The sequence below is a fragment of the Melopsittacus undulatus genome, chromosome 16 (genome assembly GCF_012275295.1).
Source record: "Melopsittacus undulatus isolate bMelUnd1 chromosome 16, bMelUnd1.mat.Z, whole genome shotgun sequence".
Classification (NCBI taxonomy): domain Eukaryota; kingdom Metazoa; phylum Chordata; class Aves; order Psittaciformes; family Psittaculidae; genus Melopsittacus; species Melopsittacus undulatus.
Window position 1 is genome coordinate 4,911,935 of NC_047542.1, and position 212,991 is coordinate 5,124,925.

Consider the following 212,991-nt stretch of genomic DNA (forward strand, 5'->3'; position numbering starts at 1 on the left):
CTGCGTGGGTCACCCGTCCAAGGCCACCGACTTACAGCCGGGGCCATCTCTTTGTGTCGTGACAAGAGAAGGAAACGGGGAGAAAACCCATTTCCTCTGCTCTCCAACGCGCCCCAGAGATCCACTGATGTGGGTTTCAGCCGTGAAGCCGAGGCGAGGGACTGAGGCAGATTAACGCCGGTTATTTTTAGCAGAAGACAAGGATGAATAAAAATACCCCCGATTTTTAGGTTTATTTCTGTTTCCATCAGGAACTGCCGCTCACTTCACACCAAGTGCATGGGGACGAACAGGCCCTGGGATCTGCTCCCCGTTTGGAATGGGGGGCAAAGCTTCCCCAGATCTGTCCCTTCGGGGCAGGACATGTGCAGGCAGCTGGGGGCACGGTCAGTGTCCCTGGCAGCCACTCCAGACCCAACCGGGATTATTTATGGAACAGTTTCTTCCAGGTTGTGTTACAGGGATGGGGGGACGGGGAAGACCCCAACACCGGGGTTCGAGCATCGCACCCCACAAGAGAGCAAAGCCAGCTGGTGCTGGCATCGGAGTCATTTGGCCGGTACCTGTTAAAACCCCACCGTGGTGCTTTCTTTGCGTGTATTTTGAGTTTATATTGTACACTTTTAACGCAAACAAAAATTGGGGTGCAACAATTGGGGTGCTGGACCCCTTCACTGCTGTTGTTGGATTTTTCGGGGCTTGGGTATTATCTGAGGGGCCTGCACGGAATTCCTGATGTTGGAAACACCCGATGTTTCTTTGGTAAATGCGAATTTAAAGCTCCCGGGTGGGAAATGTGTAAAACCCGATAACAACAGAATTCATCCCGGGTTATTTTAGAGCGGAAACAAATGAGATGTGGTGAGAACAGAGCTCTTTATGTCCTGAAGTGGGCTTTGATCTGACCCCTGTTCCCAGTGAGTGCCTAAATGATGTTTAATTGCAAGCCGCGCGCTCGTTCTAATCTCGGGGGGGGGGGGGGGGGGGGGGGGGGGGGTTATATTTTAAGGCAGCTCTTAACAAAACTCTTATCTCCTTCATAGCGAACGGAACATTCGTCGTGTTCCTGCACCAACCACGGGCAGGGCCGGAGGGGCCGGGATCTGCTTTCTGTGCCCCATAGCAAGGCCCGAGGGGGTTACACGGGGATGGGGCACCCCTCCGGTTGGTCCTCAGCGCTGACGGTCCCCTTGGGGGGGTGAACGAACCTCTCCCGTCGGGCTCAGCCCCGCTTAGGGCTGCAGGAACCCTGGAGCGCTGCATGGAGCGGACCCCCACCCCCGGAGCGCTGCATGGAGCGGACCCCCCCCCCCCCCCCGGAGCGCTGCATGGAACGGACCCCCCCCCCCGGAGCGCTGCATGGAACGGACCCCCCCCCCGGAGCGCTGCATGGAGCGGACCCCCCCCCTGGGGCACTGCACACACCGGGACCGGACCCCGGCTCCTGCCCTGCTCCGCCTCTGGCCCCGGCGAGCCACGCCAGGGGAGGGGAGCACCTTCTGATTTGCATACTGGCACCACGCGAGCCAATGGGAAGGCGCGACGGGAGCCGTCCACAAGATTGGCAGGAGGAGCAGCCAATGAGGAGCGGGTGGGTGGGCGGGGCGCGGCAGCCGGGGAGGCTCAGGCGGTACGGGCGGGCTGGGTCACTCGGAGCCGGGCGGCGGCGGCTGCAGGTGGGTGTCTGTGCCCGCCGGGCTGTGGGTCCCTGCGCCCCTCTGGGAGCGGTGCTGAGGGAGGTGTGGGGCCTGCCGAGGGGTGCGGTGCCTCGTGTGGGGCTGCGGGCTTCCTGTGGGGAGCGTGTGTGGGGCTGGGGTGTGTGTGGGGCTGGGGTGTGTGTGGGGCTGGGGTGTGTGTGGGGCTGGGGTGCGTGTGGGGCTGGGGTGCGTGTGGGGCTGGGGTGTGTGTGGGGCTGGCGTGTGTGTGTTGGGTGTGTGTGGGGCTGGGGTGCGGCTGCGGGACCTTTCCTGGGGCTGTGTGAGGCGCTGGGTCCTTCGTGGGGCTGCGGAGTCGTGTGGGAAGGGGATGGAGCTCCCAGCTGTTGCTGTGGGGTGAGGGTGGGCTGCGGTCCTCACGCCATAGACACCCCCAAACCACCCAGTGTAGGGGATGGGGAGGGAGTTAAACAGGAGGTGCCCGAGTAGTGCTGAGGGATACCGGAACGGTGCAGTGGGGTGATGAACTGGGGTGCTCTGGGGTGATGAACTGGGGTGATGCCCTGGAGTGCTCTGGGATGGGGATAGCAGTGGAAGGACGGGGTCACAGCCCGTAGGGGTCGGTGTCCCACCGTCTGCACCAGCAGGATGGTGCTTAAGGGAAGGGGTTTCCTTTTCCTCCCCTTTCCCCTCACCAAAGGAGGCTCTGATGCTCAGCTCCTACACTTCCTCCAATGCCACCTACCAAAAATACCCTACAGGGCATGTTGCACAAATACATAGTTCATTGGCAGCAGGAATAAGTGATTGCACAAGGTAAATGTGACTGTTTTTAAAGCATCTTCTATTTTTCCTTCTTTCTGGGCACAAAATCTCTTTGAAAGCTTCCGTTTTTAAAGTCCCCGTTGAAGTGAGCGTGCACTTAGGAGGAGAAAGTGTTTTATGTGGTGAGCAGTGAGAGCTCCTGGGGTGCATCCATCCTTGGGGTCTCCCCAGCCCTGATGCTGCGGCCGTGCCCTGTCCTGGCTGGGATCATGGCGAAAAGCTTGGGAAATGATTGGGGAAAAAACCGGCTGGGAGTTGATGCTGTGGGGGTTTAAATGGGGTCTGTCATTAAACTGTGGAGGTGGATTTGGGACATCACTGAGGCATCAAATCCAAGATGGGAATTGGGATTAAAAGTTAAGAGCAGTTGAAAGCAGATCGCTCTTCTCTTTAAAGCATGGGAAGGCTGCAGCCCTCCTGCCTCTGCCACCTCCCTCCTGCCCCAGAAGGGCTGGAGGGGAAGAACATCATTACATCCATTGGGCAGAGCCGGGATGTGGTTCTGTGGCTGTTCTCTTGGAGGTGGTGTGGGTTTGGGGCAGGCAGTGATGCTGCGCTTGGCTATGCTCAGGTTTTATATCCAACCCGGTGTTCCCGAGCAGGAATAACTTCCCAGGGGGTTGAGTTCTGCAGCCCAAAAGTGGGATGCGGGGGTCCCTCACTGGGAATGCTGGAGACCCTGTTAGGGTGTTGGTCCTTGGCCCTGCTGTGTGGTGGTGATAACAGCAACACATGCAGCGCAGGAGGATGAAGGTGAGGGTGTGATGGAGCTGGGTGCTCACAAGGATGGGGTGCTGGTGGGGAGAGAGGTGTTTGGGGCTTGTGCTGAGGAAATGTGTGATAGTGTGAGGAACAACAGCCCTGTAACAACAGGTTCCTGGTGCAGTTATCGCTGCTGCCGCAGCCTGCGGGGAGGTGATGGGATGTGTGCTCTCCTACGGTTTCGGGCTTGGAGGATGGAGTGGGACTGGTGCCCTTATTTTTCTTCTTTTTGAAATGATTAAATCCTCATAGCTTCCCAAGGTTGCATTTGCCCAGCATGGGCTTGCGTTATGTTGAGCTCCTTTCCCAGCACTGTTAGAACATCTTTGTGCTGGGATGAGACAGAAGAGAAGAGCAATTCCCCAGTGAAAAGCCAAGCTGTGTCCTGCAGGAGCATCACTGCTGTGTATTTGGATGTGTTTTAACTGCCAGCTTGCAGATCAGCTGTAAAGCTCGAGATTCTCAGCACTGACCCTGCTCTGTCCAGCCACAGTCCCTGGGCTGGCTCAGAGCAGGGGAATACTCTTGAAGTGTTTGCAGAACAATTTGTTCTCATTTGTTTCTTCTATACTGTTTAATGTTTTATATTCACTCTCACATCTGTATGTATATGAAGTTGTTCCAGCCCCATGAGGGATCTCTGGAGTCTCATGCATCCATATCACAAGGAAATAATGAGTTTCTCAGCAAAGTTCGGGGGTTTGATGTTTATTTAGTTCAGTGGGGTATGTTTGTGGGTGTAAGGAAATGGCCGTGAGCGTTCTAACGTACGGGTTGTTCTTGTAACTTGTTTGTCATGGCCTCGACAGGCTTGTTCTGTAATGGGTAACTGTGGTTGAAATCAGGGTTTCTGATTTTGCAAGTGAGTGTGTTGGAAAATGAGAAGAATCGGAGTAAAACTGTCCGAAGTGAAGCGGTGGGGTGAGGAGGAACTGAGGTTAACTCCTCCTCTGCCCCATCTGCAGAAATGGTAGTACCGCTTTTAGGAAATATCCTCTTTAAATCCAAGAGTACTTGAAATGGGAATGTTTCTATCATGGAATGGTCTGAGTTGGAAAGGAACTTAAACCTCCTCCAGCTCCAACCCCTGCCATGGGCAGGGACCCCTTCCACTGGAGCAGCTGCTCCAAGCCCCTGTGTCCAACCTGGCCTTGAGCACTGCCAGGGATGGGGCAGCCACAGCTTCTCTGGGCACCCTGTGCCAGCGCCTCAGCACCCTCACAGGGAACAGCTTCTGCCTTAGATCCAACCTGATTGAATCTCCTCTGTTGAAGTTTTAACCCATTCCCCCTTCTCTTACTGCTATTCATGTCCAATTTAATCAATTCAATACAAGGAGTTGTAGGAGGCACCACCTCACAAATATCCTCATCTCTGGCATGTGACCCCCATTGTGGCTCCCTCCCCATCCTTTACCAGTTCACGTGTGTGTGTGTGTGTGTGCACACTTGTGTTCACATGCCTGTTTCCACTGGGCTGATGGGAATGAGGGTGACCCTGGTGGGTGTGCAACGTTGTTCCCAAAGCTGCAGCATTCTCAGCATCATCCCGACCCCCCAGTACCTTGCAGGCCCCCAGTGATGGCATTTCTGGTCCCCCAGTGTCATTTTGGCCATTTGTGGCATTTCCTTCTCCTCTCCAAGAAATCCTCATTTGGTGTTTCACAACATGCAGGGAATTGCTGTTTGCCCGATGAAATTTGGCACTTAAAGAGAGCCCTGGTACACACATAGCTTCATAATAAAGTTCTCAGGTGCCAGGTTATTTCTGGCAATGCCAGGTGCCAAGTTGGGGATCCCTCCTTTGGGATCTCAGGATGTTGCCAAGTGCTTGTGCACAGGGATAAGTGATAAACTAAGGATAAAATACACATTCCAGCTGCTGTGGGTGACAGTGACTGGGTGGAAAGTTGTTTGGAATCTGTTGCAAGCAGTGAGATGAGTTTAGAAATTAAGAAAGATGAAATAAATCCAAGTTTAATTGTCAAATTTAGTCTGAAAAAGGCAAGATTAGGACAGAATTGGCAGACAAGGTGTCCTTGTTTATTCCTATTTGGTATTTATTTTAGTTCCCCCATGCTGGTTCTGAAACTGGGATTTGCTCACGATGGTGCAGCTGCTGCCAGGAGGATGCTGCATGGAGGGGTCAGTGTTACCAGGCTGTGCTGGCCAGGGAGTGGAACTTCATGTTTTACAGCCAGAGGTGGAATATTTCTTTCCAGTGTCCCAAAAAGCCTGGCTGGGTCTGTTCTCCCTGCTTGTTTTGACCGGGGGAGAAGGCATGGTGAAGGAGTCTGCTCATTTTCAATGGCAGAAACCCCAGCTTGAGGTTGCCAGGGAGTGGGTAGTGGGATGTCAAGCACTTTCTCACTCTTTAGGGGTGATTTATATAACCTGTTTGGCTATATTATTGTATTTTCTCCTCTCTCCAGTTACATAATCCTCATTTTGGAAAGCAGTAGGAAATTGAGTGCTGTTCTGTGTCTGTGGGTAATGGCCTCTGAGCTCGTTCGGATGCTGTGCTGGGCCCCTCTGCCAACCGTCTCCTGGGAAGCTGAGGCAGGGCTCAAACAGCCCATTCTACACTTACTATTACTGGTGATTAACTTATTATTTATGTCTTACCATCATCTGAGACCGTGTTAGCTCCTCCAGGAGTGGGATGGGTGCAGGCTGGTGCCTCTCCCTGCTGATGCAGAGGGAAGGCTTTGCTGCTGGCTCTGGCATTCCTGGGTTTTCCAGTATTTTTGGGATATGCTACCTGTGGCAAAGGCTTGTCTTGATTTTTATGCTGGGAGCAGCTGAAATCCTCAGGGGTAGGAGCAGAAGAGCATCAGTGTGTAAAACCCTTGAGCGCATCCTGTCCTGGTGCTTTCTCCTCTTGAAAGAGCAGCAACCCCTAAATGTTGATGGCTTTTGTTTTTCCCAGTGTATGTTTGTGGTTTGGAATAAAAGAGAGGGGAAAATACATTGCTTGGGAGTTTTTGTTCATTTTACATTAAAGTAGAGGGTGTTGTGTCTCTGGGCACTCGCGCTGAGGGGATGGACCATGAGCTGCTGATGGGATGCTTGCTAGAGAGCCAAAAAGAGCTTTATCCCTGCAGCATCTTATTTGAAGTAACCTGGAAAAAACTGGTGCTTTGCTAATAACCATATTATTTTTAATGGGTTTATATTGTAAACTGTGGTTGGGGGGCAGCACCTTGCTGAAAGCCTTTTGCATGTTGCCATGGCTCCTGGGGGATGCAGAAGGGCTGAACCCATCTGCCTGTTGGAATATTTCTCCTGGCAGGGAGCTGCAGCCATTCTGCTCACTTGTTCTTCCCACTGCAGCTGAAACTTGAGGGCAGCCTCTTCTTCAACGTATTTAAAAAGGAAAAACAAATCATTTATGACTTGGATCTTAACTAAAACTGCTTCAGAAACTTAAAAGTATTAACTGGGCGAAACGATTAGCTCGGCAAGTGTTATGGGAGCACATGCTGTTGTATTGAAGTTAGCCTCATGCACTAGTTCCTTCTGGTGTTCTCTTAGTTGCTTAAAACTCTTCCCTTGCTGCCTCTCTTCTGTTACAGCACCAGCATCTTCTGGTCCTTGGGAGGTGATGGGTGCCCACATCCCTCTCAAAGGTGTCCCACAGGGCAGGTGGCACTGGGATGCTCAAGGGATGCTTGGGGGATACTGGGGTCTCCATAGGCAGGAGGAGTTACCCCTGGAGCAGCAACCTTTGGTCCCTGGTCTGTCATGGTTTGCCCTGGCCAGGATGGAGGTTCAGCAGGGTGCTGGGCTATGAAAACAGCTCTGTTGGTGTTTTGGCTTTTTGTTTGAATCGAAGTTGCCGCAATGGGCTCAATGTGATGTTAGCTGCTTGCACAGTGTGCATGCTAGGATGTAAATCAATCCATGCGAGTCTTAGATAGAGATTGTTTAGATTTAATGGCTTCCCTATTTATGTTAAGAAGGGGTGGGAAGTCAGAAACATAATTAATTTCGAATTTCAGCTGTGATGTATGAGTGGGAGAAGTGGCACTCGATGTCTGGCTGCATCCTTCTGTGTCAGGATGGGGCTGGGGCTTGTGTGGTGCTGCTTTGGTCAGGCTTAAGAAGGTCATGTTTTCTTAGGAATCCCAATTTTAATTTATTCCCAACTCAAACACCATCTTCCTGGGTCTCTGCTCCTCAGGCTTGTGTTCCAGGAGCCTTAAAACACCCTTCTCCTGGGAAAAACATTGCTCTGGGCTTCCCTCTCCCGCAGTATGGGGGCTGTTCACTCAGGAAGTAGGGTCTCTGCTCCCAAGGAACAAGGGATGGGACAAGAGGAACCGGCCTCAAGCTGCACCAGGGCAGGTTTAGATGGAGCTGAGGAACAATTCCTGCCCCACAGGGTGCTCAGGCATTGGAACAGGCTGCCCAGGGCAGGGCTGCAGGCACCGGCCCTGCAAGTGCTCACACAGTGTGGAGATGAGGCCTCAGTGCCATGGGTTAGGGGTGGCCTTGGCAGGGCTGGGAATGGTTGGGCTTCCTCTTAACGATCTTTTCCAACCTGCTTGATCCTATGATTCTCTGATTTGAAAAACTAGGGTTTTTGTAATTAAGGGGAAGCAAAACCACAGTGGGACAGTGCAGAGAGCCTGGCTGCTGTGCTGGTTGAGCTGGTCTTTGTTATCTGTCAGTGACTGGGCTAGGATGGAGGTCCACAAGCTCCTGCTTAGCTTGAGGGCTGGGATTTGGGGCAGTGCTTGTGCCATTTGGGGTGATGGTCACCAGGATTTGGGGTCCCGTGTTTCCCCCCCACTGGTGCATTCAGATTTCCGGGTTTTAGCCTGACCTTTTGCATGTTAAAGAAACTCCCTCCTGTGTTGCAATAGAAAGCTTTTAAGGCTGTTGTGGTGCCAAGTGCTTTGTGCTAAGTAGGTCTAAAAAACCTAATCCTCTGCTCTTACTTTTTCATCATGCTAATTTTCATCCTGACTTTCAGCAGCTGTCAGTAAAAAAGATGGACAGAATACAGCCTTTTCTGGTCTTCCTTTCTTTGTTCCCCCTTTTTTTTAGCTGATGGTAAGATGCTGAATGCTGTTTTATGGAAGCAGCAAGTCAAAACATCGTCCCATGGCCGCAGGGAGCAGGAGAGCTGCCATGGGGTCTTTTGTCTGTGGTCTTATCACGCCTTTCTGACCATAGTAGAGCTGGATCTATGGCTTAAAACAGTCGTCTCTGCTCTGCCTTCATCTTAAACCCTGTTTAAGGATAATGTGTATGTGGGCTTTTTACGTTACTGTCTTATTTTTAACTCCTTCCTTTCATCTTCACCAGGTGTTGGTGTGAAATCCTCACCCTCTCTCTGCGTTGGCACTTCCAGACCCTTCCTGGACTTCCAAACATTCTCCAGGGATCGCATGGTGGGAAGGTGAGAGCCCTCAAAACCCTCCGCAGCCTTTCTGCTGCTTTCCCCTTGGGTGAGCCTCTGGCAGGGATCTGCGGCAGAAACTTTCCATTTGGAGCTGACAAATTCCCGGTATGCTGATTTCTAGGAAACGTGGCTCGGGATCGTGTGCTCGGTGAAACCCTAGCATGTGTGATACCTGTCTGTCCTCAGCCTGGGGCTGGACATCTGCATCCCATTCTCTGCTTGGAAAATAGGAATCTTCCCGTAGTTCTCCAGGCTGGAAGATAGCAACATTCATGTAGAGAGGGAGCTGTAAAACTGAATGGCTTGTGTTTATGGTGTGGATTTTTGTGCAGTGTGTGTTGCTGTTGTATGGTGTGTATCCTCCTGGCTCCATCATTGGAAAGGCACATGCAAAGAGGAAAGGGCTCTGAAGTATATGGAGCTGTTAGTGACATGGGTTAGTGATAGATTCGGCATTGCTGGGGAGAAGGTTGGACTTTATCTTGAAGGTCTTGTCCAACCTGGTTGATGCTATGGTTCTGTCAATGGTGCCCATTGCATTTCTTGCAAGTGCCCATGCAGTGCCCTGGTGTTGCTGCCAGCCTGAAAACCACACACCATTGGAGGATAATGAAGGTGGGGAAGGCACCAGCCATTGCCCAGCTTAAAAAGACACCAAGAAAAGCCCTTTGTTTCACCTGCTTTAAAAAAAACAGACAAAAAATGTTTATTTATCTCATGCAGCAGCTGAATTAATGTCTGTATGGCCGTGCTAAAATGAGGGACAAAGCCACAACAGTGCCCGTATCAGGACATGCAGGAGGATGCTTGGCCTGGGCAGCCTGGCCTATTGCAGGCAGCTTGATTGCACAAGGGCATCAACTGCTCATGAGCATCAGTTGTGGTGATGTTGTTCTTAATCTGGAAGAGGGAACAATAATATTTGCAGCTGCTGGTGCCAATGTGTAGGATAGTGTTTGGGAAACCAGCAGATTTGCAAGGATGGATGCAGCCTTGTTGCTTTTGAGTGCTTAAAGGGGTTGATGAGAAGATGCTGCGAGGGCTGGAGCAGCTCTGCTCTGGAGCCAGGCTGAGAGAGCTGGGCTGGGGCAGCCTGGACAAGAGAAGGCTCCTGAAGGGGAGACCTGAGAGCAGCTCCAGTGCCTAAAGGGGCTGCAGGAAAGCTGGAGAGGGGCTTGGGACAAGGGCCTGTATGGCCAGGCCAAGGGGAATGGCTTGAACCTGCCCAAGAGAGGGGAGACTGAGCTGAGCTCTTAGGCAGAAGCTGTTCCCTGTGAGGGTGCTGAGGCGCTGGCACAGGGTGCCCAGAGAAGCTGTGGCTGCCCCATCCCTGGCAGTGCTCAAGGCCAGGTTGGACACAGGGGCTTGGAGCAGCTGCTCCAGTGGAAGGGGTCCCTGTCTGTGGCAGGGGTTGGAACTGGATGAACTCTGAGGTCACTTCCAACCCAAACCAGTCTGGGATTCCATGAGTTTATATTCCTGTAGTAGGGCTGAGAACAGGCATGTGCTGGCACCATGGGTCAGGATGTGCTGGTTCAAGCAAAGCGCATGTCGTGCACTTGTAGGAGGCTTCTGAGCTTGCAGGCCTCCTTGTTCGCTAAGCTAGAAGCTCTTTAATGTATTTTATATTAATTAATGCAGAGATAGTTGCACTTGAAAGAGATCATGTCCAGATGTTGAAACCTCTGGATTTCAAAGCTTGTTTATTATAGCTTCTAAATTACAGATTATTACACTGACTTTTCAGGTCATCCAGTAGAGTGGTGACTGATTAAAAGCAAACAAATGAAACCTCCAAACCCTTTCCTTCAGCAGTGAGGAATAAATTCATCCTTTTGTGGGGCCTGGGGAGGGTGGAGTTGGTGGCTTTGGGTCCTGAGTGGTTACTGGAGGTACAGGCCAGACCCCAGCACCGGGCTTGGAGCTCAAGCAGGGATATTTGTGGGCTCCTTCAAGGGACTTTGCTTCAGAATGGAAGGAATCAAGTTGTGCAGAACTGCCCCAAAATGGCTTTCCTGGGCTGTGCTCTGGATTTTTGTACTCTCTTCTTTATTGCTTTTATTCTCTCTGCATGGAAATTCCTTTCCTCTTGGTGTCCTTTCAGTGATGTTCTGATGCATTGCAGAATTGTTGCACCTCTGGGTTGAAGAGGATGCCCCAGCCTGAGGGGTTTAACTCTTCACCACCCTCTCTTCCATATTTACACCCCAGGGCAATAAAGCGGTGTGGGTGATCAGAGCGTTCAACCTGGCTTCATTGGCAGACTGACAACATTAAGCTTGTGGCTAAGAGCAACGGGAGAGCAGGATCTGCTTCTCTGTCAGAAATACCCAGAGGCTTTTGCATGGGTAATGAGTTGTTTGTATCCCTGATTGTGGTCCTGCAGCGGGAAGATCCACACGGACAGCTCCAGCAAGCTTGTAGGGCTCTCACCAGCAGTCCCTGGCTTCCCGGGAGTTAAATGCAGGGAGTAGAAGATATCCCCCCCCCAGCTGTTTGCTTCACATTAATTGGGATTTTGGACCCCAGCCAGCCTCCTCCTGTTGCTCCAGACCCGAAACAAGCGGGAGCAGCGTGGGGTTGTCTCTAACCTAGGTGGAGCTGCTCTCGCTGGATGGAGAAGCTCTTTCATAATGTGGACCTCATCTTAATAGCCGGTCTTGTGGGCTCCATCCCTCCCACTGCTTCTGACGCAGAGTGTGTCCCCTCCTGCCTGCCTTGGCCAGCTTCCCTGGATGACTCCACTAATTGCTTACGTAGAAAAATAATGAGAAGGATGCGTATGGTGTATTTTTAGATGTCTCTTGGTGGGATTTAGCAACCAGCAAACCAGAGCCAGCACCTCCCCATCCATCTTCTGCATCCCGGCGGTGGCTGCTTGGTGGACCTTGGGAGGTTCTTTCCTAGGAGGTGGAATTTCTTACGCAAGCTGCTCCCTTTTGTGCTCCTCCTGGTCCTTAATACCACAATAAATGGGTCATGGATGTGATTTGTGTCCCTGGTGCTGCACAGGATCTGTGTTGGGAAGCCCTGAGCCACAGTGCCAGTGATGGGCACCACCACTCCTCACTCATCTCCAGAAGGATGGCCGTGGTGGCACTAGGTGGCTTGGAGACCATCCCAGCACCCAAATCATAGAATGGTTTGGTTTGGAAGGGGCCTTTAAAGCACATCTAACCCAGCACCACTGCAAATACCAGTGACACCTTCCACTGGAGCAGCTGCTCCAAGCCCCTGTGTCCAACCTGGACTTGAGCACTGCCAGGGATGGGGCAGCCACAGCTTCTCTGGGCACCCTGTGCCAGCGCCTCAGCACCCTCATAAAAGATTGCTTCCAAAGTAACCCATAGTTCATCCTCCAGTTTATCATCACCCGAAGGTAATAAACCTGCCACCAAAGTTGCTGGTTTTAGTTTCTTTTATTTAGGAAAGGGAGCAGACACAAAATCTTCATTCGTGTTACCCCAAAGCCTGTGGGAACTGAGCAGTTCCCTTATGCTTTTATTTGCCTCTTCCATTGCAGGACTCTTTGTGTCTCGGTGGCTTCCTGTGCTGGGGGGGTTGGTGGTGCCGGGTTCCAGCTCTTCCCTTTCCACTCGGGTGTGAGGAGCTCCGTTCTTCTTGCAGCACGACTTATGTGCCCTTGGAGCTGGAAACATCCTTTGCTCTTCCAAACCCCCTGGATGAGTGTTTTCTCCTGCTGGTTACCATCAGCTTCCACACCAAAGACTATGGGAAAGTTTCGCAATTAAAGTGACTTTAATAGTTCTGGTTTATGTCTTAAAAAAACGACCACTTTTCATTCTCCGTCACATGTTTCCTTGATTACGTGTCACACAGCAGTGCAGCTACCAAAATAGCCTTATGGTCTGAAGGAAATCATCAGGAAATATGGGTTTTAAGCCATAGGCAATTCTCTTTTCACCAGGCACTGTTGGAAAAAGAATGTGTTTGACGAAAAGGCTTTTCTGGCACCTTAGTGGTGATGTTGGGATTGTGGAGCTCCAGCAGAAAAAACCAAACCATTTCTTTGAGTCTCGCTGTGAATTTTCTCTTCATCCACCCAAATAGTTGGGATTCTTTTGGTGTTTGGGTTGAGTTTTTGGAGAAGATGCTTGCTGCTTGTTCAGGTCTTTCCGTGCAGGGGGGATGCTTTGCTTGCCTGAGACTTGGAACCTGCTCTGTCTCTTTGGAGTGTTTCTGGTGGGCAAAAGAAATCAAAGTTTGCCTGGGGTTGATGTGCTGCTTTCTGAATTATAGTGTCTCTGACAAAAAAAAGGTGATTCCTTGTGGGAAATGATCTTGAACTGTATAAAAGACCCTCAAAAGGCAAATACTAACCTGGTACATGTGTTTCTAGCACCTGTACCCAGGAGGCTCTCACCTCTATGTGAACAGAAAGGATGGGTGAAGCTTGGTGGGCAAGCTGACCTACCTGAAGATGCCCCTGCTCATCACAGGGGTTGGGCTGGATGCGCTCTGAAGGTCCCGTTGAACCCAAACTGTTCTATGATTCTGTGGTAGCCACCAGGCTGAAGGTGAAGGCTGGGGACCACTGTGAGCATCCGCACCGGTGTGGCCAGACGAAGCTGAGGGGCTGTCTCCGGGCACTGCACATCAGGGTTTCCTGTGCCCTATGGTTCAGCAGAGCCTGGGTGGCCCCTGGGAAGGGATTTTCCGCTCTGTACGCTTGAGATGTGCTCAAAGCTTCCTGCCCTGGCCCCACAGCACAGCGAGCCACTTACTTTCTTTAACCCTTTCCTCTTACACTACTTCCCATGGTCCTGACAGGCTGATGGGTGGGTGTTGTGTCTCCCCAGGTCCAGGGCTTATGCAAAGAGACCATGACCACTGATGAGACCACCAAGAGCGAAGGGGAGGTGCAGGCGGCAGCTCTCGCTGAGCATGGGGAGGACATCACACCGGCTCAAGACCGAGGGGTCCTGAAGGTGAGGGGTGCTGCCAGCAGGGTCCTGCCTTTCTTCCTGCATTCTGGGGAGCACAGGCACATTGGTGGGGTGCATCTCCAGCCTCTGGGGTCATGTAGTGCTTCGAGAGCTGCAGGATTGGTTTCTTCTCTTCGAAGGGCAAAGGAAATGAGCATCACTTGTAATAAAGAAGGATGGAGTGGTATTTGAGACTGATGGATTCAGGCTGCCCAATCAATTTCACTGCTATTGTGTTCCTAATCAGATTATTAGCTGTAAATCCACAAGGCATTTTTGTGTGTGACTCAACAGACATTAAAAAGAGCACATCCCTGAGGTCATGCAGTCTGCTCCACAACCCGTTTCTCATATTCAGGGCCGTTTTGGATAGTTCTGCTTCCCAGCGCTTGTTCTTCTGCAGTTGAATAGGACCTTTCCTCTAAGAATAGCATCCTCCCCTGCTCCATCCTCAGCTCGAGAACTGCATGTTCCAGGCTTGTAGTATTCAAAAGGAGTGTTGACAAGAAGCGAGTAGTGAAATGACACACCCCTGCGAGTAAGATGTGTATGGACAGAGAGCGAGCGCGGTCGCCTTCGCGTCGGGTTTCGAACCACTGTGTTTATCCAGGCAGAGAACGGGCAGCTCTCAGCTCCCTGTCCCGTGGGGTTTATTTTTAGGGGCTGATGGAAGGACACATTGAATGGCCCCCCCTCGAGCCTTCCTTTGGTTTAGAGCAGCACTGAGGTGTATATGCATGTGTGTATATAGATTTTTATGTATGTGCATGCATATGTGTGTATATATATTTATATATGTGCATGCATGTGGTTTATGTATAAAAATGCATGTATGTATATATGAAAATGCACGTGTGCCTATGTATCTTATGTCTAATATCTATGTATCTAAATAGGTGTTATATCTAATACCTATAACTATAGCTAAGATCTATAGCTATTATCTATAATGTAGATACCTATAGCTAATATTGATATCTGTATATATGTCTCTAATATCTATGAATCTAATATCTGTGTCCCTGTCATCTTTCCACATGCATCCTTAGCTGTCCCACAGCCTCCCTTTCTCATGGGTGGTTTCTCTCTCTCAGATCATTAAACGGCCTGGGGATGAAGATGAGTCCCCCATGATTGGGGACAAGGTTTATGTCCACTACAAAGGCAAACTGGCCAGTGGTAAAAAATTTGACTCCAGCCGCGATCGGAACGAGCCCTTTGTCTTCAGCCTCGGCAAGGGTGAGCTGGGCCAGGGGGATGCTTGAGGCTGGGATGATCCTGGGGGGTGGGGTGACCGTGGGGGTGGTGGGACCCTGTTGCTCCAGAGATGGTCAGTGTCAGCCCTGCATTAAGTGACTTCTGAGGGTGTTTTTTCTTGGGGTGCTGTTCTTGTAGCACCCAGACTGGGTATTGCCTGGGGTGGGGTTGTTCCCTCCTGCCTGACGTGTGCATCTCTCCTAGGTCAGGTAATCAAGGCATGGGACATCGGGGTGGCTACCATGAAGAAGGGAGAGATCTGCTACTTGCTGTGCAAACCCGAGTATGCATACGGCTCTGCTGGCAGCGCCCCCAAAATCCCCTCCAACGCCACCCTCTTGTTTGAGGCAAGTAACACTGCTGAGCTGGTGTGCGGATGAGTCCCTTGCTCCCTTCCTGCCTTGCCAGCCAGCTCAGAAAGGAAGAAAAACCCACCCAAAACCAACAAAAAACCCCAGCCTGGATTCCTGAAACGTGTCCCTGTGCTCCAGGAACTGCTGCCAGGGCTTTCTCAGAAATGTGTGTCTGAGCTGGAGCTGGGACTGAAGCCTCCGGCTGGGGAGAGCCCTGGTGCCAGGGGGAGAGCGGGCAGATTCCTGCCTTAAACATGTACATGGGAAGGGAAAAGTGGCTGGGAAATGCCTCCGGGTGCTAAAACCCCATTCATGCCGTGGGGCGGTTGGGGAGCCAAGGTTTTGGCACAGGGCTCGTGAAGACCAGGCAGTGGGAGGAATGGGTCTGTCCACTTTGAGGCGGAGTTTTCCCAAGTCAAGTGGGGACAAAGCTGTGGGTCGGAGCTGGTCCTGTCACAGGATGAAGGGGAAGCTCCTGCCCACGCTGGTCCTGAGCAGCTTTGCAGCATCTTGCAGTAGTGACTGTGCTGTACCCTTACAGGCTTAATAAACTTATTTGTACTGTTACTTTGTGTTGTGCTTCAGGTACTGGATGTGTCCCAGTTTCTAATAAATCGGGTGCATTATGCTGTGGCTTGGAGCTGGCTTTTATTATGGGCAACTTCTGCTCAGCAGCTGAATGGAGAATTGGTTGACTTGGCTCTCCAGCCAGGGGATGAACTGCTGCTCTGTGGCTTCCCTGTTGTATTTCCTCTCCTCCTTCCCCTCTCCCTGAGCTTTGCCCACCCTTTCTTTGTTGGTTTATTTTTTAGGTTGAGCTGCTTGACTTCAAAGGTGAGGACTTGTTTGAGGATGGAGGGATAATCCGGAGGATCAAGAGGAAGGGAGAAGGTTACTCCAACCCTAATGAAGGTGCTACAGTAGAAAGTGAGTGCTGGTTGCTCTGGAGGGAGGTGCTCTGGGGCAGGATCATGGCTCCAGCCCACTGGCAAGGAGCTGTTGGCACTATATAGGCTGCAGGTGTTTGTTCCTCACGGTGGGATGCTGTGACATCCATCTGGAGGCTGTATGAGATGGAGAGGTGCTGGAAGGAAGTGGTTCCCTGCCTTCTGGGGGATGCTCCTTGAGCTCTCCTTGGCTCTGCCGGAGCTGATGGCAGGGAGGGTGGATTGGCCATGGGAGCAGCCAGAGATGCTGGAGGGACTACTGCAGTGTAGCCTGTGCTCTGTTCCCTCAGTTGCATTGACAGACATTGCTGTGAGCCCTGGAGCTGCTCAGCCAGGGCGAGGATGAAGGAAGTAAACCCTCACATGGGGTTTCAGGCCTGTGGCTTCTCCACTGACCCTTTTGCATCCATTGCAGTGTCCCAGCTGCTCTGGGATGCCCTGGCTGCCAAAACCCTGGCTGTGCCCTGCCTGGAAAGCATCAGTTGCCAGGATGTCCTCCTTTAATAGCATCTCTTTTGGGCACTGATGCTGGTGCTCAGCAGCTTCTCTGGCATACTTGTTACAATCACAGACTGGTTTGGGTTGGAATGGACCTCAAAGCTCCTCCAGCTCCATCCCCTGCCACAGGCAGGGACCCCTTCCACTGGAGCAGCTGCTCCAAGCCCCTGTGTCCAACCTGGCCTTGAGCACTGCCAGGGATGGGGCAGCCACAGCTTCTCTGGGCACCCTGTGCCAGTGCCTCAGCACCCTCCCAGGGAAGAGGTTGTTTCAACCTTGATGGTAGTTTTGGTGGGTTTTATTGCACCTTTTGCAGAATGGAGCCTTTTCTTCCCCTGCGGCCAGAAGGCTGCTGAGGAGGTCAGGGAGAGACTCTTCATCAAGGACTGCAGTGATAGGACAAAGGGTGATGGATTCAAAGTGAAACAGGGGAAGTTCAGGTTCGATATAAGGAAGAAGTTCTTTACTGGGAGGGTGCTGAGGCACTGGCACAGAGTGCCCAGAGAAGTGGTGAATGCTCCATCTCTGGCAGTGTTCAGGGCCAGGTTGGACAGAGCCTTGGATGACATCGTCTAGAATGAGGTGTCCCTGCCTGTGGCAGGGGGGTTGGAACTGGATGATCCTAAGGTCCTTTCCAACCCGAACTGTTCCGTGGTTCTGTGAAATTAATACACAGGATTTGCTGGGCCAGGATGGTTTTGGGTGGTACAGGAGAATGAGGAGCTCGGTCTCATTGTGCTGTCCCTGTTCTGATCCTGTTTCTGGAGCAGACATTATTCGGGTATGGATGGGGGAAGCCAGGCTCATTTATCATGGATTCAGTGATCTTAAAGGTCTTTTCCTGCCCAGCTGATTCTATTTCGTTTCCTTCCCAAGAACTCCTCAGCCACAGACTCAGAACTCGCTCTGTACAGGAGCATTTCCTTTCTTTCAGAGCTCCCGTACACAAAGATTAACTCCCTTTAGCGAAGGAGAAATTGGATCTGAGCTGTGACAGCTCATAAAGCTCCCTGCCTTAGATGACTGGTTCTTCTAACGAGGCTTCCTCGTAAGGGAAAATGAGTTTGTGACTCAGATTCTGCTGTCTGCCTCTCCCGCAGTGAGCATTGGAGCTGGGGACCAGCTGTGAGCCGAGCCTCGAGCTGGCTCCGCATCCCCAAAGACTAAACTAGAAGACCAAATATAATGGCAGTCATCACAGATCCAGCATTCCTCTTTATTTTGATGATGTCTGAGCACTGCACAGGCAGCACCGTGCCCAGTGCGGAGGATGGGGAGAGCCCTGGTCCCTCTGCGGCTGTTCCCTTTGCATCTTGAGGTTTTATGGAACATGATGATGCTTTAATGGCTCAGGAAGGGACTGAAACAGGGAGAGAGGGCACCAGCCAGGAATCCTCTCTCTGAAAGGACATAAGGGGACATAAGGAGCCAAAAATGAATCTCCTCACACACGTGATAGGGCCCCACCTATTATCCCTGCTTTACCTATGCCAAATGAATGCATCCATCAGAGCAAACACTGCAAGCAGGAGCACGCTTGTGGTCATCATAATGATGGATGTCCTGCCTGTGGAGAGGGCAGAGGTAGGGAGTGCTGCGCTGATCCTGCTGGCATCATCCCACTGCCTCTGTTCACAGCTTGCATGGCCCTTAATTCATTAGCCCTAAATATCCCTCTTCAGCCAGGGGCTGGAGACCCTTAAATATGTCACTGTGAGACCCTTAAATACATCACAAGGGGGAACCGCACCAGCTGTGCTGCAGTGAGCAGTTTGGGTGGAAATGTACACTTTGAACCCTGTGCTCAGCTCTGAGCCCCTCACAACAAGAGAGACCTTGAGGGGCTGGAGCGGGGCCAGAGAAGGGAACGGAGCTGGTGCAGGGCCTGGAGCACAAGAGATGGGGAAGGGCTGAGGGAGCTGGGGGGTTCAGATGGAGAAGAGAAGGCTCAGGGGGCACCTGATGGCTCCATCCAAGTGCCTGCAGGAGGATGGAGTCAGGAGGGCCTGGGCTCTGCTCCCAAGGGATAGAACAAGGGATGGGACAAGAGGAACCGGCCTCAAGCTGCACCAGGGCAGGTTTAGATGGAGCTGAGGAACAATTCCTGCCCCACAGGGTGCTCAGGCATTGGAACAGGCTGCCCAGGGCAGGGCTGCAGGCACCGGCCCTGCAAGTGCTCACACAGCGGAGACGAGGCCTCAGTGCCATGGGTTAGGGGTGGCCTTGGCAGTGCTGGGAATGGTTGGACTGGATGGGATTAAAGGGCTTTTCCAACCTGATTCATTCTAGGATTGTGTAAAACACGCTTTTTTAAAGTTAAACCCAAACCCAACAAATGCAGCACTGTTCACGGTGAGCCCTGTGCTGGGATGGCACAGCAGCCATGGGGACAGCACACAGCCCACCTTTGGGCACGGCCATGACCCACGGGAGCAGCGATGGTTTCTCTGAGCCATGTATTTGGGAGGTGTTTCTTCCAGCCTAATTCCAGCTGGGATACCACATTTCCAGGAACAAGCATCTCCAGGCTGGAGTTTTGAAAGCTTTTATTCAGGTTTTAAGTTATACAGATCCTAAAATCATGGTTCTGCTCCTTAAAACCGGGGCTGCAGTTGAAATCTGGCATTCCAGCTTTTGTTACAACCTTTCCCCCCCCATCCCTCCTCCTTCTCCGTTTTTAATCTGAGCACAAATTGCTGTCAGCACATCAAGTCCGTGTGCCAGCCGCACTCGGTACACTCTGTTCTCAGCTCTTCAAAAACAAAATCGCTGCAGGCACCGAGAGAACAATAAGTCAGAGCTGCAACCGGAGTGATGTTCCTCCGGAGCCTTCCCCCCCTGTAATCCAAGAGCGACTGCAACCAGCTGACCTGCTCCTGGAAACCCAAGCGGAGATTTCCCAACCCCCTCTTCACCCAGTGTATTTTATGTGCAGTTAACATAGAGCAAAACTGGTCTTGAAGGGAAGGATCGCAGCATCCTCCTGTGCATCCTGTTGTAAAGAGGAACCTTGCTGTCACTGCCACATCCCACTGGGGACAGGGGAAAGGGGAGAGCTGTAGTGCTGCTGCTTTGGGGGTTGGGGGTTATGGATCCATCCTCTCTGAGAACGTGCATGGTGCTGTTGCTTACCTGTATGTTAGGCTCAACTTTCCACTTTCTTATGCCTAAGACAGTAGCCGCAGCTTGGGTTTGGGTAGTGCAAAAGCCAAGGTCAGCCCTGGAGGAGCTGAATTTGCCTTTTGTCCCCATCCTGATCTGGGTGAGCATACACATGGTCACTGCATGCTGGTGATGGGTGCAGGATGTGTCCCAGGATGCTGCTGAGCTCATGAACACCCTCTGCTCTGCTGCACTTGGGTCCCAGTGGCTCTGGTGGCAGGAGCAGGGTGGCGAGGCAGAGCTTGGTGTCCTGTCCCTGTTCTGGGGAGAGCATCCTTGGGTGGTGTTACAGCAACGTGGCTGGACCTGCCCTGGGGTTGGGGCTCTGCTGCAGACTCAGTCCATGAGTCTCATTCTGGTGACTTTACATTTACCTGCATGTGTTGTGCCTCGTACCGTGCAGGCAGAGTGCAGAGAACATAAAACTGTCCCCAGAGCTTGGAATGGCTTCAGGATGGAATAAAGAAAGGATAATCTCGCTGTGGAAAGGCAGCCAGCAGCACCAGGTGGTGAATGTGCCAGGTACCCGGTGTCCGCTCTGCCAGCACCTGGGGCTGTGACTGGTTGGAGATTAAAGGGGGAAAAAAAGAGGAGAAAAGTTTATCTTGTACTTGGAGTTCTCGGAGCAGGAGGACACAGCCTTGCTCTCGAGGTGCAGGGCAAGGCGTATAGCACTGTATAGGAGGTCTGTAATCGCTGTGATAAACTGTGGCTGCGTGCCAGGAGCAATATCCAGTTCCAGTAAGACTTGACTCGTGCAGTTGAATACGAGGGGAACATATTAGTCATGATGTTTATGTGTTGTCTGGTCCTTGGGTAGATGAGATAGGCCTGCCTTGTTTTTCAGCAATGTTTCCAAGCTCTCCCCATCCCTTTCTGCTCACCAGGGGCTCTTTGGCTACCTCCAGCCCTGTGTCTTCCCCACTTCCAGAGCTGGAGGTTTTGCCTGATTTCAGGAGATCTGCTTTGTGTTCTGCTTTACAAGATGTTCTCTGGAGCCCACCTTGTCTTGGTTGGGTGGCTCCAGGTGCAATCCTGCCCTGTCCCCTCTTCCCCTCGTAGTTCATCTGGAGGGATTCTGTGGTGGCACCAGGTTCGACTGCAAGGATGTGAAGTTCATTGTGGGTGAAGGGGAGGACCACGACATCCCCATCGGCATTGACAAAGCCCTGGAGAAGATGCAGAGGGGAGAGCACTGCATCCTCTACCTCGCGCCACGGTAAGGAGCACCTCTACAGGGACACCATCTAGTTCCAAGCTTCCAGCATCCAAAGATGGTTTAGTAGTCATAGAAAACAGCAATCTGAAAATAAGACCCTCCAGGAAAGCTTTGGGTTAGCAATGCTGGCAGGGATGGCAAGAGGGACCAGTGGCATGTAGGCAGGAATCTTGAGATTCCTCAGAAAATCAGGTAAATGAGTTTTATCCAAGTCCTGTGGCTGAAAGGAAAATGTCTCCCTGGAAATCACATGGGCTGTGTCTTCAATGGATGAAAACCTGTATAAAAAGATGGATTTGATGCAGTTGGAAATGGTGATTCCCACTATATAATGCATTGAGTCTTGTCAGGTATCTTTGCCTGTGGAGAGCAACATAGAATCGTAGAATCCCAGACTGGTTTGGGTTGGAAGGGACCTCAGAGCTCATCCAGTTCCAACCCCTGCCACGGGCAGGGACCCCTTCCACTGGAGCAGCTGCTCCAAGCCCCTGTGTCCAACCTGGCCTTGAGCACTGCCAGGGATGGGGCAGCCACAGCTTCTCTGGGCACCCTGTGCCAGCGCCTCAGCACCCTCACAGGGAACAGCTTCTGCCTCAGAGCTCAGCTCAGTCTCCCCTCTCTTGGGCAGGTTCAAGCCATTCCCCTTGGCCTGTCCCTACAGACCCTTGTCCCAAGCCCCTCTCCAGGTTCCCTGCAGCCTCTTTAGGCACTGGAGCTGCTCTCAGGTCTTCCTTCAGGAGCCTTCTCTTGTCCAGGCTGAACAAGCCCAGGGCTGAACATCACCTTGGCCACAAAACACTAGAAAGGCACAGACATGGAGTTGGGTGTGAGATGGGAATTGGCCACCTGGGTCTGAGTTTATGGCCACACACTGACAAAGAGAAGATTCCCCCTCCTCTGACAGCTCCTTCTGCTCGGTCAGGTACGGCTTTGGCGAGGCAGGGAAGCCGAAATACGGCATCCAGGGGAACATGGAGCTGGTCTACGAGGTCACACTGAAAAGCTTCGAGAAGGTGAGGGCAGGAACCAAGGTTCCCTTTGCCCCTGGCGTGGCTGCAGCCCAACCCCTGCTGCAGGGGGGACGTCACCAGGGATCTGTGCTCTTGATCTGTTCTCTGTTGGTTTGTTCTCTTTGCCTGGCTGGGCTCCAAGCCTGGGTCTCTCGTTTGTTCCTCGCCTTGTTCCTTTTGTACTTTCTTAAGTTTGGTTTTCTTCTTTTACTTACTTTTCTTTTTTTCATTATTTTTCCCTTTCTTCCCCTCTCTCCCCCCACCCTGGGCTGCACAGATACAAGTCACTGTGTCCAACCACTGTGCCCACTGGGGACGGGATGCAAGAGATGCCCTTGGGATGGGGCAAGTGCTGCTGTCCCGCATCCCTGGCTCATCCCCTCCTCACCCATCACTCTGGTCTGAGCAGGAGTGAGACCCCCCACATCTCTCTGCTGTAGGGTGTTTCTCTTCATCCTCCTTCTCCCTTTTTGGAGTGTCAGGGTTTTTCCTCCTGTAGGGTTCAGGTGGACAAACCACCTTGGCTCAGTGAGAAATCCCAAACCTGGTGGGGGTTCCACTGTTGTAAAAAGCTTTAAGTCTTCACCCATGCATGCTCTGGGTGTATCCTCATACCCAGAGCTGTTGGATCTACCCCTTGTAACACTACCCCGAGGAGTCCTGCTCATTCCAAGCAATCCTGGAATGCTGTGTGGTCCTGCTGGATGCGGTGGGCTGTCACTGGGATTGCTCCAAGTATATCTTTGCAGGCCAAAGAGTCGTGGGAGATGGACACAAAAGAGAAGCTGGAGCAGGCTGCTGTTGTCAAGGAGAAAGGCACGATGTACTTCAAGGTTTGTAAGCTTGAGGATTGTGGAGCAAGGGAGCTAGACATAAATTCGGGTTGACCATCAGATACATGGCTTAGTAGATACTGGATCAAGATTAAAATCATCCAGTTCCAACCCCTGCCATGGGCAGGGACCCCTTCCACTGGAGCAGCTGCTGCAAGCCCCTGTGTCCAACCTGGCCTTGAGCACTGCCAGGGATGGGGCAGCCACAGCTTCTCTGGGCACCCTGTGCCAGCGCCTCAGCACCCTCACAGGGAACAGCTTCTGCCTAAGAGCTCATCTCAATCTCCCTTTTAAGGTTGAACCTATTATTTCTTGTCCCATCACTCCAGTCCGTCATGCTGACTCCCTCTTCAGCATCTCTGTAGTCTCTTCTCCAAGGAACAAGGGATGGGACAAGAGGAAATGGCCTCAAGCTGCACCAGGGCAGGTTTAGATGGAGCTGAGGAACAATTCCTGCCCCACAGGGTGCTCAGGCATTGGAACAGGCTGCCCAGGGCAGGGCTGCAGGCACCGGCCCTGCAAGTGCTCACACAGCGTGGAGATGAGGCCTCAGTGCCATGGGTTAGGGGTGGCCTTGGCAGGGCTGGGAATGGTTGGACTGGATGAGCTGAAAGGGCTTTTCCAGCCTGGTTAATTCTATGATAGGGGCTGCACAGCAGCAGCTTGAGCCAAGCCCTGGTGGATTTGTAGGTACGTGGCACCATCCTTCCTTCATTTATTTAGTGGACACCCCACGTTAACTCGTAACCTGTTTGCAGGATGTTTCGGGAGCAGACTGAGTGTTGTCAGCGCAGGTTCCTCTAGCCTCTTCTTCTTTGCTCCATCCCAGGAAGGCAAATACCTGCAGGCAGTGATTCAGTATGGGAAGATCGTGTCCTGGCTGGAAATGGAGTATGGCCTCTCTGAAAAAGAGTCGAAAGCCTCCGACTCCTTCCTCCTGGCTGCCTTCCTCAACCTGGCCATGTGCTACCTGAAGCTGCGGGAGTACACCAAAGCTGTGGAGTGCTGTGATAAGGTAGAGGTGCACAAGACAGAGGGTTGGAGCATTCTCTCCTGCTGGATGTTTTCATTGGGAGTTTGGGGGGGTTGAGTTTCATTTTGTATGAGAAGCAATTTCCAAATGGCAGTGTGATGGTGCCACCGTCTCTTCTGCACCTCGAAGTCTCTGTGGATGCTGTGTGCTTCAAGCAAAAATGCTTTCTGGGGTTAAAATCCACCTGGCTACGGGCTTAGGACAATTCAGATCCACAGGAGTTGATGCTGCATGGGCTGGCAGCCTTCAGATGCTGTTTGGGTCTGCCTGGGCTGGATTTGGGCACTGGGTGCTGATTTGGGTCCAGCAGGGTCAGTCTGCTAGAGCTGCAGCTGATCTCCACTGGGGGCTTTGGCAGTCCCCTAAATTGCTGCAACCTTGTCTTTGTCAGGAAACTATTAATTCTTTCATAAAAGGCTTAGATTTGAGCATCTTGCCTATCGGATTAAGGCTAGTTGCCTTAATCTGAGAGATGCATGTGTGGCTTTTAGTAAAGGAAAATAATGTTCTTGCTAAAGCAGGGACACAAAAGCCCATTCAGTCCATCAATTCCCTCACCTCTAAGCTTCCTGTGCTCCTCTGGGTTCATGTTTAGCATTTACACCTGATCTCTTGCCTTGGGTTTGTCTCCCATCGACTCAGATACTCTCAGGGGGATTTTAAGCCAGGAGAAACAGGTAAACCATGTTATCAACCTGCCAGCTGCTGATGGAGATGAGTCAGTTCTTCTTGAGCAAGATGCATGTGCTCTGGAGACATGAAGCCACCTTGTCCTAATTTCTGCACATTCAATGAGGGTATGATGTGGGAGCTGCAGTTTGCTAATGGGGGCCTGTGTGTTTGCAGGCACTGGGACTGGACCAGGACAACGAGAAGGGTTTGTACCGAAGGGGCGAAGCCAGGTTATTGATGAACGAGTTTGAGCTTGCAAAATGTGACTTTCAGAAAGTGCTGGAAGTGAATCCACAGAACAAAGCAGCAAAATCCCAGATCTCCGTGTGCCAGAAGAAAACAAAGGAACACAATGAGCGGGACCGGAGGATCTACGCCAACATGTTCACGAAGTTTGCAGAGAGGGATGCCAAGGTGCGTGTTGCCTGTTCTTGGCCATCTAGCAGGATGCTCAGCTGGTTTGTCAGGCAAAGAGATGGGCTAAAACCAGTTGAATTATAGATCAGGTTGAGGATGGAGGAATAGAGCCTGCTGCAATGGGAAGAAGTTGTTTATTTCTGGGTCTCTCTTAGGCAAAGGCTGCCATCAGATGCTCAGTCATCAATGGAAGTATTTGTGGTGTGAGCTCCCGAGGGCTGATAACAGGGTGAGCATTTGGACTTGATTTTGCTGTTCCCAGCCAGTGAGTGTTGATGACCTCTTGGTCACCGGTAAAATGAAATGTCATTCTGTCTCTGGCACTGCCAGGGGTATTTTGAGACATGATAGGATGGATTTCCTGCAGCTGGTAAGGCAATAGCCTGTTCCAGTGCTCGTATGGAGAGATCACCATCTCGTAACAGGCTCTCATCCAACATTCCTCTGAACAAAACCTGGTGTACTGTAACAAGAGAGGACATGGCTTTGCAAGCCGTCTGTGTGGGTCATTTATGGTTTAATCTCTTCTGAACTCGTGCCTGGAGGTTGAGGCTGTGGAATAAGTGACCAGGAAGCAGCATGCTGGGATAACCAGCTCAGGTCCGGGAGCATGATGGCTGGAGCAGGCATGGGGCTGTGCCGTGCATTAGTGCTCTTCTCCTGCCCCCACAGACAGTGTATGGGCTGTTACCTACAGCTCAGTCCCATATATCCCCACTCTGATGCTGCTGCCTTATCTACATGTCCCTTTGCCATGTTCCTCTCTCCAGGCTTGCTCCATGTCAGTGCCTTGCTCCCATCACAGAACCAGAATGGTTTGGGTTGGATTGGACCTTAAAGCTCCTCCAGCTCCAACCCCTGCCACGGGCAGGGACCCCTTCCACTGGAGCAGCTGCTCCAAGCCCCTGTGTCCAACCTGGCCTTGAGCACTGCCAGGGATGGGGCAGCCACAGCTTCTCTGGGCACCCTGTGCCAGCGCCTCAGCACCCTCCCAGGGAACAGCTTCTGCCTCAGAGCTCAGCTCAGTCTCCCCTCTCTTGGGCAGGTTCAAGCCATTCCCCTTGGCCTGTCCCTACATCCCTTGTCCCAAGCCCCTCTCCAGCTTTCCTGCAGCCCCTTTAGGCACTGGAGCTGCTCTCAGGTCTCCCCTTCAGGAGTCTTCTCTTGTCCAGGCTGCCCCAGCCCAGCTCTCTCAGCCTGATCCAGGTGGGTTGCACCATTTCCAGGGGATCCCATCCCTTCCCCAAAGGCTTTGCTGAGCTGATGAGCTGTAACCGTGGCCAGCTGCTGAGCCAAGAAAAGAGGAGCCTCCAGTGTGAACTGCAGTAGTTTATAGGCAGGAGGGGTTCTCACATGGGAAGGAATTCCTAGGATGGGAATTTTGGTTTTTGTGGTGGCCTTGGCAGTGCTGTGTAAAGGCTGGACTTGATCTTAAAGGTCTTTTCCAGCCTGATTGGTTCTGTTGATTTGCCTGCTCTACCAGGCTTGCCTGCACCCATCCCCAGCATCACTGTAACTGCCTGTTCTTTCTCCTGTTCCCAACTATGTGCTGTGTTTGCTGTCCTGTAGGAAGCAGCTAGCAAAACCCGGGTCGAAAACGTAGCAGAGAGAGCAGCTTGTGAAATGGGATCAAAAACTGGTGCTGAAGGTGAAGATGCTGCAGGACATGTATGATGGAGGAGGAGGGGAAGGGAGAGCCTCCTGCCATAGAAGAAGGTTGCTGTCAGACCTCAGGACTCGCCAGTGTTTTCTTGTAAAGATTGTTACAGTTTGTGTGATCGTGGAAGCAAAAAGGCACCTTGCAAAGGAAAATCTGAACCCTGTCCCACCGCCCTGGGCCGAGCGGGACACTGTGGGACCACCACACATGGAACAAAGAGCGTGGAAATGGAGAGAAAGACAAAACCATCATCATCATAATAAAAATTGAAACTCTTGCCTCTTGGGAGGTTTCCATAGACAGCTCGTCCCGGCTCCTTTGGCTTCGTGTCGGCTGTCGGTGCAGCATCCTGGGTCTGCCTGGGACTGGGATGTGGGAGATGCTCTCTGTACACTGCAATGCTGCCTCTGGTTTCATCTGGCACAGGATAGTGCTGCTGGTGCCAGTGAGGGGAATGCTGCTGGCAGAGGCACGGGTGGCACCCAGCTCCCCACAGCACCTGGTGGTTTGACACCTGGGGGTACTCACTGGGGTGGGCACAGAATGGGTTTTCTCTCCTGGTGATTTCTTGTGTGTGGCCAAAAGTGTTGCAGTGTGAAGCCAGGGATGAGCCTGAGGACCTGCATCCCCTCCATTGCAGCCACTTGGTGATAGGATGTAGCTTGCCTTTAACAGGGGGTTTGGTGAACATTTTATCCTTTGAAGAAGCCAGTTTCTGTGTCCTTGGAGAGTAAAACCTGTCCAGCTGCACTGCTCGCAGGCAACCAATCCGTGGCTTGCAGCACCCATCTGTAAGTGATTTTATTGCTGATTTGGGCTCCATACAGGGGAAGAAAAGAGCAGGGGTTGACACGTTGTTGGATCCGGGCTGGGACCATGCGTTCACAGCTCGCTGCTGTGGTGAGGGAGGCCTGGGGCACATCGTGTCTTTGCACCAGTGCTGCTGCCACCTCGGCCATGGTCACCCTACATCCTAAAGGGATGCTTCAGAACAGCTTTAGTTTTCTGTCTGTTCTTTGTAAAGCCCCTTTTGGAGCTTAAAAATAAAACAATAAAAGAAAAGAACAAAGCAGTGTTTTCTCTGGATCCTGCTCAGCAAATGGGGTTGCTGGGGGAAGGACGTGGAGATGCCCCAGCTCCAGCAAGGGATTTAGTAAGGAATTTACTGGTGCCCCTTTTTACCAGCACCACCCTGGCAGGAGGGTGGGGGTGAGGATTGTCCTGGTGCTTTTATTTCTTTGCCAGTGTCTGCCTTTGGGAAGGGGCTCCTGGGTGGATGGAGGAGGTTTGTGTACCCTTGGTGAGAGCAGAGCCATGCAGGTCCCTCTGCACCCTCTGCCTGTCCTTGTTACACCCCCTCTGCCACAGCCTTGGGGTATAAACCAGACTGTGTTAAATTCCTCTTCTGTAGTGCCATCAGGTGATACCCAAGCACCACTTCTCAAGCCTGTCTGTTTTCCTACCTGCTGCTCATCCAGGTCTTTGGTTTTACAGCATCCCCAGGGTGTCTCAGAGCCAGCAAAGCATCTCCGGGCGTGCTGACCAGCGGCTCTGCAAAGAATTGGCTTCTTTTCATTGCAGGCAAAGCAAAGTCATTTGGGGGCAGCCCAAGCCACATTTTCCATAGGAAAGAGCACAAAAACCACAGCTTTCTTTGCAGTTTCTGGGCTCCCCTCCCTTCAACTCCTCTTCCTTCCCCCCCCCCCAAGCAAACTTATTGCTTATCCTGGCTCGGAGCTTTTGTCCCCTTGGAAAAGAAACCGAGCAGGGGCAGGTGACGGGGGCGGATTGGGGATGGGACGGGAACGGGAAGGATTCTGCATCGAAGCCGTCGTGGCTCCGGTGGGTCCCGGTGCGCGGTGTTCAAATGCCATCTAGCGGCACTGGGCACCGGGGGGAAATGGGGCGGCGGAGGGGGGGTCTGGGGTGCGCTGGGCAAGGCTGAGGGTTTGGGGGCACACTGAGGACGATTGGCTTGTCCGGCTTTGCATGGAGAGCATCCAGGTGGCCTTTGGACGGGAATACAGTGGTGGCAGCGGGGAGAGACGGGAGCAGTGACCTGAAGGGACCTGGGGATGGGGGATCCAAGTTGGAGCAGAGCTGTGGTCCACAGGGAAGCCCTTAGCATTGCCTGGAGTTCGGATGCTGCCTTCCCCATGCACAGCTCACAGAAAATAGCCCGAATCCTGCTTTTCTATCACAAAATAAAAGACATGCCCCATCCCTGGCAGTGCTCAAGGCCAGGTTGGACAGGGCTTGGAGCAGCTGCTCCAGTGGAAGGTGTCCATGCCTGTGATGTGTTTGAAGCTGGATGAGCTTTAAGGTCCTTTCCAACACAAAACATTCTGTGATTTCATGCTTTTTGGGTGGAAAAAAGCACAATCAGCGAGGTTAACTTCTGCATTCCTCTGCTCATACTGGGCTGGAGAGAGTGTCTCCACCATGCCAGGGAACCCACGCAGCGTGAGGGGGAGCCGAGCACCCCCAAAAGGCACCCAGGGTCCAACTGACCCCCTGTGCCCAATGTGCTCCCTCGGGGCTCCCTTTTCCTGGGATTACTGCCCTGCCAGCTGCTCTCCTGGCCCGCAGCCCCTGAAATCCTATTACTGAGTTTCAGGAGAAATAAAAAGTTAATCATCTCCTTTGCCTGCTCTTCCTCCTCCTCCAGCACGGGGTTCACAGAGGTGGATGAGCTGATGCGGTGAGGCTGCTTGGACCATTGTGGCTGAGCCCATGGACCCAGTACCAGGCTGGTAGGGACCACGGAGGTCAGCAGGCAGTGCTGGGACGAGGGAAGGCTGGGGCAGGAGAAGGGAGCATCCAGCTCGACACTGGACCAGAAACCATGCCACTGCAGACAGAGATCCTGCGCGAGGTCTGGGCTGCAGACAGGTGAGTGCCAGTGGGCAGGATGCAACCTGCAGGCTGGGCAATGTGCTGGGTTTCCTCATCAGTGCCTTTTTGTCCTATTTCCAGTTAAAATGCAATTTAATGAGCTGCTTTATCCGGATTTTTGGGTTTTTTTTTGCTCTGGGATTGATGTGATGATGCTTGTTGGCCTACAGAGAGAGACAGTGTGTGTTGGTGGTGTGTTTTATATTAACACCATTGCTGTCACCCTTGGCTAAGGTCTGTCCTGGGCTCTGGGAAGGATGCTGTTGGCTGAGCTTCACACAGTGGAGACAGGGCGAGTTGCTCCTGCAGCCAAATGAAGGCTCTCCCCAGAAATGGGGCGCTGCTTGGCCAGAGGGTCTTGGAGATCATGGGGCCTCTGAAAGCCCTGACCCCTTTTCTTTGTGCCCCACAGCCCCAGTGAAGAGCCGGGGAGCCCCCAGCACAAGCCCAAGCAGGTGAGAAAGCCCTTCCCCCTTGTCCTCAGTGCTGCCATCCTTGGCTGCAGGCTGTCCCCAAGGTCTGCAGACATTGGAGACCCCCAAACCCCATGGCCCCACAATGAGACTGACTCGGGGCTGGACAGGATGCTCCATTGGGATGCTGCACCCCAGGGGAGCTTTTGGGAACCCCCCCTCCAGAGCAAGTAAAGAAAATCCCCCCCCCGCTCCTTTGTGCATCCTTCCAAACCCCATCAGTTTGACACAGCCCACGAGGTGAGCACTCAGCGCTCATTAAGGCTTTCATTAAGCCCCTCAGTTAAGCCCTTGGCTGTGACTCACTTTCCCCTGGGCGTGACCCCAACAGCCAGACCCTCCTCAGGGGGCTTCACCCCAGCCCTCGGGTGCTGCCCGGCCTCTGAGGGGTCTCAGCAGTGAGTTCATTAACCACCTGCTTTAATTAGCAGCCCCTCCTCAAAGGGCTTTGTTAAGGCCTAAAGGGGTTGTTATCCTCCACCTCACCCAGCTGCTTAAGGGATTAAAGGATGTGAAGGAGTTTTTAGCTGTGAGCTGATGACATGGAAGAAACCAGCCAGTTCGCAATTCCATTACAGGACCCCCGGCTTTCCTCCCCCGAAATCCGCAGTGCTGGGATACATCCAAAGCCCCTTCTTGCTAAACACCGTCACCCATCATGCTGGAGCATCCGGGAGGGACGGATCCCTGCATCACTGCAAGGGGCAAAATGCATGGTTGGGTGGTGGGTGCACTGATACAACTGGCTTTGATTAAATCACTTTCTGAGGGTCTCAAACTGGCACCCATTCCCTAGATATCTCTCCTCTCGAGCCAAGTGCTGCCTCACATGCTCCGTGTTTGGTAAATGAAAGTTATTTATAGCCCTGCCTAGCGAGGATTAGGTGTGTTGTGCCTAATCCTCCTGCTTCCCCTCTCCTGTTGACCTCCATCTGTAACAGCCCCACTGCTCCTTGCCTTTGTTGGGAGCCTTTTATGGCAACAAGAGGAGATGGAGATGTGGAGTCAGGATGTTGCTGTCCCCATGTCCCCTGTCCCATATCAGGTCCCCAAGGATGCCCATAGGTGCTTGGGGTGGCTCCAGGCCGAGGTCCCTGCGGCACAGTGTGGCTTGTCCCTCTCTGTTGATGTGGTCCATGGTACTGGGGCAGTGCCAGCATCATGGCCCTTGTCCCTGGGGCTGGCATATGGCTGGCTGGCTGCTAACAGCCCTTTTTGTTTTCCTCCCTCTGCCTTCTCGGTGGGGCTGCCCCATGGTAAGTCTCCTGTTTTTAAGGTGCGAGTGTGTCCCTGGGGTCCCTGGCTGTATTTCAGCAAGGTGCTGTGTGAGCAGGGGTTTGCCTTGCAAAGGGAAAAGGGGTTTAAGGCAGGCACTGTCTCTGCAGCACCATTGGCAGGGTCTGAAGCTGAAGAAGAAGCGGCAGGACCCTGCTCCGGAGCCCGAGGCCAAGCCCCGCCGGCTTCGGGTGAAGAAACCAGGGGAGGGGGGGGCTACAGAGGAGCCCCGAGCCCTGGCACAGGGTAAACGCAGACTCCCCAGCTCCCATGGAAACGGGGTGAGACGCTGGTGTCCCCCATCCTGCACCCACAAACAGGGGCAGCTCCATCACAGGTGTCTCTTGAAACACACAGGGGTGAAGAAGCTGAGGAAGAAGAAGGAGAAGGCAGAGGAGGAGAGCAACAAGGACCCCAAATTCACCAAGGAGCCTCGGAGGAAAAAGGAGAGCCCAGCGCCCCGCTCCCGCGTGGTCAAAGGCCCTAAGAAGCAGCAAGGTGGGGGGTAGCACCCACCCCTCTGCAGGCACCCGCTCATGGCATCCTATATCTCCATCTACCATGTCCCACTGGTGCCATCGATGGTCCCAGTGCAGGGACTCCGCACGTGTCTGAGCGGCTCTTGCACCAAACCCCAGCTGTGGATGTAGGAAGAAAGGGGATGTGGCAGGGAGCTGTGTGCATAGTGCTGGCTGGGGAGCCGGGATGGGGTTGGGAATGTGGCTGACCGGTGCCACCAGCTCCCTGCACATCCTTCGGGGGCAAACTGGGGCTCGTTCCCCCCACTGTGCAGCCACGAGGTGGCACTGTGCCTCCGCGTACTGCGTCCAGCACCGGACACGGCCAATGTGCCCCTGGCCACCAGCCACGGCCCCGGCACCGTGGCTATGGTGGGATGGGTGCCGCAAGAGGTTTCCTGCTAGCAAGCCATGATGGCCCGATGCAGGAGGCCATCGCATTGCTGATGCCATGGTGTCACCTCTGGGCAGAGCCAGCTGAGGATGAGGAGGATGAGGAGGAAGAGGAGGTGGAGAGTAAAGACCCACCAAAAAAGCTCAAGAAGAAGGTACCTAAAGAGCCCCCCTCGGGTGAGAGCCGGGAGAAAAAGCTGAAGCCAAAGGGTGAGTACCCAGGGGACAGGGATGGCTTGAGCTCACCCTCATTGCCCCTTGAATCTGTCCTTAGTGGAATGAGAGGTCCACAGCATTCCATTGCCATTGCTCAGGTAGCTGTGGGGCAATTGCCCCCTCCCCAAATCTCCCCTGAGCTCAACCTTTCCTGCAACATCCCTGTGCTCATCGCTGCCTGTACTGTCCCACTGTCTGCCCACTCATCAGCTTCTCCATCCCACCAGGAGACAAGGGTGACTCTGACAGCAAAGCCAAGTCTGCTAAAAGCACCAAGAAGGAGCCGATGTCCATGTTCCAGGTGAATGGGGAGAAGAAGGAGAAGAAAAACAAGAAGAAAGGTACAGGGAGAGCAGGGAAAGGAGGTGGCAGCCACTCCTGCTGCCACATAGCATCACCCTGAGCTGACAGCACCCAATGCTGCATGACAGTGTCCTCCATATCCCCTCCAGCTGCCACCAGCAGTGATGAAGAGGATGATTCCGACTCCAGCACCAAACCCATCAGGTCAGAAAAGAAGAAGAACCCAGCATCCCTCTTCCAGACCGGCGGGGACCCCCCCAGGGAGAAGAAACCCAAAAAGAAAGGTGGGAGCCCAGCACTGGTGATGTGATGGAGGGTGGTGGGTGCTGCAGGAGTGTGGGTAAGCCTGGCCATGGACAGGGGGTTATGATCAATGGTTGTGGGTCTATGCCAAGTTCAGGTTTGGGGTTCAGCAGAATCAGGCTCTTCCCTCTATGCCCTGCCTGCAGCTCCTCCCAGAGCAGCTGAGAGTGAGGATGAGACCCCGGAGACCCCACAGAAAAACTCCAACAAGAAGGGGAAAGGGAAGAAATCAAAGAAGGTACAAAGCAAACCTTAGAACCATGGGAGGCAGAAGCTCTTCCCACCCCAGGGTGTGTTTCGGGGCTGGAGCATCATCGCTAAAGCTGCAGCACTACAACCCAGGGGAGATGGGAAGCAATAAGCTGGGAAAGGAGCAGGGCACAGGTTTGGCTGTGGGGTCACCATCCCCTCTTGTGTTGCAGCCCAAGGAGGAACGAGCCCCATCGCCTGTTATTGAGGTGGACAACCTGGAAGAGTTTGTGCTGCGGCCAGCGGCACAGGGGGTGACCGTCAAGTGCCGGGTGACACGGGACAAGAAGGGGATGGACAGGGGGCTTTACCCCACCTATTACCTTCACTTGGATAATGACAAGAAGGTGAGTTGGGGTTGGGATGTGGGTCTATCCCTGTGACTCTGCATCCACGCAGGAGCACCTTCAGGCTTTTGGGGAAATGCCCACCTGCATCCCAGAGGCACCTCTCCAGTCCAGAGGAGGCCATGAGGATGATCAGGGGCTGGAGCACCTCCTGTATGGAGCCAGGCTGAGAACACTGGAGCTGTTCAGCCTGGAGAAGAGAAGCTGATGGAGACCTCAGAGCAGCTTCCAGTGTCTGAAGGGGCTACAAGGATGCTGGAGAGGGACTCTGCATCAGGGACTGCAGTGACAGGACAAGGGGTGATGGGTTCAGACTGAAACAGGGCAAGTTGAGGTTGGATCTAAGGCAGAAGCTGTTCCCTGGGAGGGTGCTGAGGCGCTGGCACAGGGTGCCCAGAGAAGCTGTGGCTGCCCCATCCCTGGCAGTGCTCAAGGCCAGGTTGGACACAGGGGCTTGGAGCAGCTGCTCCAGTGGAAGGGGTCCCTGCCCATGGCAGGGGTTGGAGCTGGAGGAGCTTTAAGATCTTTTCCACACCCAAACCAGTCTGGGGTTCTATCCCAGTGTGGTGGTGGGTCCCGGATGGGGCTGTTCACTTCCCCTGCAATTCCTCCTGGGAAATGCCTATTTCAGGGTACCTGGGATGGTGAGCAGACATTGGCTAGAGAGCCACGCTAATGCCAGGCTGGGCTCAGACCCTTCTGCCCCCTGGCCCAGCCTGTATTTTGGGGATCATCTCCAGTCCATGCTTGTGACAGTGACCTGTTGGGCTAAGCCTTGTGCAAGCCGGGGACAGTGGTGGTGATGACTGTGATAATGCCCAGTTCCCACAAAGTTCCACTGTTCTGCCAGGTATTCCTCCTTGCTGGGAGGAAGCGGAAGAAGAGCAAAACCTCCAACTACCTCATCTCCATCGACCCCACCGACCTGTCACGGGGAGGAGAGAACTTCATTGGGAAGCTGAGGTAGGGTTGGGGATGGCACCCCATTGCTTCAGGGGTTGCTGGCTGTCCCAAGTGATGGCTGGGTCAAGCAGGAGGCTAAATTCAGTGTTCCATGTTGCTGGGTCCAACCTGAGGAGTGTCGGGGGGCCGGGAGGGGAAAACCAGCTTGTCTGGTTCCTCTGGGCAGACAGGTTATGACTGGAAACAGTGCCCAGCAAGTCTTAGCGTGCTGCACCGCTGGCAGCCATGGAGCAATTGCAGGGGAGCCCCCGAGGTGGCAGCACCCTCTAACAGCCCCGTTTAGGGTTGCCCTGAACCCGAGCAAACAGGGAAGAATGGCACTGGCCATGGGTGTTGCAGCTGGAGCAAAGCTGGGTTGGGGGCATAGAGGGGACTCGGTGGCTCCGGCTGTGGCCATCTCCTGTGCTTGCTGCAGATCCAACCTGATGGGTACAAAGTTCACAGTGTTCGACAACGGCGCGAACCCTGACAGGGCCAACGCAGACTGGTCCAATGTGCGGCAGGAGCTCTCGGCCGTGGTCTACGTAAGGAGCCCCTTGGACATCCTGGGCAGGGGCAAGGGGGTCCCTGACCTGCACCCCTGCACTAGGCTGCTGCCATGGGGTGGCGGGGGTGTGGGATGGGGCTGGAGCCATTCCTGAGCCCTGCTACAGCTGCCAGCAAGAGGCTGCAGCCAGCAGTGGTTGCTGGGTTTTAGGGATGGGGTTTCCTTTGCAGGAGACCAATGTTTTAGGGTTCAAAGGCCCCCGGAAGATGACGGTCATCATCCCTGGGATGAACTCTGACAACGAGAGGGTGCCCATCCGGCCCCGAAATGTAAGTTGGGGAGAAACTCCTTTGGGCCTGGATTTGCTGGGGATCATGTTGGATTTTATCCATTTTGGGGTATGGAAAAGATTTCAGGATTGACATTCAAAGCACCTCCCTGGGAGGTGGGAAATGTGGTGGCTGTATTGTTTTCTTCATGCAGGATCCCAGCTCCCAGCTGGATACTGCTGCAGAGCATCCTCTGGGCACCCCATGGAGGGTAGCAGGGTTCTGGGTACAGTCACCCCAACTCTGCTTCCCACTCTCACCCTCCCCAGGATAATGACGGTCTCCTGATGCGATGGCAGAACAAAAACATGGACAACGTGATCGAGCTGCACAACAAGGCGCCAGTGTGGAACGATGAGACCCAGTCCTATGTCCTCAACTTCCACGGCCGGGTCACTCACGCCTCCGTCAAGAACTTCCAGATCGTGCACAGCAGTGACCGTAAGCTGGGGATGGAATGGGGGGTGATGGGGGAGCACCCCCTCCAGCCGGCCCCAGCACCCCCTCTTTTTGCTGCACGCATGGCCGGGTGCTGGGGTGAAGCCGCGCAGGGTCTGAGGCGCTGTGTGTAGGCAGAGGGAGTGAGCGTCATCTGTTGCCAGGCAGATTAGGGCAAGCCCAACCCCGCGGGGTGCCGAGCAGCCCCCAGGCCGTTGACAGCCACCCCCTTACCCCAGCCTGCCCCACAGCATCCCCCCATAGGCACCCCACGGGGCCCGTGGGTCACGTCGGGGTGCGGCGCACATGGGGACAGGCCTCGGGGTGGCAGCGGCTCTGTGCGGCCGTTGTCACCTGTCCGGTGCAGTCAGAAGCCGGGCTCGGTGTTGGGTTACGGGACAGAAACAGCCCCTCGAGGGCCCCTGGTTATTTATACAGGTTTCCTGTCACCCGCCTCCGGTCGCAGCGGTCCCACGAGGGGGTCCCTGTCCCCTGCGGGGGGACTGAAGGGCACCGTGGTCACTGCAGTGGGGAACTTATGCTGTTGGTGGTATGCACTGTGGTACTGGGGGAGGCAGCAGGTTCGTTGGGATGTCACCATTGGAAAGAGAAAACGGCCTCAAGCTGCATCAGGGCAGGTTTAGGGGGAGCTGAGGAACAATTCCTGCCCCACAGGGTGCTCAGGCATTGGAACAGGCTGCCCAGGGCAGGGCTGCAGGCACCGGCCCTGCAAGTGCTCACACAGCGGAGACGAGGCCTCAGTGCCATGGGTTAGGGGTGGCCTTGGCAGCCAAGGGTTGGATCGGATGAGCTGAAAGGGCTTTTCCACCCCAGTTGATTCTATGGCTCTATGGAAGCCATGGGTGCCCATCCTCTCGCTCTCTCTCCCATAGCTGACTACATCGTGATGCAGTTCGGGCGTGTGGCGGATGATGCTTTCACCATGGATTACAATTACCCCCTCTGTGCCGTGCAGGCCTTTGCCATTGCTCTCTCCAGCTTCGATGGAAAGCTAGCCTGCGAGTAGCACCTGCACAGGGACCACGTGCTGGTGCCCAGTGGATGCTCCTGTGTCCTTTTCCTGCTCCTCTTCCTCCATTTCCACCTTCTGCATGGTGAATGCTCATGGTTACAGCCACTCCTGTGGTGGCTGGAGGTGCACGATGCCTGCAGAGCACAGTGGGACATTTATGCAGGCAAACTGGGGCCAGATGGCAGTGTCAAGCTCAGGGTATATTTAGCAGATGAGGCTGACTGCGATCCCGATCTCATCCCTTTGAGACATTTCTTGGACTTGGATCCTGGAAACTTATCCCCCTTTTCTATTTTCTATTTTTTTAGGTTCTGGTTTGTATTTTGTAGCTTGGCCTGTTTGGGAAGGGGGGGGGGTTGGTGGTCTCTGTGCTTCCTCATCTGCCTATGAGTGTGCACAGAGCCCCCCTGCCACTGAGCACCAAACCCCTTTGTTCATAGAATCATAGAATCAATTAGGTTGGAAAAGACCTTTATGATCAAGTCCAACCTTTTTTGCCCTATCTTTCCCTTGTGCAAGCAGCCATGCAGTGCCCATGATGTATTTGCACACCCAGGGCTCTCCATCCCACTGCCTGGAAGCCTTTGGGAATTTGGGTCCCTAAGGAGCATCTTGGCACCCAGAGCACTGGCACCGTGTGGGCATGTGCCAAGGGGAGGCACCAGCAGCCACGTGAGGCAGCGCTGGCATCACCAGCACAGGGCTGGGCCGGGGCGATGCTGCCAGGAGGGACCTGGAAGGGAAAACTCTGTGTGCACCAGGAAGTGCCGGTGGGTGACTCACCAGGTGTGGTGCGGTGCTGAGTCATGCTCAGAGTCCGGCCAGCCCCCCCGTGTCCCCCCATCCCTCCAGACCCCATGGGGCTGGTGGTGCTCTGGAGCCCTGTACACGCCATTGGTGCTCCCTGCTCATGGGGAGGTGACAGAGGGGAGATGCCACCTCAGGACATAGACCCATGGATGTCACAGGGGTCTGGGGGGAGTCATTGGGAAGGGGAGGTGATGGAGAGGGCAGATTGGGGGGAGCAAGGCAGCCTGTGCCCCATTTCCAGCATTAATGCGCCTTTGTGGGGTGAGGATTTGGCTGCATGGACAGTCCCAAATTTGATTAATTAAATGCTGAGAAACAGTGGGACATGCCAAGGTGCCCCATGCTGTCCTTGACCCCCTAATAGTACTTCTCTCACCACCTCAGCTCACGCAATGACCATAGGGTGGCCTGATACAGTTTGGGGTCCCCTTCCCAGGACACACACAGTTTGTTCCCCATTGTGTGGGTGATCTAAGTCTCCCAGGTTAACACTGCAAGAGGTATCTGGGACAGGAAGGCAGAGGAGCAGGAGATGGATGAGGCAGATGTGGTTGTGCAAGAGGGATGCTCATCCTTGCAGGGCAGTGTCACAATGATGCTGTGGCCCGAAACTGTCCCTCGCAGTGATTGAGGGACCGTGAGCTGCAATGGGACCTCTGGAGAGCATCTGCCTGAGTGGCTTCATGGGTGGAGCCAAGGTTTTCCCACCAGCTGCACGAATGTGGGCTCCGTGATTCATCTGCATACATCTGTGGTGGGGCAGATGAAGGCAGACGGCTCAGGGACAAAGAGACTGCGTGGGACATAGCTCCTTATCCTTGTGGTGAGATCAGAGACCTTGATGTAAGCTAAAGAGAGAATCGGCAGTTTGGGACCAGCATCCCCTGGCTAGGTATGAACAGCAAATGCGGGAAAAGCAAGAGCTTTCTGTCCAGATCCAGCTGTGATCCCAACATCTGTTTGGAACTGGGAGCAGCTTGGCTAACAGTTGAGCTAACACTTGTCCTCGTCCCCTCTGATGGAAGCAGAGAAGCCAAAGTGAGGTGAGAAGAAGGACTTAGGGCTCCCCAAGCTCTCACTGGAGCATGAGCTGCCGATATCCCAGCTGCTCCCTGGGCAGTTTCTCCCTCCCTTCGCCCAAAAAGCTTTTGTGTTGCCCATTGTTGCTTGCAGACCCCTTGGCATTCCCAGCCTGCAGCCCAAGCAGAGTGAAACCCTCTGCCATGGGTGACCAATGCCACACCATCCCATCCCAGAACCCCAAATCACTTACACAAACCCTCTAACCCAAACCAACTGCAGCGCAAAGGAACAAATGCAAACAATTTAGTAAGGCGATGGATGCTCGGGCTCTTTGTTTGCGCTGGCTGTTAACACCAGAGGAGACAGGAATGGAAGCAGTTGAAATGTGTATCTACTTTGGCCGACGGAAAGTGTGACGGATGCGCCGGCAGACCAATGGTTGGGAATGCCGGGGGGTGCGTGGGTGTGAAAGGAATGCTTGCTGCAAGGGAAAAAAGGAAAAGAGAAAGAGCCTTATCAAGAGGGTTTGAGCCCAATGTGCGCATCTTCCCTGGAGAAAGGGTTTCCTCTTGCCTCAGGGATGATACGTTCCCGTTCCCTGCACCAGGAAGGCTTGCTGGCTTCTGAAGCTTCATTTCAGGGGGTCGGTAGTGCAAGGATAGATTTAACCCCATGAAGCGCTCGCAGGCATGAGCACGGCCAATGGCGGCAGCTCCTCAAAGGGATCTCCTGGGAAATGTGCTTTAGTTTTTGCAAAGATGGCTATAAGGCAAAGGGGAGGAAGAAATAAAGGAGGTTCCAGCCTGATGCTGAGCCAGGACCAACGTCACTGTGGTGCCCGTGGCTTTTGCAGGCTCTGGGTGCTGCATCCCCATCCTGCTCCAGTGGGTGGAAGCATGCTGGTCCAGAGCTGAGCAGGAGGATGGAAGTGGAGGGCTCTCCTCTGCTTCTCCTCTGCCCCAGCCCCAAGCACTGACTCACTCTTAGAGGTGATGTGGGGTTTTTCTGTGGGGCTTCAAGAGGCCAAATGCCCCATGGCTGGGCCACCTGTGGAGGGAAGGGGCTGGATCCATCCCAGCAGGTCCAGGAGCAAAGGCCATGTGGGATAACTCCTCACCAAGCAATGGAAGGGCTGGAGCTGTGGGGTGGGTTCCCAGTGAGTGCCGTGCCCAGCGGAGAGCACTGCCTCAGCTTCGGGGGCTCTTGCTCTGTGCTTTGAAGTAGTGGATGCATGAATGAATTAAAGGAGTGATGGGGATGAGGTGTTTGCCTCTCCCCTTCCCCTCCCTGTGTATTTATTTTGGGGACATTTTTGAGAGGGGAAGGCAGACTCGTGGGCTGTGGGTTTGCAGATGGGCTCTCAGGCAGGACTGGGAAAGCCAATGTTTTCCAAGTGCTTTTAAAAGGAATCATTTTTTAATTAGTGAATCCATTCTGGAGAAGTGTTGGAGTTTTACAATGTTGTAGCTGTTCTTGGTGTCTTGCCTAGACTTGGAAGTTCTGGCCATAAGAAAATATTATTTATGGCGTTGCTGCTTGCAGCTCTTTTATATTATAATTTGGGAAAGGAAGTTGCTGTTCCCACCAGTGGACGAAGAAAAGCAGAAACAGGGATTATGGACTTCTGAAGGAGGAAGAGAAGTACAAATAAAGAGACAGGACTGAAAGAAACCACTGAAGCAGGTTCGGATCACCGCAATCCAGAACCAGCTCATCCCAGTGGTGCCAGCAGTTGGGTTGGATGCTGTAGCCAAGCTGAAGCCAGAGCTGAACCAGGCCTGGCACAGCAGTGACCCCCTTGGTACATCCCCTGCATGGAGTTCCATGTGTTCCTAAACGTTTGCAGATCAGGCTTTTATTCATGGGCTAATGCACGCTTGTTTGCTCATGCCTTACTCAGCCTAAACTCCTATTGAACTCAATTAAGGCTGTCATCTCCAGAAGCAGTCAATGTCATTTTTGCCCAAGTAAGGGATGAGTAACGAGGGATCTGAGCAGCCCTTGGAGAATAGCAACCATTTTGTTGCAGTTTTGGGCCAGATTTCTTACAACTTAGCACCAGGCCAAGGGTGGAAGAATGTGATATGGCTTTATTAATCACACACGATTGCTGAATGCGCTGGATGCTTTGGAGACCGCCGCTTTACGGGCTGAAGCGTTGGCTTGTCTTGTCCCAAAATGCTTCAATGCAACCGAGCTCATCACGAAGATTAGAAAAACATGTTTCAAGAAGGGATGGGATGCAAAGAGCATCCCCTCTCCAAGCAGGGCATAGGGAGGATCGCTCTCCCTGACTTACCTCAGAGGGGTTTGGGTACCATGGAGTGTGCTGGACCCCATGGACAGTGAGGCCAGGGTTTTGTCACGTGTTGCCCATACCCGGGGCCACAGTTCCCGACAGTCGGGCTGGGTCATGGCCAGGGATTTGCATGCGATCAGCGGCTGTGGCTTAGCACGTTACCACCCATCGGCTGGCTCCTGGCCGGGTTCCCCTGGGAAATCGTGGTGGCGGGGGCTGAGATCCCCATCCTGGGTATCTCAGGGTGGGGTGGGTGTCTGGGAGAGATGGGTATGGGGGGCTGAGGGTGTGTATGGGGGGATAAGAAGGGCATGAAGGTGTTTGGAGAGGGGTGAGGAAGTGGGATGAAGGTGTTCGGTGGGGGGTGAGTGCGAGGATGGGGATGAGGAGGGGGATGAAGGTGTTCGGTGGGGGGTGAGTGTGAGGATGGGGATGAGGAGGGGGATGAAGGTGTGCGGCACGGCGCAAGGGCATGCAGAGGACAAGGATGATGTGTGGAAGGGGAGAAGGTGAGCGTAGGGAGGTGAGGATGAGTGGAGCGGGGGACCGTGGCAAGCTGGTGCCGAGGCAGGACAGCAGCGCCGGCCCTGGGACTGCGGGCTGGAGGAGGGAGGAAGAGGAGGAGGGTGAGGAAGGCTCCTAGAGGGCGCTCCCAGGGCTGCCCTTTCCCTAGGACCGTCCCGGCGGAGGGGAAGCCGCGGCGCTCGCTGCCGCTGCCCCGGGGGTGCGAGCGGGAGGGGGGCGGGAGGCTCGGTGGGAGGAGGAGGAGGAGGAAGGCCCGGCCCCGCCGCCTCCTGATTGACTCCCAACTTTCTGCTCCTCCCTTGCATAAACTTTCCCGTCCCTGCGCCTGGCTCCGTGCGCGGACCCGGGAGTCCGCCGTGCTCCCCGCATTCCTCCGCCCTCCCTGGCCCGGCCCCGGCCCGGCCCCGGTCCGGCCCCGGTCCCGGTCCCGGCACCCACGGCCGGCCCAGCCCCTCCGGAGCACGGAGCAGGTAAGTGCTCGCCGGGAACAGACTCCCAACCCCCCTTCCTCCCTCTCCTCCTCCTCCGGCGCCTCCTTCCTCCCGGCCCTGCGGCTGCACAGAGCCCCGGCGGATGGTGGGGAGGCGGCGGGGTCGCAGCAGCCCTCGCCCCCCCAGCACCCGGCAGCCCCGTACGGGTCCCCCCCCGACGGGTGTGTGTGTGAGGGGCGCAGCCGCGGTGTCCCCAAGGTGTCCCCAACCCCCCCCACCCCCCGTTGGGTCCCCAGGGTCCCGCCCCGTCGGGGCTGTTGTGCGCTGCTTCCCCGCTCCGGCTGCTCCCCTATAGGGACCTACGGGGTTACAAAGAGGCCTTGTGTACAGTATAGCCCGTACGTCGGGAGCAGGCGCCAGGCGTTATAGGAAGAGATAAACGCTCCGGCTACACCCCCCTCCCCCCCGGGGAAACAGCACGGGACTGGGGGGCTGTCCCGGGCAGGGGGTGGGGGCTACAGGCATGTCACGTTACATGTGTGTCACAGGCATGTAGGGGATGACCATACACTGACTGTATGCTAAACACTTGGTGCCTCGTCATAGGGGCGCATTGCTAACGAGGCAGCAATTAGGTGTATAATTTTCAGCAGTGTGTCATCTTTATTATTATTATTATTATTTTATTTTTACACCCTCCTTGGGGTTGGGGTTGGAGTGTGTTTTTTCTTCCTTAACCCCTTTGGAAGGAAAATAAGGCCAAGCCCTTGCAGTGCCACCCGTCTCCACCCCCCGAAACTGCTCAGGTCTGTACTTGGGTGAGAAAAATACCTCTATTTTGGGGAGAAACTATCTGGAAATGGTAGTGGAGGCCCTGCCAGGGCGGTGGGCACCATGCAGCCTGCCACTGCCGTTGGGTGGTTGGCACGGGGAGAGGTGAGGGCAGGGATTTGGGGGGTTTTGGTGCTTTGTAGGGAGCCAGGGCAGGCGACCGTCCCACGGCAAAGCGATAATCTCCGGTGTCAGGCACACTGGGGTATTTTGGGCTCCGGCGTCCTCTGTCCCCTCCTATCGCTTTACCCGGCGCGGGTACGTGCGTGCTGTGAGTCAGGGCTTTGGCACTGCCCCCGGGGGCCCTGCCAGTGGAGCTGCCACCCCCCTACCCGGTTTGGGGCTGCTTGTGATGATGAGTAGAGAGCTGGGGGGCTGCCAGGCTGGTGACTTCCCCCCCGCCCTGCACCCACCTCTCTGGGGGCCTCCATGGCACCCAAGCTCTTCCCTGCACCCACTTTTGGTGTGGGTTGTTTCACTTTGGGATGAGAGGAGAGGGTCCCCAAAGTGGATGTGGGGCGAGGGCTCGCCAAGGTCATCCAACAGCAAAGCTGGGTGAGAAATGGGTGTGGGGTGGTGGGGCTGGGACCCTGCTTGTGGGAAAAGCGACTGTGACCATGGCGTTGTCTGAGTGACATTCCCGGCACTTCCCCACTGGAGAGGCTGGGCACAAGTGCCCCACTGAGAGGAGGCCTGGGATTTAGTCCTGTTTGGGTTTGTGGAGCCGGCGTTCCCATGGGAAGGGGTTGCGGATGAGTGTGGGGGGAGCAGCCACCCCCTCCCAGGCAAGTGACACGGGGGGGATGTTCCTGTCCCCAGGGAATGTTGGGCACCCGGATCCCTGCAGGGCTGGCACCGCACTGGCTTTTCTAACAGGAATAACACTTTGAAAGCAGCGAGCTCCACAACAGGCTCCGGCTGCCTTCTGTGAGCGGCACTGGGTATTGCAAGGCCCCTCTTCCCCACCGGGGTGACTGCAGTGTCAGGGCTCAGCTCGTAGCAGGGGGATGCTTCAACCAGGGCATTCTGGGGAGCAAAGGGGTGCAGCGATGAACCCACCAGCAGCTGTCCCACCTCTAACATCACCTTCCTGCAAAGCAAAACCCCCTTCAGACCCACCGTTCATCAGTAAAGGGACTTGCATCCGTTACCCATGGCATACAGTCGCTATCTACCATGAGACCAGAAACAGCATCTCCTTTTAATCACCATTTAATCCCCATCTTGCCACCACCAGAGGTGGTTGGGAGGTGAATCCCAGTGGCCCTGGCACCGTGCTGAGGAAAGGAGCCTTTCCTGATGGTGTGGAGCAGGGTGGCTCTGGGAGGAGGGGGTGGCACTGCCAATCAGCTGTAATTAATGTATTAAATAGCGAGTAACTGTGTGGCTCCTGTCAAAAGCAGCGAGCACGAGGCCAGTGGCAGGTGAGCTCCGTTGGAAACTGGGACCATGGGCAATTCTGGGCTGTTTACAGGAAAGCAGTGTGTTTTCCTGCTTTGGTACCTCTTCTATCCATGGAAGCAGAGAATAGAATGGGCTGCAAAGCCCTAATGAAGGGTGCTGCCAGGATTCGTGTGGCAAAAGCCACCCCAAGGCTCTTTGTGGGGTTGGGGTCCCATCAATGAATGGGATGGATGCTGTCCAAAAACTGTCCCATCTCTAGGAGCTTATCACTAAATTCTAGATGGCAATTGCAAGGGGCTGTCGGGGCTGCCGAGGTGTCACATCCACTGCTGGTGGATGCCATGTAACCACATAGGTTTTATTTCAGGAGCTCCCATCTCTAGGGGGTTTGCCGGGTGGCCAGGCCATGCTCTGAGCTCCTCATCCGTGTGTCCGAGGTGTGAGCTGGGGTTGGTGCCCAGGCACCTGCGTGCTGTGGTTGGGGCAGGCTCCGGAGCGCATGGGCGTTCGCTATTGCCACCGTCACGTGGAGGCTTATGAAATGTTTTGTTGGAGGGAGGTAATGATGGGGTGAGTGTGGGGCCGTCCCCATGCCAGCCTGCAGCAGGCACGTGGCAGGGGCAGCCACCCCCCCGATAACGCACGGCCGCATCCTGCTGCAGGTCTGGACACGCTGCTGCAGCTCCCGGTGCTCCGGTTTTCCCCGCTTGGTGCTATGGGAGTGAGGGGCCCAGCGGAACCTCCTCGTGGGGCTGGGTGGCCGCTCGCCTACCCATGGTGGTGGGAGTGGGTGGATCGTGGCACTGGGCGCTGTTTTGGGGTCCCCATGCGGGTTGTTGAAGGGTTTGTGGTGAGCACAAGTGGCTGAGAACATTGGAGGTGACAAGCTGTGAACCCCATGATCTCATCCTTGGGGTGGCAGTTGGGGATGATGTTCGTATAGGCACAGCTGATGGGGTCCATAGAAATGTGAGTGTCCAGTTGTTGAAGAACATCTATCCTGGTGATGCAAATCCCATTGGAGTATGTCCCCCCATCTGGTCCCGAATGGATGTAATGCTCTGATGTCCTCAGCATCCCCCGTTTGGTGTTGCGAGACAGCAGCAGCACCAGAACCCAGCATGGCCCAGGGCTGTGTCATGAGATGTGCCAGGTCTCCACTGGCTAAAGCCAGCCCAGATCTCATCCTCGTCCACCCTTTTACAAACCAGGGCTGCAAGAAACAACACCAGGAATCTCTCACAGGTGGCTTGCGAGGTGGGAGCAATGGAGGAGGTTGGTTTATCCCCTTCCCCCTCGCTGCCGGGGGGGATCAGCGACCCAGAGCGTGTGCTGGCAGAGCTCCTTCTGTGGGGGGTGGCCGGGGATGGGCCGGCAGAGCCGGAGCTAATTTTAGGTGGTGGGCAGAGCCTTGCGGGAAGCAGCAGCTGGAGGGAGGGATGTGTGCGGTGGAGCGAGCACTGGGGTCTGGAGATGTGACCCCATGTCAGGGGTGACCCCGCATTGGCTGGGAAGAGCCGTGGGGCGATGGGACACACACAGGGGCAATGCCCTGCATGCCTCAGCGCCAGGTTGGCATTACCCAGGGAGATGCTGAGCCCCGTGCCGCTCCGTGCCTCAGTTTCCCTTTGGTGGGTTGGATGCAGGCAGGCTGGCCGGGCTCGGGGATCCTCGCTGCGAGCGCCAAGCCCCATTATTCCCCCCCCACGACTGTCTCCTCCTCGCTGCTCGCACAATTGGATCCAGCTGCTCACAATAGCCACTAACTTCTCTCCGGAAGATGTTCAAAGTTTACAGACGCGGCGTGCGTGGAGGATGGGCTGCGATCCCCATGCCAGCTCCTCACCGCCCTTCCCCCAGAGCCAGCCGGCTCCTGCCTCTCCCCCCCCCTTCCAAGCTTAGGCAATTCGGGTTTAGGACAAAGCACACCCGCACGCGAGCCCCCGACCCAGGCAAGCGTCGGGTTTTTATTAGCAGGAAGATCCGGGTGCTCTGTAGACCGGGAGCAAAGGTCTGGGGTAGGATCTGTAGGATCCGCTTCTTCCCTGCCTGGCTTCTTACCCGCACTCTTGATGGGTGAATTGGCCACGGTGCTGGCTCGCTGAGCCCGCACTCACTGGTGGCATGAGTTTGGATTCTGGCTCTCCCATGGACCTCATTTGCAGCCTTGTCCAGGTGGCATCACAGAGCAGAGAGTCCGGGTCTGGCTCCAATGTGTGGGTGCTCCCCGGCACTCTGGGCCATGCCTCCTGCCAGGGAGCCTTCCTTTACCAAGAATCCTGCCCTCGTGTATTTTTAGCAACTTTCCTCCCCAAGGATTCCAGAGCAGTTTTTCAATCTGCGGGAGCAGGAGTCGCTGTGCCTGATTCCAGCTCCTCAGCTTGGGAAGTGGGGAGAGGTGCTGGGAGAAGGCGATGCTCTGCACGGGTACCTGGTGTGCAAGAGAGAGTGCTGCTACCCCAAAATATCCCTTTTGGGAATAGATCACTGATGCAGTTTGGGCATCTGTAATCACAGAATCAACTGGGTTGGAAAAGCCCTTTCAGCTCATCCAGTCCAACCATTCCCAGCACTGCCAAGGCCACCCCTAACCCATGGCCACTTGCAGGGCCAGTGCCTGCAGCCCTGCCCTGGGCAGCCTGTTCCAATGCCTGAGCACCCTGTGGGGCAGGAATTGTTCCTCAGCTCCATCTAAACCTGCCCTGGTGCAGCTCGAGGCCGTTTCCTCTTGTCCCATCCCTTGTTCCTTGGAGAAGAGACTGGCCCCCTCCCGTACTACAGCCTCCTTCCAAGTAGTTGTAACACATCTCCTGTGTTAAATGCAGGCTCCCTGAGCTTCATGCTCATCATGGTGGGGCAGGGAAGCATGTCCCCCTCACAGGGGTGGCACTGCCATGTCACATTGGGTCCCAGACTGGAGCATCTCTGTGCCTGAGCCCCCAAAACCTTGCATCTCCGGTGCTGGGGGGGACCAGCGTTTGCACCCCAGCCCCTCTGTGTTCCAATCCCGGTGCTCAGGCTGTGGTGCCGCAGCTCAGGCAGCTGCTCCCCGGGCAGGGTTGGGTTTCGCAGGGGTGGAGGCAGCCGGGGGTGGGTGTGAAATGCATTGCAGCCTTCCTCATCCTCCTCCTCATCCTCGCCTGGCAGCCGGCATCCCCGGGAAGGCGCTTTCCCTGTCCTTGCTGCAATGGCATTAAATAGGGTCAGCAGCACCTGAAACTCCTCCGTGGAGGCATTTCTCCACCCAGGAGTAGGTCTGAGGGCTGGAAGGTTATCCGGGACGACTGGCCCACCCGGATGAGTGGACACCAAACCACTGCAGGCCCTTAGGGCTTCCCTGCTCCCAGAAACCCTCTGGACAAGCAGTGCCAGGAGCCCCTTGGGATAGGGGACGGGGTAGCCACCCTGAGCTCATCTACAGGGGATGTTCAGTACAAGACATCCCAGGTTGGGTGTATTTTGATGGAGGAGCAAAGCGACTTCAGCAGTCCCCAGTGGGTGCCAATGCCTGGCACTGGCTTTGCTACTGGCCAGCAGTGCTGGGGGTATCATGGGATGGCCACAGTGGTGGTGGCCTGTCCCCGGCAGGCAACTCCAAGCCTGTTGTTTCCATCCAGAATGTTTCATAACACAGAGAGCAATTAATGCTGCAAAAGCTTTCTATTTATGCTGGGTGAAACGCCCCGGCCTGGCTGGGCAGGGCGGCCGTAATTGGGCCAGGGAGGGTTACGGTGTCCATCTGTCCTCTGCCCTCTGGTCTTGAACCTGGAGGCTTGAGCAAAACTGGCTCAGGTCCTCCAGCAGCCGAAACCCGGCTCTGCTGCCCTACCCGGGCTGGAGGAAGGGGAGTCGGAGGGGTTGGTTTGACACCCATGGTTCTGCCGTTAGGAGGAAGCATCTTGGGCTGTGCCCCAGGGTTTGCCTGGTCCCCTCCCTCCTTCCTGCCAAAATGTTTTGGGCCAAATCACTTGAGTTTCCTCTTTCTTCACCCTATGGATGAAGGGTCTGAGCATCCCTCAGCCTTGGGCTGCTGGGTGAGGACCATCCGCATCCCTGTGAGCAGGGCCCTCGGGATTTGCTGGGAGCTTGGGGGACCCTTTGGCTCTGGGGATGCAGTCGGAGCTGAGGGGCACATTGCTGGGGCAGCCCCAGCAGCACCATGGACCCTGGTGGGATGCTGCCACGTGGCCTCCTGCGGTTTCCTCGCTCCGATTGCTTCCTGAGCCGCCCGCCAAGCCGGAAGGGACAGGAAGCGATAGAGGGGAGGAAATTAGTCGAGCTGTCTCAGGGGGAGCTGGGCTGTATGGGGGGCTCTGCCATTGCCCTGGTCCCCAGCACACCCTGGGGTCCCTTTGGGGTGAAGGTGGCCAATAGTCCCTGGCAGGGAGGTACAGACCTGGATGGGATGGAGCAGAGCGGCTGCTCTTCCCTTCCATTCCCAAGCTAGGGAATCCCACACTGCAGCCCAAGAGCTGTTTGGAAGAGGAGCACGATGTAAACAAACTTCCTTCCATTGCCCTCCCTGCCTTGCAGGGTCTCGCTTGGCTGCTGTCACCTGTCTCAATGGGTGTTGGTTGTCCTTGGGATGGCTGAATGCAGCTTGGATTGTGTTCCCTGCGGGACTGTGGCAGGGTCTGGGGCAAAGTGTTCCCAAAGGGTCCATGGTGGAGCTGCCAAGGGGTACAGGATTCCTGTGAGAAGGACTTGGTTACTGCAAGCAAAGCACTGTTGGGTCGTGCCCAGCTGAGCTCCGCGCCTGGCTCTGGGGTCGGCAGGGGACAGGGCAGCATCCTCCCTGATGTGTCGTGGTCTTGTTGGGGTCCCCTGGAGCCCTGAGGTTTCTGGGTTTGCTCTGAAAGGCTCTCCAGGCAGTGTCTGTGCAGGCAGCGTTTATCCAGGGCCTGTTCCCAGTGTCCCAGTGTGGGCAGAGGCAGCAGCAGGGACACTGTGGTCCCCTGCCTGACACAAGGAGCACATTAACAAAGGCCTCTGCCTGCCTGCAGCCTGCTGTCAGCCCCCCAGCAACGCTCGTGCTGAGCCCCATGTGCTGGGGAGGAGCTGGGGTGTGCAGGAGCCTCAGCTTTAGGGTTTGCTCCTTTGGGGTCTCACAGAGCGGGCTATGGGATCTGCACACTCAGCACGAGGGGCAATGGGGGCTCCTTCTTTCCCCTCACCCCTGGGTGCTGGTGCCACTGGTCATGGTGATGGGGAGGGCTGCCGGTGGCCTCGCAGTGCTGCGGCTGTGCCGGTGCGAAGTGAGCACTGCTCCGTGCCAAGCCTGCCCGGGCTTGTCCATGAACTTTTATCCTTTTGCCATGGGGTCTGTGTGCAGGAGAGAGGGAGAAGAGCTGGATCCCTCCAGGCCTCCTGCATGGGGAGGTAGGATGGAGCCGGGATGCAGCCAGACACCCCCACCTGGGGTCTGTTGTTCCACCAGTGTCCCCAGCACCGTAGGGGATCATCCTGTTGGGTGCTGGTAGTGCCCTGCCATGGGCTGGGGGAGCCCCAGGTAAGGAGGGACCCTTGGTACTGCTCTTGTCCCCTCAAAAATGGTCTCCACAGGGAGCGCTCTGTGCTGCTTACCCCCTCGTGAGCAGATGCTGGTGCCCATGCCCTGCATCCCTGGTGGCTCAGTGGGATGCTGTGGCAATAGCATTGCAAAGGGCGATGCTGGACCCAGAGATTGGTGATACTGCCACTGCCATGGAGGTCAGGGGTGGCTGGGACGATACTTTTGGGGGTGAGCACACTGGGGGAGAGGAATACCCCATTGTCCCCATCTTGGTGGCATGGGACAAGGATGGGGACAGGGAGCTCCGGGCACCTCTTCCTGCGCCGTGGTCCTGCAGCTCTCAGCAGTGATGTCCTCGTACTCCCATTGCTCTCCCCTGCCCTGATCCCTATCGTGGCTGGTTGTGCTGGTCCTGGCAGCACCCTGCTCCTGACCTCTGCACCCGCACCCAGCCCCAGTGGGTGCCCACCGACCTCTCTGACCACAGACCCTTCCTCCACAGCATTTCCTTCCCACCACCCAGCAGAGAACACCCTCTCCGAAGCAGCCTCCCCCTCTGCAACCTCCCCTTTGCTTTTGCAGGGGTTAAAGAGGCTTCTTGTGTCATTTCCAGGCTCCGCAGCCCTCAGCAGCTCTCCTTGATCTGCACAAGGGTCTCCCTTGCATCCCCCACACATGGCACCAGGGCCAAGCACTGTGATCCTGTGGGAACACCATCCCCTGGCACAGCCTTGGCCTTGCAGGGAGATAAGGGCTTCCCTGGCACCATCCTCCCCTGCCTGTTGCTGGTACCCATCCTGCAACAACTGTGGGACCTTGCAAAGGTGCAGCCCCCTTCCAGCCCCCACTAAAAGCCTTGGGCTGGAGCGTGGTACCAACGGGGGAACAAGCATCCCCATGGGAGGTGAGCATCCCCATGGGGGTGAGCATCCCCACCACAGGTCAGCGGTCCTGGGGTCCCCAAGCCCCACAGAGGTGCCTGCGCCACGGGAAGGGGTTTGTCCCCCAGTGCCTGGGGAGCAGCCGAAGGCAGGAGCTGGTGGCATGCTTCCCAGCAGGTCCGGTCACCCCCCTGCCCGGAGCAGGTCTGGCCGCTGGTCCCTCCGCAGCCCGTCCAGCCACACCAGTTCCTAATTGCTGCTGTTGTTGGTGTTTTGTAAGGGCAGGGTGGAGCGCGGCGCTGGCCGTGCCTTGCGTCAGCGCAGCGCTCGCACACTCCCTCCAGGAAATCCAGTCCCTCAGCCCAGCCAAAAGCAGGTTCGGTGGAAGAGGAGAGGAGGAGGAGGAGCTGCTGCTTCCTCGCACCTTGGCAGGAGCCCCGGCATCACGCTCCCTCCTCTCCTGGCTTAGGCTGGGCTGGGCTTTGCCTGCTGGGGGGAGCAGTGGAGTGGGGAGCTCTGGTCTGGGGGATGTGAGCTGGAACCCTGACTGTGCCTGCAGCGTCTGGCACGGGGATGGTGACCCAGGGCAGTGGTCACGCTGTCTGATCCAGGATCCTGCCTACATTGGTGCCACCAGCCCTATAGATCTGCTGGAAGACCTATAGCTTTGTCCATGGCCCAATAGCTTTGCCTTTGTCCCTACAGCTTTGCTATAAGAGCACCCTTCAGCTGAGGAGGGCAGGGGGTCTGGTGGGTCCCCCTGGCAAAGCAAAGTCACCCCCACATCAGCTTTTGGGGTTTTCCCCTCATGGTGCCGTGGGGTACTGGAATGCTGGGGGGTCCTGGCCTGGTGCAGGGCTGTGGGGCCGAGGCCCCCCTGGGTTCTGAGGGCTTCAGGGTCTTGGGCTGCTGTGGTGCAGCTGCGGAATCTCCCCTTCCCCTGTCTGGGGGTTCTGGTCTTCTGGGGGTTCGTGGGCTGCCACAGTGGAGCCAGGGCTCAGCACCCAGCAAGACAGTTATCGGTGCCACACTGGAACAGAGCCCTGCTGCAGGGGGGGACCCGCTGGGGCCATCTCCATGTGCTACCTGCATCATCCCTGCCTGGCACCTGGTGTCCCCTTATCCCCTTGTATCCTGGACAGTCCACTTGGTTTGGGCAACACATCCGTCTGAGGGATGGAGCAGCGTGGCAGCAGGCGCAGGATGCTGTGTGATTTGAGGTGCTGTTGGTGTGCTATGGGACTTGGGATAATGCTCAACATTTTGTGGGACTTGGGATGTTGTGAGACTTGAGGTGCTATAGGACTCGGTGTGCCATGGAATTTGGGGTCTCGTGAGACTTGAGATGCTACTCGACTCGGCGTGCCATGGGATTTGGGGTGCCGTGAGACTTGGAGTGCCATGGGACTCATGGTGCCACAGAACTCGGTGTGCCATGGGACTTGGCATGCTGTGGGACTTGGGATAATGATTGGGATGCTGTGGGACTTGGGGTAACGACTGGGATGCTGTGGGACTTGGGGTGCTGTGGCACTTGGGATAACCCGGGACTCATGGTGCCGCAGGACCGGGGTGCTGCGGGGCTCGGGTGCCGCGGGCCCATCCGGCACCGCCGCCGCCATCGCCGCCTTGGCCGCCTGGATCCTACAATCCAGTTCTCCTTATTTGGCCACAGTGCTCGGCAAGAGGGGGAGCAGCGGGCGGGGGACGGCGGCAGGGGCGGGCGGCGGGGACCAGGCGGGGCTGACATCACATCGGGACGGGGGAAAGAGAGATGGGGACGGGATGGGAACGGGAATGGGGGGGGGGACACGACGGTTCTTGTTTTATAAAAGAAAAAAGAAAAATAAAAAAGGGAAAAAGAAGAGAAAATAAGAGAAAATAGAAGAGAAGAGAAAGAAGAGAAGGGAAAGAAGAGAAAGAAGAGAAGGGCTCCCGGCTCCCGGCGCTGGAGCCAGCGGCTGCTCAGTTCCTTTAAAAGGAGATGTCTGTGCCGGAGACCTTTGTACACTCCCAGCCCGTCCGGGAAGCGCAGCGCAGGAGACACCTCCGCTCCCACCGCCGGCAGCTGCCGACAAACGTGTTCTTGCACAACACTGCGTGGGGAGCCGGGCACAGGGAGGAGGAGGAGGAGGAGGAGAGGGCTGAAGGCTCCCCAGCATCAGAGCACCCAGGCCGAGCATCCTCAGGGCCGGGGGCCTCTCCCGGTGCCAGGGATAGGGCTCTGGCACATGGTTCCCGTTAGCAGGGTCTGGCCTGCAGCAGCCCAATGTCTGTCCCTTCACATCCCAGCACTGCCTTTGCTAACAGAGTTTGGGGTTTGGGGCTGAGGGCAGTTTTGGAGTGTGTGCGGGTGCTGGTGTGGGGCTGGGGCGCACAGGCTGTAGGGCTGCTGCTGCCCTGTCCTGAGGTGTCACCCATGGGCACTGTGTGCCAAGCTCCTCATGGATAATGCAGCATCTGGGCTGTTTCCTTCCCAAACTTTTCAGTTTGACCCTGGTTGGTCACTGGTGGTTTGGGTTTGGGAGTACTCCTGGAAATCATGGCTCTGTCCCCAAGGAAAGCCTGTTTGTGGATGTGATGCCCTGCACCAGGATGCTGCTCCCAGCTGAGGGTACAACAAGAGACAGGGCCAGTGCTAGGAAATGACCTTCATCCATGCTGTCACTGCAGCTCTAGTGAGGGTCTCTGTGTCTAACCGGTGTCCGTGTGTCCTGCAGGTTGTCGTGTGTCCGTGGGGGCTCGGGATTGGAGCCCAGAGCAGCCAGCACCATAGCGTCCAACAGCTGGAACGCCAGTGGCAGCCCCGGGGAGGGGCGGGAAGATGGCCAGGACGGCATGGACAAGAGTCTGGACAATGATGCCGAGGGCGTGTGGAGTCCGGACATCGAGCAGAGCTTCCAGGAGGCGCTGGCTATCTACCCCCCCTGCGGCAGGCGGAAAATCATCCTCTCGGATGAGGGCAAGATGTACGGTGAGTGATGGGGGTGAAGCCAAACCTCAAACCCACACTGGGGCATCACCTTCAAGCACCCCCCAACAGCAGAAGCAGCTTCTCCGGGTGCATCCCAGAGCTGGACCAGGGAGGTGGCAGTGACCTGCATCCCCTCCCTCTGCCTGGCTCTCCCTCCTGCTCCCTCCCTCTCTCGGCCCTGCCGGAAGGACTGGTTTGGTGAAGCCGTGGGGCAGGGAGCGGGTGCGGGACTGCGGGGCCAGCACCAGCCCTCCTGCTCCCCTGCGCCTCCGCATCGCTCCCAACCCTTCCCAACCGGACCTGGGGGTGGGCAGCACCCTGTGGTGAGAGCCACCAACCCACCCCGAGCCACCTGCACCTGGCTCTGTTGGCAGCAGCAGGGCTGGTTGGCCCCACTGGTGCAATGAGTTTGGGAGTGCTCTCAGCCTAGTTTCTGATGTCTCCATCTTGGCAGCTCTGTGCAATGGGGAGGAAGAGGATGAGGATGGGTGATGCGGACAGGAGGTGATGCTGGCACAGGCACAGCGTGTATGGTGACACCAAAGAGCAGGGGAAGGTGTCATGGTGTCCCCGTCCCTCCTCCCCTCCACCTCCCATGTTGTCACCCCCAGGGCTGGTGACCTCGGGGATGGCTCACGATGTCACCATCACCCTGCAGTGCCAAAGGCCGGCACCTCCATTCCAACCTCCCTGTGCCACCCACCCAGGATGTCCCTGGCCATGGCTCACAGAGAGGGGCAAAGGGGATGCGTGGTTGTGGTGATCACCACGCCACTGTCCCTGCCCCAGCCCAGCTCCCTGTGCCACCCTGCTTGCTGGGGCCCCCAGGTCAGAGTGTGGGGGGAGCACAGGGCTTCCCAAGCGGGTGCATTTTTGGGATTTCTCCGGGAATAGCTGAAGTGCCGCCGGGAGCCTGGCCCTAACGCTGAGCCCCAACCGGTTTTTCCAGCCTTTGGGAGACATCTGGCAGCTGCTTAAAGAGGCAGCGGCCTCCCCCAGCAGATCCCTTTCATCTCCCTCCCCAGCACCTCCCCACCAGGACCCCCAGCCAGTGGTGCTGAGCTTACTGGGGACCCCAAGAGCTCCTGATGGCACTGGCAATGCCAGCATCCAACATAGAGGTGCTTTGGTGCCGCTGCTTTCCGCCACCCGCCTCTTCTGGGGTGTCCCATGGGATGCCCATGGCCACAGCAGCCTGTGCCCCACTGATGCCAGCAAGCAGGTGGGAGCTGGGGGGCTGGGACTGGCCCCCGCTCCACAGTCGCTGCCCGCTGGGTTATTTTTAACCCAGCCTGTCCAACTGGTTCACGTGGTGGTGTCAGGGGAGAGGAATTTGGGGAATGTGGTAATTTGGAGCAGGACGTGCCCTCTCGGAGGGAATGGCACGAGCGGGTGAATCATGGGGGACAGGGACCTGCCTGGGTGAATCACGGGGGACAGGGACGGTGCAGCCCAGGGTGGTGGCTGGGGTGAGGTGCGAGGCAGGATGGGTGCAGGAGGTGCTGGCTGCTGCCCGCAGGAAGGCACCCACGTTTATATCCCTTCTTTATTTATTTCCCATATTTATTTCCCTATTTCCCTTGGTCTGGGTAAGGAGAGGAGGAGACTCAGGAGCTGATGTGACCTGGGAGCTGCTGCAGTGCTGGGTACCCCCAGGCTGGGGCTCAGCACCTGATCCTCTGCACCCGCACCCCGCAGTGGGAATCATCTCCCCTGGCTTTGGGGGACACCCATGGGGCCTTTGCCCTTTGTTAGGCACTAACGAGGCCAGGGCGCAGGCTGGGAATGGCAGGGGCGATAGGAGCTGTGCTCAGTGCTTTGGGGTGCCACTGGGATGCGCCCCATTGCCAGCACCCATCTCAAGCACAGTGCAGCCATCCCTATGGCACCTGGCCCTGTCTGTCCCTGTGTGTGTCCCTCCTCCTCCAGGAAGTCCCAGTTGCTCCAGGGCCGGTTGTGCCGAGAGGACAGGACTGGGGGGGTGGGGGGTGTGATTATGGATCTGCTTTTTAAGGGATGTATTTTCTAAGCTGAATCCTGCTCCAAGGGCATTTCCACAAGTTCCAACCGCGACCATCTGGTCCATGGAACTCCATGTGGCGTTCCCGGCCGCCCCCGAGCGCGGGGGGCACGGCGGGGGGGCCGCGGCCGGCACAAGAAAGCTGCCGGCTGCTCTGACGTTGGAGCAGAGATTGGCCACAGCTGGCCCCCAAAATGTGGTGCAAAAGCAACTTCTGCTTCGAATTAGACCCGGGACGTTAGGAAATAGTGGTGGAAAGGCCAGCGCCAGCCTGCGAACGGGAAGTGGGGTGCGGGGGGGGCGCCCCAGGGTCCTGGTGGGAAGGGATGCAGGGAGTGGGTTCATGGGGTCCTCCCTGGGCTTTGAGGGGTCCGTGGTGACCCGTGTTTGGGGACTGGGCTGTGGTGGGGTCCTTGGGGCTGCTATCACACCCCTTGAACCCACTTATGCTTTGGGCTGCCAGACCCAGTGGGTGCCGCTGGTCTGGAGGGGTCTGGGCACCCGTACGTCTCCTAGGGTCACCCCAATATCCCATCGAGCCACTGTAATGCCCCATCGGGCCAGAGAGCCGTCGTGGCAGCGCCATCTCCTGGCAGTGCCTCCGTTAAGGACTTGCCTCGGTTCAGGAGCAGCCTCATTGAGGACCAGCATCTTCAGCCTGGGTTGGGGGGTGCTGGTGCCCCTGTCCCCCGGTTCCCCGGCTGACCCTTGGCTCTGCTGGCAGGTCGGAACGAACTGATAGCCCGGTACATCAAGCTGCGGACAGGGAAGACGCGGACGAGGAAGCAGGTGAGGGCATCACTGTGCTTCTACTCCTGGGGGCACTCTGGGGGCTTGGGGGGGTCAGGTAAGCCTGGGGGTGAGCGGGTGCCCGGCTGCATCCCCTGTCCTCTGCATCCCCTCCTGGAGCCAACGCTGCTGCCAGCAGGACCCTCATCCTCTGCAAGGAGCTTTGTTCTCAAGCACACACCCCCTCGGGATGGTCAGTGCCAGCCTGATCTGCGGATGCCCTGAAGCTTGGGGTATGGGGCAGGCAGCACCCAACCTCCCCGGCTGTGCTGGGGTCACCCATGGGGGCAGGAGCCTTGGAATCTCCATCCGAACAGTGTGTGCATCCACGTGCATCCCTTTGCTGCTCCACCTGGATCTGGAGACCGTTCCCACCTCTGGCCCTTAGAATCATGGAATCAGCCAGGCTGGAAAAGCCCTTTAATCCCATCTGGTCCAACCATTCCCAGCCCTGCCAAGGCCACCCCTAACCCATGGCACTGAGGCCTCGTCTCCGCTGTGTGAGCACTTGCAGGGCCGGTGCCTGCAGCCTTTGGGGCAGGAATTGTTCCTCAGCACCATGTAAACCTGCCCTGGTGCAGCTTGAGGCTTTATGCTGATGGTGCCAGACACCACAGTGAAGGCACCCCCAAGACCCCCAGGCTGATCCCAAGGTGTCCCCATCTGGCCAGGGGAGAGGCTGTGCAGGTCCTGGGGACCTGGGAGTCCCACAGAGCCCTTGCCCCAGCCTTGCTTCTTTGCAAGGATTGGTGCTGAGGCAAACAGATGGATGCCAGCAGGGCAGGGAGCGTGCAGTAGTCCTCCATTGCCTGCATGAGCAGGGTCACATCCATCCCAGCAGCTTCACCCTCCTGCCACAGATCAAACCTGTGTGAGGACACACTGCCCTTAATGGGATGTGTCTGTTTGTCACATGGCTGGTGGCTTTTACCTCCCCTCTGTGGTGGTCCCCAGCCAGGAGCTGGTGACCCGTGGTGCTCTGAGTGGGTTCATCTCCCATCGCAGGGCACTGATGGGTTTGGAGTGCTGGGACTGTCCCATGTCACAAGGCCCTGCAAGGGAGGGACACGGGTCCCCAGGCACTGTCTGGGGGACATCCCTCCAGAACTGATGCTGGCGGGAGAGGGATCAGGGTTCAGCCACTGTCCCTGTGTTCAGACCAGCACCGACAAGTGCTTTATTTCTGGCTTAAAGCCTCAGCTGGCCCACTGGACCCCTTCATGTGGGGAAGGATGCAGTGCTGGGTGACAGCAATGCCCAAGGGGGAGTGCATGTGGCACTGTCCCCTCTGTGCAGTCATGTCCTGCACAGCCTGTTGTCCAGCTTGGCGCTGGTGGGAGAAGTATCTTGCCTGTCCCCTTCCTCCCTGTACATCAGCCTCCTTGCTTTGGATCCTGCCCTTAGAAGGGTCCAGACACCAAAACCTCACAACACTTCCCACCTTTCCCACCTGCAAAACCGGCAGGAGCCTCAGGGGAATGAGCTGGTCCCTCCTGGAGCTCCCTTGAGGCTTGCAGACCTGCTGCAGGCTAATCCAGGTGCCCCCAGACCAGCCGGTTTGTACCCTCAACACTGCAAGCAGCAGCTCATTGCACTCACAGGGGCTGCGGGCTCTGGGAAGCCCCAAGACATGGTAAACATGGACCCCCCCAATTGCATCAGCTTCACGCCGAGGAGCTTCACCCCAAACGGGGCATAAACCATCATCAATCACTGCAGCAGCACCAGAGCCCCTCCAGTTTCACTCTCCAGCTCGTGGCAGGCACAGGACCCTCTGCATCTCCAGGAGCATCACCCCCTGCGCTCCCCCCTTGTCCATGCTCCCTTCCCCAGGAGCACCATCCCACCCCGCAGGGATGAACACATCTTCACGCTCTCTGTGTTTTCCTTTCCGAACGCGTGGCGGGCGCTAGGTGTCCAGCCACATACAGGTTCTAGCTCGGAAGAAGGTGCGGGAGTACCAGGTTGGCATCAAGGTAGGTTGGTGCCCTTGCCCAGGTGTCCGCGGCGGTGTCTCTGTGAGCATGGGCAGCCCCTTTCTCCTCTTCCTCCTTTCCTCTGGTTGACGGCTCTGCTGTTCCCTCTCCTGCTCTCTCTCTGCAGGTCTCTAGCCACTTGCAGGTTCTTGCCCGGCGGAAATCTCGTGAGATTCAGTCCAAGCTGAAGGTAGGCGCCCACCGCCTGCTGACCACTAACACCCGGCTCTGGTGTGCCGCTTGCTTTCCTTCACTACCGCTCTGGTTTGGTGGTTTTGGTTTTCCTTCCCCCTCCCTCGGCTTCTGGGACCAGATGGGTGTTTAGAGGCATCACTGCAGGATGCACAGAGAAGCGCAGGGATGGGAGGGGAGGCAGAGCCCTTCCTGCTCCGCCAGAAGGGTGAATCTGGGTGCCAAATCCCCTCCTTTTGCCCAAGCAAGGACTCCACTTCGGGGAAATGGGGGGTTCAACCTCCTCTGGTGATCCATGGGGGTTGCTCCCCTCTTTTGGGCTATCAGGGGTTCTCCCAGGAAGGGCAGCACCTCCCCAAGAGCAGCCAGCAAGACAGTGAGGGTCAAACAAGGGGTGCAAAGGGCTGCCCCCTGCAAGCTGAGATCTGGCCCCGCTGGGGATGGGTGCTGGTGGGATATGGACAGAAGCAGGGAGGGTCTTTGGGTCCCTGCAGGCTGCCAGCTCAGAGACTTCTGATGCACGAGGTCTGAATATGGCCAAGGTGGCACCTCGGGGATGAGGATGGCAGCGGGTCCAGATGGGGCCATGCTACTGTGGAGGAGACACAGGGGTCGCAGGGAGGAGAAATGGGGGTGCCAGGGCAGCCTGTGATTCCAGGAGCCAAGGGAGCCGAATGAGGAAAAACTGGATCATCCTCTCTTCTCTGATTGGCTTTTCTTTCCTTCCTTCCTCCTAACTGGAGCCCAACTAACCCTTCTGTAACTGGTCCCACCATGCTTTGTGGCGGTGGTGGGGAGGATGATGATGGGGATGGGGGCAGGACTGGGGGCATTGACAAAGGATTGAGCCCTGCTCAGGTTGGACCCACATGGTGCAAGGTGGGGAACAGAGAGGTCCCCACTGCACCACCACCCATTGAGGACAGCAGCTCCAGGCTGGGCTGTGCACACTCCCAGGTTAATCCCAGCACTGTCACACCAGGAAGCATGTCCATGGGCAGGATCCAGGGGGGACACCCTCTGCCTTGCAGAGGAGGCCAGAAAAGCTTTCAGTTCCCTGCCATGACCTCCAGGTCCAAAATGCATCATCTGCTCCCTGTATCCCTGTCCTGGATGCTGTGTCCAAGTGTCCTGCACTGAGGCTGGCAGTGGGGCCACTGTCAACTGGCACTCGCATTTTGGCACCCAAAGGTTTACCAAGCTCTGGCTCACACTGCCCAGGAACCCACCAAGCCATAACCTCCGCATCCCTTCAGCAGGGATGCTGGTGCCCCATGAGTGGGGTGCCAGGAGCACTCCCACTCCTTATGGGTTTGGCCTGTGGGAGAAGCTAGGAGAGGGCTCCCAAAACTATTGGGAGGTTCCCCTGAGCTCGTGCACCTTAAACGTAGCTCCCAGCCCCAAATCAAATAGATAAGAATCCTTGTTGCAGGGCCCAGGGCAAGGGGGAGTCAGAGGCAGGAGTACCCCAGGAGTCTGGGGATGGAGACCGGTGTCCATGGCTGCGCTCTCCATCCCTGGCCATGCTGCCTGCAGGAATCCAGCAGCAGCAACCAAGGCAGAGATCCCTTTAAACAACACACTGTGGGTGCAAAACGTCTTTTCCCAGCCATACTGGGAGGCAAAGCCAGGTGTGGGCACCCCTCTGCCCTCACCCAGTGCCTGTCCCACTGAATGGAAACTCCCTCCCGTGAGCAATGGAAGTGTTTTAAGCCGCAGTCATGCACGTGGTAGTGCTGCGTGTGGCTGCATGCCCATGCTCATGCACTGCCCCAGGTGGAAATAGATGAAGTGATTGATCCCTGAGGAAGGCTCAGAGGAAAACAGGCTGTGCAATGGGACAAGCACCATGTGTCCTGATGGTATGGCTGGAGGAGCAGCCCTGCCATGAGGCAAGACCTAGGGGCACTCCACTCCTGCCCAGCAAAAGGCAAAGGGAAAAAGAATTGGTCTCCCATAGGAATGCACACAGGGCACAGATGGGTTGTGCCCAGGATCTTCCTTGTGGTGCCTGTAGGGAATTCGATGCTGACATCCCTGGGCAGGACAGGAGCTGGTGGCTCTTCCTCTCTGTGCCCTGGCTGCAGGTGTTGGGGTTTGCTGAGGTAAAGGATGTTAAAGGTTGCAGAGGATACGACAAAGCCAACAGAGACACTGGCTGACAATCTCCTAAAACAGAGGGAGGGCTTTGGTGTCCCATTCCTGGTGAGATTAAGCCCAGGCATCGATGCCTACAGTGTGCATCCCCTGGGCGAGGGGTTCAATCCCCAGACCAGGCTGTGCTGATGAGCTGGGGGGGGGGGATACCCACTGGGGGTGCACACACTGCCCACAGGCTCCCACGAGGCTCTAACCTTTGTTTTTTCCTTTCTTTTGTGGACAGGCCATGAACTTGGTAAGTTGAGCTTCAGTTTCTGATGCCTTTTGTTCCCCATTGCTTTTACCTGCTCCTGTGGAGGGGCTCAACCCTCTGCATCCCCGGGGGGGGGCAATACCTTCCAGCCCCAGCAGCTCTTGCCCAGGGGACATTTGCAAGCTTCAATCAGTTATTAACACAAGAGTGGTTTTGGGGTGGGGGGGGGGCATCCACTTGCCCTGGTCCTTTGGCCAGTCTGCATGACCAGCTCCAAGCTTTGGTACACTCAGATGGGGGGTCTCAGTTTGCCCCTATAACTGCCATCTCCCTCCTGTCCCCCCCAGGACCAGGTCTCGAAGGATAAGGCTCTGCAGAGCATGGCTTCCATGTCCTCCGCGCAGATCGTGTCAGCCAGCGTCCTGCAGAACAAGCTCAGCCCCCCTCCTCCTCTTCCTCAGGCTGTCTTCTCCGCTGCCCCCAGGGTGAGGACAGCCCCACACCCCCATACAGGGACACCCTGGGGTGGGGGGGACAGGGGGATAGTGTTTGATGGCCACCCTCAGACCTGGTGGCAATGCAAGGGGGGATATGGGGACTCGAGGCAGTTTGAAGCAGGGGAGGAGGGGAATTTGGGGTGTCACAAACTGCTGACTCTTTCCTGTCCTGTTCTCCCAGTTTTGGAGTGGGCCTATCCCAGGACAGCCTGGACCCTCTCAGGAGTAAGTATGAGATCCCTCCAGTGCCCAATGCTGGGCAAGACCCCCCCTTGGTGAGAGGCTGGGGTAACCCAGGCTTCTTTAATCTAATGATGCTCTTTGCTTTCCAGCATTAAACCATTTGCACAACCAGCTTACCCCATCCAGCCACCCATGCCTCCATCACTAGCCAGTAAGTGCTGCCCTTGCCCTCCTTACAGGGACTGCAACCTGCTTGGTCCTATTTGTCCCCTGCCCTGTGCCACCCTCCCACCACCTCCTGCAGGTTCTAGGGGAAAACCTGGGTTTCAACCCTACAAAAAGCTCCATGATGAGCAGGACCCTGCTGCTCCCGGCTCTGTCCCATCCCATCCCCCCCCCCCCCAAAGTCCCTTTCCCTTTTCATCCCATGTTTTGGCCATCCCATGGGAAGCCTCCTGTGCTGGGAGGTCTGGGTGGGTGTGGGATACAACAGGACAGCAGTGCAGGGGGAGTTCACCCCGGGGTGTCCATGTTCCCCTGCAGGTTATGAGCCCTTGGCTCCGCTCCCACCAGCCGCCTCGGCCGTGCCGGTCTGGCAGGACCGTACCATCGCCTCCGCCAAGCTCCGGCTCCTGGAGTACTCTGCCTTCATGGAGGTGCCACGGGATGCCGAAACGGTAACGGTCACCTGTGTGTCCCCAGCACCTGTCCCCACACCTGGTTTGTGTTGCAAGGGACCTTAAAGCTCCTCCAGCTCCAACCCCTGCCACGGGCAGGGACCCCTTCCACTGGAGCAGCTGCTCCAAGCCCCTGTGTCCAACCTGGCCTTGAGCACTGCCAGGGATGGGGCAGCCACAGCTGCTCTGGGCACCCTGTGCCAGCGCCTCAGCACCCTCCCAGGGAACAGCTTCTGCCTTAGATCCAACCTGAACTTGCCCTGTTTCAGTCTGAACCCATCACCCCTTGTCCTGTCACTGCAGTCCCTGATGCAGAGCCCCTCTCCAGCATCCTTGTAGCCCCCTTCAGACACTGGAAGCTGCTCTGAGGTCTCCATCAGCTTCTCTTCTCCAGGCTGAACAGCCCCAATGTTCTCAGCCTGGCCAGCACATGGGTGGTTTCTGTGCTGTGAGCTCACCTCCTGCTTCACCTCCCCTCTCGTTTTCATCTCCCCACCCCTGTCCTTACAGTACAGCAAACACCTCTTCGTTCACATCGGACAGACGAACCCCTCGTACAGTGACCCACTGCTGGAGGCTGTGGACATCCGCCAGATCTATGACAAGTTCCCCGAGAAGAAAGGTGGCCTCAAGGAGCTCTATGAGCGTGGGCCCCAGAACTCCTTCTTCCTCGTCAAATTCTGGGTATGATGCTGAGAGGATAAAGATGGGGAGGGTTGTGCTTGAGCCATGGGCTTGGTGCAGGTTGTCAGGGGAGTGGGAGCGTCTTGGGCAACTCGTAAGCTGGTGTCCCCTGTTCCCATGGAGAGCTGGGTGGGATGGCACCTAAGAGGACCATGTCACGGCTCACTGTAGAATCATGGAATGCTTTGGGTTGGAAGGGACCTTAAAGCTCCTCCAATTCCAAGCGCCTGTGTCCAACCTGGCCTTGAGCACTGCCAGGGATGGGGCAGCCACAGCTTCTCTGGGCACCCTGTGCCAGCGCCTCAGCACCCTCACACTAAGAGCTTCCCTATATCTTGTATCATATCCAGGCGGATTTGAACAGCACAATCCAGGATGGGCCGGGGACTTTCTATGGTGTCAGCAGCCAGTACAGCAGTGCAGAGAACATGACCATCACGGTCTCCACCAAGGTGTGCTCCTTTGGGAAGCAGGTCGTCGAGAAGGTGGAGGTGAGTCCCGCGCCCCACTGCATCAGGAAGGGGTGGGAATCTGGTCCACAGCGGGTTCCAGGATGGAGAAAGCCCCAGAGCTGAGTTTAGGACTCATGGGAGTGGAGAGGCCATCTTCATCCTATCCCAGTTGGCCACCCTGTGGTTTTCCATGTGCCATTGGGTTCCCAGTGCTCACCCTGGCTGTGCCCCACAGACGGAATATGCGCGGCTGGAGAACGGCCGGTTCGTCTACCGCATCCACCGGTCTCCCATGTGCGAGTACATGATCAACTTCATCCACAAACTCAAGCACCTCCCTGAGAAGTACATGATGAACAGCGTCCTGGAGAATTTCACCATCCTGCAGGTAATTCCCTTCCTTCTCCAGGAGCATTTCCCACCCTGACACATCCTGCTGTGTGCAACCAGGGCACTCGGCCTTGGCAGTGCAAGCACTTGAGCCCCCAAAAACTGGGTAGCAAGTTCTTGGTAGTGCAATTAAATTGGCTGTGCCTGTTCAACACCCCAAATGTCTCTACGAGTGCCGGAGAGGAGGATGGAGCCAGGAGGGGCTGGGCTCTGCTCCCAAGGGATAGAACAAGGGATGGGACAAGAGGAACCGGCCTCAAGCTGCACCAGGGCAGGTTTAGATGGAGCTGAGGAACAATTCCTGCCCCACAGGGTGCTCAGGCATTGGAACAGGCTGCCCAGGGCAGGGCTGCAGGCACCGGCCCTGCAAGTGCTCACACAGCGGAGACGAGGCCTCAGTGCCATGGGTTAGGGGTGGCCTTGGCAGTGCTGGGAATGGTTGGACTGGATGGGATTAAAGGGCTTTTCCAACCTGGTTCATTCTAGGATTCTAAATAATCACATTTTTCATGGTGCAATTAAAGTATCTGAGCCCATCAACCCCACAAGTAACAGCATCTCCCATGGGCACATCCCCATCCTGATGCACTCTGTGCTCTGCCGCAGGTTGTTACCAACAGGGATACCCAGGAAACTCTGCTCTGCATTGCCTTTGTCTTCGAGGTCTCCACCAGCGAGCACGGCGCCCAGCACCACGTCTACAAGTTGGTCAAGGACTAGGGGCCCTCGGGGACGGGTGGGGGTATGAAGGGTGCGGGGTGGGGGGGCTGTGCCGAGCAGCCACCCGTGCCCACTGCCTCGTGAAGAGAGAAGGAGGAGGAAGAGAAACAATAGCCAAAAGAGACTGACTTGTGACGCAGATGGTTTCAACTTAGGAACAGTTTCTTTTCTTTTTTTTTAATAAATTAAAAAAGAAAAAAAAGGAAGAATGGGAAAGGAAGTGTAGGGAGAAAGGAAAACTGCATCCAGAGCTGGATGGGGAGAGGCCGAGGAAGGCCGGGAGCCCACTGTGCCCCACCGCCTGCAGTGGGATGTCGGAGCAGAGGACAACCCCTCCTCTCACCCCGCACTTGAGGGTCCTGGTCCCAGGCCTGAGTGGAGAGGAGCGAGTACGGATGGGCTGGAGGATACGGCAGCAGCATCACTGCAGGGCTGATCTGAATCCCACTGGCATCAGTGCTGGTGGGGACACAGGGATGGAATGTTGAGGTTGGAGCAGGGTAGGACAGGGTGGAGGGGACCCAGGATGCTCTTTCTCCATGGCCAGGTGAGGCACTGGGAGCCGGTGGCACAGAAGTGGGAGGCCATTGACGATGCAATCTTGGTTTTTTATGGCTCTTTTTTTCCCCTTTTTTAAACTAAAGTGCTTTTTAATGCTTTTAAAGAAGACACCATGCTTGTAACCAGGACTGTGACCCTCTGTGGTGTCCAGGACCTCCTTTTGCCCCCTGTGCTGGTGATGGAAGAGGTGCCACAATGAGTTTGATGGGTGAGAGCCATGCTGGGCTTGGGGAACAGCTCCTGTAGGGGGGACTTGGGGGTGTCCCCATTCCAGGAGTGGCTGCAGACGTGGCAGTGGGATCCCCCGAGCTCTGCACTTGGGGTGACCCAGGCTAAACGTACCCACTGTGGCTGCTTGCTGAGGAGTATCAAGGAGAGAGCACTGTGGGTGGATTTGCCTGATTTACTTTTCATTTTCCATCCTTTTGTTGGGAGTTTATTTCACCTTTTTGGACTTTTTTGGTGTTGACTGTTGTGGTTTCAGCTGCTCCCCCCAGCCGCTCTGGCTGGCTTGCCTGTATCCCATGGGAAGCAGCTGGGGAGGCAGCTGGAACAGGGAGAAGAAGCGCATTGTGCAATGCAAGACCAGGCTGCGAGTGGGCAGAATTTGGGACAGAGGGACAGAGAGGGGACACAGAGGACAGGAGGGACACCAGAACAAGGGACTGGCTCTGCTTGGAGGTGCTTTTGTGGCTGCATCCCAAAATCGGCCCAGGCAGCATGTCCAGTCCCTAGGCTCTGCATGGGCTGAGCATCCCCAGGGCACAGGAGGGATGTGGAGGGGCAGAGGTTGGGGTTTGAGGTGGTGGCATGGTGCAGGGTGGCAGGAGGCTGGCAGGGGGATGAGGAGCCTGCGATGGGCAGGTCTGGCCAGGTTTCTTGTGGGGTGAAGGCAGCGGGAGGTGCAGGACTGGGTTGAGGGGTGCTGGAGCCAGGGGTGATGGGACTGGGGGGGGGGGGTTAGGCTTGATGCTGCCAGGTGTAGAGAGCAGGGACAGCCCCAGAGCTTTGGAAAGGGCCTTGGCTGCCATCGTGGTGCCACGTTCCATGAGATGTGGGGACTTCAACCTCTCGCTGCTTTAAGAAGCCACTCAGTGGTGGGCCTGGATGGAGCAGGGACAGCAGAGCATGGGGGAAGGAGAGAGGGAAGAATCCAGGGAAAGGCATGGGCACCCATCCCAGGGCTGTGCCGGGGCTGCCCGGCCGAGTTCTTGTATGTAGCATGCTTCTTGTTTCGTGCTTCCTTTTCTTTCTTCCATTTCACTCACTGACCTAAAAACTCTGGGAATGAGAACTCAGCGCTTCCCCCCATAGAACACAGGTGTGCCCTGCTCCGGCCCTGCTGGGGGTCAAAGCTCTTCATGAACTGGACTGGTCGGTGCCTCCATCCCTGCATCCATCCCTGCACCCTCCATCCCGGGGTGCCCACCTGCCCCCCCCGCACACGCTGCCTGGTACCCAGAGACACTTTCTCATCCCCCCATCCCCTCTGTTCTCCTCCAGTGTATTTATGAATTTCACATGAAGTACTGTTTTATTTTTTTAACGACTTTGTAAAGCTTTCCAGGGTTACAATCACCATTTTTAGAGCTGTGTCAGTCCACAATGTTAAAAAAAATCCTTTTTTTTAATGTATTATATTTTTTGTGTATTTTTTTTAATCCAGCTGTGATGGGTTGTATCATATATTTGTTGTGTTTACTGTATCTGTCCAACTTCAAAGAGAGGAGACTGTGGAGCTCCGAGAAAACTACAGTCTGCTGAAAACCATTAAAATTATTTGTTCATGGGTTGGCTCAAGTGGTTCTGGAGTTCATATTGGTTTATTTCTTGTGGTTTTCTTCCAACAGACAGGACTATGAGGGTTGCTACAGCCCATGAAACCCCTTGGCTGGGTCATGCTTCCCCCTGGACCACAGTTCTGGGCATTGCAACACCACATTCAACAGCATTTTGTTGTGTTTGCATCACCAGGGCTGGTTCTGTAGGGAAGGTGACTGCTGGATTAGCCCGCCCTGGGGCAAACGCTTCTCCACAGCATCACTGGGTTCAGGGACACATATTTAGGGGGTCACAACCTTGCCCACCCTGGCATCAGGTGATGGAGGACTGAGTCTGACCAACCACTGAGAAATGCAGCCCAAAATGCCAACCATATCCTGGGCTTCCTCCCTGACAGTGCTCAAGGCCAGGTTGGACACAGGGGCTTGGAGCAGCTGCTCCAGTGGAAGGGGTCCCTGCCCGTGACAGGGGTTGGAGCTGGAGGAGCTTTAAGGTCCCTTCCAACACAAACCAGTCTGGGATTCTGGGATTTCCTCAAGCCTCCGGAGAGCTCTGGAAGTCATCCCATCAAAGAGCAATAAGGGGAAACTTTGGCTTGGGCAGTGCTGCTGCTACATCAGATAACGACTGGTCCTTGGCTTGGGTGAGAAATGACCTGGGGAAACCACCCATCCCAGAGCACAGGCGGCTCTTTGCTGTCTCCTGAAGCACCACAGGGCCTGTGCAGTGTGTGGTCTTTGCCAGGTCATCTGTCCCTGGGGGAAATTCACCTCCTTCCGTGATTCTGTGGTTAAGGCATCCAAGAGACTTCTAACCAGGCTTCCTGTGGAGCTAATCCACTCTGAGCCGTAAGCTGGGAATGGCAACAAAACACATGCAGGATCACAAGAGACCCGGACTGCAGAATCAGGCTCAGCAGCACCCCGTGCGTACCAGCCCTTGCTGAGAGCATCAGTGCCCCGGCATCAGGCTATAGGACGTGCATGCAGTGCCATCATAAGGGCTGTGAAGGAGGAGGCAGTGGAGGAGGAAACCTGCTCAAATATTGGGCACTGCCGCCTTTCCAATGAGCCCACGGACAGGACCTGCTCCGTTCAGGACAAGAGGAGCAGCAGGAGCTGGGGCTGGGAGGGGAAGGGAGAGATGCCCGAAGGGCTGCGGGATGCTCCCGAGGGGACCCGGGTGCTAACGAGAGAGGATGTCAGCGACATCACGGAGGATCCCACAGGGCTCCCAGAAGATGCTGGGATGGGATCCCGAACAGTCGGGAGCTGCGAGGGCTGCTTTGGGGAGGAGCGCAGAGCGCAGCCGCCCTTACCGCTGTTATGCCCCAGTGCGCCTGCCAACGCACCCCATCAGCATCCATCACCTCCCATCACACCCACTCCGTCCCCATTCACACCTGCCCGGCCTGACCCGCCTCCCGGGGCGGTCCCTTCTCTTCCCCTTCCCTTCCCGTTCCGTTCCGTTCCGTTCCCGTTCCGCGCTGCCTGCCGGGACGCGTAGTCCCGCGGCCCCGCACCGCTGCCCCTCGCATCAGGTCTGCTCCCAGTCCGCTCCGCGCTCCCTCCGCTCCGCTCTTCCCCCGCTCCGCTCCGCCTGTTGCTCTGCTCCCGGCCCCGCTCCCGCTGCGGCTCCGCCTGTTGTTTTTCTCGGCCCCGCTCCGCCTGTTGTTGCTCTCGGCTCCGCTCCGCCTGTTGTTGCTCTCGGCCCCGCTCCGCCTGTTGTTGCTCTCGGCCCCGCTCCGCCTGTTGTTGCTTTCGGCCCCGCTCCGCCTGTTGCTCCGCAATCCCATCACCGTTCCGAGCGCTTCCGTCGGGAGCTGGGTGGGGGAAGCGTCTCCGGGGGTATTACCGGTAATAGCGGCTGGTACCGGTGTGGGGACGAGATGAGCCCCCCGGGGCCCGCCGGGGCAGGCAGAGCCCGGCTGCCCGCACCCGTCCCCCTGCAGCCCAGGGTTATTTTCCTGGGACTTCCAAGGGAGAAGCCCTGGGGCTGCTCCGGGAGCTGCAGGGTCCTCCAGGAGCTTGGGGTGTCCGAAAGTGTCCGTGGGCTCCCCGGGCGCGGGGGTGAGGGTTTGGGTGTCCTATTCCCGTGGCAAGCAGGTCCGCTTTGAAACTGGAGTTAAAGTTCCAGGGCTTGAGCCCTGAACCCCGTGCCTGACCCACCAGTGTCCTCGTCCGTGGGATGCAGGACTCATCTGTCTTGTCCAGGTGCACGGGTCCCTGTTTAAGGGCAGGTTGGGGTTTGGGATGGCCCTTGATTGTGGGAGAGGAGAGGATGGCCTGGGCCAGGCTGGAGCACCCTGGGTACTCCTTTGTCCCAGCCTGGCTCCCCAGATCTGACCTGTTCCCTGTGCCAGCTCCCCGGGGCTGTCACCCCAACCCCATCCCTACAGGACCCCCCTCTGCCCTGGAGAGCAATGGAGGGAGATTCCACCCTGCAGCTCCGTGTCTTCGACCTCAACTGCTGGTGAGTCCAGGGGCTCGCTGGGGTGGGGATGGGGACACCTGCTCTGCCAGAGGGGTCCCACCCCCTGTGTCCCCTTTGTTTCGGCCTCATGCTGCTCTCCCAGCCCTGTGCTTGTCAGGGTTGTGCTCCCATCCCCTCTGTGCATGATCCTCCCAAAATAATGCCCCCCATTCACCCCCAACCAGGGATGAGCTGCCTTGATTCTGCAGGCAAGAAAAGCTGTCCCCAGTCAGCCTCCTTGTATCCCTCTTGTCCCCATGGCCCCCAATGGCCCTTGCCCCCTCCCATCTCAGTCTGCCTCCTGCCCATTCCACTACTGGAGCCCTCGCTCCACCATTTCAGGCTCTGTCACCCACATCACCCCTGTGCCCCCCCCAAGCTGTGACCACCCCTTCTCTCCATCAGGGCCATCCGCTACCTGAGCAAACGGCGGCAGGAGCGTGTGCGGCTCATTGGGGATGTGCTGCGCCAGGAGCGCTTCGACCTGGTCCTGCTCCAGGAGGTGAGGGCAGCGTGAGCTGCATGTGCCTGTTGGCAGCCCCGAGCTGTGACGCGAGTTACACCCATTCTCAGCCTGAAATGAGTGTGCCCATTCTCAGCCCATCCTGCTGTTCTCCAGGTGTGGAGTGAGCAGGATTACAGTGACCTGAAGGTGAAGCTGGGAGGCTGCTACCCCTTCTCCCATTACTTCCGCAGGTGAGAGGGGCCAGGCTCAGGGCTGCCCATGGGGCTGTGGCACATCCTTGGTGTTTGCCACATGGAAACACCAGTGCAGGTGCTGTAGGTCACCTCTGTTGCCATGTGGAGAGTGGGGTGCTCACGGGAGCTCAGAGGGACCCTGGCATCTGATGAGCCCCTTGGCTTGGGGCTGGCAGGAGGGGGAGGGGGAGGCACCATATACTTGTGGTTAAGCCAACCATATACTGGGCTGCACCAAAACAAGTTTAACCATCAAGGCAAGGGATGTGATCCTGCCCCTCTGCTCTGCTCTCCTGCGACCCCACTTGAAGCACTGTGCGGTGCCAGTGTCCCCAGGACATGGAGCTGTTGGAGCAAGGACAGAGGAGGCCATGAGGATGCTCAGGGGCTGGAGCAGCTCCTGTATGGAGCCAGGCTGAGAACATTGGGGCTGTTCAGCCTGGAGAAGAGAAGCTGATGGAGACCTCAGAGCAGCTTCCAGTGTCTGAAGGGGGCTACAAGGATGCTGGAGAGGGGCTCTTCATCAGGGACTGCAGTGACAGGACAAGGGGTGACGGGTTCAGACTGAAAGAGGGGAAGTTCAGGTTGGATCTAAGGCAGAAGCTGTTCCCTGTGAGGGTGCTGAGGCGCTGGCACAGGGTGCCCAGAGAAGCTGTGGCTGCCCCATCCCTGGCAGTGCTCAAGGCCAGGTTGGACACAGGGGCTTGGAGCAGCTGCTCCAGTGGAAGGGGTCCCTGCCCGTGGCAGGGGTTGGAGCTGGAGGAGCTTTGAGGTCCCTTCAACCCAAACCACTCTGGGATTCTATATCTACATTTCTCACTGTGCATTTCCCCTCCTGCAGTGGGGTGATCGGCAGCGGCCTCTGCGTCTTCTCCAGGTTCACCATCCTGGACACCCTCCTCTACCAGTACTCACTGAATGGGTACCCCTACATGGTGAGTGGGGTGGGGGACATGTGGCATCACGGTTCCTGGCCCCATGGGGCCTCACCAGCCGCCAACATGTGCCCCTTCCCCTCTGGCAGCTCCAGCACGGGGACTGGTTCTGTGGCAAGTCCGTCGGCCTCGTCGTCATTAAGGTCTCTGGGATCACCCTCAATGTCTATGTCACCCATGTGAGTGCTCTGGGGAAGGACCTGGCACTGGGGGGACAATGGGGAAGAAGGGAATGAGTGGCTGCACCCCTCCTTTGCTGTCCCATTGCTTTAACCACTGCTTTGCACCATATCTCATGGGACTATGTACTGATGTAATGAAATACTGCTTTGGAGGGGGGGCAGAGACCCTGAGCATCTCAGGCTGTCCCCAGGGGGGTGAGATGAAGACAGAGGGGTTATCCAGACCCCAAAGGGACCATCTAGAGGGGCTGGGGGGGGTGTGCAGGGAGCCAAGGAACAGGGAAGTTGCCAGCATGGGGGTCACGGCCACTTTGCCCCCCACCCTCACCAGCTACATGCGGAATACTGCCGGGAGAAGGACGCCTACCTGCCCCACCGCCTGGTGCAGGCCTGGGAGCTGGCCCAGTTCATCCGGTGAGCAGCCGTGGGGTGTCCCAGTCCCACCGGGTTCCCCACTGCAGGTCCCCGGGGTGCGTGTGGTCACCCCTGCCCCTGGGGCTTGCACTGCAGAGAGCTTCCATTTGCACCAAGTCCCAGTCAGGAGTAAGGCTGGGGAGCGCTGGGGAGGGCCCCAGTCACCCCAGTCCGGTGTGGGGCAGGGGTTTAGCTGTCCCCATCCCCACAGACACACCTCAAAGGCAGCTGATGTGGTGCTGCTCGGGGGGGACCTGAACATGCACCCTGAGGACGTGGGCATCCGGCTGCTGCGGGGCTGGACGGGGCTGCAGGACGCCTTTGCTGAGGCCAAGCACTTTGAGGTGAGCAGCAGGGGGGAGCAGGGTCCTGGGGTGCACTGAGAACCCCCCACCCACCCAAGTGCTTCATCTCAGGGCTGTAAGGATGGCTGCACCCTCATCCCCAACAACTGCTTCACTGTCAAGACAGAGCTACTGCCCTTCCCGCTCGGCATTCGCATTGACTACATCCTCTACAAGGTAACGGGTCCCTTGGCCATGGGTTGGGAGTAGCAGGGTTGAAAGCATCATGACCCCCCTGTCACCGCACGCAGGCCACCTCCAGCTTCATGGTGAAGTGTGAAGAGCTGAAGACCACCACGGGGTCAGCTCCAGGCAGGGACATCCCCTTCTCAGACCATGAAGCTGTGATGGCAACGCTGCACATCAGGAGGCAGCGAGAGGCTGCGAGTGCCACCCTCAGCACAGCTGGTAAGGTGGGGGGTGCTGCCAGGGTCACCCATGTGCCTGGAACAGGGGCTGGTGGATGGGTTGATGGAGCTGGATGAAGTGGCCAGAGGAGGCCATGAGGATGCTCAGGGGCTGGAGCACCTCCTGTATGGAGCCAGGCTGAGAACATTGGGGCTGTTCAGCCTGGAGAAGAGAAGCTGATGGAGACCTCAGAGCAGCTTCCAGTGTCTGAAGGGGCTACAAGGATGCTGGAGAGGGGCTCTGCATCAGGGACTGCAGTGACAGGACAAGGGGTGATGGGTTCAGACTGAAACAGGGCAAGTTCAGGTTGGATCTAAGGCAGAAGCTGTTCCCTGGGAGGGTGCTGAGGCGCTGGCACAGGGTGCCCAGAGAAGCTGTGGCTGCCCCATCCCTGGCAGTGCTCAAGGCCAGGTTGGACACAGGGGCTTGGAGCAGCTGCTCCAGTGGAAGGGGTCCCTGCCCGTGGGAGGGTCCTTTCCAACCCAAATCAGTCTGGAATTCTATAATTTGAATGGAGTTTTGGAGGATTCTTACCCTTGCTTAGGGCATCCCTTGGGGTGCCTGCATGGGCAGGCACAGCAGAGCAGCAGGAGAAAAAGGGCTATTGGGGGAGGTAAAGGGCAATGGGGATATCGGGGGGTCTGACCTTGCTGAGCCACCGCTGTGCCCCGCAGTGCCGGCGCTGGTGGATGTGGTGACGGAGGCACGGACAGAGGTTGGCGTGGGGCTGCAGGCAGCGCAGCGGCAGCGCTACTCCACAGGCAGGCTGGCAGTGCTGGCACTGCTGCTGCTGCTGCTGCAGGCAGCGGCCGTGCTGGGCACACTGGCAGGGCTGGGTGGGCAGCCCTTCCCCAAGCTCTCCTTCTCCCTGCTGGCCTTCCTCGCCGTCGGCATCCTCCTCCTCGCCACCGGCCTCCACCTCTTCCACACCATCGAGGTGAAGATGCTGCAGGGCACCGAGGAGCAGATGCGGATGGCGCTGCGGGTGCTGCAGGAGCGGCCCAGTGATGGCTGAGTTGATGCCGTGGATGTCCCACCATGTCCCCACAGCCCCATCCTGGCCTCTTTCGGTCTCCTTTTCTAGCTAACATCTGATTTTAGGTGAGCAGCACCGTGGCCGGATCAGTGCACAGGTTCACAGCCGCCTCTCTGGGTGAAGTTAAGACTTTTGGGGCAGATCCATCACGTTGGCCCCATTGGAACCCGGGGGAGGCAGATTTTAACTGTTTTTTTAACACACCCTTTTTACCTGGAGGGACCTACCAGTGTGGCCAAGAGGCTCCAGAGCCTCAGCCTGGGCTGGCCTCAGGGCTCCTGGTGGAAGCTGGTGCTGCTCCAGCAACCAGATTGAACTCGGGTAGAAATAAAGGTGATGTTTTAGCCCTTGGTGCTGGGCTGGGGAGGCTTTATTCAAAGGAAGGGAGAGGTTGCAGCAGGGTTGAAGGGCTGGTGCAGACACAAGGTGGGCAGGAGGGTTTGGGGAGGCAGGATGAGGAATGGAGAGGGGGGTGTATGCTAACAGAGGAGCCCATGCCCAGGACCTCCATGCTCTGCCTCGCTGGTGCTTAAGCACTGTCTGGCTGTGGAGGCCACCCCACAACAACCGTGGCATTGCCAAGCAGGAGAAACCCCGAAGGGACAAGGACACAGGCCTCAGCCTCGTGCCACACAGCACTGGCCCTGGGCACAACCCCTCTGGGAGCTGCTGGACAAACAGCCCCTTCCCCAGCCCTGGGGCATCACGGCAGGGGGGTCTGACTGGTTTCCAGCAGTTGCTGGGGAGAGCATGGATGTAGCACTCAAAAGCAGCGATGCAGAGTGGTGGGGGCAGCCCAGTCTGTCCCTGGCTCCACTTGCAGAGCCACATGTCCCAGGAAGAGCTGGATATGCAGTGTGGGATGGATATCCTGCATTAGGATGCATGTCCTCAGTGTGGATGGATGCCCCAGGGTGTCTTCCAAGGGCTACTTCTGACACTGCCTCTCCACATTTGGCATCTGCACTGTGACCTCCCTGTTGTGGCCATGGTCACATCTTCGGTGCCCAGAGCTGGATGGGTTGTGGTGAGCCACCTTTGTCCCACCAAGAACGTGTCCTGAGGCAGGCTCAGCTCGAGCACGAGGGGCAATGCTGACAGAACGCTTCCCATGCCCCAGCCAAACCTCTGGGCAGCATCCTCTGGAAGAGGTGATGGCTGCAGGACCTCCTGCACTGACTGAGACCCTTCCAAGCGTGGAGTCTTCCTCCTGTAGCAAACCCCAGGCAGAGCTGCCACAGTCCCTGTGTCCTGTAGCCTCCTGCAGGTCTTGTTCTCAAGCAAGCTCAAGGCAAAGGCAATCCAGCCAAGCGTGGGGAAACCCTCTCTGCACCCCAAAGCCAGGGTGCTCCCTGGTGTCTCCCTGCACAGGTATCCACCAATGGGTCCAGCCTCTCCATGGCAGCTTTGGCAAGCAGGGAGCTGGATTCACCACAGCACCTCAGGCATGAGGTGATGCTCAGCCAGGCTGGGGGGACCCCTCTTGTCCCCCCCAGAGGAACCGGTGTGCCTTGAGGCCACCTGAATCAGGGCTGCAGCTCACTGAGCCGCTTCTCCTCCTGGATCTGGATGAGGACATTGCGCTTGTTCACCACCTCCAGCAGCTGCACCAGGATCTCCTGCTCGGCTGCACGATCCTCAGGTGTCTTCAGGGATTCTATAGGAGCAGGAGGCTGGAGCAGGGCCAGGGGGGCACAGCCCCATCCTGCTCCTGCCACCAGGCACAGGAACCCCAGAACTCACCCTCCTTGTTCATGTAGCCCCGGAGCTTCTGGTCCAGCTGGCACTGCTGCTCCTCCAGCTTCAGCTCCTGCACCCTGCGGGGAGGGAAGGGGGATGCTGGGCTCAGGGGCTGGGGAAGCTGAGCCCCAAAAGCCAACCCGGGAGCATCCCCCCTGAGCCTTACGCAATCATGAGGTCTGACTCCTCAGACATCAGGCTGTTCTTCTTCTGGACCAGGTACAGCAGCTGGTTCATCCATTGTGTCTTCTGGTCGGCCGGGGTGCCTGTGGGGCAGGGGGGTTGTGAGTGGGGTGCAGAGCCCCTCGTTATGGTGATCATGGTGCCCCATCCACCCGGGCTTTACCACCCTCATCCCGGAGTAGCTTCTCGAGCTTGATGCCCTTCTGCTCCAGCTCCCGGAATGTCACCTCGATCTCCTCCAGCCGCCTCTGGATGGCCTGCAAAGGGAGGGCAGTGATCACCCATGGGCTGGCACCTCCTGCAGTGGGATGGAGGGGATGGGGACACAGCTCTGCCCCATAGATCCCCATGGGGCTACCTGGGCTTTGCAGAACCGCTTCATCTGGGCTTCCCTGCCCCGGCGGGTCAGGGTGCGCTTCCAGGTGGGGTATTTCTCCTCTTCCCCCAGGTCCAGGCCCTGTGAGGGACGGTGGCATGGGCAGGGGCTCAGTCGTTGCCCCAGCAGCCGTGTCAGAGCCTGACCCAATGGCTCTGTGAGAGGAGATGCCAGCAGAGCCCCAGCGCTGCCCGGGCTGGTGCAGCCACTGCTATTAAGAAAAAGCACTCACCAACTCTGCCCTGATGCCAAGGTTTGTGCCTTCCTCCTCCTCCTCCTCCTCTTCCTCCTCACTGTCACTCTCCTCCAAAGCTACCCCAAGAAAAGAACCGTTTTGGACCATTTTGGAGTAGTGGAGGGACCCAGAGCCCTAATCAGACAGAGGCTCCAGCTTGTAGCCACCTACCTTCCTCCATGGCCATTTCCTCCTCCTCCTCCTCCTCTTCCTCCCAGGCCTGTCCTGGCCACTGGGCAGGGAGGGCCTCAGGTGCTGCTTGGAGCCGCAGACGAGCTGGCTTTGGTGGTGGCTCAGGCTCTGCTTCACTGGTGAGGTTCAGTGTGGACAGCTTGAGCTTCTCCAGTGGGGTGAGGACGATCTTCCTCCTGCTGCCACCCTCCTCACCCTCCTCTGCCACACGTCTGGGCTCTGCACTGGGACCCTCATCCTCTTTCGTATCCTGCTTGGGCTGTGCCAGCAGCTCCTCCTGCTCCTCCATGTCACCATCACCCGCAGCATCCTCCACCGCCCCTAGCTGTGGTTCTGCTGGTGGGGGCTGCAGGGGACCTGGTGGTACACCATCCTTGGGGGACACACATGGGCTCGCAGCATCTGAGGGCACGCAAGCAGCATCCTATGGCAGAGGGGTTATGCAGCACAAGAGCATCCCCCTCCACCTTCCCCCTTTTCCATGGGGATTTACAGCACCTTACCCCATCGGGCAGCACGGGGGGCTCATCCTGGGCCGGATCCATTCCGGTTGGATTGGGGTAGTGAAGTGAGCAGTAAAAGTGACCTGGAGGGGGGAACCCCAAACCCACACCATGACCTGTCTGGTGCAGAAGCCTCCCCCTGCGCACCCCCTCTCCGCCGCCCCTCACCGTGCCGCTCATCGCAGGCGTAGTCTCCCAGCCGCAGGGTGGCCCCGCACTGGCGGCACTGGAAGCAGCCGCGGTGGAAGAAGCGTCCCTCGGCACTGGCTCTCTCCACGATGTAGACGCGGCGGCCGCAGAAGTAGCACTCGTCGCTGCTGTCCCCACGGGCAGCCGGCTGCGGGCACACAGCGCAGGCTCGGGGGGTGCCGGCAGCCGGGGGGGGTCTGGGGGGGGTGCTCAGGTTTGCTGGCACCAGCAAGGGAGTGGCACAGTCCTGGCTCTGGAAAACCAGTTGGGTCAGGAAGCAGGCAGGGAGGAGCCGGGAGCATGTGGGAGTTGCTTGCACAGCTCCGGTCCCAACCCTTGGCTCAGCCCCATCGGTGCCCCCCCGGAGCACACACTCAACCTAAAGCTGGATCCCCCTACCCACAAGGACCAACCTGCCCTGGGTCCATGGTGGCAGTTTGTGGTGGCTCATGGGCATCATCCAGCATGTCTCCATCCAGCCTTGTGTCCACCTAGGAGCAACCCAAGGGGGGGTCAGCCTCACACTGCTCCCCATGACCACTGCACCCCGGCACAGCATCCCTCTGCTGACCCACCTCCGCATCCCTGCGGCTCCTCTTGGCCTCGGCATCTTTCTGGGCACTGTCCTGCAAAGGGGATAGGTAGGATGGGGAAGGGGGCATGGATTTGGGGTGTCACGAGGGTGCGGATGGGGATCCCTCACCTGGGCACGCTTGTGTGTCAGGCTCCGGCTCTTCTGCTGCTTGCTGAGGAAGAGGATGGCTCCTCGCGTACCAAGTGGAAACAGCGACTTCTTGGTGACCTCCTCTGCCTCTGCAGAGGGGACACAGCCATGGGAGCCACCTTACAAAGCAGGGGCACCAAGGCTGCCCCGTGGGGCATCAGGACAGGATAAATCACCCCAAAATTCACACCTGATGAGGTCTTGAAAGCTTCATAGAACTGGCTGAGGTAGGTGATGAGCCCCAGGCGGTCGGGCTCTGCCATGGTGGCCATCTCAATGCTGGAGAGGACAGGCTGGATGCCCAGCTCCTGTTCTGCCACATCCAGCATCATCTGGTGTGTCTGGATGGGATCCTGGGGGTCCACAGACTCAAAGTGCCTGCAGGGAGACACGGGTGGCATCAGGGTGTGCTCTGCAGGTTGGGGGGTACCCGGAGGGGGTCCCAGGCACTCACACCAGGTCGGGGCGGAAGCGGTGGATGAGGGCACAGAGGGCCAAGCCGCTGGTCCAGGACGTGGTGAAGTCGTTCACCTCCACACCACGGTACCCGGCTGTGCTGGCCTGGCACCAGCTCAGCAGGTCTTCATAGGCTCCTCTGGAGACCACTGGGGAGGCAGCACATGTATCCCCACCCCAAAGAGGCAGGGGACACCCCATCCCGCTCCGCAATCCAGCATCAGGGCTTTAGTGGGGAAGGGGTCCCATGGGAGTGACACAAGATGCCCCTCATGCAACACCACCACCGCCCCCCCCCAAAGTTCAATAAATGGTTGATAAAGCATCTGTCAGTATTTCCTAGCTCAACATCAGTGCAGGCCAGAAGGAGACAACAGCCTCCCCCTGAACAGCAGCTGTGGCTGTGTCCCCACAGGGGACACGAGCAGGGGGAATGGAAACCAGCAGTGCCGCTGGGATGGAAATGCAGCTGGTGCTGGGAGGAGCGTGGTAGGCAAAGGACACGAGCCAGGGAAAAGGATGGGGAGGAAAATCAGGACAGGAGCTGCTCTGGCTTGGGCTGCTGGGAGGAATGGGGGGTCCTGGCGCTGGGGGGGCCAGGGCAGGACCGGCTGCTCCTACCAGTGCTGAGTCTGTTGTCACTCTTCCTCTTGTGGTCCACCTCCACTGTGCCCACGAGGTAGAGGTCCTGGACCTGCAGAAGGGGACACGCCAGGGGTGGGTCAGTACCTGCACAGAGCCAGTGGCACCTTGCAGAGAGCTGAGCCCAGCAAGGGGACACCTGAACCCCCCAACCTCCCCAGAACCACCTGCATCCAGTGTGCAACGTGTTAAATACACTGGGAACCAACACCTTCAGCTTCATACCCTCCTGGGACAGACCATGCAAGTTGGTGTCACCCTGACCACTGGGGAGGATGGGCTGGTGGCTGCCCCATGGCAGGACCTGGGCTGGGTACCTGGTTGGCTTTGATGGCCTTCAGGTTGATGTTGGGGTAGCGCGTGGCTGGGTCGATGCTGTACTGGCTGATGTTCTTGTTGGTGTTGTCCGGGGAGGTCTGGGACAGGTGCTGGTAGATGCTCTCCCTGGGTGGAAGGGGCAGGGCTGGGGTCAATGCTCATCCCCACCCGCTCCGAGCCCAGCCCAACAGCACAGGGACATTCACCTCTCAGCCAGCACCTCCAGTGGGGGGGTCCCTGCCGCCCAGCGCCGCACCATCCACGCCGCATCGAAGGCAGCGAGGAAGCCCCGGGCCACACCGGTGCCCAGGGGCCAGAAAGGCTGTGAAGGGAAAGGCAGAGATGGAGCTGGAGCAGCACAGGGGGCTGGGATGGATGGGAAGAGGCTGGGAGCTGCTGGGCTTGGCCAGGGATGGAAGCAGGGAGAGGAGGCAGGACACACAGTGAGGATGGTGTCCGAGTCCTCCCCAGCCAGTACGGCTGCGTTTGAGAGGAGTTGGGCTGCTCCTCCACCCTGAACCCATCCCAGATCCCTGGTGGGGCCAGGGAAGGTGTAACCCCACCAGAGCATCCTGATACTGGGACATGGGGATGGGCAGATGGGGCAAGAAGTGTTTAGGAATGGGGAATGTATCACAACCAACACATCTTGAGGGACGCGGTGCTGCAAGGGGACCCTCACCTCCACCAAGCAGTCGCCCACCAGCCCAAGGAGCAGGCGGGCCCCGTTGTGCTCCCGCACCAGCGCCGCGTTCTCCGAGCGTGTCATGCAGGTGAAGTCAAACATGTCAACATCCGGCAGGCCCCGGTGGTTGAGGGCAAACTCCAGCTGGGGAAGGCGGTAGTTGGTGGAGAAGTTGGCAGCTTCTTTGGCGTAGCTGAGGAGGGCGTCCCGGTCCACGTTCTCCGGGGAGAGGAGGCTCTCGATGTCTGCTTTGTCCTGCGAGGATGGGGTGAAGCTGTCTGGGGCATGGGAGGTGGTGTCTGCCCCCCAGCCTGGGTGCAGCCTGCTCTAGGGTGAGGCTGTGCCACTGGGCTGGGGCTGTGAACCTTTCAGAAGGATCCTTCCCCTGGCACAGGCTGCCAAAGCCCTCAGCATCCCAGGGGTGCGTGGACAAAGCAGCACCCATGATCTGTATCCTAGCCTCCTATGGGATGCCAGGGCTGGATGCTGCCTTTCTCACCTGGAGGATGACCCCCTTCTTGAGCAGGCTCTGTTTCTTGGCCGTCATGACGAAATAGTGAGTGTCATCCTTGTAGTAGACAATATTTTCCAGATCAATGCCTGGGAATAGGGAAGGACCTTTGCTGAGCTATGGGACAGAGCCACAGGGAGCCCCCACACTGGGCTCAGCCACCAAATGCCCCCTGCTATGAAGTACCATGTGGGGACTTGCATGCAGGGGACATAGAAGCACAGAATGAACCTTTAAACATCCCGGGGCTGAGCCTCCAGTTGCACCAGGAGGGGACATGGACCCCGGCACCCCCATGCCAGGGCTGTGTCCACCGACCTGTTTTGTTGTAGAGGTTTTGGAAGAACTTCTGGTTGTAGATTCTGGCCACGCCGCTGATCTCGGCCACCTCCACCTCAGCCCGGCTGTGGCGGTTGATGAAGTTGGTGGTGATGCCGATGGCCAGCTTGCCCCTCATCTCCTTCCGCTTGAAGCCTGCGGGACAGGATGGGTGTGAGCCCCGACCTGAGCCCCCTGTACCAACCCCATGGGTGCAGGGACCCCCTCCTGTCACCTTCAGGGACAAATTTGCCTCCACCCGCTGAGATGAGGACGTCGAACTCGTAGTGGCTGAGGGGAGAGGAGCTGGGCTGCAGCAGAGCACACCAGCCTGTGGGGAGAGCGGGCGTCACAAGGGTGCTGGTCTCAACTGGGACATGCTCCAGTGCAGGGGGACACGGCTGCACCTCATCCCCCTGCAAAAAGGCACGTCCTGGACCAGCAGAGGGCTGGGGGGGCTCAGAGCAGCCACCCACATCCCTGTCCTTGTCCCCAGAGATGCCACAGTGATACCTTACCCTGTCCACCCGCTTTGCCCTCGGGGGGGATGAGCCCATTGAACTGCACGTTGATGTGCACCTCCACCCCCAGGAGCAGAGCCACCTTCAGCAGGATCAGCTGCAGCTGCCGGATACCTGGGATGGGAGCAGGGACACTCAGGGCTGCACCTGTGGTCCTTGTGGGGACAATGGGGAGCTCTGAGGGTGCAGAGCTTGGGCAAAGACTCACTGATGTGGTCCAGTGTGCCGGTGCAGAAGTGTCCATAGAACTTCTTGGCGCCCAGCGCCCTGAGGTCATGGATGGTGAAGGGCCAGAGGTGCAGGACGTTGTTGCGGGAGAAGGAATCCCTCTTCTCCAGCAGCACCACATGGGCACCCAGCAGCGCCAGCTCGATGGCCACCCGCAGCCCACAGGGGCCGGCCCCCACCACCAGGCACTGCCAAAGGGATGGGTGGTGTAAGGGGACGGGCACCCCACAGAGAGCAGGAGCATGGCAGCATCTCCCTCCTTCCCCAGGCCAGGATCTGGCTCTCTCAGCTAGTCCCCTTGTCCCCTGGGCTGCATGCACTGCTTCTCCCTTCAAAATGGGGGTCCTGTGGGGAGCCCCTCGCTTCTCTGGCTGCCTGAAGCTTGCTGTTACCCAGGGCAGCAATTCAAAGTGCTCAGGGAGATAAAGCACAGCCCAGAATAGGGAGGTCTCAAACCAGGACCCAGGATCGATCTCCTGCATAAGGCTGGGGGATGATGGGGCACCAGCACTGGGGACAAAAGCTATCAGCTGTTGGACACAAATAGGGTGCCCCAGCCCCAGGGAAGCTCCTGTCCTCCAAAAAGGGCTTGGTAGGTCCCTTTGCAGCCTCCCATGAGGTGTCCCCAGTGAGCAGGAAGGACGCTGTTGGCTGGGTGGCACTGAGGTGACATCACTCCGTGGAGAGAGGAGTGGTGCTAATTAACACCCTGTGCCATTAAACCCCATCAACCCCATCCTGCATCCTCCTGGGGTGGGGGCCAGGGTGTCCCAAGTGATGCTCTCACCCTGATGACAAGGACACAGAGAAGGAGGGACCCAAACCCCGCACCCCACATGCCAGGTACCTTGGTGCTGGCACAAGCTGTGCCCTGGTCATAGTCCTTGTGCCCAGCTTTCTTATCCAGCTTGCTCCACAGGGCCTTGGCACTCCAGTAGTTGAGGGCAGCCTTGAGGCCATGGTAGAGCTGCAGCCCTCTGCCCTGCAGCCCCAGCTCCCGGCACAGCTCCTCAAAGCAGCCCAGCACCTCCCGGCACTCCCCGGCACGCAGGAACCGCTCGAAGATGCCATGGGCCGGGTTGGCCGGAGCGTCCATCCTAGTGAGGCACAGCAGAGGTAAGCAGGGAGGGGACCCTCCCTGACCCCCCTCCAACCCATCCAAGCCCCATACCTGGTGCCCGGGTGTGAGGTGTCCTACCCGGGGGTGCTCTGGGGCGGCTCTTCCCGGCAGCGAGGGTTGAAGTCTCCCCTGGGTGCTGCACCCACGGTGCCAGCCTGGGCACTGACGTCAGGGCAGGGACGGCTGCGGTGGCAGCGAGCGGCTTCCTCCGTACAGCGGTGCCTGCAGCAGAGCGAGGTGCTATGGAACAAACCCACCGCTTCCTTCCTCTTCACCTTCAGCCTCACCAGAGAGCTGGGGCCTGGGTGCAGGGGCAAATCAAACACAGCCCTGGGGGGCAGGATTGGACCCATCCCACCAGCCTGGCTTTTGCAACCGGAGCGGGGTGACTTTTCCCCCTATCTCTGCCTCTGCCACCCCTGGAGCAGATGAGCACAGAGGAAGTACCAGTGGGGAAACCCCAGAACCCAAACAGCGTATGAACTGCTGCCAGGAAACCTGCACAAGGAGTGCGGTGCACTCCCCATAGGTACCCCAAACACCTGCACTTCTGGCATCTCTCCTGGGACCAGCACTCCTTGCATCCCTATCCCACTCCTGGTATTGTCACCCTCTATTGCCACCCTCTATTTGCCCCCCCAAGCACAAAGCACAAAGCTTTGCCAAACCCTTGTTGCCAAGCCCCAGGGCTGGGAAAGCCTCCCCCAGCCCCACAGATCTGCAGCACTGCCAAGGAGGAACTGGTGAAAGCCTTGGGAAGCCGGAACACTCCCACCTTTGAACCATCGCTCTTTGCCCTCTCCTGCTGGTGTTACTGGCAGGCATGGGGTGGCACCCTGAAGGATGCCAGAGGGGGAATGAGGCAGCATCTGAGCACAGCTGCCCTCGGTGGGGTGGGGGCATGGAGGGGTTTAAGCCTGGGCTTAAATTTAGGCTGGAAAGGCCACATTCTAGGCGGGTTTCAGGTTTGGTCTCACTCCAGCAGCTTCCCTGCGCCTGCAGGCACTTTGCAAAGCACTTGTGCAGGTCACCTTCCCTCACAGGCAGGAAATCCGGGCACTTTAACCTCTTCCTTCCTGGGCAGACACACGGACCAAGCATCCAGGCAGGACGGAGAGGGAGCACCCTCTGCTCGGCCCCAGACCAGCAGCATGGGCACTGAGGACACAGCAAGGCAGTGAGATCCGGACCCAGATCCCTCCTCTTTCCCCAGTGCTCCAGCCCTTCTGGCCACACCAGCGGCACAGACTGAGCCTGGGGAAACTGAGGCAGCGCTGCAAACCTCACCCACCCCACGGCCTCAGTTCCCACTGGGGATGCCGGGGGCAGCACACTTCCCAAGGGAAGCTTTCCAGCCCCGGCGCTGGGGAGGGAAGCTCGGAGGAGGCAGAACAACACTCCCTGTGTTACACCAAGGTTCCTACGGAAACAATGCTTGTGCTGGCACACATCCCCTTTAGTAGGCTCAACCCCCAGGGACTGTCAGCAAGGACAGAACCCCAGACCCCCCCAAACCCCGGATACTCAGTTCCTGCAGGATTGGTGCAAATAAGCAGCTTTCAACCCCCAAAGGCCAGGGATGGTGCTGAGCCAGGCTGCCTCCAGCACTGTTCTCCCTATGGATACCTTCAAGGCCAGGGATGGTGCTGAGCCAGGCTGCCTCCAGCACTGTTCTCCCTATGGATACCTTCAAGGCCAGGGATGGTGCTGAGCCAGGCTGCCTCCAGCACTGTTCTCCCTATGGATACCTTCAAGGCCAGGGATGGTGCTGAGCCAGGCTGCCTCCAGCACTGTTCTCCCCATGGATACCTTCTGCATTTCTTCCCTTAAAACTGCTCCTGGAAGCTGGAGGGAGGAGCTGGGGGGGGGGGGGGGGGGGGGGGGAATTGAGCCAGCCCTGACTCAGCTCATATTGGCTCTGGTGGGGACATCACCCAGGAATGACACATGTGGAGCATCCCTGGAGCAGGGACATCCCATCCTGCTTTGTAGGTCGGGGTCTCCCCTGTGTCCTTGCATGAAGAGAAGCAGTAGCCCCTCAGGAGATGGCCAGGACGGGATGCACTGGGGGTGCTGGGCTGCAGGCGAGCTCATGTGTCTTCCAGGCACATGGCAATGGGGTGGGGAAGGACACAGCTCCATACGGAGCTAATGAAAGCTGGGAGGATTTCCAACCCCAGCTGAGCCTCTGGGAGCTGGCTCCCAGCATGGACTGGGCTGCTCTGGGTTTGGGATCCAGCCCCTGGATGCCTGCTGAGCCGGGCCGGACCCTGGGAAGAACTTCCAGCAATCTCGGGGAGGGTCCTAAGGCCTCCAGGTCTTGAAGGGAAAATCCCTGTGAATCCTCCAGTTTGAACCAGGGATGTGGGTGCATGGGCAGAGCCCCCCAGCACGGAGCTCTGGGGAGAGGAGTGGAGGAGAGGGGACAAAGCAGGCACCAGCAGGGCAGAGCCTGGCAGCTGGGTCCCGGTGGTGCAGCCAGCAGCAGAAGTGAGCACTTCTTGGGGCATTTTGGTGTTCCCTTTGCAGGGGATTCACAAGCCACAGTTCAGCCACAGCCCAAGGAGAGACAGAGACAACACCTGGGGGATGCATAAACTTGCCCACCACCGGCCCCATGGAGGGAGCTGCCTCTTGGAGATGAATTTCAGCACAAGAAGTCTGCCCAGGGCCAGGCTTTGCATCCCACATCTTTGTCCTCCTCCTGCTTCTCCTTCATCCCCAGCCCCTGTTGTCCCTGTGGGGTCTCAGGGTAGGTACCATGGATTTGGCTACCCAAATGTACTGGAGTCTTCATCCACCCCAGGCACAGGACTGTGTCCCCCAGGCTCAGCCCTGGGATGGGACCAGTCCCAAACCCCCTCTTAGGACTCAATCCTGAGGCCCTTGGAGCATCCCTCCAAGGGGTGGGATGTGGGAGAAGTGCTCAGCAAAACTCTTCCCGCTCCATCCTACTCAGCACTGGGAGCAATGGCAGTACTGGGGATGGAGACAAGGAGGAAGAGTGGGGCTGCTCTCTTTTCCTTTTGTCCGGGGGTGAGAAGCAGCGAGAATGCAGCGGGGGGACCGCCGGAAGAGACTCTGGGGATGGGGCAGCGAAGACAAAGCACTTCCTCCCCCCCGCCAGAGAGCATCCCGGCTCCGCATCCCGAGCATCCCACAGGACACGGGCACTGAGGGGCTGAGCATTTCCCTCGTGTTCCCCCCCAACCAGCACGCCAAAATCACCCCTTGGTTTTGGCAACCCCCATCCTCAGCCGAGCCCCGCAGGCGGCAGGGACCGGCCGGTGGGATGCTGCCCGCATCCGAGCGGGGGGACACGGGGATGGGGAGACAGCAGAGCCCCGACACCCCCACGCAGGGATGCTCTGCCCATCGCAGCTCCTCACTCACCTCCAGAGCCTGCCGGAAAGGGAAACTGAGGCACAGCCCGGGGGAAGCGCTCGGGGCTGCTTGCAGCGGCAGAAGAAAGCAGGAAACGGGCTCCGGCTCCGCAAGCGGCTGCGGGCTGGGCTGGGCTGGGCTGGCCCGGCCCTCCCCTCCTCTTCCTCTTCTTCCCTCCCCTTTTCCCACCCTATCTCCCCCCGCCGGGGGGCCGTGGGGACCCGGCTGCTGCAGCGCGGTGCTGGGACCTGGGGTGCTCCGGCTTCGTGCTGCTGCAATTGGGGTACCACAGAGCCGGAGGCTGAGCCCACATCACCCCCCCACCCCCGCGAGTGGTCCCCAAGCTGCACTGGGAGGTTTGGAGCAGCTGGATGAGGAGATGCACAGCACAATCCCTGCCCTTTTGGTTGTTTGGGGGGGTCTTTTTGCGAGTTTTAGGGTGAGACACCAGAGTTTCATAAAGGAAATACAAAGATTCAGGCAAGCAAACCAAACCGCTTCACTTTCCGCCCGGGCTCTGTGCTCTACTTCCCCCCCCAGCCAAAAATAGAGACCAGGAGGGAGCTGTGGTACAGGGGGGAGCCACTCGGTGACAGCCCCGCACCCCAATCAGCGGCCAGAACCACCACAGCCCCCGGGGGAAACCTTTGGGGTGTTGGGAGGTGGGAATGGTCCCTGTAGGGTGAAGGTACCTTGGGCAGAGGATGGAGCCGCTGCAGTCACCGAAGGTCGCTCCTGGCCTGGTGCTTTGGGGTGGTTTTGGGTGCCGGTGTCCTCAGGGTGCTGCTGGACACTGGGCTCCGGTGACACACGGGGACAACCTGCACGAGGCTGGGATGGTGACTCAAGGGCACGGGGCGGGGGTTATGTCGCCGTGAGTCACCCATGGCCAGTGGGGACACCGAGCCCAGCACCTCCATCCCTCCTTCCCATGGCCCCTCGGGGGTCCTGGTGCAGAACCAGCCCCATACTCCTCCCCCAGCTCGGGAGGGCCGTTCCGAGCCCACCAGCTCCCTGCAGAGCTGCTGGATGCGGGCACCACGGAGCCCATCCGTGCTCCGGAGCAGAAAGAGGCCGGGGCGGACGCGGAAACGGGGCGGACGCGTCAAACCCGGCGGCTTTTCCAGAGGCTGGAGAGCTCAGGAACAGCTCCCTCTGTTTGTGAGCCCTTTGCGGTGCTAGGAGAGAGTCTGGACGCTGACCTGGCTCCTGCCAGCCCCACCTTTATGCAAGCGAGCATTAGATCTTAATGACAGCTCCCCAGGAGCAGGGACCGAGGACATGCCGCGGTGGAAGGTGTCCAGCCAGCGTAGTGGGGGGGAAACATGACTCTAATGCAAACCCACTGGCCATGGGCAGTCTGGTCTCTGTTGCACAGGGGGGTGGTGTGGTAGCACCCCTGCACCCCTTGGTGTGCTGAGAACAGGCAAACTCATAGCATCGATGAGAGTTTCTGCAGGTTTGTGAGCCCTTTGTGCCTGTAAGGAGATGCCAGCCAGAGGACGTTCCCTGCACTCCAGCGTTACAATCCCCCCATTTCCCCTACAGTTTTATTATTTAGGGATGTGGTGTTTTACAGTGTGAGGAAGGAGTAATGATGGAGACTGAAGGTCTCCCCCTCCCGCCTCAGGCTTAGGCCTTGGGCGATGCCACAGACTGCAGCCGCTGCAGCTCCAGGGCACGGATGAGGAGGAGGAAGGCGATGCTCAGCAGAAGCAGCCAGAAGAAAACCCAGTAGTGCTGCGGGAGGAAGAGCCACGGCCGCCACAGCACCTCTGGGGACCCCTTGGACCTGGAGAGAAGGTGACCAGGGACGCTCATCAGCCAGGAGAGGAGAGTGAATCCCTCCTCCGCCCCAGCTGGGGACAAGGAGGGGGTTCAGCTCAACCCCAGACCTCATTGGCCCTTCTGCAAACCCAAATGCAACAAGCCCGGGAGAGCACAGGCGACCCACAAGGCACAGGGGAAACTGAGGCAGAGGAGGGTCAAACTGGGGCAGACAAGCAACATCCCAGCTTTACATCACCAAATTCCCCAGCCCATTTCCCATGTGCAGTCCTAGGACCACACAGAGCCCAGCAGCCACAGGCACACAGAGGGTGCTGGGCACATGGAGGGTTCTGCTCACATCAGCCCAAGCTGCTCCATCTCCTTATTCCCTGCACTTGAGTCTTTGTCTTGTGCCTCAGGCGCTGGGTCCCCGGTCACAGCACTGCCCTGGCCCTGCGGCTCCAGCTCACTCCTGGGGAGAGAGGAGCCGGTGCTGTGCTGTGCCCATGGGGCAGAGGCAGCCGGGGCCATGCCCCCCGCTGCAGTTACCTCTGGGTGCTGCGCCAGCGCTGGGCCCCGTCCCTCTCCAGCTCACTGGTCAGTGCCACTCGGCTCTCAGGGCTGGCACCTGGCTGGGCACCAAAAGTGGGAGCATCAGTGGGGAGCCAGCAGCCCGGTAGCACCGAGCCTGGGGACACGTCTGACAGCGGGACACGGAGCTCTTGTCCATCCCTGCTCTGCTTGTCCTTACCAAGAGCTGCTTGGGGATGACGGCAATGCTGACTCTGCGGCGGGCAGACCCCTGCAATGGAGGGGCTGGGGGTGAGCACTGCCCATGCTCCCCAGCCCCTCCTTCCCCATCGCCTCCCTAGCACAGGGACACCAAGGAGAAGGGACACTGTGACACTGTGACAGCCTCCCACTGGCCCTGGAGCTAATGGGGGAAGGCTGAGAGCTGGTGGGATGAGGGAAGGTCAAAGCCAAGACGTTTGTGCCTGTCCCTACTGCTTCAAGCCGTGCCAGCGGGGCTGCCTAACCCCCTCCCCGAGCGCTCCCCTACCTCTTGAGCTGTAGGGGAACCAGTGCGGAATTCGAGCTGGTGCTAGAGAACAGCCAAGCCTGCGCCTCTCACGCTATGACCCTGCAATGCAGAGGGACCTGCCTGAGAGCTCTGGGACAAGCAGCACCCAACCTGGGCACCCTGTCTGCCTGCAGCCCCCCGAGGACACCCCTACATTTTGCTTCATCCCCAGCACTTCTAGCAGACCTTGCCCGCAGCAAGCAGCTGGCAGGGATGGCATCACCTGGGGACAGTGGGTGCATGGGGACCGCAGGCGAGGGAGAGCAGCAGGGCACAGGGAGGTGGTGGCTCCGGGACTGCTGAATGGGGACCAGTTACCTGCTGGAAAGTTCGCATCAGGGGATGAGGCCTCAGCCGTGGCTCCGCGTCATCTGGGAGCAAAGAGAAGCAGCCTTGCATCACCCCCAGAAATGAAGACAGCTGGTGACTGCAAACCTCCCTCCCATCGAAAGCTGTCCTGGCCACACACTCAGTGCTTGGTACAAGTCATAGAATCCTAAACTGGTTTGTGTTGGAAGGGACCTGAAAGCTCCTCCAGCTCCAACCCCTGCCACAGGCAGGGACCCCTTCCACTGGAGCAGCTGCTCCAAGCCCCTGTGTCCAACCTGGCCTTGAGCACTGCCAGGGATGGGGCAGCCACAGCTGCTCTGGGCACCCTGTGCCAGCACCTCAGCACCCTCCCAGGGAACAGCTTCTGCCTTAGATCCAACCTGAACTTGCCCTGTTTCAGTCTGAACCCTTCACCCCTTGTCCTATTGCTACAGTCCCTGATGAAGGGTCCTTCTTCAGCACCCCAGTCACTCATGTGCCATGTCTGAAGGGACCCTGCTTTCACACATGGCGATGGCGTACATGAGGCTTAGAATCCAGGGACAGAGCGTCCTTTGTGCGCCCTGTGCCCCCCTGCCCTGCATTCCCTGCAGCATGATGGCATTCCAGCCACCAGCACCTGCTCCCACGCCACGTCTGCTGTTACACCACCATTGGAACCCACATTTGTCACCGGGTCCCAGCTGTCACCCACCCCTGTCCCAGCCTGCTCAACCCGCTGGCTCTGGGTGCAGGGTCACGCTGACCCCCGGGGGGGTCTGTGACCAAATCCCATGGGATGGCTCCATGCACACCCCACAGAGCCCACCTCACCCTGGCTCTCTGCCAGCTGCCGGTTGCGGGAGTTCTGTTGGATCAGGCGCTTCATCTCCTCCAGCTCCGTGTGCTCCCGCAGGTGGTGCCGCTTCAGGTTCTCCACGTGCTGCACCATCACCTCTGCTGCGCGGCTCATCCGGGCCTCCTGCAGGCACCATGGCACATCAGGCTCCCCAGTCCCTGGCCCCTAAAGCCAGGTCCCAGGTCCCTGCCTGTCCTGCATTGTGCATCCACTCATGGGGTGCAAATGCTCCCAATGGCAGGCAGATCCCTTGCACCCGGTACATGCAAACATAGAATCATAGAATGGGTTGAGTTGGAAAGGACCTGAAGATCATTCAGTTCCAATGCCCTGCCATAGGCAGGAACACCTTCCACGAGAGCAGGCTGCCCAAGGCTCTGTCTAACCTGGCCTTGAACACTGCCAGGGATGGAGCATTTAGCACTTCTTTGGGCAACCCATGCCAGTGCCTCACCACCCTCACAGGGAAGAACTTCATGCCATGCCATGTTCAGGAAGTCAACGTCAGCACCAGGAGAGGGGACAAACCCCAGCAAGCCCAGGGTGGGTCCCCACATCCATCCACAGCACCCCTCATAGCTGCCAGCCTTGCAGGGTACAGACATCACAGACCTGATGTACAGCCCCCAGCTTCTCTGCAGCACTGGTTGCCCGCTCCACAGCAGCCGCCAGCACGGCCAGGCTGTGCTGAAGCTGCTCCAGCTGCTCCCTGCAGCCCATGTCAGTGCAGAACGGACCCAGCCTCTGTGGAGGGAAAGGACGAAGCTACTGGAGCCAGGACTTTGGGTTGTGCAAACCCCTCTGGGCTGGATGCTGGATGTCCCCAGCAGATGCCAGCCCCCTGGCCTGATGCCCACCTACCTCCAGAGCAGCCTGGCACTGCCCCAGCTCCTCCTGGATGTTTTCCTCTGCCGCATCCCGTGCCCGTTTCTCCACCTGCACCCGCTGCTGCAGGGTGAACACGTCACAGCGAAAAGCCAGGGCCAGGTGGGCAAAGGCTGCCTGTGGGGCAGGAGGGAGAGAGGTGGGACACAGGGTGACGGGGATGCCACCAGGGCCATATGCTGCTGTCCCCAGGGCACAGACAGACGCCCTTAGCAAGCCACCAAGCAGGGCAGTGTGAAGGACAGTCAGCGTTTGCCACAGAAGCCATTAGGCTGCTGTGTGGTGGGGATGGTCCCCATGAGATGCCATCCTGCCCAAGAGACGTGCCCCATGGGAAATGCATGTCAATCCCAAGCCCTCCTGGCAATAGCACAAGCCAGGCAGATGCCAGCCCTCACTGCAGGTCCCAGCTGACAGCAGAGCCTGACTCAGCCCAGGCACTCACAGCAAACTGGTTTTTATTAGCGCGGCTCCCACCACCTCCCTGGCTTAGGGGCGCTCTTGGCAAGCGGCAGAGCAGCCGGTGGGAATGCCGAGCATGGGCTCATCTCGCTGTGGAAATGCAGCTGCCTCCAAATGCCAACAGCATCGCCAGGAAAGGGATTTGTGGCTGCCAGGGGACTGCGGTGCCTGGAGGGTGGCCAGGAGCAGGGCACAGCCCTGGGACCATGAGCCAGCAAAGTCCCTGTGTTCCCGTTCCCCAGCCCTCACCTCCACATCCTGCTCTGTCAAAGGCACCCTGTGGAAAGAGAAGTGCTGTCAGGGATGGACTGCCCTTGGTCTGCTTGCAGGGGTGCAGCCACCTCCAGAAGCCCAAGTGCCCCTTATCTGGAGAATGGCTCTTGTACAGTGGGAAAGGAGCAAGTCCAATCTGTGGAGCACACAGTGCCCTGCTATGGGACCCCCCTGTCCCATAGACCCCAGAGATGCTCTCTGCTCTTACCCATGCAAGCCGAGTCTCTCCAGCACCGCGAGCTCACTGGGGAAACTCAGCAGCAGCTCCTCTGGGGTTTCTGCATCTGCAGGGAGGCAGCAATGCCATGGGAGAGACCACACGTGAAGGCTTTTCCTTGGCCTTTCCTCCTCCCTCTGCCCTCCTGTCCCAGCAGATAGCAAGTGCCCACAGTCTGGGACCATCCCAGTCCTTCCCCCAGCATCAGGGGGGTTCAGGCCCCTCCAGGCCAGTCTCCCTTCCCCATGTCCCCATCAATGAAGATGACCCTCATCAGGCCATGTTGTTCCCACACTCATCCCCAGCTTCTCCAAGCCTTCCCTTAAGGCAGGGATGTGGGAAGGGGACTCACCCACCTTCCTTGGCCCCAGCACTGTCCCTGGTGTGCACAGCCACCTCCTGCCTGTCCGTGCCCGGTACCTGGGGGGCACAAGGGCACTGTTGGAGCAAACCCCCCCTGGTGCTGGCCAGCATCCCAACAAAGCAGCACCGAGAAGCTGGGGGTCCACATGAGCCTGAGATGGGAAGAGCCCCCCAACCTGCTGCCCTCCTCTCCCCTCTCACCTCACCAACGTGCTCCACGCTCTGCTCACTCCCAGCCAAAACCCCTTCTGAGTGCTCCTGGGGACTGCTCATCCTCCCTGGGGACAAAACAGGGTGTTTGGAGCTGGGCAGCAGTGTCCCCTCCCCAGCCTGACACCACCTGAAGGGAGATGCCAAGATCCCTGCAGGCTCTCGGGGCAGGTACCCCCCCGAATACCCCATGGGATGAAGGGATCTGGGCCAAGGCAGTGGGAGGACAGTGAGGTCACTGCTGTTGAGGCAGATGCAGGGAATGGGGTTGGGGTCCCAGGGCTGGATGGGTGTGGGGTTGCAGGCAGGGGACACCCTCCTGCTGGACCCATATGATGCTGCTCCAGGAGGGAGAGTGCAAACCCCACCCCATTCCCCCCATCCCCATGCTGGGCTGTCCTTACCTTCATCTGGAGACACAGGGAGCCCAGCCAGCTCTGCCTGCTGCTCCCTATGGAGAGAAACCCGGTAACCCCCAGATAAACTCTGTCAGCAGAGGCAGTATCCCCCCCGCTCTGCCCTCCTCCAGCACCACAGCACCCCACGATGTGCTGCTACCCCATGGGCTGCTGCTGCAGACCTGGGTGCTCTCTGAGCATCCCCTGCAGCTCTGCCTCTGTCCCCGCTGTCCCTGGCACGGGTGCAGCAGCCGCAGCAGAGCCGGCACAGAGGAGCCGGCCGGAGCCGTTCCCAGCCAGCAGTGAGTCACCAGCCCACGGCCCTGCTTCTGCTCAGCACATTAGTGCTTTATTTCCCTTCGCCCTGGCTGCTGAGCACCCCTCGCTGCGCACCGGCCTCGGCCCAGGGACAACGGAGCCGGCTGCTGGCAGAGCCCAGGCACCATCTCACACCACTATCATAGGGACTGCACGTGATCTTGCCCCCCCAAAGTGCACCAGGATGATCTCGCTAGCCCAAAACTCTGTTCTGGGTGCAAGGAAGTCTGGCAGCTCTGCAGCATCCCTGCTCATTGGGATAATGGAGCACACTGGGGATGGCAGATCACAGGGGCTGCAGCCTTGTGTGGGAGCCCAGCAGCTAACCAGGAAAGGGTTTGAGCCCCAAAACTTTTCTCCTGGCTCCAGAAGGGGACACAGTTGAGCTTTTCCCTCTTCTCTTTGCAAACCTGGGGGTCATGTTCCAGGAAGGGTGGCTTCAGAAGAAGCAGCCACTGTGCCAAAATGATGCTTGGTGCCTCATGTTGGAGCCCAGCACCCAAAAGGGAAAGGATTTGAACCTGAAAACTTTGCTCCTGGCTCCAGAAAGGGCTACAGTCAGGCTCCTGCAAGTCTGGGGTCATTCCCTACAAGTGGTGGCTGCAGAAGGGGCCCCTGTGCTGAAATGATGCTCCAGCCAGGACACCCCCTTTCCGGGCACCGCCGTCCCCATCCCCTCCTTGCCAGCACCCCAAGAATCCACGGGGTGAGCTTGTGGGGCACATACCTCTGTGGTGAGGGGCTGGGCCCCTTTATCCTCCGCTGCTGCCGCCGTCGGCACCCCTGGACGTGCCCCTGTGCCTCCTCTTCCTCCTCTCCCAGCGAGGTCCCCGCGAGCGGCTTCATCTGGGAAGCGCGGAGGCTCCGGGACCAGCACCCCTATCACGAGAGACAGGGATGAACTGGGCGCAGATGGGAGAACGCCTCTTAAATGGTGTATTTTTAAAGCGTTTTCTCACCCAGCAGGAGCTCCAGGCTCCTCTGCCTTAGTGTGGAGGCATCTGTGGGAAAAGAGGTGGGGAGGCCGCTGCAGTTCGGGAGGATGCTGCTGGGATTCGGGCGGCACAGAGCGATGGAGTGAGGAATTTAACAACAGCCCCATTCCTGGGTACTGTTGAAGCTGAATTCCCCCCGTTCCCTTCCCATGGGACAACTGGGGCTCCAGATGTGGCTCATCTCCATGGGGGGGAGATAAGTTTGCACCTACCTACATGGCAGAATGGGAGAAACCTGCTGTACCCCGAGCATCCCCCTGCCAGGCTGGCTCCCAGACAGACAGAAGAGATTCCTGAGACCAAGGGAGCTTAGACATCTCGTTTAGGCTGTTTTGCAATGTTTAAAAGTCAGAGAAAGGCAGGAGAAAGTGCACAGAGTCCTGTTCCCAGTGCAGGGTGAAGGGATTCTCCTGCAGGATGTGTCTCCTCAGGAGCTGTGCCCACAGACACGCAGATATGTGATAGAAAGAGGGGCTTTTAGGGCTAGGACAAGAAATGCAGCAGAGTGTGAAGGGGACAGAGAGCAGGAGCTGCTTCAAGTCCCACCAGCCTGCACAGAGCCTTGGCCAAGCTCAGTACAGGTCACGCCATCACCAAGCAGGGCCATCACGCATCCCCCATCCTGAATGGGGCCATCACCCATCTTCCCGACCTCAACCCTGATGAAGGTACAAAGCAAGCAGCACTTGGCATGTGACAAAACAAGCCCATGTCATTCCTATACACTGGAAATCATCCCTGGTACCTCTGCCCAGGGGCTCAGGAGCCCTCTGGCCATCAGGGATCAGCCAAACCCATCACAATGGAGTTTTCCTCAGGGCTGGTCCCTGCTGCAAAGCACTCGCTCCATAACACCCACAGGAGACCCTGCTGCTGGCTACAGCTCAGACAGGCTCCCAGCCACTCTTTATGATGGAAATAGAGCAGCCGGCAGCACGGCACCAACAACCCCCCGGGAAGCGCTCGTTACCTGCCTGGACGTGTCTCATGCAGCTGAAGCAGACGCTGGGGCCCCAGCTCGGACCCAGCACTCAGGCAGCCGGGGGCTGGGGGGGCCGGGGCCCCGCGCGGTGCGAGCTCCCCGGAGGCCGGAGCGACCGCATCTGCGGCAGCAGGAGCTGCCAGGGACGAGCCGGGTGTGCGAAGGCCTTTAAAGGACATGCATGAGAGCGGCCGGGAGCTCCCGCACAGGCTGGGGGGGCTGAGGGCTCTGCAGGTGGCCACAGAACCTCTGCTTCGGGTGCGGGACGGAACCGACACCGGCTCTTTGGAAGCGGCAGAGCTGGGACAGAGCACGGCTGCTCCCTCCGTGCCTGGAGCCTGCACAGCAGAGCGGACCTGAGCCCCAGCACCTCCCTGGCAGGAGGCTCTGGAGCCCCCTCACGCCTTCATAGGGGACACAGCACCAGGTTAAACCAGGGTAAGAGATGAGGAGACCCTGTAGCATCATATGTACTGATGTAGGGAAGCCGCTATCACAGGACCCCAATCCCTCTTGTCCCTCTCAGCAGCCCTACTTCCCCCCAGCCATCACTCCCACTGCCCCTTCTCCCCAATCCTTTGCTCAAATCCTCTAAAGCCTCTTTCTTCCCCTAATGAGCTTATATGGAGTCAGAGTCGATGCTCAGCACTACAGGGGACCAGGCTGCAGGCAGGCAGCCGCTGTTTGCCCATGGGACCCTAATGCATCAAGAGGAACAAGGCAGATCCTTGGGGTCTGCAAATCTCTTAAGCCCTGGGAGGTCAGCCAGCAAACAGCATCTTCCAGTCCATGGGCAGGGCTGGCCCAGCATCACATCCATCAGCTGAGCACAGGATGAGGCCCCAGGGCCTGGGAGGGCTCAGAGAACCCATTTGCAGCTCCAAAGCAGGATCTGTGCCACAGTGGGATAAAGCTTCAGAAATGGCCATCAACAGTGATTCCCACCAGGTCAGGGCTTCCAGCATCCTTGAAGCTCCCAGGGATGGGTTTTCCCCTCTTGGGGCAAACACCTCCTGCTTTGACCTCACCCAAAAGCAGAGCTGTTGAGAAATCCCCACGAGTTGTCTTAGGGGAAGGATAGCCCCACATTCCCATGCTGTCTTCCCTGTAACACACATACCCAGCAACACAAGCTGTGGTATGCATGATTAGCACAAGTAATGACAATTAACACCTTGTGAGTTGACAGTGCCAGGACACAGGACATGCTGAAAGGCAAACTGCAACTTTACAGTCTTACACATCCCCTGCCTTGCCTTAAAATTACTTCCCCTATGATCTCCTCTCTTCTCCAGCCCGTTCAGTTTTCTGTCCATCTCCACAAGTTTCAGGTGCAAGGGCTGATCACTTAAGCTTCCTTTTAGAGGATTTGCAGACACATTCCCTGAAGCAATCCGGGTGCCTGGCCCAAGTGCAAGAGAATGCTTGGGGCTTGGGATGACAGAGCTGGATCCGTTCTGCAGGGGAGTACATCCATGCATGTCCATCCAGAGGCAGCCGAGTGTTTTCCCAGTGAGTTCCCAGCTGGCTGCTATCACTGCTGAAGTCTCAGGCATAAAGTCAGGTCTGCATCAGCACTGCCAGCCCTGGGCTGCCTCACCTCCAGGCACTGTTCATTTCAGAAAGGGGAGACCCAAGCAGATGAGAAGACCCTTCCTTTGGGCTGAGACTGAGCAGATGGAGCCCATCACCCTGATGCCATTCCCCTCCTCCAGGATCTGCTTTGGCACATGGATCTAAACTATTAATGCTGAGTGCTTTTTCTAGCCAAGCATGTGCTTCCTCCTCAAGAGAGACTGCAGCCAAGGCTCCCATAACAGGGCATGAAAGTCAAAGCACCTTCAAAGCGTGATGCTGAGCAGAGTGTACAAAACCAGGCGGACAGGGGACAGACACCTCTGCACACCAGTGCCTTGCACCAGCACAGCCTGGAGTAGGAATGAGGCCCTGAGATACGTGGTGAAGGGTTTAACATGGTGTTGTAGCTGACCAGAACTCAACTTCTCTCTCATTTACATATAATAAATACACCAAAGTGAGAAAGTGGCTGTTCCCCCCATCTATGACAGCAGCAACAGGTAATTTGACCGCAGCCTCACCTCCATTTCGCTCAGAAGTATAAATGTGGCATCTGAATAGGACCCCACTTTGCAGACAAGTTGATGTCCTTGCTCCTCTCTCCTCCCCTTAGTAAGATTTGCAGCTCCATCAGGTGATAGCCAGGCTGAACTAAGCTTAATGCATCACCAGTTGCTTTTTCCACATGAGCTCAACCAATCACTGGCTATCTGTGGATCTGAGAGCTAACACAGTAAGAGAATTTACCAAACCTGTATTTCTGTTGCTTCAATAAACTTCACTCTCCACGAATCCATAATTGTGAAAGTTCTGGTTTAACACAACCGGATGCATAGTGTTAAATAGGTGATAATAGAAATGAAGCTGCACTCAGCCCCTCTGATCTCTGAGGACTGGCTGGAATACAAAGGAGTTTATTTTCTGACAACTTTCTATACTCTTAATATAACAGCAGCTCCTGCTGGCCCTGTACCCACAGAGACCCTGCTTCCTCCCTGAAAGCAGCAACCAGGCACCAGGCAGGCAGCACATCAGACTCTGTAGCCTCTGCTCTGTGTCCTGGCATGCCCATGGCTGCACCAAGTTGCTCTGTGGGGGACACAGACCTTAAGACAGCATCACATTGGCTTCCCACAACAGAAAAGAGTTTCTGCTCCAAAACTTCTCTATTCCCTCCCCACACACATGTGATTCAGTAAGAGGCAACGCTCCTCTTTGCAAACAACCCCAGTCAAGAAGCTTTGAAAAACATTTAATAAAGCACCCAGGGATTTCTCTGCCCTTATTTTTAATGTATGAGCATCTAAATCATGACTACAACCCAGGTATTGTAGAGCAATAAGCAAAAGCAGCCCAGCTCCCCATGCACAGACCTGTTCTGCAGCGATGAACAAGACCCTGCTGGGAGATCTCCAGCCCCAGGAGATGAGCAGCAATGAGGCTGTGGGCTCTGGCTTAGCCCCTCGTGTCTCCTTGCAGCGAGGTCCCAGCAGCAATGCAGTAACCTATTGCAACGGCATCTTCCCAAGGCTCCTCCTGAGGCTGGGCTGAACCTGCAGCTCAGACCAGAGCCCGTGGGCATCTGGATTATTCCCTTGTCAGGGGAAAGCTGCTCGGGCTGACACTGGCTGCTACTGCTGATGCGGCAAACGTGATTTATGAGGTCTGAGCAGGAGGCCCGAGCATAAAGCAACACCCCAACCCTCCGGCTCATTCGTCTTTGTGTGACCCTGTGCCTCCCCAGCCGACAGAGAGCTGGCAGCCACCAGATACACCGGGGAGAACACGGTTCTCTTACTGTGATTAAAAGGTTGTTGGCAAAAGACAAGAAAGAGGATTTGATTCTTCAGATTCAGCTTTAAATTTCAGGTTGAATTAAAAAGCCTGCTAAGGCTTCCCCCGAGCGGTTCAGCCTCACATGTGGGTGTCACAGCCACCAGACCTCTGGCTCCTATGTGGCTCTGAGTAACATCTGTGAGTGCAGCATTCACAGGCCTCTGCCCACCCAAAGAAGGTTCTCCACTGTCCCACCATGACACCAAGATGCCACTTAGGGAGCAGAGACATCATCTTGTCATGAAACTGGTTCAAAACTCACCGAGGGAGAATGAGAAGGCAGCAGAGTAGAGAGAAAACCCATGCAATTGCATACAATTAATTTCCTTTAAAACAAACCAAAACTGTTAGGCCAACAAGGGAATTCACCTCCATACCATGAAGGAGGTAAATCTTTACAAATGGAGGAGGAAGCTGATAAGGAACCGCTGTCAAATACTGCGAGTAAACAGGCTGAAAATGATACACTGCCTTCTACATACAACTTGGGAAATGTATAAGACAAAGCTTCAGACCTTCCCCTTCGCCAGCACTGCTAATAAATCAGGACAAGGACAAACCCAGCCCTGGCTCTCCCTCTGCTCTTGGATAAGGTTCTGCTGAGCTATAAAACCTGACTGATGTCCTGTGCCGCATCCACCTCTTTGAACTGTTCAGGCTGGATTTTAAAGTTCCTAAGAGGGTCAAGAGGAGTCAAAAAGTGAAGTTTTCCATGCGGGTATTACCAACCACCACCTAAACAAGGAGTCTTCCACCAGCATTCCTAGCGTCTCCATGGCTTGCTTGCTTCCATGACTGTTATCTTGCACAGCACAGAGATACCCACAGTACACGATAAACTGCAGCCAGGAGCAAACACAGGGCTAAGGCGGCTCTTTCTTCAAGACAATGTGATGCTTCCCAGAACAGGACCCCCCCTTGCAGTTTGCAAAGCTGATCCCTCACCACTGCTCCATACAAAAACCACATAGGCTGGCCCAAAAGGCAGCTCCCAGCACATCCACATGAGTTTAGCTGCACGTAGCAGCTAAAAACAGCCTGGGAGAGTGAGCCTGCTGCCTAGAGAAACCAGTAAGCAGCTACAAAACCAAGCATCCATCAGGAGATGCACACTGCAGCCAGGAGCCTTCAAACCCCTTATTGCTGCCCAGTCCATAGAGGCACCAGGGCTTCCCCCCAGTGCTCTAGATATGCAGGGCCTGTCCTTCCAGCTCTGCAGCAAGGACACCAGGAAGCTGATGACCAGGTGAGTTTTGGAGATGAGTTTGTCCTCAGTCATCTTCATGTGAGCGACAGCCTGGGGGCAATGACACCGAGGTCACTGGGAGAAGCTTTGCAGGGAATCTATAAAGACCACAGGCTGCTGCCTAATAAAGCCAGAAGAACAGGCTTAGACCTTGGTGATCAGGGCACAACTTCTATTTATGTCATAGTTTGGGCAGCCCTACAATAGCTTCAATATACTCAGCTATTAACTCACTGGTATGCAAATACATCAACAATTTGGCTCCCTGGAGGTTTCCTCCCTCCAGCTAATGTAGACTTTGAAGCCTCATCAGTCCAGTGGCACCTAAAATAGCTTATGAGATTCTTACCATAGTCAGAAATCTGTGCTCTCAGCATTAAGAGCATCACTTTAAGCCTCAGAGTTTTGTTCCTCTGGCTGGATCAAAACATTAATGAACAAACTTGCAGCAGTCACACGTCTCACCTACATGTTTTAAACCCTCTTCTCCCTTTGGAGATGGAAATGTTTATCAATTTTAAACAGTTCCTTGTGAAGTATGCAGCGCTTCAAAACCTCCATTAAAACCCCAGCACTGCCTCCCTTGGAGTCCATCCCCTCTCTCCCATCGTTATCTTTCCAGTCCTGCAACCAAAACGTGCCCAGATGAGGTTTCCAGTGGGTGCTTTCAAGGACATAGGATAAAAACCTGGAAGCAGTCGCACTATAAAGCACTTTTTATTAGCACATCACCGCACACCTTGCAATGGGCAGTGTCATCATTGCCACATCGAACACCAGGAAAGTGACATACAGAGGTCCCTGTAAATGAGAAAAAAGCAGATTTAAAGCAGAAAATTCAAGTTTACCAGGTCTTCATCTTAATCCCACTCTCCTGCATCCTGAGATTTGTAAATCCCAGCAGATCTGATACAAAAAGCCTCGCAGATCACTGCTGCATCACCAGAAATCAGCTTGGCCAACGCGCACAAAACATACCCCTTGTGCCCTGGTGCCTTCGAGCCACGATAAAAGTCCCAATGGTAAATTAAACCTGGCCCACAATGACAATATTCAAAAGTCTCAGATCAGTTTCTGCCTTAATTCAGCCACGTGTTAAGGGCATTAAGAACACAGACCTGCAAACTCCATCATGCCATATTGCTTCCTAGGTGTTCTGAGCCACCACCGTGCTGGGAAAATCACTTCCCATAGAAAGTGTGTGGGCAAGATGACTTCACTTTGGCTACCGGGATGCCCCTGTGGGCAAGGAGAGGGGAGCTCGGCCAGCTTTAGAGACTCATAGAACCATTTGCTGGCCCAAAACCCGTCTGTTAGAGAGCACACAGCGAACACCGGGCAGCGGCTCCTCCGTGCGGGCATCACGGCAGCACCCCGGGGATGCCAACACTGCTCCAGCAGTAATGGATGTGTCCCCCCGTTAAAACCTCCACCTTCATGGCACAGACCATCTACAAGAGTCACCTTGACGCAATTTTCCCCCTCCAGCCGATGCTCACCCCGACCACCCCTCACACCCGTGGGTTCTCTGCCGACGAGGGGAACCCAGCAGTCCGAGCGGCCCTGAGGGTCCAACAGCCCAGCCCTGCACAGCTCCAGCTCTGCCGCCATCTTGGGAGAGGCGTGGAGGGAGCCGCCATCTTGAGTGTGGCAGGACAGGGAGGCGAGAGCGCCATCTTGGGTGTGAGGGGACGGGTCCACGGGGGCGCCATGTTGAGTGTGACATAGCATCCAGGGAACATCACTCAGACACAGAGCAAACAGAGACAACAGGAAAGACATTCATTGTTTAACCAAGAAACTTTCATCTTCCAGCCTAACGGCATGTGTGGGGCTGGGACGGTGCTTCCCAGTGACAGCCCCCCTCAGCCTAGGCTGGCCAAGCACAAGGCTCCACTGCGAAGCCCCAGGCAAAGGCAGTGGTGCTCTGGTCCCAACCCACACACGCTGGGTCTCCATCCCTCTGGTTGTGAGCCCAGGGAGGCACTGGGCTGCAGCCACCACCGCCTAACAGCAGGCTCTGCCCAAGGCAGCCATCGCTTCATGGTTCTCTTTGGTGCTCACCTGGGCAAAGGACGAGAGAATGTCACGGACAGGGAACCCCACCGGCACCATGCTCAGCACCACGCTCAGCATGGCTGAAGCAGGTCCTTGTCTGTTCCCCATCCCCAGAGCACAGCATCCTCCTCACCTGCCTGCCTCCAGCACCGCCTGCAGTGACCTCCGGAGAGCCGCATTGCTGTGGGCCAGCGCGGCAGCCAGGCTGCTCCGGTGGCACGGGCTGACCTGTGGGGACAGGAGCCAGGAGCTGCACTGCCACAGACCCCGGTGCCCACACCCGGCCCCACTCACCTGGTCGGGGTACATGGTGAGCACGGCCATCACCAGCCTGGTGTATGCCAGCGACGTGCCGAGGGCCGGGGCCTGCCGGCACAGCGCCAGCACCAGGACATCGAAGAGCTCTGGGGGCAGCTCCTCCTGCAAGAGCCCCGAGCACGGAGGTGACCAAGTCCTTGCTGCAGCCGGCAAGGAAACATGGGGGACAAGGGGCCCTCACCTGCCGGCCCAGCACGGCCTGAACTATCGGCAGCAGCTTCTCTGACAAAGGCACCTCCAAGACCTGGCTGCAGAGGACAGGGAAGAGCAGATGGATGCTCCCGTGGAGCTCCGGGTGGATGGAGCTGCTCCCTCAGCTGCCACCTCCCACCTCAGCACCAGGCGCACAGAGTCCGGCTCCAGGCACTCCTCCACCAGCTCACACACCAGCTTGGTCTGCTCAGCACCTGCAAGGGTAAAGCAGAAGGGGCAGAGCCTGAAGAGGCTGCCACATCCATGGGGATGTGCACAACCCTCCCTGGCAGCCCTTCACACAGGGGTGCACCCAGGAAGCATGTGCTGCTCAGGATAACCCTGTGCCCATCTGCAGCAGGGGGTTAGTTCGCACCAGTCCCTAGGAGAAGGGGATGCTGCTGTGGCAGCAATCCCTGCAGGACCTGCTCACACCAGCAGAGCCTGCCTGTGGTGGTTCTGGCCCCAGCATTAGGAGCTGGCAGGAACCCTCTAGTCCATGGAGGGGGATGGCAACTTCCCCTGGGGAGAGCTGATGCTGGGAGCAAGCCTGGCATCTGTAAACCCATCTCCCATCCTAACTCCCAAGTGTTCACCTGCCCAGATAAACCCAGCACTATTCCTCCATGGTTTCTAATGTATTTTGGGCAATAAATATCTCCCAGGAGGAGGGAAGCTGGGGCTCCCCTTCCTGATGGATGCACCCCATGACCCCTCTCCATTTGCTACCAGACAAAGCCTCCTGTGAGCCCATCACACCTTCCCCAGGCTCCTGCAGGACCGCAGCCACCAGGACACGACAGAAGGGCTGGGAATACTTGGAGCAAAACGAAGTGAGGGCAGCCATAAGGTGTCGGGAGGGCGGCTGGGTGAGGGACAGGACCTAGGGACAAGGGAAGGCTGATGGGGATGGTGGGGAGGGCAGCGGGGCCGGGAGGTCCCTGCTGCTCTCACACGTACTCGCCTGAGGAAGAGCTGCTGTGCCAGGGTGGCTGCGCTGCTGTAGCTGAGCTCAGGGCTGAGAGCCACCAACCAGCTGCAGAACCGCAGCAGGAGGTGCTCCGGGCACGTGGGGAGCTGCAGGAAGGAGCAGAGCCCCTCGAGCTGGGGGGGGCAGAGGTGCATTAGGGACACTGGGGACAGCAGCAGTGCAGTGGGAATGCTGAGCCTCACCTGGGCAGGAGAGCAGCTGTTCAGGATGTGCAGCTCAGGAGGGATGCTGAGATCCGGGTGCTGGAGGGAAACCTTGAGTAGCAATAAACCAAGCACAAAATACAGCTCCAGGGCTTTTGTCCTCACTGCCACCCCCTGCCCTGGCCCACAGGGTGCCCATAGACAGCAAACTCCTGTGGCAGCAGCCTCCAGCCATTGCTGTAAGCCCACCTCCTCTTCCATCCCTTCCAGAGCCCGTCTTGAGCCCATTGAGACCACCAGCTCCAGGAGACAACAGAAGCAACACTTACACTGGACTCCTTCTGCAGCAGCATCTTCAGTCTTGGTCCATGCAGCTGAAGAAAATGAGATGAAGGAGCAGGAACCAGAGTGTAACAGCTCAGGGGCTGGAAGGGGGAAGCCAACCCTGGCCGGTACCTGGAGAAAGGACTGGACCTCCACTGCCACCTCTGCCTGGGACATCTTCCTGGGAGCTTCCTGCTGGGAGCCTTTGGGAGCAGCCCCACATGGGCTTTGTGCAGATCCATCTCCTGAGGGCTCCCCTGGCATCTCCTCTTCCATCCCCACATCCCCAACCTCCTGCATCCCCAGGGGGTCAAACACCTCCTCCAGCAGCACCCTCTTCCCTTCTCTCTCCCCATCCAACCCCAGGCTCTCCTCTGACGCTTCCTTGTGCTTCCCACCCTGAAGCATGGAGTCAGCCCCATCCCCAGTGCCACTGGGCTGTTTGCTGAAGCACCAATTCAGTTTCCTTCGCCCCCCTGGATTGTTGTGGCCAATTCTCTGGCCCAGGCACCTGAGCTGCTGCTGGCACATGGAAGACAAGGGAGCAGGAGGTGGGCAGCACGCTGCTGCCCTGGTTTCCTGCCGGAGCAGCTTCCCCAGCGCCTGCACCCAGGGATCCGCATGGGAATCCTGCTCCAGAGCCTGCAGCAGCTGATCGAGGCAGGGCCCCGGCACCAGAGCCTGCACCACGAGCAGCAGGGAGAGGAGGTTTCTCTGGCACACAACAGGGAGCAGCAGCAGCCGCGGCTTCCTGGGTAAGGGAGAAAAGGGAAGGACGACACATGAGAGTAAATCCCTACATCCTTGTTTCCCGTGGAGCAGAGTCTAATGGGTCCAGAACACAAGAGGAGGCAGAGAACACAGAGTCCAACTCCCTGCTCCTCAGGATGGCTGAGAGCATCATCCAAATGTCCCTTGAACTCCGAACCCAGGTTCAACCATACCTTACACCTTCACCAGCTTTTGCAGACAAGGACCAGCAGGTCCCTGCCACAACCCTGAATCACTACAGACCATGGGGAAGAGGATGTGCAGTGCTGAACCGGGCACCTGACACCCCAAACCTCCTCCAACCCACCCAGGTTTGGGAACATCCAACTCACACAGCCAGGGCCCCCTCCGGCCCGTCCAGCACAGGCTCCTGGGCGCACAGGGCTGCAGTAAAGCTCTGCCAGGGGAACATGGGCCCCGGTTCCTGTCCGGGCTGGACCCGCTGCAGCATCCGGAGCGCAGCCAGGGTTCCATGGGAGCCGGAGGCCAGGGCATGGAGCAGGAGGCGGCTCCGCTTCTCCAGGCTCTGCAGCCAGCGCGGCCCGTGGGGCTCCATCCCCTGCAGGGGAAGGGGGAGAGGCCTCACATGGGCGGACGGGTCCATCCAGGACACGCTCCGGAGCAAACCTCCCCCCCCCAGCTCCGGTCTGGGGCTGCCCTTACCTGCAGGGGCCGTGGGTGCAGGAGCATCCCCGAGGAGCCCCCCCAGGCTCTCGCTCACCGGGACCCGCTGGGTGCTGCCCCCCCCCCCCCCCCCCGGGGGCCCTGGGTTATCCCAGCGCCCCCCCCGCAGGGAAGGGACAGGAGCGTGCCCGGTGCCGGTGTCCGGACCCCGCACCAGCCCCACTTCCGGGCCCACCCCTTTGGAAAAGCGCGCCACATATGCAAATCAACCGCCCATGAACGTTAGGTCATTATGCAAACGAGCCCTTAAAGGCGAACCCCGCATCCCCCAGAGCACAGCGCGGCGGTGGCCGTTCAGAGCCCACTTTATTTCATCACGTCCACGTTGGCTAAAAGCAGTTTAAAACAGGACCCTCAGCCCCCCCCCCCGTGTGCACCAAACCCAACCCCGGCCCGGCCCCCACCACCAAGGTGAGGGCAGGAGAGGAGCCTGTGCCCCACTGCACTGAGATCCCCCCAGCTCCATCACCCCCTGGCTCCCCGTGGGATGTGGGACGTGCTGGGGGTCCATGAACACGGAGGTGATTTCCCCATCCCACCCCATCCAGGGTGCAGCACCCCAAACCGATGTTAGAAGCAGCCCAACACATCACAAGCTGATGCTTCCCCCTCCCAGAGGACATTCCCTTGCCACCAAGAGTGGGGCACCCCCTGTGCAGCACCCCACAGCTTTAGTCAGAGTCGCTGAATTCCACAAGGAGCATCTCGTGGCTGCATCTGGAGTATGGGAAGTCTGCCTCCACCACGGCCATGCTGAGAGCCCACTGCAGCATGCAGAGCTCCTCATCCTCCTCGTCAGAGCTCTCCGAAGAAGGCTCCTGCAGCACAGCACACAGGATGAACCCCAGCCTGGAGCCGTGCCCCAGCCCCCCCCGATGGGCCACCCCACTTACCACGGGCACCCTTGGGTGCTGCTGCCTGCGTCGTGGTGGCTGGTGGGCAGGCAGCTCGTGCAGGTAGATGCAGTCGGACTTGAATGGGCAGCACCCGCGGTTCCGGGCAAAGAACTTGCACCTGATTTTCCTATGGGATCAAAGCACAGTTGCGGGTACAGGTCCTGGAGCAGCGCAGAGCCCATAGTGCCGCACACTTACCCTGTCCGTGCCCTGAAGGTCTTGATGAGCTTCTCCTTCTCAGCCCCCTCCGAGACCCAGTATTTGTGGGGGATGTAGTAACTGGAGGTGACGCGGCATTCTGGGCAGGCCCTGCCAAAGGAGATGGGTGCACGTCCCAGAAAGGGAGCAGGGAGCATGGGCCAGCACCCACACTGCCCGATCCCACCTCTACAGCCTCATCCAGCATCCCCAACCCCATCGCAACACCCAAATGCCCATTCCCAAAGGGAAGTTGCTCCCTCCCAAGACCCAGGAGGACCTCAGGGTGCAGGAAGGGTGACGGTGACCACCCCCCACATCCCCATCCCCGCTCACTTGATGATGGTGCTCTGGAAGTCGCGGCTGCGGCGCCACTTGCGGATGCAGCCCAGGCAATACGCGTGGCTGCAGTTGGGGAGGATCCCGAAGAGCCGCTCCTCTGGAGCCAGCTTCTCGTACACCCGGTCCATGCAGATGCCGCACACCACGGCCTCACTCCGGGCCCTCAGGGCCTCGCTGGACACCGGCGCTGCCGCAGCACCCGGCTCCTTGGGGACCTGCGAGTGGAGCCACACAGCATTGCCCATTGCCACTGCCCCGCAGGGACTGGCACGGGGCAACAGGGGCTCCCCAGAGCAGGAGACCCCAGCCCACCTCTGCGAGCTCAGTCCTTGGCACCGTCTCCTTCCCAGGGTCAGAGGAGTTGGGATCCAGTGCCAGCACTTGTGCCCGGGAGCCTGCAGGCAGGAGAGCCCTCAGAGCACAGCACATCCCACCCCACCATCCAGAGGCAGCATGGCTGCTCCAGAGCACAGCTGCGGTCCCAACCCCAACAACAGCTGCTGCCCACGTCTGGGCATTGCCCACAGATGGAGGGAGGTGGGGAAACAGGTGCCTAGAGTGCAGCACCATGGCCAACCACCGCAGTACCCTCAGCCCCAGGCACCTACCTGAGCCCCCCCGCGCTCGGGCAGGGACGGCCGCTCCACCGACAGCCCCCCGAGGAACATCTCCAGGCGCAGGGATCTTCTCCTTGGCTTTCTTTCCCCCCCGAACCTCCACACTTGGGAACTTGAAGGCCACGTGTGCCATGCTGGGGGCAGGGGGGGCCAAGCTGCGCTGGGCTCCCCCCCAGCCCTGGGCCATGGCCACGGGCACAGCCTCCGAGCCCCAGTAGCTGCGGGGGACAGGGGCTATGGGGCCATAGCGGATCCTCGCCGGCACCGGCTCCTCTCGGATGTGCTGGTAGCTGGACAGACAGAGGTCCGTGAGCCCAGCAGGGCCCCTCCGGTGGCCTCAGCCCCTCCTCGCTGCCCCTTTACCTGCAGCGCTCTCCGTAGCTGCAGAAGCCGCTCTGGAAGTACCTGCAGGTCGGGGCTGCCTTCCTGACGTGCGAGAAGCGGCAGTTGTGGCCCCAGCGACAGAACCCACGGGCGAAATCCCTGACGGGGGGAGCAGCGGCAGGGCCGGGGTCAGAGCTCGGGGTCCGCCCGGGGAGCCCCCGGCTGCGGTCTGCGCTCCGGAGCGCTTCCCAAGGGCAGATCCCTGCGGGAGCCGGGGCTCTCCCTGCCTCACCCAAAGCCCGGGGCTGGGGTGTCCGGGGGGGCCGGAGCATGGGGATGGGATCTCCCGAGGGCTGGGGGAGCAGGGAGCCCCACTGGAGTATGGGAGGCATGGAAAGGGGCAGGGATCCTCAGCCTGGGGCTGGCAGGGAGGGGGGAGCCCATCGGGGTGCTGCTGGGAACCCTCAGCTGCGGAGCAGGGGAGCCAGACAGGACAGACTCCATCCCCTCCATCCCCTCACCCTCCAGAGGACACAGGAAAGGGGGTTCAGGGGCAGCACAAACCATCCCTGTCCCCAGAGTGAGGGGCTCACAGCCCCATCTCCAGCCCTTCTCCCACAGAAGCTGCTCCCAGCCTCCCCTTTCCCCTCAAAGTCCTACCAGCACAGGGGTCTCCGGCAGCCCCCGCGGGCCACCAGGAAGCCCGGCTCCATCTCCTCCTGGCAGCACGAGGCTGGGCCACCTCCGGGGACTACTTGTGGCCTTGGCCCGTGCCCTGCTTTTGGCTGGGACAGAGTTACTTTTCCTCCCAGGAGCCTGCAGCGTGTTTTGGATTTGGGGTGAGAATAGGGCTGATAACACACGGATGGTGTACTTGTGGCTGAGCTCTGTTTACACTGAATCAAGGACTTCTCAGCTACCCAGGCTGCTGCAGCAGCACCGATGAGGGGGCACAAAGAGCTTGGAGGGGACACAGTGGGGACAGCAGCCACCACTTCCCAGAGGGATATTCCAAGACCATACAATGTGGTGCTCAGGATATAAACTGGGGGGGAAAGTGGGCTGGGGGCTGCTGCTGCTGCGGGATGGGCATCAGTCAATGAGCAATCACATGGAGCAATCAAGGGGAGACATTAGAGCAGCTCCAGAGCGTAAAAGGGGTACAAGGAACCTGGAGAGGGGCTTGGGACAAGGGCCTGTAGGGACAGGCCAAGGGGAATGGCTTGAACCTGCCCAAGAGAGGGGAGACTGAGCTGAGCTCTGAGGCAGAAGCTGTTCCCTGGGAGGGTGCTGAGGCGCTGGCACAGGGTGCCCAGAGAAGCTGTGGCTGCCCCATCCCTGGCAGTGCTCAAGGCCAGGTTGGACACAGGGGCTTGGAGCAGCTGCTCCAGTGGAAGGGGTCCCTGCCCGTGGCAGGGGTTGGAGCTGGAGGAGCTTTCAGGTCCCTTCCAACTACAGCTCTACCATTTTCATAAAGGAAGGGCTGGGGCAATGGTTTTCCTGGGGGCACTCGAGGGGGCAGAGGGAAGCTGGGGGGTGGCAGCTGCTCCCCACAAACTCTTGGCTATTGAGACCTGACAAATCCTTAAAATCATGGCAAATCCATGGAAATCACAGCAAGTCCCACGGGAGCTGCTGCAAACCCTCCCAAAGGGCAGGTCCCCAAGGGGCCTGAGGGAAATCCCACACGGAAAGGCTGGATGCTAAAAAGGTTCTTAAATATTCAGATTTATTTAAAGTCAAGTCAGTTTGTGGACACTATTTATATTATTAAAAACACTTGGAGGTTGGTACTTCTAGCAAAAATATACATTTCAGTTTGAGGGGTGTTAATGCTGGCAAGGAGGGAAGAGGAAAAGGTTCCCCAGGTGACAAGCATGGGAGTCCCACGTCAGCCACGCTGAGGAGGACAAATCCAATGGGATCCATCCAGTGCCTCCCCCCAGAGGGCTTCAAAGTGCTTTAGAAACGGTCATTCATAACCCCCCTGTGAGGTAGGGAGGGGAAAGGGAAACTGAGGCACGACAGGAGCTGGGGGGCAGCAGCAGGGGCAGCTTTGGGGCCAGCCAGCCCTGGGATACAGGAGGGGACACCCAGAGCAACTCTTGGGGTTTTAAAGGAATTATTGCACCAGGGAAATCTGCTACCCTGAAGAGGAGGAAAATGAAATAAAACCGACTGATTTGCTCCCACAACCCCTCCTTGGGAATATCAGGATCACAATAAGGCTGCTCAGGACATATGGGACCACAAGCTGCAGGTGGGCAGGTCCCGAGAGGGACTGAGCCCTTCCTGGGGGTCAGGAAGCTCCTGTTCATCATGGGCTACCCACCCTTGGTCTCCCTGTTTATAAATCCTTGGCATTTCTACTGGTTTAGAGCTCCAAAGCTCTTTGCAACCAACACCACCTCATCCTTGTGCTCCTGCTGCGGGCAGAGAAGGGACAATCCAGCGCCCTTTCAGAGAGGGGAAACTGAGGCAGGGCAGTTAACAGGTCAATGCCCTTTCAGCATCACAAGCACTTTGGGCTGGCTGTGGCTCTCCCCTTACTGGTGTTTCTGAAGGCTTTGCTTGCTCGGGTACTGACAGGGAGCTCTGCTGCACAGCCCCCAGGCTGGGGAAGGGGCTGCAGAAGCCAGAAGCCCTGCACCTCACCCTGAGCAGCCCCAGGCCTTGCACAGGCTATCCCTGCAGGACTCCATCCTCTGCTCTGAAGGTGGATTCTGATGAGCCAAACCCACCTCCTCATCCCTCCATCTCACACAGAGGGCTGAGGAGCAGGATCCCTTTGAAGGAGCAGCACCAGGAGCAAGGGAAGGCAGAGATCACACAATCATCTGGGAGACAGGAACACGCCACACTCAGGGAAGGGGCAGCAGCTGAAGGTCTCTGCTAGGACCACAGCACCCACCTTCAAACACTCTGGCTTTTCTTTGGGATAGGGAGAAACATCCTTTCATTACACTGTCCCTCATGGCTCAGGACCACACCTTTGGAGTGCAACACAAAGATCAAGCCACATTGTCAGCTGTGGCTGGCCCCAGCAGATACCTGTACCACACTCGGGTGTCCTGAAGACCACAACATCTCCCACCATCCCCAGACTGCTGGAACCCCCCCCATGTAAACCGTGTGGTTGCTCCAAGGAGCAGCTGAAGAGCTGGGCTGTAGTAACGGAAACTGTAGCTTATGATTTGCCTTTGTACATTTGTTAGTGTGTTAACGGGAGCCCCTGGCCTAGCAGGAGGTGGCTGATGGCATCTCACCCTATGTACCGTACGTCAGGGTCACGTAGAAAAGTGTCCAGTAGAAGAAATGGAAGACGTGGGGGAAAAGGTTTTCTTTGTTTCTGTACAAAGAGTTTTGATGGGAATCATGGCTTCATTTGCATAAATAACAGGTCCTTAGTACATGTCCTTGTAGATCTCCTGCAGAAGAGGGTGCAGAGACGTCTCAGTCTCTGTCTTCTTGATCTTCTGCACGAGCTGGGCGTGCTCTGTCACCAGCTGCCGCAGGTCTGCCATCTTCTGCAGCAGCTTGGGGAACAGGTACTGGGCATCCGGGTGGTTGGACTGCAGGTGGAACTCCAGCGCCCGCAGGATGTTATCCTGGATCTCCTCCACTTGCTTCACGTTCATCAGGCCAGGGCGGTCTGTGGAGAGGAAGCTGCAGGGTTATGGTGTAGCCCTCCAAAGCACACGCTCCTCCTGGGAAAAGGGAGACGGGGACTGTAACCCACCCACCATGACTCCAACCTCATCAGGGGAAGTGTGCCCTCAGCCAACACATCCCACAGCAGCATACAAGGAGGTGCCACTTCTCACTGCTGCTCAGCATGACCAGCAGGCCAAAGGAAGGGATCCTGCCCATCTACTCTGCCCTTGTGAGACCCCACCTGCAGCACTGTGTACAGTTCTGGTGTCCCCAACATAAGAAGGACATGGAGCTGTTGGAACAAGTCAGGTGGTGCTGGAGCAGCTCCTGTATGGAGCCAGGCTGAGAACATTGGGGCTGTTCAGCCTGCAGCAGAGAAGCTGCGTGGAGACCTCAGAGCAGCTTCCAGTGTCTGAAGGGGGCTACAAGGATGCTGGAGAGGGGCTCTTCATCAGGGACTGCAGTGACAGGACAAGGGGTGATGGGTTCAGACTGAAACAGGGCAAGTTCAGGTTGGATCTAAGGCAGAAGCTGTTCCCTGTGAGGGTGCTGAGGCGCTGGCACAGGGTGCCCAGAGCAGCTGTGGCTGCCCCATCCCTGGCAGTGCTCAAGGCCAGGTTGGATGGAGCCTTGGGTGACACGGTCTGGTGTGAAGTGTCACTGCCTGTATCAGGGGTTGGAGCTGGATGATCTTAAGGTCCCTTCCAACCCAAACCCTTCTATGATTCTACACACCCTGCTCTCAGTTCAAGCTTGCCAGGCATCAACTGCTACGAAGAAATGTTGGGTTTGGAACTGTTGTGTTCTTCTGCCATCCCCCTAAGACACCCCTGGCTGATCTCTGGCACCTCTCAGCTGCAGCTCAGGTCCCGCAGCACACCCCAAACCACCTCTAAGTACAGGAGGACTCTTCTTGACACTTCCATGGCCAAGAGCACCCGCTCACCTCCGCACAGGATGATGGCAGCCACAAACAGGGACAGGTCACTGTCATCCAGCTCCAGCGCATTGAACTTCACTGCAAACTCAAACTTGGGCTCCATGATCTCGTTGAAGGGCTTGCGCAGGCTACGCAGGAACTCCCGGGTCACAAAGCCATTCCCATTGGCCACCAAGAGCCCATCCTTGTTCATGATAGAGGCCAGCATGGCAAAGATGGCCTCATGCACCCCGTATTTCAGCAGAGTCACTTGGTCATTCAAGTAGAGGCCTATGAAGCTGGGGATGCTCTTGGCAAACTCGGTGAGCTCCCGCACAGTCTCCACTGTGGTGCACTGGCAGCGGTAGAAGACGTGCACCCCAATCTCCTTGTAGGGGGGGATGCCGTTCACCAGCTGCTTCCACACCAGCCCTTTTTCTGCCTGCCACAAGGTGTCCATGTCATGGATCACAAAAGGCTGCTTGAAAAAGAAGCAAGCAGTTAGGAACACATTTATGGCCCTGCTCATTGAAGGGGGGTTGGACTAGATGGCCTCTGAAGGTCCCTTCCAACCCAAACTGTTCTATGATTCTACGGATGTGCTGCAGGGACTAGAGACACCTGCATTTGTCTGCCTGTCCCTTTGCTGTTCTCTTCCTGCTGGGGTGATCTGTACCCCCAGAGCAGCACAAGTCTGCAGAGGAACAGGAACTTGCCCAGCCAGGGGCAGGCTCTGTAGAGCCCATCTGGCTGCAGCTGGGAGCTGCTGCATGGGAACAGCCACAGCAGGATCCCCCAGAGCACAGCCCCCCGTGTTGGTCATGGCCAACCCTGCCTGCCCTGGGGAGGGAACTTACTGGGGTGCTGCTGGCCTTCCCGGTCAAGATACCTCTCGCCTTCTTTTTGGTCATGTTGAAGTTCTTCAGGTAGGCATTGTAGATGTGCTTGGAGAACGCCTTGAGGTCGGCCACCTGCGGGTTCTGGCAGCTGATCTCACTGGCTGTCAGTCCTGCCACCAGCTTCCTCTTCTCTGCCTCGGGCATGCGGCCAAAGCGGATTGCTGGGGAGCAACAGCAGCCGGTCAGGACAGTGGGGATGATCCCGGGGATGCAGCCAGGGAAGCAGCATCTGTTCTGCCACCACAGAAGCCTGCTGGTGAACACCAGCACGATGCTGCTCTGGGGATGCAGCTCCTCCAGCACTGACACCTTCATGAACCAGCTGTTACTGCTCCTGGTTACTCTTGCCAACACAGCCTCACACCAGCTCCCATCCCCACTCCTCTGGGCTCTCACACAAACCCCTCTGCCCACATAAACACCTTTACTTGCCCAGGAACAAGATGGTTACACCTGAAGCTTGGAAATCCCAGCACAGAAGAGCAATCTGTGCGTCCAGTTCCCTCTGGGCCAACCCATAAGGGAAAGCCACGTGCCACCAGCCAGCCTGCATGGTGGGGACAGACCACCCCTTCTTGTGGAGAAGGGGATGAAGAGTCAAAGGCTCGAAGCACTGTGTTTGAAAGACGATTCCCTTAGCAAGATGACAGCAATGGGCTAAAGCGAAGCCACATACAAACCGCTCACAGAAGGGCAGGTGCCCCCTTGGCACCCAGCAGTGACACTCACCATTATGTGACATTCCCAGCGAGAGGCATTTCTGGAAGCGGCAGTACTGGCACTTGTTCCTGTTCTTCTTCTGAATCTTGCAGCTCCTCTTGCACTTCTCATACTCCAGCTTCATGCGGATCGTCCGGCGGAAGAAACCCTGCAGGTGGGGGGCACAGAGGGGCACACAGAGCAGGGGGACGAGGGGAACAGCAGTGTTAGCACCTCTGGCTTGGGACAAGGGGGGGTTCAGGCGGGTGGGGATGAGCAGCCCTGGCTCTCTGACACAGGCAGAGTCTCCACCTCAAGGAGAGGTTGTGTGGTGGGAGAAAGGGCTGCAGAGGAAGGGCTCTGGGCTGGTGCTGGGAGCTGTGGGTGTGACTGTGCAGGCAGACAGGGATGCAGGGACAAGCGAGCCCCAGGCTGCAGGAATGTCTGGCAGGACCTGGGCCCAACGCAGCCCCACTGGCATCTGCTGTGGGGGAAAGAATTTCAGAGGTGCATCCAAGCTGTGGCCAGTGATCCCAGGGGGACACAGGGGCTTGGAGCAGCTGCTCCAGTGGAAGGGGTCCCTGCCCGTGGCAGGGGTTGGAGCTGGAGGAGCTTCAAGGTCCTTTCCAACCCAAACCATTCCATGGTTCTGTTTGTACAATCACCCACTCCTGCATCCCCATTCTGCTGCAAATCTGCTCCCTGAAGATACCGTGTCCCAGGGCCAAGCCTCTGCCTGGCCCAGCCCTCACTCACCTTGCAGCCCTCGCAGGCATGGACACCATAGTGAAACCCCGAGGCTCTGTCTCCGCAGACCCTGCACTCCACGCTGAGCGCTCCCAAAGCTGCCTCCTCGCAGCCCATCTGCAGTTGGTCCGACAGGGAGGGAGAGGAGCTCTGCGAGAGGTCTGCAAGCACACAGCAGGGTACATCCCCTGGGGCTGCAGCCACAGACCCAACTGGGGCTGCCAGCACTGTCCCACCCTGATGCTGGCATCGCAAGTGGGCAGTTAACACCTGAGATCAGGCACTGGCTGCAGGCAGATGCCAAGCACAGCACCAAAAGTGACCCCAGTGTGAGAGACATAACATCAATGCTGACTTCTCCCCTCTGGCATCCATGTCTAGGCAATGAAATCCAACCAGCACTGTTATAATCCCCAGCTGGCAGGCGGCTGGCACAGGGCTGCCCAGCTGGGATGTCCAGGGCTCTGCAGAAGCATCTTCAGTAGCAACAGATCTTCCCACTCCAGCCCCTACAATCAGTTTGCACTGGGGACTTCAAGAAGTAGCCAGGGAAGCATTCTCAGGCACCCTGGGTGTCCCCTCACATTACCTCCCTATCCTTTTAACCTCCATCTCCCAACTCTCTGTCAATGGCTGTGCAGTGACTGCACGGACAGAACTAAGCCTCTCTCTAAGCTAGAGCTCAATGCATCTTTTCACAAAGGGGAGAGATTAAAAACAAGCCACCAAAGTCCATTCAGGGGCAGGTCCTCTGCCCTTGCAGCTGAGCATGTGGACAGGGCTCCACTCACCTGTGTAGCTGCTCGAAGGCAGCGAGCTGTCTGGTCCTCCACTTGTGTCTGAGGCTCCGCCTGCCACCATCACTGCCTCTTCCTCTTCCTCCTCCTCTTCCCTGACCTCAGGTACTTCCTCCTGTAGTTGTTCCATAATTGATCACCCCTCAGTGCCAAGACTGCAATCGCTGTCATAGCTCTGGCATCATCCGCGTCTGTTCGAGATAGACCCTACCAGGCTGTTCCTGTTAGCCTGTGGGACAGAGAAGCAAGCACCCACTGAGCACCCCAGCAGCAGAGGAGTGTGGCACCACACCAGTCCCCCTCTGCTTTCCCTCCTTAAGCCAGGGAGACAAGCAGGACCTTTAGAGGCCACTTTACACCCTGGTATAAACACTCTGCAAGGCTCAAGGAAGCAGAAGCTCACTGGAGCTGTATTTAAAGCCCAGCAGACAAAGCCCAGAGCACGAACCAGCCCAGGCATCATGCAGGGACTTGCAGGTCCCACAGCAGGAACACTGCCCCAGACAATGTGGCCCTGAGCAGCCAGCACCCTGGGTGGCACAGTGGGAGCTGAGGCCAGGTCTGACAGCACCAACACCACCACAAGGATTCAGGTAGGGCTGCCTCTACCCTCCACCCCAGAGCTTGGAGGGAGGGCAGCAGCCGACCAGGGCAGAGCAGCTCCATGCCCACGGGTGGGAGATGCTGGTAGAGCCAGGCTCAGTTAGGAGCAGACAGTGGCTGAGAGCCCCTGGCCTGTGTGAGCCATCTGCAAGCCTGATGCTTCCTGTCACGCTCCTTCCCATTCCAGCGCTGCCAGTTCCACCAGTTGTGTTTATTCCCACTTGTCGTGTTGTAACTGGCCTCAGCTCCTGTGCCAAGAGCTGGGTTCAACGTGTTGCTGCTGCTCCGAGCAGCTGCTGGGCTGTGCTCAAGCAGTGTGATCACAGCAGCCACACAATCCAGCCTGTGTCCCGATCCCAGGTTTCCTGTGGGAGGAGCAGCCCCGTCCCCCCTCCTGCACGCTTCCGCTCCTTGTTTGCCTTAGTCCATCCCAAACAGCCCACAGAAAACTTGAGCTGTGTGAATGGTGCAGCCCCAGTTCCCATCTCCCTCCTATGGCTCCATGCTGGGTCCTGCCTGAGCATCCACCTCATGCCTCAACATCCCAGTGCTCATTTACCTCCAGATCTTGGTTCCTAAACTGACTCTTGCTTGAATCTTAAGCCCAGTTTATGTACAGTTGCATCCAGTTCCTTAAAGGAGCCATTTTTAAGTGGAGAAATAGCCACTGAAATCCGTCTTCCACCAGGAAAGCCTCAATTTGCACGAGTTAAACCGATGCAGCATCGAGCCCACAGCAGAGGGGAATGAGTAACCTACTCACAAGGAACTTGCACAACATCAACCTCCAAGCACCAGGATGCTCTGTGGCCCCTGCCCAAGCCAACACCACAGCACTGGGCTTGATGGGGGATAGAAGTGACCCCAGACCAGCAGACCCTCACACTGGCACTTTGAGCCACAGCCAGCTCCTTGGGTTCACTGGGAAGCCATCAGCAAAACCTGCAAGCAGGAGGCTGAATGCAAAACTGTCACAAAGCCAGGACACAGCTCACCTCTGGAGCCTGGGTCTCCTGCAGGACAGGGAGCTTTGCTCTTCCCCTCCGCACTGGGAACTCCAGCTGCAGGGCAGATGGCTTTGTGTCCAGGAGGGGTCTGCCAGAGGCAGCCAGCAAGCCCCTCAGAGCAGGAGCAGGCAGAGGGTGCTCGGACAAGAGCAGAGCACTCCCTCCCCATGCCTGCACAAGAGCACTGAGGGACCATTGAAGGGCTGTGTTATCCTTGGCCTCCACTCACACATCCCACATGGTGGGACATGGCACACGGGCAGGAAAAGCTATTCATGGGAGACAGAGGGAAACGAGCTCCATGGGTTTGAAGGCTATATATAAATGAAGGTACAAACATCAGGAAAATGCTTGTGCCTGGAAGAGCAGTTAGTGAGGGAAGCTTGTGGCTGGAGAAACGAGGCTACAGTGGAAAATACAGCCTGCAGCAGCTCCACGAGCTCCTCAGCAGCTCTCTTTTGTCTCTGGCATCCAGCACAGGCCACTTGCTGTAAGCACAGTGCAGAGGCTTCACCCCAATTGCCACTGGAACAAGGTGGACACAGCACTTCAGCAGCATCCCTGGCACACTGTCCTGCATCCGCCTGACCTGCTCAGGGCTCTGTGCTCCCCAGGGTGGCAGCAGAGTCTGCAACCCACAGCTTACACTGCCAAACCCACCAACCTGGGCTGGGGTTGGTGTGGCTGGAGATGGGTGTGCAGCCAGAGAGGGGGAAGAGCGAGGGTGGGATGTTCACAGAGGGCAAGGCCAGGATCCTGCTGACTCCCCATGTAAATACAGCATTAGGGGAAAGATGAAGGTTTGGATCCCACCCTTTGAGAGCAGACAGAGCCAGAGAGAGAAAAGCTTCTCCCAGAAGGCTCTGAATGTATTGTTTTAGTATCTCCTTGCAGGCCAAGAGAGCAGGGGCCTGGCCAGAGGGAAGCTGTGAGCACTGTTTGCACACCTGCCTTTCCCTCAGCCATTCCCCTGTTTTCTAAACACACACAGAGGGAGGGGAGAGGGAAAACGGGATTGCTTCCACTCAGGAGGCTGCACCCCTGCCTTGGGGCCAAGGCAGTCACCGCCCGGGTGAGAGGCAGGGCACAGGCTGGGCCTGCACTCCAGCAGGGGCAGCACATTGAGGCTGTGGGGCTGTGCTGGGGTTTCACACATGCTCCTGTCACAGCCCTGCATCCTTGTGGGATGGTGCTGGGGAGAGCAGAGGATGGCCAAAGGCCCATCTCAGCCCCAGGACCTCTCCATCCACTCGGTGCCTTCGCATCCAGCTGCAGAGCAGTCTGTCTCCTCCCCTTGGCTGAAATGCACCAGCCAGAGCACAGCCACCTCCTTTTCCTGTTCAGCAGCTGTTACAGAGCAGTGATGGAAAGAGGATGGAAACACGGCCACAGAACGTGAATTCCTTCCTAAGCTTCTCTGGAGAACCCAGCAAAGCTGTTTCCTCTTCCACGGGATGGAAATGAGCAAGAGGGCAATCATCTTGTTACTTGCTCTGCCCTTGCCTCAATCCCCATTCCAAGGAGCTTTGGTAAGCCTGGCACCCTCCTGGGAGCCGGCAGCAGAGGGGTTGTTTGCTGGCTCTGGGCTTGGGCAGATGCCTGCTCCCACACTACAAACAGCACTACACCAGGTTTATCTTCACTAGAAGCAGGAGCTGGCACGTATGCCAAGCTAAATCATGCAGCAGGAATGGGGGAGAGACATGGCACAAGTGGAGCAGGAAAGAAACCAGGTTTCTCAGCAGTGTTCTGCTCCCAGTGCAGTGTCACAAGACAGGGATGTGTTTTAACACAGACACTCAGGTGCTGGCAGCCAGACAGCTGCAGAGCAAGAGCAAGGAAGTGCTTGTAATTAGGAAGATCTCATCTTTAACCCAAATGTAGTTTCACTGTTGGTGAGCTCAAACAATAGGTGATTTTGGTGTGCTCACTGGTCAGGACACATGCTCCCATTCCCCTCCAAGAGACATCCATTTGTTTCCTATATGTTTACCCAGCTGGGATTGCCCAAGTCCCCACTGCGATCTGGAGGATCATCCAGTATAAAATCCCACCCTGGAAGATGGGAGTTTCCAGGCAAAGTGCCAAAGAAAAAGTCCAAAGCTCCTTAGGGCCAAGTCACAGAGCTGACCTGCTCAAAGCAGTTGTTAAGTTACTGGAAAAGAGGTCACCAGGAACTGCAAAGGGAACCAGTTTACCGCAGGAGCACTTCCAGCCTGCGTTTGTCATCCTCTGCATTGGAGTTATAGCCAAATTCCCAGTCAACAGAATTGAATCCCTTTGGAAGGGGCAAGACGAGAACACAGCCCTCTGTACGCTTCCCGTGACGCACAGCGCATCACGAATCCAGGTGCTGATCCAGGCCAGGATGCTGGGGGCTGCCTGGGCACAAACTGCTCATGTTCAGCTCCATCACTCAGCACCCCACGTCTTTCTCCATAAGCAGCTTTCCAGGCACTCTTCCCAAAGCCCGGAGCACTGTTCGAGTTGTTGAAGTAACATGCAGAAGAAATAAACTCTTAGAGCCAGCAATGAAGAGCCCTTCCATGTGCTCCTGGTCAGTGTGGACAGTCAGGGCCAGACTCTCCCCATGAAGCATCAGCTCAGGCACTGTACCATGCCCCAGCCCAGTGCCATGATGTTCTCCACAGTGCTGAATGCATTTCACCAAGCACAAGCCCTGAAGACTGAGCAGCAGGGTGCTGCCAGAGCTGCTATTGCCCTCTTGCTGCTCAGGGAACTCAGGAACATGTGACAGAGGGTGCAGGAGGTTCCCTCACTTGCCCTGAGCAGCCAGAATGAATCACACATCTACCACATGTTTTAACTCACCCACTTCCTGGACACTGAATGGAAAACAAAGCTTACAAAGGTTACAAAACTTGCTGATCCTTCTCTTCTCGCACCACAATTGCTGCTGTCCACAAAACCAGATCACAGTAGTTTGCTCCAAAAGAACTCTCTGCTTTCTTGCCTGTGCTGAGTTTCTTCAGAAAGCAAGAGGTATGGTAAAACCAGAAGCAAATCAAGCTTTGGGCAAGGAATTCATGTGCAGAAGGGAGTCTGTCAGGCTGCTCTGCTCTTTAATTCATCCTCCAGAAGCTGCAGGTTCCAGCAGCTCCATAGATGTGCTCAGAATCTGGGAGAGGGTCAATGCTTTCACAGGAATCATCCTTACACCTTCCCATTGGAGGGAATCCCTGCTCTCTTCACTCTCTGAGCAGCTCTGTAGCTGCCTTTAGCAGAAGGGTAAGAGCATGGTGGGAGGTGACAGGCTGAGCAGCTGCCAGCTCTTCTCTGCAGTCCCTCTTCATGACCTCTAGCAAATTCCATCAATCCCAAAACCTCCATTTCCTTCCTCATCATTAAAATCCCCAACAACCCAAACCCCACCCCCAAAATAACCAAGCCCAGGACTTTGAGTGCTTCCTTCCTGACGCTGCATTAGCTCACAGTGATCATGTTTTGGATCCATCAGTGCCAAGTGTCATTGTTCCTGCTCTATGGGTTTTGACACCTGTCTGCAGTCACGCTCCCAAGCGTGGCCCAGCTCAGCTCAGCACCCTGCTCACGACCCCCTTCTCCTGCTGTACGTTCCTATACGGAGCGTTGCCAGGATTAAATAAACCAGCACATCTCCTCCTGGCTATTGCTGACCAGTATCTCTGGTTTGCTGTCAGCTCAGAACACCCAGAACATCCCTGGGCAGGAGGGGAGCATGGGTCTGACCTGCTGGAACAAGGGCCACAGCCAGGAGACAAGCAGGTACCAGAAAGGTGACACCACCAGGGCTGCTCAGAGCTGGAAACTCATTGAAGTGCTGCTATTTGAGAAGATTATCAAGTCTGGTAGGGAGAAAGGCTCATTCCACTGCATCCCAGCAGTGCACTGGCTTCACAGCAGAGGTGGCTGGGAAGCCCTGGCAATGCTTTGGGAACAGGCTTGCAAACAGCATACATGGAGCTGGCAGAGAAGCACAGAGCAGCTTGTATGGGACTGCAGTGATGATCAAGGGTCTAAAGGGACTCTTGGACCCACAGACCTTGCTCCCATCTGGTAGGGACCCATCAACCCTATGGCCCCTATTTATGTTCTTTCAGCAGACTCTGCTGCTGTCCCACAAGTGCCAGCTTTCACATTCCTGTCTCTGCAAGCGCCACAGAAGCTGTCTGGGATATATTCCCTTTACCATCCCAAAGGAGAGGGGGTTGGCAGCTCAGAGAACTCCCCACACCACTGTAAGCTGATACTTTCCACAACTTCTTGCAGTCTCCTCACACTTTACTCCGGGGCACTCTTTGCTTACAGACCCCTTGTCCTGAACCTGAGCAGGACACGGGGAAAGATCTGGTTTCAGGAACATCAGTAATTATAGAACAGGGCTGACGAGGGAGGAGCTCATGGGAACAGCAACACCACTTCCCAAGGCAAACAGTGGGCACAGGCTGTTACAGACTGAGCACCATTTCAATGGAAAAACCAGGAAAGCAGCGAGTGGAACAAGTGCGAACGGGAGCAGTGCTGGCAGTGAGCAAGGCCATCAGTTGGCAGTGCTGCAGGCACCAGGAAACATGCTGTTTTTCCCCAGAGAGTGTCACCAGGACACCAGCAAGTGTCACCCCAGTGTCTGGATGGGGCAATCAGCTCCCCAGAAAAGCAATGAAGGGTAGAAAAGTAGCAGCCGGCCAATACATCCCTCTGGATCATATACATGTGTGTGCAGGCTGCTGTCTGGGGCCAAATACCCAGTAAGGTTTACTGTTAGGCTTCCAGTGCTCCCAGATATAGGAAAACACCCACAAAATCAGTAGCAAGACAACTTCTCTGCCAACTGTGTGCCAACCCCAGAGAACATCATATTAACCTTGTTACCCAAACTAGTTCAACACCCTCTTAGGGAACTACAGGGGAATGATGTTTCCCGACTATTTTTGGCTACATTCACACAACCAGAGCTGACTGCAGGAGGTTTCCCTGTGTTTTCAGCAGCGATCCAAGCAGCAGTCATGTCAGCAGCATCCTGCCAAGACTCCTCTGCCAGTTACAGGATCACAGTGTGCTCTGATCATTTGGATTTCCACCTCTTCAGAGGATCACAGTGTGCCCAGCTGGATTTCCACCTCAGGCCCCAGACCCCAAACATGTGAGCAAAGCATCAGCATCTTTTACAATACCCTCATGTCTTTGGCATCATCTTGGGGGTACAGATAGAGCAGCTGAAGTACACAGCCAACAACAACCACTTCCTAACACAACCAGGTCAACCAGCTCCTGGGAGCTCATCGGGTTCCAACAGCTCTAGCTCATGCTCATCAATGACCCTTTTCCAGAGATTCCCATGTCCTTATGTCCCACAACACGCCAGAGTCATGAGAACCCACTGACCATCAGCCCTCATGGGTTTAACAGCTTTCAAGGTCCAACAGCTCCAGCAGAATCCATAGAAACAAGGTGAAAAGCAGGTTTAGGCATTTTCAGAAATATTCCAGACTGGCATTAAGGTGGAATTAAGAGTTGCTTTAAAAGAAAACAAATGTCTGTAAGAAATGGGGCAGGACAGGATTTTGAGGCTCCCATCACTGAGGTGGCTGCACAAAACACTGCTTAGTTTGAAGCCTCTTTGGCCTGACCAAGCCCTTCCTAATGAGACATTCATTAGTAAAATTTGTCTTAACAGACCATCAAATAAATGCTTCCCTATCAGCTTAGGTAAGAAAGCTTATCTGCTATTCTGAACCACCAGAACTGTTCCCTGTCTCCATTCCACATCTCTATTATGGGGTTGAATGTGCATGTTCTGGTTTTTGCTATTCCAAGTTCCAGTTCCCAGACTAGGGCAAACCAGAAAATGCAATATGAGAGCAACAGTTATGGTTAGCACAGACATTATCTGGCTGTTGCTCTCCACAAGCCTCAGACACGTGCTCTGGCTTGACCCAGCACCACAAGAAGTGTTTGTGCTTCTGTCTCCTCCTCCCCAGTCAGGATTCCCTGCAAACCACAGCCTGCACAAACCCCAAAACTTTGAGCAGAACCTGGCCAAGGGGATCCCTGGAAAGCACCTCAACACACACTCTGGAACCCTTTGTGAAGCCAGTTTGAAAGATCTGACTCAATGGATCTTAGATGTGCACAAGCTCTTGGAGGACACACATCTTCCAGATGCTATAATCCTAGCAAGGAATATTAGAGCATTTCGAGATTTCATCCTGAAAGTAAGATACATCCCATGTCAGTTCTGCTCTAAACCCTTCTTGCAACCAAGAAGGGCTCCAATGAATCCTGAGCTGGGCTCACTGGAGGGCTCCAATGAATGTCCAAAGTATTCATTCTGGAGAAGATGCCTTAACCAAGAGGCTTCATATTGGCATCAATTGTTCCACTCTAAACCCAGCTTTGTGAAAGTAATTTCTAAGGTATTCTGCCAATGCAAGCACATTTCAGAGTATAAAACTAAATAAAAGTTCTACAGAAAAAAAATCTTACTTGTACTGCTGTGGAAATCACTTCTGCTTGTCTGGACTTCCCCAGAGTCCCCAAGATTATTGCAGGGATAAGCAGTGTATCTCTCAATGGTGACACCTCTAGAAAAGCAGAGATTTCTCTGCAGCCCCTGATGAGGAAGCAGCTACACAGCCTGAGCAAACCTGTGGCTATGAGCATCGGCAGCTGTTCCTGCTATAAAGCAAAAGAGCCAATACAGATCACAGAATAAACCAACATCTCCCAGATCTCAGTCAGGACAAGCCAGGCTGGGTCCTGGCAGCAGCTTTCTACCTTTTGGACAGAACCACTGTAACAGCATCTCACCCAGCTAAAAATCATTAATGTGTCAGGTCCTGCTGCTCACAGGAGCCCAGGAGTCTCTTGTAGTTCTGATTCCTGTGGCTAAAAGAACATTTGCAGATTTCCAGTTCATAACTCAACAGCTACAGACAAAATATTACCAAAAGGCAACAAGATGTGCTGTACAAAGATATATACTTGTCAACAGGCAAAATGCTGGAGAGACAGAGACCATTAACATCAGTACGCAGCTCTGTACAACAGTGCTCTCCTGATCAGCAAAGCCTCATGTGGCTTATTACAAAATCCTCTCCACATGCTGCAAAGATCCTTGGAAGTCCATGTCTCGAATGCCAGAACAGAGACAGCACAACAGCTGCACCAACCTGACACGAAAAACCACATCTCTGTCCAGCCAAACACCTTACATGTGTGTTGCAGCAAAAGTAAATCCCCCCCTCCCTACACACAGACAGCCACAGCACCATTAGAGACTACATGCAGCATAGGGGTGCAAGGTGACGGCAGTGAAGACTTTTGGGCATCATTTCAGGGGTCTGTGGGCAGGACAATGTCCACCCGAGGCTGTGCTGACTGCCTCCTCAAACTCCCTGTCCCAGCTCTGCAGTAACCTGCTCAGCTTTGGCAGAGTAAGGTGATAGACAGTATCAGCACTGCTGCCAGATCACATGTCTGGATCGGGAGGTTACCCAAACGCAGTCCCTGATCTCATGTGTCCTCTCCCATCTACAACAGCCACCTTCAGTCATAAAAATCAGTGAAATAACCACATATTAGGTCACTGTACTTTGACAGTAACATTTGGCTTAGAAGAACAGGATTAGACTATGATACTCACAGCATACTCCTAAGTGTAATCCATTAAAACTGCATTCAAAACTGAGCAAAAATAAGGCATAAAGTTTAACTTTAAAAAACCAAGTTTAAGCTCATGGACAAGCTGAAAGCAAGCTGCACTTCCCAGACTCTTCCCTTTCCCAAGTTTTTAAAAACACAGATAGGATAAATGCTTTGGTAGATGGAAGGGAAAGGGTTACCTCTCCGGAGCCGCTGTCCCCTGTCTGTCTGTCGCTGAAAGCCACTCTTCAGTTACCATGTCAGCATAGAGAGCTGAAGACTGAAGCAATCTGCAAGAGAACACAAGGGGAATTTGCAGGGCTGTGCTGAAGGCCAGATATTTATGCTGCTGGAAGAACTGGGCTGGATCCAACAACAGCTCCACAATTTAAACACACGCTCCCTCTACCGCATGCTGAAACCATAGGCTGGGGTCAGCGTCTCCTGGAGCTCCAACAGCTTCTGTGAGCAGGGGAGAGAGCCAGCCCCAACCCTTCACCAGGCTTTGAACACCTTTGCCTTAGGTCAGAGGCCAGTGACCTGCAGTTTTTATGACGATGCATGAAGCAGATGCTAGAAAAAGGCGTGTGTGGTGGCTGGAAGGTGGTTTGTTTGCTCAGTTTGCTTAATCCACCCTTAAAAGGCTGCCAGAAAGTTACTGCTGCTTTAAACTTCCTTCTCAGCGGCTGACATTTGAGGATTTGACAGAGTTCATCCACTCTTCTTGGTTTTCCTGGTAACTTTGCAAATAGCCTGAGAATTTCAGGCTCAGGAGAGCATCAAGAGACCAAGGCTGGGGAGAAAAAACTGGCTTGTGATGCTCTGAACTAGAGGACTCGGAGAAAATGCGCTCTATTTTTAGACACAGTTATGCAGACTAACTGGACTAACATATTAAATAAAGATGTTGTGAACATGATGCTACTTGAACCCTTGTACCCTGCCTGACATTACCCAAGCTTAGTGGCTCCTCCCACCCAATGGAAAAGCCCCTTTCGGGACTGCTACCTCCAACACAGCATGATGCACAAAGCAGCGGAACACTGATCTGAACCCAGCAAGAGAGATGCCTCAGCAGGCAAGGGAGTCAAGTTCGGGGCAGAGAGTGAACACCACAACCTCTGCACACCCTCCTGGGTCTGACACAGCTCCCACACCTGCTCAGAAGAGGACGGAAAGAGGAAGTAAATTCCCTGCCCCAAAAGCTGAGGCTCCCAGCACACCAGCGTGAGCGTGGAGTGTTTCCTACACCACCGACAGCCCAGGTATGGCCAGGGGAGGGTGTGAGGGTGAGAACCACAAAAATAAGCCCAGTACTTTGCACTGGAGCATCATTTGCATGAGGATGGCTCTTTCTTGTGATCAGTGATAAAATCACAGCTCCCACCTTGAAGAGAGTGTTTGTCCTGGTAGGCAAACACTTCTCTACCTGGTAGGTAGAGCATGATTGCCCTGGGTTTGCAGTAAGAGAGTTGTAGCCCTGGGTTTATGGGCAGAGAAGAGCATGGTTGTGCCGGCTTTACAGGGCAGAGGGGCTGAGCCCTGAGCCACCAGAAGCCTGCCCAAAGGTCACCTGGGGAGGGAACACAGATCCAGCACCCAGCTCTCTGCTTTAATGAGGGCCATAAACCCACACACAGAAGCTTCACTTTCACAGCAGCATGCTAAAGCTACAGCAGGGTCCTTCCCAAAACAGAAGATGGTTTTTCTAAGCACCCGAAGTTTTTCTTTAACCTTCCTGGTGAGAGACAGTAATAAAGTCTTTACAACCCGTTGGCACACCAGGAGTGTGCTTTCTGCCTCTGCACCAGCAAGAAAGCCTGTCCCTGATTCAGGAACAAAGTGAACCGTTGACACTGTCAAGGAAGGCATGGATCACATGCTGGGAGTGCACAAATCACACCCTGAGCTCTCTCCCATCACAGAGCAGAGCATTGGAACTAAATTACTGGCTCACCTTGTCCTGCTCACAGCTCACTGCCAGGGCATGCCCCATCACCACCACACACAAGGCGATACTTGCACCAGCTCAGCAGGGTGCAGAGGGAACCTGCCAGCACATCCCTCCTGAACGCTTCCTCTTGTATCCATCCCTGGCTGACACATCACACAGTCACAGAGAAAACTCCCATCTCAGCACAGCCTGGGGCATGTTTGCACCAGGAGGAGAAAGGGATTTTCCACTGAAGGCAGCCATGGAGATTGCACAGAGAGAGATGGCAGGAGGAGTAGAAATGGGATGTGGGCTGCTCAAACCAGGTCACCGGTTCAAGAGATCAACACTGCTCCCAGCCTTCAGACTCCCACCACCACTGCATCCTCTTTCCATGCTCAGGTCCCTCTGTATCACCATGATGGACAATACCCAGACCCTATGTCACACCCAAACCCCACTCTGCTCACCCCCAGCTTTCCCAAGACAGGAGGGCTGAAGAGACCGATTCCTGCCCACAGACAGGACTGCCATTTGTGTGCAAGGGGCCTCCCAGCACAGCTGTCAAAGGAGAGGGTGGCCAAGGCTCAGTAAGTTACACCCAGACGCTGTTTACAGCCCTGCAGATACAATACAGCCGGTGACAGATACTTAGGGAAAAGCATAGATGGGATCACCACAGCAGGGGAGTACTCTCTCCTGCCTTGCTGACAAGCTGCACCTTCAGCTGTCTTTCCTCTCTGTGCCTTGAGTTTCCATCCAGGGACACTAAAACACACCCACCTTGTAAACAGGTTTTGAACTTTAATTCACTGGCTTCTCTAAGTAGGTTGGAGGCTTTCTGATCATATCATTCTATGATCATAGAATAAGGCTTTTAAACATCACCTGAGCAGCAGTCAGTGCACACAAAGGTCAAGTGTAGCAAGGTCAGGAGGCCTTTTGACCAGCTGGAGAAGGGGAAGTCAAAACTCATCTGGTGAGGAACAGTTCAATGTAACAACAGAACCATGGCAGGGGGTTGGAACTAGATGATCTTAGGGTCCTTTCCAAACCTAACTAGTCCATATTCCATGATCCTAGTTGGCTATAAACAGAGCTTGGAGCTAGCCAACAAGGAAGGGAAAACTGTAACAGGTTGGTAGGACAGAACAGGAGAGTACCATGAAAAAGAATAAGTCTCCTGCTCCAAATCCTACCACCTACTTCTGCATGCTCCTTCACCTAAGGTTTTTTACCAGTGCTTTTAAAGGTAATTAAGAGTTACACTCAACTCAGCCAGCATGCAGGTACCACCTTCCTGCACTCAGTGTTCACTATGCAGTGCTATGAGTGTCCACAGCATGGGACAAGCGACCTCATGCAGAAGTCTCAGGTGCTTCAGAGCCACAATTTAATAGTGCAGCATGAGCCTTACTTTATAGGTGGAAAAAATGATGGCAGAAGCAGTAAACATGTTTGATCTGGGGTCTCAGGGAAAGCAGCAGCACAGAGTGGAGATATGAGGCATAAGAAAAGGATTCTCAGATCCTTTCTCCCCAAGCCACCCCTTGCCTGATGCACCACTGATGTGTCATCCTGACCCTTGTGCTTCTCCTCCTTCCTGCCCCACACCCCAGCACTGCCCCTCACTGGCACCCTAAACCCCCTGGGTAATCCTGCCCCTGCCACCCCACCCCTGGGGCAGAAGAAAGGCAGACTGCCCCCTCCTGTCCCCCCACAGCCTCCCCTGCGAGCCCCGTCCCCCGCTTCTGCCCCGTCATCACCACCCCACAGCTCAGCTGCCCCTCTGCCCCACACCCGCCCTCCTCCCTGCGGCCAGTGCCCCACAACCCCCGGCCCTGTCCTCCCCTCACGCCCCTGGCCACACTGCCCCACACCCCCTGGACCGCACATACCCTACCCCAACTGCCCTACAGCCCACAGCCCCCACACACCTCCACCTCCACCCCCACACGTCCTGTCCCCACCGCCCCATAACTCCTTAACCTTGTCCCATACACCCCTGGACCCCACACATCTCTACCTCCACTGCCCCATAAGGCCCCCTCATGCCCCTGTCGCCCCTGTCCCCCCTGACCCACACCGGACCCACACCCCTGCCCCCCAGGCCCCGCTCACCTCCGCCGCCGGACCCGGCCGGGCCCGAACCCGCTCCCCTCACGGCCACCCCCCCCCCGCCCCTCAACCCCTGACGTCACCGCGCCCGCCCTGACGCCACCGCGCCCCCAGCGCCGCTCAGCCAATGGCGGCCGTCGGCGGGTCCTTACGGCATCACCACGGCAACGGCGCACGCCCGCCCCTCCCGGCGGCGCCCCCTGGCGGGCACGGACCGCACTCCCCCCCGCTCGGCCTCCAGGGAGGGGCGGGGGCGGCGCAAGATGGCGGCGGTGGCAGCGGGAGGGGCTCTGGGAGCATCCGGTGCCGGCGCTGCCCAGGGCACCCCTAACCCATGGCACTGAGGCCTCGTCTCCGCTGTGTGAGCACTTGCAGGGCCAGTGCCTGCAGCCCTGCCCTGGGCAGCCTGTTCCAATGCCTGAGCACCCTGTGAGCTGCTGAGGCAACGCTCTGCTGCCCCCCCTGCTGCCCCCCCTGCTGCCCCCCTGCTGCCTCCCTGCTGCCCTCCTGCTGCCCTCCTGCTGCTCTCCTGCTGCCCTCCTGCTGCCTCCCTGCTGCCCTCCTGCTGCCCCCCTGCTGCCCTCCTGCTGCCCTCCCTGCTGCCCTCCTGCTGCCCCCCTGCTGCCTCCCTGCTGCCCTCCTGCTGCCCTCCTGCTGCTCTCCTGCTGCCCTCCTGCTGCCTCCCTGCTGCCCTCCTGCTGCTCTCCTGCTGCCCTCCTGCTGCCTCCCTGCTGCCCTCCTGCTGCCTCCCTGCTGCCCTCCTGCTGCCCCCCTGCTGCCCTCCTGCTGCCCTCCCTGCTGCCCTCCTGCTGCCTCCCTGCTGCCCTCCCTGCTGCCCTCACTGCTGCCCTCCTGCTGCCCTCCTGCTGCCCCCCCTGCTGCCTCCCTGCTGCCCTCCTGCTGCCCCCCCTGCTGCCCTCCCTGCTGCCCTCCTGCTGCCCCCCCTGCTGCCTCCCTGCTGCCCTCCTGCTGCCCCCCCTGCTGCCCTCCTGCTGCCCCCCCTGCTGCCCTCCTGCTGCCCTCCTGCTGCCCTCCTGCTGCCCCCCTGCTGCCCTCCTGCTGCCCTCACTGCTGCCCTCACTGCTGCCCTCACTGCTGCCCTCCCTGCTGCCTCCCTGCTGTCCCCCTGCTGCCTCCCTGCTGCCCTCCCTGCTGCTCTCCTGCTGCCTCCCTGCTGTCCCCCTGCTGCCCTCCTGCTGCCCTCACTGCTGCCCTCACTGCTGCCCTCCCTGCTGCCCTCCTGCTGCCCCCCCTGCTGCCCCCCTGCTGCCCTCCCTGCTGCCCTCCCTGCTGCTCTCCTGCTGCCTCCCTGCTGCCTCCCTGCTGCCCTCCTGCTGCCCTCACTGCTGCTCTCCTGCTGCCTCCCTGCTGCCCTCCTGCTGCCCCCCTGCTGCCCTCACTGCTGCCCTCCCTGCTGCTCTCCTGCTGCCCTCACTGCTGCCCTCCTGCTGCCCCCCTGCTGCCCTCCCTGCTGCTCTCCTGCTGCCTCCCTGCTGCCCTCCTGCTGCCTCCCTGCTGTCCCCCTGCTGCCCTCACTGCTGCCCTCCCTGCTGCCCTCCCTGCTGCTCTCCTGCTGCCTCTCTGCTGCCCCCCCTGCTGCCTCCCTGCTGCCCCCCTGCTGTCCCCCTGCTGCCCTCCTGCTGTCCCCCTGCTGCCCTCCTGCTGCCCTCCTGCTGCCCTCCTGCTGCCCTCACTGCTGCCCTCCTGCTGCCCTCCTGCTGCCCTCCTGCTGCCCTCCCTGCTGCCCTCCTGCTGCCCCCCTGCTGTCCCCCTGCTGCCCTCACTGCTGCCCTCCTGCTGCCCTCACTGCTGCCCTCCTGCTGCCCTCCCTGCTGCCCTCCTGCTGCCCCCCTGCTGCCCCCCTGTTGCCCTCACTGCTGCCCTCCTGCTGCCCTCCTGCTGCCCTCCTGCTGCCCCCCTGCTGCCCTCCTGCTGTCCCTCTGCTGCCCTCCCTGTTGCCCTCCTGCTGCCCTCACTGCTGCCCTCCTGCTGCCCCCCTGCTGCCCCCCTGCTGCCCTCCTGCTGCCCTCCTGCTGCCCTCACTGCTGCCCTCACTGCTGCCCTCCCTGCTGCCCTCCTGCTGCCCTCCCTGCTGCCCTCCTGCTGCCCTCCTGCTGCCCTCACTGCTGCCCTCACTGCTGCCCCCCTGCTGCCCTCCTGCTGCTCTCCTGCTGCCCTCACTGCTGCCCTCACTGCTGCCCTCACTGCTGCCCTCCCTGCTGCCCTCACTGCTGCCCTCACTGCTGCCCTCACTGCTGCCCTCCTGCTGCCCTTGATGTAAGACCAAGCCCCAGCCTCCAGTGCAGCACGTTGGGAAGGTCTCATTCCACCAGGAAACCCAAGCAGGGTGGAGTGATCCCATATCCATGCAGGGTGGCCAGGGGGGCACAGGGGCAGGCAGGGCCCCCAGCTCTGCACAGAGACCATGCTCAGATCCATGCTGCTGTTTCCCAGTGCAGCGAGGAGGAGGAGAGGTGATGAATTTGACCTGCAGTGCCCACCACAAGCATCACTACAAGGGCTGCAGCCACTGGGCCCTCTCTGTGCGTCATCCAGGCTGCGTGGGACCGGAGCAGGGGCACACAGAGCAGCTTTGTCCTGTCTCACAGCCTCTCTCCCAGCCAGGCACAGTGACACATAGAAACATAGCTGCAAATGAGAAACGCTGTGAAGAGCTGGGAGGGGAAGAGCTGGGTGAGCTGAAAGCCACACGGGGAGGAAATAGATTGTAATCTGCCTAACGAACTGCAGTTCATCTGTGTGAGCAGCTGTGAACCAGGTTTGATGCTCATCAGTGCCTCTTTCCAGAGAGGGCCTCATGTGACCAGGGGGGTTGTGTGCCCTGTACAATAAAGACCCCAAAGCTGCAGGTGAATGGGACTGTATTTAAACACAGGAGCTTGGAAAAGCTAACCCCAGTGTTGGCATGGGTGGGTTTTTTCCATGCAGGGTTTGCCAGCAGACTTGGCTTTTATTCTAAGGTTTTTGAGGAGCAAATGAGCTGGAGGAGCCAGGCCAGGATGGCATTGCTGAAGAGAGCTGCCACATCCACCAGCTGCTGGTTCTGATGGGCCCTGGGAGTCTTTGCTATTGTCTTGGACCACATCCTGTACCAAGGCTCCTGAAACAGGGAGTCCTGCCATGCAAGGGCAAAGACCTAAACGTGGCCCAGAACACCATTACCTTCCTGTACAAACACTTAATCAATCATGTAGAGGTGTTTTCCCCCAAGCCATTACCCCTGTGCCAGTCCTACAGCCCAGTGTAGTTCACCATCTACAACCAGTTCACCAGAGCCTGTGTCCCTCCTGACCAAGCCCACATGTACTGGTGGAACCTCTTGCCATGGCTGCTGTCTCATTCCTTTTAGGGGGCTCTTTTCTACAGTGGGAACCAAAGTCCCACAGCTGCCAAGGAGGGAGGGCTGGTGCCTGCAGGGCCACAGGTGTGTGGGGAAGGAAGCCTGCAGGGCAGCAGCTCCAAAAGCTTTATTGCTTGTTGGTTTCTACTAATACCTGTGTGGCTCCAGTGACTAAGAACCACCTTCAGAGAATGCCTGTGTTAGTTAAAGACACCACAGCCCTTCTGTGTGGTGCTCAGAAGGTTCTTCTCAGCCTGCCAAGGCTTCCTGTTGCAGGGCCATGCACCCATGGGCACACCGGGCGATGCAGAAGGGTTGCTGGTGGAAACCAAGGGGGAACTGCAGCTCTGGGCCACATTGTCCAGACCCACTGGTGGAAAGCAGAGCCTGGGGACCCGAGTCCAAGTCCCACACCAGGGCAGCCCTGAGGAGATGGCTCTGCTGCTGTCTGGGACTGTCTGAGCCCCATGTTGATGGGGCTGAGCCTCCTGGCCTGTGGTGGCTGCAAACCTTCCTGAAGGAAAAGGGAGCATCTCTGCCTCCTGTGCAGTCATCTCCAGGCTCTGTGCTGGTCCCCACTTGTCTCCATCCAGAGATGGCTGTGTTGGCTGTGTCTGCTCAGAGAGATGTGCTGTGCCCTGCAGCTCCCCACTGGGCTCTGCCATCCTCCAGGCTAGTTGCTAGGCTCTGTGGCCATGGTGTCCGCATCCGGAGAGGGCAGCATGCTGCTGTTCCCACCATTGCTCACATTTTCCTTGCTGATGTCCCTTGTGGGGTCACTGCCTTTATCCTCCACTTTCTGCTTGAGTTTGAGGGAGGAATCTCTCTGGGACAGGAGGGGCTGGTAGCCAGCGAAGCCGCCTCCACTCACGTGTGTACGTTTGTCTGGACATGGAGAGAAAGAGGATTTGTTTTACCCAGGGTCCAAATTGACCTTTCAACTAAGGAAAAGGCTTGTGGGGTCTGTCCTTGCCAGAGCTGTTGGGGTATCTCTGAAAGATGGGGCTCCTTCCAGCCTCCAGACATCCCCAGGCTGGGGAAGATGGGTGGGAGATGGGGCTCCTGCCCCAGCATGGCTGTGCTGAGGAGGGCAGGGTGGGTGTGATGGTCCATGTCTCACCTCCTGGCCCAATGGGGTGCATCAGACGGTTCATCTGGACATTCCAGTGCTTGACGTTGGTGCTGGCCTGGCGCAGCTTCCTCTGGGCTGCCTGCAGGGGGATGGAGGAAGGGATGAGCCAGCCCTGACAGACCCTGACCCAGGACCATGCGCAGGAGCTTCCGTGCCTAAGCCGGGACTGAAGGCTCCCTCTGGGATAGAGACCCAGCTCACCCTCCTCTAGGTCTTCTGCTCCCCATTGAATCCTGCCCCACTCTACACACTCCCACTGCCAACATTCCTCTGGGCACCCACATTGTCTCCCTGGGGTGGGAAGCACTTTGTCCTATCTCAGCCACTGAATCACTCTGTGCCTGCACATGCCACAGCTCAGAAACCCCCAGGGCAATGCCAGCTTGGTCCCCAGAGCTGCTGAGTCCCCTTCAGGCTCACAGCATGTAAGGGCTGTGGCACCAATGTGATGCTCACCATGAAGTCTTGGTCCACCCGCTGCCTGTTCAGTCTCACTTCTTCCAGCTGCTTCTGTGCCTCTTCCAGACACTTGTTCTTGTTCTCCATCTCCTGCTTGAGGACTTGCTTCTCCCGCTGAGTTTTGATGATATATTCCTCTTGTTCCTCCTTCAGCTTCATCAACTGCTTCAGCTTCTCCTCCTCCTCAGCCAGCAGCCTGTCAACAAAGAGGTGAGGACATCCCTGTACCACTTCCACCAGCTTCCCCCCTTTTTGCATACTGGGAAGTCACCAACACACCCCAGTACCCCGGGGAGCATCACATCGCCCAGGGGAGCCTGTCCCCATGCTCAGCCCTTACAGTGGGGCTGGTTGAGGAGGAGCAGAGATGCCCTGGTCCTACCTGGCCTGCGCGTATCTCACAGACTCCTCATCCTGCCGTGCCTTCACCTCCTGCTGCAGGGCCTCCTGCAGACGCTCCTGCATGTCTTCCAGCTCCTGGATGCGCTTGCGCTGACGCTCGGCCTCTGCCTCCTTCAGCACCATCTCTGCCTGCATGGAGGCCCGAGCCTGTGGCAGGAACAGGAGCCATCAGCACCGCAGCTCCAGAGCCATCACCACCATCCCCAAGGCCCCTGGGTGGATGGGGACAGATATCCCCTGCACCAGAAAAGCCCATAGAGAGAGCTCGGAAGCAAAGCTGTCTCCCTACTGAGGACATACACTGCATCATGGCTGGACTTGATCTCCAAGGTCTTTTCCAACCTAGTTGATTTTATGAGTCTATGATTTGGAGCCAGTGCCAGCTGCAGGGTCAGAAATGGGCTCCTTGGCCACCCCAGCACTAGTGCTCACCTCTCACCTGCCTCCCAACTTCGTACATCCTGGGGCAGGTTGTCCTTATCTCCTGCTCCTCAGGTATCACTGACCCCTCTGTCCCTCATCCCAGGTCATGTCCCTGGGGGTCCTAGGGGTGATGGGTGTTACAAGACCTGGACATGCTCCCTGCTGCATGGGAAGGGAAGGGGATGGAAGCACCCATCCCATGAGCACCATAGCCCTGCGCAGGACACCCCATGGGGATGCACTCACCTGCTCAGCCTCCCGCAGCTGGATCTGCAGGGTCCTCTGCATCTCCTCATGCTGCTGCCTCCGCCGCTGCTCCTCCTCCTGCAGCAGCATCTCCGCCTGCCTCTGGGCCTCCTTGAGCAGCTCCAGCTCCTGCAGCTTCCTCTCCTTCTCCTCCTGGAGCTGCTTGAGCCTCTGCGTCTCCTCCTCCTTGGCTGCCTTGCGCTGCTCCCTCTGCTCCCGCTGCTCCCGGCGCTTCTGCTTCAGGTCTTTGTGCAGGGACCTCTTGCCCTCGGCCTGCAGCCGGATGGCTGTCTGGATGGCTGCGGAGGGAAGGGGATGGTCAGTGGGGACATGCGGGGGGCATGGGGAAGAGGACACAGGGGGGACATGGACCTAGTGTCCACTCCTGGCGCTGCCGGGTGTCGGAGGCGCTCATCTCATAGGTGCGGGACGGGGTCTTCACACAGAACATGCACCTCTTCCCATCCCGGTCAGGCAGCACCTGCAGGGACAGGACACAGGATGGTGTTACCCCCCCATACACCACCTTATCCCCACTTCCTTCAGGCACAGGACTGGCTCTCCCATGCTCATGGATGGGAGATTGTGTGTTCTGGGGTTCCCCTTCCTGTCCTGCTGTACCTCCACGCAGCAGTGCTTGTCCAGCGTGATGCTCCCCTTCTTCTCCTTCCGTTCCTCGCTCATGTAGTAGGACAGGACACTGGGCTTCAGAGTGAACCACCGCTCTGACCAGTTCCTCCTCAACTGGCCCTTCTTCCAGAGGTAGCCCTGCTCCCAAGAGACATGGGCATCAAAACCAGTGTGGGAGCAAGGCAGGGTTTGTACCCCAGGATGTGTGGGTTCCTTGCCTGTTTGAGCACATCCTCGATGACCTCCTGGTACACCTCCTCTATGGCCATGCTCACAGCCTCCTGCTCCATGCCGCGCAGGAACCGCCCCGAGTTCACCATGTCCAGGAACTGCCAGACCGTGAGCCCACCCTGCCCCTGTGGCTCCTGGCACAGGTAATCCTCCATCTCACAGGAGCTCAGCTCCACGTTCATGGCTGTGCAGATCTTCTTCAGCAGGTACTCCACCTGTGGGGATGAGGAACGCAGTGACAGGGACAAGTGAGAGCTGTCCTACCCCACGGATCACTCTGGAGAGCCCAGGACCACATCTGTCTCCTGCCTGGAGATGCAGGACCCTTATCCCAGAGCCATCGCCCCTTGTGATGGTTGATGGTCATGGCCAAGGCGTTCCAGACAGGTTGACCTTTCTCAAGGCCAGACTGGACAGAGCCTTGGGTGACATGGTCTGGTGTGAGGTGTCCCTGCCCATGGCAGGAGGTTGGAACTGCATGATCTGAAATGGTTTTAGCTTGTTTGATTGCAGAAGTCAAGTGCCTGAGGGAGAGGAGACCAACACTGCTGTCCCTGCAACCCAGCCTGCAAGGCTGGTGTCCTCGACCATGGTCCTGATCTCAGCACTGCTGTTTTCCAGCTGAGGTCATAAGAGCACTGAGGGAAGGGAAGCACTCTATGGGGGAGAAGAGCAATGCTTTGAAACTGTAAATACACTGCTTTAAAGAAGGGCTAAAGTGGCTGACACAATATTGGGAAGACTTAGTTCAGTTCGAGTTCAAGGATGCTGGAGAGGGGCTTGGGACAAGGGCCTGTAGGGACAGGCCAAGGGGAATGGCTTGAACCTGCCCAAGAGAGGGGAAACTGAGCTGAGCTCTGAGGCAGAAGCTGTTCCCTGTGAGGGTGCTGAGGCGCTGGCACAGGGTGCCCAGAGAAGCTGTGGCTGCCCCATCCCTGGCAGTGCTCAAGGCCAGGTTGGACACAGGGGCTTGGAGCAGCAGCTCCAGTGGAAGGGGTCCCTGCCTGTGGCAGGGGTTGGAGCTGGAGGAGCTTTCAGGTCCCTTCCAACACAAACCATTCTATGGTTCTGTGATATGTTTTGCTGCCAGCTCTTCTCTACCCAGGGCCCAAGGAGGGTGGTGGCTGCAGAGAGCCAAGCAGAATGCTGGAGCCCAGCAGAGTCCCATCACCTGCTGCATTTCTTCCATCCTCTAAGCAGAAGAAGGGCAAGGATCTAATATAGTTTCTGGTTTTCCTCTTTTTATTTCAAGCTCAGCCCCGTGAGCAGAAGGATGATGCAGTGTCATGGGCTGGGGCAGGAAGAGCCTCTCCCGGGGGCAGGAAGTGCGGTTGCCCTCCCTCAACTGCGCAGAGCTGCTGCTCTTGTCTCCTTTTTCCCCTTTCTCTGGCTTTTCTGCTGAGCTCAGTTGGTTCATGGGGTAGGAGCTGATGGCAGCTGCTTGCCCAGCTCAGCTCCTGCTGCTGAGGCTGCTGAGCTTGTCCCCCCTTCTCCTGGGGGTTTCAGCTGACCAAATCCTCCTCCAAATGCCAGGGATTTGGGTGGGATTTGGGGATGCCAAATGCTTTGCTGCTCCTGGGTACCTCACTCTTAACCCTCTGGATGCTGGACAGGGTTTGGGTGGCTGGGGGCAGGGAGAGGGACAACCAGGTCTGCTCTGCCCCTGCCTTCATGGTGGCACAGGCTGTAAACCCCATCCAGCCTGACAGCAGCATCGTGGAGCAAGCAGCATCTGAAGGTTTTCACATCATCTTCTCTTTCTCCTCATGACAATCAGGAGTCCTCCTCTAGCCCCATGCTCAGCTCAGCCCTGGGGGGGGATGTAAGGGCTTTAAACATGGGACCACCCCGAGGAGGAGCTGAGCTATGGCTGCACCTTGGGTCGGGGCTCTGAAACCTGGCACATTCACTTCACAGCAGCCAAAAGAGCTTCTTGTAGGCTTGGACGATAGAACAAGATGGACTAACTCATTGTCCAAGACATGTGTGTGAGAGGCTTCAGCATTTGAGGGGTCATCCCAGCTGCTCCCAGGGCAAATGGGGGTGTCCATGGGCACAGCTGGGGGTGCACAGGGCAGACCCCCCCTCCTCCCACCGCTGCCCTGCTCGCTGTCCCCAGGAGCCCCACATCTTGCAGGATGTGGTGGGACATGCCAGGAAGCGATAATGGGATGTGTCAAACCCCACTGGGCGCTGCCAGCACGCACAGCCCAGGGAGGCTGGGGATGAGGAGGGAGAAGAGGAAGATCCTACCTCGTCCGGCACCATGATGAGAGGGTATTTGTCTTCAGACAGAAAGTTGAAGAGACACCAGAGCTTGAAGGCATCTTGGTGGGACACGACACTGTTCCCATTGCGGTCAGGTTTGTAATTCTTCTTTGCTGTCAAGGTCCAGCAGAGCTCATCGAAGTTCTCTTTGACAAAAGCACCTTCCACCACCTGCAGCAGGAGTCAGGGGTGAGCTGGTGCTGCAGGGCTATGGAGGGGGGTCTGGGGAGGAAATGGAGGAGGGAAGAAACCCTCACACCTGAAACCTCCTCTAGACCCACAGCTACAGTGTAAGAGGGCACTGCCCCATGGTGCCGGACTACACATCCCAGCACAGGCCCCTGCACAGGTAAGCAATGTCTCCTGGCTGATAGAGAAGATGTTACAGGATGGCTGCTCCATCCCAGTGTGCTGCCAGCACAAGGGCAAACCACAGCCTGTAGCAGGGCGGCAGGAAGCTGGAAGCCCCTCTTACAAGGAAAACCCACTTCTCCTTCTCATGCTGCCTCGGGTTTTATAGCCATGGCAAAACCCAGAGAGGCTTTAAAGTTCATCTCCCAGAGAACTACATGGGAAACTGGGAGGATTCAACCACTTTGTGGCAGGGAGATGGGGCTGGGCTGACCTTGCAGCTGAGATCAGTGTCCCTGGACCAGGCTGGGCAGCTCCTGAGCAGCCCAGGGAGCAGGCTGGGAAGCAGCAGGCAGGGAAGGGTTACTGCAGCCAGCTCCAGCCCCCTCTGCTTGCTAGCAGCAGTGGAAGAAAGTTGTCAGTCATTTTTCTTCTCCACCCAGGCACAAAGTCTCCTTCACAAACAAAGGTGCCTTTGAGCCATGTGGGAAGAAGGGATAAAGCCCCTGCCCAACCCAACCACTGCTCCTGACCCAGCACCTCATCCTCCTCCTTCTCCGAATGAGGTCACACCTCAGATTTGAACAGGGGTGGAGAGGAAAAAGGGGTTGATTTCTCTCTCTGAGCCCTATAGGAAGTGTGGGCAGAGATGCAGCTCCATCCAGAGCCTTGATGCAAACAGCTGACTTCATCCTTGCCAAGGACACGTTGAGTATGAAACACTTCTCACTTGTTTGGCATTCACCTGAGTGCTCCCAACGTCCTGTATCCCTCTTCCAGACATGGGATCTCCAGGAGCAGAGGGGACAGGAGCCACGGGAGCAGACTCACCTTATCCAGGATGTACTTGTTGAGGTAGGGCATGTAACCCTGGCTGGACACTGGCCCATCGTCATCATCACGGAAATGCTCTTCCAGCGCCACGGGGTCATGGGGGATGCACAGCACCGTGTACAGGTTGTGAGACAGCACCTGCCCGAGCAGTGCGGATGGGGAGAAGGTGAACGACCCCAGCACATCCCCACGGTGCCACCAAACCACCCGGAGAGCGTGGTCTGGGTTTGGCAGGGAGACAGCTTTATGTTCCCACGTGTAAACCTTACAGAATGAGTTAAAACAGGCAAACATTGAGGGTTTTTCCATGTTCATTTCTTAGCACATGGGGAAGTTTGTGTTGTTTTGTGTTTTCTTTTCAGGCTGTTACAAACGTTACACAGCAAACAGGACATGTTTGGATCTAGAGAAGATGATAAGTCACCCGAAGCCAAGCTGTTTGGCTGATTTCTCAATGACATAAGTAATGACAGCAGCCGGCCTGGCCCAGCTGTCATGTGCCAGTGGGGCACAGAAAGACACAAAGATGAATCCCAGAATCCCAGACTGGTTTGGATTGAAGGGACCTTAAATCTCACTCAGCTCCAACCCCTGCCACGGGCAGGGACCCCTTCCACTGGAGCAGCTGCTCCAAGCCCCTGTGTCCAACCTGGCCTTGAGCACTGCCAGGGATGGGGCAGCCACAGCTGCTCTCCCAAGACAAAGGATGTTTCGAGTCTCCCAGATTTCCCATGTGCTGGAAAGCTCACGCTGGAGCCAAGCTGCCCATGAACACCACTAACACATCCAGCTTGTGATACCAGGCAGGCTGTTGTCTCCCTTTACCTCCCAGCAAGCAGGAGATGGTAAATGAGCCTCCCAATGAGGGATGGCTTGCAGGATCTGCAGGTGCAGCTTGCCAAGGGCTCAACACCAGTGCCACGGGTTAGTGGTGGCCTTGGCAGTGCTGGGGAACAGTTGGACTCGATGAGCTTAAAGCTCTTTTCTAACCCATTGATTCCATGGTTCTAAGAGGGGTTGGGAGCTGGTGTGCAGCATCCCTGCTCCTCCTGAGCTGGAGCTTCCTGGCTGCAGAAGAGGATGTGCCGGAGGCCACGGCTGCTGCAGATGGAAATGGGTCTTGCTCAACCAGATTTTCTTTCTCTTCTTCACCCCCTGGACTGATGCTATCAGCAGAGCTCCACCCTCATCTCCAACACTGAGCGGGCTGTAGCCCTGAGCGCTGCTGCTGCTCTGGCTGAGCCTTCTGGAGCTCAGTGCAGCCCAGGCTCCATGCAGGGGTAGATGCCCAATGCTCCAGGACAGTGAACAAATCCATCAGGATGGATTGAAAGCTTAGAAATCGCATCCTGCTCTGTGTTTGCAATGCTGGGGCCTCATCCCCATCACTCACACTTCCTCTCACAGAACCCCAGAAAGCCCTGGGAGCTGTCGCATGTACCCCTGGGTCACAGCCAGCACCCCAAGCCCTCCATCCATTCCAGCACGCTGCAAACCTCAGCCCCTCTGCTCCATCACCTACAGAATCCCTTTCTGATTCCTACAGAATCTGCCTCCCTGGGACAGCGATGATGGGGAGCCAGGCCTGCCCAAACCCCACATAGGGAGGAGAGGTGGGAAACCACCGCAGCTCCCCCACAAGGTTCTGAAATGGGGACTAGGAGGGGGAAATAACAGCAGAGAGAAGGAAGGAATGTCCTGAGAACAGTTTGCTGGCACAGCCTTTCCATGCAGGGGTGGGCAGAGGTCTGCCTGACAACCCTGAGCATCCCAGATGCCTCTGACCACAGCCCCAATCCTGTTCTCCACCCTTTCCTCTGCTCTCATACTCCCCATCACGTCCCGTTCCCATCCCTCTGCACAGATTTGACACAGATGGAGAACGGCAGTGCCATTCTTCACCCCATGGAAGGGGCTGGGGGTGATGCCAGGGCTGGGGGTGACACTTCAGGCTGGAACCTGGTTCCCTGTGCTACACACAACCCCCTGGCAGGCAGGAGCAGGGACGATCGGAGCTCCTGCCCCACACAGGGACTGTGGCTGCTGCCTCAGTTTCCCCAAGCACAAACAGACCAGCAGAGCAAACCAAAGCTTCCCCAGAGCTGGGGGTGCAGGGAGCCCTGTGCCAGGGGACCCCAACATGTCTCTGCCAGCAGTGAGGGTCCCTTGAGCTGCAGTGAGGACAGAAGTGGGGCTGCTGCCTCAGCATCCTATCAGCTCAAGCTCAGCCTGGGACCATCAGCTCCAGACCTTGGGAAAGGCTTTTCCCCTTGCCTGAATGGATGAGTGGCTCTCAGACCTCTTGCTGGCCAAACTGGGGCCTGTGCCAAGAGCCATTTGTGCTCCCCGACAGGCAGCTCTTCCTTTAAACCACTTGCCTGTCCCCCTGCCTCTTCCTCTCCTCTTCCAAGGGCTTTGACTCAGGAGACCAAGCTCCTGGATGGAGCAAACCCCTCCTAATCCTCCACAACAGGGACAGGAGCAGAACAGAGGTGCTGAGAAGCACCAGGACAGTGCTCAGGCTGCCTCGAAGGGCTCAGTGAGAGCAGTGTCCTGCATCCCACATCCCAGCTAGCATCCCTGCAGACCGGCTGTAGCTCCTCCAGCTTGGCCAGGGAGGATGTGAAGGCCCAGAGAGGATGAACTGCTGTTCAAGAGCAGGGCTGCTGCGTGCCCACACTGGGAACAGGGCTGCCTGACACTGCTTGCTGTGTAGTGCTCAACCACAACTGTCTGTGCTTCCTGTGCAGACACCTACACATCTGCACAAGCTTCCTCGCATGGGAGTGTCCATGCAAAGAACTCAACTGCTCAACCTATGGCTTTGAAATGCTCATAAACTGACTGGTGCTGGAGTTGTTCAGTGCCTGGCTCCATTTGCTGCTCCTCCACCACCAAATCCCAGCCCAGCTCCTGGGGCTGGGGCTGTGTCTGGAGGTGCAAATGCTGTGAACACCAGCACTGCTCCCAGCAACACACCTGGGTGAGGGAACAGAGCAGAGCCTGCGAGGAGCCTGGAGGGGACATGGCCACTGTGACAAACCTGTCAGACCATGGATTCCTGCTGCAGGGAATGAACAGAAACCCCAGTACAGGCTGGTGTAGGCTGCAGCAAACCCAAGCCACCATTTGGCAGTAACAGGGGCTGCAAAGGAACTGTCCCCAGACTCAAAAGGGAGTGCAAAGTTATCCAGAGTTGACCTTCATTATAGAATCATAGACTCAACCAGGCTGGAAAAGCCCTTTAATCCCATCCAGTCCAACCATTCCCAGCCCTGCCAAGGCCACCCCTAACCCATGGCACTGAGGCCTCGTCTCTGCTGTGTGAGCACTTGCAGGGCTGGTGCCTGCAGCCCTGCCCTGGGCAGCCTGTTCCAATGCCTGAGCACCCTGTGGGGCAGGAATTGTTCCTCAGCTCCCTCTAAACCTGCCCTGCCACCATCCTATGCCACTGCTGAAGGCGGATGGAAAACCAGCGAGGGGTGAATCTTCTTTCCCACATTGGGGTCTCTGTGGCCTCAGTGCTGGCACTGGTGATAAGGATCTCGCACACAAGTGCTGCACGTGTTCGGGGCCAGCCACGCGGCTGAGCTGGGCTTAGCACCCAAAGCCTGGGTGCAGGAGATGCTGTGAGGGGAGCACAACAGCCCCTCTCTGGGATTAGCAAGGGGAAATAGGCTCTGGTCTGCTTTGGGATTTTCCCTAATCCCTTCAGCTATTTCTCCAGCTGTAAGGAGGTGACTGTGGCTCACACATGGTGCTGGGGAGCAGCAAACAGAGACCCCTGCAAACAAAACTCCTCAGTTAACACGGCCTGCCCCCCAAGCCCAGCACCTTCCCTATGGTCTGTCCTGGGGGAAGCCCTATGGAGTACGTGGAACAGGGGAAAAGAGGTTTCTTTGAACATTTCATAACTCCTCTCAGCCAGGCAGCGGCTGCCAAGTCCTGACGCAACAGCTCCCCGTGTTTTGCATGTTCTAGCTCAGGTTTTTCCTCTGCATCGCAGCCCCAACCAGCATTTCCCACCCCAGCCCCAGCCTAAGAATCACACAGGGACATTCACTCAGGAGCAAAACCAAGAGGAGTCCCATCATTTGTGAAGGGAAAAAGAACCTAAACCTCAGTAAGCAGCATCGCAGCCAAGGTGCAGCCTGACAGAGTCACCCAGAGCCTGTCCTGGACAGAGGAAAAGGTTCTTAAAGCCCTGACAGGGCTGAATGCAGGAGCCCTCTGAGGGGTGGGGGACAGGGGAAAGCAGAGATTTCTTCAACACTCTGTGTTATTTCTGGCCAGAGGAGGCTCAGTTTAAAGTCAGGCTGCCCCTACCTCCCAACCCGCTGGCTGAACAGGAAGCAGAAACACGGGTGCTCCAGCAAGCAAGAAAGTATAAACCCAATCTGGGCTGGTAGTTGGCCATAAAAAGCATGAGAAACTGAAGACAGCTGAAAACAACTAAAAACAACCAAAAACAACTAAAAATCAGACTTCTCATTTTCACCTAGAAAATACATCTGAGCATTAACTCTCTTCCCTCACTCCCCCTTTTTGTCGTTGAGACAAGGCAGAGCCACCAAACCCAGCGTGGAGCTAACAGCAAGGTCTTAACAACCCTCCATGGAACCCCAGGGGGATGCGCAGCATCCCTGGACCTGCTCCGCTCCCCACAGCCCCGGAGCCGTCCGAGCCCCACCGGAGCTCACCTTGAGCTGGGATTTGGAGACCTTGCCGCTCTTCTCCACGTCCAGGGCGGTGAACGCGTACCAGATGGACTTGAGCAGCTCCGCTCGCAGGTCCATGGCTACGGGCGGCGCTGGCAGAGGCGGCTCTGCGAGGATCCGGTTCCAGGAAACCGCCTGCCCCGACAGCGCTGGGGCCGCACGCAGCAGCAGCGCCATCTGCTTGGGTGCACCCCAGAGGAACCCATGGGCCCCACCGCAGCCCTATGGCTGCCTCCCCTCCCATCGCAGCCCCACAGCCCCCTGGCCTGCAGGGCTCTGTACCCCCATGCACACAGAAGCACAATCCGGGGCTCGGGGAACATAAGCACCACAGGGATTGGGAACCCTTCTAGCTCAGCCTGGAGATCAAAAGCTTTCTTAGCATTTGTATTCTGCCCAGAGAAATTCCCTCCCTGGCTCAAAGAGCAGCTTCCTCTTCTGGGATTTAAATGAAGTTTCCCCTTGCACCAGGATGGAGCCTTTTGGAAACGTTCCGGCTCTGCTTGTTTTGGGATCAGCTGCACCAAGGAAGGGGAGCAGAGACTGAGCCCACAGCAGCCTGCCTGGGTTATGCCTGTTCCACACCTGCAGAACCTCACCCTCTGCAAAGACCTTGGGTACATCCAGAAGAATAAAGTGATTGTTGGGATGGGGCTTATGGCTGGGCTTGATCTTAAAGGTCTCTTTCAATCTAAATGATTTTCTGGCCCTTTGTCCACAGGCTGCCCCAGGCAGAGGTACCGACCCAGGGGAGAGGCTGAGGATCCTCCTGCTGGGATGAGGAACCAGCCCACATCTCCCCTGAGCTCTGAGGGCTGCAGGATTCCTTCACACTTTCCTGTATTGACACAACTCCCTCAATCTAGGTTTGCAGGAGTCCCGGGAAGCCAATGCCTGATCTGAGACAAGATTCAAGAGACAGCTCTCAGCCCCTCTAACACACACTCTGGGAGCTGAGAGCCTGCAATATATCATGCTAATTGCCCTCCTCAGTAGCTTTGGCAGGACACAGTTGGCCAATTCAAAACCAGATGATCTTGAAGGTCTCTCCCAAACAAAACCATTCTGATTCTATGAATTCTACAAATCTCCAGAACTTCCTTAATCCTGACCTGGTAACACTCATCCCACCCTCCTCCAGCCTCTGGCCCTGGGAACTGAAAGAGAAGGTGCTTCTTTTCAGAAAGAAAAGTTGTAGTTTGTTTTTATTTCAACTCAGTATTTACATCCAAGCCTGGCTCAGCTGCTTGGCTTTGGTGGAGGGAACGCTGGGCTCTGCTCCACAGCACTGAGTCTGCCAAGGAAGTTTGCTCAAGAGTTGTGACAGAGATGGGAGAATTCCTGTTGAAGCCAGCCTGGATGCTCATTCCGTACCAGATCACTGCTCCACACACAGAGCCCTGGACAGCCCAGGCTTGATTCCATGGGGCTTCAATGCTTCTGTACATATGCTGCCCACATGCCCCTTACCTGAGGGGTGGGCAGGAAAGAGAAGCTGTTCCTAGAGGGAGAGGGCAGGAAATGTGCCTCTCCGAAACTATTTTGCACACTGAGACTGCTGAGATCCCTGTGGCTTCACCTCTGCTGTAGAAGACTAGCAGGTCTTAGAGCTCTTAGCTGTGAACTAGAAGACACTATCTGCCATCTCCTCCAGACAGAGGCAGTCAGTGCTCAAGGCAAGGAGCAGCAAAGGTGCTCTCAGAGCCCAACAGTGGAACCTCCAAGAGAAGGCAGCAGCCTTTGACACCCATCCTTGGAGGTAAGAGCCCATTGAACAGGGTGACTCCTGTAGCCCAGCACATCAGCTCTCACCAGCTGCATGGTGCAGCCACTGGCTGCTGCTCTGACACCTTCCATTGCTCAGGTACTGCACCTCTTCTCCATGCTGGCCATCCTGGTTCCAGCAGCTCCCACCATCCCTGTGGAGAACAGGCTGGGGCTGCCTTCTCTGCCTGCCTGGGAGGTTCTGCAGGGGCTCAACACCCATTCTCAGACACAGCTGCATCAAGTGTCACAGGTTCATATTGCATTGCTGCTGCAGCCATGCTGATGGCTTCCTCCAGGCTCTGCTGCTCTTCTAGCTAGGAGGAAAGAGAAAGAGAACACTGTGTTCCAAAAAGGTGGTCTCAAGAGGTGGGGGCTGCCACCAGCAGAACAGAGGTGTGAGGGGTTGGCAGTGGGTGACACAGGTATGAAGCAGAGGGGCAAAGCAGAAACGGGTTACAAAGGAGCATATTCTGCAATCCAAGGAGTGTATCCCTATTCTCCTCTATACAAAGGGTACCTGGGAGTGAAGAAGCCCTAGGCAAGAGGTGATGCAGCAAGAGCACAAGGGAAGGTGCTGAAGCCAGTGGGGGGATGGGGGAATGAAGGGAAACATGCAGGAACTGTGTGGTACCTGCACTGCGATGTGGGTGCCATTGGCAGTAGCCAGCAAAGCCACCTGCTGATGACGGAGGGGTGTGATGGCTGATTCCTCAGACACGACTGCCCCAGAAGTGACTATGGTAACCTGGAAAAGTTAAGATTAAAACCGCATCATGTTTAAACAAACCAATGCAGTTGCCTTCCAGCAGGCTGTTTCTCTGCAGGATAAAAGGGACATTCCCAGCTTTGTCTGTACCGGCAGTGTCTCGATGCCATTGGTGTTGGCCACAGTCACGGTGTGTGTGTCCTCACCCACCAGCTCCTCCTCGGGCGCAGGGAGGGGACTGCTCCGTGTCACCATGCTTACAGCACTGCCCAGGGCCTGCAGGTCTTCCTGTGACAAACTGACCTGGGTGGAAGCACAGTAGATGCTCTCAGCTGGGATGGCTTCTCAGGAAGCCTTACACAACTGCCAAGTCTAGCACACAAAGGTCTCACTAAGGGTAAAACATTCTCTCCACGGCACAAAGAAATCCAAAGACTTTGTCCAGGGGAGTGGACAGGATCAATTCGGAAGACTTCAGGGCTCCAGCCCCTTCCCCTTATCCTGCACGTCCCCTTCCCACTGAGTGTCTTCTCTCCACGCTCTGAGGGCAGCTCCTGCACTGCTGCAGCAGGGAGCACCTCAGACTGAGCAGAAAGAAGTGTTACTCGTGGTGTCTGTTTCCTTTGCCCCATGCCACAGAAGGGAGTTTTCCCAGTTGGAACACAGGCAGCTGGTGGAGGGAAGTACAAGAAAAGCACTGCTGTACCCAATGAAAAACCAATCTCCAAATCCAGCCTGTGTCAGCAGGGACTGGAAGCTGCATCCTGACTGCTGGTGGGAAGGTGAGGGCTGCCAGGCACTCCAAGCCTGGGCAAACACCCGCAAGACCCCAAGTTAGGGAGCAGAGGACCTTTCTTTACCCTTCACACCCAGGCTGCAGCAGTGGAGTAAAGCTGTAAGGAGGGAGCCCTCAGGACAGACAGAGCCCATGAAGCCATGAAGGCTCTGTTTTATGCTGATAAAAAGCCATGAAGAGAACACCACGTCTGGGTAGAGGCAGATGTCACCCAGGTAACTGCTGTTACCCACATGCTGGAGGCTGTCAGTGTCCATACCTGCTGTGTCTCATTCTGAGAGATGATTGAGACCTGTGCAGCTATTTCATCTTCATCTTCCTCATCCTCTTCATTTTCTTCTATCTCTGACAGGAACGCAGTATGCTGGCTCTTTAGAGGGGAGCCCCTCTCAGCAGCAGCAGCAGCTGAGTCAGGAAAAGCAAAGAGAAAAAAAGGGGTGAGATGTACTCATCAGAGTGTGAAGGCACACACCTGACCCTGGGACCTATCTGGTGCCAGCACAGAGGATCATGACAACAGCCCAGTGTTGGCATAGGAAGGAGTCTTTACCTCTCCCTGTACTAAAGAATAGGCAGGAGCCCATTCCCAACCCGTGACATAGAATAAGTACCATGGGAAGCCCATTTCTCTTGTCTGTGACACAGATCTGGGTTTTATAAGGGAGGCAGGAGGCCACAGCACAGACCCACCTCTGAGAGGAGAGCAGCTGCAAGCTCTTGCTGTTACTACTCTCCCCTTTGCCACGTTCCTGATGCAGGAATGACCCAAAAGCCTGTCGTAGGTGACAGGACAGTGGTTGGTTGCTCACCCTCCAGCTGCTGCTGTTCGTAGAGGGCCTGTTCACTCTCCTCCGTGGCCTCCACTTCGTGGCTGCTGCGCTTGTGCATGGCCAGCGTGGAGGCCTGGCGGTAGGTCTTGCCACAGCAACTGCAGGTGTAGGGTTTGCAGTGGGTGTGCACCACATGGTGTTTGTAGAGGCTGGAGTACTCAGTGAAGCGCTTCCCACAGCCTGGCACAGTGCACATGTACGGCTTCTCTCCTAGGGTAGATGCCACAGAGCAGAGCTTGACCCACTCACCCTCCTCATACAATCAACCAGGTTGGAAAAGATCTTTAAGATCAAGTCCAACTGTTCCCCAGCATTGCAAAGGCCACAACTAACCCATGGCACTGAGGGCCTCTGCTACGCGCTGTGTGAACACTTGCAGGGATGGTGACTCCAGCACTGCCCTGGGCAGCCTGTTCCAATGCCTGAGCACCCTTTGGGGAAGGAATTGTTCCTAATGTCCAGTTTAAATCTCCCCTGGCGCAGCCTGAGGCAGTTTCCTCTTGTCCTCCTCATGCCCATGAAGAGCAAATAGCTGGAGACAGACCAGTGAAACAATAATCAGCCCAATAAAGTGATTCCTGTTTCCTGTAACTCTCTGGCTACCCCCAGATCTACCCCTGCAATGCCTGGAAATGCCATTTCAGTCCCACAGACTTCCCAGCTGCCACAGGCTGTCAGTACAGCTGGCTGACTGGGGAGGAGCTGCCTGTGCTTCCCCCTTTCCTCTTACCTGTGTGGATTCTCATGTGGTTCTTGTAATTGGTGGCACTGGTGAAACCTCTCCCGCAGTTGGGCTCAGGACACATGTACGGCCGCTCTCCTGTGTGCGTTCGGATGTGAACCTTCCGGATGTTGGATGTGGTGAAAGAGCGGCCACAGCCCACAAAGGGGCACTTGAAGGGCCGCTCACCTGCATGAAGAGTAATGTGGATGAGAGTCCTGCTACAGTTCAGCTACTTGGAATGCCCTGGACATCATGGAATGGCTTGGGTTGGAAGGTACCTTACATCTCATCCCTTTCCAACCCCTGCCATGGACAGGGACCCCTCCACTGGAGCAGCTGCTCCAAGCCCCTGTGTCCAACCTGGCCTTGAGCACTGCCAGGGATGGGGCAGCCACAGCTGCTCTGGGCACCCTGTGCCAGCGCCTCAGCACCCTCACAGGGAACAGCTTCTTCCTTAGATCCAACCTCATCTTCCCTCCTCCACAGTATTACAACAACAAGACCTCAATCAGATCCAAATGCTGGCATATTTCTCTAGCAGCACTGGCACCACTACCCCTTCTGCTGTGTTGTTTGTAACATAGTCAAGAATCTCCAGTACTATTTCTACAACCCATCTACTTCTGTTTGAGGACAGCTTCAGGTCTGCCTTCTTTCACCCAAGATTCATAAAGGCACATCCTGGACAAAGGCTGAAGCTGTACTTGGAGAATCGTGGAGGACCCTTTCAAGAAGCAGCTCAGCCCTCCTCCTGTACTGCTCACCTGTGTGTGTCCGGATGTGTTTCTGAAGATCCCCAGAGGTTTTGAAGGCTTTGCTACACACATCTTCTGGACACTTGTATGGTTTCTCACCAGTATGCGTTCTCATGTGGCTCTTCAGCCCGTATCCTGTCCAGGAAAGAAACCATGATTAAATTTTTACCAAGAAGGAAATAACATGGCAAGCTGTGTGTCACCTCTCAGCCCATGCATTTTTGGATGTCTGTCCTGTGCTTGCATAGCTGGTGAAGAAATATCCAAACAGCCTCACAACACAACTGACAACTCAGCTGCTTCTTGTAGCTCAAATCTGTCCATCATCAATCAAGTCTCAGACAGTCTCCTATGATACAATTCCTTCTCGAACGGCTTTAAAAGCTATGCTCATTATGCTTGGCTGGAAAAAGGGCCAGGGCTGATGCTCAAGAGTGGTTTGGACTGGACAGAAAACAAAATTTACTCAGAAGTGAAACTCCTACCTGTAGCAAATGCTTTCCCACAGCTTGGGAAGTCACACGTATACGGCTTGTCACCCGTGTGAACACGTTCATGGACCTGGAAAAAGAAAGAACAGGTCCCTAAAATGAAGTCCAAGACAAGGAGGAAAGGATAGAGTGTGGAGAAATCTAGCTGGTGGGGAGAATCTGAGATTCTCTGCTGGACTTCACCTTGGGTAGTTACACATCTGGATCTCTTGGTGAGCCAAGCATACAACTCAGGCTTTCCCATAGCAGCATTCCAACCTGGCACCGTAACACGGGGACTTGTCTTGTCTGCATGACTGGATATTATCTACTTTACCTTTAGATGATGGGCGGTGGTATAGAGGCGGCCACAGCCTTTGTACCCACAGCGGAAAGCTTTGCTGCCAGCCTGCTGCCTCTTCTCACTGCTCTGCACTTCCTCCTCCTGCAAATCCTGCCAAGAGATGTATGGGACTTAATTAAATTAGCCACTACAGCAGGTTTTGTGAATCCCATACAAATAATTCCCCTTTTTGCTATATATAAGCACTCCTTCAGTTATCCTCACAAAAAGACAGAATCATGGAATGGTTTGAGTTGGAAAGGACCTTAAGATCATCTAGTTCCAACCCTCTGCCATTGGCAGGGACCCCTTCCACTGGAGCAGCTGCTCCAAGCCCCTGTGTCCAACCTGGCCTTGAGCACTGCCAGGGATGGGGCAGCCACAGCTTCTCTGGGCACCCTGTGCCAGCACCTCAGCACCCTCACATGTCATTACAAACACAGCTTGTACACATATGATGCAACCCATGTGATGCAACACAGGTCTAGGAACCAGCATTTCCTATTTCCACCTCTGAGTTCACACTGGGTATTCTCCCAGACATAATTTACCTCTTTGTGCTTCCTTTAGCTCATTTGTAAAACCTGTAGCTAATATATTTGCTAACTTTGCAGAGAAGCCACAAAGCTTTGCTAACTACTACCTGGCAAAGTGCTCTGCATGAAGAGGAGTTTTTGGCCTAGTTTCAGGAATCACTAAGAAATTCAGACCTGGGAAGAGACATTGCTGGAGTCCTCACTCTTCCTGTGGCAGGGGTCTGTCACTCTCTCCTCTTCCTTGTCAGAAGCCTGCAAGTAAAGAAGCACAGCACCGTTCATGCCTCCTTGTACAGTGTGGAGCAGACAAGCACCCCGAGCAGGAAGCACTTATATCTACGGTGACACCATACTCTTCTCCAGAGTGAGGCCATACCACAGCAGAAAGGTCTCCATGGGCAAATCTTACTTCTGCCCAGCTGAGCACCATATCAACATGCTCCGGGTAGCCCCTTCTCATGCAACACCATGAAGATGGGAGAAAATGGCAGCACTCAAGACATTCAGATGGAGCACTGCAGTGACAACACATTAGATGTGAAGCTATTCTGGGTTTTAAGGCCTTTGTCAACCTGACGGACAGTGGTAATAACTTATGCACTCCTGACAGGTAAAATGATAGTCTTGATCTGCTGCCTGGGTAATCTGTGGAAGAGAACATCATACCCAGGGAAGCCAGGCAAACAGGAATAAAACACCTACAACGAGGGACATTTAAAGCAAGGAAGAAATCAATCCAAGCTGTACACAGCAGCTCTGCTCTTCCCAAATGTGTGCCTGCAGCAGGTTAAGGGTGGTAGGCTCAGCACTCTGCAGGAACTAGCTAGAGAATCCAGCAGAAAACTGTCCTGCTCTAGGTCCTCAAGTATCACCTATTGTGAGTGGTGCCCTCACTGGAGCCCTGTCCAGTTTCTCTTCTCAAAGGTGGCAGTGCTGAAAAACAAATACACAGAAGCACTAATGAAGGGAGGACACTTTAACCTCAGGCCACATGTGGACTACTACACCCACATCATGAAAGAAGTACTGTGTCCTCACCTTACTGGTGTACTGCTTTAATGCATTAATGGTCTCCACATCAAAGGCATCATCTTCCTCCTCTCCAGCCAACTCCTCCAGCCCAGTTTCTGCCTGCACTTCCAGGATGGTGCTGCCTGGTGGCACAATGACAGGACTGTGTATGTAGGCAGTGGAGCCATCTTCCAGCTGGACGGCCTCAAAGGTGTTGGGGTCATAACACTCTGTAAGAGGAAACCAACAAATCCAGCGTGAAAAGGCTGCTGAGTAAGAGGCACTCTTCATCTCCTGGGCTATCTACAGCCTTGGAATTCTGTAGCAGCTTCTACTCCTGCTGTCAAGGGAAGAACAGGGAACGCTCTTTACCTTTAGCTGTGTTGTGTATGTAGGCCATGCTGCCATCTTCCAACACCACTGGCTGACCATCTTCAAAAGCCACTGACTCTAAAAGAGAACAAAAAGATACACACACCTTACTGGAACACTCAGACAGAACAGAGGGGAAGCTCCTAAACCATTCATGCCCACATAGGAGGACACAGCAGGGCTGCCTGCTTACACTGAAAGTCAGCCACACCTATAGGTTTTAAGATGCCATTTGATCCCTTCCAACATTAATTATGATTTTTTAAGGCTTCATGCATAACTTTGCCACACTTCTTTAGCTCATTGGGCTAAATGCAGAGTATTACCCATTAAAAATGCCAGCTTATGTCCCACGCACAAATGATAGTAGCCTTCCAGTATCTGAAGGGGGCCTGTAAGGATGCTGGGGAGGGACTCTTCATTAGAAAGTGTAGGAACTGTAGTGACAGGACAAAGGGTAACGGGTTAAAACTTAAACAGGTGAAGTTTAGATTGGATATAAGGAAGAAGCTCTTTACTGTAAGGGTGCTGAGGCACTGGAATGGGTTGCCCAAGGAAGTTGTGAATGCTCCATCCCTGGCGTTGTTCAAGGCCAGGCTGGACAGAGTCTTGGGTGACCTGGTTTAGTGTGAGGTGTCCCTGCCCATGGCAGTGGGGTTGGAACTGGATGATCTTAAAGTCCTTTCCAATCCAAACTATTCTGTGATGGCTTTGGCACAGGCGTGTGTAAAGGAGAGCACAAAAATCCCATAGCAGGGGAAATAGATGAGAAGGAAAACCCCTCTGACTGTGTGTTTGGTGGCAGGGAAGAGGATGAAAGAGGAAAGGGGCACAGCCAAGAACACAGAGTGGGTTTCATGCAACCATTTACTAACAGAAAAGGGAGCTTTGGAGGACTTGTGATCTGTCAGACCGGCAATTGTGGGAGAGCCCACAGGTGAAACAACACTTAAACTGCTGCTTACACCACCAGCAAATTGGCCTTGTCAGATTGCAGGAAATCACAAGTTCTGTGTCCTTGCTCATTCAACCTCAAAACCAGGGGCAAGGGACAAAAAAACGTACACCTGTACAGACTTCTTAAAGCTCGAGCTAACAGTGGAGCCCCACTGATGGAATACAGACAATTGCAGTTACATTTACAACATCCTTCTAAAAAGCAGAAGGTGAATTTATGGTCCTCACCTTTCTCAACTGTCACCTGCTGGATATAAGCTGTGGTCCCATCTTCAAGTTCAATGACTTGTCCTTCAACCAGCTTTCCATCTGAAACAGTTAAAATGCCATTAGCACTGCCTGCAGAGCCCAGTCTTCCTGATCCCACCAACTGTCCCATTTGCTACATGTTCACAAGGAAACCAGTACCCAGAACAGTGAAACTGCTACTTATAGGCTGTTATTTATGAAGCTTTTCCCTGAATCCCACTGCAACATGAGGAGCCTAAGTTGCTTTCACCTGGTGCACAATGTCGGGGGGCATGTTATCACAAAACCTGGTGGTTTCAAGATAGTCCAACTCCACACGTAACAAACTTACCAAGTTTGCACAGAAAGCAAAGCAAGAGAGGAATCCCCAGGACATGAAGTCTGCAACTCAACCTTCCCATTCTACAGCCTGGGAAAAACCATATTCCTTTTCTTAGGAACAGTGGGTGGTAAAGGAAGCAGCACCTCACAACCACCAAAATCAGAGCAGGTACTGAATTTGGCACTGCTTCAGTTAGTCAACACCAAGCTCAGCCCCACTTTGAGAGAGAAAAGCGCTACTGGGAATCACATTCTCTGCATCTCAGTGAAATAAACCATCCTGCTTAGCTTCAGGGTTGGATAGAGTCCTGTAAGTCACAGTGTGAACTCCATTTTCCCAGTTATTCCAGGGCTCACTCTAGTCTGAGCAGAACCTTTATTTTCTACAGCAACACCTCTCCCATCTTCAAAGCTTTATTCCCAGCCAGAGGCATGTTTGATTTCTGCTGTATCACTGTGGAAATCTAACAGAGCTGTCAGTTTCCTGTCCAAAGGAATCATACATGGTTTGCACACCATGAGGGCACTTTTGATAAGTTCTGACTTGAATTTCAGACTCAATCAAGACACTCTGAGACTTAAACTAGATGATCTTAAGGTGCTTCCTAACCCTAACTATTCTATGATTCACAGCCCAAAGGAACCATTACCTTTGACAGCCTGCTGAATGTAGGCTGTCATCCCGTCACTAAGGGTCACTGTTTGCAGGGCCAAGCTCTCCATCCTGCCCCGATGGCTGGTCCTCAGACATGAATTTTACTTTACTCAGTGTGCTCGTAGAGAGCACCAGGACACAGAGCAAGAGGTTTGTGGGCCAGGGAGCTGTGTTCTTGTAAGCCTTGAATAAAAAAAACAATTAAATTTTGTTTTCACCCAACATATGTATAGCCACTTTTGCACATTAAGAAAGGTTTAAATGGCAAATGATTTTTCAGATTATAAAGGATTAAACTGGTCAAAAGATGTATACCAATGGCAAGCACGAGTAAATCTATTCCACAGGTAAGTATAAGATAAAGCTTATCAAGTGAGTGAATCGACACTCTTCTTAGAGACAGTGTAAACACCTCATTCAGGCCCTTCCCATCCTCCACATGATCTGCAGGAAAGGTTTACTGGACCTACAGGCTGAGGGTACATGGGAGCTTTCTCTCCTCCAGGTCTTGGGCTTCTGAGGAACAGAATTTCAGGCTATAAGCAGATGATTTAAAACACCCACACCCCGACAAGAGCATTTCGCTGGAGGCACTTTGCTGATAGATTATCTTTAAAAGCAGCTGCACTGGATTCTTCATGAGTAATCTCCGAGATAGTCTCATATTTTACCCTTTTGGTTTCCAGGAACAAGCCTGATCACTCTGCCTGACACTGCAGCACCTGTGGGCACAGCCAAGCTTTGTGCCACACTCAGTGCCCTTTAACCCAAGTGCTCCCTACACCCAGCAGACCCCTCACTCACCGCAGCAGGTTCTGATTAGCTTTGAGTGCTCCCGAGAACCATTACAGCTCATTCCCCAGCTAACACCCGGTCACAGCAGGGTCACAGAGGCCCCTGCGCTGCTGTGGCTGCCATGCAAACTGCTGAGGGGCCGCAACCCCCTGGAAGAGATGGGGCAGGCGCTGCCTGAGGCAAACCCAGCCCGGGGGTGACGGGGGCCGTGCCCTGTGCCACGGCGAGCCCTGAGGGGAGCGGCGGGACAGGCCCAAGGGCTCGGGGGCTGGCGGGGAGACCCGGCGGGGCTCCCCCCACGCTGTTACCCAGGGGCCCGGCGGCAGCAGCTCCCCAGGGCACCGCTGCCCCTCGGCCACCACCGCTGCCCCTCAGCCACCACCGCTGCCCCTCGGCCACTATCACCTCCGCAGCCTCCACCACCCACCTGAGGAAACGCGGCTGCACCGAGTCCGCCGCCTGACCATCATGCACCGCGGTACGGCCCCGCTCACCCCGCCCCGCAACGCGCATAACGGCACCAGCCCCGCCAAGTCCTCGGCCGCCTCTGGCTTGTCATACAGGTTCCGGGGCTCAGCAACCCCGACCCCCGGAACTGGGCCTGCGGGGCCAACTTAGTGCGCATGCGCAGTGCTGACATTGAAGCTGCAGGTTGCCCTCAGTAGCCGTGCCCTGCCGCAGCCCCTCCGCAGCCGGGCACGGCCGGGCACAGCCGGGGCGGCAGAGCCCGCGGGTGGCGGTGACAGCGGCGGTGAGGCCGGGCCGCCCTCCGGGACAACCGGGAGGCGGAGCCGGGGCTGCCGCTCTCAACATGGCGGCCTCGGAGAGCCGCGCTCACCGCCCCCAGCGTGGCGCGCCTCAAGTCTCGCGAGATTTCCGCCACTATTTATCTCTCGCCGGGAGGCACCGCCCCCTTTCGGTCCCGTCAGGCCATCGCCATCATGAGGTAAGTGAGGATCCGCTGGGCCATCCGACCCCATCCGCCGCCATCCGCGGCCATCCGACCCCATCCGTCGCCATCCGCGGCCATCCGACCCCATCCGCCGCCATCCGCGGCCATCCACCCCCATCCGCCGCCATCCGCTCTCGGCCCCCGCTCCCCGCAGCCGCCTGGCGGCTGCGGGGAGCGGGGGCCGAGAGCGGATGGCGGAGCAGCGGTGTCGTCCCCGCGGCCCGCAGGGGGTGCAGGCCGGGTCCGCCCTGAGCCCCCGGTGCTTCTCCCCCCCGCAGCAGCAAGGTCTCCCGGGACACCCTGTACGAGGCGGTGAAGGAGGTGCTGCAGGGCAGCAAGGTCAAGAAGCGCAAGTAAGAGCCCTGTGCTATGGCGGCCCCGGGGCACGGCAGGCCCCCGGCCGGCTGTGCCCTCAGCTGCCGTCCCGGTCCTCAGGTTTGTGGAGACGGTGGAGCTGCAGATCAGCCTCAAGAACTACGACCCGCAGAAGGACAAGCGCTTCTCCGGCACCGTCAGGTTCGGACTCATCCTGCTCCCACCCAGCCTTCAGGCCGCGGCCCTCCGGTGCTGCCGGGCCCTGCCATGGGGCAGGCCGGCAGCTGCGGTGTGAGGACGTGGTGCTGAACCGCTCGGGTAGTTCAGACCCCCCCAGTTAAACGGGTGCGGCTGGACGGACCCCAACCCTGGGTCTTAAAACATGAGGGGAGGTGGGTGCTGTCCCCACCGACCTGCTGGGGAAGGCAGGTTAGCAGCTGGGAAGGAAGAGGTCCAGGCACTGTGGTAAGGTACCTCTTGTGTTGGCTCCCGTGGAAGAGTGTGTGGTGCTGGAGGTTTGTAGTAATCCAGACCTTCTGTCTCCAGGCTAAAGTCAACTCCACGGCCCAAGTTCTCTGTCTGCCTGCTGGGGGACCAGCAGCACTGTGATGAGGCCAAAGCAGTTGACATCCCTCACATGGACATAGAAGCTTTGAAAAAGCTCAACAAAAACAAGAAGCTGGTGAAGAAGCTGGGTGAGTGGTGGTGTGGGTCGGGTTCAGAGTGCCCGGGCTGGCTAAGCAAGATGACATCCCATGTGCTCAGATTTTCATGTTGTGGGTAACTGCTGGGAATAGGAAGCTGACCAGAGTCAGCCTGGAGTACAGCAATTGGCCTAGAAACTGCCCTGAAAAGCCAACAGTTGCTCCTGGAAGGAGGAGGCTCTCTGGAAGGGAGGGATACAGGAAATGTTCCTGTCTTTGGTGTCACCCTTGGTATTCTTCACGTTCCTGGTTGGGAAGCTGGAGGCAGAAGTTGGATTTAGTCCTGCAGTGTTTACATGAAGTTAGTGAAATTTGCATATTTTCACTTACTGAGAGATAAAATCTTTCTCTCCCTGTAAAGGCAAAGTCAGAATGATACTTACCTTAGGCAGACAAGAAAGCCTTCCTGCTTACTCTATAATTATCCATGAAATTGTACATAATAAGGAAATGAGATGGGATACCATGGCTGCTAGCTCAGCCTCTCCAAGGTGTATGATACATCTGCCCATCCAGATGTGTCCAGCCTGTGATGGAAGGGTCTTGGAGTTCAGAGTTAAGCATTGGTCATCTCTGTCTCAACAAATGCCACTTTCTTCAGGGAAATGGGCTGTGCACAGTTCAGTGTGCTGTCAGGGTGTGAAGCTGGGTGCTGGTGGGTTTGGCTGTTGTGACAGGAGTAAGTTCTGATACAGTAACAGTAAAACCAGGTTGGGTTCAAGTAAGCGGGACTCAATGTCAAAAGGTGCATGCTGAGGGAGATGGAGCAGCACAGTCTCAAGTTCGGTGTCAGAGGTGAGAGCCCATCCTTACCCATGTTGGTTCTTTCCTCACAGCCAAGAAGTATGATGCCTTCCTGGCTTCTGAGTCCCTGATCAAGCAGATTCCTCGAATTCTGGGACCAGGGCTGAACAAAGCTGGCAAATTCCCTTCTCTTCTCACTCACAATGAGAACCTGGTGGCCAAGGTTGATGAGGTCAAATCTACCATCAAGTTTCAGATGAAGAAGGTAAAGCAAAGCCTTTCGTCTCCAGGGCAGCTTCCTGCCTGTGGCTGGGGTGGTCACTCAGACATGGCTGCGATATCTGGGCTCGGCTGTAGGTGTCCCTCTAGTGCCTTCCTAAGACAGTGCCTGATGACCATGAGACTCCCTCATCATCAGCTGCTGGCTAGAAAGGAGACATAATTCATCTGTGGCTGAAAGATCTGAGAGCAGATGATGATGAGATGATGTTTCAGTGCAGAGCACAGTCATAATTAATACTTCCTACAGCAAGTGGGTGACATTTGCAGGGTGCAGCCCCTGTGGGTCTGTGCACTCAGCAGTGCTTTACCAGAAGCAGGTTTGGAACTTGACTCCACAAGTGGCTCTGGAGCCACTCTGCAGATGTCTACTCTTGCTGTCAAGAGGTGTCAAAGCAAGTTGTCTCCCCAAAACCAAAATAACGCTGTTCAGGCGTCTTGTCTCAGTGGTTTAAGTGTGACTTGTGGGTGTTACTCAGAATTAACAGTTCTGCTCACTGAGATGCACCCTTGGACGCCTGCTGTTGTGTGCCTGGGGGCACAACAACTGGGAGGGCAGAGCAAATGTGATAGTTTCCAAATGCTGGAGCATTTTAAGTAACTGAGCTAATGATGTCGTGGCACTTTGCCTGTCAGCTCGTTCATAAGTCCCTTTGTCTTGTGCCTGTGGGGAGCTCCTCGTCCAGCCTGGCAGGGCAGAGGCTTCTCAGCCTCTTGTGCATGGAAAGAAAAGGCTGGTGCCTGGTGCCCAAGACAAAAAGTGAAGCTGGGGCCATGCTTCACAGTGAAGTCTGGAGCTGTCTGTGCTGTGTGGGGCTAGAGGTTTGCAGGGCACATTCCACACTGCTCAATGAGCAGGTGGTGGGAGCATGGTTAAAACAGAGGTCTGCTTCCACTCAAGGTACCTCTTTAGCACCTTGTGTTACGTGTCATTACCAGTTTTCCCATCTTCAGGAGGCACTGGTGCTCATTTCCTTTCCTAAGTCCCCTTTGCTCCCTGAGGAGGCTAGGTGCTGTTCAGAGGTGGCATCCAGATGCTACCAGACATGTTCATGGGAGCCATGTGCCAAACAATTTGCTCTGTGGAAGCACCCGTAGATGAGGTGGAGAAGTCTTGTCCAGTGGACAACACACAAGGGAATTTGATACCCCACCAATCACTTTGCTGTTTATTTTTCCCTACAAAACCTCTTACCTGCATCAGTGACCGTGGTGTCCTTGTCCCTCAGGTGCTCTGTCTCGCTGTGGCCGTTGGTCACGTGAAGATGACAGAGGATGAACTCGTCTACAACATCCACTTGGCCATCAACTTCCTGGTGTCCTTGCTGAAGAAGAACTGGCAGAACGTGCGTGCTCTGTACATCAAGAGCACCATGGGGAAGCCCCAGCGCCTTTACTAATGGGGTAGCAATAAACTTTTAGGATACCTTCAGCTGTTTGGTTGTGTTCCTCCAAAACTGATTGGGGAAGGGTTTGCCAAAGAGCTGTTTGCTTTCTTGTAGCATGAGAGTTCCCCGGTGCTGTTGAGCTGACAGGGGTGTGAATTGGTGCACAATATGAGGCTATCAGAGCTTGTGAGGGAAGTAACCTCACCATCATGTATTCAGAGCAGGGTGGGGAGGTGGAACAGTTCCACTTGTATCCTGAGCAAGCAAAACTGAGGTGGTTACCCACAGTTGAACGTGTGTGGTGCTCAAGAGTCACTGGAACCCTTTGAGCTCCCAGCTTGACAGTGGAGGAGATCTTTCCCTTGTGCTGGAGTTACTGAAGCTTTAAGAATCCTGTGCCTCAGAAGTGAATGGTCACCCCTAACCCATGGCACTGAGGCCTCAGTATGATCTGCTCCATGACCCCCACTGAAGCTGTAGTTTCCAGGGTTCCTTCCTACCCTTGTAGAGTTGCCCTTTTGGCCAACTTCCAATCCTCTGGGACCTGCCCACTGGACCAGGAGTGCTGGTAGATGCTGGAGAGTGGCTTAGTGACCTCCTCTGCCAGCTTCTGCACTCTTGGGTGAAGCCCATCCAGCCCAATAGACTTGTGTACATAGAAGTGAAGCAGGAGGTCTCTAGCCATTTCTTCCTGAACTATGGGGATTTCAGCCAGCTCCCATCCAGCTCAGGGAACTGAGGACCCTGAGGATGGCTGGTGTGATTCCTAAAGACTGGGGCAAAGGTGGCATTAACTACGTCAGCCTTCTCCTCATCCTCAGTCCCTAGATGTCCCCTGGGATCCAGCAGCGGATGGAGATGGAGGTTCTCCTTGGCCTTCCTGGTATTGCTAATACATTTGTAAGAGCATTTATTCTCTTTCATGGCAGTGGTCAGACTTAGCTCCATCTGTGCCTTCACCTTTCTAGCTTTCTCCCTATGTAACATAACAACATCCTTTGTACTCCTCATGGGGCAACAATCCCTTTTTCCATGAGTGATAAACTTTTATTCCTGAGTTCAAGCAATATCACAGAATCATGGAATGGTTTGGGTTGGAAAGTTCATCCAGCTCCAACCCCTGCCACGGGCAGGGACCCCTTCCACTGGAGCAGCTGCTCCAAGCCCCTGTGTCCAACCTGGCCTTGAGCACTGCCAGGGATGGGGCAGCCACAGCTTCTCTGGGCACCCTGTGCCAGCACCTCAGCACCCTCCCAGGGAACAGCTTCTGCCTTAGATCCAACCTGAACTTGCCCTGTTTCAGTCTGAACCCATCACCCCTTGTCCTGTCACTGCAGTCCCTGATGAAGAGTCCCTCTCCAGCATCCTTGTAGCCCCTTCAGACACTGGAAGCTGCTCTGAGGTCTCCATCAGCTTCTCTGCTCCAGCCTGTTCAACCATGCTGGTTTTCCTCACCTGTTTTCAGCACATGGGGACCACCTGCTCCGCACCTTGAAGAGCATCTGCTCTTCCTGGACCGCTTTGCTCTTCAGTTATGCTTCTCAAGGAGTTCTGCCAACCAGCATCCTAAACAAGCCAAAGTCAGCCCCGCAGAAGGTGAAGGCTTTGCTGACCTCCTGCCTTCTCCGAGGACTGAAGATTCAATCATTTCACGACCACTTTGCCCTCCAACCATCACATCACCCACCAGCCCTCTGTGACCATACCTCTAACCACGCATCTCCCCTGGCTGCTCACACACCAGCTGAGGCAGGAGGGTTCTCCCACACCCTCTGAGGACCTCCTGTGTTGTCCTTGCTGCAGGCCAGGGCTGGGCTGGGTTTGCATGTAGAGGTCCCTCCACCAGCAGTGACTGGGCCGTGGGATCTCCCCCAGCAGCAGCTCTTGAGGACTTGATAGGTGCTTTCAGCTGCCCTATGGCACTGGGAGGAGCAGACCCAGGTCAAGAGGGTCTTTCATCCCCTTTGCTTCCCTCTGAGCTGGTCCCACATTCTGGGCTAAAAATGAGCTGTTCTGCAGCTAGTTAATGTATATAAATAATTATATTGTGTAATGACTGTTGAGCTTATGGAAGTGTGCAGGATTTAAGCTTCTAGGGAAAAAAAACCCTTATGCCCTTGAAAAGAGCTCGTCTTAGCATCTGAGGGAGCAAAACAATGAAAACAGCTTTGGATCCTGCTGTTAGAAACCTTTAAAACAAGTGTTGGAGCCAGGTTTTTTTTGAAAGATCAACACCAAGAAATTCCATTTAATAATTAAAAAAAGACAATACAAAATGCAAACATTTCTTTTTACAAAGTTCAGATACATTTTCTTTTCTTTCAATCAAGTGCAAATAACTTCATGAACTACATCTGTCTCATCACTTTAATCCTGCCTGCTGGAGATGGTAAGTCATGGCCCGCTGCAAAAGGCAGATATAAATATTCCAACATGAAAACGAAGAAGCCAACAACCCTCCCGTGTGTTCACCACAGCGAGACATTCAACACAGCCCAGAGGTGGCTGCTGACGCAGTTCTCAGCCTTCCAAACCCTTTCTGAGCCCTGCTTATGGGTGAGGAGAAGGGCTGTGCTGCAGACGGGTGCTGCAGGTGGCCCCGTGCACTCCTCGGGGGGGTTATTTGGGGTATTTGGGTAAGGAGATGTCCCCAGGTGCCTTTGGCCGTCACAGATGCTCCCATCTCACCCTTCCAAAACCGAGTTAGAGGTGGGTGGTGCAGTGACACCCTGGGTACCCCGAGGCTCTGGGACGGTGACCCTGCTGATCAGCCACAATGAGTTCCTAAGCTCCAGTGTGTGGCTACATCACACTGGGGCCATCACAGCGGCTTCACCGTCCCCGAGTTGGTTTTAGTTTTGCTGTTCCACATAGGAAAGACCCTTCCAACAGTCACCGCTTCACTGCCCCTGCCCCACAGCAATAACCCCCCCCCCAAATCCCTACAACAGCCTTTGTGCATCAAAGCAGCTGCTTCCAGACACCAACCCAGTGACAAACAGCTCAGCCCACAGATGTCGAGCTTCCAAACGTGCTGGGAGCTGGGCAGCAGGAGGGGAGATCCGCAGCTGGGATTGATCAGGATAGACTATTCCAGCCGCAGCATCGTAGGGACAAACCTCAGCCCCCTTTGCCAGGCTGCAGCTCCTCATAGAGCCCAGGAGAAGCTCTTGGAACAGCAGAGATTGAGGAAGGGAAACACAGGAGAGCAGCTGGATTTTGGCAAGGACAGACCCGGTGGGATGTTGGGAGCAATAACTGGCGCATTAAGAGCAGGGCTCATCCCAGCTGTGGTCAAAGCGACAGTGAGACACAAGCAAGGACAAGGATGGGACCTGCCAACAGGAAAGCTGTAGGCAAGTCGACCACATTTAGCTCCAGGTCTTTGAGAGAATGAAGATGGGGATGAAGGTGATGGGAGGTGACAGCCAAGACTGGAAAGGGAGGAAGGTTTGGGGAGGAAGAGGATGGATGATCAGCGGTAGCGTTCACTGGTCCCTGGGTCCTGTGTGGCCGTGTGAAGATGCCAGCAGAACAAACCCAAAAGTGACATCCATCTGGCCGTGGTCCCCAGCCAAAGGGGAATTCAAGTGGCAATGGAAGCAGGGTGGCAGGATGGGGTTTCCTATGGGATCTGCACCACGTGCCCTGGCGAAGAGCTCCTGCAGCATCCCAGTGCGATAAGCATGTGTGGATGGATGGAGCGACATGCACCTGAAGGGGCTTGGAAGCACAAAGCTTTCCAGAGGCAGGCGGGATGGTTCTTGCTGCAGGGATCACCACACCTGGACAGAGGTTTTGGGGCTGAGCAGAGGGGCAGCTCCCCTCTTGTCCACTGTGACCCCAGCCCTGGACTCAGGACCTGCCCCTGCTCCCCCTGGCTCCAGGTTTTGGGGCCAAGTTTTGCATTCTCCTTACAACAGGGCTTGAAAACCCCACAAACCACAGAGGCTCAGCCCAAAAGCAACCTCACCTCTGCCATTGATGGATGCAGACACCTCAAACCCCTGCAAACCTCACCCCATCTCATGCTGAGCAGTGTGGCACCATCTTCCCCCTGACCTGGGGGTTTTATGGGGGACAAACACGGCAGAAAAGGATTCAAGGCCCAAAACCACCATCCCACCAGTGAGCAGCAGCCCAGGGCTGGGTTTGCTTTGGGCGGACGTTTGGTTTCTGTTACAAACGCACATTCTCATTCCTCAGGTATAAATATCGTCATTTCTAGTAGAAAAAAACACAACTTCCCTCTAAATAATATAAAGAAGACTCAAATGATTGCACTTAATACATATGAAGAAGGTAGAAAGGAGGAGATCCTAGTGCACAAACGTACTCCTGCTCTTCACAAAGCTTGCTTGTTCTGAGTTACTCTTTGGCAGAGCTCGGAAGGAAGTCTGGGTTTTTGGCACAAGTGTCTCGGGTGGGGGGGAACCAAAACCTAACCCGGCTGAGAGTCCTTCTCCTTCGCTCCCTGTTTTCTCCCGTGCAGCCAGACATTGTTCTCCGGGAACGTGGCTTGGCTGCGCTCCCCTCCCAGCGCCAGCGCGGCTCTCGGGCAGCACGGCCCCTGCAGCACCACGGCTGCCGTTGCTCAGCTCCCCTTACATCTGCTTTTGACTCAAGTCATGCAAATGCATCTCCCCCGATCTCTGCACAGTGATGCCGATGCCCCTGCCCCGGCTGCTGCCATAGACACACCGTTACCTTCTGGCACTCCTCCTAAAGGGCTTGTTGGAGCTGCAGCTGGTGCCAGCCCTGTGGGATGGAAGCACGATGACCCCTCTGACGTGGCACCAGAGAACAAGGACAGACCTGTCGCAAAGGAAACCAAAGGGAGGACAGAGGATGACGACAGGACTGGTGCTTCGGCTTCCTATAACGAAGCTGCTTCCACAGAGAGAAGTGGCTTCACCGGTGGCTGGATGAGACAGGAGCATCCTCCCCTGGCTGGGGACACAGCTCTGTGGGGAGCGGTGGAGAACACGTGGGGCGTCTGCAGGGTGAGAGGTGCTGGTCCTGCTGGAGCCGAGCGGAGGAAGGAGAAAACCAGAAAGGAGAAGGAGGGAGAAGAGTGTTTCCTTGGCTGCAGGGCAGCCCGGGGGCTGCAGGGCTGCAGGAGGCTATTTGTAAGGCCGGAGGAAGCTGGAGACTTTGGAGCGGAGGAGCTTGATGAAGGAGCGGGGCAGCATCTCCTTGTGTTTCTCCGTGTACTTGAAGTAGTTCTGGGGATGTGCCAGAACATCGAAGAAAGCTTTGATGAGCTTCTTGTCCTGTGGGGCAGCCAAGACAGAGGGAAGGTCACCCTGTGTGCCCACCCTGGGCTGCCCCTGGCAGCTCCAAACCAGGAGTGCAGAAGGATGATCCCGCATGGAGCATCCTCCAGAGCCCTGGGCTGAGAGGAGCTGGTGGGGACACACTCACCTTGAGGATCTCCTGGTGGTTTTCGGAGGCGTAGAGCCTACCATCCCGCACGATGTCCTCCACCAGCTGCTCGTAGTCCTCTGCAACACCACCCAAAACACACCATCAACAACACCTGTGGTCACCATCCCTGAGCCTGCTCCCCCCCAGATACAGGTGAACTGGGGGTGACCTGGGTACCAAACATGGCAGGGGACACCAGCTCACCGAGACAGTGTCCCCCCGCACCCTGTGCTCACCATCGTAGGTGACGTAGGGGATCTGGAAGCCTCGGGCGCTGTTGGCTTCACTGGTTTTGAAGTTGATCCAGAGTTTCCGAGAGCGGGCAGTGAAGGCAATGGGCCTCTCATAGGTCTGGCACGTCTCATAGGTGGTGATGGAGGATGGGGAGGCTGCAGGGAATGACACATGATGCTGGGCACCATCAGCAGAACTACCCCCAGCCTCACTGTGCTTAAATGCTCAAGGCAAAGGGGAGCAACAGATGTGGGGATTGTCCATATTCGGTGAGACTGAGCACCCTCGAACCCTCATGTTACGTACCAGGGATGTTGTTATTCCTTCCTTGCTCTGGAAAGCTCCAAATGGGTGTTTTTACCCCCAAAAAAAGAGTGCTGAGACCTGGGTGGGCAATCCAGCCCACACTTAGCCCATGCACATCTCCCTGATCCACAAAGACTGTCTTGGCAAAACGATCTAGTGTGAGGCATCCCTGCTTATGGTAGGAGGCTGGAAATGGATCTGGAACTGATTGGAATCTTAAGGCCCTTTCCAACCCAAATCATTCTATGATTCTATTCTGTGATCCTAAGACGGGGGGAAGTGTGGTGATGCCTGGAGCAGAGAAACTGCTGGAGACCTCAGAGCAGCTTCAGTGTCTGAAGGGGGCTACAAGGATGCTGGAGAGGGGCTCTGCATCAGGGACTGCAGTGACAGAACAAGGGGTGATGGGTTCAGACTGAAACAGGGCAAGTTCAGGTTGGATCTAAGGCAGAAGCTGTTCCCTGTGAGGGTGCTGAGGCGCTGGCACAGGGTGCCCAGAGAAGCTGTGGCTGCCCCATCCCTGGCAGTGTTCAAGGCCAGGTTGGACACAGGGGCTTGGAGCAGCTGCTCCAGTGGAAGGGGTCCCTGCCCGTGGCAGGGGTTGGAACTGGATGATCTTAAGGTCCCTTCCAACCCAACCCATTCCATGGTTCTATAATTCAATGCTGAGTCCTCTGCTCACCCAACTCCCAACCCCCTCCAGCTGCCCACGGCTGTGGCTTTCCCCTTTGCACGAGGCAGCTCTGCCAAACCCCATCCTCTTCCTCCCCGGCTGCTGCCATGAGCACGCGGCGCGCTCGGTTACCTACAGTTTTTCCGCATGACGAGGACGTCGCCACACTCATCCTCGGAGGGGAGGAAGATCTCGGGCACCACGATGAGGATCTTGCGCTTGGGGGGGGGGTTGATGTTCCAGGTGCACTCGATGTTGGCAGGGTAATTGCCCGGGTAGTTGGGGGACTCGATGTAGCCTGTGTATTCTCCCAGCTCCCCCCCACACTGCCGGTCTGCAAGGCATGGAGAGCTGCTTCAACTGGGAACCAGTGGCATGGACACTGCAATGGGGCTGGGTTTCTCAAGTGCTCTATCAGCAGTGCTCCATGCATCCCTCCCATGCCTGTCTGCACTCGTACAGCACAGACTGATCCCAAGCTCTATTTTAAGGGGTTTTTAGGTACTTTGGAGGAAAGGCCCAGGTCCCACCATGCCATGGCTCCCCAGCTTGCCTACTTTTGCACTGAGACACAGAGGTGGAGCCGTCAAAGTCAGTGGTGGTGTTGCCAGGACAGGAGATGCAGTAGTTCTGCCTGAAGTCGGGCTGGTAGGTGCCCACGGCACAGCGGATGCAGCGGTGGACACTGGTGTTGTAGTAGTGCCCAGGAGAGCACTGCACTGAAGGGGGCAGAGAGCAAAGGGACTCATCAGCCACTGGCACAGCCCCACCGGGTACCCCCATCCCTCACACCTACCCTTGGTGTCGCAGTCCTGGAAGGAGAGGGCTCCCTCGTGGCGCGTGGTCAGCCCCCCACCGCAGGGGAAGCAGAGCGCCCGCCCCACCTCGGGCTGGTAGGACCCCCGGGGACACGGCTGGCAGGGCTTGAAGCCGTCAGCCGAGTGCTGGCCAGGGGGACACTGACCTGTGGGCACAAGAACCCCTCAGTCCTGGCATCCCACATGCCCAGGGCTCCTCTCCCCACCCAGCCTGGACAGCATCACTATATCCACAGCAAGTGCTGCCCTTCCTGAGGTCTCCTCTCAAAGATGAATGCCCAGAACAACTCCCGGGGGTCCTGGGGATGCTCAGAGCTTTCCCTCCTTCTGGATGGGGCTGATGGTTGAGGTTGCAGCCCCCAGTGTGCCTCCCAGCCCCTCTCATGCCCCCTTACCTGTGCAGCCGGTGATGTTGGTGGCTCCCACTGGTCCAAAAGCATCCCCACGGGGACACAGGTCGCAGGAGAGCTGCCCTTCCTTCTCCTGGTAGGTGCCGGGGGGACAGGGGACACACTGCTCGGTCTGGCCATGGTAATAGGTTCCCTGCGAGCAGCTAACTGAGAGCGGGGGGGGGACATCAGTGATGTGGCAGGGAGGATGTCACCACCGGGGGGGGCACAGCTCATACACCCCCTGATGCTCCTTACCACACTTGCCAGCCAGGCGCTGCTGGCCGGGCCCGCAGCTCTCCTGCCGCTCTGGGGCCATGCTCAGCTTCCGCGCCACCTCGTACTCCATCCCTGCGAAGCGGAGCAGGAACCGCTCCTGGTTGATGGATTTCTTCAGGGCTTTGATGGCTGATTTCAGCTTTTTCTCCACCCTCTGCCGCAGGCAGTGCAGGTTGCAGCTGGCTGGGGGTGGAGGGGGAATGGGGGTGGAGGGGGGAACAAGGATGCAGCAGGAAGGGAGGGATGGAGAGAGAAAACCACCAGGATCAAAACCATCTCCTAAATACTCATCTGCAAGTGCTGCCCAGCACATCCCAACCTGGGTGAGGAATGATGCTCCTCTGTGTGGGGATGGCACTGTCCCCCCGGTCCCACCATCATCACCTTGGTGCCACCACCATCACATCCTGGTCCCACCACCATTGCCCTTGTCCCACCACCATCTCTCTGGTCCCACCACCATCCCTCTGGTCCCACCACCTCTGCCTGTACCCAAGACGTGCCAATCCAGCCCCATGCTCACCTGTGATCTCCTCTGGCTTGATCTCGGCCTCGAACTCCAACGTGATGCGCGTCACCTCCTTGTTGGAGGAGTTGCGAGCCCGGCGCCCCTTCCCCTTCTTGGACGAGTCACACTTGAGGTTGACAAAGGCAACCTGGCAGTCGGAGCAAGGTGCCGACCCAACTGCATGCGGGGGGACAGCTCAGCACCGTGTCCCTCCAGCATCCCCACCACCCCCTGCCACCACACCTCACCTTGTGCCCCGGCCTTCCCAACCTCGTCTTGCTTGCCCTTGGCCCGTGGGTGCAGGTGGCACTTGGCATCCTTGATCTTGAATGAAGCCTTCTGCTTGATTGGTGCAGCGAGTGTCTCTAAAAGAAAAGGTGGGTGCTCAACCACCCCAGTGTGGGGCAGCCCAGGGGGTGGGGGCCATGGGCACCCTGGGAGCCCCCTCACCGAGGCACTGGCTGCTGTTGGTGGGTCTCTGCTGTCCCCCCTGCCGCAGGACGGGGGTCCCACAGCTCACTGTGTAGCTGCTGTCGGACTCTGTGGGAAGGAGGAACAGGAGTCAGGGGATGCTGGAGGGCTGCATAGCTCCTGTGATGCTCTGCTGGGGTGATGCAGGGAACCAGGGCTGTGCCGTGTTGGGACAACCCCTCCACGGGGATCCTACACCAGGGACACATCCCGTACATAGCTCTATGCTTAGCAATGAGTCCCCCAAAGCAACCACCCCCTTCTCTTTCCTTGGCTACCGCTTGGGTCTTTGCACCTTGGCCATACAGACACTTGTCCCCCAAAGCTTAAGCCATGCAGAGAACTGGGAACCCCCCTGCCCATGGTGCCGGTACCTGGCAGGAAGCGTGCCTTGGAGGTGCAGGTGAGGGCACAACTGTCCTTCTTGCCTGTCTTGTTGCAGCTCAGAGTGGCTCGAGGTGGCACCGAACCTGGCAGGCATTTCACCAGCTCTGAGGGACACGCACCAGCTGGTGACAACAAGCAGGGACACCCGTGGCTGGCACAGCCCAGGGACGGGCAAGGGGCTCCTGCAGCCTCCCAAGCCATGGGGGGACTCACCAGGGAGGAGAGGATGCCAGAGTGCAGATGGGGACCCCAGAGAAGCATCCCAACCCCCCAAACCCTCCTTGGAAATGTGAGATGTGACTGTGGGTTCAATGGGTGGGGGACAGCCTGTCCCCAAGGATGAGGAAACAGCTCCTTGTGGAACACTGGCTGGTGTTGAAGCCGTCAGCTCATGGCAAGCCCCAGGCATGGTCATAAAAGCAATGAGATGACCAAGGACAGAGGGAGCAGGGCTGACACCTTCCCATCCAGACCCCTGTGAGACCCAGCCAAAAGCAGCCCACCCTGGAGCATCCCTCTGCCAGGACATCCCAAAACCCCGATGCCCCCCCCCAAAACCTAACCCCAGCAGCCCCATGTGGTGGTTGGACGTTCCCAGTCGCAGTGTGTCCTGCCCCGACATACCAATACAGTCCTTCTTGTTCCAGTGCAGCTTGCAGCCAGCAGGACAGGTACACTGGTAACTGCCGGGGGTGTTGATGCAGCCAAACTTGCAGCCCCCCCGGTTGATGCTGCATTCATCAACATCTGCAGGGAGGAAGGGACAAGTGATGGGCGTCACAAATTGCTCCTGTCGCTGTGTCTGAAGCTGCAGACACCAGTGTCTGGCTCCCAGTGCCCTCCCAGCCCGGCCTCAGCTCAGGGTATGTGGGGAACCCACCCTCTCCATGGGCTCTTGGGGTGAGTGGGTCCCCAGTGCCATGGGGCTGCCCCATCCCTGGGTGCCCCATGTGCCTCCTACTGGGTTTGGGTCCCTCTTTGCCAGCCCTACCTCCGCAGTGGGTGAGTCCATAGAGTGTGTAACCCTTGTTGCAGAGGCACTGGAAGCTGCCTGGGGTGTTGATGCAGAGGTGATCACAGGTCCGGTCGAAGGAGCACTCGTCAATGTCTGCAGGGGAGGCATGGAGGGAGGTGAGGGCTGGTGCAGAGAAGGGGCAGCCCCAGGGACAAGGGTTGTCCCCTTCCTGCTCCAATTGCTCCAGTAAGCTGGAGGCTGCACTGGGATGCTGTGGGATCCTGCACTGGGATGCGCCAGGGATCAAGCAATGGATTGCTCTGGGGATCCAACACCAGGATGCTCTGGGACACTGCTCCCACCCTGCAAGCATCCAAGCTTCTTACTGCCCCAAACTCCTGCAGCCCCTTTGCTCCTCAGACAGGACCAGTGCTGTGTCCTTGGCATGGGATGTCTTGGCTCTGCCCTGTGCCAAGCAGGAATGCTGTGTGGGATGGTCCTGCCCCAGGACAGTGCCAGGGATGTCTGCTCAGCCCCATGGGGCACTTGGCCATGGCAGGAAGGCCCTGGCTTGGGGTGAACCCAACCCAGTGGGTTTGAGCACCGTTTCATTGCCTTCATTAAGTTAATTGCTGTGCTCACATCAAAATCCCGAGTGCTGAGCCTGGACTGAGATGAAAGTGGCCACAGCCCCAGAACACCAGCCCCTTCCTTCCCTGGCCACATGCATCTGGCAGGCAACACTTGGGCTTAGGCACTCGCACTGGGCTCACCTCAGCCATGGGCTGGGGATGCAGGGATCCCTCGAGACAGCCTAGGGACCTGCCAGGTTGTTTAGAGCTGGGTTCAGGTGGGATGTGCAGGAAACAGAGAGAAAAAGGTGGAAGAAGCAGCACGGAGCAGCCAGAGTGAGCAGGATGCCTCTTCCTCCCAACTCCTGCCTTCCACAGATAGGGGAAGGGGCATTCCCTTTACAAAAGCCACTAAAACCCTTGCTCTGCCTTGACCCTTGTTGCAAAAACCAACACATCCCTGAGCAGGGAATGATCCAGCCCATGCTGTGGGGTGGCCAGACAAGTGGGAGAGGCAGGCAGAGCCACATCCCAGCCCATGGGGCTGCAGGGAATGTCATGACCATCATCCAGTGCAGACCAAAGGGCTAAGCCCCAGACCAGAACCCAAATCCAACACTGAAGGATGGACATGGTCCAGAGGAACGGGACCAGCGCTCCTCCAGCAGCAGCTATGGGAGGGCTGGGACACACTGGAGAGCAGGAGAGGTGATGCCCCCGGGCAGGACACGGTGCTGGGGGTGCTGCCATCCCTTACCTTGGCAGTTCCTCTCGTTGATGAGCAGTTTGTAGCCCTTCTTGCAGCTGCATTCGAAGCTGCCAACTGTGTTCCTGCAGATGTGGTCACAGCCACCGTTGTTGAGCCGGCACTCGTCGATGTCTGTGGGGACAGGGGCACACTCCAGCTGGGATGATCGGCAGGCAGGGAGGGATCATCTCCTCGGGCTCTGTCCCCACTGGGAGCCGGCAGATGGGAGAAAGCCTTGGGGCTCTGATGGGCACTGGGGGAACTGGTTTTATCTGGGTGCACTTGGGAGCAGATGCGGGACACTGGGGACAGTGGGGAAGGTCAGGACTGCTGGGCTCTGCTGGGCTCTGCTGAGCTTGGACATTGTACAGAACATTTAATCTCTGCAGGTCTCGGCATCCCTCAGAGCAGAGGCAGGAGCCAGGGACCCCGAGAGAGCCTGGCAATGGGGGAAAGCATCACACCAGTCTGCAGAGGCACAGGTTTGGGCTGGGGCTACTTCTGGGGACCAGGAACAGAAGAAACCAGACAAAATTCAGGCTTTTCAATGCTCACCTTTGCTTGTCTTCTTCCTGCCATAAACAAAGCTAAAAATGATTACACACAATAACTGCAAAGAGCCCCAGAACCTGGACGGGGGCTGGAACTTGGGGTTTCTGGTTGATTTTTTCCCCTTTTCCACTAATAACAAAATTTACTGCTAGGAAATGACCTGTAAAATGGAAGGAGCCCTGGAAGAAGCAGCATCCCACCACCCCCAGCGCCAGGGCAGCTCTGGGGCTTTCTCTTTACAACTGTGAGGGCGCAGGCTGTAAACCAGCTGCAATAAAACCCCCAGACACAGGGGACGTGGCTCTGGGTTATTGCATGTTCCTGGAGACTGCAGCAGTGGAGGGGAGGGGATGCTCTGATAAACCACCAGGGTCTGGAAGCAGTCAGCAGGTAGGCAGCATGGGATGGGCTCTGCTTTCAACCGGGGTCAAGTTCCCAGAGCTGCCAAAAGACACAAGGCAGGCGCCAGCCAGGCCGGGGTCATGGTGCCCCTTGCCCAAGGAGGGGGGCAGGGTTGGGTGTGGGGTCACCAGCATGGACTGCTCCCCCTTGCAGAGGCAGGTGGATGGGGATGGTGGTGGGAGCACACAGAGGGGAGCAGCATCCTGTGGTGTGCTCCCCAAATCCAGGATCTCAAAACATCCTCCAGTGTCTGAAGGGGCTACAAGGATGCTGGAGAGGGGCTCTGCATCAGGGACTGCAGTGACAGGACAAGGGGTGATGGGTTCAGACTGAAACAGGGCAAGTTCAGGTTGGATCTAAGGCAGAAGCTGTTCCCTGGGAGGGTGCTGAGGCGCTGGCACAGGGTGCCCAGAGCAGCTGTGGCTGCCCCATCCCTGGCAGTGCTCAAGGCCAGGTTGGACACAGGGGCTTGGAGCAGCTGCTCCAGTGGAAGGGGTCCCTGCCCATGGCAGGGGTTGGAGCTGGAGGAGCTTTAAGGTCCTTTCCAACTCAAACTATTCTATGGTTCCATGATTCTATGAAACAGGACACAGTGCTTGGACCTTCCTGGCCAGTGTACAAAGAGGGACTCGTGCATCCTCATATTCCCAGAAAAGATGTGGATTTCCTGCACACCCAACCCCTACCCATGGGGAAACTGAGGCAGCAGGTTGGAGCAAAGTGTGACAGGACCCTCCAGGCCCATGTGTGCCATGCCATTGCCTCTGGCTTGGCCCAGCCCTCCCTTTCCCCTTCTCCATAGGCTTCCCAGGAGAGTGGGGCCAACCAAATGAGTCCCCAAACTGATGATCCTCATCTGCACCCATGGTTACAACCACCACGAAGCAAATGCTTGAGCTGAGCTAAACCTGAGCCAAACCGGACACAAGTGGGGTCTGAGGCACCCAAAGGTGAGCAGTGAACACCCGGCCCCGCTCGCACACACCTACCTTTGCACGTCTTCCTGTCTGGCTGGAGCATGAAGCCCATGGGGCAGCTGCAGTGCACTCCGGTCGCTGCATCGTGGCACTTGCTGTCACAGCCCCCGTTGTTCACAGCACACGTCTCTGTGGGGACAGGGGACAGAGCAGCCGAGCTGAAGGGCTGGGGTTGCAAGGCTGGGCTGGGGGGTCCCAGCACCCGGATGTTCCCATGCCACCCAAATGGCTCCAAGGAAGCAGTGATGCAAACCTCAGTGCAGAGACACCAAAACTGCTCTTGGCTTTTCACAGCAGTAACAAGGTCATGGAGAACCCATTAATAAACCCCCTGGTACAGAGAGCAAGGGGAAGGGTCTGAGGCACTGGCAACCCTGCAGCACCTCTGCTTCCGCAGACAACCCAGACCTTGGTGCCTTCCCACTGCACAGCCCCAGTCCCAGTGGGATGCAGGAGGGAAAAGCGGGTTCCAGCCCCCTTGCTGCCACCACCGCACTGAGCCACAGAGCCATGGGTGAGCCTGGGCTGCAGCCGCCGCTCGGGCACGTCAGCCTGTCCAGTGTCCCAGGCTAATTTGGGAGACGCTTCATATAATTAGAACACACACACACAGAGGCAGCATCAGTGGAAAAAAATCCAATTTAGAAGGAAAAAAAGAGCCCTAATTATTCCAGTATTATCAAAGTCAGCTGTGGCTGGTAGGACTAGAAGGGACACTAATTTAAATGAAGCATTTTCAGCTTGACAGCTTCCCTGTGAGATCAGTCCTCAATTTTGGTCCTAACCACCAGAACAATGGTTTGAAGTGCATGAAGTTGTTCACAAAGGATAATAAAAGACTCCTTTCAGAAGGCTGGTTGCTTGGATAAATGAGGCTTCAAGGAACCCAAGATGAAAATGCCTTGAAGAAATTCCTTGGAAAGAGCAAATCCCAGGTTCTCCCACTTTTTGCAAGCGCCGCATGTGGTGGGAATGACTGAACCATCCAACCATTTGCCTCAGGGCAAGGGAGCTGGGATCACTCTGTGCTCCTCTTGCCGCTGCTATTTTTATGATGTCCCATAATAAGAGAACAAAAGGGACCATTTTATTAAGTTAATAACCAGCACAATTACAAAACCTAACGGCAAGGAAGGGATTCTGCAGATGCTCCTCCAGCCAGGTCCTGTCCCTGCGAGCAGCCGGCAGTGTCGGGAACGTTGGTTCCCCTGTGGCACCGGAGCAAAGAGCACAGTGAGGGCAACACCAAGCCAAAGGGAAGGGAAACGTTCTGGAAGGCTGATGACTTGTTCAGTACCAGCCTTTGTTCCAGCAGCTGATGCAGCCCAGGGAGGGCTGATTGAACAGGGTCACTGCTGAGGTGAGGGGATGAGCTCAGCGCTGGTGCTGCTTTGGTGGGATCAAGGAGCCAGAGAAGTGGCTGCACCAGGGAGGATGGAGCTTTCCATGGAGCACTTCACCTTGCTCACAGCCTCCTCCAGTGCTGCAGCTCCCATCTCCCCTCCCGGCCCCTTTGCACCTCTGGGAACTGCAGCTGAGCTGTAAAGCAAACTCAACATCCCATGCAGGATGCAGCTGATGCCCACGGGACGCATGGGGTAGGAGCTGAGCCAGCACAGCTGGAGCACCACTGCAAACCCCTCTGCAAAGGGGAGACCTTGTCCTGGGCTTACAAAGAGCTTGGAGGGGCTTCTGGGGTACCTGTGAATAGGGGAGGTCATGGGGAGATGGGGCCAGGCACTCGGGGCCCCGGCAGAGCCGCATTGTTCGGCAGTGCCGGCGGCTGCTCCAGCCTGGCATGACTCACCCAACCACACAGGGCTTTGGCGAGAGCCTCCACCACTCAGGGAGGCAGAAGACAAAGCAGCTCACACACAGACACACTCTGTCCCACCCTCCTCCAGCCCAGCTCCGCTCTCAGTTCCCAACCACCACACCATGGAATCCTCGCTCTGCTCAGCACCCTGTGCTGATGGAGCTGCACCATTGGCTCCAGCTCCCCTGCACCTGCCAGGAACAGCAGTCACAGTGGGACTGGGATCCCTGCAGTCTAAGGAGATCATTGTGCTGTAATCAGAGGGATTATAGCCAGGTTGGCTGGAGTCCGGTGATGGCGCAGAGCTGGGGTCTCCCTTCTCCCATCCCTGTGGGAAAGGCTCTGCAGAGCCCCCCAGGAAGCTACCACAGGTGAGCCACATGCCCACAGCTCCTCCTGGACATGCCAGGAATTTCCATGCACCCATCACATCCGTGAGCAAGGTTCCCCAGCACAGACAAGTCCCTTCACCATCAGACTGCCTCAGTTTCCCTGCTGGTGGAGCGCAGGCATCACCTTACCTTCATGAGGAGCTTAGGGACCCAAGAGGGGCTGCACAGAAGTATCTGGGGCAGCAGCTGAGGTGCCCAGCCTCATTTATGGGGTCATTGCAGCTCTGCTGGGCCAAAGCCTGCGGCACCCTGAGGGTGTCCATCTATGAGAGGGTGGGCTCCGGGAAGGGGTAACTTTGGGGACACACAGTGCAGAGATGGGGATACCATCACCCTCCCAACCCCACTGCCACCAGCAGCCCACCACTAGCTCCTCTGGGATCCTGGGAAGGGATAACCATTGCCACAGTTCCTGGAGAGTGGATTATCACCCCCTGCACCAGCCTGGATTGCCCAAAGCAACGCGAGAGCCCCCGCCTCATGCAAGTGCAGCCAGGGGAGGGTTTCCTTCTGTGACCCCAAAAGCCAAGTCCTCCTGCAGCCCGAGGGGCTTGCTCTGTGGGGTTACAAAGCAGCAGTGGGTTAGTGAGGCATGCGGTTAGCAGGACAGCTCAGCCCCCCGAGCCCGGTTATGATCTCCAGTTGGGAGACCATCTACTGTTAGACCCCTCCAGAGAGATAGAGAACAAACATATTTACCATTAGAAAACGTCTCAAGGATAACGTGTTGCTGGAAGTGTCTCTCCCCTGTTTATAAAAAAGTGATTTAGAAACAGTGTCCAGCAAGGAGCTCGGTTGGTGTCACACGTCAATGGTTCCACTCCACCGCATTTCCAGCCTGGTGCAAATCCTCCCTTTGGGTTTTGGTTCCCCCCCACCTCCCAAAAGAGCCCAAACCAGAGGTTTGGGTCTGGCACTATCGACTCCTCCATCACCCTGTCGGAAGCATCATCCCATGTCCCACAGCCTCTCCGAACCCATTTGGTTCTGTGCTCTCCATGCGGGAAGGAGGAAGCGCATTGCAAGGAGCGTTAGTGCAGCCCGTTAGTCTGGGGAGCCGGGTCCTCACCGCAGTACCACCACCACATGCTGGGGCTGAATGCAACCCTGGTTGGAGCTCTATGGACACTGCATGGCCTTGGGCTTTCTGAAGTGACTGTGTCCCACCAGTGCCACTTGCACCACTTGGATCTAGCAGCTAAGCCAGTGCTGAGCCCAGATTGTGGGTGTGCTTGGGCTGCTCAGTATCACCCATGCACCCAGGTGCAGGAGCTCCAAGGGGGCACGGCACAGTCCCAGGGTGCTGAGTACCCAAAGGGTCAATAGGGGAGCCTGGTGGGGAGTGAAAATGGCCAAGATGGGGCTGAGAGCAGCCTGGGCAAAGCCATAGACCCCCAAACTGGTGCTAAATTTTGGTGCTATAAACACCCAGAGATCACTTCTGAGGCTTGCCCCAAAACCTTAGCATGAGCTTTGCCCTGCAAAGGAAACTGGCATCACCCACCTCCCAGAGAGTCAAAACCTGACGTTTGGTGCTATCAACTCCTCCATCACCCTGTCTGAAGCATCCCACGTTCCACAGCCTGTCCAAACCCCCTTCGGCTCTGGGGGAGACTCCCATGGCTGGGAGATGTCCCTCCTTCATCCCAGACATTGCAGGGAGGGGACAGAACCCCACAGCACTGCTGTACTGAAGCCAGAGCCCCTGGCTGAGCATGGGGTGCTTGGGGCACCCAGAGCCCATCACCGAGTGGAGGTGAACACATCTCTGCTGCAGGAGAAACAACGCCGGGTCTGTGTGGGGAAAGGGAGAATGGGAAACGCAGCCCCCATGTGCCTGCACTGTGCAGGGGGCTCAGGATACGGGCAGGGATTCAGGGATTCAGCAGCCGGGACACAGGGACCGGATCTCCATGGGGAGTTTGATGTGTGCGGAGTGTGCATGGAATGCCCATGGCAAACCACGTCGTGTCCCTGAGCCCTGCTTTCTCCTTCCCACAGCCTTCCTATGCCTCAGCCCCTTCCCTCCATGTCCCAGGCATAGACCTGCACAGGGTTCAGCTGCACAAAGCCAGAGCATCGGCGGAGCTGCTGCAAACTGCCCAGGCACGGGTCAGGAAATCAACCATAAAACTTGAGCTGGGTTCAGTTTCCTTCTCCATCTCCTCATGTTTCCTCCCCATCCACCTCCTCCGGTGCTTGCCACAAGCAGGGGACAGCATCGGTCCCATTAAACCCCAAACATCCCTGGGGGGGAGCTACAGAAATGCCCCAGCTTGCAAATCCTCCCAGAAAGCCCAAACCTGCATCGACCACAGCAGCCTGGTTTGCATCCACCCGCGGGTGCTGCACCCTGGGCTGCTGAAGGGCAATTCTGCGTCCTGGCCTTTTATTGCCTTTGTGAAAAAGAGCTGCTTTTTTGAGCGTAAATATCAATATTTCAGGTCTTTGGCCTCGCCTCCCGTCTCCCCCTCCCCCCGAGACATGTTGGGAGCCATTAGGGCTGGCCCCGCTCTGCTCAGAGGCATGTTCTTCATTATCTGCCTTTTTAAAAGCAGCAATAAAAAGCGGAGAAATGAAAACCACCGTCCGTGGCCCCATGAAACTGTCACTGCGAGGGGCTGAGCGTGCTTCCTGCCGCGTGGTGTGATCTGAAGGGAACCTGGAGCCCCATCAAACGCACCGAGTCCCATTTCAAAGCCCAGGGCCCGGGGAGCGAGTTTGTGTTTCCCCTCACTGGAAACTCCATTCCCCTTGAAATGATGAAATATGGGAGAGGAAATGGGGAAGGGGCAGCGGGGGGGAGGGGCCATAAAACAAGAAAGGGTGGTTATAAATATCCGAGCAGGTACCTGGGCTGTAAATCTGCCCCTATGGGGCAGCCGTCGGCTCCCAGCGGCCAAAGCACAATCCCACAGTGTTCCCGTGCAGGGGCTGGGGGCTGGGGTTCCCCCGGGAATGTGGGAGCCAGGCAGGCTCCTTCCTGCTGCGGGGCCCAAAGGGATGGGAAAGGTCTGGGGGTGGGTTTGGGGCTGCTCCTAAAACCCTTCATTGTGGGGTTCTGAGTTCCCCAAGGAATATGGGTGAGGGGAGAGCTCATGGGGATTTACCGGCTCTGGTGGGAGATGCCTCTCCAGCAGATACAGTGCATGGTTTGGGAACAAAGAGGGAGATTTTGGTCAAGGCCATAAGGATGAATGATTCTGGAAACCCCCACATTCCACCATCCTGCCCATGGTACTTGGGATCCAAGTGCTGAGACTCTGGCAACAACCCCCTCTTGAGCATCTCCTGACCCATGAGCTGCTTTGGGGAGCTGCTCTCCCACCCACTGCATTCACCAGGTCAGGAGCACCCTTTTGGTGCCAAACCTCCCCGAGTCCTCACCCCAACACAGACACCACACACAGGGGGGGCACACCAGCTGATGCACCCCAAAGAGGAGCGCTCCCCACCCCGGGCACCACAATAACCCCCTGGTTATTGTGTCCTCAGCGCCTGGGATGGGATGTGGTGGCCATGGAAGTGAACACAAGGGTGGCGGAGACAAGGGTCTGATCCTGCCAGGAGGGCCTGGCATTAATCCTGGCAGCAGGCTGGGTGACAGCAGTGACATTAGGGTCACAGGCAGCTGAGCTGAGAGGCAGGAGGGCTTTGATGCATCCACTGAGCTGGTGGGGAGCAGCCAGGGGCTCAGGGGGCTGCTCCCCCTGAGGATGGAGCTGTCCTTGGGAAGCTGCTCAGGCACAGCAGGGCCACAGGAGCCAAAACCTCTCTCTCGCTTTCAATTCCTCTTTCATTTTTATTTTGGAATGAGAACTCAAATGTCTGGAGCAATTTGTGGACTTAATCACTCTCCAAATGCAACGTTCTTTTAAGTCGAATCAGCTGCTAGGCAGCACGAGCATCTGAAACCAGTAAAACTGATCTCGGTTTGATGGTCTACAGTCTGAAAACACACGGAGAAAAAGGACAGTTCTGGGGGTGGTTCACTTGTCAGGTTGTCAGGGGTTGGGGTTTTCTTTGGCTAGACAATTGTTCCTGAGCCCAGGCTCCACGGTGCCAACTAAGAACAGATCACAGGGACTAAATCCATCCCCTCTGTCCCTCCTCAACTGCTGCCAGTGACAGCTTCTAACATGGGGGATTTCTCAGCCTTCTCCCTCCAGCAGCCTGGAGACAGGCAGGGACCCTGCTCACACCCCAGCACAACAAACCAAACCCCAACCACCCTCTCAAGCATCCCCACAGCCACTTTTGCCCTTTGTGGCTGAGCAGCAGCACATTCCCACGGGTACCAACCCCATCCCTCACATCACCGAGGATCTCCAATCTCAGCAACAGGAAACGCCGCATCCCAAAGCCCCTTCATCAGGCCAAGAGCAAAGTGCCCAGGGAGAAAGAGGAGCCACCCCACATCCCACCCCACACCCCACCCCACATCCCAGGCCATGGCTCGCACCTACCTATGCACGTCACCCCGTCGGAGTGCAGCAGAAACTTGACGTGGCAGCCACACTTGGGCCCCTGGTCGGTGTCGTCGCACGTGTGCTGGCAGCCCCCATTCCCGTAGTTACAGGTCACTGCAGGAGGTACAGAATCAGCTGTCAGCAGGGTCCCCAGCCCCTTCCTTCCCCACACAGCATCCTCAAGGAGTAGCACAAAGCCAGCTTGGAGAAACCTCATCTATATCCTCCTGGATAATTTCTAGAGCCCTTTGATTTCCCTGCAGGATCTTGGTAGATGCAAACTGTGATGTGGTTTATAGAACCATAAAATGGTTGTGGTTGGAAAGGACGTGAAGATCATTCAGTTCCAACCCCTGCCACGGGCAGGGACCCCTTCCACTGGAGCAGCTGCTCCAAGCCCCTGTGTCCAACCTGGCCTTGAGCACTGCCAGGGATGGGGCAGCCACAGCTTCTCTGGGCACCCTGTGCCAGCGCCTCAGCACCCTCCCAGGGAACAGCTTCTGCCTTAGATCTAAGTTTCTCGTGTCTTTGCTTATTTTCTAGATGCCACTGGTGGAGCCTGAGCAAACGGGACCTGTGAGCTTGCTGCCCCTGCTCCTGGAATCTGAGGTTACAAGGGAAGGATGGGACTTTCCTGAGCTCTGGAATGACTCAGGTGCTCCTGGGAATCTCTCTCAGCCTTTCCCAAGAGACAAGGCATACTCTTCATTTACTATGGGGGGAAAACAGGCTCACAGGATTAAAACTCCCTCTCATTTTACACATTTGCTGCATACAACAAAGGGAGAAACAAAAATAACTACATAAACACATTAATCTCTATTTAATAACCCTGGCAATGCCAGTGAGATGCTGGCAGGAGATGAGACGGGTTCAGAACACCATGACCCCCAGGGGAAGAATTTCTGTGCTCATCCTGTGCCAGTCGCATTCTCCCTGTTCATCTCCTCTTTGGAAAGTGAGACACTGGGGCAGGGACAGAGGATGCTACACCTCTGGGACCCCTTTGAGGCCATTTGAGCCTGGCCAGAGTAAGAGCACAATGTCTCATGGCAGAGGAGGATGCCAAGAGCATCCTCTGTAAGAGCAACAGAGGCAGAGCTGGAGGAAAATGAAACCCAGAGAGCTTCAGACTCAATAATCCAATTGCTACCAGGGGGTCAGGGCTTTGCAGCAGGGCCAGGAGGTGTCTGCATCATGGAGACAAGGTCAGGGGTTCCCAGGACACTGTCCCCCCATCCCTGAGCGCTCCTTACGTTTGCAGTCACGCTGGTTCTTGGTGAGCTCGAAGCCGGGGCGGCACTCGCAGGCGATGCCCCCTTTGGGGGTCTCCCGGCAGATGTGGGCACAGCCGTGGTTCTTGTTCATGCAGTTCATTCCTTCTAAAAGAGAGAAGGAAGCACAGAAAAGCTCCAGAAGCTTCCTGGTAATGGTGTGTGGGGCAGAGGGATGGCTGGGCTGGGCTGGGGAGGGGGGGATGGAGGAGAACCTTGCAATAAGAACCTTAATGGGTTCTTGCCTTGAAGAAGGTGTCTCAAAGGGCAGCACCTCCTGGCATGGAGCTGCTTGGGAAGTGGACAAAGCCACCCTGGAGCTTTCAACCTTTGATTGCCTCCCACCACCTCAGGCAAGACCCTGTTCCCACATCTCCTGAAGGAGGATGCTGAGATGCACCAAGCATGCACTCAAATGGTTAGAAAACAGGCTGGAGCCTGTGGGTGTCCCAGGCTGCTCCCCATCACCTGCCCCACACATCCCACCTAGCTCCAGGACAGGACTCTCTAGAGAGGACAGATCATCTCTAAGTGCAGTGTCAGGGAGCCCTCTGTCATTAGAGCCTCCTGCCTCCAGCCACACCAGCCCTCCCTTCCCTGGCCTCCACGCTGGGGCTGGGAACCCCCACTCTGTGGGGAGCCCCACTCCATCCCCCTGGCATCCTCCAGGGTACTCTGGGGCTAGGATGCTGCTGGAATTCCCTTGTCTCCACCCAGCCTTGCCCCAGAGACCCATGCGATGCCCCAGGGATGCCAGAGCCAGCCAAGTGCTCTCAGCCTCTCTCCAAACAGCCTTTTTCTCTCATTCTTTCTTATTGTTGCTCTTCACTGTGTGGCAGCATCTCCCTCACACCCCTGTACTACAGCAGACATGGGGGGCTCTGAGGCTGACTTACTGGGAGAGACCAGCTGGTGCAAGGGAGAGAGTGGTGGTGCTGCAGAAGTGAGGTTCTGGGGTCTATCACCCAGGTCCCTCACCCAGCAGTGTTTCATCCCCTGTGCATCAGGGGGAGAGAGGAAAGCAAGAGCAGAAACAGAAAAGGAGAGAGAGCAGAGGGAAAGCAGAAAGCCTCCTGCCAGGGTAGAGAAGAGAGACAAGGAGCTGGCAAGGACCCCAGGAGGAAGGAAGCAGCCATAACACTGAGGTTTAGCTCTCTAATACTGAATGCTTCTGTCCTTGGCAGTGCCCAAAAGCCAAGAGTAAAGGCAGAACAGGCTTTAATATCAGATCCCAGATTATCCTCAGCTCTCTGCTTTTTCCAGGCTCACATCCCAGGGACCAGCTGCAACCCTCTCACCCCGCATCCTGCTGATGGAGACCACGTAGCAGCTACAAGACCAACCTCAGGGTGCAGAGGCAACACAGACCTCCCCAGGACAACACCACTCTGCAGCTCAAACACCAGCACCTGCATCCCAGTCCCCAGCAAGGGCCACCCACTGCGTCCTGGAGAGGAAGGAGCAGCCAGCTCATCCCTCCTGCACACACAGGGCATAGGGATGCAGGAGATGCCACCATGGTTGAGCTGTCCCAGGCTGGGCAGGATTCCCAGTGGAGCTGGAGTGACTGACACAGCTGGGAACGGGGAAGGAGGAAAGGAAAACTCAGCTGGTTCTGCCAAACAGCAGGGATAAAATCAGTGGAGATGCAAAAATCTCTTATTTCCTCCTGTTTGGGCTGTGAGATTGCTCCAGATGGCAGCAATTTAGAACTGATATCAAGACAAAGGTCTTGGTGCTGCACAAGACCTGGCAGGAGAAGTCTCACAGGGGGGTGTGAGGATCTCCAGGTACCTTCAACACTCTAGATACAGGATCAGCTTCCTCTGTCTGGTATTACCGAGCTTGACTAAGGGGCCTGAGAGGGTTTTCTTACAGAGATACTTATGAGCCCCACAGCAATGTGCTCGTAATGAATTTACTTTCAAATTCACAACACCAAGAAGGGGCATGAACCAGCACCCAAACCCAAACCCATACCCAGGCAGTGCAGGGGTGGCCAGAGGTGACAGATGTGTCCCTTAATGCAGGGGCTGCAGGGAAGGGCCATGCACTGACCTTCAGGGCGCTGGATGCACGTGTGCTGGTTGTCACTGAGGAAGAAGCCCTCCCGGCAGAAGCACTCGTAGCTGCCCATCATGTTGACACAGGTCTGCTGGCAGCCGCCGTTGCCCTCTGAGCACTCATCCAGGTCTGCAAAGGGGACATGGCAGGAGGTGAGCACAGATCCATGGCACGCGGAGGGGATGGGGAACTGGGTGGGACAGATGTGCACATTACATCCATGATCCCCCAGCTAGAAGAAAGGGAGATGCTTTAGGACTTCAGGGGATGAAGGCAAAGCACCCCATGGGATGGGCTGCAGAGCCTATGCAGTTTCCTCAGCTAACAGGCAAAAAAGGTCCAGCCTTGTCTGACAGAAGGGAACCCAAAACCACAGAGAAAGGGATTTTTCTTTTCCCATGACCCACAAAGCACCCAGCATGCTTGGATGGGATACTGATGGCAGCCACCCCCTGCTCCTATCCCTTCCAAGCCTGTTGCCGGCTGGGGATGCCTGCACTTCATTAGGGAGCACTGGGAAACCTTAGCCCAGAGCTGGGATAATTATTTGTAAGGAGACTCAAACCCAGCAGCTCTGCTGCCCTCAGGCCTGTTTCAGTTTAATGACCCAAGGCTGAAAGGGGCTTGACTTGTGCACCCGTGGCAGTGGCAATGCCCTTGCCCCAGGTTGCTCCTGCTCCATCCCTGCAAATCCCTTGTTTCATAGAATGGTTACTGTTGGAAAGGACTGTAACATCACCTACTTCCAACCCCACATGAAGAGCAATTGCCTTTACTATCTCCAAATGGTTTCTAGGGACACTGGTCCAAGCTGAACTCACCAGTGCCCCAGGATGCCAGAGCAACCAGGACTTGGCCAGAGAATCAGACCCCTGCCCCTTCCACCCACAGCCCCAGAGCTGGGTGATGGTGTCAGGATGGGGAGTGGGAGGTCCCGTGCCAAAGAAAACCTCCTGTGAGCTTTAATGTTGCAGAGCCAGGGAAAGCTGAGTCCTGCCAGGACTGGAGGCTGGAAACAGTGATGGACCATGCTGAGGGGTATCCCGCAGGGCCCCTGGCACTGCCCTGAGGGGCACAGCAGGCACTAAAACCCCCTGCTTTGGAGCAAAGAGATGGATGGATGGCTGGGTGGGTGGATGGTTGTCCAAGCATTGTGAGTGCCTTGCACTGTGCCCCCTGCCCCAGACAAGCCCAGGGAGATGCTACAACCCTGGGGGATGGTCAGAAATCCAAGCAGGGCTACAGCTGGAAACTGCCATGGGAGCAAAACTCAGGAGCACCCACAAAGCCACTGCCTTGGGAAGGAGGTGTTGAAAACATTATCTCACACGCGGGTGCCCGCAGGGCAGGCTAGGGCTGACAGCCAGGCTGCAGCCAGACACAGAAAGGATGTCCTCTGTGATGGCAGGAGGCCTGCAGCTTCCTCTGAGGCTCACTCCAGCCAAGCTATGTGCTGCAGATGCCAATAACTCTCCTCAAATCCTCCCACTTATAACAAGGGCTTAAGGTCTTGCGACTTCTCCCTCAAGCTCTGCACAAAAGTGAGGAGGCAGCCGCTCAAACCCAACAGCTGGAACAAGACTCCACCACTCTAATACCTGTTTTATTAAATGCAAGAGATGGGCAGAAGCCAGCAGGGCCTGTGTCAGGATGAGGGCTCCAGTTCCTGTTCTGGTTCAAAAGGTTGCCTGGGGTGGCTGATGGAGGAGCCTATGGGCATGCCCTGACCCTCTCTGACCCATCTCCAGCTCAGCCACTGCTCTCAGCACCAGCAAAGCCTGGGCATGACCCTCTGCTGTGCTCTGCTTCCCTTCTTTCTGGTTAAGTAGAGATGCTTCAGGAAGATGAAGAAACCCACTGGGGTTCATCCCTGATGCCCCCCAGGAATGGCTGCTGAGCATGGAGGGTGTCAACATCCTCACCTGTAAAATGGGATCCAGAGGATAAACCAGCCCCACCCCTATGGCAAAGCAACACAGAAATGCTGGGATAAACCTGCCCATCCTTACAGGGAAGCAACACATCTGAGATGCTGGGATGAGCTCAAAGGGGGGAACTAGGGCTGCCCTTCAGGTCCTCCCTTGCCCCAGCTGCTCCCCAGCCAACTCTAAACACATGACGTGTGGCTCACCCAGCCCGGCTTTCCTTTCTTCTCCTCGGGCTCATCCTCCCCGGGGGGAGGAAGGCAGAGCCGCCTCCTCCCAGCTGTGTAAATCTGCCCCCTCCCCAAGGAGGCTGCAAAGGTCCTGGTGATGGTGGTTAATGCAAAGCGTATGTGTCCATAATCCCTTCCCCTCCTCCTCCTCCCAGTGATGAGCTCATTAATGACCCCTCTGCAGACACTCATTAGGACCCAGCATGATCTCCAGGTAGAGGGTGGGTGGCTGGATCTGTGCTCCAGCACTTCCACCCGTGGGTGCTGGGGGAGGAAGCGGGTGCTGGGCTGTGGGAAGCCCTAGGGCTCTGCTGGGAGCTTCGGCTCTGCCGTGGCCGGATGGAGTTTGGGCAGTGGGAAGTGGTGGGGAGGATGCATGGCTGCTCCGTAGGCAGATGAAGGTTTGTCTTGGCCCAGGGATTATTTACCCAATCTCTTTGCTGGTTCCATCCCCACCGGCTTTGCTATTAACTCATCTATTTTGGCAGGTGCAGGGCTGACCTCAAGCACGAGTGGCAGGGCCTGGGTGAGCCCCACAGGCTGGTCCTGCCATGGGCAGCACAGCAGAACTGCCGGCACAGCCACTCACCACAGCAGGATGCAGCTGTGGGGGGGGCTGTGGCTCACACACAGCATCCCCAGACCCGGCCTTCCCTATGGATAAACCCATAGAGCAAGTTTTTCTCCCAGCATGGAGCATCATCCCTCAGCATCACCCCGTGCAATGGGGAGCAATCCTGTCCCCAGTGAGCCATCATGGCACAGGACATGTCTGCTCCTGGCACTCTGCAAGTGCCACTGTGGTCCCCTGGCTCTGAAATTGGTCTCGGGAGCTTAGAGCTGAGGTGCACAGCAAAGCAAGGCAGCTGCTGGTCCCAAGGTATGAGAGCTGCTGAGCGGTTGTGACATGCCAGCATCACACCAGCATGCTGGGGCCTCACCTAAGCAGTTGTGTCCATCATGAGCCAGGCGGAAGCCGTCGTAGCAGGTACAGCGGTAGTTCCCAGGGATGTTCACGCACTCGTGGACACAGCCGGCGTTATCCTCCCGCTCACACTCATCAACGTCTGGGGAGAGAGGGGGCACGAGAGCTGTAGGGCTGCCCAAGGGGATGACCAACCCTCTGCATGGGGGCTGAGCCCCATCTCCAACATGTTTGCACCCAGCTGATGCTGCATCCAGAGGTCTCTGCTCATTTGAGCTCCGTTATCACCTACAGCATCCCTCCACACCCTGCAGAACCATCCCTGTCTGCACCCTGGACTCCCAGCTAGCCTTAAAGCCTTGGCACAGCACAGAGCACTGGGAATCCCATGGGATTTCCCACACTGGTGGGCAGAGCAGCATGTCTCCATGGTGAAGCCATGCCTGGAGCCTGCTTTAATCCCTCTGCTGCTTGTACTCAGCCCATCCTGAGCCTGGATCCACTCTGAGCAGAGCTGGGAATTCTTCCCCTGTGCCATTCCTGCTTTCCTGCTGCTGCTCCAGAGCCCGTTTTCATTCTGTGTCCAACTTGGCTGCATACATCTACATCTCCATCCATATCTGTATCATCTATATCTCCATATATTATTTGATATTATTATTTATATATTATTATTATATTTATATTATTTTAGCTGCTAGGCCAGTTCTGCAGCCTCTGGGTTGGAAACCTTGCAGAATAAAGCTCACAGCTTTGTATAAAACAAGCCTCAGGTGATCTCCCAGGGACTGGGCAGCCCCAGTCCTGGAAATGCTGGGATAGCACAAAAGGTGCGTGGTGGATGCCACTGCCACCAGCACGGACAGTCACACTCCTCTCCATCCCCAGCACTGTGGTGTCAACAGGACAGGAGTTCAGAGCAGAAAAGGGGACTAAAACACCTGCAGTGTGCTGGGGTGAACCAGCTTTCTGCAAGGGCAGGGACACTGCTGAAGAGGCTGTCACTTGTTGGACAAGTGGCACTGTTGGTGGTGATGTGCCCCTACCTTTGCAGTGCTTCCCATCGCCGGTGTAGCCAGATTTGCAGATGCACTTGTAGGACTTGGGGGTGTTCTGGCAGATGGCATCGATGTGGCAGTTGTCAGTGCCCTCCACGCACTCATCGACATCTGCAAGGGGAGAGGCAGGGGAGTGATGGGGAGAGCTGGGGGAGCTCTACCCCATTGCCCCACTGCAGCCACAGCTTCAGCAGCGCTCCAGCTCCTCAACCAGCCCATGATCCACAAAGGCTTGAGAGAGCAGTGCAGTACACCCAGCCCTGACACAACAGGCTCACTGTGGGACATGGTGCATCACTAGGTCCACTCATGAGCCTATGTCCCCACTCTCATACAAACCACCCTGAAACTCCCTGACCCTCTCACATGTCTGATGGTAGGAAACACTGCTTAAGGGCCCAGAGTCCAGGCTGGAGCCAGCCCAGGGAGAGGTGAAAGTCTCTGTCTCCTATTAGCCATTTCCTGAGCTGACCAGTCATCCAAATAACCATCACCACTTTCTATTCTGAGGCGCAGAAGAATGTGCAGGAATTAGCAGGAACCACACGAAATAAACCTGGGAAGCAGGAGGGAGAACTGTGAAAACATCAAAGCTTCCTTGGGGACACAGCCAAAATCTGCATCTTCCCCATCCCCCTTTTGCCCTCAACCCACTTATCTGGGATGCAGCACCCTGGTACCCAGAGCATGACATGTGGAGCACTGTGCACCAGTGATGGCCTTAAGTGGTGATGCCCAAGGGTTTGCCATGGCGGGAGGCTGTGGGAGTGGAGGTTTTAATGGCATTTGGGAAACAGGAGCCTTGAGCACATGGAGCAGAGGTCTATGATCCAGAGCTGCTCACCTGGCTGCTCTCTGCCTTCCCTCACAGGCAGTAAGGGAGGTGCAGTGCTCTGGAGCACATCCCCTCTCTGGCTGCCAATGCCTGCCAGGGTGGAAGGCAGCTGAGTGCCCCTGGCAGGGGAGGAGTGCTGAGCATCACCCACAGCCCCGCAGGCACGGGCAGGGCTCCCTGAGCTCCATGCTCTGCCTCCACCAGCACATGGGAGTGTCAGTTCTGCTCCTGGGGATATTCACCTCCACCACCTCCCACGGGGATGGGAGGATCTCAGCAGGGAAGGGGGATCCGAGGGGCCCTCCAGCTTCCCTGCACCCCAGAAAGAGGAACCTGAGGCTGAGCAGCTTCCAGCTGCCTTAGAAAGCTGCTCCAAGAACAGAAGTGCTCCAGGAGCTCACCAGAGACATGAACCACCCCTACAAGCCATGGGTGGGCAGGCAGCCCTGCCAGGATGGGAGCCACAGCCACGGGAGCATCGTCCTGAGCCTTATCCCAGCCCTCCTGGAGGTCCTGGCCGGGAGCTGTGGGGCAGGCAGTGGGGCAGCAGAGCTCTGCCTCTGCACCAGGGAGGCAGCACGTGCCTGCCATTGGATAAATATTTACAGCCCACATTCATATTTGTTATTTGACATTAGCCATGGCCCGTGGCCACCATGGCCTCCCTGGGGCCATTCATCACTGCCTGGAGCCTGACCCACTGCGGTGGGAGCAAGGGAGGGCTTGCACAGGGGACCAGCACCCACCAGCATCCCTGGGGAGAGGCTCACAGGGGTCCTGTGGGTCTTGGGAGGGGCTGTTCTCCCCCTGGGGTGCTGAGCATGGTGCAGGTTTGGTTCCTCCCCAGCCAAACTTCACATCTGTCTGCAAACCCCATGGCACAGCTTTGCCACTGCACTCCTGACCTGCCTGCAAAGGCCCCATCCTCCAGAACAAAAAGCATGTGCAAATAATCACTGGTGGCTAAAACCCTGCAACAGCCACAGGGAGCAGAGCTTGCTCCTTCCTAACCGTGTTTTCAGGCTCAAAAGGGCCTTTTGCCACAAGAAGAAGCACTTCCACCATCCACCAGTGCTGTTTGGCATCACTGCCTCCAGTGACTTCACCTCCGGCTCCCGCATCCCTCACCAGGGCTCCCAGGTGGGTGGTGGGAGGATGCGGCACTGGAGCCGGGGGATGCAAGTAGGATGTGGAGTGTTCACTGCTCCACACACAGCAATGAGCACAAGGACTCCACAGCAACATGGGCAACGCTGAGCCAAAGATGTACTGCGTCTGCAGATCCTGGTCCTGACCATAAGGATTCAGAGCACTCCCTCAGCTCTTCCCCTACCAGGTTATAAATCACACCCTTATGCTTCCAACTGATGGTCCCAAGGGGACAGTTGCTGGGTCCCAGCACCCCAAGCACTCACCCTGACTTCCAGGTGGGATCCAGCATCCAAACAGTACAGACCAACTACCAACCCCATCTCCTTCTGCTAAAAACACCCAAACCCACAAAGCATTCATCAACCATCACATCACTGATGCTTCCCACTCACTTTGGGGGTGTGTGGGGTGTGTGTGTGTGTTATTTTCTATTCCTTTTTCCTCAAACCCAAGACAAGGGACGAGGTCTGTGCAGCACTGAACACAGAGTCAGCCTCTCCCCCTCACACATGTGTATTATTGCTCTTTTCTATCTTTTCCTTTTCCATGTTGTAACTTCAAAACGTCTCTAACTTTGGAAAGCTTACACAGAAGTACAAAAGAAAACATTATAAATGTGCCCCTCTGTAATTTTTCCAGAGCTGGAGACATTCTGAAAGGTTACGGGATCATAAAAAAAGGAAGAAAAGGGGGGAAAAAGTGTGTGTCAGTATGTGGGAAGAGTGAATAAATACCTTCCTTGGGACCCCAGGAGCCATCCTAAGACTGGCAAAGATCCTCATGTCAGAAGGCTGAAGTTTGGCTCCTCAGAAGTATCCTTCCAAAATGATGGAGTGAATTAAAAAGAAACAACAAAAACCTCTGGAAAAATAGATTTTTCCCTTTTTTTTGCAAATGTAACCGGTGTTTGCCCACAAAAGGGCAGCTTGGCTGTTGGGACAACCTGCTTTTCCCACAGGAGAGTATCCTCCATCCAGAACAAAGCCATCAGCTCTGCTGCAGGTGCTCCAGGGATTTCAGATTCAAACCAAGCAAAGAGAAGATTTAACAAATCATAGGATGATAGAATAACAGAATGGTTTGGGTTGGAAAGGACCTGAAGATCATCCAGTTCCAACCCCCTGCTATGGGCAGGGATACCTTAGACCCCTTCCACTGCAGCAGCTGCTCCAAGCCCCTGTGTCCAACCTGACCTTAAATTCTGCCAGGGATGAAGCATTTACCACTTGTTTGGGCAGCAGTTCCAGTGCCTCATCACATCCTTACTGATGTTCCCATCTCTGTTCTTGCACACTCCTCACTGGGGTGCACCCTGCTCAGCCCACTGCTTGGGGAGACCTTCTGAAGTCCAGGCTCCAAACCCATGTGGGCTTTTTGGGGGAAACCAAGCAGGTTGCAGACTTGCATCCTTCACTTGTCCTGCTGGGATGAACAACCAGAAACCCTTTATCACCCCAAGGTGCCTGAAACAAGCCCAGACCCGGCAACACAGATGGATACATCATACCTCAAATAGATGCACATCCCTGGCAGTGTTCAAGGCCACGGGCAGGGACCCCTTCCACTGGAGCAGCTTTAAGGTCCTTTCCAATCCAAACCAGTTGGGTTCTATGAAATCCCCAGAACTGGGGCACTTGGCTCTGGGTGGGATATTGAACGTTGATGAAGACATCAAGTCCTGGTGGAGACCAAGGTCTGACCCATGTCCAGTGTTCCCCTCTCCCATGCACTGGGGTGAACTGGGACTCCTAAGAGAGCAGGAGCATCCTTGCCCCACTGTGCTGGGGAGTCTGTGGTGCAGGGCAGGAGGCTCCATGCTCACCCTGTGCCTCGGGCAATGTTTTTCCTTCCGTTGTGGGTGGGATTTTCCAGCCCTGGCTGTTGGGCCCCGTTCCGCTCCAGCTGCAGCTTTATTCTCCATTTCAAAGGCACTGGAGGCAGCCGGTTTCAACGCCACTGCCATTTCGAGCATGCCAAAAGTGGGGGGACCGCCAGCCCCCCAGGACCGGGGTGCACCCACAGGGAAGGGAGAAGGGATTTGACTGAGGTTGGTGGTGCTGGAGCCCATGAGCACCCAGGTCCCACATCTGTGCCCATCCCTGTGGCGTCGCGCCGCCAGCGATGTGCACCATAAAGCAACAGCTCATATATTTTTAGAGCCTGGATTGAGGCTCTTTCTTCACTTCCTTATTTTGTTTAAAACAAGAAAAATAATAACAAAAGATGGGGTTTTATCCATAGACTGAAAGGCCATAGAAATCTGAGGAGGCAGACAGGACAGGGCAGCAAAACCTCACCAGAAACCCCCTAAACAAACCAAGCCACTGTCCTTTTTCCCCTCTTCTGCAAGCACTTCAGCTCTTTCTTTCAACTTAATTTTATTCTTTATTTTTATATCGGCATATATATTAACAGCCTGCCTGTATAGGGATGTGTGTGTAGCTGTTGGCAGGCACGTGGAGTTTCCACTCGGCCTTAATGCCAAATTAAAGCTTTATAACTTCAGTAGCTCTTTTTACCAGGGTATTAATAACCACCTCAGACACTGTGGTGCAGTTTATTAAGCATTTGTTTGCCTGGGGAGCTCACAAGGGTAACTCGTGCTGCGCTGCAGTGGGATGGGCACAGGGCACGGCCATGGGCAGGGGTATCCCACTGGGAAAGGAATGGGAGCCATGGGCTGGACAGAGGAGAGGATTCTCCACGGGATGGCTTTGCGTAAATTGGCCAAATAAGCATCATCTGAACTCAGGATCTAACTCAGGTGTTCAGTGATGGCTGGTGCAGGAATGTGGTGCCTGTGGTCCCTGGGAGAGGGATGTCTGCACCTCACCAGCCCCACTGCTCCATGCCTAAAAGCAGGTGGGAGCTGGTGGATGCAGCCACAGGACTTGGCCCTGTGGATGGAGCACATGTGAAGGATGGGGAACCACAAGCCACAGTGAGCACCGGAGGGGTTCACAGCCTGCTGGCCCCACTGGCCCATGCCCAGATCCTGCTCTGCACCACTTGCCTAAGTTTTGCTTCCCCAAAGCTCCCAGTGCCCCCAAAGTGGCTTTTTCCCCCTCACTGATGCATCCCACTGCTGTGAGGGCAGAGTGGGGTTGAGGTCCCCATCACCTGCACCAGCCCGGGTCAATCTGATAGATCTGAGATCCTCACCATCACCAGCATCCCCTGGGGTGGGAAATGCTCCTTCCATCCCCATCCCACCCCCTGAGCCAACCCTGGTCACTCAATTCAGCTGCAGTTCCTCAGAGGAGGGTTTGATGCTCCACATCAGCAGTGTGCTCATCTCCCACAGGAACTGGTGTTGCTGCTGTTGTTCATTCACTTGGCTTATCAAGCTGCCCAAACCTCGCCTTTAAAAATGGGTTTGTTTGGTTTTGGCTTTGGGAGCAACAATCACATCCTCAGCCCATCCTCACCGAAACACAGAGCAAACTATTTGCCATCCCAAGCTTCTCCTAAAGCCTCTCAGGGGGCTTATAACTTTGGAAGTGAAGGTTAAGGTTATTCATGCAGTTTTTTCCTAAATGGGTTACTCCGGTGTGACCATCTGGCAAAGGAAAAAGGTCTCTATAAAACTAAAAGAGCAAACCCTCCTGAGCAGCTTGGAGCAGGAACACATCCCAGTGCAGGACTCAAGGTGTCTGAATATTTATACTCCCGTTGGCAGTTACAAAAACCCCTCTTCTTCCCTCCTTCCTACTCCCCCTTTTCCCCTGTTTAATCTCAGTACAGACCCGTTGGACGCCCTCAGTCAAAGCTCTCCTTTGAACTGCTCTATGGTGAGATGTTTACAGTCTTACATTTCATATTTCAGAGGGGTGGAGGGACAGGCACAACAGTCGCACACTGTGAATGCATGAGAGGGAGGGAGCGGAGGCCGAGGGGAGGAAGTTTGGTGGAGGTGGGAGGGGAATCAAACAGCATCTCTGCTGCAATGGGAAAAACTCAGGCTCCTATATGGATATAAGAAGGGAACCTGGTGGTGTAGGTTCTGCAGGTGCATCCCAGCCAAAGCCAGTCCCCGTGCTGGATGGGTCTGGTTCTAATCATGGGTGACCATCACACTGCGCTAGGACCCTGCACTGGGTGGGTGGCTGGGCTGGGGGAGTGGCAGAGGCTGCAAACTGGGGTGCCCAGGGAGATGCTGCATCTCCCTCCCGGCTCTGCTCTCCCGGCCTCATTCCTGCACTTTGGCTTCAGGAAAGTGGTGAATCCTGCACCGTGTCTCCAGTTACGGGGTTGCTGCCAGAAGAGTGTGGCAGGGCCGGATCTGGGCACTGGGCTGGATCTGGGCACTCTGTGGTACCAGAGGGTGCCAATCTGCCAGCCCTCAGGCTCCATCACCCTCAGCGCACAAGGCAGGGCTGATGTGGGCTCTGCTGAAGGCTCCTCTGCCTGGCAGGCTGTGGGATGTGCTGATGGAGAACAGGACAGGACTGGGGTGGCATTATCTGTCCAAAGAGCAGGGAGCTGTGGGTACAGCAGCACCTTGGGGCTGTTTGGACACCTTGGCAGGGGGACCACAGGGAGACTTCATCCCAGCTCAATGCACATTGGGAGCTTCCCTGGGCTTCCTTGGATTTATACTGTCAGGTCTCTTCTTGAAAGCCTTCCTAGCCTCAAACTGACCCAATAAACCCTGCAGACAGCAGGTCCTCTGCAGACACACTGCAGCCCAGCGGATGGCTCTGCTAAATCCTTCCTTCCCTACAGACTAAACTTTCCAGGGTAATTCAGAGCCAGCAATGAGCCTGGGAGCCCTACCCACAGTGTGATGCTAGCACAGCAAAACAAACCCGTCTGATGGAAGAGGAGCCCAGGGAGGTGGGAGGGTGCTGTGCACCCCATCCTTGAGGTATCACCCCCCAGATGCAGGGGGGATGCCTGATGCTTTCACAAATACCCTAGTAAAACATGCCCAGGCACACGGGGTGGCTTCAGAGAGCTCCACAACACTTGCACACACAGAAAACCAGGTAATATTGAGTTATAGGAAAAGTGTGGGGTGATGCTGGGGCCACAACTTCAGCCTCATCCCAAAAGGTCCAGACCCACCCTGCCCTGAGCCCTCACATACCCACAGCCTTCACCCTTCTCTCTCCAGCCCTCAGAACCCCACAGCAGCAGCTCCAGGGATTAATTCCCCACCACAAACCCCCCAGTGCAGAGTGTCTGGGGCCCCCCCAGCTCTGCAGCTTCTCCATGGGCTGGGATGAGCCAGCACCATCCCGGGTGACTTCCCCCGTGCAGGATTGAGCTCACCTCTCTCCACCCCCACTCCACCCCTCTCCTTCCCCGAAGGGATCTGTCAAGTCTCTGCACGATGGAATTTTACTTTGCTATTTTAATGCAATTCTGGCTCAGGCTTAAATGGAACTGGAAACCAAAAGGCCTTAATAAATAAATATTATGATAAGAAATGAAAGCAATGCATACACTCAAGATAATTGGGGGGGGGGTAAGAACCTAAGCATTCCTTTCTATGCCTAAATCATAGCGCTTTACATGAAGCTGGATGCCTTCCTAGCAAACCTTTGCCCTGGAACCCGTCCCCTGTGCTTGCCCAGACTGCCCTCCTGAAAAGTCTCCTATTGTTTAAGAAACACTTTAAGCCAGATAAGACAATAGCCTTGAAATTCCTTCTAACTTTGTGGGTGACAGGGCTCGGGACGACCATGCACGGGGCTGAAATGCTCTTGAATCATACCCTTTGCTCCTATATTTCATTCACACTCTATTTAATCTCGCCGTACGCACAAACACGCAGCTACTACAGCAAGAACCAAAGTTGGGTTTGATGAATCTTACACACTGCGAAGTGCTATGGAAAAAACACCAACAAGAAAAGAAACCCCAACAAAGTGGGGAGTTAAGAGGAACCCCCCCCTTGAGAGAGCCAAGGGGATCGTGCACATAGGGCTGTGTGTTTGGGTGTGCGCGCGCACTGCTGCGCGTGTGTAAGGGGAAAAAACCCGAGCTAAATATAGAGGTGCTATAGAAAACCTAAGGTATAGCTTCGAGCGTACATAAAGCTACATGTGTGTGTCTGGGAAGGAGAAACTGAGGCTCAGTTACACGAGCGGCGGAGCAGGAAGCCTGAAGCTGATAAAGCTGGGACATGCATCCCTCTTTCTGCCAGGGATCGGGATGGAGCTCCTGTATTTTCCAGGCTTTGCTGTGTTCAGCCCCCCCGTTTTCTGCAGCCCACCCCCCTATAGCACAGCACCGGCCGTCCAACCCCTGCCTGGGTACAGCACAGCCACAGACGCAACCTCCCGGCGGTACAGACATCACGGTCCCTACCCTCCAACCCAGCCCCAAAGGAGCCCTGTGGCTGTGATCCCATCTCCCGGACACCCTACCCCACAACAGCCCCCCAGAACAGCCACGTTTACCCTGTGATGGGTGCAGACTTCTTCGCCACCCCCCCCCCCAATACTCTGCCTCGGCACCGCTGCCTTGAGAGAAAGAGTCTGAACCAAAACCTGAAGTGCAAAACACACAACTCCTGAAAGAGTTTACAGACAAACAACCCCAAATCAAAGGCAGCAGCAACAATATCTGCGAGCACCGTTTAAAACTCCCTCCGCTATTTGTTGTTATTGCTGCTAATTCCTCCAGCCTGCATCTAAAACCCCAGATCTAAAGAGGTCCTAATGCACACATCAAACAGCAAACCCTTCGAGCCGGGCACATTTTCTCTTACCTTGACTGGCTTTATTTGCCAGCGTGTTTCCAGAGTGCAGCAGAAAGACAAGGATGGAAAATCCAGCAAGCTGCAAAGCTCCCATTGCAATCCCAGTCTGCATGGAGGAGTAAGGGGCAAGACGGGGGGATTTCCAGTGCTTTAAAGGAAACCAGCGGCTGAGCATGCGAAGGGAAATCAAGAGGAGGAAGGGGCTCTCTTCTTGCCGTGTGTGAGACAGAGGGAGGGAAGGGAGCTCAACTGATGGAAAAAGCTGCTCTGGGTTCAGTTTGGGGCTCCTGATGTTGCTAAAGAGAGAGTGAGGGAAGGAGACCCAGGGCAGTTGGAGCACAGCGGACTCTATCGCCCTCTCTCTGGCGGCCGCTCTGATCCCTTCTTCTCTCCTTTTTTCTCTCCCCCCCTTAAATAATCCCAACCAATTCCAGTTCTGCAAGAGAGCAGCAGCAGCAGCAGCGCTGGAGGGGGGAAGCAGGCGCCTTGCCCTGGTGCTGGGGACCTGAGAAAGGGGAGTGGAAAGGAGAGCCCCATCCAAGCAACGCCCTTTTTCTCCTCTCTCCCAGCCTTTCTTTCTTTCTATTTGGCTTTGGTTTGCTCCTTCCCGGCTCCCCCTCCCTCGTACCCCCAAGGCTGGGCTTTGCCTGCAGGAATTTACAGTCTGCTCTGGAGGAGAAGGGCCAGTAGCCATGGAGACTGCTTCCCTGGGAGCAGGGAGGTCAGGCGGAGACCAGGGGCGATCAATGCATCAATGCAAAGCCCCCCGCAACCCCCAGACCCACCTCGCAGCCCCTCGGCCACCGAGGGCTTGGGGTGGTGGCAAGGCGGGGGGTGGGGGGACGGCGACATGCAAGGGGTGTGTATGGCATGGGAAAAGGCAATGGGTGGAAAAGGGGAAGGAAAAACACACAAACACACATATATACATATGAGAAATAAACCGTAAAGCAGAGTTTGCAGATGGCACAACCTGGCTGGGCTCAGCAGCTGGAGAGCATCTTGGGGTGCTGCGATGGTGGAACTGGGGATCAGAAAGCAGCTCTGCTATTTGTAAGAGAGAGGTGGGAAAGGAGGGGCTGGAAATAAGGGTGGAAGGGGGAAGAAGAAAAGACCTTTCTGGGTATTCCAGGGGTGTTTGTTTGCTTGGAGGAGCCTTTCCTGGGCTGCCCCCCTGCAGCCGCTGCCCAGGGGTGCAGGGGGACCCTCTGCCATACCTCATGACTGCCCCTGCAATGGGAGCTGCTGGCACCATCCTTCTTCCAGGGTGTTCCTGCTCCCTGAGGCAGAAGAAGCATCGTCAGCTGGGAAACTGCAGCGGGAGATAGGGCTGGGAGCTGGAAACATGGTCAGGATTAAGGCTGATGGTGATTCCACCTGCTCAGGAACATGGGGTCCCATGGCCCCAGTGGTCATCCTGCCCATGGGGTCCTCCCAGCCGACCCTGCTGCCCCTGTAGCCTTTCATACCCCCTTTTGTCCTAATAACCCCTAAAGATACAACAAAGGGGGATGGAGGGGATGGAAGGTGTCCAGCTAAGCCAAGGCACCAGCTGCCATCTTGCTGTGGAGAGAAAGGGAGGGACCTCAGCTGATGGTCCTGAGGATCCTGAGGATGCTGAGGAGTCCCTGGGTCTGGTCATGCTTTCCCTACAGAAATCCCTTACCCTTGGGCTGCCTTCATGGGACCTTCCCTGAGCGAGTGGGTTTGCAAGAGCAGATGTGCTTCAGATGGGGCAGATGCAGCATGGCTGGCCCAGGAGAGCATCCCATGTGGAAACCAGGAGCTCATCCACGCACTGGGTCTTTCCAAAGGCAGAGGCCAAGTGCAAGACCCTCCCAGCCCTGCAGAGCTCTCCTGCCCCCACAAAGCTCTGCTGGCTGCCAGCGGGTCCCACACACACACCATTGGGGCCCTAAACCCATGCAGGAGCCAACCCCTTCCAGGGGAGCAGACCAGCTGAGGGACAGAAGCACAGATGTGCCCATTACACCCAGCACAAGTCTCCAGCATTCAAACTCACATCTGCATGATGGCTGCAGGTAAACCTGGAGCCAGGGGAGGCTGCAGGGCTCTTGTCTGCCTGGGCTGGCAGCTCAGGGCAAGGCAGCTTCCAGCCCATCCTAGCTAAAAGGGATTTCTCAACAGAGACAACTGGCTCTGCCCGAGCCCAGTTGGGTAAGAAATCCAGAGGAAAAGCACTTGCACCAACACGACCAGCGCAGTAACTCACAGCACATCTTGCTACACTATAGGGAATCAAAACAGTGGTGCACGACCATTCCTGGCACAGCAAAGCTCCAGGGCAGCTTGGGAAGGGACTAAGGTGCAGAAATGATTATTAAAGCTGTAATAGATTTTCATATATATAAAATACTCATATGGAGGTGTCATTGTTAGGATGCATCAGGAAAGGATCAGGTATGTGCTATCCCACTCAGCACACCACCGGAGGAGGCTCCTGTCTTCTTTCAGCCCATCCAGTCCAACCGTTCCCAGCCCTGCCAAGGCCACCCCTAACCCATGGCACTGAGGCCTCGTCTCCGCTGTGTGAGCACTTGCAGGGCCGGTGCCTGCAGCCCTGCCCTGGGCAGCCTGTTCCAATGCCTGAGCACCCTGTGGGGCAGGAATTGTTCCTCAGCTCCATCTAAACCTGCCCTGGTGCAGCTTGAGGCCATTAAAATGGGCCAAAATGAGTCAAAATGGGAACTCTCTGCTTGGGATCCCTGTGCCCAACCACGACACCTCAGAGCGGGGGACACATCCCATTCCATGATCCTTTATCATCATAACCAGAGGAAAACTAAACAGTCCTCCTTTTTTTCCTTTCCTCTAACCTATCTTCTAAATCTGGAAACTGATCTCGAGGTACAAGGGACAAGACCTTCAGCAATGTTGATTTATAACCAAGCTTCTAAATTACAGGTTTACACATTAGTATAAACATCCATAAACCAGTTTAAATACACAGCATCGTATGTAATCACAACGCCAAGACACCAGGCAGCCACATGACAGCACAGGGGGACAGCAAACTCCTTGCTCACACCCAGACTGCCTCGGTGGGGATAGATCTCCAGCCAGAGGCTCCCAGTTCAACCAGTGCCTTGCACTTGGGGCTGGGTTTTGCTGTTGAAGGTAGCTCCTCAGCTGAAGGCAGCACCGCTCACACCTTAGGGAGCAAAGGGGTTGCAAACCCCATGTCTCACTCCTCCAACCGTGGCCCAGCAGCAGGGTTGGGGCAAGCTGCTGCAAACTCCCTAAATCAATACATAACCTTGTTGTCTTCCAAAAGCTTGAGGCCTGGTTGAAGCAGAAGGGCTGATGGAGCTCCCAGGGCTGCCACAGTTCCTCTCCGAGCCCAGGGACATCCAGAGTGCAGATGGAGATTCCCAGGATCACACAGGGCGTCTGGAGGGAGAGCCATGAATCACACTGGAACCTCCTGCAAGACAACCCAGTGCTTCAGCCCCGATGGCTCCGCACCAGCTCCTGCTGCCACAGGGTCACACGGATCCATTCCCAGGAGCCCTCTCTGGAGCCCTTCAAAGGCAATGGGACAACCCCTGCATCCCAAGCCTTGTGCGCACACACGTGTGTGTCTCTATGTGTGTTTCTGGCAGGGCAGGAGGCGACAGGACTCTCCTTCCCACTGCCTCCACTCCCCGTCGTGCACTTCTGGGCAAAATCCATTTGCTTTGGCTTCATGTAGGGCCAGAAGTTTCGGTCCATTGTGCTGCGGCGCTGAAGAGCCAGCGAGGGATTGTCAACCATGCCGGGATGGTTACATGGGGAGTAATGAGGATTTACTGCACCCAGCTCCTGCTCCTTCGCCAAGGAATGAAAGCAGAAAATCACAACAGGCATTTTTTTAATTTGCAGGAAAATTAAAAAAAGAACGGATTCTGCACTTGGAAAACAACAACCACATCCCCAGATCAAAGCAGCTCTTCTCCTCCCAGTCAGGGCTTTCAGAGGTTTCTGCAGCTACAGAGATGTTTACACAGGGAGAGAGATACATACATTGTGCAGTCCTGATGCTGCTTCTCCCCCCTTCATCTGGCAAAACATTCCCTGGGAGGCAATATGAGGTCATTCCTAGCCCCGGCCTTGTTTTCCTCAAGCTGCAAAGCTTCGGGGCAAGAGGCAATTCATTTCCCATTAGCACACACACATTTGCACTTGGAACTCTCCCATGTATGTTTTGCTGGGGGAGCTCAGGACAGACAGGGGACTGGCCCTGTGTTATCGTGTTCCCAGAGGGTCAGCAGCTCCACTGGGGAGGCACATGGAGCGGTGGGTTGGCATCTTCTGCAGAGCAGCATCTTCTGCAGAGCAGCCGTAATGTTTCTGTGGCTTCCACCACCACTTTTATTAGGAGAGGGGCTGAGCGGCTCTGGGGAGGTCTAATGGGCTGTAAAGAGCTTTTTCCCCTCTGCCTCCTTGGCTCAAGCCCAAGAGGAGCAGCATGAGTCCTGCTCCAGTGCTCACGCCGGGACGGAGCACGTGGGAATGCACCAGGACAGACTCTCCCTTCACCTCTCGCCATCAGCACCTTGGTCCATCTGCTCCACGGGCAGCTCCTGCTTTGGCAAAGCTGACAAGCTGTGTCTTGTGAGCCCCCTGTGCTATCTGTGCAAACTAAAGGAAACTGGAACTACACCTCCCCATCTCTAGCATGAATTTCATGCCCTATGCTGTGAGTGAGCTGCATCTTCATCTCTGACCAGCATCCAGCATGATGCTGGAGCCAAAAGAGGTTCCTAAGCACAAGAAGCTGCTGAGAAGTAACAGACAAAAGCAAAACTCCCTTAAAAGACCTAAGGGCTTGCAGAAGCAGCAAGTGAATCAGGCAGGATACTGGAAGAAAGAGGCCACAATGCTGCAAATCAGGAGATTTCCCTTCCTCTCTGGTTCACAGAGGCACAACACTGCCAGCCCCAGGCAGGACCTGACCTCTCTGTGGCACCCAGAGCACCCAGCAGTTGGGGTGGTGAGTGCTGGTACCATATCCTGACACTGCTCACTAGGAGCTGGCACAAGAAGACAGCAGCAGAGACATTTTGATGCCCTAGTGAGGCTGTGGTCTAGAACTCAGAACAAAATAGACTACTTTAAAAACAGAGAGGAAACCAGTATTGTCTGTAACACACCAACAGCCTGGACCTGACTGACGCCACCAGTCCCCATCACCAGCTCCTGGCTCCAGCCTTCATTTCCCTCAAAGCCCAGTTTTATCAAGATGCCTCCAACGTGGATAGAAAAGCTCCAAGTCCCACTCAGTGTCTGCCTGTCACCTCTGACACCTTTTTTCCAGTGTCACAGAGCTTCCCAAAGTGCCCTTGTTTGTAATTCCCAGTCTGCAGCAGAAGGTGACACACACTGAGGTGAGGTGACCTAACCTAACCAGCGTCACCAGGAAGGTCGATGGCAGCACCAGGAATAGCCCTATTCCCAGCTAACCACTAACCACACTTATCCCAGAATAAGGGTCCCTTTTTCCAGCTGAATTTATAACAGCTTTCCAAGTGACATAAGCTCTTACAGAAATAGGCAGGGGTTTATTCCAGAATAATTACTGGGAAATCATACTGGAGCATGTATAATTACACTGGTGAGTTGGACCCCATGTCACTGACTTGCTCCATGCTCCATATGGCTTTTATCTCATCCTCCTTTTCCATGAGCACATGTATGTCAGCTGGCACATCATCAGGATGTGGGTGGAGAAGGAAGAGGCTTTGGGTAGAAAGGAAAGTGATAGATTGCTCGTTAAAGCTCTGTTAATCACATTTCCCACTCAAGATAGCCTGATAATAGCTCTTACAGCTACTGAAACCAAAAGGAGTCTTTTGGGGTGCACTGGATCACCCTCCAGATGGATTCAGCAGCACTCTGTGTCTGCTTCATGTTCAGCCCAGGTACAGCTTTGGAGCAAGTGGGGCTTTTTTAAATGCATTTCATGTCCCACACACAAAATCAAGCTCAGGGTTCAGGTTGAATCACAGAATAGTTTGAGTTGGAAAGGACCCTAAGATCACCCATGTCCACCCCCTGCCACTCACAGGAGACCAGGTTACTCCTACCCCATCCAACCTGGCCTTGAGCACTGCCAGGGATGGGGCAGCCACAGCTGCTCTGGGCACCCTGTGCCAGCGCCTCAGCACCCTCCCAGGGAACAGCTTCTTCAAAGCTGAAGCATTTGGGGCCTGAGACATTTCTGACACAAGCTGTTGGAATACATTGTACTTGGTACTCATCAAAAGCAAACTCACACACACACCAGGTGCTGATGTGTCTGTGTATTCCACAACAGCACTATCTGCGCTTGCATGATCCCAGGGCCAGCACATGAGGACTTTAGGGTTAACTCAGCACCAGTGACACCACTTTAACTCCAGGACCCAGACGCAAGTGTTTAAAAGTAGCACTTCTCTCCTTAAAATAGTTTATGAATCTTACTCGGGGTTAAATCCAACACCCTCGAGCAGAAGGAGACCTATTAATTCCTGAGTTTTTTCCTGCTGTAGTAAAGCAGCATTTTATGTGTAAGATGTGAGTCCTTTTCCCACTTGCATTTCCAGTGACAATTTAACAAGGCAGCAGTTTATTTCCAACAGCCCCAGCCAGACCTCAGCCAACTGCGTCAATATTATGTTGCTTATACAAACGCTACCTTAGAGTCAACACCATCCTTGGGGGAGGCTCTTTTCCTCCTCTGTTTTAGACAGGGTTCCTCCAGGATGATGTATGTGAAACACTGAGGGTAATAGGAGCTTTTGAAAGCTTACCTGCATGCAGAGGCTCTGCTTTAAAGCATGAAACACGCTTTTACTCGAGGGCACTGACCTGACCAAAGGCATTTGCTAATTAATTCATTCTTCCAAGAGACTTAACTGCCTCTTGCCTTCGGAAACCGAGGCCAACCCCAGCCAAATCCAGAGCCTGTGGAAAACAAGGAGAGACCCTTATTGACTGCAGGAAACTTCAGAGCTGGCAGCTGGCTCCTGCTCGGCCGGTGCCAGCCACGGAGAGCAGCCGTGGGGCAGCCGGCCAAGCTGCCTGCTCTCCCCACAGGGTTTTCCTTAGCGCTGCTTTCAGGATAGAGGAGGGATGTAGTGCATGGGCAAGACCTTCCTCAGCCCCCTCCTATGATGCCATTTTGGTGTCCCTCCCATGCTGCAGCAGCGTGGCACAGGCTCACCTGGCTGTTGGCTTGTTTGATGGATGCTCCTGCAGTCCACACTCTCCTCTTGTCTTTGGCACACTCCCCAAACCCTCAGATGGTTTCTGGTCCAGCATGAGCTCAGTGTGACAGGATCATCCCTTTGCCCCAGCCTCCCAAGCACAGGGCTCTTGAGATCCCTGCAAGTACCACAGCGCATCCTCACACCAGCACCCCCAAAACCTGGGTGTTCTAACCCTGCACATGGGTAAAAGGTCTGACGAAATCCCAAGCCCAACACAAGCAGCTTCCAGTATCTGAAGGGTGTTGGATGAGGGACAAGGATGCTGGAGAGGGACTCTTCATCAGGGACTGCAGTGACAGGACAAGGGGTGATGGGTTCAGACCGAAACGGGAAGTTCAGGTTGGATCTAAGGCAGAAGCTGTTCCCTGGGAGGGTGCTGAGGCGCTGGCACAGGGTGCCCAGAGAAGCTGTGGCTGCCCCATCCCTGGCAGTGCTCAAGGCCAGGTTGGACACAGGGGCTTGGAGCAGCTGCTCCAGTGGAAGGGGTCCCTGCCCGTGGCAGGGGTTGGAGCTGGAGGAGCTTAAGGTCCTTTCCAACCCAAACCAACAAGGAAAGTGGGGAAACAAGGGGAACCCAAACCACAGCACTGCCAACTGGGAAAGCCCTACAGGATCTGTGTGACCCTGCACTGGAGCAGTTCCACGTGAGAACAGCGCAGCCTCAGTGTGTCCACAAGCCCTGACCCCCAGGGGCAGCTGGGAGATGCCATTATTATTTTATTATTATTATTATTTTAATTTAAAATGAACTTCTTAACCTCCAGGCAAGTGAATGGGGATGGCCAAGGAAACACGCTGGGATTTTCCAAATGGCTGAGACTGACTGTTTATGAGCAGAGGCTTCCAAACACAGAACTAAATGACTTGCTCTCAGCAGGTTTTCCTTTCTATATTTACCCTCACCTGAAATGAACATTCTTGCACACTGCAGCGTTTATTCCCTCTGATCAGGGGAGTGGGGGAAGAAACCAACCTGCCACAACACGTCAAATACATGGTTAATGTGCTGTTTGCACTGGGGCAGGGGAGGAGGAGGAGGAGGAGGAGGGAGTCCTTTGGTTTTGGGGCAGCAAGCAGGTCCCACTTACAACTTCCATTTCAGCTCAGCAGAAGCACTTTGCTTTCCTGCCGCTGCTTGTGGCTGCTGAGAGCTGGATCCTTCCTGGAGCTGACCCAATGGATGTCTGCCCTCTCCTCACGGCACCTGAGCATCCTTGGTCACAGGCAGCTGATGGAAAAGGTTGCTCTCCTCATTGCATAGGAAAAACCAAACTCCAAGGTGCAAGGACCAGCCTGAGGCTGCACAAGAAACCTTCTGTGCACCCAGAAGCCAAGTGAATGCACAAGCATGAGACAACCCTCTCCAGAGTGCTGGGATTTGAGATCCCCTTCCATGAGTCCCAGTTTCCATGTTTCTCTGCCTGTTCTCAAGGTGGGAAGAGGTCCCTCCAGATGGCAGAGGGGTGATCCCCCCCATGGTCAGGTCCTGGCAGGCATGAACTGCCCTGCTGACATGCAAAATGGCCATAAAAGACCCAAAAGTCCTTCCTGACAAGGGGCCAAGGGGGCTGAGCCATTGCAAACCTAAACTTAACATGAGGCTGGGCAGTCAGCTGTAAAATCTCTCCTAATCCCAGCCTTTGGAAAGGGGAGGATGGGGAGATCACCTGCTTCTCCAGGACGTCACCCACATCACATGGCTTCTGGGTCACGCTCACGCCAACAACCACCTTCAAATCTGGGCTTGACCTCCAGTTTACCTTCACATTCACTAATTGTGCCAACTGCTTGGGCATAACAGCCAAAAGAGGGGTTCACATCACCCCAGAGGGAAGAGGGGGATTGATCCTCTGCTGGCAGAGGGGAAGTTGACCAGTCATTAGTGTACGGGGTGATGAGGGACCCCTCTGACAGCAGGGATAGAAACAGCCTTGCCCTGTTCACAGAGCACCAGCCAGGACCTGGCTCTTGTTTCCCTTTCTGGTCAAACTTCTCACGTCCCCACAAGCCTGTCCCCTTCCCAACAGCAGAGCAAACCCTTCCCCAAGCAGCCATTCCAAGAGCATTTGTGTTAATCCAGATTAACAAACATCAAGCAATTTAGATAAACCGCATTAAGCCAAAACCCACCTTTGAACTTGGTATTTTTTTTAGGGATCAAAATCCCTCCCTGAGCACTGTGTGTGGTTTGGGCCTCCCCATAGCACAGCATCACCAGAGCTGAGCTCTCCACTGAGTACCCAGATAATTGAAGTCAGCAAATGGGATTACCGAGAGCCAGCACATGAAGCCCAAAACTGATTCTGGGTCCTGGGATGTCCAAATGCGTGAAAGCACAAGGAGCATCTCCCTGATCCATGCACATCATCCAGCCACGATGCCTGGGCTCCAGTCAGACTGCCTATGTGACCACGAGCCAAACCTCTCCAAGCCTCAGTTTACCCAGCCCCAACCCATCCCCTAAGTACATGGAAGATGAGATCACTGTGAAATGCCCCAAGATCGGGAGCTGGCCGCAGAGGCTGGGCAGGATGGGTGATGGTTTGCTCAAAGTGGCCAGTCTCCACAGCGTGGACATGGGTGTCGTGACCGAGGTGGCAACAGCCAGCTCATGTGTATGGGATGTCTCATGGAAAAGGTCACACACCAGCTTTGGAGAAGGGAATTAATAGATGCTGTAGTCATTGGTGAAGCATATGGTGTGTTACAGCACGTAGACACCTTGCACACCCGCCCCAGAGCCACCACTGCAGCCGATACCTCTCCAAAGGATTCAAACCAGAATCAGGCTACAGCAGACCCAACACCACAACAGCTTCTCACCTGGACAGGGTGGACAACACCGCTCCATTCACCTGCAGGGAAGCTGTGAGCTCCTCGGGATCCACCTGTCTGCTCCCAGATCCACCAGCATCCAGCACAAAACAACACAGGAGGTCTCACAAAACCAATCCTGGCTGTTGAAGCAGAGGAAAACTCAACACCCTCCCAAACACCAGATAATGTTTTCTGCCCTCCCCCTGCTTGCCTTCCTCATAACAGAACCAAAGCTGTAGCCTGCAGGCTCCAAGCTCCACTGTTTGGAAGTGAGGGGCTGTAACACCAACTGGGCTTTACCTCTCATGCTGGAACAGGGTTTCCATGCACAGAGAACCTCCCGTGGCCAGATGGCTGCTCACAGCTTGGTGCACTGCACCTGCAGGTGAGCTGGATCGGGACTCAGCAGGAAGTTTGCTTTCAGCTGCCATCAGTCAGTGTGTAGGTGTGCAGATAGGGACCCATTTCACTGCTGGTTTGACTCCTCTAAATGGAGACTTTCACATTTGTCAGGCTTGAAAAATCAACAGCAGCTTTTAAACTGAAACACCATTTCCCTTTCCATGGGCTGCAGCTTGTCCGAACGAGTGAAACCTTCCTACCCTCTGCTGCCTCACTGTGCCCGGTGGGGTCATGCTGCTGGGATGCAGAAGGGATGCAGAAGTGGGATGCAGCCTCACGGCTGAGCCTGCAGCTCCGTGTCCCGCGGCCGGCGCTCCCCGTCGTCACTAGGTGTCAGCCGCGCTCCGCCGGAGGATGAGGAGGACGAGGAGGGTCCCTGTCCCCGTGCATGGAGCGGTTGGTGTGTGGAAGCCGCTCTCTGTCCCTCCGAAGCTCCGCAGCGATGCTGTTAAACCTCCCCCCGCGTTAGCTTGGACGCAGGTTTCTCCATCCGGCCTTCACCAGGTCTCTGTAGAATAACCGGTGACATTTCCAAGCTGGATTCCTGCTGGGAATCCCTCTGGACGGTGGTTCCAAACTGGGGGCTCCCAGGCATGTTGGGGTGTACGTGTGAATGTTCAGGCTTGGCTCTTCTCTGTCACGTTAGGGCTCCATGGGAGAACGTGGAAAGGAAGAAGGTTTGGATTTGACTGTGGAAGTATCAGGAGAAGTAACAAGAAAATAAGGTAGCTCCTGAAATACATTAAAAAATACATGTTGGAGCTTAATTTGCTCATTGCTTTGTGATTTAGTAAGAAATTCATAAATATGATGTCAGATAAGACTAATATTGAAAGATTTAGAGGCTTGAGCTGCGTAAGCTGTGACTGTGCCGTGAACAAAGCAGACTTTGGTGGAGATCTCCCCTGAGGTGTCTGCATTTAGCTGCAGGACTGATGCTCAGGGCAAACACAAGCCCCAGCCAGGGGAACATCCTGTTCATCTCTGAGGGCTTGGAGGGTTTCCTGGACAAATGCTGTGCTGTTCTCAGCCCTCCGTTAGGACAGGTTGGTTCCTATGGGAACATGGGTAAGAGGGAGGAGAAAGTAGGCTCCATAGGGAGACACAACTGCACCTTCTGAAACCTGCCTGAGAAGGAAACTCATTCTCTGGTCCCAGGTCTTCAAAACCCATAATCTACAAAAGAATGGAAAGCTTTTGCTTGAGCAGTTGGTTACAGGAACAGCTGTAGGCACTTCCTGGTACAGTGTCTGCCAAGGAAAAACTGCAGTTCTCTCTACAAAGACATCTTTTTAAGTACATGAGGGGCTGTATCTACTCAAATAAGTATCTACTTCAATAAGTGTACAATGTAGTGAGTAAGAACACAGTTCAGCACTAAAAGACACATCCTAACAGGGCATGAAGAGGCAGATAGTTTGATTTTTCAGTCTGTGCTTTTCCATTAACCTCCAGAGAAGTAACTCTCCTTTCACGCAGGTAAAGGAGGTTTTGCAAGACCTGAAACTGTAGCCAGACATCCTGAAGTGAGTCATTAGAGCCAAGCTTTAAGCAGCAGTGTGGCCCCGAAACTGTGTTCTCAGTAGTTACCTTTGTCTCCAGACAAGGCCAACCTCAATTCCTGTTGGAGAACTGTGGAGTTCCTGGAACCAAAGGAGACTGCTGGTTCTTTGGGCAGGTCCTGCTCTCCCTGTGCATGACACAACCAACTGTGAAGCCAGACTGAAGAGTAACTTCTGGGGACCACTCAGATTAGACTGAACAACCTTTGGTAAGAAAATGGAATCAAGTCAGAGGATCTAAATTCTCCTTTCTCAGCATTCTAACATTGCCCCAGTTACAGCATTGACTCCAGTATTAAACCTTCCATTCACTGTGTCTCATCCCAGGGAGATTCTCTGGGTGCTGGGCCTGATGAAAATGGATATGCTGAATTTACCATCCAGAGCATCTGTTCCTGTTTGCAAGACCACATTGTCCAGTATGAACTGAAGACATTCTAGGAACCCTTGGATAAGCTGCCTTGTAAGCCACTGGGGAAGGGAGAGGAGAACTGCTCCTTCTACAAGAGTTATTAAAGCATTAGAAGGGAACCTCAGTATTCCAAAGCTGATGCTTTCATCATGTGCTCAGTAACAGATGAGAGAAGTGCTTCTAAGAGCTGGAGGACTCTTGGGTCCCTTCCTCAAGGCTCTTTACTCACAGAAGTTACTTAGAGTGCTTCAGTTTCTGCATGCATAAGTCAGAGCTAACAGCTTTCTCAGGAGGAACTGTAAGTTCTCAGGAGCTTAAAGTGTTTTGAGATCCTCAGAGTGAGCAAAATGATGTTAGGAGGCAGATTTAAAAAGGAAATCCTACATTTGATCTAGACATCTTTTTTGCTAGGCTATAGAGGGTTTCTCTCTGGCTGCCTCTCTCATTCATCAGACTCCATTAAAGGTGCTTTTTGGAGGCTGAAGGTCTCTGTCCAATATAATGCTCTCCACAGTAGCCTAACCCGATGCCCTGGCAACAGGACATGAACACTGTATGTCAGTGGTGGTGTAAGCCATTCCCTTCACACACACACCCCCCCTTCAGCCTGCAGCATGGCATACCTGCTTCTTACTGACTTAGCCTGACCAGTCTGTCCTTGCAAACATCCATTTCTGCTACCCCACTGCAGATAACCTGGATGACGCGAGTGTGGCTGTGCAGAGCAGCAGCAGGAGTGTCCATGTCCTCTTTGCAGCCACCACTCCAAGGCCAGCAGTAGCACTTTGCCTAGTCTGTATCTGTGCTAAATTGAAGATACATGAATCTGCTTTGCTGGGAGCCTGGGCAAAAGGAATACCCTGAGGTAGGAAAAGTGCTTAAATGCCTTTACAGCTTCTGCATCTCCTATAGGATGAGCTGTCAGAATCTCAGTCCCCTCTACACCATGAAGCATTACACATGGGTTTTCCCTCTGTGAAACAATTGGATGGTTCACAAAACTAAACCTCCTTGCTGCCAGGCAGCTGCTTTCCACTCAGCTTCATGGGGTGTTGCAGCTCTGCTCCATGCCTGCCAAGTTATCACAGCTGCTGTTTCCACACCCACAGGCTCATTTGGTTTCTGTTCAGACACTGCTTATGGATCAGGCAGGACATACAAGTGCAGGTGAATGAGTTTACCATCACAGCCACAGTCCTGCTAGTGACCAGAGGCATCTGTGAAGCACCTTATATAGCTTACCTGGGGCTGTATCTAGGCTAAGAAGGGTAACAAAGGTCCTCCTGAAAGGTACAAGAGTACCACGTGGGTTGAGTTTTCCAGAAGAATGAGTATGCAGGCACTGGTTGCTTGTGGGAGAAGTGGCAAGAGTCTCCTCTGGGCATGGAAGAGAATCTGAGATCCAAATAACAAGGCATAGAGGAGGCCAGCCAGTGTTTTCAGCTGGGAGTTAACTCTAGAGCAATGATCCCCTTTTGATCAGAGGGGAAGGATGAGTAGTGCTGATCACCATTGCATGGGTCAGCCACAGGGCAGCCTAATGCTTGCCAAAGAGCCAGGAAGGGAAGCTTAGTTCACAGAGCTCTGGCTAAATGTTGGTCACCGCAGCTAGCTGGCTGTGATGACACCTCACAGGCATATGGAGGAGCCTCCCCCACAATCTGAGTTGTGGCCAGAGCACATGTACCTTTGTATGATTTAGGTGTAAAGAAGCTTTAGAAGACATTGTGACCCCATGCTCCAGGAGGGCAGCAGGACTCCCTCAGCTGGGTTTACCCTGACATACACTTCCCTGAAAGGGCAGATAAAAAGCATTGCAGACAATGCCAACACAGCCCAGCACATCATTGGTGAGTCTCTGAGCTTAAGTCGAACTTGAAGCCACTTTGCACTCTAGGCCACAATTTAGGGTTAGACTAATTACCCTGGAGCATATAAGACAGGTCTAGACTGAGACTGGTGTCTGGCCCCTCCACATAGTCTGAACAAGAGAGGTGGGTCGGGGAAACTTGGTTTAGAAACTGCCTTGATTTTCCTGTTCCACCCTGAAATGCTTCCAAACAGTAATTGCTTTGGAAAATCTCTTAAATCCTCCCTTCCCTGCTAAAAGCTAAACAGGCCCAAGTGCAAGGTCCGTTCCTAGGCAGTGTTGCAATCTTCAGGCCAGGATGTAGAGTGAGTGCTTAATCACTGGCTCTAGTAAAGCACCATGCTAAGATCTTTAAATACTATTTATCCCTAGAGAGAACAGTGCTGGTATTCAGCTGCCCTGAAATGCTACTCCATCCAAATATTTATCCAAATGCTTTGGATAAGAGCTGTTTACTTTGACCTTCTGCTAGTACTCAGAATGCTAACTGGGAATGCAGTGCCACAGGCAGCCTGTGTGCTACAGCAAGATTATTTCCACATGGAAGACCAGCTTTTATCAGCTAGGAAAATAAGGTGAGGCTCTTCCTGCCACTGCTTCATCTGGTTCAACATCCTTCCCAGCCTGTGTGGACTCTGCCACAGTGTTTGGGTTTCTTCTTTCCATGGCAGAGCAGGTTGTTTTGTTTTGATGTAGTTCAGAAAGCTGCATTAATAACCTAAAGCAAACCTTGCTAAACCACAGGCTGGGCAGCGGGTGATGGCACTGACTCACCCGTGGGGTGGCACGGACTAGACAGCCTGTCCCCCTTTTGTGTCTGAAAATCAAACCCATGTCTTGCCTGGACTTTTGGCCTCCATCAACGTTTTCCACATACTCACTTCAAGTGCAGGAACATCTGAAGTAGCTGATAGCTGAATATCAGCTCTGTGCTCCTCAGCAAGGTTCTTTCCATTTCAAAATGCTGCTGCAGCAGGCAAGATAAATCCCAGGCTCTGGAGTTCTGTATTCCAGTTCCCTTTGAAGATGCTCAACAAGTCGGTGCAATACAAAAGCTCTCCGGGTGGGTGAAGAATCTTTACTGTTGACCTGATTCACTTTAACGTGAGGTTTGATGGCTTTGACCATTGTGAAGTCTCCCAGTGAGACTTCCTTAGTGCAGCTACAAAGTGAACTCAAGGCACATGCCCCTGGTACTTGAGTACTCTCCATGTGTAACATGTTCCACCTTGGTTCCTGTACTGGAGGCTCTTTCAGCTGCTTCCAAAGGGAAGAGGAATACGTTAATCCGTGTCCCTGAATCCACCCAGTGTTACTTGTCCACAACATCCCACCACAATGTGGTTGCCTTCAGATCTTGACTGCACGAGTGCTTCCTGTGCTGATTGTAGTTTTGTGTGCTTACTTCCTCTCCCTGCAGAGCAGCAGATTCATTCCTTCCTCTGCCTTTTCATTTCCCCTGATGGACAGAGGGTAGGAAGCTTTCCTGAAGAGCCTTGGTTCTGTTCAGGAAGCGCTGTGGGAAGCTGGGAGCAGGTTTGGAAGCATGATCCACCACAACAGGCAGGAGTTTGGACCTCACCAGACTCAGAAGTGGATTCTTTCTGATCATCTTCACCATCAGCAGAGGTGGAACACGTTCTCCTACAGGATCTCACATCATGCCTCAGATTGTAAAAATCAACTGGACAAACCCAGAGGGACCAGCACTACTATGCAGTGACTCTGCATGTCTGTATCTGAAGAAACCTCCTAACTACAAAACATAGTCCTTCTTTTGCCCCCAAACCTGCCACTATTTGGTGGGGAAGGCAACAGGATGTGGAGCTGATAAAGCTGCAGAGGAGCTCATGGTGTTTTAATTCAAGGTGTTAATTCTGCCATGGGCCTGTAACCTACTTTGCTGAAGCTTTAGTCACAGCCCAGGGATGCTGTTTGCATTTGATAAGGCCACATGGTATTTCAAATCATTAGATCTGCTCAATATGGTTCAATGTTAGCTTGAAAATCTGACTGAATGATTTGAAATGGAACATATGGTATAAATTTAGCAATCCCTGGTGTATTTAGTATTTCACATCAGCCAGATTTCATTTGACATGAAAATGGGAACTTTAACCTGTCTGGATTTCTTGCTCTAATTTTACATCATGAAAATGTCCTATCTGTTGGCAAGCTCAAGATCTTTGCTGGGTAAATACTAAACCCAGTGGCTGCTGTCACGTGAACCACTGGCTGCTGTGATTTCACTGTTCATCATTAGTAAATGAGGGTCCTCTCAGTCCCAATGGAACAATCCTTCCAGAGGCACAGTAATGGGGGTAAAAATGAACATTTCTCACCATACCCAAAGTGGCTGGAGATCCTGAACAGAACCAGTGGATGTGTTCTTAAGCATAAATAATGCATTTCTCTCAAAATAATAACACTCAGTATTTGGGGTCATTATGACTAAGTGCAGACAGAGCAGCTTCAACCAAATGAAACAACTGCACAGCAGCCACCACTCCCCATCCAGCACCACTCAACTACAGCAGGACTGCTCCCAGCTTCAGTGCCCTTTGCTCTGCTCCAGTAACCACAGCGCATCAGAGAATCCCAGACTGGTTTGGGTTGGAAGGGACCTTAAAGCTCCTCCAGCTCCAACCCCTGCCACGGGCAGGGACCCCTTCCACTGGAGCAGCTGCTCCAAGCCCCTGTGTCCAACCTGGCCTTGAGCACTGCCAGGGATGGGGCAGCCACAGCTGCTCTGGGCACCCTGTGCCAGCGCCTCAGCACCCTCACAGGGAACAGCTTCTGCCTTAGATCCAACCTGAACTTCCCCTGTTTCAGTCTGAACCCATCACCCCTTGTCCTGTCACTGCAGTCCCTGATGCAGAGCCCCTCTCCAGCATCCTTGTAGCCCCCTTCAGACACTGGAAGCTGCTCTGAGGTCTCCATCAGCTTCTCTTCTCCAGGCTGAACAGCCCCAATGTTCTCAGCCTGGCTCCATACAGGAGGTGCTCCAGCCCCTGATCATCCTCATGGCCTCCTCTGGACTTGCTCCAGCAGCTCCATGTCTTTCTTATGTTGGGGTCACCAGATGT

The 212,991-nt window shown here is 55.9% G+C and overlaps 13 protein-coding genes across 36 annotated transcripts; 5 read left to right on the forward strand and 8 right to left on the reverse strand.

The window, feature by feature from the left end:
* Positions 1-1,623: 1,623 nt before the first annotated feature.
* Positions 1,624-27,727, forward strand: FKBP5 (FKBP prolyl isomerase 5). 2 transcript variants are annotated; one of them, XM_034069935.1, is made up of 12 exons: positions 1,624-1,676; positions 8,555-8,648; positions 13,472-13,600; positions 14,692-14,836; positions 15,059-15,201; positions 16,020-16,134; positions 20,877-21,033; positions 21,956-22,046; positions 22,793-22,876; positions 23,706-23,891; positions 24,756-24,995; positions 26,568-27,727. In XM_034069935.1, exons 3-12 carry the CDS (start codon positions 13,496-13,498, stop codon positions 26,670-26,672), a joined length of 1,371 nt encoding a protein of 456 aa, XP_033925826.1. In that variant the 5' UTR covers positions 1,624-1,676; positions 8,555-8,648; positions 13,472-13,495; the 3' UTR covers positions 26,673-27,727. The 2 variants fall into 2 exon arrangements, with proteins under 2 accessions (XP_033925826.1, XP_033925825.1); XM_034069934.1 differs by lacking the exon at positions 1,624-1,676 and adding an exon at positions 5,833-5,839.
* Positions 27,728-32,713: 4,986 nt separating this feature from the next.
* TULP1 (TUB like protein 1) lies at positions 32,714-37,829 on the forward strand. Its single transcript, XM_031042914.2, has 9 exons — positions 32,714-32,769; positions 32,881-33,015; positions 33,181-33,272; positions 33,457-33,630; positions 34,481-34,593; positions 35,009-35,117; positions 35,311-35,409; positions 35,679-35,850; positions 36,741-37,829. The coding sequence occupies exons 1-9, from the start codon at positions 32,715-32,717 to the stop codon at positions 36,872-36,874; spliced, it is 1,083 nt and encodes a 360-aa protein (XP_030898774.1). The 5' UTR covers position 32,714; the 3' UTR covers positions 36,875-37,829.
* A 3,985-nt stretch (positions 37,830-41,814) lies between these two features.
* Positions 41,815-66,864, forward strand: TEAD3 (TEA domain transcription factor 3). 2 transcript variants are annotated; one of them, XM_034069667.1, is made up of 14 exons: positions 41,815-42,007; positions 53,317-53,570; positions 56,315-56,379; positions 58,293-58,355; positions 58,483-58,545; positions 60,931-60,942; positions 61,248-61,385; positions 61,579-61,622; positions 61,730-61,791; positions 62,124-62,257; positions 62,768-62,941; positions 63,292-63,432; positions 63,629-63,781; positions 64,390-66,864. In XM_034069667.1, the coding sequence occupies exons 2-14, from the start codon at positions 53,435-53,437 to the stop codon at positions 64,501-64,503; spliced, it is 1,299 nt and encodes a 432-aa protein (XP_033925558.1). In that variant the 5' UTR covers positions 41,815-42,007; positions 53,317-53,434; the 3' UTR covers positions 64,504-66,864. The 2 variants fall into 2 exon arrangements, with proteins under 2 accessions (XP_033925558.1, XP_030898792.1); XM_031042932.2 differs by lacking the exon at positions 41,815-42,007 and adding an exon at positions 42,752-42,774.
* Positions 66,865-68,298: 1,434 nt separating this feature from the next.
* SMPD2 (sphingomyelin phosphodiesterase 2) lies at positions 68,299-73,688 on the forward strand. 4 transcript variants are annotated; one of them, XM_034069670.1, is made up of 11 exons: positions 68,299-68,386; positions 69,209-69,318; positions 69,724-69,820; positions 69,938-70,014; positions 70,859-70,952; positions 71,042-71,131; positions 71,466-71,548; positions 71,760-71,892; positions 71,965-72,069; positions 72,144-72,300; positions 72,975-73,688. In XM_034069670.1, exons 2-11 carry the CDS (start codon positions 69,269-69,271, stop codon positions 73,313-73,315), a joined length of 1,227 nt encoding a protein of 408 aa, XP_033925561.1. In that variant the 5' UTR covers positions 68,299-68,386; positions 69,209-69,268; the 3' UTR covers positions 73,316-73,688. The 4 variants fall into 4 exon arrangements, with proteins under 4 accessions (XP_033925561.1, XP_033925560.1, XP_005142223.2 ...); XM_034069669.1 differs by having other exon boundaries at positions 68,325-68,386; positions 69,245-69,318; XM_005142166.4 differs by lacking the exon at positions 68,299-68,386 and adding an exon at positions 68,436-68,702.
* Positions 73,671-86,648, reverse strand: MICAL1 (microtubule associated monooxygenase, calponin and LIM domain containing 1). Of its 4 annotated transcripts, none has more exons than XM_034069666.1 (26): positions 86,354-86,648; positions 82,329-82,499; positions 82,005-82,254; positions 81,138-81,345; positions 80,927-81,043; positions 80,644-80,739; positions 80,409-80,564; positions 80,079-80,179; positions 79,577-79,834; positions 79,101-79,216; positions 78,894-79,020; positions 78,556-78,628; positions 77,933-78,083; positions 77,669-77,856; positions 77,458-77,567; positions 77,330-77,380; positions 77,168-77,245; positions 76,734-76,902; positions 76,566-76,648; positions 76,042-76,486; positions 75,868-75,947; positions 75,618-75,716; positions 75,426-75,516; positions 75,243-75,342; positions 75,080-75,153; positions 73,671-74,993 (listed from the first exon to the last, which is right to left on the reverse strand). In XM_034069666.1, exons 3-26 carry the CDS (start codon positions 82,251-82,253, stop codon positions 74,863-74,865), a joined length of 3,351 nt encoding a protein of 1,116 aa, XP_033925557.1. In that variant the 5' UTR covers position 82,254; positions 82,329-82,499; positions 86,354-86,648; the 3' UTR covers positions 73,671-74,862. The 4 variants fall into 4 exon arrangements, with proteins under 4 accessions (XP_033925557.1, XP_030898793.2, XP_033925554.1 ...); XM_031042933.2 differs by having other exon boundaries at positions 75,423-75,516; positions 86,354-86,645; XM_034069663.1 differs by lacking the exon at positions 86,354-86,648 and adding an exon at positions 85,671-85,795 and having other exon boundaries at positions 75,423-75,516.
* A 585-nt stretch (positions 86,649-87,233) lies between these two features.
* LOC101880683 (FA complementation group E) lies at positions 87,234-97,809 on the reverse strand. The gene is made up of 15 exons (XM_031042919.2): positions 97,735-97,809; positions 93,534-93,685; positions 92,495-92,541; positions 92,082-92,158; positions 91,874-91,937; positions 91,509-91,584; positions 91,277-91,304; positions 90,542-90,682; positions 90,293-90,424; positions 89,656-89,803; positions 88,831-88,883; positions 88,183-88,233; positions 87,981-88,063; positions 87,790-87,903; positions 87,234-87,453 (listed from the first exon to the last, which is right to left on the reverse strand). The coding sequence occupies exons 2-15, from the start codon at positions 93,650-93,652 to the stop codon at positions 87,294-87,296; spliced, it is 1,293 nt and encodes a 430-aa protein (XP_030898779.2). The 5' UTR covers positions 93,653-93,685; positions 97,735-97,809; the 3' UTR covers positions 87,234-87,293.
* Positions 97,810-101,228: 3,419 nt separating this feature from the next.
* Positions 101,229-104,967, reverse strand: FANCE (FA complementation group E). 10 transcript variants are annotated; one of them, XM_034069951.1, is made up of 11 exons: positions 104,904-104,967; positions 104,573-104,799; positions 103,602-104,220; positions 103,475-103,519; positions 103,185-103,256; positions 102,972-103,115; positions 102,771-102,894; positions 102,151-102,226; positions 102,001-102,067; positions 101,635-101,921; positions 101,229-101,507 (listed from the first exon to the last, which is right to left on the reverse strand). In XM_034069951.1, exons 1-11 carry the CDS (start codon positions 104,928-104,930, stop codon positions 101,504-101,506), a joined length of 1,692 nt encoding a protein of 563 aa, XP_033925842.1. In that variant the 5' UTR covers positions 104,931-104,967; the 3' UTR covers positions 101,229-101,503. The 10 variants fall into 10 exon arrangements, 9 of the variants coding, with proteins under 9 accessions (XP_033925842.1, XP_033925844.1, XP_030898788.2 ...); XM_034069953.1 differs by having other exon boundaries at positions 104,573-104,821; positions 104,904-104,919; XM_031042928.2 differs by lacking the exon at positions 104,904-104,967 and having other exon boundaries at positions 101,635-101,729; positions 101,796-101,921; positions 104,573-104,894.
* Positions 104,968-105,364: 397 nt separating this feature from the next.
* Positions 105,365-108,014, reverse strand: LOC101880518 (probable E3 ubiquitin-protein ligase makorin-1). Its single transcript, XM_005142189.3, has 8 exons — positions 107,962-108,014; positions 107,341-107,460; positions 106,969-107,267; positions 106,673-106,755; positions 106,355-106,575; positions 106,019-106,129; positions 105,818-105,947; positions 105,365-105,742 (listed from the first exon to the last, which is right to left on the reverse strand). Exons 1-8 carry the CDS (start codon positions 108,012-108,014, stop codon positions 105,596-105,598), a joined length of 1,164 nt encoding a protein of 387 aa, XP_005142246.2. The 3' UTR covers positions 105,365-105,595.
* Positions 108,015-109,244: 1,230 nt separating this feature from the next.
* On the reverse strand, positions 109,245-128,379 carry PPARD (peroxisome proliferator activated receptor delta). Of its 2 annotated transcripts, none has more exons than XM_005142164.3 (8): positions 128,325-128,379; positions 124,471-124,560; positions 115,011-115,245; positions 114,229-114,380; positions 113,503-113,641; positions 112,732-112,934; positions 111,902-112,352; positions 109,245-110,953 (listed from the first exon to the last, which is right to left on the reverse strand). In XM_005142164.3, exons 3-8 carry the CDS (start codon positions 115,144-115,146, stop codon positions 110,706-110,708), a joined length of 1,329 nt encoding a protein of 442 aa, XP_005142221.1. In that variant the 5' UTR covers positions 115,147-115,245; positions 124,471-124,560; positions 128,325-128,379; the 3' UTR covers positions 109,245-110,705. The 2 variants fall into 2 exon arrangements, with proteins under 2 accessions (XP_005142221.1, XP_005142220.1); XM_005142163.3 differs by having other exon boundaries at positions 111,902-112,355.
* Positions 128,380-131,793: 3,414 nt separating this feature from the next.
* DEF6 (DEF6 guanine nucleotide exchange factor) lies at positions 131,794-143,528 on the reverse strand. The gene is made up of 11 exons (XM_005142162.4): positions 143,359-143,528; positions 138,656-138,796; positions 137,459-137,644; positions 135,193-135,420; positions 134,966-135,112; positions 134,717-134,825; positions 134,345-134,643; positions 133,656-133,822; positions 133,271-133,469; positions 132,803-132,893; positions 131,794-132,567 (listed from the first exon to the last, which is right to left on the reverse strand). The coding sequence occupies exons 1-11, from the start codon at positions 143,452-143,454 to the stop codon at positions 132,356-132,358; spliced, it is 1,875 nt and encodes a 624-aa protein (XP_005142219.2). The 5' UTR covers positions 143,455-143,528; the 3' UTR covers positions 131,794-132,355.
* Positions 143,529-144,573: 1,045 nt separating this feature from the next.
* On the reverse strand, positions 144,574-155,161 carry ZNF76 (zinc finger protein 76). The gene is made up of 15 exons (XM_031042916.2): positions 155,091-155,161; positions 153,864-154,051; positions 152,872-152,952; positions 151,687-151,764; positions 151,342-151,544; positions 150,478-150,555; positions 149,762-149,878; positions 149,440-149,515; positions 148,964-149,089; positions 148,206-148,385; positions 147,455-147,685; positions 146,905-147,050; positions 146,000-146,152; positions 145,775-145,888; positions 144,574-145,457 (listed from the first exon to the last, which is right to left on the reverse strand). The coding sequence occupies exons 2-15, from the start codon at positions 153,934-153,936 to the stop codon at positions 145,353-145,355; spliced, it is 1,761 nt and encodes a 586-aa protein (XP_030898776.1). The 5' UTR covers positions 153,937-154,051; positions 155,091-155,161; the 3' UTR covers positions 144,574-145,352.
* A 263-nt stretch (positions 155,162-155,424) lies between these two features.
* Positions 155,425-159,089, forward strand: RPL10A (ribosomal protein L10a). Its single transcript, XM_034069788.1, has 6 exons — positions 155,425-155,609; positions 155,894-155,968; positions 156,051-156,131; positions 156,477-156,625; positions 157,471-157,643; positions 158,887-159,089. Exons 1-6 carry the CDS (start codon positions 155,605-155,607, stop codon positions 159,055-159,057), a joined length of 654 nt encoding a protein of 217 aa, XP_033925679.1. The 5' UTR covers positions 155,425-155,604; the 3' UTR covers positions 159,058-159,089.
* Positions 159,090-161,340: 2,251 nt separating this feature from the next.
* SCUBE3 (signal peptide, CUB domain and EGF like domain containing 3) lies at positions 161,341-201,700 on the reverse strand. Of its 6 annotated transcripts, none has more exons than XM_034069743.1 (23): positions 198,870-201,700; positions 186,885-187,007; positions 185,855-185,980; positions 182,753-182,887; positions 180,677-180,802; positions 179,418-179,534; positions 175,651-175,698; positions 172,756-172,872; positions 170,822-170,944; positions 169,529-169,645; positions 169,162-169,284; positions 168,525-168,659; positions 168,130-168,219; positions 167,928-168,044; positions 167,695-167,856; positions 167,151-167,354; positions 166,899-167,060; positions 166,482-166,649; positions 166,243-166,404; positions 165,822-166,019; positions 164,709-164,861; positions 164,470-164,549; positions 161,341-164,318 (listed from the first exon to the last, which is right to left on the reverse strand). In XM_034069743.1, exons 1-23 carry the CDS (start codon positions 198,961-198,963, stop codon positions 164,169-164,171), a joined length of 3,030 nt encoding a protein of 1,009 aa, XP_033925634.1. In that variant the 5' UTR covers positions 198,964-201,700; the 3' UTR covers positions 161,341-164,168. The 6 variants fall into 6 exon arrangements, with proteins under 6 accessions (XP_033925634.1, XP_033925631.1, XP_033925630.1 ...); XM_034069740.1 differs by lacking the exon at positions 198,870-201,700 and adding an exon at positions 195,602-196,081 and having other exon boundaries at positions 168,525-168,620; XM_034069739.1 differs by lacking the exon at positions 198,870-201,700 and adding an exon at positions 195,602-196,081 and having other exon boundaries at positions 168,525-168,641.
* Between the last annotated feature and the right edge of the window lie 11,291 nt (positions 201,701-212,991).

What these genes read in the sequence shown, in the direction of transcription:
- MICAL1 (XM_031042933.2), bottom strand. Translation starts at nt 82,253, where the DNA reads ATGGACGCTCCGGCCAACCCGGCCCATGGCATCTTCGAGCGGTTCCTG. An exon ending in AGGCAAATTTGTCCCTGAAG is followed by an intron (nt 80,565 to 80,643) that starts GTGACAGGAGGG and finishes CCTGTCCCGCAG; the next exon opens with GCTTCAAGCGGAAGGAGATG. An exon ending in GGAAATGGCCATGGAGGAAG is followed by an intron (nt 75,948 to 76,041) that starts GTAGGTGGCTAC and finishes TTCTTGGGGTAG; the next exon opens with CTTTGGAGGAGAGTGACAGT.
- ZNF76 (XM_031042916.2), bottom strand. Translation starts at nt 153,936, where the DNA reads ATGGAGAGCTTGGCCCTGCAAACAGTGACCCTTAGTGACGGGATGACA. An exon ending in GCAGGTGACAGTTGAGAAAG is followed by an intron (nt 151,765 to 152,871) that starts GTGAGGACCATA and finishes GTTCTCTTTTAG; the next exon opens with AGTCAGTGGCTTTTGAAGAT. An exon ending in CCACCGCCCATCATCTAAAG is followed by an intron (nt 149,516 to 149,761) that starts GTAAAGTAGATA and finishes TTCTTTTTCCAG; the next exon opens with GTCCATGAACGTGTTCACAC.
- FKBP5 (XM_034069935.1), top strand. Translation starts at nt 13,496, where the DNA reads ATGACCACTGATGAGACCACCAAGAGCGAAGGGGAGGTGCAGGCGGCA. An exon ending in AAGACCGAGGGGTCCTGAAG is followed by an intron (nt 13,601 to 14,691) that starts GTGAGGGGTGCT and finishes TCTCTCTCTCAG; the next exon opens with ATCATTAAACGGCCTGGGGA. An exon ending in CTGTGGAGTGCTGTGATAAG is followed by an intron (nt 23,892 to 24,755) that starts GTAGAGGTGCAC and finishes GTGTGTTTGCAG; the next exon opens with GCACTGGGACTGGACCAGGA.
- SMPD2 (XM_034069670.1), top strand. Translation starts at nt 69,269, where the DNA reads ATGGAGGGAGATTCCACCCTGCAGCTCCGTGTCTTCGACCTCAACTGC. An exon ending in TGAATGGGTACCCCTACATG is followed by an intron (nt 70,953 to 71,041) that starts GTGAGTGGGGTG and finishes CCCCTCTGGCAG; the next exon opens with CTCCAGCACGGGGACTGGTT. An exon ending in TCAATGTCTATGTCACCCAT is followed by an intron (nt 71,132 to 71,465) that starts GTGAGTGCTCTG and finishes CACCCTCACCAG; the next exon opens with CTACATGCGGAATACTGCCG.
- RPL10A (XM_034069788.1), top strand. An exon ending in CGCTTCTCCGGCACCGTCAG is followed by an intron (nt 156,132 to 156,476) that starts GTTCGGACTCAT and finishes TTCTGTCTCCAG; the next exon opens with GCTAAAGTCAACTCCACGGC. An exon ending in GAAGCTGGTGAAGAAGCTGG is followed by an intron (nt 156,626 to 157,470) that starts GTGAGTGGTGGT and finishes CTTTCCTCACAG; the next exon opens with CCAAGAAGTATGATGCCTTC.
- PPARD (XM_005142163.3), bottom strand. Translation starts at nt 115,146, where the DNA reads ATGGAACAACTACAGGAGGAAGTACCTGAGGTCAGGGAAGAGGAGGAG. An exon ending in GCCTTCGAGCAGCTACACAG is followed by an intron (nt 114,381 to 115,010) that starts GTGAGTGGAGCC and finishes GTGTGCTTGCAG; the next exon opens with ACCTCTCGCAGAGCTCCTCT. An exon ending in GGAAGGCCAGCAGCACCCCA is followed by an intron (nt 112,356 to 112,731) that starts GTAAGTTCCCTC and finishes TTCTTTTTCAAG; the next exon opens with CAGCCTTTTGTGATCCATGA.
- SCUBE3 (XM_031042896.2), bottom strand. Translation starts at nt 195,767, where the DNA reads ATGCTCAGCCGCTGGTTTCCTTTAAAGCACTGGAAATCCCCCCGTCTT. An exon ending in CGACGGGGTGACGTGCATAG is followed by an intron (nt 175,699 to 179,417) that starts GTAGGTGCGAGC and finishes TTTTATAAACAG; the next exon opens with GGGAGAGACACTTCCAGCAA. An exon ending in CAAGGCACGCTTCCTGCCAG is followed by an intron (nt 168,220 to 168,524) that starts GTACCGGCACCA and finishes TCCTTCCCACAG; the next exon opens with AGTCCGACAGCAGCTACACA.
- TEAD3 (XM_034069667.1), top strand. Translation starts at nt 53,435, where the DNA reads ATGGACAAGAGTCTGGACAATGATGCCGAGGGCGTGTGGAGTCCGGAC. An exon ending in AGACGCGGACGAGGAAGCAG is followed by an intron (nt 56,380 to 58,292) that starts GTGAGGGCATCA and finishes GGCGGGCGCTAG; the next exon opens with GTGTCCAGCCACATACAGGT. An exon ending in TCTTCCTCGTCAAATTCTGG is followed by an intron (nt 62,942 to 63,291) that starts GTATGATGCTGA and finishes TATCATATCCAG; the next exon opens with GCGGATTTGAACAGCACAAT.
- LOC101880683 (XM_031042919.2), bottom strand. Translation starts at nt 93,652, where the DNA reads ATGAAGCCGCTCGCGGGGACCTCGCTGGGAGAGGAGGAAGAGGAGGCA. An exon ending in CGCTGGCGCAGCACCCAGAG is followed by an intron (nt 87,904 to 87,980) that starts GTAACTGCAGCG and finishes CTCTCTCCCCAG; the next exon opens with GAGTGAGCTGGAGCCGCAGG. An exon ending in ATGGAGCAGCTTGGGCTGAT is followed by an intron (nt 87,454 to 87,789) that starts GTGAGCAGAACC and finishes CCTTCTCTCCAG; the next exon opens with GTCCAAGGGGTCCCCAGAGG.
- TULP1 (XM_031042914.2), top strand. Translation starts at nt 32,715, where the DNA reads ATGTCCATGTTCCAGGTGAATGGGGAGAAGAAGGAGAAGAAAAACAAG. An exon ending in GAAGAAACCCAAAAAGAAAG is followed by an intron (nt 33,016 to 33,180) that starts GTGGGAGCCCAG and finishes CCCTGCCTGCAG; the next exon opens with CTCCTCCCAGAGCAGCTGAG. An exon ending in AACTTCATTGGGAAGCTGAG is followed by an intron (nt 34,594 to 35,008) that starts GTAGGGTTGGGG and finishes TGCTTGCTGCAG; the next exon opens with ATCCAACCTGATGGGTACAA.
- LOC101880518 (XM_005142189.3), bottom strand. Translation starts at nt 108,014, where the DNA reads ATGGAGCCGGGCTTCCTGGTGGCCCGCGGGGGCTGCCGGAGACCCCTG. An exon ending in AGCTACGGAGAGCGCTGCAG is followed by an intron (nt 107,268 to 107,340) that starts GTAAAGGGGCAG and finishes CTGTCTGTCCAG; the next exon opens with CTACCAGCACATCCGAGAGG. An exon ending in CAAGGACTGAGCTCGCAGAG is followed by an intron (nt 106,576 to 106,672) that starts GTGGGCTGGGGT and finishes CTCCACTCGCAG; the next exon opens with GTCCCCAAGGAGCCGGGTGC.
- FANCE (XM_031042927.2), bottom strand. Translation starts at nt 104,844, where the DNA reads ATGGACCCGTCCGCCCATGTGAGGCCTCTCCCCCTTCCCCTGCAGGGG. An exon ending in AGGTCCAGTCCTTTCTCCAG is followed by an intron (nt 103,520 to 103,601) that starts GTACCGGCCAGG and finishes CATTTTCTTCAG; the next exon opens with CTGCATGGACCAAGACTGAA. An exon ending in AGGCCGTGCTGGGCCGGCAG is followed by an intron (nt 101,922 to 102,000) that starts GTGAGGGCCCCT and finishes GGGCTCTTGCAG; the next exon opens with GAGGAGCTGCCCCCAGAGCT.
- DEF6 (XM_005142162.4), bottom strand. Translation starts at nt 143,454, where the DNA reads ATGGACCTGCGAGCGGAGCTGCTCAAGTCCATCTGGTACGCGTTCACC. An exon ending in TCATCATGGTGCCGGACGAG is followed by an intron (nt 135,421 to 137,458) that starts GTAGGATCTTCC and finishes TCATCCCCACAG; the next exon opens with GTGGAGTACCTGCTGAAGAA. An exon ending in GCACCCCATTGGGCCAGGAG is followed by an intron (nt 132,568 to 132,802) that starts GTGAGACATGGA and finishes CTCCATGTCCAG; the next exon opens with ACAAACGTACACACGTGAGT.